Consider the following 283,857-nt stretch of genomic DNA (forward strand, 5'->3'; position numbering starts at 1 on the left):
CGTGTTGCTAATGCTAATGAACAATTTAAGGGAACTTAATAATCTTATTCCTTCTTAAAATTAGCCCACAATCATGTTCCGTGTACTCAGAGGATAAAATTTAGCATAGCCTTGTGACCACATAGCCAGCCTAAACATGATACATGTAATTCACCTTCATTCCCAGGATCCATAGTTGAGGGAAGTGACTTCCAACTATGTAACAGGACCATATATCTGATTGCACATTTTATATATATTACGTGTACAATATACATGATTTCATTTCATTCTTGTAACAACCTTATAAAGGTAGGCAGAGAAATTAACCGATTCACTTTACAAATGAAGCTAAAATTCAGAAAGGTTCAGTGATTTTTCCAGTTATCACATACCTAGTAAGAAGCAGAGACACAGTAAAAACATGAACTTTTAGGTTGAGGGTTCTTCTGTCTAAACCACATAGCCTCTGAAAGTACAATCTGAACTCAAGTATTTTCACTGCTTCACCCTCACTGCCTTACAGTGACCTCAAGTTTTTGTCATAGAATACAATGAAACATCTGATTTGAAACATGTCATGCCAGGTTTCTACCAGTAAAAACTTATGGCTCCAGGTCTCCAGCCTTGGGGGCCTGTCGGAGAGGATCATGACGGACCCTATGATCTGTGCTGGCGGGGGAGTGGTCAGGGCCAGCGGCTCCAGGGGTGCAGCCTTGGGAGCCTATCGGAGGGGGTCCTGGCAGACTCTATGGTCTGTGCTGGTGGGGGGAGGGGTCAGCCCAGCGGCATTCCAGAGCTGCAGCCTTGGGACCTATTGGTGGGTTCCTGGTGGGAACTGTGCTGTTGGGGGAGGTGCCGGACAGCGGCACTCGAGGGGTGCCGCCTTGGGGCCTATCGGAGGGGTCATGGCGTACCCCTATGTGTGCGTGCTGCGTGGGAGGCTCCGGGACTGCAGCACTCCAAGGGTGCAGCCTTGGGGGCCGATGGGAGGGGGCCTGGTGGATCCTATGATCTGTGCTGGCGGGGGAGTGGTCGGGACAGGGCTGCAGCCTTTGGGGCCTCTCCAAGTGGGTCCTGGCAGACCTATGGGTCTGTGCTGGCAGGGGCGGGGTTGGGCCAGCAGCACTCCAGGGCTGCAGCCTTGGGGGCCTAACCGATGGGGGCCTGGCGGACCCTATGGTATGTGCTGGTGGGAGAGGGTTTGGCCCAGCAGCACACCAGGGGTACTGGCAGACCGCTATTGGTCTGTGCTGGCGGCGGAGGGCCCTAGACCGCGGCACTCCAGGGGTGCAGCCTTGTGGGCCTATCGAAGAAGGGGTTCTGGCGAACCCCTACAGGCCTGTGCCCGTGGGGGAGGGGCCGGGACAGCGGTACTCCAGGGGTGCAGTCTTGCGGGCCTGTGGGACTGTGCTGGTGGGGGAGGGGTCGGCCCAGCGGCACTCTAGGACTGCAGCCTTGGGGGGACTGTCGGAGGGGGTCCTGGCAGACCCTATGGTCTGTGCTGGCAGGGGACGGATCAGGCCAGCTGCACTCAAGGGGTACAGCCTTGGGGCCTATCGGAGGGGGTCTTGGCAGTCTCCTATGTGTCTGTGCTGGTGGGGGCCAGGTCGACCCAGCGGCACTCCAGGTGTGCAGCCTTGTGAGCCTATTGGACGGGGTCCTGAAGGACCCTATGGTCTGTGCTGGCGGTGAAGTGGTTGGGGCCAGCGGTTCCAGGGGTGCCGCCTTGGGGGCCTTTCAGGGGGGGTCCTGGTGGACTCTGTGGTCTGTGATGGTGGGGAAGGGGTCGGCCCAGTGGCACTCCAGAGCTGCAGCCTTGGGGCCTATTGGAGGGCTCCTGGAGGGTCATTCTGGGTCTGTGCAGATGTGGGAGAGGCCTCAATAACGGCACTCGAGGGGTGCCGCCTTGGGGCCTATCGGAGGGGTTCTGACATACCCCTATGTGTGTGTGCTGTGGGGGAGGCTCCGGGACAGCAGCACTCCAAAGGTGCAACATTGGGGGCAGATGGGAGGGGGCATGGAGGACCCTATGATGTGAGCTGGTGGTGGAGGGGTCTGGCAAGCTGCACTCCAGGGCTGAAGCCTTGGGGGACTATGGGAGGGGGTCCTGGCGGACCCCTATGGGTCTGTGCTGGTGGGGGAGGGGTCAGCTCGGTGGCACTTCAGGCCTGCAGCCTTGAGAGACTAGCAGAGGGGCTCCTGGTGGACCCCCTATGGGTCTGTTGGTTGGGGTGGGGTTGGGCCAGAGGCACTCCCGGTGTGCAAACTTGCGGCCTATCAGAGGGGTTCTGGCGTACCCCTATGCCTCTGTGCTGGTGGGGGAGGGGTCGCGCCAGCGGCACAACAGAGCTGCAGGCTTGGGGGCCTCTTGGAGGGGGTTCTGGCGGACCCTATGTTCTGTGCTGGTGGGGGAGGAGGAGGGCCAGCGGCTCCAGGGATGCAGCCTTGGGGACTATTCGAGGGGTTCTGGCGGACCCCTATTGGTCTGTGCTGGTGGGGGATGGGTCAGGCCAGCGGCACTCCCAGCGGCACAGGCCAGGGGTGCAGATTTGGGTCCTATTGGAGTGTGTCCTGGGGGACTCTACAGTCTGTGCTGGTGGGGGAGGGCTCGGCCAAACCGCACTTCAGAACTGCAGCCTTGAGGACTATCAGAGGGGTTCTGGCGGACCCTTATTGGTCTGTGCTGGTGGGGGAGGGGCCGGGACAGCGGCACTCAAGGGGTGCGACCTTGGGAGCGGATTCAAATATATAACATGGTGGTGATCAGCATGGTTTATTCAGAAAGCATCTACTGAAGAGTTAGCCTTAGAACCATCCAACAACCAAGTCTGAAACAACTGACTCTAATATGGGGGCTTCCATTTTCCTTCCCTTCATGTTCTTGGCCATATTCTCAGGTAAGAAAAGTCACATTCAATGACTTTCCTTTCAGTTCTCAAAGTAAATAATTAGAAATATTGAGTGATTTAGTAATACTTTGTCAGAAATTTTTTAAATGGGAAACATCTGCCACACAGAAAGATGGAAGAAGTAATTTCAGACAACATAAACATAGACAAGAGGCATAAAACCAGTAACTGGGTGATATAACAATGAATAGTTTGGTGTGGCTTAAGAGAAGCAGGGCAAGGGAAGAGGGAAAGCAAAACATTATAGTGGAAAGAAAACTTGTCTAAAAGGTTATGAAGTCTGTGAATATTCAGGTTCATCTACCTTAAAGGATATGGTTTTGCATAATCATCTAGGACTGTATGGTCATAAAGAAAGGGGTTCAAATCCTGCGTATGCAATTTTCTATTTATGTGCTCTTAGAAAATAAAACTTACTTTAGCCTGAGTTTTCTCATTTTTTAAAATGGAAACAACAGATTGTTATAGGAACCATGCGTACACTAGCACCAGCTACCATTACTTGAATTCTTCAGTGCCTATCACTCAACATACTTTTCTGTATTCCTTACCTTAGTACAGTTAGGTTATCTGTTTTTGATATAGAAATTTTCAGCCTGTGATGCAGATTTCTCAAGATAGTAAATGGCACAAATAGTATGTTTTTCAGTGTAAGATTACAATAAATGAAACAGAATCCAACTTATCTCCAAATTATGACCTCCTACTTGACAATTTTTTTCTTAAATCTAGTGAAAGGAAATAATGAAAGTAAAGTGCCTATTTAGCTCCTTGTAGTTGGAACACAAGAAATAGTGCTTCTCTTTTCATTGAAAACATTGTATTTGTTTCAGATTGCTGAGTGTAGGTGTGATCAGAACCATTCTGCTGGGAAATATCAATCTGTAGTGATGTCAAAAATGGAGTAAGTATGAGAAAAGTTGTACAGAGATGCCATTTAGGGAGCCGTTGAAGTAATAAGAGTTAAGAAATAAGAATATAGAGCTAGGTGATGGGATGGAAAAGGGAGGAGCAAAGAATATATATATATATAACCATACTCTCTCTGGTGGTTATTTATTCCTTTCTTTAATATACATATTATTATATACATAGTATAATATATATATTTAATATATATATTAGAGAAAAAATAGCATACAGAAAATATCCCTTACTAGGACATGTGTGTTCCATGATGGCAGGTATCATATCTCTTATGTACTTCAGTGTCTTGCTAGGTGGCATTTAGTATGTATTCAGCAGGTATTTGTTGCTAGAAGAAAGTATATTAATACCAGATGTAGTGCTTATATTGATCTGCAGGGTGAAGAAGAGAGAATGCCTATTACAATAAAGCAAGGCCCAGCATGTATTTAGAGTTTGTAAAATCAGAAGAGAAAAATACACTACAAAATTGAAGATAATTATTTTATAAAAATTTAACTTTAAAATTGAAGATAATTATTTTATAAAAATTTACCTTAAAAAATAGATGATCAAAACCACATTCTGATATCTTAGTTATCTTTTTTACCTAAAAATTCCACCCATAATTTTTATCTGACAAATATATAAATATGAAAAATGATGTATTATTAGGATTTTCATGAAATCATTGTAATAGTAGAAGAGGAAATAAACTAGCCGCTCATTCCTAGAAGACTGGTTAAGTAAATTATGGTAAACTTAACAACTGAGATAGTAAACAGCCAATTAAGGAAAATAATTAAAGTGTTTTATATGTATTGCCATAGAGATATCCTCTTGCATTGTCAAAGGAGAAAATAAGGAATAAAACAGTGTATACAGTGTGCTACCAATTGTGTGGAAAGACATTCAAATATGTTTAAAAATACATTGTCTATAATATATTTTGTGTGAAAAACCTGGTACATATAATTGGGTTCTAGGTAGGGAAAGAGATGGAGGGAATTGGGAAGAGAAAGCTATTTTAAACTGTTTAACCTTTTCATCTTTAGGATTTGATTCAATTTTCTTGTATAACCTACTAAAAAACTAAACACAATTAACAACTAAAAAGATCACCCATCTGTTTTTTTTTTCCCCATTTCATCTATTTCTCTATTTAAATTGATGTCTACTTGAAGTTAGTGCTTGTTAAGAACAATGTTTGGTTCTTAGAAATCACACCATGTACTCAATTCTCGGCTGAAAATATTTCTTCCCTTACCCATTTTTCTGACTATAGCCTATATTTCTTATGTGTCACCTCCTTCAGAAAGGGGAAATGATACCCACTCTCTGCTATCTTGACTCTGGGTATATTGTCTGATTTACTTCTTACATTGCAGCATTGAGCATACTACTATAAATTACTGTTTGTTTGTTTGCACCCACTGTTAGATTCCCAGTTTCTTGAGGGCAGAACCATAAGAGACTTATAATTGTATCTCTCGATCTTACTATAGTTCTGGCATAGTAATTGACTTTAAATTTGTTGTAATGTTTTTGGTAAATTTGTATGAATACTTGGATTACATCCGCAGACCCTGCTCCATGCTCTATCACAGTTTAGTAAGCCAGGTTACTAATCTAAACTTCTGTGCCTGTGCCTGAGCTAGAACCCTAACCCCAACAAGGTAGGTTTCCGTAGGATGCTGAATGGATGGATTTAACTTTAGTTAAATTTATTTGAAGGCACAAGTGTGTACACTCACTGGAATGTAAATCAACACAATTGCAAATGCAAGTGGAACCCTAGGTATAGATTTGGAACCATTCATATTGAAATAATTTAGGATTGTATAAACTGAAAAAATTACCAAGGAACCTTGTGAAAGTGAGCCTGACTGAAACCCCAACTTAAGAAGTGAGGGAAGAAAGAGGAATTATCAAATGGAAAAGGTAAGGAGGCCAAAAAGAAACATTTGTACCAAACCGAGAACAAGAAGCACAAGACCCAGTGGATACCATTGTATTCAGTGGCCCCAAAGCCACTCCATTTTCTTATTCATTGTTTTCTAGATGCTTCTCATTTTGGAATATTTGAATTGTATATATACATAATATATATATGTATATATGTAGTGATGGATGGACTTCCAAAATAAACTTGAGAAGCAGTAGAAAAGATGAGTTATGAAATGTAGGTTGTAAGAAATAGTCAGATAATATCTATCATCTCCTTGAGGAGTTTGACCACTAAAGAAAGGAACAAATAACCACCAAAGAGAGTATGGTTGATTGATTGATGGACTTTTATGGGACATGGTGGACCTAAAGATGACTGAAAAAGAAAGTATGTTCTGAAGAAGGGAAACCAGTGCCTTTAGGACAGGGGCAAGGTAGAAGAATCTGGCCACAGAAAGCATAGAGATGGAGAAGAGAGTACAGAGGGGAGCTCATGCCTGACAGCTTTTATATCTGGAATGTTTATGATGGCATCTTCTGTAGGGTACGGTTGGGAATACTGGAAAGGGTTCTATGAGGGGGGTAATGTTTTAATAGGCATTAAACAGCACATGCTTGATTCATCAGGGAATCATTAAAAGGAATCTAAAGATATCCTTTAACATAGACTGTGTCATATTGCTCTGTAATTGATTAGTTTATTCTATTGTATCATGAACTCCTTAAAGAAAGTGGCATTTCTTTTCAAATGCTATCCCCATATCTAAGAACAAGGCAGGTATATAATAGATTCTCGTGAGCTAGTTGTCAGGTGAGTGAACAAGTGACATTTGGAAGTCATCATTGCAAACATGTGTACATCCATGGCTCGTCTCTTCCCTTCTCAGCCCTGCTGGGCACTGCCTCCTTAGCCAGTCTTTCTCCCAACCACCAGACTCCTAAATCCATTTAACAATGACCCTAGACACTACACTTAATACATCCAACACAGTTTTCAAGAACACTTTCTGCATCACATTATCTTAACAGAAACTGAGTCTTTAAACTCATAACTTACCATTCCTCAACACCCTTTCAAATGAAATATGCCTGTCCCTCCTGGTTTATGTCTAGGCTGGCATGAAGCAGTAATCTCCCAAGGACATTCATACCATCCACACCTTAATGTCACCACCAGCAGATTTCTGAGTGTTTAGATTGTCACTTAGAATTTCTCAGTTGTATATTCTTTTCTGAAACAGGAATGCTAACGCTGTCCATTTCACAGAGTATGTGTGAGTGAAAGTAATGGATTGGTGTGAAAAGCATGGTTACCTAGAACCAATGGAAAAGACCAAGAGACTTGTTCATTTTCCTCGGTTCTAAGAATGCTGAGCCCTCTCTTGAAGTTCCTCACCCTTCCATGTAGTGTTTCTGTCCTCATCTGCTAGTCAAAGCTTCTTTATGCTCACAGGCTTTTGTCATTCTATAACTTGATTCTGAGAAAATGCTTCAAGTACTACTCAGCTGAACTCTGCAAAATTCTACCTCCTGATTCATTTTCTTTCATGGGATATGAGATAAGAAAGGCTCAAAAAATTATGGTCATTTGTGTTTTGTATTTGTATATGTATGTGACTTTTTCTGAACTATTGCTTCCTCAGGTAGGGAAAGGCTTGTCTACAAAGAATGAAAGTGGAAGCAGTCTGGCATGTAGTAAGAGCAGGGGCTCCAGAGTCAGATAACTCAGGGTTTGGATCCCAGCGTGGGTATTTAATCCTCATATTGTTGTGGGCTTGTCACTTAAATGCCTTGTGTGCCTGAGACTATACAATAGGGCACAATATACTTTCCTTTCAATATTGTTGCATGGATTAAATAAAAATACAAAGGACCAGCAAAATGATTGATTTAGCACAATGCTTAATCAATAATTAATTTTATTACAATATCAGAATTAAATTAAGTTCCCTATACTCACCTAATGGTCTTAAACATTACTGTAGACTGTCAGTACCAGCAACGAGAACCTAACTGGAAATACAAAATGTCAATCTGCCTACCAATCAGTCTGTGGTTCTGATGGGAAGATCTATGGTAACCACTGCCTCTTTAATGAAGCGAAAAGTTAAGAGGATGTTTCATTGTATCAGGAAGTGCTATTCTTATCCAGAGGGAGTAATAGAACATATTTCTCTGTGTCTCTAGTTTTCTCTCAAGTGTGCCTTTGGTGTTTGTCCAAAGGAAACATAACAGGATATTTAAGCACTTGAATAGTAAACTCATTTTCTGAGAAAATAAGATGCATTCAGCTTAAAAGTAGGAATAAATGTATTATTGAGTCTTCATCTGCCAGTATTTATTAGACACCCACTATGTGCCAGGAATTGCTCTAAGCACTAGAGGTAAGGTAGTGAGCAAAACATGGAATCTCCTGCCTCCTGCTTCCATGGAGCTGTCATTTTGCAGAAGACAACAAACAATCAAAATACATCAGAGAATGAAGAGCATTATGAATCCCACGGATTACTTAATGTTGACCACTAAAATATATTTTAAACTTGAACAACAATATTAAAGGTTGGATCTGATGAGCCATTCAAACAACTCTCTATATAAATAATAAGATTAAAAGACTTTTAAAAATTAGATCACATGGCAAAAAAGATATCTCAGCTTTCAAAATTAATAAATGCTTATCTATGAAGGTAGGAATAAAGTGAAAATTTACCTTTCTCGTTTTTAATAGTTCCAAAATTTATTGGGTGCTTGGTGAACTGTTACTGCAGAAATAAATGTTAAGGTAAGTGTCCCCTACAGTCTAAAAGTTAGACTTGGAAGGGACACTGGACACCCATTCTCTCATTTATAGATAAGGTGCAAGGGCAAGAAAGGTCTGTATAAAGTGCACAAATTCTCAGAGTAGTCAGGGTGACCGAGGTGAGCCAGAGCTGAGGCCTGCCTTTTCTCATGCGATTGTTAAATAATCAGATTCTCTCTCTATGGTGGTGATACAATTACTTGACCCTTGACTTTTCTCATTATCTTCTTTTCAGGTTGAGTAATGGAAAACTAAATCTGAACCATAAAGGGAAATGCTAAGTATTTAGAGTAACCAAATTACTTGGAACCTCAAAATCTACTTTCAAGTCTTTTTAACAATGGATTTCCCTGGTAGTTTCACCGAGGTCAGCATGAGTTCTGTAGATATGATGGATCCTGCATTATTTTCAAGTTTGTTCCACTGCTAATAAAGTCAGTTCTAGACTTGCTTCTGATTTCTGGGAGATTTATTTTCTACATTTTTCCAAACCTTGTGTCTATGATCCACCCGTGCCCAACATGCCAAAATGGTTACTACTTCAAGGCCTACAACAGCAATTTGTAAACCCTAATAGATGTAAGAGTGTCAGGATTGCTTGTCAAACATAAAGATTTCCCACTTTAGAAATATTGAAATTGTAGGTCTCTGATAGAATTAAAGAAACTGCAGTTTTAAACCACATTTCAGGTGTTCCTAATGAAGGAGGTCTCTGGACATTTGACATGAAACTGATTTATGATTTTTTAAGGATGTATTAATGGGCTTCAGAGGATCCATGTGTTAGGCAGAAAGACAAGGATGAAAAGGAGAAAGGGCCCTCCAAAGATGACTCAGGGAGTTGATCAACTAGAACCAGATAGCCAGAAATGACTCAGAGTTAATCAGATGAAGCCACAGGGTCCAAGAGTGATTCAGGAAATGTCCAGGGTCCCCCCAGATAAGAAACATGAGAGGCACAGGCACAGCACAGCCCCTGTCCCCATTTCACCAATCAAAACAAACCTAGAGAGCTGACAGCTGTCAACAAGGACCTCTCTGACAAATGCAAGTTCTTTTATATCCACCTCTCTGCCCTGCCAAAACTGCACAAAAGAAGCCTCAGAATGAGCATCCACGCCTGGCTGTCTTCTCTTAGGCAGGCCAGCTCTGCTGCTCTGTGCTGAGGGCATTAAAAGGGACTCTGCTTTCCTGACTTTGGTCTCTCATTTCACTGTATCTGACTTCCCTGCAACACTGAGCCGAGTCCTTTCCTTCCTAACACATGGAACCAAATGCAAAATAAATTCTCCATGTACTTTTTTCTTAAGAGTGTCCAAAATTCTCATTAGATTCTTAAAGGGATACATAACCCTATATGGCACAGTTAGATTTAAAAACAACTGATGTACAAGATACTGAAATGTGGAAATATAATGTATTTATCTGAGTTGCATTTTAAGTCTGTGTGGGTAAAATTGCAATATTTCCAGAATCTCCATGTGCAATATTTCCACATTCTCTCACCTGGCCTTAGTACATCTCCAAAACAATAGGTGTTTCCAAGGCGTGGAGAGAAGTAGTCCATCTCCATATCAATAGTGATTACAAGGGGGAGCAAAGGAAGATCTGGACCAGAGAGGTTTGGTGGGGCCCCTTTTGCAGCCGGGTTACAGGAGACACGGGCAAGCAGAAGTAGATAACTGCTTGTAAGCAATAAATGGGTTTCTCCCACTTTATTTCTCCCTTTGGCTGATTTTGGCTTTAAAGGTTATTTGCCCCAGGCTGGGAACATATTTTCCCATTGTAGTTACAGTCTGGCATAGTGTAAAACCCAGGTGGTTAGAAGGATTTCACCAGGACATTATCATATTGGTTAGCAACATGGGGCTCAGGAAAGGGAACAAGACCCAACATGATGACAGGAGCAGAGTCGGTAAAAAGAATAGTTTAATGAAAATGACTTCAGAGAGGTGGAGCAAGAGGTGGAGGTCAGTGACAAATGCAAGTTCTTTTATATCCAAGGGAGCTCTATCTAGCAGTAAGGAATTCAGACAGCAACTTATATTTGGACTGTATGGATCCGACACAACAAATATAGCAGAAAAGCAGACCATGGAACAGGAGACATGGTCCAGATCAAGTGCAGAGGCTGTAGGATCAGACAGGATAAGTGGTTACAACTAAGGAAAAGGAAACAGAATAGCAGCCCCAAGTGTGATGGAGAGCTATGGTCTAGAAAGGCGAGGAAGAGGCAGAACGTAGGTACTTAAAAATGTGCATTATGAAGGGCATTCAATCCTACATCTCCCTAGCGGTGAATGATAACTCAGAGATCAAACGTGGAGTTCCCTCATACGTTTGGCTCAGAGAAGATGAGGATTCAGCTGGAAACTCAATCCCAAATTCAATCAATAGACTCTACATAAACTTTACTATGTGTTGGTCTAGGCCCAGTACCCCAACATGTTTCCTTATGATATGATTTAATGGAAGATTAAACAATTTAATTAAATGAGCTCTGGGCTAAATGCCTCATATAGTAGGAAGTAAATAAGTATTTTGAAATTAATATATGTTCATAGGAAGAAAAGAATTTAATGCTGCAAAATACCTCAGAACGTAATTAACTAATTTCATTCAAATTATTAGCAAGAATACAATTTAGACTAAACATAGAGCTCAGCCTTTAGATACAGATTCCAACTGCAGAGAGAGAATTTGTAACTTTTCCTTAAATACTTGAGGATAAAAGATGAAGTTCTATACTTAAACCAGAGGGTTTTTTTTCATACACACGACCAAAATAGCTATTTCTGTATGTTTGGGACAGAAGGGCCTGCCGTCCGGGGGCGTGGCCACGCAGCCGCCGTCCGTCCGGCGCGGTACACGTCCGGGCGACGGCGGCGGCCCCTCCTGGACTCGTCGTGGCCCGGCCGGGGACTCCGAGCCTCAGCAGCGAGGTAAGTGCCGCGGTCTGGGGGCCTTCTCGGGCCTCGGAACGGCCCCTCTGCGTCCCTCCGGCGGGCTTGCGGTCTGGCGCGGAGCGAGGGCGGGGAGCGCGGCTGCGGGCGGGTGTCCCGGGGCGCGCAGGGCGGCGGCGGGAACGCCCCCCTCGGTCGGCCGGCGGTGAAGCGAGGGGCGTGTGTCCGGCCCCGAGGCCCCGTGCTTTTCTGTGTGGGGGGCTTGGGAAGGTGATTTGGTGTCTCTGTTCGGTGCCCTTGTCTGTACGCGAAGCTCGTGGTGCTTTCCTCCCACGGCCGTGAGAGCTGTGTTGACTGGAGTCCGTGAGGCGCGCGGTGCCAACAGTTAAACTGCCATTCCGCCTTACCTGCCTTTCCTGGCCGCCGGATGGAGACCCGTGGGGAATTCCTGACACACGGCTGCTCTGGCACGAGACCGTACCGTTCTTAACTGTGTGTGTTCGTTGCCGCATGTCTTCTCTCCATTCACACCGAAATTTTAAGAGAAAGCCATTTCTGCGTGCTGTATCCAGTTCTCTTTCTCTCTAGTAAATCCAGCCCTGAATCAGGCATTTGCTCTCATCACCTCCACCATCACGTGTCCATATCAGTAGGCTCCCCTTTCTGCGCCTGTCGTCTTTCCAGTTTCCGCTTCTCTTCAAGGGAGTCATAAGTCATCTGAAGACCTAAAGTAATCTGGGGAAGCAAGGGTCAAATGAGGATCTCACAGCTACAGCAAAGGAAGTTTTTATCTTTATTCAGTGGATATGAAGGTGTCTGCCCGTGAGTAGGTCACTGTTCATACATTATGTAGTTGTGTATGACACACTTTCAGTAGTCAGGCAAGCCACACTCAGATAGGAAAGGGTAAGAAACACCCACCTATGATACAGAATAATGCCTGGAGCAAAATGAGGTGGGTGATATTTGTTCTTGTTTTTTAAGGATCTTACACGGGAATCGCAGTTGGTGATGAGGGAAGGGGAAGAGGGCATTCCAGGCAGAGGGACTGGAATAAGCTGAGAAGAGGTGGCAGTAGGACGCCTCTTGGAAGGTGTAGGGATAGATAACTCTTTATTGATGGGAACTTGTGGGGTGAAGTAGGAAATAAAACTGAAATATGTTATTGCTTTGCTGCTAGGTTTTAAGCCTAGATTTCATTTTAAATATATTGAAAAGGGAAACTGTGAGGGCATTTAGTATAGTATATATTCATAAGCATACATTAAGCTTGTGCTAGTTCCAGAAAACATTTGGTGGGCTTTTACCATTAGATTACGTCTGAGGTAGTCTGAGACCTTACCTGGAATGACATCCCTGGGAATTCATGGAAAATTCTAGTGAGCTTCCTGTTCAATTCTGAAGTTACTCCGAGAGTAGGAGTGATAGTCATTTACCACTCTTCATTTAAGGCCCTTTCTTCTTGCACTTAGTTTCCAGGCCCCTTCAGAACAGTTAAATTTGACCTTCAGGGAGTCTTGACTAATTCTCCTCAGTCTGGGCGAGGTGTCTGTTCTGTGTGCAGCCAGAGTGCTTTCTACTTTGGAAACACTTGTACCTGTTTCTGTGTTTTGTGTATATGTCTCTCCCCTACAACGTAGGTGCTCTGTAAACGTTGCTGGATGTCTGAATGAATTTTACACATCCTACACTGAAGTAAGTTTGTTATGTTCTAGTATGAAGGTGAGGGGAAAAAGAAAAAGTGGAGAGGAGGGAAGGTGTTGAAATTGAAAATAAATGAAATAAAAACTACGAAGGGAAAAAAATATGGATACATCTACAGAAAACTGAAGAACATGCCAATGGAAAAAAATAGGACAACCAATTAGGAAAAAGACAGCAAATATGACAAACAGCTAATGTCATTACTATAAAATTGCTCATGAAAATTAAAGGGAATGTGTCATAGAAAATTGGCAAAAGAATTAACTTCAAGGGAAAAAAATGTATCTGAAAAAGAGTTCAAATTCACTATTATCTTTCAGACCTCTGCATCACTGTTTACTCAGCACTCTCATCTTGTCTAGGTTGTATCTCCCACCAACTCCCACTATTTTCCTTGACCCTTCACGACCTCTAATCTGATCTCTCTAGTGCAGTTGGCTGGCATGCTGTCTTCAAAACATAAATCTGATCATGTGACCTCCCCACCCCTTTCTTGAAACCTAGGTGGTAGCTCCGTTGGTTTTGGTGAAGAGCATCTAAATAAGGCCAGTCTCTCCCCTTGTGTCAGATATACCACGTCCTCCTCAGTCTCTGTGCTTCAGCTGCGCTGGCCGTGCTCCACTGTCCAGCACAGCACCCTATAGATCCTTTTGCACATGGTGTTCCTTTTACCCGAAGCTCTTTTTCCTCTCGTTATTACATTTCATACTTCTACTTTACTTTTCACTTTTTCAGGGAAACCTTTCTTGACTTTCATTTACCCTCTTTATAAGCTCTTGTTGCACCATTTATTTAGCACTTCTGGTCATTGTTCTGTGTGTGTGCGCGTGAGAGAGATTTCTTATGCCCTCTGCATGTCAATACATTTTTGCTTACTGATCATATCCTCAGTGCTTATCTGTTGAATGAAAACTGGAGGCATTATTTTTATGATCCTTAATAGCTCAATTTTCTTCGTACTGCAAGCTTCCCTAGGAGAGTACTAGCTCTTGGAATCATTTTTTCCTAAGAACCCTGGGGCTTTGTTTCAGCCTAATTAAAATGCAAGGCAGAGTCAGTGCATCACCAGAGGAGGCCGGCTGTTGGTTGGCTGGCAGACAGCCGACTGAGGGTCAGTTCACAGGAGCGTTTACCTTTACATTTGCTCTCAGCTTTGTATATCGGACACATGTTATCAGTGTCACCCCACAAGTATAGGTCATTCTCTCAAAAGCAAATTCACATTGGCCATAAGCTTATAGAAGTCTATGTACATGAGAAAGCTAGTTTATTAAGAACCATATGTAATGTAGATAGGAGTGTTCATATTTTAAAACACATTATTTTCCTTTCCTTTGACTTACATTAGCTGCTTGGCAGGTAGAACCACAGAAAGGGTTTTGTTTTAGTTGCATGATTCAGTGTTTAGTTATGACACATCTGTCCCCATTATTGAGTTATTATGGTACAAATTGGATTTCTTAGGGCTCTGAGCAGGGAATCTCTTCTTGGAATCTCCTTGAGTTGTGTATCTGCCAGCTTTTGCTCTTTGTGGTTCCCTTTTTGTGTCATTGCCTACTGAAGAGGTGATGCAGGTTACATCACCAGGCTAACTGAGGGCATCTGCTCGGCTGGGTTCTCGGTGGCACCTCCCTTCCGGCAGCTGTTGTGTACGCTCCTGTGTGCAAGTCCTCACTCCTCCGCCTGCTCTCATAGATTATATTAAATGCATCCTTTTGCTGTTTGGAGGCGCTCAGCTTGGGCTTGTCAGTCTTAGTGATGACCTACAAATTTGTCTTCAGTTTCGGTCTTCATGTTTTTTCCTGTCGTTTCTCTTTCATTTTATTTCTTCTGTGTCAGCACATAGGATTTCCATTATTATGCCACTGTTTTCTCCCACTCATTTAATTTCTCTTTCCTTCCTGTCCACCCCATCAAAATCATACTTTTTCAGATTTCTAACAGTGATAGTTCTGTGTGCTTTTGGTTGAAGAATAAAAAAAAAAACACTGGTCTTCAAACAGTGCATAGCCTTCTGATGATACTGGGTATTTTAGGCCTGTTTGTTAACTTTTGGGTTTTCTGTCAACCAGCTTCCTAGTAGGTGCAAATTCATTGTCAACCTTTTAAATCCTAACTGAAAGGCTATTGGTAGCTAGCAAGCTGTCAGTGGAACAAAAATGTAAATGCTCCGAAGAAACTAAGTCCTTGAGGTGAGTGGGTGGTAGAAAAATAAAACTAACTCCATTTTTACATAAAGTGAATATACTTAGATTTTTCAATATACTGAGCTTTTCAAAATTTCTTACCGCCTACCCACTGGTACTCTAAAAGTCAGTATACGTACTGGGAAAAAAAGGCTAGGAAAGCATTTTTTGGCAGCATGAAACTAAGTGCATGAAACATTCCCTTTGCTTTTAAGAAATTCCTGATGCAGTAGTAGCAACCGTAGGACTCCTTACATTGGAATTGTAAAGTTGGAGTCTAGTTCTCCCGTGATTGGAATGCAGTGCAGCTGAGGACCAACTCTGCGATTTATTAGTTAAGTTTGTTTTACAGTGGTTAGCAAATGCTGTGTAGTTACCTCATGCAACAGCAGGGTATAGCACTTAGAAACATTTGTTAATATATTTTAATGCATAATTTATCACTTGTTATGAATTATTGTATGAATGATGTAATTTTCAAAAAAATGTCATAAATCCCTAATATGTTGCTTATAAAATGTAGCAATTCTTTTTTAGTTAAACCTAGTCTAAATGACTTTACATTGATACACATGTTTTATTAATTGAGATACGTACAATAAAATGCACAAATCTTAATGTACAGCTTGAGGAATTTTGACGTGTATATATTCATGTCACTGTCAGTGAGATCAAGATATCAGACATTCTAACTAATTTTTCCCCTTTTGTCTATTTCACCCATTCCCCTATCTCCTTCCCCGTGGCAACCATCAGTGTCTTCTGTGTGTTTATGGCTCTGTTTCTGTTTTGTTTGTTTGTTCATTTGTTTTGTTTTTAGGTTCCACATACAGTATTTGTCTTTGTCTTATTTCACTTAGCTTAATATCCTCTAGGTCCATCTATATTGCAAATGGTGAAATTTCATTCATTTTTATGACTGAGTAATACTCCATTATGTACATATGTACCTCATGTTCCTTATCCATTTGTCTGGTGATGGACACTTACATTGCTTTCATATTTTGGCTATTGTAAATGATACTGCAGTGAAACATAGGTGTGCATGTATCTTTTTGAAAGAGTGATTTTGTTTTCTTCAGGTTAAATTCCCAGAAGTGGAATTACTAGATTGTATGGTATTTTTCATTTTTTGAGAAACCTCCATACTGCTTCCCATAGTGGCTGCACTAACTTACATTCTCATCAACAATTTAGGAGAGTTCCCTTTCTCCACATCCTCTCCAATTCTTGTTATTTCTTGTGTTCTTGATATTAGTAGCCAGTCTGACTGGTGTGAAGTATCTCATTGTGATTTTGATATGCATTTCTTGATGATTAGTGATGTTGAGTATCTTTTCATGTCTGTTGGCCATCTACATGCCTTCTTCGGAAAAATGTCTATTTGGGTACGGTGCACACTTTTTAATTGGATTACTTGTTATTCTTCTGGAGTTGAGTTGTACAAGTTTTTTAATGTATTTTATTAGCCCCATATTGGATATATAATTTGCAGATACATTCTCCCATACAGTAGGCTGCCTTTGCATTTTGTTGGTGGTTTCCTTTGCTGTGCAGAAGCTTTTTAGTTTGAAGTAGTCCCACTTGTTTATTTTTGCTTTGGTTCCCTTGCTTGGGGAGACATGTCCCCCCCAAAATTACTAATTTCAAGAGCTTTCTGCCTGTGTTTTCTTCTAGTTCTATTAAAGCTATGTTTTGTAGTTTCAGGTTTTATATTTAGGTGTTTAATCCATTTTGAGTGTGGTGTAAGACAGTGGTCCGGTTTTTGGATGTGGTGTAAGACAGTGGTCCGGTTTCATTCTTTTGCATGTAGCTATCCAATTTTCCCAACATTTACTGAAGAGACTCTTTACAGTGTGATTTTTTTCTAAATGGATCTAACTTTGAAACAAATTCTAAGGAGATTAACATATCTAGTGGGAAAGAAACATGATTACTTTGCATTCTGTTAGTGTATTCTCTGCACTTGAAACAGTGAATGAACAGGTGAGTATTGCAAACTTTCTGGTTATTGATTTAACAAATGTTTATTGAACAGTTACTATTGAATCCACTGTGTTAGGTGGTAAGATTCAGTGTTGAGTAAAACCAGATTCTTGACCTTCATGGAATTTATAACCTGCTGGAAGAAAGACACATTAAACATAATTAGATTAAAAGTAAAATTAAACTAAATTAAACTAAAAGTTTCAGTCATGATAAGTTCTAGTAGCACTCTAAGGGCTCATAAATGAAATGTTTTACCTTCTCCAGGAGGCCAGAAAATATTTCTCTGAGAAATGACAGTTGAGCCAACATCAGAAGGATAAGATGTTTATAAGCTAACTTGGGGAGAAAGAGCATTCATACTGGAGAATATTGCACATGTAAAGACTTGGAGGTTGATGTGATCATGGCTAGTATGAAGGAATAAAAAAGGCCCGTGTGACCATCCTAAGAGCAATTGGAAACCACTGGGGAGAGTTAAGTAAAAGTGTGACATCGGATCTGCATGTTAAATAATGTATTATGACTGAACTGTGGATAAGTGGGAAGGGACAAGTGTGAGTTGGAAATAATTTTCAACACACTCAAGAGGAAATACCAGGTAGGCAGTTGCAGTTGTGTATTTAGATCTGGACTAAAAAAGAGATCTCAGACAAAGGTAGAAACTTTTGAGTCATCTTTGGTTAGGTGACAAATTAAAACAATATATATATGTACATCTTTAGGGTTCAAAAGTATATTTTGAAAAGAAGAGTTAGCCTTGAAATCATGACTGATTAGAGGTCTGTGAGCCTTAGAAAACCGAGATGGAGTGTGTAGAGAGGAGGGAGGAAAACCAGGGGAGTGATCTCTCCTGGAAACCAAGGACCGAGTGTTTCAAGGAGGAGAAGGCAGTCAGCAGTGTCCAATGCTGCTCAGATGTCAAGTAAATGAAGTCTGAAAACTTCCTGTTGAATATTGTGATAGCTTTAAGTGGACCATTGGGAAGGGAAACTGGAATTATGTGGAATGCAGGATATAGGTTGAACTCTTAACAGCTTAGCTCTGAGGCAGTTGAGGAGAGATGGTGCTCCCAGTAAACTTTGTAGTGTGGATGTTTTGTTGTGTCTTTAGTGAAGATGATCCTGGCATGAATAAAAATCACTGGGAGACATCCATTTAAAGAGATGGATAGTACTAGAGGAAAGGAATAGTCTATAGAAAGGGTTCTAGGAAGGCAGAAAGGGATGAGCTCCCAAAACACAATTAGGAGACTAACCTGACATGTGTAGGGGTATTTCTTATAACTTTATTTATTATTACAGGATGAAGATGCAAGTAAATTTGTATTTGTGGTAATAAAAAATGATGGTTCCCACAATGAGATATCACCTCACACCAGTAAGGATCGCCACCATCCAAAAGACAAACAACAACAAATGTTGGCGAGGTTGTGAAGAAAGGCGAACCCGCCTACTCTGCTGCTTGGAATGTAAATTAGTTCAACCATTGTGGAAAGCTGTATGGAGGTTCCTCAAAAAGCTCAAAATACACATACCATTGACCCAGGAATTCCACTTCTAGGAATTTACCCTAAGAATGCAGCGGCCTAGTTTGAAAAAGACAGGTGCACCCCTATGTTTATCGCAGCACTATTTACAATAGCCAAGAAATGGAAGCAACCTAAATGTCCATCAGTAGATGAATGGATAAAGAAGATGTGGTACATATACACAATGGAATATTATTCAGCCATAAGAAGAAAACAAATCCTACCATTTGCAACAACATGGATGGAGCTAGAGGGTATTATGCTCAGTGAAATAAGCCAGGCTGAGAAAGACAAGTACCAAATGATTTCACTTATATGTGGAATATAAGAACAAAGGAAAAACTGAAGGAACAAAACAGCAGCAGAATCGCAGAACCCAAGAAAGGACTAACAGTTACCAAAGGGAAAGGGACTGGTGAGGATGGGTGGGAAGAGCGGGAGATCGGGGGGAATAAAAAGGGGACCTTACAGTTAGCATGATTAGCATGTGTAATGTGGGATGTGCAACAGAGAGAAGACAAGTAGTGATTTTACAGCATCTTACTATGCTGATGGACAGTGACTAATGGGGTATGTGGGGAGGAGTTGGTGAAGAGGGGAGTCTAGTAATCATAATGTTCCTCATGTAATTGTAGATTAATGATACAAAAAAAAATGATGGTTCCCATCTGGTATTTATTTTCTCCATGAAATTGAAAAAAAGAAGAAGGTCAGATGTTTTAGGAAAGCACACAAAGGCTTAACATAGTCATTGTAGAGTGTATTGACCAATAAAGTCCAGTAGAGTCGCTAGGAAGTGTAGAGGCCAGTCAAAGTTAGCCCTGGGGGATTTGTCGTAGAATCTCAAGTATTTCCTGCCTACTGGAGTGCTGTGAAAAAAAAGACTCAGAATGTTACTTTCATCCAGGATTAACCAGACGGAGTTTAAGGTATTGGCAAGTGTTGATCATGTATCCAAACTTGATAAAAGGAAAATTAAAAGGCCTAACCATTTGAGAGAAGGTGAAAGGGGTCAGTGAACTGGTGGTTTCAGTGAAGTCACAGACCGTTGTGGTGGATGAAGTTGAATAAGCAAGCTGATGGAAGTTGTGCTCTCATTGTGGAGTATTTGAATTCATGATTTTAGAAATGGAGTAGTTATTAGTGATGACAAGAGCTACAGTGTGACCATGGAATTGTGGGTGGCTGAAATGGAAAAGATTAGGTCATTAGAAAAGAGGAAGTCAAGAAGTGAGGATGTAATATCAGATGGGTTATTCAAGTGCACATCTACCCAGAATGATGGCAAAACTTAGGATGGAGAGAAATTGTAAATTGGTTGCCAATATGTTCAGTGGATAAGGGATGAATGGTACTAATAGGAGATAAGAGAAGCTGTTAAGCCTAAATCCAAGAGCCTTGAAGAAACAGAATGAGATTGATAATACTATTTGGGTGAGAAGAATTTGAGGGCTTGTGTGTGCCAGGCACTCTTGCAAGGCACAGAAAACACTGTGTAAATACTGCAAGGCCCTGTCCTCTGAGAGGCTCTCAGACTGTAGAAGAAGGCAGCCACATGTACAGTTAGTGACAGTACAGTAAGATCCTACCTTCAAAGTATAGAGGGAACCTCAAGGAAGAACAGGTTATGTGTAGCTGAAGAAATCATTGAAGGTTTCACAGGAGAGATTATATCTGAACTGAAGTTTATGTACTTCCTCAAGTGGAGAAGGAGAAGGACATTTCAGGAAGAATTGTAAGATTTATGGCTCCTAACAATGACAGACGAACATAAACTCAAAGTGATAGCATCCCTTCTCGTAGTAAGCACTGTCGTAATACAGAGTTCTTTATCATTATAATATCTCCATCTCTTTGGCCATAGTTCTGTTTTTTTGTTCTAGAGTTCAACATTGTTCTCTAATGGGATGATTCAAAGCATGTATCTGGTGTGTGTATGTCCTTGTGTCTTTGGTGTTTCTTTTAAAGTTACACTTGAAATACTATATTACCAAAAGTAAATGCGGAGGTGCTCTATAAATAAATACAATACAATTCTTTGACATAATTTGCTAGTGTTGTTACAAACACTCCTTCAGGAAATTAAATGTCCTCATTATGGGTGAAGTTCTGTTTTAAACCACAAGGACACAAAGATGAACATGATGGTCTCTGACCTCAGGGAACTCATCGTTTATTATGATTCAGGAACAGGTACGGGTGATATCAATATACTAACCACAGGGAATGCTATGACCTTTTGAAAAATCACAACTTATTTCTCTTAAATCCTCAGACATGTTTTTAGAATGTTGATTTATTCCTTGGCTGTTTATGGAAGATGTTTGATTTCATCAAGCTGAATATAGATAAACAAAAATTTTGTTCTATTGGTAATCTATAATAAGACTCAAAACAAACTATGTTTCCTCTTGAATTAAGAGCCTTCCTAATTTTGGCTTTATTCCTCACAGGTTGTGAAGATGAGAAAAGAAGTGAAGAGAATCTGGTTTTTTATCTGAAAACTTGTCGGGAGTGTGAGCAGACTGGAGTCAAAAAAGTAAGTCACTTAAACTAATGGTCCCGGGACTAATAAAATGTGAAAAGTTGTTTTTTTTCAGTATTTACAAAAGTGAAGTGTGGGACCTAGAGGAATAATTAAATATCTTACTCATGCAGCACTTTGTTTTATATGTGGAAAGGATGTGAGTGAGACAAAACATGCTGTGTCATTATGTCATTATATGGTTTGGACCTTATTTACTTTAAAATATGTGATGAATTCTTCTGATTTTTTCCAAAACTCTCCTTTCTGCCATTTTGGAATGAAAGCCCTTTGGGGTTGTTTATGTGTTTTATGTTATTGGAAGTTACTTTAAGATGTTGCTATAGTTTAACAAATGTACTAATACTTTGGATCCTTTACAAAGATTTTATATCACTTTAGTCCTTAAATTGGTGATTAATTTGAAATTCTCAGTGTCTTGTGGAAGTGCTTATGAAAACAACGTGTTCCTAATATTTTTGAAAATGTACTTTGTAATTTTAGTTTCAGTAGTATTAGAGGAAAAATATGCTATTTATAGTTTTTATGCTTTAAGATGTGATTTACTCCTGATTAATTTCTTGTTCCTTCTTAATAAATATTTCAGAAGATAGCCTTGCTCTCCAGTATAGTCAGATTTTTAACTTGGATATTCCATTAACTCCAGAGAGCAAGTTTTCATTTAATAAAATTTAATTCAACCTTTAATTATAGCTTATGAAATTTGTTTTATGTTAAAACCAAGTGTTATCAATCTGTTAATTAAAAAATATTATTTGGCCATCCTATTACGGAATAAAAGGCAAACTGTTAATGTTAATAGTCATTAATATAAAGCTGGGACAATGCTTCTTTTTGCCAAAAACTTGAATTTGTTGATGGAATTGAGTTTGTTGAGGACAGTACAGGATGACAGAGTGTTATTTAGAGATTTATTATGCCTTTTAAAAGAAATGAAATTTTTCATTTGATATGATAAGAGAAATGCTTTTCTTGGCTACATATTGTATTATCTGCATGGGCACTGAAGATGCACTGTTAAAAAACCAAAGATGAGCACAACGATTGCTTGAAGAAATCCCTGCCGTGAAGGTAAGGACTTACTACATGGTTGTGTGCATGTGTGTTGGATCCATGTGTCCTGTCAGCCTGCAGTTTGTGGGTATGCATGGGGTAGGGGTAAGTGGTGTTATTTACTTGAGTATTAGTTGGAGTTGACTAAGACTTATTTATAGGGGTCTGTTTATTGCAGAATGTAGGACATTTAGAAAATTGTAATGTTTAAGCTTGCATTCTTTCATGTTTTTTCTAGATTTTGTTAAAGTGCTAGACTAATTTGAGCCAAACAATGCCAAACTAAACTCATCTATGTTTAATGATGCCTCATGCCTAAGGTTTTTGTTTTTACTGTAATGTTAGCCATAAAGTCTAAGAAGTTCAAGCATTGAATGTTCATGCTGTTTGGTAATGTGGATGGTGATATTGGAGGCTGACATCATGCTTTGCTATTGCCAACTCAATAAATTTTTGTGTGGTGGTGTCAGTATTTATTCAGCTCTGTAGGAACTTGAAATAAAATTAGTGTTGGATCAAAATGATCCATGTTTTTGTTCCTTTCAGCCAGACTCTTCACTAGCATAATTTTTAGGTCTTCTCACTGCTGTTACTTTGTGGAAACTTTCATTTACCAAGTGACATACTATTAAATGTCTGGGAGACTGTTTTATTGCAGAACTTAAAAACAGCATTTGGTACCAACAATTATCTTAATTGTAGCGTCATTTTGCATATATATTTGACTTACATTTTGGTATTCAAAGTTTTGAGATAGATAAGAAAGCAAGATAATTCTCCAATAATATTTTAATTGAGTTAGATTTTCAAACTTCTCACCATGTTTTCCTTTTGAAGAGATGATTAAGTGTTTTATAGGACAAAATTACCACAGTGAGTCTGAGTGGAAGGTGTAGGACATGGTTTTTCTTTGGTGTGAGGTACGTTTTTTGTGAGGTGTTTTCATGTGTTTTATTTTCATGATACTGCAGAATTCATAGAATCCATTTGATGCATAATTCTCAAAGCTCCAACCCCCTTCTTATCAAGGCATTCAGTAACAATATCCTATATTTGACTTCTGATTAACATTTGTGTCAATTTGGGTTACACATTATTTAGGCCTTTTCATATACTGTTTTTTCCCCTATAAAATCCCGATAGAAATAAAGTCTCCAGAGACCTTTGTTCTGAGGACAACACTGAGACGGGAATCACGATTCATCCTTTTGCCTCTTACACTTGCTCTTAGCCGAGGCCCTCACTAAATTACATTCCTTTACCTAGATTTTTCCACATAATTTCTTCTTTATAGTTTATAATCATAGTCCTAAATTATCCAGAGGCTTAGAACTACTATACAATTGCTGATTTTATTTTATCATGGAAGGATGCATTATATATAATAAGGCTATGTGCACTGTGTGAAGAGTTTGAGAACAGAAGAATCATTACTCTTTAGAATACTTTCCTTCTGTAACTCTCAGTAGTTGCTTTAATTTAATTAATTAAAAAAGGAAATCCTATTTGATCTTTACGTGGAAGTTTTTTTTTCTTTCTCCACAACCTCGCCAACATTTGGAAGTTTTTTTTTTCTTATCCTTAAATTTCATCCGCAGTAAGGAATCAGGCTCAGTCATAGAGTTCATAGGTCTTTAAGACCTTTTTGGAAAAGTTTTTGTGTTGTAGCCTCATAGAAAGCTAAATTTCATAGCCTGTTTCTTCCTTGAATTCATAAAATTAGTAGTGTATATATTCTTTGAATTCATGGTAGTGGTTAGGGTAGTCTAGATGGGTTGGTGTGACTTCAGCACTTTTTATAATATTATTTGAAAATTGCATTAAGTTTAAATGTAGAAACCAGAATAAAAAGACTACGAGGAAGACTGTGTTTGGTTTCGTTACATGTCAAATTTCATTTCTTATTCATGGTTCTTTTACAAAATTGGTCTTCCTTTCTAAGAGAGGCAAATAGAGCATTTTTAAAAATTGAAAGTTCATTTGTAATTTGTTAAGGAAGCATTTTTCATGTACATGGGAATATCAAAGAAATGGTCACAAGACAGAAAACTCACAGTTTCAATGAAATCTGGAGAAAAACCTCTACTTACTCGTTTTTTCCAGATAGATTTTTTTCCTTGGCTCATATACAACAGTGTTTTTATTATTATTATTAAGGTTTTATTGATATACACTCTTCCAAAGGTTCCACATGAAAAAACAATGTGGTTACTACTTTACCCATATTATCAAGTCCTCAGCCATACCCCAGTGCAGTCACTGTACATCAGTGTAGTAAGGTGCCACAGATTCACTATTTGCCTTCTCCATTGGTCTTTGGGTCTGTTCTTGTGCCAGTACCAAATTGTCTTGATTACTGTGGCTTTGTAGTAGAGCTTGAAGTTGGGGAGCATAATCGCTCCAGCTTTATTCTTCCTTCTCCGGATTGCTTTGGCTATTCTGGGTCTTTTGTGGTTCCATATGAATTTTAGAACAATTTTCTCTAGTTTGTTGAACAATGTTGTTGGTATTTTGATAGGAATTGCATTGAATCTGTAGATTGCTTTAGGCAGGATGGTCATTTTGACAATATTAATTATTCCTATCCATGAGCACGGGATGTGTTTCCATTTATTGGTATCTTCTTTAATTTCCCTTATGAGTGTCTTGTAGTTTTCAGAGTATAGGTCTTTTACTTCCTTGGTTAGGTTTATTCCAAGGTATTTTATTCTTTCTGATGCAACTGTGAGTGGAACTGTTTTCCCGATTTCTCTCTTCTACTAGTTCATTGTTAGTGTATAGGAATTCTGCAGATTTCTGCGTATTCATTTTGTATCTTGCAACTTTGCTGAATTCAGATAGTAGTTTTGGAGTGGATTCATTGGGGTTTTTTTTGTGCACAATATCATGTCATTTGCAAGCAGGGACAATGTAACTTCTTCCTTTCGAATCTGGATGCCTTTTATTTCTTTGTGTTGTCTGATCGTCGTGGCCAAGACCTCCAGTACTATGTTGAACAGAAGTAGGGAGGGTGGGCTTCCTTGTATTGCTCCTGATCTTAAAGGAAAAGCTTTCAGCTTCTCACTGTTAAGTATAATGTTGGCTGTGGGTTTGTCATATATGGCCTTTGTTATGTTGAGGTACTTGCCCTCTTTACCCGTTTTGTTGAGCATGTTTATCATGAATGGGTGTTGAATTGTGTCAAATGCTTTTTCAGCATCTATGGAGATGATCATGTGGTTTTTGTGCTTCTTTTTGTTGATGTGGTGGATGATGATGGTGGATTTTCAAATGTTGTACCAGCCTTGCATCCCTGGAATAAATCCTACTTGATCATGATGGATGATCTTTTTGATGTATTTTTGAATTTGGTTTGCTAATATTTGTTCAGTATTTTTGCATCTATGTTCATCAGGGATAGTGATCTGTAATTTTCTTTTTTTTTGTGGTGTCTTTCCTGGTTTTGGTATTAGAGTGATGCTGGCCTCATAGAATGAGTTGGAAGTATTCTGTTTTCTTCTACTCTTTGGAAAACTTAAGAAGAATGGATATTAGGTCTTCACTAAATGTTTGGTAAAATTCAGCGGTGAAGCCATTTGGTGCAGAGGTTTTGTTCTTAGGTTTTTGATTACCAGTTCAATTTCATTGCTAGTATTTGGTCTGTTCAGATTTTCTGTTTCTTTCTGCGTCAACCTTGGAAGGTTGTATTTTGCTAGAAAGTTGTCCATTTCTTCTAGGTTATGCAGCTTGTTCGCATATTCTCTAATAATTCTTTGTATTTCTGTGGTGTCTGTGGCGATTTTTCATTTCTCATTTCTGATTCTGTTTATGTGAGTAGACTCTCTTTTTCTCTTGAGAAGTCTGGCTAGGGGTTTATCTGTTTGTTTATTTTCTCGAAGAACCAGCTCCTGTTTCCTTGATTCTTTCTATTGTTTTATTCTTCTCAATTTCATTTATTTCTGCTCTATTCTTTATTATGTACCTCCTTCTACTGACTTTGGGCCTCATTTGTTCTTCTTTTTCTAGTTTCATTAATTGTCAGTTTAGACTGCTCATACTGGATTGTTCTTTCCTGAGGTAGGCCTGTATTGCAGTATACTTTCCTCTTAGCAAGGCCTTGGCTGCATCCCACAGATTTTGCAGTGTTGAATTATTGTTGTCATTTGTCTCCATATATTGCTTGATCTCTGTTTTTATTTGGTCATTGATCCATTGGTTTTTTTAGGAGCATGTTGTGAAGCTTCCATGTGTTTGTGGGGGTTTTCCTTTTCTGTGCGTAATTTATTTCTAGTTTCATACCTTTGTGGTCTGAGAAACTGGTTGGTACAATTTCAATCTTTTTGAATTTACTGAGGCTCTGTTAGTGGCCTAGTATATGATCTGTTCTTGAAAATGTTCCATGTGCCCTTGAGAAGAATGTGTATTCTGCTGCTTTTGGGTGTAAAGTTCTGTAGATGTCTGTTAGGTCCGTCTGTTCTAATGTGTTGTTTAGTGCCTGTGTCTCCTTACTTATTTTCTGCCTGGTTGATCTGTCCTTCAGAGTGAGTGGAGTGTTGAAGTCTCCTAGAATGAATGCATTGCCTTCTATTTCCCCTTTTAATTCTGTTAGTATTTGTTTCACATATATAGATGCTCCTGTGTTCAGTGCATAGATACTTATAGTGGTTATTTCTTCTTGTTGGATTGACCCTTTTATCATTATGTAATGTCTTTCTTTGTCTCTTGTGACTTTGTTTTGAAGTCTATTTTGTCTGATAGAAGTACTGCAACTCCTGCTTTTCTCTCTGTATTGGTTGCATGAAATATCTTTTTCCATCCCTTCACTTTTATTCTGTGTACATGTTTGGGTCTAAAGTGAGTCTCTTATATTCAGCATGTAGATTGGTCTTGTTTTTTTATCCATTCAGTGACTATGTCTTTTGATTGGTGCATTCAGTCCATTTACATTGAGGATGACTAGCGATAGGTGTGTACTTATTGCCATTGCAGGCTTTAGATTCATGGTTACCAAAGGTTCAAAGTTCACTTCCATACTCTCTAAGAATCTAAGTTAACTCAGTTAATATACTGTTACAAACACAATCTAAAGGTTCTTTTTTTTCCTCCTCCTTTTTCTCACTCCTCCATTTTTTGTATATTAGGTGTCATATTGTGTACTCTTTATCTATCCTTTGATTGGTTTTGGGGATAGTTAATTCAGTTTTGCATTTGCTTAGTAATTAGCAGTTCTACTTTCTTTACTGTAGTTTCATTACCTCTGGTGACAGGTATTAAATCTTAGAAACACTTCCATCTACAGTAGTCCCTCCAAAATACATTGTAGAGATGGTTTGTGGGAGGTAAATTCTCTCAAATTTTGCTTACCTGGAACTTGTTTAATCCCACCTTTAAATTTAAATGATAATCTTGCCAGATAAAGTAGTCTTGGTTTCAGGCCCTTCTGCTTCATTGCATTAAATAGATCACGCCACTCCCTTCTGGCCTGTAAGGTTTCTGCTGAGAAGTCTGATGACAGCCTTATGGGCTTTCCTTTGTATGTGATCTTGCTTCTCTCTCTGGCTGGTTTTAATTGTCTGTCCTTATCCTGGACCTTTGCCAGTTGAATTACTATATGTCTTGGTGTTGTCTTCCTTGGGTCCCTTGTGTTGGGAAATCTGTGCACCTCCATGGCCTGAGAGACTATTGCCTTCCCCAGATTGGGGAAGTTTTCAGCAATTACCTTCTCAAAACACTTTCCCTTTCTGTCATTCTTCTTCTTCTGGTACCCCTACAATGCAAATACTCTTCCATTTGGATTGGTCACACAGTTCTCTCAATATTCTATCACTTTAGAGATTCTTTTTTCTCTCTGTGCATCAACTTCTTTGTATCCCTGTTCTCTAATTTCTATTACATTTATCATCTCCTCGACCATATCTAATCTGCTTTTAATACCCTCCATTGTGCTCTTCAACGATTGGATCGCTGACCGGAATTGATTCCTGAGTTCCTGAATATCTTTCAGTATGTCCATGAGCATGTTAATGATTTTTATTTTGAACTCCCTTTCTGGAAGATTCATAAGGTCAATGTCCTTTAGTCTTTCTCAGGAGTTGTATTCATAATTTTCCTCAGAAACAGGTTCCTTTGGTGGTTCATATTTGTATATGGTGCCCGCTAGTATCCAGAAGCTCTACTGTCTGGAGATGCTCAGCCCTGAAGGAATGTTCGGGGTCGCAGAGGAGGGATATTGGTGCCTGGGGGGAGGAAAGAGGTGTTTGCTCCTTCTCGGCCAGTATGCCTGTCTCCACAGCCTGAACCAGTGGCGCAAGCACACGTGTATAAGCCTCTATGCTTTGTGTTTGTAGTTGCTGTAGACAGATCTTCCCTCTGGCTGGCCTAACGACAGGGTAGGGTTTGCCGGGTTGTGAGCCAGATGGGTCTGGCCAGGAGAAAGGCGCAGTAGGCTGCGTGTCATGAAGGGGGGGTCCTTGGAGCTGTGTAGGCAGCCAGGGAGCTGGAGCACCTGAAGATCATGGAAGCTCCCAACCTGCTGGGCAGAGTGCACCGGGACAATTTTGTCTACCCATCCTTTCTCCTGAGCAGTAGGCTATGTGCAGTCATTGGCCCTTTAGCAGCCCTCTTGCTAAGGGCTTCCTTGTTAGGACGTCTCTCAGCCTGCCTGCCTTGCTTTTGTTCCAGAGCAGCCGGATATGGATACCTGCTTTCCACAAGTGGCTGGGATCTCAGTCCCTCCAGGAATTCAGCCTGTCTTAGCTTTCCAATCCACTAATCACGAGAGTATCATGAAAGCACCATGCAATGTAGGTTTGTGCTACCAAAGGGAGATAGGTGTTCACCTATCCAAGGCCTCCACTCCCTCCCTGCTCTGTTTCTCTTCCTCCCGCGGGTGAGCTGGGGTTGGGGAAGGGCTCGGGTCCTGCCGGGCCATGGGTCTGGTACGTTACCCTGTTCGGTGACGTCTGCTCTTTTCTCCAGGTGTGTGCAGTCTGACGCTGCCCTCTTTCCTCTTGCTCTCTCAGGATTAGTTGTATGAATGATATTTTCATATTATATGTGGTTTTAGGAGGAAGCCTCTGTCTCACCTCTCATGCTGCCATCTTTAATCTCCTCCACTTCCACTCTTCTAGGGCCTGATAAAGCCTGCGTACTCGCAGGAGGATGTCTTCCTGCCACAGTGTTTTTTGGTCTAGTGTCTAAATAGTCTCTTGATCCACCTCCAGCTCCAGCTCCAGCTCCACCTCGCCGCCTTCTCCTCTTCTTCCTCCTCCTCCACATCTGCCTCCCTCTCCTCCACCACATCTGCCTCCTTTCCCTCTTCCTCCACATCCTGTTGGGCTTTGCTCTCCAGACCAGACAGGCTGTCAGGCAGGTGTTCCTGTGCACATGAGGGGCTGGATGTTTTGGGGGCTCCTTCAGGCAAAGCAAATTCTTCCCCTCTGGTCTTCTTTGAGGCGGGCTCCAAGACTTGAGCCCTGTCCCATGAGACAGCCACACCTCTTTTCACCTGGACACACTGGCTGACGCGTGCCATTCCCAGATGTGGTGGAAAGGAGTCTTGGGCAGTAAGGCAGGAAGCTTCCCATTCCCCCACGACCTGGGGTTGAATCATCTCACGATGCCCAGTACTAGCAGTATCTGGAGGCAACTGAGGGGCTCCTGGGAAAGGAAATTTCAGACATGAGAAAACTAGAATAACTGTGTGAAGTCTGTAGGAGTTGAGACGGTCATGAGAGTGGAAGTATATACATATGTGAAATCACAGAATGCCATGAGACGTACATTTTATCTGGTTGTGATTATGTGGCACTGAGGGTGTGGAGGTCTGTGTATGTTCTGGGACATACCTGGTGAGAGTTTCTGACATTGGTAAGGGGGTGGTGAATGACGGCGTACATGTGTGTGTGGTGCACTAACACACATGAACAGGGATGGTACGTGTTCTTATTGTGAACCAGTTAAAGAAAGAGCAAGTTGGAGGAAGTGTGCTTGAGCTTCCCAGAAGGGCAGCTCCCTGAAGGGCTGAAGGCTTTCAGCTGAAGGTTTTGTGGGTGAAGTGGTAAGTGGAACAGAAAGACTGTATATGAAAGTGCATTCATTTCAGAGCATATGAGTTTTTGAGTGCTTAGGCTGGCTCTAATGAGGGAGGTAAAACAAGTTACCTGTGTGAAAGGGTGTACATTATTTACGGGTTAGCCTGTAGACAGCGGAGTCTGAGAACGATTGCATGAGCAGGGAAGGTGGAAGTGTGTATCTGTCTAACGCTCGTAGAGAATGGGAAGGACGCATCTGGAATGAAGGCGTGTGTATATGAGAGATACAGTGAAAAGAAGGAATAGTGGGGCTGTATCTGGTATGAAGGAATATAGGGTGTGTGTGTGTGTTTGTGTGAGTGAGTGAGTTTGTGCTGATCTGAGGGAAGAGGTTGTAATTGAATTCCCACACTGTTATAAGCACAGCCCACTATCTCACAGCTGTCCCAGTGTTCATATGGGGAACTGTCCTATCCTTGAAAGCACACCCCCAGTTTGTCCCTCTGCAGAGGCTTCAGTCTTAGTTCCTCTGCCCTGAAGCCCTTTCCTGTTTTTGAAGGGAAAGTGAAATGAGTAGGAACTGTGCTGAGCAGCTCCGCTGTTCATCCTTCCCAGCCTCTGTGATCTTCTCCCTTACCATCCTCAGCAGCATGAAGCTCTCCTGGAGAGGACACACAGGAGAAACACTCAGAGGCCGGGGACTCTTCTCCTGGTGTCTCACTGTGGCCTGGGACCAGCACACATGCCTTAGGCTCAGGAGAATCCTCTGGGGTGTTCTCGAATTCTGAGGAATGAATACAAAAAAACAGATGTGGCATTTTCTGGGATCTGCATCCATTCAAAAAAGACATGTTGAGTGGACAATCATGTTAGGCATTGAAACCCCCCCATGAAATTAAGCATTTGAAACTTCACTTGCTCCAAAATATAAGGAAACAACAATTATGAAAATTGTGTGTAGATGTCAGTGATATTGGGTATCTTGTATATGATATTTCTAAAGTTGTATACAGAATATCAAAAACAAGTGATTAAAATTGGGTATTAGCTCGTTTTTCCTCATGAGGAGTTATATAATTAGAGGACATGTGGTACTAGGTTTAAAAGAATTCTGCATGTCTGTCTGCCTGCCTATCTATCTAGATTGGTATCTATATTGATATAGAGAAAGATAGGGATGTCAGCATAAATATAAAGAGGTGTAGAGATACAGCATTTTCACAGGGAATTCCTGGGCAGTAGCCATGGTGCTGGAGGTGTTCAAAGGAAGACTCTACACACTTGCCCCAGACTCCTCTTCTGGGAATGGGTTTCTGTATTTCTCCAAGACTCTTAACCTCCCTATTCAGTTCTTTTAGAAACCTCTTTCAAAGGTTGCAGACACACCCACATGATACATTCCCGCCCATGGATTGGAAACAGACACCCTGGGCGCATGCATGAGCCGCCAGTGACTGTAAGGAAGAAAAGCCTTTCTCCCAACCTGCCCTTTTCCTGGACTTATCTTCATTTCACGGGTTCCAGAGGGGGACTTGGCCCAGGGCCTGGAATGCCCTTCCCCCTAGAGCTACAGTAGTTCTGACCATGTGACTAAGTTTTCTGCAGTGGGAAATGAGTGGTGAGGACACGTGCCCCAACCAGGCGTAGGCATGACGTCCTCCTCTGTGCCCTGCTGTGTTCTTCCCTTTTCTAGCTAACTGGATGTTGATAACTTGGGGTCTATTTGAAAGCTGAGTGTTAATGATACAAAGTTTCTATCAGCAGGGAGACTTGCCCTATTCCTTCACATATACTAATTGTTACTTAAGAAATAAATACATTCCTTCGGGTATTAGTTACTAAGGCCTAATCTATTCCAACTAATGAATCTACTCTGTTAGTGATATAATGAGTTTTGAGAAGCAAATAATTGGACCTGATACCTATTAAGCAAGCCATTATATTAGAAACTACTCTGTGTCTTCCCTTGGCTTATGTTTGCTATATAAGCCAAGGGAAGACACAGAGTCACCTCACACTCAGCACAACTATTTCAGTTTCGCGTTTTCCCAGAAGAGCCAAACTTTCTCAATTCAACTGTCATGGTTAAATGGTATTTGTGTGTGTGTGTGTGTGTCGTGCTGGTTTTTTTCTTAACATTTCATAAAGGAGCCTCACATTTATATCTCTACAGTCTAAGACAGTGAAAGAAAGGTCTCAATGTCTGAGATGATCTAAGAAATCAATTCATTTTCTGTATGACTTTACACTCTCATCCCTGCACCTCCAATTTTAGGTAGTCAGATATTTTTCCTCATTTTTCATTTACCTCTTTGAGGCACACTTTCTTCATTAACTGGAAAAAGTATTAATTGGAAAACTTGTAGCATTGTAAAAAAGAAAATAAAGGGAAATGCATTCTACAGGAAATACTATACCAATCAGTCACTCCATCTGTGGTACAGGAACCCAGAGCGGCACGATGTGGGGAGCACAGGTCCTGAGCCACAGAGACAAGGACCTGGTCTCGGGAACCTTCTCTCGGCCCTCAGATGATCTGGTCCCTGAGAACAAGCGGCGCACCCACACCTTCTCCTCCCTCCCGCCTTCCTGCCCTTTCTTTCCCATAAGTAGGAATCCTCACTCCTTTTTTCTTTAGAAGATGGTTTCTAGCTCCCCAGTGCTCAGAGAATATCACTGACACAAACCTCCTGACATCCTGGCAGCTTTGGGGGCACGTGTGGTTTCAGGGTGTTTCCTTTTTCGTTTGCACTTCATGGCTCAGCACCTCAGAGAGTGACCAAAATCAGGTGCCTTCCTCCCTGGAACTCTGCTGCCAGAGGTTCAAGTGATGACAGCCAAGAATCAAGTCAGTATATCGAAGAACAACAAGTGACTGCAGAGGCTCTCTCCTCACTCACTCACTCACTCACTGGCCTGCCGGTGCGTAAGTACACCAGTAGGGCCATTATGATATAAGTGAGACAGGGTTCTGTAGCATTCTGACACGTGCATCAGAGGAGACCACTGATGCGGGGGGGGGGAGGGGGAGCCTTTTACCCAACACAAACTCTACCATCAATTTGAATTTTTATCTTGCACTTCATATCAAAACTTGAGAACCAATGATATGAATTAAACAAAAGACAATTACTGTATGTATCTAGGGTAACCACATTACTAAATCTCCCCAAGGGTGAGGATAGGGCATTACCTGTGAGAAACAGACCTAGACCCATGCCTGCCCCATAGAACATGGTTAAGTGTCCTATCTTAGCAGTACCATATAACTTATGTACACATGTAAGGCTCCCCAGAGCTTTCAGGGAAAGAGGAAGCCCCTGAAGAATAGAATGTTCAGAATATCACCTTTTAGAGTAGCCCCAGATAAAAAGTAACCCAAATGCTCGTACAGGTATTATCAATAAAGACACTTTATGTGCCAAGAATGAAGGAAGTACAGTCACATACAACACGGCTGATGATTACAAACACAAGTACAGAGAGTGAAAAGAAGTAGGTGCAATGCTTGTATTGTGTACTCGTGTTCACATAGCATTAAAACACAGGGACAACTAATGTAGCACCTTTGTGTTGTCAGGACAAAAACAGAGTAGATAACTTGGATGCATGTGGAAGATGACAAGGAAGTGAATGATGAGGATAGCGGGTGCAGATGGGTCTGTGTAGGGTTGAACTTACACAGCTGAGAACATCGGCTATGAAAAGATAGTGCTGTGCTGGGGTCTCGGTCCAGGTATGTCTGCACTCAGGTCAGGACCTGAGGATCCTACCATGTTGGGCCTGTTTTAGGCTATTGGTGCTGTCATACCTTCCTGGTAATATAACCTGTCCTTGCCCAGCTCATACTGACATGTTCCTCCATGTTTCTCTTCCACCATTTCCTCAAATAACTCACTGCCCTCCACTTGTCTCCTTGGGCTCGCTCCAGTCCTAAGGATTTTCCCTTGGAATTTACTACTTCTGCTGTGGATTGTATTAACGAAGATGGAGAAGCATTTTGAGTTTCTTTCTGTACTGGGCAGCCTTGTGCTGACTGATGAGCAGAATCACTCAGCTCATCTCTGTGCCCTGCCTAGATCCCCACTGTCCTTTGCATCCCCTTCAATAGTCCCTTCTTACGAGTGCCAGCAAGGTTGTCCTCACAAGGGACGCAGCAGAGGCACTCTGAAGCAGCAGCAGCTTCCGTTGTTTTCTGGCCTTGGGTGCAGGCCACTGTCCTGTGTCCATGCTGTAGAGCTGCTTTTGTGGAAAAATTAAATAAAAATGATAGATGTGGTCTGTGCTTGGTGTTTGTGTGTTTATCCATCCATTAAATAAAACAATAAGAGTCTGCTATGTAATGTCTTCAGTGATTCCAGATAGCCTCTTTTTACGTGGGTAACATAATATGGTTTTCCTTTGAAAATTTTAAATGTGTGGTAATATTGGTTGTGCCACTATAGATCATGAGTGACTGGATTTTCACAAAGTGTGTCTTTGTAAATGGAACAGAGATTCCTACCTAGCTCTCATGAGGGAGGTAAAACAAGTTACCTGTGTGAAAGGGTGTACATTATTTACGGGTTAGCCTGTAGACAGCGGAGTCTGAGAATGATTGCGTGAGCAGGGAAGGTGGAAGTGTGTATCTGTGTAACGCTCGTAGAGAATGGGAAGGACGCATCTGAAATGAAGGCATGTGTATATGAGAGAAAAAGTGAAAGGAAGGAATAGTGGGGCTGTATCTGGTATGAAGGAATATAGGGTGTGTGTGTGTGTGTGTGTGTGTGTGTGTGTGAGTGAGTGAGTTTGTGCTGATCTGAGGGAAGAGGTTGAATTGAATTCCCGCACTGTTGTCAGCACAGCCCACTATCTCACAGCTGTCCCAGTGTTCATATGGGGAACTGTCCTATCCTTGAAAGCACACCCCCAGTTTGTCCCCCTGCAGAGGCTTCAGTCTTAGTTCTTCTGCCCTGAAGCCCTTTCCTGTTTTTGAAGGGAAAGTGAAGTGAGTAGGGATTGGGCTGAGCAGCTCCGTTGTTCATCCTGCCCAGCCTCTGTGATCTCCCTTACCATCCTCAGCAGCATGAAGCTCTCCTGGAGAGGACACACAGGAGAAACACTCAGAGGCCGGGGACTCTTCTCCTGGTGTCTCACTGCGGCCTGGGACCAGCACACGTGCCTTAGGCTCAGGAGAATCCTCTGGGGTGTTCTCGAATTCTGAGGAATGAATACAAAAAAACAGATGTGGCATTTTCTGGGATCTGCATCCATTCAAAAAAGACATGTTGAGTGGACAATCATGTTAGGCATTGAAACCCCCCCATGAAATTAAGCATTTGAAACTTCACTTGCTCCAAAATATAAGGAAACAACAATTATGAAAATCGTGTGTAGATGTCAGTGGTATTGGGTATCTTGTATGTGATATTTCTAAAGATGTATGCAAAATATCAAAACTAGTGATTAAAATCGGATATTAGCTCCTTTTTCCTCATGAGAAGTTATATAATTAGAGGACATGGGGATACAAGTTTTAAAAGAATTCTGCATGTCTACCTGCCTGCCTATCTGTCTAGATTAGTATGTATATTGATGTAGATATACAGAAAGATAGAGATATGTATATAAATACAGAGAGGTGTAGAGATACAGCATTTTTGCAGGAAATTCCTGGGCAGTAGCCATCGTGCTGGAGATGTTCAAAGGAAGACTTTACACACTTGCCCCAGACTCCTCTTCTGGGAATGGGTTTCTGTATTTCTCCAAGACTCTTAACCTCCCTATTCAGATCTTTTAAAATCCTCTTTCATAGGAGGCTTACACACCCACATGATACATTTCTGGATTGGAAGTGGACACCCTGGGCCGGTCTTGGACAAGGGGTCACTTATGGCCACTGCTGAGGAAAGGGACTCAGTTCTGAGCCTGAGCCATCGTGTTGCCCCATCTCCCCGCCTGGCTCTTCCTCAGCCCCTTCTCTCTCTCAGCCCACACCATAGTGAGTAAGACTGTCTCCAGAAGAGGTGGGGAAGTAGTGTCTGTGCCAGGCTGGGGAACGTGAGCCGCCAGTGACTGCAAAGAGGAAAAGCCTTTCTCCCAACCTGCCCTTTTCCTGGACTTATCTTCGTCTCACCAGTTTCAGAGGGGGTCTGGGCCCTGGGCCACGAGCACGCTTCCTCCAGAGCTAAGGTAGTTCTGACCGTGTGGTTAAGTTTTCTGCAGTGGGAAATGAGTGGCAACCAGGCATAGGCATGAAGGCCTACTCTGTGCACTGCCGTGTTCTTTCCTTTTCTGGAATATTGATAACCTGGGGTCTACTTGAAAGCTGAGTGTTAATGATAAAAAAGTTTCTATCAGCAGGGAGACTTGCCCTATTCCTTTACATACACTAATTGTTGCATAAGAAATAGATTCCTTCGTGCATTAGCTACTAAGGCCTCTTCTACTCCAACTAATGAATCTACTCCATTAGTGATAGAAAAAGTTTTGAGAAGCAAGTAATTGGACCTGGTAAATATTAAGCAAGCCATTATCTTAGAAACTACCCTGTGTCTTCCCTTGGCTTATGTATGCTGTATATGTATGTAAGGTGTGAATTGGTGTGAATGTGTTTTACGTGCCTTATAGTTTACACTAAAAAATATCTCTGAACATGTACTGTTTGTATTGAAGCTGAGTTGAAGACAGACTCACTTTCCAAGCCTCTCTCCAAGGCCCCACTGGAGTGTGCTGACATCCCAGACATTGTTGGAAATGTCACGTTCTCTTCATGAGCCACCACTGGGACCCTCGGTTTTGGTCCTGACCTGTCCCCTTCCACTACTGAGCACCTGCTCTTCCTCACAGGACTCGTTTACTTTTTAAAACCTCACAGTCACCACAACTATTTCAGTTTCCTGTTTTTCTTGAAAGAGCCACTTTCTCAATTCAACCATTGTGGTTAAATGGTATTGTGTGTACATGTGTGTACATGTGTGTACAAGTGTGTGTGTGTGTGTGTTTGTGTGTGTGTATCCTGCTGGTTTTCTTCTTAACATTTCATAAAGGAGCCTCACATTTATATCTCTACAGTCTAAGACAGTGAAAGAAAGGTCTCAATGTCTGAGATGATCGAAGAAATCAATTCATTTTCTGTATGACTTTACACTCTCATCCCTGCACCTCCAATTTTAGGTAGTCAGATATTTTTCCTCATTTTTCATTTACCTCTTTGAGGCACACTTTCTTCATTAACTGGAAAAAGTATTAATTGGAAAACTTGTAGCATTGTAAAAAAGGAAATAAAGGGAAATGCATTCTACAGGAAATACTGTACCAATCAGTCACTCCATCTGTGGTACAGGAACCCAGAGCGGCACGATGTGGGGAGCACAGGTCCTGAGCCACAGAGACAAGGACCTGGTCTCAGGAACCTTCTCTCGGCCCTCAGATGATCTGGTCCCTGAGAACGAGCGGCACACCCACACCTTCTCCTCCCTCCCGCCTTCCTGCCCTTTCTTTCCCATAAGTAGGAATCCTCACTCCTTTTTTCTTTAGAAGATGGTTTCTAGCTCCCCAGTGCTCAGAGAATATCACTGACACAAACCTCCTGACATCCTGGCAGCTTTGGGGGCACGTGTGGTTTCAGGGTGTTTCCTTTTTCGTTTGCACTTCATGGCTCAGCACCTCAGAGAGTGACCAAAATCAGGTGCCTTCCTCCCTGGAACTCTGCTGCCAGAGGTTCAAGTGATGACAGCCAAGAATCAAGTCAGTATATTGAAGAACAACAAGTGACTGCAGAGGCTCTCTCCTCACTCACTCACTCACTCACTCACTGGCCTGCTGGTGCGTAAGTACACCAGTAGGGCCATTTTGATATAAGTGAGACAGGGTTCTGTAGCATTCTGACACGTGCATCAGAGGAGACCACTGATGCGGGGGGGGTGGGGGGGGAGCCTTTTACCCAACACAAACTCTACCATCAATTTGAATTTTTATCTTGCACTTCATATCAAAACTTGAGAACCAATGATATGAATTAAACACAAGACAAGTACTATATGTATCTAGGGGAACCACATCACTATATCTCCCCAAAGGTGTGGATACGGCATTACGTGAGAGAACCAGGCCTAGACCCATGCCTGCCCCATAGAACATGGTAACTGTCGTATCTTAGCAATACCATATAACTTATATACACATGTAAGTTGTATGGGAGGTGCATGTGTATAGTGGGTTTGCGAACACCCTGTGATTCCATACAGCTCCAGCATTTATTGAATTTTCCCCACTAGAGGAAACAGGCTCATGTGTTTTAACAACCCATTGTCTCTCTTGAAACTCTCTTCCCCGTTGCTTCCCCAAAGCCTTCAGGGAAAGAGGAAGCCCCTGGCTTTACATCCCAGGGCCCTTATCATGAATCCTGTTTTTGTCAAGCATGAAGGCTTCATTCCCCAGCTTCTGTTTTAGGCTCCAGTCTCCTGGAAACCTATGGGCTCTGCACAGGGTTTGAACTCTAGTTAGCTCCATTCTGCTTCTAACTTCCCACTGACTGTCTCCTCCCTGAGGGGCCATATGTATTTCCTTCAAACTTAGCAGTTGCTCTAGAGCCAGGCCATGATCCAGCCAGCTTCAGCCTTCTTTACCTCCAGTAGATCGTCCCTCACGGTGTTGCCCCCACATGGACTTGGCCTTTTGCAACCACTAAACGGTAGGCACGTTTCCCAAGTTATCATGGAAGAATGCATTATATATAATAAGGCTGTGTGCAGTGTGTGAAGAGTTTGAGGACAGAACATTCATTACTCTGTAGAATACGTTCCTTCTGTAACTCTCAGTAGTTGCTTTAATTTAATTATTTAAAAAGGGAAATCCTATTCGATCTATATGTGGAAGTTGTTTTTTCTTATCCTTAAATTTCATCAGCAGTAAGAAATCAGGCTCAGTCATAGAGTTCATAGGTTTATAAGACCTTTATGGAAAGGTTTTTGTTTTGTTGCCTCATAGAAAGCTAAAATTCATAGCCTGTATGTTCCTTGAATTTATAAAATTAGTAGTGTATATATTCTTTGAATTCGTGGTAGTGGTTAGGGTAGTCTAGATGGGTTGCTGTGACTTCAACACTTTTTTTTTTTTTTATTGACCCTGCCCCCCGCCCCCCACCAACTCGACTTCAACACTTTTTGTAATATTATTTGAAAATTGCATCAAGTTTAAATGTAGAAACCAGAATAAAAAGAATACAAGGAAGACCGTTTGCTCTCGTTACATGTCAGATATTATTTCTCATTCATAGTTCTTTTACAGAGTTGGTCTTCTTTTCTAAGAGAGGCAAATAGAGCATTTTTAAAAATTGAAAGTTCATTTGTAACTTCTTAAGGAAGCGTTTATCATGTTCATGGGAATATCAAAGAAATGGTTGCAAGACAGAAAATTCACAGTTTCAATGAAATCTGGAGAAAACCTCTACTTACTCGTTTTTTCCAGATGGATTTTTTTTCCTTTGCTCATATACCTCTACGTTTTTTTTTTATTAAGGTAAAAATAATGTGGTTACTACTTTACGCATATTATCAAGTCCTCACCCATACCCCAATGCAGTCACTGTCCATCAGTGTAGTAAGATGCCACAGATTCACTATTTGTCTTCTCCATTGGTCTATGGGTCTGTTCTTGTGCCAGTACCAAATGGTCTTGATTACTTTGGCTTTGTAGTAGAGCTTGAAGTCGGGGAGCATAAACACTCCAGCTTTATTCTTCCTTCTCAGGATTGCTTTGGCTATTTGGGGTCTCTTCTGGTTCCATATGAATTTTAGAATCATTTTCTCTAGTTTGTTGAAGAATGTTGTTGGTATTTTGATAGGAATTGCACTGAATCTGTAGATGTAGATGGTCATTTTGACAATATTAATTATTCCTATCCATGAGCACGGGATGTGTTTCCATTTATTGGTATCTTCTTTAACTTCCCTTATGAGTGTCTTGTAGTTTTCAGAGTATAGGTCTTTCACTTCCTTGGTTAGGTTTATTCCTAGGTATTTTTTTTTTTTTTTTTTTTTTGAGAGGGCATCTCTCATATTTATTGATCAAATGGTTGTTAACAACAATAAAATTCAGTATAGGGGGGTCAATGCTCAATGTACAATCATTAATCCATCTCAAGCCTAATTCTCGTCAGTCTCCAATCTTCTGAAGCATAACGAACAAGTTCTTACATGGTGAACGAATTCTTACAGAGTGAATAAATTCTTACATGGTGAACAGTACAAGGGCAGTCATCACAGAAACTTTCGGTTTTGATCATCCAATATGACCTATAAACCATCAGGTCAAATATGAATATTCATTTGATTTTTGTACTTGATTTATATGTTGATCCCACATTTCTCCTATTATTATTATTATTTTTATTTTTAATAAAATGCTGAAGTGGTAGGTAGATGCAAGATAAAGGTAGAAAACATAGTTTAGTGCTGTAAGAAGGCAAATATAGATGATCAGATGATCAGGTGTGTGCCTATGGACTAAGTATTAATCCAGGCTAGACAAGGGCAGCAAGACATCCACGGATGCAGAAGATTTCTCTCAAAGCAGGGGGGGTGAGGTTCTGAGCCTCACCTCTGTTGATCCCCAAATTCTCACCTGATGGCCCCCCTGCGACTGTGCCTGTCTTAGGTTGTTCCTCCCTTGAGGAATCTTACCCGTCTCTGGCTAACCAGTCATCTTCCGGGGCCATACAGGGAAATGTAAAGTTGGTAAGTGAGAGAGAAGCCATATTGTTTGCAAAGGTTAGCTTTTTACTTCTTTGCAGATTTATGCCCTGTGGCTTCTATGCCCAGCACTTGTCTCGAGGTATCTTTACCACCTGGAGGAATTATGATACTCGGTAAATTCGATATGAGGCACGAATTCTATTTAAGGTTTGTAATTAGGAAGGAAGAAGAAAAGCTATAGATGTAGCATATGAAGGAAACTTGGGAGGATTGATTATTTCTTTGACATATCTTCTTGTATAGTACCTTAAGTATGTATAGGTTTTAAACTACTAACTAATTTGCACACACATATTAACATAATAGGAATACGGTGACATAAACAAAGCAAATCTATAATTACCAGCCATCTCCAGTGAAGCCAAGAAAACCATTTAGGCACCCTAGGCATTTGTGAAAATTTATCTATGATGTGATGGATATTGTCCAACTGTACTTGAACCATCAGACAAATTAAAGCAGCCCATTTCTGGGATCTGTTCACATCCCATATGTTCTTTTAACCATAGATAGTCTATAGTCATGAGATTTTGGGGTGCTACAACTTGCACCCCTCCCAACTCCTGGTTGAGTTCCAACAGTACAGATCCGGTCAAATTCGTTGTCTCACTGTATGCACATGCCAGCCTAGACATCTCCCTCCTCCTTCTTATGGCAAGTCCAGGATACGGTGGGCTGGATGCAGCCACAACCGCAGCATCGTCCGGATCCCTGTGGAGGCTTTTTGATGATCATCCCCCGGCACGAGTCCTCCAGAGAGTGCTGATGCCGGAAGCTCCTCCTCATATCGTATCTTAGTTCATTTTCTGGGTATCCAAGCTAGGCCTTGATCTTCTGCGTAGAAACAAACAGACCCTTTGCCCACACTTTGACATGCCCTCTATACCACTGTGCAGAACTCATTGGAGGTCAGCACACAGTAACTGCTTTTTTTTTTTTTTTTTAATTAAGAGAAAGGAATATTATCAGAAAAGAGTACCTCCATAGCTGATCATCTGACACCCTTTAAGTGATCAACATTAAGGATATTTAAAGCATGCGTTGATCTTTGATTTACCAATAGTTTTATCCTGTTAAGGAGTAATCCCCCTTTTCTTTCTTTCTTTCTTTTTTTTTTTTTAAATTTTTAATCTACACTTACCTGAAGAATACTATGTTTACTATGCTCTCCCCTATATCAGGTCCCCCCTAACAACCACATTATGGTTACTGTCCATCAGCTTAGCAAAATGTGGTAGAGTCACTACTTGTCCTCTCTGTGTTGTGCAGCCCACCCTCCCCTTTCTCCCTCCCCCCCATGCATGCTAATCTTAATACCCCCCTTCTTCTTCCCCCCCCTTATCCCTCCCTGCCCACCCATCCTCCCCAGTTCCTTTCCCTTTGGTACCTGTTAGTCCATTTTTGGTTTCTGTAATTCTGCTGCTGTTTTGTTCCTTCAGTTTTTCCTTTGTTCCTATACTCCTCAGATGAGTGAAATCATTTGGTATTTCTCTTTCTCCGCTTGGCTTATTTCACTGAGCATAATACTCTCCAGCTCCATCCATGTTGCTGCAAATGGTTGGATTTTTCCACTTCTTATGGCTGAGTAGTATTCCATTGTGTATATGTACCACATCTTCTTTATCCATTCATCTACAGATGGACATTTAGGTTGCTTCCAATTCTTGGCTATTGTAAATAGTGCTGCGATAAACATAGGAGTGCATCTGTCTTTCTCAAACTTGATTGCTGCGTTCTTAGGGTAAATTCCTAGGAGTGGAATTCCTGGGTCAAATGGTAGGTCTGTTTTGAGCATTTTGATGCACCTCCATACTGCTTTCCACAATGATTGAACTAATTTACATTCCCACCAGCAGTGTAGGAGGGTTCCCCTTTCTCCACAGCCTTGCCAACATTTGTTGTTGTTTGTCTTTTGGATGGCAGCTATCCTTACTGGTGTGAGGTGATACCTCATTGTAGTTTTAATTTGCATTTCTCTGATAATTAGCGATGTGGAGCATCTTTTCATGTGTCTCTTGGCCATCTGTATTTCTTTTTTGGAGAACTGTCTGTTCAGTTCCTCTGCCCATTTTTTAATTGGGTTATTTGTTTTTTGTTTGTTGAGGCGTGTGAGCTCTTTATATATTCTGGACGTCAAGCCTTTATCAGATCTGTCATTTTCAAATATATTCTCCCATACTGTAGGGTTCCTTTTTGTTCTATTGATGGTGTCTTTCGCTGTACAGAAGCTTTTCAGCTTAATGTAGTCCCACTTGCTCATTTTTGCTGTTGTTTTCCTTGCCCGGGGAGATATGTTCAAGAAGAGATCACTCATGTTTATATCTAAGAGCTTTTTGCCTATGTTTTTTTCCAAGAGTTTAATGGTTTCGTGACTTACATTCAGGTCTTTATCCATTTTGAGTTTACCTTTGTATATGGGGTTAGACAATGGTCCAGTTTCATTCTCCTACATGTAGCTGTCCAGTTTTGCCAGCACCATCTGTTGAAGAGACTGTCATTTTGCCATTGTATGTCCATGGCTCCTTTATCAAATATTAATTGACCATATATGTTTGGGTTAATTTCTGGGGTCTCTAATCTGTTCCACTGGTCTGTGGCTCTGTTCTTGTGCCAGTACCAAATTGTCTTGATTACTATGGCTTTGTAGTAGAGCTTGAAGTTGGGGAGTGAGATCCTCCCTACTTTATTCTTCTTTTTTAGGATTGCTTTGGCTATTCGGGGTCTTTGGTGTTTCCATATGAATTTTTGAATTATTTGTTCCAATTCATTGAAGAATGTTGCTGGTAATTTGAGAGGGATTGCATCAAATTTGTATATTGCTTTCGGCAGGATGGCCATTTTGACGATATTAATTCTTCCTAGCCATGAGCATGGGATGAGTTTCCATTTATTAGTGTCCCCTTTAATTTCTCTTAAGAGTGACTTGTAGTTTTCAGAGTATAAGTCTTTCACTTCCTTGGTTAGGTTTATTGCTAGGTATTTTATTCTTTTTGATGCAATGGTGAATGGAATTGTTTTCCTGATTTCTCTTTCTATTGATTCGTTGTTAGTGTATAGGAAAGCTACAGATTTCTGTGTGTTGATTTTGTATCCTGCAACTTTGCTGTATTCCGATATCAGTTCTAGTAGTTTTCGAGTGGAGTCTTTAGGGTTTTTTATGTACAGTATCATATCATCTGCAAATAGTGACAGTTTAACTTCTTCTTTACCAATCTGGATTCCTTGTATTTCTTTGTTTTGTCTGATTGCCGTGGCTAGGACCTCCAGTACTATGTTAAATAACAGTGGGGAGAGTGGGCATCCCTGTCTGGTTCCCGATCTCAGTGGAAATGCTTTCAGCTTCTCGCTGTTCAGTATAATGCTGGCTGTGGGTTTATCATATATGGCCTTTATTATGTTGAGGTACTTGCCCTCTATTCCCATTTTGCTGAGAGTTTTTATCATGAATGGATGTTGAATTTTGTCAAATGCTTTTTCAGCATCTATGGAGATGATCATGTGGTTTTTGTCTTTCTTTTTGTTGATGTGGTGGATGATGTTGATGGATTTTCTAATGTTGTACCATCCTTGCATCCCTGGGATGAACCCCACTTGGTCATGGTGTATGATCCTTTTGATATACTGTTGAATTCTGTTTGCTAATATTTTATTGAGTATTTTTGCATCTACATTCATCAGGGATATTGGTCTGTAATTTTCTTTTTTGGTGGGGTCTTTTCCTGGTTTTGGTATTAGGGTGATGTTGGCTTCATAGAATGAGTTTGGGAGTATTCCCTCTTCTTCTATTTTGTGGAACACTTTAAGGAGAATGGGTATTATGTCTTCTCTGTGTGTCTGATAAAATTCCGAGGTAAATCCGTCCGGCCCCGGGGTTTTGTTCTTGGGTAGTTTTTTGATTACTGTTTCAATTTCTTTGCTTGTAATTGGTTTGTTTAACTTTTGTGTTTCTTCCTTGGTCAGTCTTGGGAGGTTGTATTTTTCTAGGAAGTTGTCCATTTCTTCTAGGTTTTCCAGCTTGTTGGCATATAGGTTTTCATAGTAGTCTTTAATAATTCTTTGTATTTCTGTGGAGTCTGTCGTGATTTTTCCATTCTCATTTCTGATTATGTTGATTTGTGTTGACTCTCTTTTTCTCTTAATAAGTTGGGCTAGAGGCTTATCTATTTTGTTTATTTTCTCAAAGAACCAGCTCTTGGTTTCGTTGATTTTTGCTATTGTTTTATTCTTCTCAATTTTGTTTATTTCTTCTCTGATCTTTATTATGTCCCTCCTTCTGCTGACTTTAGGCCTCATTTGTTCTTCTTTTTCCAGTTTTAATAGTTGTGATGTTAGACTATTCATTTGGGATTGTTCTTCCTTCTTCAAGTGTGCCTGGATTGCTATATACTTTCCTCTTAAGACTGCTTTCGCTGCATCCCACAGAAGTTGGGGCTTAGTGTTGTTGTTGTCATTTGTTTCTATATATTCCTTGATCTCTATTTTGATTTGTTCATTGATCCATTGATTATTTAGTAGCATGTTGTTAAGCCTCCATGTGTTTGTGAGCCTTTTTGTTTTCTTTGTAGAATTTATTTCTACTTTCATACCTTTGTGGTCTGAAAAATTGGTTGGTAGAATTTCAATATTGTGGAATTTACTGAGGCTCTTTTTGTGAGCTAGTATGTGGTCTATTCTGGAGAATGTTCCATGTGCACTTGAGAAGAATGTATATCCTGTTGCTTTTGGATGTAAAGTTCTATAGATGTCTATTAGGTCCATCTGTTCTAGTGTGTTGTTCAGTGCCTGTGTGTCTTTACTTATTTTCTGCCCGGTGGATCTATCCTTTGGGGTGAGTGGTGTGTTGAAGTCTCCTACAATGAATGCATTGCAGTCTATTTCCCTCTTTAGTTCTGTTAGTATTTGCTTCACATATGCTGGTGCTCCTGTATTGGGTACATATATATTTAGAATGGTTATATCCTCTTGTTGGACTAAGCCCTTTATCATTATGTAGTGGCCTTCTTTATCTCTTGTTACTTTCTTTGTTTTGAAGTCTATTTTGTCTGATATTAGTACTGCAACCCCTGCTTTCTTCTCACTGTTGTTTGCCTGAAATATGTTTTTCCATCCCTTGACTTTTAGTCTATGCTTATCTTTGGGTTTAAGGTGAGTTTCTTGTAAGCAGCATATAGATGGGTCTTGCTTTTTTATCCATTCTATTACTCTATGTCTTTTGATTGGTGCATTAAGTCCATTTACATTTAGGGTGACTATTGAAAGATATGTACTTATTGCCATTGCAGGCTTTAGATTCGTGGTTACCAAAGGTTCAAGGTTAGCTTCTTTAGTATCTTACTGCCTAACTTAGCTCGCTTATTGAGCTGTTATATACACTGTCTGGAGAGTCTTTTCTTCTCTCCCTTCTTATTCCTCCTCCTCCATTCTTCATATGTTGTGTGTTTTGTTCTGTGCTCTTTTTAGGGGTACTCCCATCTAGAGCAGTCCCTGTAGGATGCCCTGTAGAGGTGGTTTGTGGGAAGCAAATTCCCTCAGCTTTTGCTTGTCTGGGAATTGTTTGATCCCACCATCATATTTAAATGATAGTCGTGCTGGATACAGTATCCTTGGTTCAAGGCCCTTCTGTTTCATTGCATTAAGTATATCATGCCATTCTCTTCTGGCCTGTAGGGTTTCTGTTGAGAAGTCTGATGTTAGCCTGATTGGTTTTCCTTTAAAGGTGACCTTTTTCTCTCTAGCTGCCTTTAAAACTCTTTCCTTGTCCTTGATCCTTGCCATTTTAATTATTATGTGTCTTGGTGTTGTCCTCCTTGGATCCCTTCTGTTGGGGGTTCTGTATAATTCCATGGTCTGTTCGATTATTTCCTCCCCCAGTTTGGGGAAGTTTTCAGCAATTATTTCTTCAAAGACACTTTCTATCCCTTTTCCTCTTTCTTCCTCTTCTGGTATCCCTATAATACGAATGTTTTTCCTTTTGTATTGGTCACATATTTCTCTTAGTGTTGTTTCATTCCTGGAGATCCTTTTATCTCTCTCTATGTCAGCTTCTATACGTTCCTGTTCTCTGGCTTCTATTCCTTCAATGGCCTCTTGCATCTTATCCATTCTGCTTATAAATCCTTCCAGGGATTGTTTCACTTCTGTGATCTCTTTCCTGACATCTGTGATCTCCTTCCGGACTTCATCCCACTGCTCTTGCATTTTTCTCTGCATCTCATCCCATTGCTCTTGCATTTTTTTCTGCATCTCTGTCAGCATGTTCATGATTTTTATTTTGAATTCTTTTTCAGGAAGACTAGTTAGGTCTGTCTCCTTCTCAGGTGTTGTCTCTGTGATCTTTGTCTGCCTGTAGTTTTGCCTTTTCATGGTGATAGAGATAGTTTGCAGAGCTGGTACAAGTGACCGCTGGAAGAGCTTCCCTTCTTGTTGGTTTGTAGCCTTTTCCTGGGAGAATAGCGACCTCTAGTTGCTTGTGCTGGGCAGCTGTGCGCAGACAGGGCTTCTGCTTCCTGCCCAGTTGCTTTTGGGTTTATCTCCGCTGTTGCTGTGGGCTTGGCCTGGCTGGGGCTGTTCCTCCAAAATGGTGGAGCCCCGTTGGAGGGGGAGCAGCCAGGAGACTATTTATCTCCGTAAGGGGCCTCTGTGCTCCCTGCTGCCCAGGGGGTTAGAGTGCCCAGAGATCCCCAGATTCCCTGCTTCTGGTCTAAGTGACCTGTCCTGCCCCTTTAAGATTTCCAAAAAGCACTCTCCAAACCAAAACAACAGCAGCAACAATGAGAGAGGGAACAGAAACAAAGAGAAAAAAAAAAGGAAAAAAAAGGAAAAAACAAGCGATTTTTTTTTTTTTTTTTTGTCCTCAGGTGCCGGTTCCAGGCACCCGCTCACTGGTCCTGCTGCCCTGTCTCCCTAGCACCAGGGTCCCTGTCCTTTCAAGGCTTCCAAAAAGCACCCACCCACCGGTCCCGCAGGGAAGGAACGCTCAATATTCTTTGTCCTCAGGCACTGGTCCCACGCACCCGCTCACCAGTCCCGCCGCCCTGCCTCCCTAGCACCTGGGTCCCTGTCCCTTCAAGGCTTCCAAAAAGCACTCGGCAAAAAGAGAGAAAAAAAAGGGGAAAAACGCGCGATTTCTTCCGTCCTCAGGTGCTGGTCTCAGGCACCCACCCACCGGTCCCACAGGGAAAAATGCGGGATATTCTTTGTCCTCAGGTGCCGGTCCCAGGCACCCGCTCACCAGTCCCGCCGCCCTGCCTCCCTAGCACCGGGGTCCCTGTCCCTTTTAGGCTTCCAAAAAGCACTCGCAGAAAAGAGAAAAAAAAAAGGGGAAAAACGCGCGATTTCCTCTGTCCTCAAGTGCCGGTCTCAGGCACCCGCCCACCGGTCCCGCAGGGAAAAACGGGGGATATTCTTTGTCCTCAGGCGCCGGTCCCAGCCACCCGCTCACCAGTCCCACCACCGTGCCTCCCTAGCACTGGGGTCCCCGTCCCTTCAAGGCTTCCAAAAAGCGCTCGCCAAAAAGAGAAAAAAAAAAAAAAAAGGGGAAAAACGCGCGACCTCCTCCGTCCTCAGGCACCGGTCTCAGGCACCCGCCCCCAGGTCTCGCAGGGAGAAACGCGGGATATTCTTTGTCCTCCGGCGCCGTTCCCAGGCACCTCCTCACCGGTCCCGCCACCCTGCCTCCCCAGCAACGGGGGCCCGTCCCTCTAAGGCTTCCAAAAAGCGCTCGCCAAAAAAAAAAAAAAAAAAAAAACCGCTCCGGTTTCTCTCCACCCGCCGGGAGCCGGGGGGAGGGGCGCTCGGGTCCCGCCTGGCTGGGGCTTGTATCTTACCCCCTTCACAAGGCACTGGGTTCTTGCAGGTGTGGATGTGGTCTGGATGTTGTCCTGTGTCCTGTGGTCTCTATTTTAGGAAGATTTTTCTTTGTTATATTTTCATAGCTCTATGTGTTTTTGGGAGGAGATTTCCACTGCTCTACTCACGCTGCCATCTTGGCTCCGCCTCTATTCCTAGGTATTTTATTCTTTTTGATGCAACTGTGAATGGAACTGTTTTCCCGATTTCTCTCTCTATTAGTTCATTGTTAGTGTATAGGCGTTCCGCACATTTCTGCGTATTCATTTTGTATCCTGCAACTTTGCTGAATTCAGATATTAGATATAGTAGTTTTGGAGTGGATTCATTGGGAGTTTTTTTAATGCACAATATCATGTCATTTGCAAACAGGGACAGTTTAACTTCTTCCTTTCGAATCTGGATGCCTTTTATTTCTTTGTGTTGTCTGATCGCCATGGCCAAGACCTCCAGCACTATGTTGAACAGAAGTAGGGAGGGTGGGCATCCTTGTCTTGCTCCCGATCTTAAAGGAAAAGCTTTCAGCTTCTCGCTGTTAAGTATAATGTTGGCTGTGGGTTTGTCATATATGGCCTTTGTTATGTTGAGGTACTTGCCCTCTTTACCCGTTTTGTTGAGAGTGTTTATCATGAATGGATGTTGAATTGTGTCAAATGCTTTTTCAGCATCTATGGAGATGATCATGTGGTTTTTGTGCTTCTTTTTGTTGATGTGGTGGATGATGATGGTGGATTTTCAAATGTTTTACCAGCCTTGCATCCCTGGAATAAATCCTACTTGATCATGATGGATGACCTTTTTGATGTATTTTTGAATTTGGTTTGCTAATATTTTGTTCAGTATTTTTGCATCTATATTCATCAGGGGTATTGGTCTGTAATTTTCTTTTTTTGTGGTGTCTTTCCTGGTTTTGATATTAGAGTGATGCTGGCCTCATAGAATGAGTTGGAAGTATTCTGTTTTCTTCTACTCTTTGGAAAACTTAAGAAGAATGGATATTAGGTCTTCACTAAATGTTTGGTAAAATTCAGCGGTGAAGCCTTTTGGTGCAGAGGTTTTGTTCTTAGATAGGTTTTTGATTACCAGTTCAATTTCATTGCTAGTATTTGGTCTGTTCAGATTTTCTGTTTCTTTCTGCGTCAACCTTGGAAGGTTGTATTTTGCTAGAAAGTTGTCCATTTCTTCTAGGTTATGCAGCTTGTTCGCATATTCTCTAATAATTCTTTGTATTTCTGTGGTGTCTGTGGCGATTTTTCATTTCTCATTTCTGATTCTGTTTATGTGAGTAGACTCTCTTTTTCTCTTGAGAAGTCTGGCTAGGGGTTTATCTGTTTGTTTATTTTCTCGAAGAACCAGCTCCTGTTTCCTTGATTCTTTCTATTGTTTTATTCTTCTCAATTTCATTTATTTCTGCTCTATTCTTTATTATGTACCTCCTTCTACTGACTTTGGGCCTCATTTGTTCTTCTTTTTCTAGTTTCATTAATTGTCAGTTTAGACTGCTCATACTGGATTGTTCTTTCCTGAGGTAGGCCTGTATTGCAGTATACTTTCCTCTTAGCAAGGCCTTGGCTGCATCCCACAGATTTTGCAGTGTTGAATTATTGTTGTCATTTGTCTCCATATATTGCTTGATCTCTGTTTTTATTTGGTCATTGATCCATTGGTTTTTTTAGGAGCATGTTGTGAAGCTTCCATGTGTTTGTGGGGGTTTTCCTTTTCTGTGCGTAATTTATTTCTAGTTTCATACCTTTGTGGTCTGAGAAACTGGTTGGTACAATTTCAATCTTTTTGAATTTACTGAGGCTCTGTTAGTGGCCTAGTATATGATCTGTTCTTGAAAATGTTCCATGTGCCCTTGAGAAGAATGTGTATTCTGCTGCTTTTGGGTGTAAAGTTCTGTAGATGTCTGTTAGGTCCGTCTGTTCTAATGTGTTGTTTAGTGCCTGTGTCTCCTTACTTATTTTCTGCCTGCCTCACTTCAGAGTGAGGCAGTGTTGAAGTCTCCTAGATTCAATGCATTGTATTCTATTTCCCCTTTTAATTCTGTTAGTATTTGTTTCACATATATAGATGCTCCTGTGTTCAGTGCATAGATACTTATAGTGGTTATTTCTTCTTGTTGGATTGACCCTTTTATCATTATGTAATGTCTTTCTTTGTCTCTTGTGACTTTCTTTGTTATGAAGTCTATTTTGTCTGATGCAAGTACTGCAGCTCCTGCTTTTTTTTCTCTCTATTAGTTACATGAAATATCTTTTTCCATCCCTTCACTTTTATTGTGTGTACATGTTTGGGTCTAAAGTGAGTCTCTTATATTCGGCATATAGATGGGTCTTGTTTTTTTTATCCGTTCAGTGACCCTATGTATTTTGATTGGTGCTTTCAGTCCATTTACATTTTGGGTGATTCGCGATACGTATGTACTTACTGCCATTACAGGGTTTAGATTCATGGTTACCAAAGGTTCAAGGTTAACTTCCATACTCTCTAAGAGTCTTCCTTTACTCACTTAATATGCTATTACAAACAGAATCTAAAGGTTCTTCTTTTTCGTCCTCCTTTTTCTTACTCCTCCATTCTTTGTATATTTGGTATCATATTCTGTACTCTTAATCTATCCCTTGAATGATTTGGGGGATAGTTAATTTAATTTCGCATTTGCATAGTAATTAGCAGTTCTACTTTCATTACTGTGGTTTCATTACCTCTGGTGAAAGTTATTAAACCTTAGGAACACTTCCATCTACAACAGTCCCTCCAAAATACACTATAGGGATGGTTTGTGGGAGGTAAATTCTCTCAGGTTTTGCTTGTCTGAAAATTGTTTAATCCTACCTTCAAATTTAAATGATAATCTTGCCGGATAAAGTAATCTTGGTTCAAGACCCTTCTACTTTATTGCATTAAATAGATCATGCCACTCCCTTCTGGCCTGTAAGGTTTCTGCTGAGAAGTCTGATGACAGCCTGATGGGCTTTCCTTTGTATGTGATCTTATTTCTCTCTCTGGCTGCTTTTAATAGTCTGTCCTTATACTTGATCTTTGCCATTTAATTACTGTATGTCTTGGTGTTGTCTTCCTTGGGTCCCTTGTGTTGGGAAATCTGTGCACCTCCATGGCCTGAGAGACTGTCGCCTTCCCCAGATTGGGGAAGTTTTCAGCAATTGCCTCCTCAAAACACTTTCTCTCCCTTTCTCTCTCTCTTCTTCTTCTGGTACCCCTACAATGCAAAAATTGTTCCATTTGGATTGGTCACATGGTTCTCTCAATATTCTATCATTCTTAGAGATCCTTTTTTCTCTCTGTGCATCAGCTTCTTTGTATCCCTGTTCTCTAATTTCTATTCCATTAATCGTCTCCTCGATTGTATCTAATCTTCTTGTAATACCCTCCATTGTGCTCTTCACCGATTAGATCTCTGACCGTAATTCATTCTTGAGTTACTGAATATCTTTCAGTACCTCCATGAGCATGTTAATGATTTTTATTTTGAACTCCCTTTCTGTAAGATTCTAAGGTCAATGTCCTTTAAGTCTTTCTCAGGAGTTGTATTCATAATTTTCCTCTGAACCAGGTTCCTTTGGCATTTCATATTTGTATATGGTGCCCTCTAGTGTCCAGAAGCTCTACTCTGTGGAGATGCTCGGTCCTGAAGCTATGTTGGGTGTCACAGAGGAGTGGTATTGGTGCCTGGCAGGAGGAGAAAGGGTTTCCTGCTTCCCGGTCACTATGCTTGTCTCCACTACCTGAGCCAGTGGGCCAAGCACAGAGGTATAAGCCTCTATGCTTTGCATTTGTAGCTGCTGTAGACAGATCTTCCCTTTGGCTGGCCTAACACCAGGTTAGGGTTTGCCAGGTTGGTCTTGCTGGGAGAAAGGTGCAGTAGGCTGTGGTATCACAGAGGAGGGTCCTTGGAGCTGTATAGGCAGCCAGGGAGCTGGAGCACCTGTAGACCATGAAAGCTCCCAACCTGCTGGGCAGAGTGCACCTGGACAATTTTGTCTATCCATCCTTTCTCCTCAGCAGTAGGCTCTGTGCAGTCATTGGCCCTTTAGCAGCCCTCTTGCTAAGGGCCTCCTTGTTAGGACGTCTCTCAGCCTGCCTGCCTTGCTTTTGTTCCAGAGCAGCCTGATATTGATCCCTGCTTTCCACATGTGGCTGAAATCTCAGTCCCTCTAGGAATTCTGCCTGTCTTAGCTTCCCAATCCCCTAATCACGAGAGTATCATGAAAGCACCATGCAGTGTAGGTGTGTGCTACCAGAGGGAGCTAGGTGTTCAGCAGTCCCAGGCCTCCACTCCCTCCCTGCTCTGTTTCTCTTCCTCCCGCGGGTGAGCTGCGGTGGGGGAAGGGCTCGGTTCCCGCCGGGCCATGGCTCTAGTACGTTACCCTGTTCCATGAGGGCTGCTCTTTTCTCCAGGTGTGTGCCGTCTGGCACAGTCCTCTTTCCTGTTGCTCTCTCAGGATTAGTTGTATCAATGATATTTTCATATTACATGTGTTTTTAGGAGGAAGCCTCTGTCTCACTTCTCATGCCACCATCTTTTTTTTTTTCAGCCTCTCAACAATATCTATTTTTTATATGGCACGTTCCAGGTCCTGTTAGGTGGTAGGGAAACAGTAATGATACAAAAGAGACCTGTTTCCTATTGTGATGGCATTTATATTCTAGGTAGGGAGGAGAGACATTAATCAAACATTCACACAACTGATGTAAAGTTGCAAGCTCTGAAGGATGAAATCATGTAAAGCGATGGTTTTAATTTAAAAGTTGTCAAAAAAGAGCAAACCTGCCTGTGATGTAATGTGAAGATAAATAATAGGGATTTGTGATTTATGCATAGAAAGATAGTATTAATGTAACAAACTTTTCAAGGAGTAAAGACTGGAAGGAAAGAAACCAAACATTAATATGTCATGCTGCCATCTTTAATCTCCTCCACTACCACTTTTCTAGGGCCTGAAGAAGTCTGCGTTCTCGCAGGAGGATGTCTTCCTGCCACAGTGTTTTTTGGTCTAGCATCTAAATAGTCTCTTGATGCACCTCCAGCTCAAGCTCCAGCTCCACCTCGCCTCCTCCTCCTCCTCCACAGCTGCCACCACCTAGACATCCGCCTCCTCCTCCATCCCCACATCTTCCACCTCATCCTCATCCTCCTCCACATCCACCTCCTTTTCCTCCTTCTCCACATCCTGCAGGGCTTTACTCTACAGGCTGGACTTGCTGTCAGGCAGGCGTTCCAGTGCATACAAGGGGTTGGATGTTTTGAGGGACCCTTCAGGCAAAGCAAATCCTTCTACTCTGGTTTTCTTTGAGGCGGGCTCCAAGGGTTTCGCATTTTCCTCTTCTTCCTCATTCTTCCTCCTCAGACAAGAAAGGACATTACAGAAATCGTGGGAGCTGACACTGCTGTCCAAGCCCACCAGCCCCTCATGCATCTTGGCCCTGGAGCCCTCCTCCCGGGCTGGGGTCTCCCCTACACTGCCAGCCTGACCCTTCCTCTGTGGGTCTTTCCTCTCCAGGCTGGACTCACTGTCAGGCAGGCCTTCCTGTGAACAGAAAGGCTGTATGTTTTAGGAGCACCATGAGGCAAAGCAAATTCTTCTACTCTTGTCTTCTTTGACGTGAGCTCCAGACTTCCGCCTTGTCCTCTTCTTCCTCATTCTAACTCTTCAGACAAGAAAAGATGGGATGGAAATCCTGGTAGCTGAAGCCGCTGTACAGGACCACCAGCCCCTCAGGCGTCTCAGACCTGGAGCCCTCCTCCCAGAGTAGGTGCTCCCCAACACTGCCAGCCTGACTCTTCCCCTGCGATGCTTTTCTCTACAGGCTGGACTCGCTTTCAGGCAGGCCTTCCTATGTGCAAAACAGGCTGCATGTTTTGGGGGCCCCTTTAGGCAAAACAAATTCTTCTACTCTGGTCTTCTTTGAGGTGGGCTCCAAGACTTCCACCTTGTCCTCTTCTTCCTCATTCTCACTCTTTAGACAAGAAAAGATGGGATGGAAAACCTGTGACCAGAAGCCACTTTCCAGGCACAACAGCCCCGCAGGCGTCTCTGCCCTGGAGCCCTCCTCCCGGACTTGGGCCCCCCCCACACTGCCACCCTGACCCTTCCCCTGCGGGGCTTTGCTCTTCAGGCTGGACTTGCTGTCAGGCAGACATTCCTGTGCACAGAGGGGGCTGGAAGTTTTTGGTGGCTCCTCAGCCCAAGCAAATTCTTCTACTCTGGTCTTCTTTGAGGCGGGCTCTAAGACATCCGCCTTGTCCTGTTCTTCCTCATTCTTCCTCTTCATACAAGAAAAGATGGGATGGAAATCCTGGGAGCTGAATCTGCTGTGCAGGCTGAGCAGCCCCTCAGGGGTCTCGGACCTGGCGTCCTCCTCCTGCGCTGTGGGCTCCCCCACACAGCGAGCCTGACCCTTCACCTGTGGGGCTTTGCTTTCCAGGCTGGACTCAGTGTCAGGCAGGCGTTCCTGTTCACACCAGGGTCTGGATGTTTTGGTGGCCCCTTCCGGCAAAGCAAATTCTTCTACTCTAGTCTTCTTTCAGGTGGGCTCCAAGAATTCCAACGTGTCCTATTCTTTCTCATTCTTCCTCTTCAGACAACAAAAGTCAGGGTGGAAAACTGGGAGCTGAAGCCACTGTCCACGCCCACCAGCCCCTCATGTGTCTCGGCTCTGGAGCACTCCTCCCGGGCTGGGTGCTCCCCCACACTGCCAGCCTGACTCTTCCCCTGTGGGTCTTTGCTCTCCATGCTGGACTAGCTGTCAGGCCAGCAGTCCTGTGCACATGAGGCTGGATGTTTTGGGGGCCTCTTCAGCCAGAGCAAAGTCTTCTTCTCTGGTCTTCTTTGAGGTAGGCTCCTAGACTTCTGCCTTGTCCTGTTCTTCCTCATTCTTCCTCTTCAGACAAGAAAAGATGGGATGGAAAACCTGGGAGATGAAGCCGTGGTCCAGGCCCACCAGCCCCTCAGGCATCTTGGCCCTGGAACCCTTCTCCTGTTCTGGGGGCTCCCCACTCTGTGATCCTGACCCTTCCCCTGCGGGGCTTTGCTGTCCAGGCAGGACTCGCTCTCAGGCAGGCGTTCCTGTGCACAGAAGAGGCTGGATCTTTTGGGGGACCCTTCAGGCAAAACAAATTCTTGTACTCTGGTCTTTTTTGAGGCAGGCCTCAAGACTTCCCCCTTGTCCTTTTCTTCCTCAATCCTCCTCTTCAGGCATGAAGAGATGGGATGGAAATCCTGGGAGCTGAAGCCACTGTCCAGGCACAACACCCCCTCAGGCGTCTCGGCTCTGGAGCCCTCCTCCCGGGCTGGGGGCTCCCCCACAAGGAGAGCCTGACCCTACCCCTGCGAGGCATTGCTCTCCAGGCTGGACTCGCTGTCAGGCAGACATTCCTGTGCACACAATGGGCCCTTCATTCAAAGCAATTTCTTCTACTCTGGTTTTGAGGCGTGCTCCAAGACTTCCACTTTGGCCTCTTCTTCCTCATTCTTCCTCTTCAGACAAGAATAGATAGGATGGAAAAGCTGGGAACTGAAACCGGTGTCCAGGCCCAGCATCCCCTCTGGGGTCTCGGCCCTGGAACCCTTCTCCCGGGCTGTGGGCTCCCGCACATGATGATGCTGATGCTTCCCCTTCGGGTCTTTGCTCTCCAAGCTGGACTCGCTGTCAGGCAGGCCTTCCTGTGCACACAAGGGGCTGGATGTTTTGGGGGCTCCTTCAGGCAAAACAAATTCTTCTACTCTGGTTTTCTTTGAGGCGGACTCCAAGACTTCCACCTTGTCCTCTTCTTCCTCATTCTAACTCTTCAGACAAGAGAAGATGAGATGGAAATCCTGGGAGCTGAAGCCGCTGTCCAGGCCCTCCATCCCCTCAGGAGTCTCGGCCCTGGAACCCTCCTTCCTGGCTGGGGGCTCCCCCACACTGCCAGCCTGACCCTTCCCCTGCAGGGCTTTCCTCTCCAGGCAAGACTCGCTGTCAGGGAGGTGTTCTTGTACACACAAGGGGCTGGATGTTTTGGGGGCTCCTTCAGGCAAAGCAAATTCTTCTACTGTGGTCTACTTTGAGGCGGACTCCAACACTGCCAGATTGTCCTCTTTGTCCTCATTCTTCCTCTTCAGACAAGAAAAGGCATTCTAGAAACCCTGGGAGCTGAATCCGCTGTTCAAGACCACCAGACCCTCATGCATCTTGGCCCTGGAGCCCACCTCCCAGGCTGGGGGCTCCCCCACAGTGCAAGCCTGACCCTTCCCCTGCGGGGCTTTCCTCTCCAGGCTGGACTCGCTGTCAGGCAGGTGTTCGTGTGCACATAGGGGCTGGATGTTTTAAGAGCACCTTCAGGCAAAGCAAATTCTTCTACTCTGGTCTTCTTTGAGGGGGGCTCTAAGACTTTCGCATTGTCCTGTTCTTCCTCATTCTTCCTCTTCAGACAAGAAAAGTCAGGATGTAAAACCTGGGAGCTGAAGCCACTGTCCAGGCCCACCAGCCCCTCATGTGTCTTGGCCCTGGAGCCCTCCTCCTGGGCTGGGGTCTCCCCTACACTGCCAGCCTGACCCTTCCCCTGCGGGTCTTTCCTCTCCAGGCTGGACTCGCTGTCAGACAGGCGTTCCTTTGCAAACAAGGGCCTTTATGTCTTTGGTGTGTCTTCAGCAAAAGCAAATTCTTCTACTCTTGTCTTCTTGGAGGCGTGCTCCTAGACTTGCGCCTTGTCCTCCTCTTCTTCATTCTTCCTCTTCAGACAAGAAAAGACAAGATGGAAATCCTGGGAGGTAAAGCTGCTGTCCAGGCCCAGCATCCCCTCAGGGGTCTCGGCCCTGGAACCCTTCTCCCGGTCTGGGGGCACCCCCACACTGCGATGTTAACCCTTACCCTGTGGGCCATTGCTCTCCAGGCTGGACTGGCTGTCTGACAGCCGTTCCTGTGCACACATGGGGCTGGATGTTTTGGAGGCTCCTTCAGGCGAAGCAAATTTTTCTACTTTGGTCTTCTTTGAGGCGGACTCCAAATCTTCCACCTTGTCTTCTTCCTCAGTCTGAATCTTCAGACAAGAAAAGATGGGATGGAATTCCTGGGAGCAGACGCAGCTGTCCAGTTCCCCCAGCCCCTCCGGCATCTTGGCCCTGGAGCCCTCCTCCTGGGCTGGGTGCTCCCCCACACTGCGATCCTGACTCTTCCCCTTCGGGGCTTTGCTCCCCAGGCAGGCCTAGCTCTCAGGCAGGCATTCCTGTGCACAGAAGGGGCTGGATGTTTTGGGGGGCCCTTCAGGCAAAGCAAATTCTTCTACTCTGGTCTTCTTGGAGGCGGGGTCCAAGACTTCCGCCTTGTCCTCTTCTTCCTCATTCTAACTCTTCAGACAAGAAAAGACAGGATGGAAAACCTTGGAGCTAAAGCCCCTGTCAAAGCCCACCAGCCCCTCAGGCGTCTCGGCACTGGAGCACTCCTCCCAGGCTGGAGGCTCCCCCACACTGGGAGCCTGACCCTTCCCCTGCAGGGCTTTGCTCTACAGGCTGGACTCGCTGTCAGGCAGGCGTTCCTATGCACAAAAGGGGCTTGATGTTTTGGGGGCCCCTTCAGGCAAAGCAAATTCTTCTACTGTGGTCTTCTTTGAAGCAGGCTCTAAGACTTCTGCCGTGTCCCCTTCTTTATCATTCTAACTCTTCAGACAAGAAAAGATGGGATAGAAATCCTGGGAGCTGAAGCCGCTGTCCAGACCCAGCAGCCCCTCAGGCGTCTCGGCCCGGGAGCCCTCCTCCCGGGCTGGGGGCTCCCCCGCACTGCGATCCTGACCCTTCCACTGTGGGGCTTTGCTCTCCACACAGGACTCGCTCTCAAGCAGGTGTTCCTGTGCACAGAAGAGGCTGGATCTTTTGGGGGCCCTTCAGGCAAAGCGAATTCTTCTACGCTGGTTTTTTTTTTGAGGCAGGCTCCAAGAATTCCCCCTTGTCCTTTTCTTCCTCAATCTTCCTCTTCAGACATGAAGAGATGGGATGGAAATCCTGGGAGCTGAAGCTGCTGTCCAGGCCCTCCAGCCCCTCAGGCATCTCGGCCCTGGAGCCCTCCTCCCGGGCTGGGGGCTCCCCCACACTGCCAGCCTGACCCTTTTTCCTCTGCGGGGCTTTGCTACCCAGGCTGGACTCACTGTCAGGCAGGCATTCTTGTGCACACAAGGGGCTGGATGTTTTGGGTGCCCCTTCGGGCAAAATCTTCCACTGTGGTCTGCTTTGAGGCAGGCTCCAAGACTTCCACCTTGTCCTCTTCTTCCTCATTTTAACTCTTCAGACAAGAGAAGATGAGATGGAAATCCTGGGAGCTGAAGCCGCTGTCCAGGCCCTCTAGCCCCTCAGGCGTCTCGGCCCTGGAATCCTCCTCCCGGGCTGGGCGTCCCCCACACACACTGCGAACCTGACCCTTCCCATACTGTGCTTTGCTCTCCAGGCCGGGCTCACTCTCAGGCAGGCGTTCCTGTGCCCATAAGGGGCTGGATGCTTTAGGAGCACCTTCAGGCAAAGCAAATTCCTCTACTCTGTTCTTCTTTCAGGCGGCCTCCAAGACCTCTGCCGTATCCCATGAGACAGCCACACCTCTTTTCATCTCTTCACGCTGGTCGATGCGTGCTGTTCCCAAGTGTGGTGGAAAGGAGTCTTTGGTAGAGCGGGAGGAAGCTTCCCGTTTCTCCCAGACCTCGGGTTGAGTCATCTCTTGAGGCCCAATACTAACAGTATCCGGAGGTAACTGAGGGATTCCTGGGAAAGGAAATTTCAGACATGAAAAAACTAGAATAAGTTTGTGAAGTCTGTAGGAGTTGAGATGGTGATGAGACTATTCCTATGTGGGCACATTGCCTGGAAGTATATACATATGTGAAATCACAAAATGCCATGAAATGAACATTTTATCTGAGGTATGTGTGTGGTGTGATTATGTGGGATCGAGGGTGTGGAGGTCTGTGTATGTTCTGGGACACACCTGGTGAGAGTTTCTGACATTGGTACGGGGTTGGTGAATGACGGTGTACATGTGTGTGTGGTGTCACAATACATGTGAACGGGGTGGTACGTGCTCTTATTGTGAAACAGTACATTTCCAAGAATAGAAGCCAAGCCCGTTAAACTGTATGCGTGTAGGGCAGGGCATCAGGAAGGAATTGGAGATCAGAAACCTGGGCTTATGACTGGCATCTGAAGAAGTGTGGGGGGAGGGGCAGCAGTCTTATAGCATTCCCCTAACCTACAGAATCTGATGCCATCTCTGGGTAGCTAGTGTCTGAATTGCTTGTTGGAGGTGTGAGAAATAGCCCCTTCCTACCTGTCCACCACACACAGACACACACACATACACACACATGTTGGAACTGATAGTACAACCAGCCCAGCCTTCCTCTGGCATGCTCGGCACACCCCTCAGGGTGTTTGTGATGGCGCTTCCCTTTCCCTGGCATGCTCTTCTGGGTGTCTGTGCATCTCTCCCCCAGGTCGTTGAATCTTTGTTCAGTTGTTCAGTTGTCACCTCAGTGACCATTCCTCTCTCTTCTTAATAAAAATTTCAGCCCATCTATGCTGGCACTTTACATCTTTTTTTAAAAAATAGTATTTGTCATTTTAAAACTTACTGTATTACTTATTTGTGATTTTCACTGTCTTTATCTTCTCACTAGACTATAAGCTCCCTCGGGCAAGCATTTCACCTGTTTTTTTCATTGACGGATCTCCACTACCTAGAATAATACCTGGCATATGGCAGGTAATAAATCCATGTTTGTTGAATGACTAAATGTTTGAATACATCCTACTTTGTTCTTACCTCTCAATGAATCCCACCATGTTTTCCCTTAAGATATATTACCCACATGCATATCTCATTACTCCAACTAAATTGTGAGATCTCTATTTAAACTGTTTTCTCTTGCAACTTCTCTTCATGTACTTGTCCTATCAATTAGTGTCAATGTCTCCAAATACAATTGTGGACTTTTTTTTTTTTCAGTTACATATGTTTGCTTTTTGTATTCTCAAATTCTATTATTAGGTGCATATATACTTATGACCATATGACTCCTTGAGAAGACTGGAAGGACACTGAGAACACTATCAACCACTTGAGTTAGTCAGCATGTGTAGAACACTTTACTTAACGATACTAAAATGCACATTCTCTTCAACTACACATGAAACATTCACCAAGATAACTCCAAGTTGACTTACATGTATCGAACACTTTCGTTAATAATAGCAAACTAAACATTCTCTTCAGGTATACATGGAGACTTCACCAAAATAATTCATATTCTAGGCCACAAAACTAATCTTCACAAATTTGTAATGGCTGAAATAATACAAAGCATGTTTTCTGAACGTAATAGCGTTGAACTAGAACTTAATAAGAGAAAGACTCTAAATAATTAGAAATATATGCTAAATAATATTAAGACTGTAAATAAATAGAAATAAAAATGTTACACTTGTAAATAACCTATGGATCAAAGAAGGAATCATAAAGGAAGTTCTAAAGTATTCTGACTTAAATGAATAAAAACAACATATAAAAATATGTGTGCTATAGCTAAAAAAATGTGTACATAAGTACATATAAATACCTTTTTACAGAGAATAAATAGAAAGAGGTCTCACAACAACAATGATCTTAATTACCAACTTAAGAAATTATGAAAAGGGAAGCAAGTTAAACACAAAGGAAGCAGAAGGAAAGAAAGAAAGATATGAACAAAAATCAATGAAGTAGAAAACAGAGAAACAATAGAGACAAATCAATTAAAGTGTAATTTACAAAATTTTAGCTAGTCTGATCAAGAAAAATTAAAAAAGAGTGCAGCGATAACAATTGCCAATATCAGAAATGAAATAGAAGACTTTCCTACAGATCCTACAAAAATGAAAAGGTTAACAAGGAAATATTATGAAACCACTTTTTACCATAAAATTGAGAACTTAAATGAAATGGAAAAATTCCTGAGAGATCCAAACTTCCAAAGTGCACTTAAGAAGAAATATAGCCCAAGAATGCTGTAACTATTGAAAAAATTGTTTGTAGCTAAAAACTTCCAACAAAGAAAACACTTAGCCCATATGAGTTTGTTGGTGAATTTTATCAAACACTTAAGGAGGAGTTAATACCAATTTTAGAGGAATTTTTTTCAAAAAATGGAAGGGGGTGGAATATTTTCCAATTCATGTTATGAGGCCCATATTAACCTGATACCAAAACTAGACAAAGACATTACATGAAGAAAAGATCTACAGCCCAAATGTCTCTCATGGACATGGATACAAAAGTCCTCGGCAAAATATTAGCAAACCAAATCCAGTAATATATAAAAAAGATAACACCTAATGAACAAGTGGGGAATGCATTCAGCATCTGAAAATCAATGTAATTTGCCATATCAAGAGAATGGAAAGGAAAAATGATTATCTCAAAAGATGCAGAAAAAGCATTTTAACAAAATTAAATATATATCATAATAAAATCTCTCAAGAAACTAGATACTGAAAAATAGAGAAATCTGCTTACAACATCCTACTGCCTAAAGCCCTATACAATTTCTGTTGTTCATATTCCCTGTATAGTCCACTGGCTTCATACATTGGCATTCATTCATTCAGTGTGCTCAGTACCTACTATGTGGCAGGCACCATTCTAGGCAGTGGGGATACAGTTGTGAGCAAGATAATAGAAATTCTCTGCCCTCGTAGAGTTTACATTTAGCAGATGAGTACAGCTCCTCAGAGCTCCCTGCACCCTCTGCTCACTGGTCTTTCATTTGAAATTCCTGTTCTTTCTGGCACAGGGCCTCTGAGGGACATGCTGGTGCCTCTCTCTGTAATTTTTCCCCTCCTGTCTATGTAACTCTTACTTATCTTTCAGATAGTACCTTAAGAGTCACTTCTGTTAGGAGGTCTTCCTTAATTTCCCCACCTGATGAAACTCCCCTTTTATACGATCTTCTGCTACGTACCTTCCTCCTTGTCATAGCCCTTACTGCACGATCGGTTGTGGGATACTGATTGACTTCTGAGTCCGCAATGGATAATCTGTTCTGTGAGGACAGGGGCTCTGTTTTCACTCAACGGTACCACTAGTGCCCAGGACAGAGTAGATGCTCAATCAATGTTAGTTAAAGGAGTGATTCTGTACCTTCATCCAAGACTTTATTAAATTTTGGCCTGGAACAGAATGAGAACTGTGACTAAGAACCTGCTTGGAAAATAGCATCCAAGGAAACATTGGGTAATTTATTAGATTCCACAGGAGGCTTTGGGAGATCTCAAGTTCAGCTTGTGTTCCCCTGCTCTGCTGACTATTCAAAAGGCAGATGAGGTCTGTTTTCTGCAACTAGATTTTGTGCATACTTGCAACCTTACCATACCTAGTCCCCGTCCTTTCACCTGTGAGATGTGGGGCTCCATCAGGCAATTGCCCAGATTCCTTCCAACCAGGACTTTGGAGCCAGACCTGGGGTTTGCACATCACCAGTGAGGATTCAGCTCAGTGAGGCTTCTGAGGCTGAGGTGTGATGCTGTGCCCACAGCTCCAGCTTCACCCGAATAGCCAAGGGAGGTGTTCACAGAGAGAGGCTGGGCAGAGCACTTTTCCAGGGGCAGGCCAGGGGGTGTGAGCAACAACAGTCAGGGAGCAAGAACAGGGGCCTTGATGCTCCGTGCCCTCCTCCCCCACCCAGGCCGCCCCCACAGGAACCAAACTGTGCATCTCAATCCGGAATTCAAGGAATGTGCCACAGCCTGAGAGGCACGCAGCAATCTTCAGGGAGGCAGGGAGGAGCACTGCTCCCTGTCAGAGGCCTGACAGTGCTAGGACTATGGTCCTGAGGGCCCTGCATCCCCTCCCACCCTCCGTGGGCCTCCTGCTGCAGCCTGATTATCAAAGGCTGCATTGTACACCGAGCAGACTTTGGTCCCTTGTGTGCCAGTGAGGAGGCAGAAGGGAGGACACTTTGGGAGGCTGTCCCCTTCCAGGGTGCCAGGAGCCATGCTACTCAAGCTGTATAGCAAAGCTCAGGCTGGAGGAAGACCCCCACAAAGGAGGGGCGTTTGCAGCGGACTGCCCCTATTACACACCTTGATTTTGTTATTCTCCATTATACTATTGGCTTTGCTTTTGCTTCCATTTTTGCCAAAGACTAAAAAAAACCTTTGATAAGCAGCGCAGAAAGGAGGAGAACATAACACGCAGGGGCCAGATGGCGATCTTGGCATAAAATACCAAAACTTACTGTTAGTCAAACATTGACCGCCCCATCTCCACTAAATAGGAATGCCCCCCCTTTTTTATTACAATGCTAGTGAAACTAGTGATGGGGTGTTTTATAGAAATAGAGTTATGAGAAAATATTGAATAGAATAACCTTGTCTGACACTTAATCCATCTTCTCATGTTTTCTTCTATTTGCTACTTCTACAACTTCTCTTCTTCCTTCCTAATTACAGCCATTTACTAAAATTCGTGCCTTATATGTGAAATTACCAAATACCATAATTTTTCAAGAAGTAAAGATACCTCAAGACAAGTGCTGGGCCTGGAAGCCACAGGGCATAAATCTGCAAAGAAGTGAAAAACTAACCTTTTCAAAGAACATTACTTCTCTCTCACTTACCAGCTTTACATCTCCCTGTATGGCCCCAGAAGACGGCTGGTTAGCCAGAGACGGGTAAGATTCCTCAAGGGAGGAACAACCTAAGACAGGCACAGTCGCAGGGGGGCCGTCAGGTGAGAAAATGGGGGCCAACAGAGGTGAGGCTTAGAACCTCACCCCCCCAGTGTTGAGAGAAATTGTCTGCGCCCGTGGGTGTTTTGTTGCCCTTGTCCAGCTTGGATTAATACCTAGTCTATAGGCACAGACCTGACCATCTATGCTTGCCCTCTTACAGCACTAAATCATGCTTTCTATCTTTATCTTGCATCTACCTCCTACATCAGCATTTTACTAGAAACGTAAAGGAGAAAATGTGAGATTCACATGCAAAGTATAAAAATCAGATGAATAATCATACACATATTTGACTTGATTGTTTATAGTTTAAGGTTTGTAGTTAAAACAGAACCAGTTTCTATGATATGAATGCCCTTGCATTGTTCACCATGTAAGAACTTGTTTAGTCCCTGCAGTAGTGGAGTCATGCAGACCTGTGTATTCTGTGTCAGGGAGATTTTGGTATCCATACAGAAGAAAGAGAAATGTAAATAAGAAGGAGAAATTTAGTTTGCTGCCTACTGTGCCCTATAAAGGGGTGTATGGTGAAGATATGAGTTTATGATTTTAGATTGATTATAAATTTATTAAAGCCTCTAAGAATATTTTTGTGGGAAAGAATCCTAGCTAACTGTGTCAGTAGGTGACCTGTATTTCACCATGAGTTGATAGACTCCATAGTCACTGCTACATACTGCACGCTCCTGTGGTCACATGCACTACTCAGAAACCGCTTTGCATAGAAACAAGAAACACAATAGAGTACATGTTGCTAGGAAAAGTTTTGGTCAAGGAACAGAAAAAGATCACCTGTCTAACACTTGACCAACCATGAATAGATTAGAAAGAAAAAGAGGGAAAAAAGCTTGCCTGTACCTATTAATTAACTGCCTATACCAATTAATCAACAGAACAATAAAAAATAATCATATCCTTGTGCAAAATGGTATAAATCAAGCTGACGTTGGCATTTTGTCGAGAGACCACCTCCATCTGACTCTGTGTCCTGTCTCTCCGTGCACTGACTCTGTCTCATCCTTTTGGGCTTCACACCCCCCAACCCCGCTGGAGCTGGACTCTGGCAATTGGCGCCCAACGTGGGGCTCAAAAGGTAAGATTGTCTGTGGGGACAGATAGGATCTTGCACCAGGGTGCTGCAGACCCCTTTGTCCAACGAGACAAAGTGAGAAAGGGCAAGGAATCCAGAAGCTATGGGCCGTACTGAATCTAAAGAAAGAGGAGTCTTCCATCAGTGTAGTGGGATGCTGTGGAATCATTACTTGTCTTCTCTGTATATACTGCCTTAGGGAATCCCCAATTTTAAGGGCATATATATAATGCTTTTGTATTTGCATTTCATAGCAATAGCAGGGAAGCCATACAAGTTGGTTATTAGCAGGTGAATGAACAAAATCCCATCAGAACTGTAGCTTACACCTAAGTGAACAGTTTTACACACAAACACACAAATCTATTAAAATTGTCTTGAGGTTACAAAAAAAAAAAGCTGAAGAGGTCAGATGAATGAGGCAGAAGGACAAATGAGGCAGAGAGATTCAAAGCATGAGAAGGGTTTGATGTGCATGCATTTTTCCCTTGCTTGTTCCATAAGCAAGGTCTGCCTTTGCTGCCTTTGAAGATGGAGGGGGCCACAAGCCAAGGAATTCTAGTGGTCTCTAGAAGGTAACAACACTTGGCCAGTAGCCAGCAGGAAACAGGGAATTTCATTCAATAACATTAAGGAACTAGAATCTGCCAACCACCTGAATAAGTCTGGAAGTACAATTCTTTCCAGAGTTTACTGATGCGCGCTTCACTGGCTGACAGCTTTATTTCAGCATTGTGAAACCCTGATGGAAGGACCTACCCAAGTTCAGCCTGGACATCTGATCTATAGAACTATGAGACAATAAATATATATTGTTAAAAAAAATAAAAAAGAAAGAAAGAGGACTCTATAGAAGTTTTAATGCATGTGCTTGTAGGTAGAGGAATAAAAGTCACCAATGGACAATTAGCAAAATTCTTACATTTTGTCCAAGAACGTTGTCCTTGGTTTCCTGACCAAGGCACAGTGAGTCTCGCAACCTGGCAGAAGGTTGGAGAAGAAATAAGGGAACATTATACCAGCCACGGATGTGAGAAGGTCCCTACATATGCCTTTGTATTGTGGAATTTAATCAAGGAGGTTTTAGAACTTAAACAGCACAGATTTGATCAAAAGACTCCTACTGGAGTAAGGGCTGCCTTAAAGCAAGCAGAACTAGAAAGAGACACAGAATTTATGTGTTACCCAATTATTTTTGGAGGAGAATTTGATGATGAAAGTGTATCCTGGGAGCCCATCCCATATAAATTATTAAAAGAATTAAAGATTGCCTGCAAAGACTATGGTCCCTTGATATCTTACACTTTGACATTGTTAGAGGCCTTATCTAATAGATGGATGGCACCGCTACTCTCTGTAACAAAACCTCGAGTGATGCTGGCCTCTGCCTCCCCTTATGATGAAAGATTAACTCCAGAAAAAAAAGAGAATTTTGGGGAAACTACAGCCCAATATAATCCTTTTAGAATAGGTGCTGCTCAACTAGTTAAAAAGCCTCCAGATTTTCAGGTATCTGTAATCAAGTAAACTAAAAAGAAAGAAGGCAATTGAATATTAATAACTCAAATCTTTGTGTCAGTTTGTCTATCTGTGTATATGTTCTTTTGTGAAAAGTGTTGCTAACCGTAGTCGTTGCGTCTCAGTCTGTATGTTTGTGTGTCTAAGTGTGTAAATAGAAAACACTTTTTTGACCTCCGGATGGTATTAATAAATATTGATTTAAAGACAAGCGCTTGTAAAAATTGGGCATTCTAAAACTTCCAGAAATATTAATAAAAGATATTAAGCATCAATGCTAATTTAAAATAAACTGAAACGGACATGTCCTTATGGTTATCAGCTGCCTGAGTTTACCTAAAGTCATTGAAGTTGATATTGTCTATTAAATCTTTCAAGAAAAAATGCTTAAAGAGAAGCTTAACTTTGTCTACTGTTTGGTAAAAGTTTTATGAGCATGGTTGTTAGGAATGAGTAAACTAAATAAGTGTAGCAAGTAAACATCTTAACAATGGTGTGTTAATGTATTAGAGTGTGTTACAGTGTATATACCTATAAACAGCTTGAGAATCTTTGTAGTAACCTAAAATCGTACAGTTTTGTGAAATTAAGCAGATAAACTTTATGCTTAGAGATTGTGCTATAAAGCACATAGTTCCAGAAATTATGTGTTCATTAATTTGCCAATCTAAAGAATGCTAGTGTAACAGTTTACAATAGCCCACTTCTCAGTGTTCACTGAAAATTAAAATTCCTACAGGTTTTAAATTCTAACTAAAACTACTTAAAATAATAGTATCTCTGTTTGCTAGAAAAGATGTGTGTTTAATAAGAGAAGGTATAAAGAATAGAAATTCATTTTGTTGAGGGTAAAAGAAGTTAACTTCTAAAGTACAGCTGTTAATTTAAAGAGGGAGAACTCTGAATGTAAAAGAAAGTTGTAGAAAGTTTATGGAAGAATTGATACCATCATGCTATGTGAAATTAAAGTAAATGAGTCTCGATATCAAGTACACAGCAAATTAGAATTTTGTTTTCAGATAAAAGGACAAAGTTTTCTTAAACTGTTAGCCTACTCTTAATGTTGAAAGATTGCAAAGAGCTTTCTAATTGTTTTTATCAATGCAGTTTTTCATGCTTAAAGTCTCAATGAGTTGTCAAAGTATTTAGGAAAAATAAGATCTTAATATTAAAAAGACTTAAAAGCTAAATTTTGCTAACAACTATGAAGCCTTTTGTATTTGCCTTTAAAATCTTTTATTGTCATTTTGGTTAAATAAATAAGTATTGTTTCATAGTGACTTACAATTCTCTTTAGATTATTTAGGCAAGTACCTTAAAAACTTTTTGACAGCTTCCCAAAATCAAATTTTAAAAGTTGCTTTTACCTTTAGTTAACTGACATGTTCCAGAGGGTCCCTGGAACATGTCAGAGGAATTTTTTCTCCTCATTGGAGAAAACATTTGGCTAATTTGGCTTACTTATCTGATATATATTTACCTGGTAAGCACTGTCAAATAGAATGATGCTAAACTTTGTTACCTGATGTTTTGTGTTGCAGAAATATCCAAATTTCCTTGTGTTGGCTGTCTTACCGTAAACTCTCATCAGATCTTTAAACATTGTTATTTATAAGTCTGTTGTCATTTGTAGTCACTGATTACTCCTAAATTAGTAAAGAACTAGACTTCACAGAACAGGTATTGGTTACATAAGATTAAGTAAACTAAAAATGATTTTGTGGCTTTTTGTCTTCAACTAATTCCAAACCTTTAGTAAAATGGAAAGGCCTGTTCACAGGGCAATAGAAAGGGCCTGATGTTTTCATAACCTGGGGGAGAGGATATGCTTGTATTTTTAAACAGGACTCAGATACACCCGTGTGGGTACCAGACAGATTCATCGGATAAGTCTCCACCACCACCTTCTCTCCGACACAACTTCCTGAGACGAAGTGAACGTCCCTGCCCAAGAAAAAACCTTGAAGAACTTCTAGTACAGTGTTTACAGAGCCTCGCTCTGCAAGATTTCTGAAAAGCTCGCCAGTCGTGACCGTCTTCCCCCGAGGCGGCGATTAGCAAGATCAACTCGAGAAAGTGACCCTCGGACCTGAGACCAGAAAGAGAAGCTGACGGAGGAAGCCGAAGCTGTAGATCGCCTTCAGGGTTTGCCTATTACTAGTAAAACTTTGTTTATTGCTATGCTTAAGTCCCACCCATATTAACTACATCTCTAAATGAAAAATCTTTCCTACAGTCTGAATTATGGGAAGTTGTAGCTTCTTTTGGACCAGTAACACTGCATAAACCCACATGAAAAGTTATCAACTTCAAGCCTGTTTGCAAACTTCATATGCCTTTTTGCTATTTCAGAATTATATATCTATGAATATTAGCAAAACTATAGATAAATTCATTATAAATTGTAATAATTGTACTCTTTCTACCTGTATTTCTGTAAGAAATAATGCAAAAGTCATTTCTATTGTGTACCGTCTCCCACATTTGATAATTCCTGTTACTTTAAATTTTACATGATTTAATGATTATGAGCTACAAGCATTTCGTGATACCAGCACTCTCTTATTTCAGAAAAAGTGTTCTGTAGCCCCTAGTACAAGAGACACATACTGCCACTTAGTGATCAGTTGTCTAGGAATGTATCATTAGCTTCAGCCACTTACGAGATTTATGTGAAGAACCAAGTACAAAATTTAAAAACTTGTTTGATCACCAAATGTTATAGTAATTATAAATAGATTTTTGTTACTCCTTATAAATATAATTCCTCAGACACCTCATCAGATAAAATTTAGAACCACTTATTAAGAGTTTGAGAAAATACCAATGTATTACTAAGTATGAGTAATTCACAAAAACCTATTACTGATATTAGTGCAGCTCATACTTCCTCTATCTCCACCTCTGAAGTTGCAGGTTCCCTTTTAGCAACTGTAAAACATTATACCTCTACCTCTGCTTGGTTCTCTTCTTTTATAAATTTAAGAATTTCGGCATTAATTCTTCTTCTTGTGTTCCTCCTTCCAGTCTTGCTATGACTGCTAAGCAAAAGTGTAAGAAAACTCTATTTTAAAACTCAAGACTTTACAACTTGCTTTAAAAAATAAAAAGGGAGATGCCAGGAGCCATGCTACTCAAACTGTGTGGCAAAGCTCAGGCTGGAGGAAGACCCCACAAAGCAGGGGCCTTTGCTGCTGGCTCCCCCTATTACCCACCTTGATTTTGTTATTCTCCATTATAGTATTGGCTTTGCTTTTGCTTCCATTTTTGCCAAAGACTAAAAAAACCTTTGATAAGCAGCACAGAAAGGAGGAGAACTTAAGTTTCCCAGAAGCTTTTCAGGACAGTGCTCCTGAGGAATGGAACACGCAGGGGCCAGATGGCGATCTTGGCATAAAATACCAAAACTTACTGTTAGTCAAACATTGACCGCCCCATCTCCACTAAATAGGAATGCCCCCCCTTTTTTATTACAATGCTAGTGAAACTAGTGATGGGGTGTTTTATAGAAATAGAGTTATGAGAAAATATTGAATAGAATAACCTTGTCTGACACTTAATCCATCTTCTCATGTTTTCTTCTATTTGCTACTTCTACAACTTCTCTTCTTCCTTCCTAATTACAGCCATTTACTAAAATTCGTGCCTTATATGTGAAATTACCAAATACCGTAATTTTTCAAGAAGTAAAGATACCTCAAGACAAGTGCTGGGCCTGGAAGCCACAGGGCATAAATCTGCAAAGAAGTGAAAAACTAACCTTTTCAAAGAACATTACTTCTCTCTCACTTACCAGCTTTACATCTCCCTGTATGGCCCCAGAAGACGGCTGGTTAGCCAGAGACGGGTAAGATTCCTCAAGGGAGGAACAACCTAAGACAGGCACAGTCGCAGGGGGGCCATCAGGTGAGAAAATGGGGGCCAACAGAGGTGAGGCTTAGAACCTCACCCCCCCAGTGTTGAGAGAAATTGTCTGCGCCCGTGGGTGTTTTGTTGCCCTTGTCCAGCTTGGATTAATACCTAGTCTATAGGCACAGACCTGACCATCTATGCTTGCCCTCTTACAGCACTAAATCATGCTTTCTGTCTTTATCTTGCATCTACCTCCTACATCAGCATTTTACTAGAAACGTAAAGGAGAAAATGTGAGATTCACATGCAAAGTATAAAAATCAGATGAATAATCATACACATATTTGACTTGATTGTTTATAGTTTAAGGTTTGTAGTTAAAACAGAACCAGTTTCTATGATATGAATGCCCTTGCATTGTTCACCATGTAAGAACTTGTTTAGTCCCTGCAGTAGTGGAGTCATGCAGACCTGTGTATTCTGTGTCAGGGAGATTTTGGTATCCATACAGAAGAAAGAGAAATGTAGATAAGAAGGAGAAATTTAGTTTGCTGCCTACTGTGCCCTATAAAGGGGTGTATGGTGAAGATATGAGTTTATGATTTTAGATTGATTATAAATTTATTAAAGCCTCTAAGAATATTTTTGTGGGAAAGAATCCTAGCTAACTGTGTCAGTAGGTGACCTGTATTTCACCATGAGTTGATAGACTCCATAGTCACTGCTACATACTGCACGCTCCTGTGGTCACATGCACTACTCAGAAACCGCTTTGCATAGAAACAAGAAACACAATAGAGTACATGTTGCTAGGAGAAGTTTTGGTCAAGGAACAGAAAAAGATCACCTGTCTAACACTTGACCAACCATGAATAGATTAGAAAGAAAAAGAGGGAAAAAAGCTTGCCTGTACCTATTAATTAACTGCCTATACCAATTAATCAACAGAACAATAAAAAATAATCATATCCTTGTGCAAAATGGTATAAATCAAGCTGACGTTGGCATTTTGTCGAGAGACCACCTCCATCTGACTCTGTGTCCTGTCTCTCCGTGCACTGACTCTGTCTCATCCTTTTGGGCTTCACACCCCCCAACCCCGCTGGAGCTGGACTCTGGCAATTGGCGCCCAACGTGGGGCTCAAAAGGTAAGATTGTCTGTGGGGACAGATAGGATCTTGCACCAGGGTGCTGCAGACCCCTTTGTCCAACGAGACAAAGTGAGAAAGGGCAAGGAATCCAGAAGCTATGGGCCGTACTGAATCTAAAGAAAGAGGAGTCTTCCATCAGTGTAGTGGGATGCTGTGGAATCATTACTTGTCTTCTCTGTATATACTGCCTTAGGGAATCCCCAATTTTAAGGGCATATATATAATGCTTTTGTATTTGCATTTCATAGCAATAGCAGGGAAGCCATACAAGTTGGTTATTAGCAGGTGAATGAACAAAATCCCATCAGAACTGTAGCTTACACCTAAGTGAACAGTTTTACACACAAACACACAAATCTATTAAAATTGTCTTGAGGTTACAAAAAAAAAAAGCTGAAGAGGTCAGATGAATGAGGCAGAAGGACAAATGAGGCAGAGAGATTCAAAGCATGAGAAGGGTTTGATGTGCATGCATTTTTCCCTTGCTTGTTCCATAAGCAAGGTCTGCCTTTGCTGCCTTTGAAGATGGAGGGGGCCACAAGCCAAGGAATTCTAGTGGTCTCTAGAAGGTAACAACACTTGGCCAGTAGCCAGCAGGAAACAGGGAATTTCATTCAATAACATTAAGGAACTAGAATCTGCCAACCACCTGAATAAGTCTGGAAGTACAATTCTTTCCAGAGTTTACTGATGCGCGCTTCACTGGCTGACAGCTTTATTTCAGCATTGTGAAACCCTGATGGAAGGACCTACCCAAGTTCAGCCTGGACATCTGATCTATAGAACTATGAGACAATAAATATATATTGTTAAAAAAAATAAAAAAGAAAGAAAGAGGACTCTATAGAAGTTTTAATGCATGTGCTTGTAGGTAGAGGAATAAAAGTCACCAATGGACAATTAGCAAAATTCTTACATTTTGTCCAAGAACGTTGTCCTTGGTTTCCTGACCAAGGCACAGTGAGTCTCGCAACCTGGCAGAAGGTTGGAGAAGAAATAAGGGAACATTATACCAGCCACAGATGTGAGAAGGTCCCTACATATGCCTTTGTATTGTGGAATTTAATCAAGGAGGTTTTAGAACTTAAACAGCACAGATTTGATCAAAAGACTCCTACTGGAGTAAGGGCTGCCTTAAAGCAAGCAGAACTAGAAAGAGACACAGAATTTATGTGTTACCCAATTATTTTTGGAGGAGAATTTGATGATGAAAGTGTATCCTGGGAGCCCATCCCATATAAATTATTAAAAGAATTAAAGATTGCCTGCAAAGACTATGGTCCCTTGATATCTTACACTTTGACATTGTTAGAGGCCTTATCTAATAGATGGATGGCACCGCTACTCTCTGTAACAAAACCTCGAGTGATGCTGGCCTCTGCCTCCCCTTATGATGAAAGATTAACTCCAGAAAAAAAAGAGAATTTTGGGGAAACTACAGCCCAATATAATCCTTTTAGAATAGGTGCTGCTCAACTAGTTAAAAAGCCTCCAGATTTTCAGGTATCTGTAATCAAGTAAACTAAAAAGAAAGAAGGCAATTGAATATTAATAACTCAAATCTTTGTGTCAGTTTGTCTATGTGTGTATATGTTCTTTTGTGAAAAGTGTTGCTAACCGTAGTCGTTGCGTCTCAGTCTGTATGTTTGTGTGTCTAAGTGTGTAAATAGAAAACACTTTTTTGACCTCCGGATGGTATAATAAATATTGATTTAAAGACAAGCGCTTGTAAAAATTGGGCATTCTAAAACTTCCAGAAATATTAATAAAAGATATTAAGCATCAATGCTAATTTAAAATAAACTGAAACGGACATGTCCTTATGGTTATCAGCTGCCTGAGTTTACCTAAAGTCATTGAAGTTGATATTGTCTATTAAATCTTTCAAGAAAAAATGCTTAAAGAGAAGCTTAACTTTGTCTACTGTTTGGTAAAAGTTTTATGAGCATGGTTGTTAGGAATGAGTAAACTAAATAAGTGTAGCAAGTAAACATCTTAACAATGGTGTGTTAATGTATTAGAGTGTGTTACAGTGTATATACCTATAAACAGCTTGAGAATCTTTGTAGTAACCTAAAATCGTACAGTTTTGTGAAATTAAGCAGATAAACTTTATGCTTAGAGATTGTGCTATAAAGCACATAGTTCCAGAAATTATGTGTTCATTAATTTGCCAATCTAAAGAATGCTAGTGTAACAGTTTACAATAGCCCACTTCTCAGTGTTCACTGAAAATTAAAATTCCTACAGGTTTTAAATTCTAACTAAAACTACTTAAAATAATAGTATCTCTGTTTGCTAGAAAAGATGTGTGTTTAATAAGAGAAGGTATAAAGAATAGAAATTCATTTTGTTGAGGGTAAAAGAAGTTAACTTCTAAAGTACAGCTGTTAATTTAAAGAGGGAGAACTCTGAATGTAAAAGAAAGTTGTAGAAAGTTTATGGAAGAATTGATACCATCATGCTATGTGAAATTAAAGTAAATGAGTCTCGATATCAAGTACACAGCAAATTAGAATTTTGTTTTCAGATAAATGGACAAAGTTTTCTTAAACTGTTAGCCTACTCTTAATGTTGAAAGATTGCAAAGAGCTTTCTAATTGTTTTTATCAATGCAGTTTTTCATGCTTAAAGTCTCAATGAGTTGTCAAAGTATTTAGGAAAAATAAGATCTTAATATTAAAAAGACTTAAAAGCTAAATTTTGCTAACAACTATGAAGCCTTTTGTATTTGCCTTTAAAATCTTTTATTGTCATTTTGGTTAAATAAATAAGTATTGTTTCATAGTGACTTACAATTCTCTTTAGATTATTTAGGCAAGTACCTTAAAAACTTTTTGACAGCTTCCCAAAATCAAATTTTAAAAGTTGCTTTTACCTTTAGTTAACTGACATGTTCCAGAGGGTCCCTGGAACATGTCAGAGGAATTTTTTCTCCTCATTGGAGAAAACATTTGGCTAATTTGGCTTACTTATCTGATATATATTTACCTGGTAAGCACTGTCAAATAGAATGATGCTAAACTTTGTTACCTGATGTTTTGTGTTGCAGAAATATCCAAATTTCCTTGTGTTGGCTGTCTTACCGTAAACTCTCATCAGATCTTTAAACATTGTTATTTATAAGTCTGTTGTCATTTGTAGTCACTGATTACTCCTAAATTAGTAAAGAACTAGACTTCACAGAACAGGTATTGGTTACATAAGATTAAGTAAACTAAAAATGATTTTGTGGCTTTTTGTCTTCAACTAATTCCAAACCTTTAGTAAAATGGAAAGGCCTGTTCACAGGGCAATAGAAAGGGCCTGATGTTTTCATAACCTGGGGGAGAGGATATGCTTGTATTTTTAAACAGGACTCAGATACACCCGTGTGGGTACCAGACAGATTCATCGGATAAGTCTCCACCACCACCTTCTCTCCGACACAACTTCCTGAGACGAAGTGAACGTCCCTGCCCAAGAAAAAACCTTGAAGAACTTCTAGTACAGTGTTTACAGAGCCTCGCTCTGCAAGATTTCTGAAAAGCTCGCCAGTCGTGACCGTCTTCCCCCGAGGCGGCGATTAGCAAGATCAACTCGAGAAAGTGACCCTCGGACCTGAGACCAGAAAGAGAAGCTGACGGAGGAAGCCGAAGCTGTAGATCGCCTTCAGGGTTTGCCTATTACTAGTAAAACTTTGTTTATTGCTATGCTTAAGTCCCACCCATATTAACTACATCTCTAAATGAAAAATCTTTCCTACAGTCTGAATTATGGGAAGTTGTAGCTTCTTTTGGACCAGTAACACTGCATAAACCCACATGAAAAGTTATCAACTTCAAGCCTGTTTGCAAACTTCATATGCCTTTTTGCTATTTCAGAATTATATATCTATGAATATTAGCAAAACTATAGATAAATTCATTATAAATTGTAATAATTGTACTCTTTCTACCTGTATTTCTGTAAGAAATAATGCAAAAGTCATTTCTATTGTGTACCGTCTCCCACATTTGATAATTCCTGTTACTTTAAATTTTACATGATTTAATGATTATGAGCTACAAGCATTTCGTGATACCAGCACTCTCTTATTTCAGAAAAAGTGTTCTGTAGCCCCTAGTACAAGAGACACATACTGCCACTTAGTGATCAGTTGTCTAGGAATGTATCATTAGCTTCAGCCACTTACGAGATTTATGTGAAGAACCAAGTACAAAATTTAAAAACTTGTTTGATCACCAAATGTTATAGTAATTATAAATAGATTTTTGTTACTCCTTATAAATATAATTCCTCAGACACCTCATCAGATAAAATTTAGAACCACTTATTAAGAGTTTGAGAAAATACCAATGTATTACTAAGTATGAGTAATTCACAAAAACCTATTACTGATATTAGTGCAGCTCATACTTCCTCTATCTCCACCTCTGAAGTTGCAGGTTCCCTTTTAGCAACTGTAAAACATTATACCTCTACCTCTGCTTGGTTCTCTTCTTTTATAAATTTAAGAATTTCGGCATTAATTCTTCTTCTTGTGTTCCTCCTTCCAGTCTTGCTATGACTGCTAAGCAAAAGTGTAAGAAAACTCTATTTTAAAACTCAAGACTTTACAACTTGCTTTAAAAAATAAAAAGGGAGATGCCAGGAGCCATGCTACTCAAACTGTGTGGCAAAGCTCAGGCTGGAGGAAGACCCCACAAAGCAGGGGCCTTTGCTGCTGGCTCCCCCTATTACCCACCTTGATTTTGTTATTCTCCATTATAGTATTGGCTTTGCTTTTGCTTCCATTTTTGCCAAAGACTAAAAAAACCTTTGATAAGCAGCACAGAAAGGAGGAGAACTTAAGTTTCCCAGAAGCTTTTCAGGACAGTGCTCCTGAGGAATGGAACACGCAGGGGCCAGATGGCGATCTTGGCATAAAATACCAAAACTTACTGTTAGTCAAACATTGACCGCCCCATCTCCACTAAATAGGAATGCCCCCCCTTTTTTATTACAATGCTAGTGAAACTAGTGATGGGGTGTTTTATAGAAATAGAGTTATGAGAAAATATTGAATAGAATAACCTTGTCTGACACTTAATCCATCTTCTCATGTTTTCTTCTATTTGCTACTTCTACAACTTCTCTTCTTCCTTCCTAATTACAGCCATTTACTAAAATTCGTGCCTTATATGTGAAATTACCAAATACCGTAATTTTTCAAGAAGTAAAGATACCTCAAGACAAGTGCTGGGCCTGGAAGCCACAGGGCATAAATCTGCAAAGAAGTGAAAAACTAACCTTTTCAAAGAACATTACTTCTCTCTCACTTACCAGCTTTACATCTCCCTGTATGGCCCCAGAAGACGGCTGGTTAGCCAGAGACGGGTAAGATTCCTCAAGGGAGGAACAACTTAAGACAGGCACAGTCGCAGGGGGGCCGTCAGGTGAGAAAATGGGGGCCAACAGAGGTGAGGCTTAGAACCTCACCCCCCCAGTGTTGAGAGAAATTGTCTGCGCCCGTGGGTGTTTTGTTGCCCTTGTCCAGCTTGGATTAATACCTAGTCTATAGGCACAGACCTGACCATCTATGCTTGCCCTCTTACAGCACTAAATCATGCTTTCTATCTTTATCTTGCATCTACCTCCTACATCAGCATTTTACTAGAAACGTAAAGGAGAAAATGTGAGATTCACATGCAAAGTATAAAAATCAGATGAATAATCATACACATATTTGACTTGATTGTTTATAGTTTAAGGTTTGTAGTTAAAACAGAACCAGTTTCTATGATATGAATGCCCTTGCATTGTTCACCATGTAAGAACTTGTTTAGTCCCTGCAATAGTGGACTCATGCAGACCTGTGTATTCTGTGTCAGGGAGATTTTGGTATCCATACAGAAGAAAGAGAAATGTAGATAAGAAGGAGAAATTTAGTTTGCTGCCTACTGTGCCCTATAAAGGGGTGTATGGTGAAGATATGAGTTTATGATTTTAGATTGATTATGTTTATTAAAGCCTCTAAGAATATTTTTGTGGGAAAGAATCCTAGCTAACTGTGTCAGTAGGTGACCTGTATTTCACCATGAGCTGATAGACTCCATAGTCACTACTACATACTGCACACTCCTGTGGTCACATGCACTACTTAGAAACCGCTTTGCATAGAAACAAGAAACACGATAGAGTACATGTTGCTAGGAGAAGTTTTGGTCAAGGAACAGAAAAAGATCACCTGTCTAACACTTGACCAACCATGAATAGATTAGAAAGAAAAAGAGGGAAAAAAGCTTGCCTGTACCTATTAATCAACTGCCTATACCAATTAATCAACAGAACAATAAAAAATAATCATATTCTTGTGCAAAATGGTATAAATAAAGCTGACGTTGGCATTTTGTCGAGAGACCACCTCCATCTGACTCTGTGTCCTGTCTCTCCGTGCACCGACTCTGTCTCATCCTTTTGGGCTTCACACACACACACACACACACACCCACTGGAGCTGGACTCCGGCAGCAGCGCTCTTCTGACTGGTGTTCCCAGGGGCCTCAGCCTGGGGAGGATGGTGCACACATGGGGGGCTGTTTCTGCATCCCAGGGGAGCTGAGTCTGTCCTGGGGACCAGGTGAGTTTCCTCGAGGGGGCGCCTGGCCTGTGGCTTGATGGACATGATGTGTTCAGTGATGGCTCAAGGGTCTGCTGGGTTGGGGAGGCTGCTTTTCCAAAGGCAGGGAGGTGTGTGTGCCTTCTGGCTCCCTGGCCTCCTCCTGTGCATATGTTATTCTGGCTTGGTAGAAAGGGAGTGAAGCCTGGGAAGCATGGGCTTCTCCTAAAGAGACAAGCTTTGAGCGCCTGTGGAAGGAGTGGTGCTCTTGGCTGCGGCTCCGAGGGTGTGACTATGGACTTCCGCCCTTTCCCCCAAGATCCTCTAGGCCAGGAAGAAGGCTCAGGCTGCGAGTTCCTCTGGGGCCCACGGTGGTCATAACCTTGGCCAGAAACTAGTCACTCCACCCTATTTTCATCAGGGTTGCTGTTACTGGAGGAACACAGGCAGTTTCTTGCCTCCTACCTGTTACAGTGTGATTTTGCAGGGTGGGGTGGTGGTGGGCTGTATATCAAGTTGAGGCCACAGAGAGTTGTTGCTCTAAGAAATTCTTAAGTCAACTGAGACATAACATCAGGTAACCAACCATCCTGATTTGCCTGGAACAGTTTTCTCAGGATGCCGTCAGTGCTGAATCCAGGACAGTCCCAGGCAACCGGAGTGGGTGGTCACCCTACTACAAGCTCCTCACTTCTTTTACAACAGGGCCACAGGAAGGTCCTGTGGTCTTGCTATGTCACTCGTCAGGATGAATGGAGGCTTGTGGGAGGGGTTGGGGTGGTGGAGGACTTTCTTGGGAAATACATGAGCATTACGTCAAGGAATCATTCCTAGCCCTTGTTAGGATCCTGCCTCTTCCAGGACCACCTCCGTGGTTCCTTGGAGGTGGAGACCAGGAGAACCCTTGCCAAGGCTTTCTACTCTTTGATAGGTAACATCCTGCTGTAGTCCTGTGACCTGGGCTGGATAATGTAGAAGGCACCAGAGGTCCTTAAACCAAACCTGAAGCAGCCATGTTCTGCTTCATCTGCTTGAAGCCCCAGTCTAGGCATCTTGCACCTTCACAGGGAGAGGTTCACAGGGGAGAGGTCCCCAGCCTAAGGCCACCCTGAACTTAAAACTATAAGCAAACACCTCCCCGCCCCCAGACACACACACAAATAATGCCCTTGACACAAAAGGCACGACCTTCAGGTTTAAAATTATTTTGCTTCTCTGGATTTCTAAGATTCATAAACTTTCCAGACCTCCCCCTAAACCCCCATGTACCCCATGGGGACAGACATTGCAGGGGAGTGGGGAGAATATGAAAGTCTATAATAAGTCAGGGTCCTGGGCTCTAGATCTGACAGTCTGCCTCTGTGTAGACTAGGCAGACATCATGGGTGATTGCCTTCGATGCCACAGTGTCTGGGTTTAAATTTTGTTCTTTGACTTGCCTGGAGCAATTTATTTAATCTCTATGTGCTTCAATTTCCTCATCTGTAGATTTTTTTTAAATTAAGGTATCATTGATACATAATCTTATGAAGGTTTCACAAGAGCAGCATTGTGGTTACTACATTCACCCATATTATCAAGTCCCCATCCCCACCCCATTACAGTCACTGTCCATCAGCGTAAGATGACACAGAGTCACTGCTTGTCTTCTCTGTGCTGTACTGCCTTCCCTGTGACCTACCTATATTGTGATTGCAAATTATAGTCCCCTTTAATCCCCTTCTCCCTCCCTCCCCACCTACCCTCCTCACTCCTTTCCCTTTGGTAACTGCTTGTCCCTTCTTAGAGTCTGTGAAACTTTTGCCTTTTTGTTCCTTCAGTTTTTCTTTGTTGTTACACTCCACAAATGAGTGAAATCATTTGATACTTGTCTTTCTCCACCTGGCTTATTTCACTGAGTATAATTCCCTCTAGCTCCATCCATGTTGTTGCAAATAGGAGGATTTGTTTTCTTTTTATGGCTGAATAATATTCCACTGTGTATATGTACCACATCTTTATCCATTCATCTACTGATGGGCAGTTAGGTTGCTTCCATAGCTTGGCTATTGTAAATAGTCTCATTGTGGATTTATAATATAATTATGCCTTCCTCACAGGGTTGTGGGGGGGATTAAGTCTACATGTGAAACACTTAAAAAACCACAGCACACAGTTAACCATATTAATTAAGCCCAATAAATGATAACCATATTAATTATATTTCTGTGACCACAGCATATCATGCTTTCTCTCTAGTTCTCTGTTTGCTCATCTGTAAAACGAGGGGGTCATAAACTAGGCCTGCAGGGGTGTCTTAGGGAGCTCTGTTCCTGTTCCCTGACCCCCAGCTTCAGTTGTAGCAGCTCTGTTTCTGTTTGACATCCTGTCCTTCAGCCAAGATACCATGTAAAAGAGTTGTGCAGCTCAAAACACACAAGTGAACCGACATTGCAGAAATGCTCAGTTATGATGACACTGCCATTCAAGAGTTTTATTGTTTCCCCTGATTTTTGCCACTGGTAATTGGTTGGCGTCCTGGATTCACTTTTTCACCAAGAGTCAGCCTGCTGTTTTTTTCTAGTGAGGCTTTTTATGCCATCTCCCCACACTATTGGTCAGAGCATTTCCCAAAGGAGGATGAACGGGTTGTATAGGTCTGAGGCCAGTTGATATAAACATTGAGGTTCTCCTATTTGTCTTAGACAAATGGAGCAAAGTATGAGACACATCCTGGAGTGACTTAATAGTTATGCAAGTTTGGGCAAGTCTCTTAAATTCTTCGAACCTCAGTTTTCCTGCCTGTGAACTGGATATCCCTTTCAGGAAGCTTTTGTGAGGTCAACAGATAATTCGTCTCATGGATTTAGCAGAGGGCCTGGCTGCCGAGGAGTCAGCCTCGGTAGTTGCAGGTTGTTTTGCTGTCAGCTAAAAAGGACTGCTCCCACACACCTTCTCCGGACGCCCCTGGAGCAGGACTCCGGTCTTGTTGCTTTGGCTGCTTCTGCCGTCATGTCTTTTTCAGTGGGAATAAACAGAAAGGACCAACAGCCCTCAGGGGTAAGGGAGGCGGGAAAGGAGAAGGCTCTTGATAGCGCAAGCCCTGCCCAGCTGCCCAGCTCGTTTGCTGCTGTCTGACACAATGAAGCGTGTTACCTTGGACACCGCCAGGCATGCTGCATTCCCACACATGGACCCTGCTGTCACCTCTGTTCTCCCAATGTGTTTCATTTGCTAGCATAAATCTGCTGATTGCACATGGTGAGAAGGTGCTTTCTAGTCAATTGCTGTCATCTCCGACTTCCTGAGCACTTGGAGGTTCTTGCCACTGTTTAATAAACTACAGCTGCTCACTTGGGATTACAGAGCAAGTAATGTCAAAGTGTATTGGTCTAAAAGCTTCCAGCAATGCTCCCTTATCCTCAACGCCTCCCTGAAGAAACTTGGCAGAAGTAACACCGTTAAACAGAGGGTGTGGGTGAGGTACATTTGCTTGTATTGATTGCTGGTATTTTTAACTTCCCTTTCAACCTTTTTGGCAAATATGAACGATTAGTATAATAATAGGAGATCAAGGGTGAATACCAACAATAGTAAATAGTGTTTCACATTTGAACTTTAAAGGTTTGTGAGGCCTAATAACAAAACCAGGCAAAGACCCCACCAAAAAAGAAAATTACAGACCAATATCCCTGATGAACGTAGATGCAAAAATACCCAACAAAATATTAGCAAACCGAATTCAAAAATACATCAAAAGGATCATACACCATAACCAAGTGGGATTCATCCCAGGGATGCAAGGATGGTACAACATTTGAAAATCCATCAACATCATCCACCACATAAACAAAAAGAAAGACAAAAACCACATGATCATCTCCATAGATGCCGAAAAAGCATTTGACACAATTCAACATCCATTCATGATAAACACTCTCAACAAAATGGGTATACAGGGAAAGTACCTCAACATAATAAAGGCCATATATGATAAAGCCACAGCCAACATCATACTGAACAGTGAGAAGCTGAAAGCTTTTCCTCTGAGATCAGGAACAAGACAGGGATGCCCACTCTCCCCACTGTTATTCAGCATAGTACTGGAGATCCTAGCCACGGCAATTAGACAAAACAAAGGAATACAAGGAATCCATACTGGTAAAGAAGTTAAACTGTCCCTATTTGCAGATGACATGATACTATACATAAAAAAACCCTAAAGACTCCACTCCAAAACTACTAGAACTGATACCGGAATACAGCAAAGTTGCAGGATACAAAATTAACACACAGAAATCTGTGGCTTTCCTATACACTAACAATGAACCAATAGAAAAGGAAATCAGGAGAACAATTCCATTCACAATTGCATCAAAAAGAATAAAATACCTAGGAATAGACCTAACCAAAGAATGAAAGACCTATACCCTGAAAACTATAAGACACTCTTAAGAGAAATTAAAGAGGACACTAACAAATGGAAACTCATCCCATGCTCTTGGCTAGGAAGAATTAATATAGTCAAAATGGCCATCCTGCCCAAAGCAATATACAGATTTGATGCAGTCCCTTTCAAATTACCAGCAACATTCTTCAAAGAACTGCAACAAATAGTTCAAAAATTCATGTGGAAACACCAAAGACCCCAAATAGCCAAAGCAATCCTGAGAAGGAAGAATAAAGTGGGAGGGATCTCGCTCCCCAACTTCAAGCTCTACTACAAAGCCACATGGCCATTCTGCCCAAAGCAATTACAGATTTGATTCATTCCCTTTCAAATTAACAACAGCATTCTTCAATGAACTGGAACAAATAGTTCAAAAATTCATATGGAACCACCAAAGACCCCGAATAGCCAAAGCAGTCCTGAGAAGGAAGAATAAAGTAGGAGGGATCTCGCTCCCCAACTTCAAGCTCTACTACAAAGCCACAGTAATCAAGATAATTTGGTACTGGCACAAGAACAGAGCCACAGACCACTGGAACAGAATAGACTCCAAAGATTAACCCAAACATATATGGTCAACTAATATTCGATAAAGAGGCCATGGACATACAATGGGGAAATGACAGTCTCTTCAACAGATGGTGCTGGCAAAACTGGACAGCTACATGTAAGAGAATGAAACTGGATCACTGTCTAACCCCATACACAAAAGTTAATTTGAAATGGATCAAAGACCTGAATGTAAGTCATGAAACCATAAAACTCTTAGAAAAAAACATAGGCAAAAATCTCATGGACATAAAAATGAGTGACTTCTTCATGAACATATCCACCCGGGCAAGGGAAGCAAAAGCAAAAAAGAACAAGTGGGACTATATCAAGCTAAAAAGCTTCTGTACAGCAAAGGACACCATCAATAGAACACAAAGGTATCCTACAGTATGGGAGAATATATTCATAAATGACATATCTGTTAAAGGATTGACATCCAAAATATATAAAGAGCTCAAACATCTCAACAAACAAACAGCAAATAATCCAATTAAAAAATGGGCAGAAGAGCTGAATAGACAGTTCTCCAAAGAAGAAATTCAGATGGCCAACAGACACATGAAAAGATGCTCCACATCGCTTGTCATCAGAGAAATGCAAATTAAAACCACAATGGATATCACCTCACACAGTAAGGATCGCAATCATCAAAAAGACAAACAACAACAAATGTTGGCGACGTTGTGGAGAAAGGGGAACCCTCCTACACTGCTGGTGGGAAAGTAAGTCAGTTCAACCATTGTGGAAAGCAGTATGGAGGTACATCAAAATGCTCAAAATAGAAATTCCATTTGACCCACGAATTCCACTTCTAGGAATTTACCATTAGAATGCAGCACTCCAGTTTGAAAAAGATAGATGCACCCCTATGTTTATCGCTGCACTATTTACAATAGCCAAGATATGGAAGCAACCTAAGTGTCCATCAGTAGATGAATGGATAAAGAAGATGTGGTACATATACACAGTAGAATATTAGTCATCCTTAAGAAAAAAACAGATCCGATCATTTGCGACAACATGGATGAAACTAGAGGGTATTATGCTCAGTGAAATAAGCCAGGCGGAGAAAGACAAGTACCAAATGATTTCGGTCATATGTGGAGTATAAGAACAAAGGAAGACTGAAGGAACAAAACAGCAGCAGAATCACAGAACTCAACAACGGACTAATAGTTACCAAAGGGAAAGGGACTAGGGAGGATGGGAGGGAAGAGAGGGATAAGGGTGGGGAAAAAGAAAGAGGGCATTACGTTTAGCATGTATAGTGCGTGGGGGGTACGGGGAGGGCTGTGCAGCACAGAGAAGACAAGTTGTGATTTAACAGTATCTTAGTACGCTGATTGACTGTGACTGTGTAGGGGTATGTGGGGGGGACTTGGTGAAGGGGGGAGCCTAGTAAACATAATGATCTTCATGTAATTGAAGATTAATGATACCAAAATAAAAAAAAAGAACAAGGGAAAACTGAAGAAGGATCAAAACAGCAGCAGAATCACAGAAACCAAGAATGGACTAACAGTTACCAAAGGGAAAGGGACTGGGGAGGATTGGGGGGGAGAGAGGGATAAGGGCAGGGAAAAAGAAAGGGAGCATTACGATTACCATGTATAGTGTGTGTGGGGGCACGAGGAGGGCTGTGCAACACGGAGAAGACAAGTAGTGATTTTATAGCATCTTACTACGCTAATGGACAGTGACTGTGAAGGGGTGTGTGTGTGGGACTTCGTGAGGGGTGGAGCCTATTGGACGTAGTGTTCTTCATGTAATTGTAGATCAATGATACCAAAAAAAAAAAAAAAACATTCCTGAAGTGACACTCCTGTTTTTAGGGGAGGTTGAGAAGCATTAAAATGAAATAAGAGAGGGTGGAGCCAGGATGGCAGCGTGAGTAGAGCAGTGGAAATCTCCTCCCAAAAACACATAGAGCTATGAAAATATAATAAAGAAAAATCTTCCTAAAATAGAGACCACAGGACACAGGAAAACATCCAGACCACATCCACACCTGCAAGAACTCAGCGCCTTGCGAAGGGGGTAAGATACAAGCCCCGGCCCTGCGGGACCCGAGCGCCCCTCCCCCCGGCTCCCGGCGGGTGGAAAGAAACCGGAGCGGTTTTTTTTTTTTTTTGGCGAGCGCTTTTTGGAAGCCTTAAAGGGACGGGCCCCCGTTGCTAGGGAGGCAGGGTGGCGGGACCGGTGAGCAGGTGCCTGGGACCGGCGCCTGAGGACAAAGAATATCGCACGTTTTTCCCTGCGGGACCGGTGGGCAGGTGCCTGAGACCGGCACTTGAGGACAGAGGAAATCGCGCGTTTTCCCCCTTTTTTTTTTCTCTTTTCTGCGAGTGCTTTTTGGAAGCCTAAAAGGGACAGGGACCCCGGTGCTAGGGAGGCAGGGCGGCGGGACTGGTGAGTGGGTGCCTGGGACCAGTGCCTGAGGACAAAGAATATCGAGCGTTCCTTCCCTGCGGGACCGGTGGGTGGGTGCTTTTTGGAAGCCTTGAAAGGACAGGGACCCTGGTGCTAGGGAGACAGGGCAGCAGGACCAGTGAGCGGGTGCCTGGGACCGGCACCTGAGGACAAAAAAAAGAAAAAAAAATCGCTTCTTTTTTCCTTTTTTTTTTTTTCTTTTTCTTTCTTTCTGTTCCCTCTCTCATTGTTGCTGTTATTGTTTTGGTTTGGAGAGTGCTTTTAGGAAGTCTTAAAGGGGCAGGACAGGTCACTTAGACCAGAGGCAGGGAATCTGGGGATCTCTGGGCACTCTAACCCCCTGGGCAGCAGGGAGCACAGAGACCCCTTACGGAGATAAATAGCCTCCTGGCCGCTCCCCCTCCAATGGGGCTCCACCATTTTGGAGGAACAGCCCCAGCCAGGCCAAGCCCACAGCAACAGCGGAGATAAACCCCAAAGCAACTGGGCAGGAAGCAGAAGCCCTGTCTGCGCACAGCTGCCCAGCACAAGCAACTAGAGGTCGCTATTCTCCCAGGAAAAGGCTACAAACCAACAAGAAGGGAAGCTCTTCCAGCGGTCACTTGTACCAGCTCTGCAAACTATCTCTATCACCATGAAAAGGCAAAACTACAGGCAGACAAAGATCACAGAGACAACACCTGAGAAGGAGACAGACCTAACTAGTCCTCCTGAAAAAGAATTCAAAATAAAAATCATGAACATGCTGACAGAGATGCAGAGAAAAATGCAAGAGCAATGGGATGAGATGCAGAGAAAAATGCAAGAGCAGTGGGATGAGATGCAGAGAAAAATGCAAGAGCAGTGGGATGAAGTCCGGAAGGAGATCACAGATGTCAGGAAAGAGATCACAGAAGTGAAACAATCCCTGGAAGGATTTATAAGCAGAATGGATAAGATGCAAGAGGCCATTGAAGGAATAGAAGCCAGAGAACAGAAACGTATAGAAGCTGACATAGAGAGAGATAAAAGGATCTCCAGGAATGAAACAACACTAAGAGAAATATGTGACCAATACAAAAGGAATAACATTCGTATTATAGGGATACCAGAAGAGGAAGAAAGAGGAAAAGGGATAGAAAGTGTCTTTGAAGAAATAATTGCTGAAAACTTCCCCAAACTGGGGGAGGAAATAATCGAACAGACCATGGAATTACACAGAACCCCCAACAGAAAGGATCCAAGGAGGACAACACCAAGACACATAGTAATTAAAATGGCAAGGATCAAGGACAAGGAAAGAGTTTTAAAGGCAGCTAGAGAGAAAAAGGTCACCTATAAAGGAAAACCAATCAGGCTAACATCAGACTTCTCGACAGAAACCCTACAGGCTAGAAGAGAATGGCATGATATACTTAATGCAATGAAACAGAAGGGCCTTGAACCAAGGATACTGTATCCAGCACGACTATCATTTAAATATGATGGTGGGATTAAACAATTCCCAGACAAGCAAAAGCTGAGGGAATTTGCTTCCCACAAACCACCTCTACAGGGCATCCTACAGGGACTGCTCTAGATGGGAGCACCCCTAAAAACAGCACAGAACAAAACACACAACATATGAAGAATGGAGGAGGAGGAATAAGAAGGGAGAGAAGAAAAGAATCTCCAGACAGTGTATATAACAGCTCAATAAGCGAGCTAAGTTAGGCAGTAAGATACTAAAGAAGCTAACCTTGAACCTTTGGTAACCACGAATCTAAAGCCTGCAATGGCAATAAGTACATATCTCTCAATAGTCACCCTAAATGTAAATGGACTTAATGCACCAATCAAAAGACATAGAGTAATAGAATGGATAAAAAAGCAAGACCCATCTATATGCTGCTTACAAGAAACTCACCTTAAACCCAAAGATAAGCATAGACTAAAAGTCAAGGGATGGAAAAACATATTTCAGGCAAACAACAGTGAGAAGAAAGCAGGGGTTGCAGTACTAATATCAGACAAAATAGACTTCAAAACAAAGAAAGTAACAAGAGATAAAGAAGGCCACTACATAATGATAAAGGGCTCAGTCCAACAAGAGGATATAACCATTCTAAATATATATGCACCCAATACAGGAGCACCAGCATATGTGAAGCAAATACTAACAGAACTAAAGAGGGAAATAGACTGCAATGCATTCATTGTAGGAGACTTCAACACACCACTCACCCCAAAGGATATATCCACCGGGCAGAAAATAAGTAAAGACACACAGGCACTGAACAACACACTAGAGCAGATGGACCTAATAGACATCTATAGAACTCTACATCCAAAAGCAACAGGATATACATTCTTCTCAAGTGCACATGGAACATTCTCCAGAATAGACCACATACTAGCTCACAAAAAGAGCCTCAGTAAATTCCAAAATATTGAAATTCTACCAACCAATTTTTCAGACCACAAAGGTATGAAAGTAGAAATAAATTCTACAAAGAAAACAAAAAGGCTCACAAACACATGGAGGCTTAACAACATGCTACTAAATAATCAATGGATCAATGAACAAATCAAAATAGAGATCAAGGAATATATAGAAACAAATGACAACAACAACACTAAGCCCCAACTTCTGTGGGATGCAGCGAAAGCAGTCTTAAGAGGAAAGTATATAGCAATCCAGGCACACTTGAAGAAGGAAGAACAATCCCAAATGAATAGTCTAACATCACAATTATTAAAACTGGAAAAAGAAGAACAAAGGAGGCCTAAAGTCAGCAGAAGGAGGGACATAATAAAGATCAGAGAAGAAATAAACAAAATTGAGAAGAATAAAACAATAGCAAAAATCAATGAAACCAAGAGCTGGTTCTTTGAGAAAATAAACAAAATAGATAAGCCTCTAGCCCAACTTATTAAGAGAAAAAGAGAGTCAACACAAATCAACATAATCAGAAATGAGAATGGAAAAATCATGACAGACTCCACAGAAATACAAAGAATTATTAAAGACTACTATGAAAACCTATATGCCAACAAGCTGGAAAACCTAGAAGAAATGGACAACTTCCTAGAAAAATACAACCTCCCAAGACTGACCAAGGAAGAAACACAAAAGTTAAACAAACCAATTACAATCAAAGAAATTGAAACAGTAATCAAAAAACTACCCAAGAACAAAACCCCGGGGCCGGACGGATTTACCTCGGAATTTTATCAGACACACAGAGAAGACATAATACCCATTCTCCTTAAAGTGTTCCACAAAATAGAAGAAGAGGGAATACTCCCATACTCATTCTATGAGGCCAACATCACCCAAATACCAAAACCAGGAAAAGACCCCACCAAAAAAGAAAATTACAGACCAATATCCCTGATGAATGTAGATGCAAAAATACTCAATAAAATATTAGCAAACAGAATTCAACAGTATATCAAAAGGATCATACACCATGACCAAGTGGGGTTCATCCCAGGGATGCAAGGATGGTACAACATTAGAAAATCCATCAACATCATCCACCACATCAACAAAAAGAAAGACAAAAACCACATGATCATCTCCATAGATGCTGAAAAAGCATTTGACAAAATTCAACATCCATTCATGATAAAAACTCTCAGCAAAATGGGAATAGAGGGCAAGTACCTCAACATAATAAAGGCCATATATGATAAACCCACAGCCAGCATTATACTGAACAGCGAGAAGCTGAAAGCATTTCCACTGAGATCGGGAACCAGACAGGGATGCCCACTCTCCCCACTGTTATTTAACATAGTACTGGAGGTCCTAGCCACGGCAATCAGACAAAACAAAGAAATACAAGGAATCCAGATTGGTAAAGAAGAAGTTAAACTGTCACTATTTGCAGATGATATGATACTGTACATAAAAAACCCTAAAGACTCCACTCCAAAACTACTAGAACTGATATCGGAATACAGCAAAGTTGCAGGATACAAAATTAACACACAGAAATCTGTAGCTTTCCTATACACTAACAACGAATCAATAGAAAGAGAAATCAGGAAAACAATTCCATTCACCATTGCATCAAAAAGAATAAAATACCTAGGAATAAACCTAACCAAAGAAGTGAAAGACTTATACTCTGAAAACTACAAGTCACTCTTAAGAGAAATTAAAGGGGACACTAACAAATGGAAACTCATCCCCTGCTCATGGCTAGGAAGAATTAATATCGTCAAAATGGCCATCCTGCCCAAAGCAATATACAAATTTGATGCAATCCCTCTCAAATTACCAGCAACATTCTTCAATGAATTGGAACAAATAATTCAAAAATTCATATGGAAACACCAAAGACCCCGAATAGCTAAAGCAATCCTGAAAATGAAGAATAAAGTAGGGGGGATCTCACTCCCCAACTTCAAGCTCTACTACAAAGCCATAGTAATCAAGACAATTTGGTACTGGCACAAGAACAGAGCCACAGACCAGTGGAACAGATTAGAGACCCCAGAAATTAACCCAAACATATATGGTCAATTAATATTTGATAAAGGAGCCATGGACATACAATGGCAAAATGACAGTCTCTTCAACAGATGGTGCTGGCAAAACTGGACAGCTACATGTAGGAGAATGAAACTGGACCATTGTCTAACCCCATATACAAAGGTAAACTCAAAATGGATCAAAGACCCGAATGTAAGTCATGAAACCATTAAACTCTTGGAAAAAAACATAGGCAAAAACCTCTTAGACATAAACATGAGTGATCTCTTCTTGAACATATCTCCCCGGGCAAGGAAAACAACAGCAAAAATGAGCAAGTGGGACTACATTAAGCTGAAAAGCTTCTGTACAGCGAAAGACACCATCAATAGAACAAAAAGGAACCCTACAGTATGGGAGAATATATTTGAAAATGACAGATCCGATAAAGGCTTGACGTCCAGAATATATAAAGAGCTCACACGCCTCAACAAACAAAAAACAAATAACCCAATTAAAAAATGGGCAGAGGAACTGAACAGACAGTTCTCCAAAAAAGAAATACAGATGGCCAAGAGACACATGAAAAGATGCTCCACATCGCTAATTATCAGAGAAATGCAAATTAAAACTACAATGAGGTATCACCTCACACCAGTAAGGATAGCTGCCATCCAAAAGACAAACAACAACAAATGTTGGCGAGGCTGTGGAGAAAGGGGAACCCTCCTACACTGCTGGTGGGAATGTAAATTAGTTCAACCATTGTGGAAAGCAGTATGGAGGTGCATCAAAATGCTCAAAAGAGACCTACCGTTTGACCCAGGAATTCCACTCCTAGAAATTTACCCTAAGAACGCAGCAATCAAGTTTGAGAAAGACAGATGCACTCCTATGTTTATCGCAGCACTATTTACAATAGCCAAGAATTGGAAGCAACCTAAATGTCCATCGGTAGATGAATGGATAAAGAAGATGTGGTACATATACACAATGGAATACTACTCAGCCATAAGAAGTGGAAAAATCCAACCATTTGCAGCAACATGGATGGAGCTGGAGAGTATTATGCTCAGTGAAATAAGCCAAGCGGAGAAAGAGAAATACCAAATGATTTCACTCATCTGAGGAGTATAGGAACAAAGGAAAAACTGAAGGAACAAAACAGCAGCAGAATTACAGAACCCAAAAATGGACTAACAGGTACCAAAGGGAAAGGAACTGGGGAGAATGGGTGGGCAGGGAGGGATAAGGGGGGGGAAGAAGAAGGGGGGTATTAAGATTAGCATGCATGGGGGGAGGGAGAAAGGGGAGGGTGGGCTGCACAACACAGAGAGGACAAGTAGTGACTCTACAACATTTTGCTAAGCTGATGGACAGTAACTGTAATGTGGTTGTTAGGGGGGACCTGATATAGGGGAGAGCATAGTAAACATAGTATTCTTCATGTAAGTGTAGATTAAAAATTAAAAAAAAAAAAAAGAAAGAAAGAAAGAAAAGGGGGATTACTCCTTAACAGGATAAAACTATTGGTAAATCAAAGATCAACGCACGCTTTAAATATCCTTAATGTTGATCACTTAAAGGGTGTCAGATGATCAGCTATGGAGGTACTCTTTTCTGATAATATTCCTTTCTCTTAATTAAAAAAAAAAAAGCAGTTACTGTGTGCTGTCCTCCAATGAGTTCTGCATGATCAAAACCGAAAGTTTCTGTGATGAATGCCCTTGTACTGTTCACCATGTAAGAATTTATTCACTATGTAAGAATTCGTTCACCATGTAAGAACTTGTTCGTTATGCTTCAGAAGATTGGAGACTGACGAGAATTAGGCTTGAGATGGATTAATGATTGTGCATTGAGCATTGACCCCCCTATACTGAATTTTATTGTTGTTAACAACCATTTGATCAATAAATATGAGAGATGCCCTCTCAAAAAAAAAAAAGAAATAAAAGCCTTTATATGATTTAAAGAAAATGCTTACAAGTTAAAGAATTATCAGTGAAACTTTTTTCTGTTTCCAAAATGCTTATTCTTTTGTTATATTCCTTTTTATTTTTTAACTTTTGAACAGTTGTCTACATTATTAAATATTCACTCCAAAAAGTGTACTTAGTATCTGTCAACACGGAAATATATTACATTATTGACTATATTGTCTGTTCTGCACTTTCTCTGTTGTGATTCATTTATAACTGAGGTTTTTGTCTCTTTATCCCCTTCATCTAATTCACCACCCAATCCAACCCCTCCACTTTCAGTCTCTGGAAAAACCTCACCAACACTTGATAAGTTGAAAATATGACAAATTCTAAACTTATTTGCCTCTTGCAAGTCCACACTCTACTACCTACCTACCTGTGTTACTTGGAACAAATCACTTTACCTCCTAATCTTCAGAGAGATTTTTAGTCTAAGGTCAGTTTTTTCTCCACTGCAGCTTATGGAGCCAGACCAGGACCCCCTGGGCAGAAGTGAGAGGTGGGCATCCCAGGACCTAAAGGTGAGTGATAGCACGGAAACAGCCACCAGGACTCTGGGTAACAACCTCGTGCTGAAAACGGCTCTTCTGCAGGTGCTGCACGGTGGTGGGGGGAGGGGTGTGCACTACCCCTTCACTTGCTCCTCCCACCCTGCACACACTTTACTTAGCACCTCCCCATCTGTCCTCCTAGGTGACAGGGGCCCTGCTGGACCATCAGGAGGGCCTGGGCTGCCGGGCGCTGGAGGACACAAGGGAGAAAAAGGAGACAAAGGTAAGCCTTGGCTGCCAGTTTCTGGAGCGCTAGGGGGCCACTGCGCAAAAGATGAGCAACATGAGAGGCACAGGCACAGCACAGCCCCTGTCCCTATTTCACCAATCAGAACAAGCCTAGAGAGCTGACAGCTGTCAATCAAGGAACTGTCTGCCCTGCCAAAACTGCATAAAAAGAAGCCTCAGAATGAGCATCCATGCCTGCCTGTCTTAGGAAGGCCGGCTCTGCTGCTCTGTGCTGAGTGCATTACAACGGACTCTGCTTTCTTGACTTTGGTCTCTCGTCGCACTTTTCCCTTTGGCTGATTTTGGCTTTAAAGCTTATTTACCCCAGGCTGGGGACATATTTTCCCATTGTACTTACAGTCTGGCATAGTGTAAAACCCAGATGGTTAGAAGGATTTCACCAGGATATTCTCATATTGGTTAGCAACATGGGGCTCAAGAAAGCGAACAAGACCCAACATGATGACAGGACCAGAGCCGGTAAAAAGAGTAGTTTAATGAAAATGACTTCAGAGAGGTGGAGCAAGCGCTGGAGGTCAGTGACAAATGCAAGTTCTTTTTTATCCAAGGGAGCTCTATTTAGCAGTAGGGAATTCAGACAGCAACTTATATTTGGACTGTATGGATCCGACACAACGAATGTAGCAGAAAAGAGACCATGGAACAGGACACATGGTCCAGATAAAGTGCAGAGGCTGTAGGATCAGATAGGATAAGTGGTTACATCTAAGGAAAAGGAAACAGAATAGCAGCCCCAAGTGTGATGGAGAGCTATGGTCTAGAAAGGCGAGGAAGAAAAGAGGCAGAACGTTGGTCCTCAAAAAGGTGCATTATGAAGGGCATTCAATCCTACATCTCCCTAGCAATGAATGAAACTCAGTTATCAAATGTGGAATCCCCTCATACGTTTGGCTCAGAGAAGATGAAGGTTCAGCTGGAAACTGAATCCCAAATTCAATCAATAGACTCTACATAAACTTTACTATGTGTTGGTCTAGGCCCAGTACCCCAACATGTTTCCTTATGATATGATTTAATGGAAGATTAAACAATTTAATTAAATGAGCTCTGGGCTAAATGCCTCATATAGTAGGAAGTAAATAAGTATTTTGAAATTAATATATGTTCATAGGAAGAAAAGAATTTAATGCTGCAAAATACCTCAGAACGTAATTAACCAATTTCATTCAAATTATTAGCAAGAATACAATTTAGACTAAACATAGAGCTCAGCCTTTAGATACACAGATTCCAACTGCAGAGAATTTGTAACTTTTCCTTAAATACTTGAGGATAAAAGATGAAGTTCTATACTTAAACCAGAGGTTTTTTTTTCATACACACGACCAAAATAGCTATTTCTGTATGTTTGGGACAGAAGGGCCTGCCGTCCGGGGGCGTGGCCACGCAGCCGCCGTCCGTCCGGCGCGGTTTACGTCCCGGCGACGGCGGCGGCCCCTCCTGGACTCGTCGTCGCCCGGCCGGGGACTCCGAGCCTCAGCAGCGAGGTAAGTGCCGCGGTCTGGGGGCCTTCTCGGGCCTCGGAACGGCCCCTCTGCGTCCCTCCGGCGGGCTTGCGGTCTGGCGCGGAGCGAGGGCGGGGAGCGCGGCTGCGGGCGGGTGTCCCGGGGCGCGCAGGGCGGCGGCGGGAACGCCCCCCTCGGTCGGCCGGCGGTGAAGCGAGGGGCGTGTGTCCGGCCCCGAGGCCCCGTGCTTTTCTGTGTGGGGGGCTTGGGAAGGTGATTTGGTGTCTCTGTTCGGTGCCCTTGTCTGTACGCGAAGCTCGTGGTGCTTTCCTCCCACGGTCGTGAGAGCTGTGTTGACTGGAGTCCGTGAGGCGCGCGGTGCCAACAGTTAAACTGCCATTCCGCCTTACCTGCCTTTCCTGGCCGCCGGATGGAGACCCGTGGGGAATTCCTGACACACGGCTGCTCTGGCACGAGACCGTACCGTTCTTAACTGTGTGTGTTCGTTGCCGCATGTCTTCTCTCCATTCACACCGAAATTTTAAGAGAAAGCCATTTCTGCGTGCTGTATCCAGTTCTCTTTCTCTCTAGTAAATCCAGCCCTGAATCAGGCATTTGCTCTCATCACCTCCACCATCACGTGTCCATATCAGTAGGCTCCCCTTTCTGCGCCTGTCGTCTTTCCAGTTTCCGCTTCTCTTCAAGGGAGTCATTAGTCGTCTGAAGACCTAAAGTAATCTGGGGAAGCAAGGGTCAAATGAGGATCTCACAGCTACAGCAAAGGAAGTTTTTATCTTTATTCAGTGGATATGAAGGTGTCTGCCCGTGAGTAGGTCACTGTTCATACATTATGTAGTTGTGTATGACACACTTTCAGTAGTCAGGCAAGCCACACTCAGATAGGAAAGGGTAAGAAACACCCACCTATGATACAGAATAGTGCCCGCAGCAAAAATGAGGTGGGTGATATTTGTTCTTGTTTTTTAAGGATCTTACACGGGAATCGCAGTTGGTGATGAGGGAAGGGGAAGAGGGCATTCCAGGCAGAGGGACTGGAATAAGCTGAGAAGAGGTGGCAGTAGGACGCCTCTTGGAAGGTGTAGGGATAGATAACTCTTTATTGATGGGAACTTGTGGGGTGAAGTAGGAAATAAAACTGAAATATGTTATTGCTTTGCTGCTAGGTTTTAAGCCTAGATTTCATTTTAAATATATTGAAAAGGGAAACTGTGAGGGCATTTAGTATAGTATATATTCATAAGCGTACATTAAGCTTTTGCTATTTCCAGAAAACATTTGGTGGGCTTTTACCATTAGATTACCTCTGAGGTAGTCTGAGACCTTACTTGGAATGATATCCTTGGGAATTCATGGAAAATACTAGTGAGCTTCCTGTTCAATTCTGAAGTTACTCTGAGAGTAGGAGTGATAGTCATTTACCACTCTTCATTTAAGGCCCTTTCTTCTTGCACTTAGTTTCCAGGCCCCTTCAGAACAGTTAAATTTGACCTTCAGGGAGTCTTGACTAATTCTCCTCAGTCTGGGCGAGGTGTCTGTTCTGTGTGCAGCCAGAGTGCTTTCTACTTTGGAAACACTTGTACCTGTTTCTGTGTTTTGTGTATATGTCTCTCCCCTACAACGTAGGTGCTCTGTAAACGTTGCTGGATGTCTGAATGAATTTTACACATCCTACACTGAAGTAAATTTTTTATGTTCTTGTAAGAAGGTGCGGAAAAAAAGAAAAAGTGGAGAGGAGGGAAGGTGTTGAAATTGAAAATAAATGAAATAAAAACTACAAAGGGAAAAAATATGAATTCATCTACAGAAAAACTGAAGAACATGCCAAAGGAAAAAAATAGGACAACCAATTAGAAAAAAGAAAGACAGCAAATATGACAAACAGCTAATGTCATTACTATAAAATTGCTCATGAAAATTAAAGAGAATGTGTCATAGAAAATTGGCAAAAGAATTAACTTCAAGGGAAAAAAATGTATTTGAAAAAGAGTTCAAATTCACTATTATCTTTCAGACCTCTGCATCACTGTTTACTCAGCACTCTCATCTTGTCTAGGTTGTATCTCCCACCAACTCCCACTATTTTCCTTGACCCTTCACGACCTCTATTCTGATCTCTCTAGTGCAGCTGGCTGGCATGCTGTGTTCAAAACGTAAATCTGATCATGTGACCTCCCCACCCCTTTCTTGAAACCTAGGTGGTAGCTCTGTTGGTTTTGGTAAAGAGCATCTAAATAAGGCCAGTCTCTCCCCTTGTGTCAGATATACCACGTCCTCCTCAGTCTCTGTGCTTCAGCTGCGCTGGCCTTGCTCCACTGTCCAGCACAGCACCCTATGGATCCTTTTGCACATGGTGTTCCTTTTACCCGAAGCTCTTTTTCCTCTCGTTATTACATTTCATACTTCTACTTTACTTTTCACTTTTTCAGGGAAGCCTTTCTTGAGTTTCATTTAGCCCCTTTATAAGCTCTTGTTGCACCATTTATTTAGCACTTCTGGTCATTGCTCTGTGTGTGTGCGCGTGAGAGAGATTTCTTAGGCCCTCCGCCTGTCAGTAAATTTTTGCTTACTGATCATATCCTCAGTGCTTATCTGTTAAATGAAAACTTGAGGCATTATTTTTGTGATCCTTAGTAGCTCAGTTTTCTTCGTACTGCAAGCTTCCCTAGGAGAGTACTAGCTCTTGGAATCATTGTTTCCTAAGAATCCTGGGGCTCTGTTTCAGGCTAATTAAAATGCAAGGCAGAGTCAGTGCATCACTAGAGGAGCCCGGCTAGTTGGTTGGCTGGCAGACAGCCGACTGAGGGTCGGTTCACAGCAGAGTTTACCTTTATGTTTGCTCTCAGCTTTGTATATTGGACACATGTTATCAGTGTCACCCCACAAGTATAGGTCATTCTCTCAAAAGCAAGTTCACATTGACAATAGCTTATAGAACTCTACGTGAATAAACTAGAAAGCTAGTTTATTAAGAACTATATGTAATGTAGAGAGGAGCGTTCATCTTTTAAAACACATTATTTTCCTTTCCTTTGACTTACATTAGCTGCTTGGCAGGTAGAACCACAGAAAGGGTTTTGTTTTAGTTGCTTGATTCAGTGTTTAGTTATGACACATCTGTCCCCATTATTGAGTTATTATGGTACAAATTGGATTTCTTAGGGCTCTGAGCAGGGAATCTCTTCTTGGAATCTCCTTCAGTTGTGTTTCTGCCAGCTTTTGCTCTTTGCGGTTCCCTTTTTGTGTCATTGCCTACCGAAGAGGTGATGCAGGTTACATCACCAGGCTAACTGAGGGCATCTGCTCGGCTGGGTTCTCGGTGGCACCTCCCTTCCGGCAGCTGTGCTGTGCGCTCCTGTGTGCAAGTCCTCACTCCTCCGCCTGCTCTCATAGATTATATTAAATGCATCCTTTTGCTGTTTGGAGGCGCTCAGCTTGGGCTTGTCAGTCTTAGTGATGACCTACAAATTTGTCCTTCAGTTTCGGTCTTCATGTTTTTTCCTGTCGTTTCTCTTTCATTTTATTTCTTCTCTGTCAGCACATAGGATTTCCATTATTATACCACTGTTCTCTCCCACTCAGTTTATTTTAATATACTGAGCTTTTCAAATTTTCTTACTGCTTACACGCTGGTACTGTAAAAGTCAGTATACTGAAGGAAAAGCATTGAAGTCAGTATACATACTGAAAAAAAAAAGGCTAGGAAAGCATTTTTTGGCATCAGCATGAAACTAAGTGCATGAAACATTCCCTTTGCTTTTAAGAATTCCCTGATGCAGTACTGCCAACAATAGAACTTCTTACATTGGAATTTTAAAACTGGAGTCTAGTTCTCCCGTGATTGGAATGCAGTGCGACTGAGAACCAACTCTGTGGTTTATTAGTTAAGTTTGTTTTACAGTGGTTAGCAAATGCTGTACAGTTACCTCATGCACCAGCAGGGTATTGCACTTAGAAACATTTGCTAATTAATATTAATGTATAATTTATCACTTGTTATTAATTATTGTATGAATGATGTAATTTTCAAAAAAAATGTATCATAAATCCCTATTATGTTGCTTTTAAAATGTAGCAATTCTTTTTTAGTTAAACCTAGTCTAAATGACTTTTCATTGATACACATAATTTATTAATTGAAATACCTACAATAAAATGCACAAATCTTAGTGTACAGCTTGAGGAATTTTGACATGTGTATATATTCATGTCACTGTCAGTGAGATCAAGATATCAGACATTCTAACTAATTTTTTCCCCTTTTGTCTATTTCACCCATTCCCCTATCTCCTTCCCCATGGCAACCATCAGTCTCTTCTGTGTGTTTATGGCTCTGTTTCTGTTTTGTTTGTTTGTTCATTTGTTTTATTTTTAGGTTCCACATACAGTATTTGTCTTTGTCTTATTTCACTTAGCTTAATATCCTCTAGGTCCATCTATGTTGCAAATGGTGAGATTTCATTCACTTTTATGACTGAATAATACTCCATTATGTACATATGTACCTCATGTTCCTTATCCATTTGTCTGGTGATAGACACTTACATTGCTTTCATATTTTGGCTATTGTAAATGATACTGCAGTGAAACATAGGTGTGCATATATCTTTTTGAATTAGTGATTTTTGTTTTCTTCAGGTTAAATTCCCAGAAGTGGAATTACTAGATTGTATGGTATTTTTTATTTTTTGAGAAACCTCCATACTGCTTCCCATAGTGGCTGCACTAACTTACATTCTCATCAACAATTTAGAAGAGTTCCGTTTCTCCACATCCTCTCCAATTCTTATTTCTTGTGTTCTTGATATTAGTAGCCAGTCTGACTGATGTGAAGTATCTCATTGTGATTTTGACATACATTTTTTGATGATTAGTGATGTTGAGTATCTTTTCATGTCTGTTGACCATCTACATGCCTTCATCGGAAAAATGTCTATTTGGGTACAGTGCACACTTTTTAATTGAATTACTTGTTATTTTTATGGAGTTGAGTTGTATGAGTTTTTTAAATATATTTTCTTTATTACCCCGTATTGGATATATAATTTGCAGATACATTCTCCCATACAGTTGTCTGCCTTTGCATTTTGTTGGTGGTTTCCTTTGCTGTGCAGAAGCTTTTTAGTTTGAAGTAGTCCCACTTGTTTATTTTTGCTTTTGGTTCCCTTGCCTGGGGAGACACGTTCCCCCCCCAAAATTACTAATGTGAATGTTCAAGAGCTTTCTGCCTATGTTTTCTTCTAGTTCCATAAAAGCTATGTTTTATAGTTTCAGGTTTTATATTTAGGTGTTTAATCCATTTTTTTTTATCATTAATCTATAATTACATGCAGAACATTGTGTTTACTAGACTCTCCCCCTTACCAAGTTACCCCTACAATCCCCATTACAGTCACGGTCCTTTAGCATACTAAGATGTAAAATCACTACTTGTCTTCTGTGTGTGGTACAGCCTCCCCCCACATTATACATGCTAATCATATTGCCCCCTTTCTTTTTCCCTGCCCTTATCCGTCCCTTCCCACCCATCCTCCCAGTCCCTTTCCCTTTGGTAACTGTCCATTCGTGGGTTCTGTGATTCTGCTGTGTTTTGTTCCTTCAGTTTTTCTTTGTTCTTATACTCCACATATGAGTGAAATCATTTGGTGCTTGTCTTTCTCCACCTGGCTTATTTCACTGAGCATAATACCCTCTAGCTCCATCCATGTTGTTGCAAATGGTAGGATTTGTTTTCTTCTTATGGCTGACTAATATTCCTTTGTGTATATGTACCACTTCTTCTTTATCCATTCATCTACTGATGGACACCTAGGTCACTTCCACATCGTGGCTATTGCAAACAGAGCTACGGTAAACATAGGGGTGCACCTGTCTTTTTCAAACTGGGCTGCTGTATTCTTAGGGTAAATTCCTAGAAGTAGAATTCCTGGGTCAAATGGTATTTCTATTTTGAGCTTTTGGAGGAACCTCCATACTGCTTTCCACAATGGTTGAAGTAATTCACATTCCCACCAACAGTGTAGGAGGGTTCCCGTTACTCCACAACCTCGCCAACATTTGTTGTTGTTTGTCTTTTGGATGGTAGCAATCCTTACTGGTGTGAGGCGATATCTCATTGTGGTTTTAATTTGCATTTCTCTGATGACTAGGGATATGGAGCATCTTTTCATGTGTCTGTTGGCCATCTGAATTTCTTCTTTGGAGAACTGTCTGTTCAGTTCCTCTGCCCATTTTTTAATTGGATTATTTGCTTTTTGTTTGTTGACGTGCGTGAGGTCTTTATATATTTTGGATGTCAAACCTTTATCGGATCTGTCATTTATGAATATATTCTCCCATACTGTAGGGTACCTTTGTGTTCTATTGATGGTGTCCTTTGCTGTACAGAAGCTTTTCATCTTGATATAGTCCCACTTGTTCATTTTTGCTTCTGTTTCCCTTGCCTGGGAAGATATGTTCATGTAGAAGTCGCTCATGTTTATGTCCAAGAGATTTTTGCCTATGTTTTTTTCTCAGAGCTTTATGATTTCATGACTTACATTCAGGTCTTTGATCCATTTCAAATTTACATTTGTGTATGGGGTTAGACAGTAATCCAGTTTCATTCTCTTACATGTAGCTGTCCAGTTTTGCCAGCACAATCTGTTGAAGAGACTGTCATTTCCCCATTGTATGTCTATGGCTCCTTTATTGTATATTAATTGACCATATATGTTTGGGTTAATGTCTGGAGTCTCTATTCTGTTCCAGTGGTCTGTGGCTCTGTTCTTGTGCCAGTACCAAATTGTCTTGATTACTGTGGCTTTGTAGTAGAGCTTGAAGTTGGGGAGAGACATCCCCCCCACTTTACTCTTCCTTTTCAGGATTGCTTTGGCTATTCAGGGTCTTTGGTGTTTCTATATGAATTTTTGAACTATTTGTTCCAGTTTGTTGAAGAATGCTGTTGGTACTTTGATAGGGATTGCATCAAATCTGTATATTGCTTTGGGCAGGATGGCCATTTTGATGGTATTAATTCTTCCTAGCCATGTTTAATCCATTTTGAGTTTATTTTTGGATGTGGTGTAAGATAGTGGTCTGGTTTCATTCTTTTGCATGTAGCTGTCCAATTTTCCCAACAACATTTACTGAAGAGACTCTTTACAGTATAATTTTTTTCTTAATGGGTCTAACTTTGAAACAAATTCTAAAGAGGTTAATGTATCTAGTGGAAACAAACCTGATTACTCTGCATTCTGTTAGTATATACTCTGCACCTGAAACGGTGAATGAACACGTGAATATAGCAAACTTTCTGGTTGTTGATTTAACAAATATTTATTGAACAATTGCTATGTCATCCACTGTGTTAGGTGGTTAGATTCAGTGTTGAGTAAAACCAGATACTTGACCTTCATAGAATTTATAACCTTCTGGAAGAAAGACACATTAAACATAATTAGATTAAAAGTAAAATTAAACTAAAATTATCAGTCATGACAAGTTCTAGTAGCACTCTAAGTGCTCATAAATGAAATGTTTTACCTTCTCCAGGAGGCCAGAAAATATTTCCCTGAGAAATGACAGTTGAGCCAACATCAAAGGGATAAGATATTTACAAGTTAACTTGGGGAGAAAGAGCATTCATACTGGAGAATATTATTGCAAGTGTAAAGACTTGGAGGTAGATGTGATCCTGGCGAGTATGAAGGAATAAAAAAGGCCTGTGTGACCATCCTAAGAGCAATTGGAAGCCACTGGGGAGAGTTAAGTAAAAGTGTATGTTAAATAATGTATTATGACTGAATTGTGGATAACTGGGCAGGGACAAGTGTGAGTTGGAAATAATTTTAAACACACCCAAGAGGAAATACCAGGTAGGCAGTTGCAGTTGTATATTTAGATCTGGACTAAAAAAGAGATCTCAGACAAAGGTAGAAATTTTTGAGTCATCTTTGGTTAGGTGACAAATTAAAACAATATATACATGTATATCTTTAGGGTTCAAAAGTATATTGTGAAAAGAAGAGTCAGCCTTGAACTCACGACTGATTAGAGGTCTGTGAGCCTTAGAAAAACAAGATAGAGTGTGTAGAGAGGAGGGAGGAAAACCAGGGGAGAGATCTGCCCTGGAAACCAAGGACCGAGTGTTTTGAGGAGGAGGAAGCAGTCAACAGTGTCCAATGCTGCTCAAATGTCAAGTAAATGAAGTCTGAAAACTTCCTGTTGAATTTTGTGATGGTTTAAAGTGGACCATTTGGAAGGGAAACTGGAATTATGTGGAATGCGTGAAATAGTTTGAACTCTTTAAGCATAGCTCTGAGGCAGTTGAAGAGAGATGGTGCTCCCAGTCATCTTTGTAGTGTGGATGTTTTGTTGTGTCCTTGGTGAAAATGATCCTCGCATGATTAAAAATCACTGGGAGACATCCATTTAAAGAGATGGATAGTACTAGAGGAAAGGAATACTAGAGGAAAGGAATAGTCTATAGAAAGGGTCTTAGGAAGGCAGAAAGGGATGGGCTCCCAAAACACAATTAGGAGACTAACCAGACGTGTAGGGGTATTTCTTATAACTTTATTTATTAATAGAGGGTGAGGATGCCAGTAAATTTGTATTTGTGGTAATAAAAAATGATGCTTCCCATCTGATATTTATTTTCTCCATGAAATTGAAAAACAAGAGGAAGAAGGTCAGATGTTTTAGGAAAGCACGCAAAGGTTTAAAATAGTCGTTCTAGAGTGTATTGACCAAGGAAGTCCAGTAGAGTTGCTAGGAAGTGTAGAGGCCAGTCAACGTTAGCCCTGGGGGATTTGTCGTAGAATCTCAAGTATTTCCTGCCTACTGGAGTGTTGTGAAAAAAGACTCAGAATGTTGCTTTCATCCAGGATTAACCAGAGGGAGTTTAAGGTATTGGCAAGTGTTGATCATGTACCCAGACTTGATAAAAGGAAAATTAAAAGGCCTAACCATTTGAGAGAAGGTGAAAGGGGTCAGTGAACTGGTGGTTTCAGTGAAGTCACAGACCGTTGTGGTGGATGAAGTTGAATAAGCAAGCTGATGGAAGTTGTGCTCTCATTGTGAAGTATTTGAATTTAAGATTTCAGAAATGGAGTGGTTATTAGTGATGACAAGGGCTACAGTGTGACCATGGAGTTGTGGGTGGCTGAGATGGAAAAGATTAGGTCATTAGAAAAGAGGAAGTCAAGAAGTGAGGATGTAATATCAGATGGGTTATTCAAGTGGACATCTACCGCACCCAGAATGATGGCAAAAATTAGGATGGAGAGAAATTGTAAATTGATTGCCAATATGTTCAGTGGATAAGGGATGAATGATACTAATAGGAGATAAGAGAAGCTGTTAAGGCTTAATTCAAGAGCCTTGAAGAAACAGGATGAGGTTGATAATACTATTTTGGTGAGAAGAATTTGAGGGTTTGTGTGTGCCAGGCTCTCTTGCAAGGCACAGAAAACACTGTGTAAATAAATACTGCAAGGCCCTGTCCTCTGAGAGGAGCTCAGACTATAGAAGAAGGCAGCCATATGTACAGTTAGTGACAGTACAGTGAGATCCTACCTTCAAAGTATGGTGGGAACCTCAAGGAAGAACAGGTTATGTGTAGCTGAAGAAATCATTGAAGGTTTCACAGGAGAGATTATATCTGAACTGAAGTTTATGTACTTCCTCAAGTGGAGAAGGAGAAGGACATTTCAGGAAGAATTGTAAGATGTATGGCTCCTAACAATGACAGACGAACATAAACTCAAAGTGATAGCATCCCTTCTCGTAGTAAGCACTGTCGTAATACAGCGTTCTTTATCATTATAATATCTCCATCTCTTTGGCCATAGTTCTGTTTTTTTGTTCTAGAGTTCAACATTGTTCTCTAATGGTATGATTGAAAGCATGTATCTGGTGTGTGTATGTCCTTGTGTCTTTGGTGTTTCTTTTAAAGTTACGCTTGAAATACTATATTACCAAAAGTAAATGCGGAGGTGCTCTATAAATAAATACAATACAATTCTTTGACATAATTTGCTAGTGTTGTTACAAACACTCCTTCAGGAAATTAAATGTCCTCATTATGGGTGAAGTTCTGTTTTAAACCACAAGGACACAAAGATGAACATGATGGTCTCTGACCTCAGGGAACTCATCGTTTATTATGATTCAGGAACAGGTATGGGTGATATCAATATACTAACCACAGGGAATGCTATCACCTTTTTAAAAATCACAACTTATTTCTCTTAAATCCTCAGACGTGTTCTTAGAATGTTGATTTATTCCTTGGCTGTTTATGGAAGAGGTTTGATTTCATCAAGCTGAATATAGATAAACAAAAATTTGGTTCTATTGGTAATCTATAATAAGACTCAAAACAAAGTATGTTTCCTCTTGAATTAAGAGCCTTCCTAATTTTGGCTTTATTCCTCACAGGTTGTGAAGATGAGAAAAGAAGTGAAGAGAATCCGGTTTTTTATCTGAAAACTTGTCGGGAGTGTGAGCAGACTGGAGTCAAAAAAGTAAGTCACTTAAACTAATGGTCCCGGGACTAATAAAATGTGAAAGTTGTTTTTATTCAGTATTTACAAAAGTGAAGTGTGGGACCTAGAGGAATAATTAAATATCTTACTCATGCAGCACTTTGTTTTATATGTGGAAAGGATGTGAGTGAGACAAAACATGCTGTGTCATTATGTCATTATATGGTTTGGACCTTATTTACTTTAAAACATGTGATGAATTCTTCTGATTTTTTTCCTAAACTCTCCTTTCTGCCATTTTGGAATGAAAGCCCTTTGGGGTTGTTTATGTGTTTTATGTTATTGGAAGTTACTTTAAGATGTTGCTATAGTTTAACAAATGTACTAATACTAGATCGGTTACAAAGATTTTATATCACTTTATTCCTTGAATTGGTGATTAGTTTGAAATTCTCAGTGTCTTGTGGAAGTACTTATGAAAACAACATGTTCAACCTAATTTTTTTTGAAAATGTACTTCGTAATTTTAGTTTCAGTAGTATTAGAGGAAAAATATGCTATTTATAGGTTTTATGCTTTAAGATGTGTTTTAATCCTGATTAATTTCTTGTTCCTTCTTAATAAATATTTCAGAAGCTGCCTCGGGGCCATACGTTGTGGATGCTTCCTTCAGACTTTTAATGACCTTGAAATCTAGTGCTTGATGATACCTCTGTTGTGTATTAGGGTCTTCAAATACAGGGAAAATGGCACTTCCTTGTTCTCTCAGCCACTCCCTCCACCCCCCTGTTTCTAGTCCTTGATTGCAATCACACGTACGATGACAGGGCTCTATGTGATATGGGGACGGTTCTGCAAATGAAGCCGGAGGAAGAGGGTGTGCTGACAGCACCATTTTCAAGGACGGTTCAGGGTTGTTGAGAGGGGGGTGTCCTCCGACTCCTCTTCCTCTTTCTGTTGCCTTAGCTGCGTTAGGGAGGGATAACTGCAGGGGATAGGGCGTTCCTTCCTCTGGGCTATTCTGAGTCTCCTTATATGCTTTTCTAATTCCTCCCCCGATAGCTCCCCTTCCTCATCTGTAGATCCTCCTCGCTCGGACCCCCTCTCTGAGGTCCTAGCGGAGGATCTTTCCTCCCGGACATCTTCCAGGACTTCCTCCCCCTCTCCATTAGCCCTTAGGAGTGCCCGGAGTGGTTCCTCCGCCCGCATAACCCATAGTGCGGAGGAAAGGAGATTGACTCTATTCTAAGTTGAGGTTACGTGCGCCCGCGCTTGTACCCCTGAATTGAATCTCCTTACAGCCTGAGAGTCCTCCCTAACTGGTTTTCGTCGCTTCCCGCGAACTTTAGTCTACGTCGCTTTACCTGCGAACTTTCCACAGCGCTCTTATTCTTTCGTGAGGAAACGCAGAAACATATACAGACTAAGACAGAACAAGACAAGGAACACAAAGGCTAAACACACACACCACAATTGCTTGCATTCGCACGACCTGATGTTGCTTTCACTTTGTCCCTGACCATACTCACCACTCTCCAAAATGTCAGTCACTCGTGTAACTCTTCCAAAGGGTGCCCACTTGGATCACCGCAGGGTGAGAAGTTCCACTCCATCTTCGGATGCCAGGTTTTCGTCCTGAGTTTCGGCACCAGCTATCGCGTCCCGCCATCTAGGGCAACGGCAGGAGAACGATCACCGAAGGCCTGGTTCGTTAGGAATCTTTATTATGGGCGTCCGAGCATCCATCTAGAAAGGCAAAAGCAAAAAACAACCACCACAACCACACCCACTTCCTCCAGGGCAGCAGCTTATATAGCACATCCCAACCAATCAGCTGACTGATCACGCGCCAGGTTCAGTCTTATTGGAAGCATGTGAAAAGCATGCTATGAGCACGAGCACGGAAATGGGGACAAGCCAATCATGGAGACTTCCTTATGCGCTGAGCTGTAGGGCCAGGAAGGGTGGTGTCTAGGAAGCAGGCGCCATCTTTAGGGCGTTGTCCAGCTAAAGTGGGACTCAGCCTCGGCCGTAGGCCGGGCCCCCACAGTGTTGGATCAAAATGATCCATGTTTTTGTTCCTTTCAGCCAGACTCTTCACTAGCATAATTTTTAGTCTTCTCACTGCTGTTACTTTCTGGAAACTTTCATTTACCAAGTGACATACCATTAAATGTCTGGGAGACTCTTTTATTGCAGAACTTAAAAACAGCATTTGGTACCAACAATTATCTTAATTGTAGGGTCATTTTGCATATATATTTGACTTACATTTTGGTATTCAAAGTTTTGAGATAGATAAGAAAGCAAGATAATTCTCCAATAATATTTTAATTGAGTTAGATTTTCAAACTTCTCACCATGTTTTCCTTTTGAAGAGATGATTAAGTGTTTTATAGGACAAAATTACCACAGTGAGTCTGAGTGGAAGGTGTAGGACATGGTTTTTCTTTGGTGTGAGGTACGTTTTTTGTGAGGTGTTTTCATGTGTTTTATTTTCATGATACTGCAGAATTCATAGAATCCATTTGATGCATAATTCTCAAAGCTCCAACCCCCTTCTTATCAAGGCATTCAGTAACAATATCCTATATTTGACTTCTGATTAACATTTGTGTCAATTTGGGTTACACATTATTTAGGCCTTTTCGTATACTGTTTTTTTCCCTATAAAATCCCGATAGAAATAAAGTCTCCAGAGACCTTTGTTCTGAGGACAACACTGAGACGGGAATCACGATTCATCCTTTTGCCTCTTACACTTGCTCTTAGCCGAGGCCCTCACTAAATTACATTCCTTTACCTAGATTTTTCCACATAATTTCTTCTTTATAGTTTATAATCATAGTCCTAAATTATCCAGAGGCTTAGAACTACTATACAATTGCTGATTTTATTTTATCATGGAAGGATGCATTATATATAATAAGGCTATGTGCACTGTGTGAAGAGTTTGAGAACAGAAGAATCATTACTCTTTAGAATACTTTCCTTCTGTAACTCTCAGTAGTTGCTTTAATTTAATTAATTAAAAAAGGAAATCCTATTTGATCTTTACGTGGAAGTTTTTTTTTCTTTCTCCACAACCTCGCCAACATTTGGAAGTTTTTTTTTTCTTATCCTTAAATTTCATCCGCAGTAAGGAATCAGGCTCAGTCATAGAGTTCATAGGTCTTTAAGACCTTTTTGGAAAAGTTTTTGTGTTGTAGCCTCATAGAAAGCTAAATTTCATAGCCTGTTTCTTCCTTGAATTCATAAAATTAGTAGTGTATATATTCTTTGAATTCATGGTAGTGGTTAGGGTAGTCTAGATGGGTTGCTGTGACTTCAGCACTTTTTGTAATATTATTTGAAAATTGCATTAAGTTTAAATGTAGAAACCAGAATAAAAAGAATATGAGGAAGACTGTGTTTGGTTTTGTTACATGTCAAATTTCATTTCTTATTCATGGTTCTTTTACAAAATTGGTCTTCCTTTCTAAGAGAAGCAAATAGAGCATTTTTAAAAATTGAAAGTTCATTTGTAATTTGTTAAGGAAGCATTTTTCATGTACATGGGAATATCAAAGAAATGGTCACAAGACAGAAAACTCACAGTTTCAATGAAATCTGGAGAAAAACCTCTACTTACTCGTTTTTTCCAGATGGATTTTTTTCCTTGGCTCATATACAACAGTGTTTTTTTTATTATTATTAAGGTTTTATTGATATACACTCTTCCGAAGGATCCACATGAAAAAACAATGTGGTTACTACTTTACCCATATTATCGAGTCCCCACCCATACCCCAATGCGGTCACTGTCTATCAGTGTAGTAAGATGCCATAGATTCACTATTTGCCTTCTCCATTGGTCTTTGAGTCTGTTCTTATGCCAGTACCAAATTGTCTTGATTACTTTGGCTTTGTAGTAGAGCTTGAAGTTGGGGAGCATAATCCCTCCAGCTTTATTCTTCCTTCTCTGGATTGCTTTGGCTATTCTGGGTCTTTTGTGGTTCCATATGAATTTTAGAACGATTTTCTCTAGTTTGTTGAAGAATGCTGTTGGTATTTTGTTAGGAATTGCATTGAATCTGTAGATTGCTTTAGGCAGGATGGTCATTTTGACAATATTAATTCTTCCTATCCATGACCACAGGATGTGTTTCCATTTATTGGTATCTTCTTTAATTTCTCTTACGAGTGTCTTGTAGTTTTCAGAGTATAGGTCTTTCACTTCCTTGGTTAGGTTTATTCCAAGGTATTTTATTCTTTCTGATGCAACTGTGAATAGAACTGTTTTCCCGATTTCTCTCTCTACTAGTTCATTGTTAGTGTATAGGAGTTCCACAGATTTCTGTGTATTCATTTTGTATCCTGCAACTTTGCTGAATTCAGATAGTAGTTTTGGAGTGGATTCGTTGGGGGTTTTTTTTATGTACAATATCATGTCATTTGCAAACAGGGACAATTTAACTTCTTCCTTTTGAATCTGGATGCCTTTTATTTCTTTGTGTTGTCTGATCGCCGTGGCCAAGACCACCAGTACTATGTTGAACAGAAGTAGGGAAGGTGGGCTTCCTTGTCTTGCTCCTGATCTTAAAGGAAAAGCTTTCAGCTTCTCACTGTTAAGTATAATGTTGGCTGTGGGTTTGTCATATATGGCCTTTGTTATGTTGAGGTACTTGCCCTCTTTACCTGTTTTGTTGAGAGTGTTTATCAGGAATGGATGTTGAATTGTGTCAAATGCTTTTTCAACATCTATGGAGATGATCATGTGGTTTTTGTGCTTCTTTTTGTTGATGTGGTGGATGATGATGGTGGATTTTCAAATGTTGTACCATCCTTGTATCCCTGGAATAAATCCTACTTGATCATGATGGATGATCTTTTTGATGTATTTTTGAATTTGGTTTGCTAATATTTGTTCAGTATTTTTGCATATATGTTCATCAGGGATATTGATCTGTAATTTTCTTTTTTTTTTGTAGTGTCTTTCCTGGTTTTGATATTAGAGTGATGCTGGCCTCATAGAATGAGTTGGAAGTATTCTGTTTTCTTCTACTCTTTGGAAAACTTTAAGGAGGATGAGTATTAGGTCTTCACTGAATGTGTGATAAAATTCAGCAGTGAAGCCTTTTGGTGCAGAGGTTTTTTTCTTAGATAGGTTTTTGATTACCAGTTCAATTTTGTTGCTGGTATTTGGTCTGTTCAGATTTTCTGTTTCTTTCTGCGTCAGCCTTGGAAGATTGTATTTTGCTAGAAAGTTGTCCATTTCTTCTAGGTTATGCAGCTTTTTAGCATATTCTCTAATAATTCTTTGTATTTCTGTGGTGTCCCTAGTAATTTTTCCTTTCTCATTTCTGATTCTGTTTATGTGAGTAGACTCTCTTTTTTTCTTGATAAGTCTGGGTAGGGGTTTATCTATTTTGTTTATTTTCTCGAAGAACCAGCACCTGCTTTCATTGGTTCTTTTTATTGTTTTACTCTTCTCAATTTCATTTACTTCTGGTGTAATCTTTATTATGTCCTTCCTTCTACTGACTTTGGGCCTTATTTGTTCTTCTTTTTCTAGTTTCATTAATTGTGAGTTTAGACTGCTCATATGGGATTGTTGTTCTTTCCTGAGGTAGGCCTGTATTGCAGTATACTTTCCTCTTAGCAAGGCCATGGCTGTGTTCCACAGATTTTTGCAGTGTTGAATTATTGTTGTCATTTGTCTCCATATATTGTTTGATCTCTGTTTTTATTTGGTCATTGATCCATTGGTTTTTTTAGGAGCATGTTGTGAAGCATCCATGTGTTTGTGGGGATTTTCCTTTTCTGTGCGTAATTTATTTCTAGTTTCATACCTTTGTGGTCTGAGAAACTGGTTGGTACAATTTCAATCTTTTTGAATTTACTGAGGCTCTGTTAGTGGCCTAGTATATGATCTGTTCTTGAAAATGTTCCATGTGCCCTTGAGAAGAATGTGTATTCTGCTGCTTTTGGGTGTAAAGTTCTGTAGATGTCTGTTAGGTCCGTCTGTTCTAATGTGTTGTTTAGTGCCTCTGTCTCCTTACTTATTTTCTGCCTGGTTGATCTGTCCTTCAGAGTGAGTGGAGTGTTGAAGTCTCCTAGATTGAATGCATTGTATTCTATTTCCCCTTTTAATTCTGTTAGTATTTGTTTCACATATATAGATGCTCCTGTGTTCAGTGCATAGATACTTATAGTGGTTATTTCTTCTTGTTGGATTGACCCTTTTATCATTATGTAATGTCTTTCTTTGTCTCTTGTAACTTTCTTTGTTATGAAGTCTATTTTCTCTGATACAAGTACTGCAGCTCCTGCTTTTTTTTCTCTCTATTAGTTGCATGAAATATCTTTTTCCATCCCTTCACTTTTATTGTGTGTACATGTTTGGGTCTAAAGTGAGTCTCTTATATTCGGCATATAGATGGGTCTTGTTTTTTTTATCCGTTCAGTGACTCTATGTCTTTTGATTGGTGCATTCAGTCCATTTACATTTTGGGTGATTCGCGATGTGTATGTACTTAATGCCATTACAGGGTTTAGATTCATGGTTACCAAAGGTTCAAGGTTAACTTCCATACTCTCTAAGAGTCTTCCTTTACTCACTTAATATGCTATTGCAAACACAATCTAAAGGTTCTTCTTTTTCATCCTCCTTTTTCTTACTCCTCCATTCTTTGTAAATTTGGTATCATATTCTGTACTCTTAATCTATCCCTTGATTGATTTGGGGGATAGTTAATTTAATTTTGCATTTGCATAGGTATTAGCAGTTCTACCTTCATTACTGTGGTTTTATTACCTCTGGTGAAAGTTATTAAACCTTAGGAACACTTCCATCTACAACAGTCCCTCCAAAATACACTATAGGGATGGTTTGTGGGAGGTAAATTCTCTCAGGGTTTGCTTATCTGAAAATTGTTTAATCCCACCTTCAAATTTAAATGATAATCTTGCCGGATAAAGTAATCTTGGTTCAAGACCCTTCTACTTCATTGCATTAAATAGATCATGCCACTCCCTTCTGGCCTGTAAGGTTTCTGCTGAGAAGTCTGATGACAGCCTGATGGGCTTTCCTTTGTATGTGATCTTATTTCTCTCTCTGGCTGCTTTTAATAGTCTGTCCTTATACTTGATCTTTGCCATTTAATTACTATATGTCTTGGTGTTGTCTTCCTTGGGTCCCTTGTGTTGGGAAATCTGTGCACCTCCATGGCCTGAGAGACTGTCGCCTTCCCCAGATTGGGGAAGTTTTCAGCAATTACCTCCTCAAAACACTTTCTCTCCCTTTCTCTCTCTCTTCTTCTTCTGGTACCCCTACAATGCAAAAATTGTTCCATTTGGATTGGTCACATGGTTCTCTCAATATTCTATCATTCTTAGAGATCCTTTTTTCTCTCTGTGCATCAGCTTCTTTGTATCCCTGTTCTCTAATTTCTATTCCATTAATCGTCTCCTCAATCGTATCTAATCTGCTTGTAATACCCTCCATTGTGCTCTTCGACGATTGGATCTCTGACTGTAATTCATTCCTGAGTTACTGAATATCTTTCAGTACCTCCATGAGCATGTTAATGATTTTTATTTTGAACTCCCTTTCTGTAAGATTCTAAGGTCAATGTCCTTTAAGTCTTTCTCAGGAGTTGTATTCATAATTTTCCTCTGAACCAGGTTCCTTTGGCATTTCATATTTGTATATGGTGCCCTCTAGTGTCCAGAAGCTCTACTCTGTGGAGATGCTCGGTCCTGAAGCAATGTTGGGTGTCACAGAGGAGTGGTATTGGTGCCTGGCAGGAGGAGAGAGGTGTTTCCTGCTTCCCAGTCACTATGCTTGTCTCCACTACCTGAGCCAGTGGGCCAAGCACACAGGTATAAGCCTCTATGCTTTGCATTTGTAGTTGCTGTAGACAGATCTTCCCTTTGGCTGGCCTAACACCAGGTTAGGGTTTGCCAGGTTGGTCTTGCTGGGAGAAAGGCGCAGTAGGCTGCGGTATCACGGAGGAGTGTCCTTGGAGCTGTGTAGGCAGCCAGGGAGCTGGAGCACCTGAAGATCATGAAAGCTCCCAACCTGCTGGGCAGAGTGCACCTGGGCAATTTTGTCTATCCATCCTTTCTCCTCAGCAGTAGGCTCTGTGCAGTCATTGGCCCTTTAGCAGCCCTCTTGCTAAGGGCTTCCTTGTTAGGATGTCTCTCACCCTGCCTGCCTTGCTTTTGTTCCAGAGCAGCCTGATATTGATCCCTGCTTTCCACAAGTGGCTGAAATCTCAGTCCCTCTAGGAATTCTGCCTGTCTTAGCTTCCCAATCCCCTAATCACGAGAGTATCATGAAAGCACCATGCAGTGTAGGTTTGTGCTACCAGAGGGAGCTAGGTGTTCAGCAGTCCCAGGCCTCCACTCCCTCCCTGCTCTGTTTCTCTTCCTCCCGCTGGTGAGCTGGGATGGGGGAAGGGCTCAGTTCCCGCCAGGCCACGGCTCTAGTACGTTACCCTGTTCCATGAGGGCTGCTCTTTTCTCCAAGTGTGTGCCGTCTGGTGCAGTCTCTTTCCTGTTGCTCTTTCAGGATTAGTTGTATCAAGTATATTTTCATATTATATGCGGTTTTAGGAGGAAGCCTCTGTCTCACCTCTCATGCTGCCATCTTTAATCTCCTCCACTTCCACTCTTCTAGGGCCTGATAAAGCCTGCGTACTCGCAGGAGGATATCTTCCTGCCACAGTGTTTTTTGGTCTAGCATCTAAATAGTCTCTTGATCCACCTCCAGCTCCAGTTCCAGCTCCACCTCGCCTCCTCCTCCTCTTGCTTCTCCTCCTCCACATCTGCCTCTTTCTCCTCCTCCACATCTGCCTCCTTTCCCTCTTCCTCCACATCCTGCAGGGCTTTGCTCTCTAGACCAGACAGGCTGTCAGGCAGGTGTTCCTGTGCACATGAGGGGCTGGATGTTTTGGGGGCTCCTTCAGGCAAAGCAAATTCTTCCCCTCTGGTCTTCTTTGAGGCGGGCTCCAAAACTTGAGCCCTGTCCCATGAGACAGCCACACCTCTTTTCACCTGGACACACTGGCCGATGTGTGCCATTCCAAGGTGTGGTAGAAAGGAGTCTTGGGTGGCGAGGGAGGAAGCTTCCCATTCCCCCACGATCTGGGGTTGAGTCATCTCACGATGCCCAGTACTAGGAGTATCTGGAGGCAACTGAGGGGCTCCTGGGAAAGGAAATTTCAGACATGAGATAACTAGAATAACTGTGTGAAGTCTGTAGGAGTTGAGATGGTCATCAGAGTGGTAGTATATACATATGTGAAATCACAGAATGCCATGAGACGTACATTTTATCTGATTGTGATTATGTGGCACTGAGGGTGTGGAGGTCTGTGTATGTTCTGGGACATACCTGGTGAGAGTTTCTGACATTGGTAAGGGGGTGGTGAATGACGGCATACATGTGTGTGTGGTGCAATAACACACATGAACAGGGATGGTACGTGTTCTTATTGTGAACCAGTTAAAGAAAGAGCATGTTGGAAGAAGTGTGCTTGAGCTTCCCAGAAGCGCAGCTCCCTGAAGGGCTGAAGGCTTTCAGCTGAAGGTTTTGTGGGTGAAGTGGTAAGTGGAACAGAAAGACTGTATATGAAAGTGCATCCATTTCAGAGCATATGAGTTTTTGAGTGCTTAGGCTGGCTCTAATGAGGGAGGTAAAACAAGTTACCTGTGTGAAAGGGTGTACATTATTTACAGGTTAGCCTGTAGACAGCGGAGTCTGAGAATGATTGCATGAGCAGGGAAGGTGGAAGTGTGTATCTGTGTAATGCTCGTAGAGAATGGGAAGGACGCATCTGGAATGAAGGCGTGTGTATATGAGAGATACAGTGAAAAGAAGGAATAGTGGGGCTGTATCTAGTATGAAGGAATATAGGGTGTGTGTGTGTGTGTGTGTGAGTGAGTGAGTTTGTGCTGATCTGAGGGAAGAGGTTGTAATTGAATTCCCACACTGTTGTCAGCACAGCCCACTATCTCACAGCTGTCCCAGTGTTCATATGGGGAACTGTCCTATCCTTGAAAGCACACCCCCAGTTTGTCCCTCTGCAGAGGCTTCAGTCTTAGTTCCTCTGCCCTGAAGCCCTTTCCTGTTTTTGAAGGGAAAGTGAAATGAGTAGGAACTGTGCTGAGCAGCTCCGCTGTTCATCCTGCCCAGCCTCTGTGATCTTCTCCCTTACCATCCTCAGCAGCATGAAGCTCTCCTGGAGAGGACACACAAGAGAAACACTCAGAGGCCGGGGACTCTTCTCCTGGTGTCTCACTGCGGCCTGGGACCAGCACACGTGCCTTAGGCTCAGGAGAATCCTCTGGGGTGTTCTCGAATTCTGAGGAATGAATACAAAAAAACAGATGTGGCATTTTCTGGGATCTGTATCCATTCAAAAAGACATGTTGAGTGGACAATCATGTTAGGCATTGAAACCTCCCCATGAAATTAAGCATTTGAAACTTCACTTGCTCCAAAATATAAGGAAACAACAATTATGAAAATCGTGTGTAGATGTCAGTGGTATTGGGTATCTTGTATGTGATATTTCTAAAGATGTATGCAAAATATCAAAACTAGTGATTAAAATTGGATATTAGCTCCTTTTTCCTCAAGAAGTTATATAATTAGAGGACATGGGGATACAAGTTTTAAAAGAATTCTGCATGTCTACCTGCCTGCCTATCTGTCTAGATCAGTATCTATATTGATGTAGATATACAGAAAGATAGAGATATGTATATAAATACAGAGAGGTGTAGAGATACAGCATTTTTGCAGGGAATTCCTGGGCAGTAGCCATCGTGCTGGAGATGTTCAAAGGAAGACTTTACACACTTGCCCCAGACTCCTCTTCTGGGAATGGGTTTCTGTATTTCTCCAAGACTCTTAACCTCCCTATTCAGATCTTTTAAAATCCTCTTTCATAGGAGGCTTACACACCCACATGATACATTTCTGGATTGGAAGTGGACACCCTGGGCCGGTCTTGGACAAGGGGTCACTTATGGCCACTGCTGAGGAAAGGGACTCAGTTCTGAGCCAGAGCCATCGTGTTGCCCCATCTCCCCGCCTGGCTCTTCCTCAGTCCCTTCTCTTTCTCAGCCCACACCATAGTGAGTAAGACTGTCTCCAGTAGAGGTGGGGAAGTAGTGTCTGTGCCAGGCTGGGGAGCGTGAGCCGCCAGTGACTGCAAAGAGGAAAAGCCTTTCTCCCAACCTGCTCTTTTCCTGGACTTATCTTCGTCTCACCAGTTTCAGAGAGGGTCTGGGCCCTGGGCCGCGAGCACGCTTCCTCCAGAGCTAAGGTAGTTCTGACCGTGTGGTTAAGTTTTCTGCAGTGGGAAATGAGTGGCAACCAGGCATAGGCATAAAGGCCTACTCTGTGCACTGCCGTGTTCTTTCCTTTTCTGGAATATTGATAACCTGGGGTCTACTTGAAAGCTGAGTGTTAATGATAAAAAAGTTTCTATCAGCAGGGAGACTTGCCCTATTCCTTTACATACACTAATTATTGCATTAGAAATAGATTCCTTCGTGTATTAGCTACTAAGGCCTCTTCTACTCCAACTAATGAATCTACTCCATTAGTGATAAAAAAGTTTTGAGAAGCAAGTAATTGGACCTGGTAAATATTAAGCAAGCCATTATCTTAGAAACTACCCTGTGTCTTCCCTTGGCTTATGTATGCTGTATATGTATGTAAGGTGTGAATTGGTGTGAATGTGTTTTACGTGCCTTATAGTTTACACTAAAAAATATCTCTTAACATGTACTGTTTGTATTGAAGCTGAGTTGAAGACAGACTCACTTTCCAAGCCTCTCTCCAAGGCCCCACTGGAGTGTGCTGACATCCCAGACATTGTTGGAAATGTCACGTTCTCTTCATGAGCCACCACTGGGACCCTCGGTTTTGGTCCTGACCTGTCCCCTTCCACTACTGAGCACCTGCTCTTCCTCACAGGACTCGTTTACTTTTTAAAACCTCACAGTCAGCACAACTATTTCAGTTTCCTGTTTTTCTTGAAAGAGCCACTTTCTCAATTCAACCATTGTGGTTAAATGGTATTGTGTGTACATGTGTGTACATGTGTGTACAAGTGTGTGTGTGTGTGTTTGTGTGTGTGTATCCTGCTGGCTTTTACTTAAATTTCATAAAGGAGCCTGGAGCATGACATTTACATTGCTATAGTCTGAGACAGTGAAAGAAAGTTCTCAGTGTCTGAAACGATCTCAGAAATAAATTCATTTTCTGTATGACTGCACTCTGCTCTGATTCCTGCACCTCCAATTTTAGGTAGTCAAACTTCTTCCTAATTTTTCATTTACCTCTTTGAGGCACACTTTCTTCATTAACTGGAAAAAGTATTATTCGAAAAATTTGGAACATTGTGAAAAAGGAAATGAAGGGAAATACATTCTACAGGAAATACTCTACCAATCAATCACTCTATTTCTGGTACAGGAACCCAGAGCGGCACGATGTGGGGAGCACAGGTCCTGAGCCACAGAGACAAGGACCTGGTCACGGGAACCTTCTCTCGGCCCTCAGATGATCTGGTCTCTGAGAACGAGCGGCGCACCCACACCTTCTCCTCCCTCCCGCCTTCCTGCCCTTTCTCTCCCGTAAGTGGGAATCCTCACTCCTTTTTTCTTTAGAAGACGGTTTCTAGCTCCCCAGTGCTCAGAGAATATCACTGACACAAACCTCCTGACATCCTGGCAGCTTTGGGGGCATGTCTGGTTTCAAGGTGTTTCCTTTTTCGTTTGCACTTCATGGCTGAGCACCTCAGAGAGTGACCAAAATCAGGTGCCTTCCTCCCTGGAACTCTGCTGCCAGAGGTTCAAGTGATGACAGCCAAGAATCAAGTCAGTATATCGAAGAACAACAAGCGACTGTAGAGGCTCTCTCCTCACTCACTCACTCACTCACTGGCCTGGCCGGTGCGTAAGTACACCAGTAGGGCCATTATGATATAAGTGAGACAGGGTTCTGTAGCATTCTGATATGTGCATCAGAGGAGACCACTGATGCGGGGGGGAAGGGGAGCCTTTTACCCAACACAAACTCTACCATCAATTTGAATTTTTATCTTGCACTTCATATCAAAACTTGAGAACTAATGATATGAATTAAACAGAAGACAAGTACTGTATGTATCTAGGGGAACCACATCACTATATCTCCCCAAAGGTGTGGATAAGGCATTACCTGAGAGAACCAGGCCTTAGACCCATGCCTGCCCCATGGAACATGGTAACTGTCGTATCTTAGGAATACCATATAACTTATATGCATATGTAAGTTGTATGGGAGGTGCATGTGTATAGTGGGTTTGCGAACACCCTGTGATTCCATACAGCTCCAACATTTATTGAGTTTTCCCCACTAGAGGAAACAGGCTCATGTGTTTTAACAACCCATTGTCTCTTTTGAAACTCTCTTCCCCATCGCTTCCCCAAAGCCTTCAGGGAAAGAGGAAGCCCCTGGCTTTACATCCCAGGGCCCTTATCATGAATCCTGTTTTTGTCAAGCATGAAGGCTTCATTCCCCAGCTTCTGTTTTAGGCCCCAGTCTCCTGGAAACCTATGGGCTCTGCACTGGGTTTGAACTCTAGTTATCTCCATTCTGCTTCCAACTTCCCACTGACCGTCTCCTCCCTGAGGGGCCATATGTATTTCCTTCAAACTTAGCAGTTGCTCTAGAGCCAGGCCATGATCCAGCCAGCTTCAGCCTTCTTTACCTCCAGTAGGTCCCCCCTGATGGTGTTCCCCCCACATGAACTCGGCCTTTTGCAACCACTAAACGGTAGGCACATTTCCCAAGATATTTTCAGCCTTGTCAGCTATTGGAAAAACCCAAACCAAAAATTAGATACTATATTACATATACCAAGTTGGTCAAAATTAGAGCAACTTATATAAATGATTGTAAGGATATGGGTAAAAAAAAGAACCTTCATGATATAAATGAAGTATTGACCTATGTGGCTGTGTTGGGGAACAATTAGGCACCATTCTATGAAATTAAATAAGGATATAACCTATGAGCCTATAATCTCATTCTCTAATGGGATATTTACATGGGTGATATTCGTAGCATTATTTATACTAGCATGGAAGGTGGCATTTTAGTTTCTAACTCAAGAAGAGTGGATAAGCAACATATGGTTGGTATATACAACAGAATACATTTGCAAGAATAGAAGCCAAGCCCATTAAACTGTATGCCTACAGAGCAGGGCATCAGGAAGGAATTGGAGATCAGAAACAAAAAGAAAATATAAGTCAATGAAATAGCCATAAGCTACCAACTAAGGAGAATTATTAAGTTACTAGTCAATAAACATTAAAGAGGCAAAAGGAAAAATCTTTCCCAAAAGTAAAAGGGTTCAGATCAGGTCTAGAACTAAGAGAAAGGATTATTCTAAAGCTACCCTATAGTATTAGCTTCCTAGGGTAAGTTACTTTACCTCCTAAAGTCTTACTTCGGTCATCTGTAATCCAGGAAAAATAGTTCTTCTCTCATACCCTAGTGGGGTCCTGCATGGATGCCAGTAGAAAGACACCAAAGCATGAATTTCCTTTTAAATTCCTAAAATAGTCACTTAACTCTGCCATAGAACCAGCTCAAAAAATGAATAAAAATGTCATGGAAAAGAAACATAAACAAAACACAAATGCAATGCTTCATGCCACAAGACAGTGAAATACTGGCAATAAACATCTGAGGGTGGAGATGGGAATGGGAATTTTTACTACCTTTTCTTCCCATTCCTGTGCAAGGCCACCATTGCCCCTCTAGCATTTTTGGTCATCCAAAGACCTTATCCTGTATAAAATTTGGTGATGTCCCTTTCTCCAAGTAGATGCAGCCCCTCCAGGACACATCCTTTGGTACAGGAGCCCAGGCCATGTTTCAGAGCTTACAACTTTCTTCTTGCATCCTTGTTCTTAGTTTCACAGGATCCCCTCAAAATAATGTTTTTCAAAGTAAATAAGGTTAAATCCTTTTCTTCCCTGCCTCTTTCAATGTGTTTTTGTTACTTATTTGTAATACAGTAAGTCTGGTTTTTTTTATGCCTAGTATTCCATTTTGGGTTCTCCTCACGCTTAGTTGAGGTTTTTTGTAACTTTATGTTCACTAAAATCCACCGTGCTTTTAGAGTTCTGTGAGTTCTGACAAATGCATGTTTGTGTAACCATCACCAGCTATGACACAGCCAATTATCTCACCCCACAAATTCCCTTACAATGGCTTTTTTGTAGTCAAGCCATCCCTGCTTCCTAGAATTTGTCACTTTTGAAAAATGTTTAAGTAATACTTGAATACTTTTCTTATTAATAGTTTTTAATCTTTTAATTTTTTGAAACCTGGTTATGTTTTTACTTGTCATTCTGAATTTTAAACATAGCCACTAATGCTTTCCAAAGGCTATCCAGTATGTCATCTGTGTTATTGGTTTCCAATTCTAGGATAAATTTTTAAATTGTCCTGATATTTTGGTTCATTAACTCTATATTTGTTCATTCATTTGTATTTTATGTGGTTTCAAGTACCATTATTTTTTTCATCATCTTACATTGAATTTCTAAGATATTTACTTCTATCCCTATGTCATCACTGGAAAAATTAGGGGTATGAATTTTTTAAAAATGTGATTTGTCTGGATTGCATATTTTTTTATGTGTGTTTTAGTTCTAAGTATGCCCTAATTATTCCTTATGTATAGATGGTCTATGATTGTTGTTTTCGTTTTACCTAGACATTATTTCAGAGAGATGTTTGTTTTTAATATAGATTTCCTTATCATTTTATTTTATTTCATTATCTTATGCTTAGTGATATTAACATTATATGTTTTTGCATGTCTGTGTGTGTGACATAATGTATGGACAAATGCTATAAACAGTTCTTTTGTACTTGAAAGTAAAATATATTTTCTGTCCCTAAACTATTGGAATATATATTCTATTCTCAAGATACAGTCTATCTAACTACCTAAAATCCCCACAAAATATTGACATTACTATTCAATTTTAATTTTTGGAATTGTTTTACCATACCTCATTGCCATGTGGTTTCTGTTTCTCTTGTATTTTCATTAATTTCTCCTACATTAAACAGTTGATTGTTGTGATTTATTGTGCAGATGTTCATTAAGTCCATATTTAACTACATTCATCAGTATGGAGTCATTTAACAGTCTTATTTAAATTCCAAAAAACAAAATATTTTATTAACATAAAATAGTTCCTGTAGAATAGAAAATTGGAATGTGGCTACGAACATAGCTAAGGAAATTGGATTTTAAGCAAGACATTTCTGGCAAAAATAAAAGACAGTATTGATAAAAAAAAACAGTGCTAAGAATATGTAAACAGGGAGCCACAGACTCTGCTTTTTAACTAGTAGAAGCAGGAAATACAGGTAATTATCCCATGGTATTTACAAAAGCATTTTGCAGTATTATTGTCTAACTGAAAAGGGAAAATTGAGGCAATTACTATTCTGATTGTTATTGGATATTCCAATGGGCATATTCCACATAGAGAGAACATAGGCCTAAAGAGAGAGTAATAACAAAATAAATATATAGGGATTTGTACACCATTTCGAAATAAGTACTCTCTTAGTAATATATGTCCATATAGCTATTATTTTCAACTCAGAAATTCCAGCAGAACCACTGTCCAATGGAGCCATGGTGGGAATTTTCACTGAAGTATTTGGAATTTGTTTCTGTTGGACCTGGGTATTCAGGCCCGTCAACTATGTGGCTGTCTGATGTATCAGGTTTCTCCACATTGTGATTCAGTAAACTTCCCTCTTCAGAATACTTTGATGTGTATTGTGTTTTCAAGTCCTCTGAAATTTTTATATATTGACAAATGGCAGTTTTTAGGATTATTTTTTAACATTAATCTGAACTAAGGCATTTAGGAGCTGTACCATATGTTAGAATGTTCACATTACAATGAATGTGGTATTGGAAGCATATCTAACTTTTTAAAACCGGAGTTTCCATGTTTACCAATAGTTGTTCCTGATTATGACAAGCTGAACCAGTTATAAAAAATGCAAACTTGCACACAGTCTCAATTATGGCTCCTCAAACACCAGAGTACAAAGCATTAACTCTTTGTTCTTATTTCTGCTGTCAGACACAGTAGTGTTTTTTGACCACTAACTGAAAACTGAATTGGTCGAGAATTACCAAACTATTTGTATTGTGTTAAAATGATTTTACTTTGTCATTAGGATAGATTTGTCACTGATTTTAAATGACAATATTTTTTATATTTCATCAGCATATACTCAACTCTAAATATAACTGCCATGTACTAAAAAAGAAGTAAATATTTATTGAGTAAATGATAAATGATTTTAAAAAATTGAATGATTTTGGTTATATTCTTCATACTTGTTTTCTCCAAACATCAAAACACTGAATGATAATGGAAGATATTATACAAAATTAAGATGATATTAATAAGTGTTCAAATTAAGCAACCTAGTAAAATTTATAAAATGCTGTAAAAATTTAGATGTATTTTTATAAAAATTATGCCTTTAAATTTAAGTTAAAAATCAGATTTGGTGTTCTTCTGTACTGTGCTAAAAACAATGTGATGGATGTAATTAGAGTATAACTGTGTTGACACACTTGGTCATTTTATTGTTGAGAATTTAAATGATTAACCCATAAGAAATGACTAAATATGCTCCTGTTTTACCATTTATTTTTCCCAGGACAAATGCATTAGTGTAACATTTAGTATGAAGTCTTAGGTTGTCTTGCCAATGGGTTTCAGCCCCGAACAAGTTCACTATAGATTCAGTGAGACCGAAGAATGACAGTGGAACATTCTTGGGCTAAAGGGGTCTATTACCCAACTTTGTTCTCCCCGCGATAGGTCAAGCACTAGGATCATGTCTGCATCCAGCAGTCTGCAGATCTGTAATCCTCCTTGTCGCCACCTCCATCCAGAGCACTGGGCAGGGCAGAGCTCCTTACACAGTGACTCAGTCAGTAATCTAGGAGTGTGGGAGCATTAGTCTAGTAGCAGGCCAGTTACACCACCAAGTAGTTTAGGTTCGGGTGAGGGTCCTGGCCATAGGATACATTTTCCCCACCTATGTTTTTCTCCTTTGTCATATTTACTACTTTGGTTAATAATAGGTTGATTTTACTTGCATTTCTCCAGTGTTATTTCCTTTTTAGTTATTTGAACTGATGGTACATGAGAAGTTAAAATGTAATTATAATTATCAAAATTACATGTTTCCCATTTATTCAATATTCTGTAATATTACTTTTTGCAAATTTTGATTGGTTAAATAGCATGTGTGATAATTTTTCATCCTGTGAAAAGGCAGTAAGTGTTCCAAGAGGGGGAAAACTGCAAATAAAGTCTGTGCCATATTTGCACTCATAAGAGAGATAATTAGCTGAAAATCATAAGAGGGTATTCAGTGAATACCACTTTTTCATGCTTGTGACAAATCGTTTTACCAGGTCAAGGCCAGAAAATGGGTAAAGTACAAATTGAAATGTTAGTAGTAAAAGAAGATCCACAAAAATATCTTGCCAATGGGTTTCAGCCTCAGACAAGTTCACTATGGATTCAATGTGACAAAAGAAATGACTGTAAAACATTCTTGGGGTGAAAGGGTTTATTCCCACAGTGGCAGGTCAGTCACTAAAATCCCGTTCACTCAGAGCGAATCTGCATGCAGCAAGTCTGTCTCTGTCTCGAGGCCCTGCTACCCGCACAGCCGTCCTCTGGGCTTCTGTCCTCGGCGCTGCTACCACTGAGGCTCGCTCTCCTACAGCCTTGCAGTCATGCCACTGTGTCGCCCAGAGCACTGGGCAGAGCTCTTTATAGAGTCAACAGCAATGTATTGGCCACATGTGTGTAGTGAGCTCGCCAGCCAGGGCCAGGTGAGAATCCTGACCATAGGAACATTCATTTTATCCACATAAAGAAAAACTACAGCATCAAAAAAAGTTCCACCTTTAAAGGAGAAACAAGACTTGGGTCATTAGACTTTGATAGCTTTTAATGTCTTGGGACATTGAAACAATTACCACTTGGAGAAAATGATTTAGCTAGCTGTGAAAACTATTTAGGAGTGGCTAAATAGTTACGTGTGTGTGAGAGAGAGAGAGAGAGAGAGGGAGAGAGAATCCTCAGGAGGCATTTTATTTGTGGTGATGTAACAGTTACATATTCTTATAGTGGTTGTGGTTACATGAATCTGGGTGTATGACAAAATTTCAGAAAATAATACTCCAAAGGTTGAGGTTATTTTTTAAATGGTGAGATCTGAGTAATGTTTTCAGCTTGATTAATAGTATAACAGGTCAATTTCTTTATTTTGGTACTGTACTATGCTTATGCAAGTTTTTATCATTGAGGAAGGAAGATAAGGCCTACACAGGTACGGACTGTGTTATTTCTGCAACTTCTTATAAATCTAAATTTGTTTTAACAAAGAATTTTTAAATTTACTAAAACTGACGGAAATCAGATGAGTGGTGCCAGGTGTTTTGGGCAGGGAAAGGTTGACTACAAAGCACCAAAGGGAACTTTGGGGAAGGAAATAGTCAGTCTGTTGATATGCAGTTATATATGTGTGTTCAAACTTATAGAACTGTAAACCTATAAAAGTTGAATTTTATTGTGTGCAAATTGTTATTGAATAAACCTGAAAGTTAATTTTTAAAAGTCATAATGTTCAAATAGTTGCATCTCCTATTGCTCAGTTTTGGTAATATATTTTTTATATCTGCTATTTTTATTTATCTTCGAACAGTAAGATCAATAAGCTTTTGGCCTCCCTGGATTTATTGAAAAACTTTTTGGGGGTATAATAATCTAGAGTTGTGTTTTTTCACAATTTAAAAATGTTTGAAGGCATTTCTAAATTCTCAAGTAAAGATTATATCTCAAAAGTTTTTAAAGTAAATTGTTCAGTAGTATCTTTCTTTTTACTTTTGGACTTCTGATAACAATTCCCTCTTAGTAGATTGGAAAATCTTATAATTGAGTGTAAATTGTTCATCAGCCCAAATAACACTGACATGTTTATTTGAATGTTTGCTTTCACTCTTGTTATGAAGTAATTTCTGAAATAATTTAACCAAGTGTAAGCTCTAGTATAAATTGTGGCATAGTATGTACAGTCAAATGATTCTTTTACAGTGTAATGTTATGGTGTTATCCCAACCAAAAAAAAAATTCTGATAGGGATATGTAGGATTATTTTTATCTTGGACAAGTTGAATTAGAGAGTCTTCTTAGATACAACTGAATTAATGATTGACTGAAGCATCTTTTAAAGTAAACGGTGTTTATATTCGTGTCTTAAAAATGACTGAAGGTAAAATGAAGTTGGGTGGTGGCCAAGAGAAAATGACGAAAGAGAAGCAAGGTCCAGAGAAGGTGGGAAGGCTCCTTCCTTGGCCTTGAACACTACGTACTTGTCTTAAGCCTATCTTCAACCTTTTTCCTCCTTAATTATGACCACAGGGTATATACACAAATTTTATATACTTACTAAAGTACATTTTGGTGATTGTAGTAACTGTTAAAAAGGTATATAATAACAATTGTTGGTGAGGATGTGGAAGAAATAGAATCACCACACGTCACTGGTGGGAATGTAAGAAGGTACAGCCAATTTGGAAAATATATTGATAGGTTCTTAAATCAACATAAATCTACCATATGGACCATCCATTCTACTTCGGCATATTCACCCAAGAAAAATGAAGACATAGGTCCATAAAAAAACTTGTACAATAGTGATCATAACATTTGGTCCTTAATAACCAAAATGGTAATAATCCCAGCATCCATGAACTAGTGAACAAATAGTCAAAATGTGGTCTATCAATACAAAATAAAATAATATTGAAGATTTAAAAGTAATGATATATACTACAGTGTGAATGAACCACAAAAATGTGAAGTGAAAGAAGTACATACAAAAAAAAACAGTTTCATTCTCTTTTTATATAATGTCCAGAAAAGGCAAAATAAGGAATAGAATGTAGATGAGTGGTTACCTAGAGTTTGGGGTGGGCAGAGGGTGTGACACCTCCAAAGGGCAAGAGGGATATATACAGTTTAAATTTGAATTGTGCTGATGGTTGCTTCTCTCTATATGTATACATATATATTTATATATATTATATATATATATAAATACATCTTAGTATATATAATATGTATTTTTAAAAATGTTTTACCTAAAACTGATTAATTTTTCATGTATAAATACCCAAATAAACTGATTTTTAGAAAGAATAAAATGTCAAGTTTTCTATTCAAACTCCCTTCCAAAATGTCAGCTTAAAATTTTGTTAAATATCCTGTATCTCATTTTCATTATGTCTAAAATATAAAGCTGATGCCTACCTAACAAGATTCTTAGAACTAAAGTGGATATATGGGAAGCTGTTTCCTATAGCTTTTCTGGAGAATGCAGACATGCAATGTGGAACATTTCTATTCAATAGTGAATAATAACTTTGGTCAGTACATTTAAATTCCTAGAAAACAGTAATTATCTTTGTTTATGCTTGCTATATCTTATTTCTAGCATCTGGCATAGGGTGTGACACATAGTTGGCTTTTATTTATGTGGAATTTACGGAAAAAGAGTACATAAATGAATATACGAGTGTTCACCCAAGAATTTTTTCACAAAAATCATCTACAAAAAGAAACATGATGTAATTAGCTGAAAGCATTTTTATAATGTTGCTCTACAAATTAATGATCTAATGGATTCTTTCCTTCAGAGGAATATTAGAGATGCAGTGATTTAATAGCGTGTACATTGATTATCCTTTCAATATGTAAGTATTTGTTGAAAAGAACATGCCTGAAATAGTATATATCACTGATTTCTAGTTGTCACCCAACAGCCAATCTACATTTCTGCCATTACACTCAAGGCTTGAATGAGCCTTTGGACACACAGGTAAAGCCTGTTTCTTGTGATTAGATGGAATCTAATGGAGGATCATCTAACTTAGACCTACTGAGGAAGTCTTAAGTCAACAAGGCATTGTTGCTTTCTATCCCAGGACCACCTACGTACCTCTCAATGTGATTTAAGACCAAGGATGAAAAGCATATAATAATTTTTTCATAAATCTTACATTATCTTTCTATAGGCTATACGGTTCTTTCAATCACAGACATGTCCTTGGTCTTTTAGTCTAAGTCACTATTACTTAAGATCCATGATCATGATATTAATCTGAAGTGCTTGTTAGATTCTCAATTTCCCAGAAACTTCTCCTGTAGATTCTAAACCTTTAGAGCAGAGAGAATCCAAGTTATCTGTACTTTTATGCGTACCCAAGTAATGTAATATTTGGTCACCTTTGGAAAACTAGATTAGAGGTATCAAAAATATGCATGTGTCTTAACCCATTACCCAACCAAAATAACAAGAGGTATTTTAATAAATATAGCACCATTTAACATTTTTTTAAGCAAAATATGTAGGATTTTTAAATCGCGTTAGGTTTTACATTATCCTATAATTAAGATACTAGTTTTTCAAACTGTCATTGAAAAATTGAACATAGAGAATAAAAATACTGAAATGAAATGATTTTAAAGCTGGAAAGAAGTTTAGGACAGTGTTTATTTCATCTTGTATTCTAAAGGATTAACTTGGTGTAAGAATGGAATACCCTGATTGTGAAACTCTAGTGTCCTTATAGAAAAGGGGAATCACAATAAAAGCCATAGGAATGTGTAGCTCCAGCAAAAGGTCAGCACTTACCACAATGAGCAAAAGTAAATTTTCTACTACTTTCACTGTAGAAAAGAGTCAGAGAAAAAGAAATTATTAGAAGAATACATTAAACTCTCTGGGCAGTGCACAAAATGCTTCTAAATCAGGAGGATTCGAACTTGAGACATGATAGAGAGGCTGTGCTCCAGTTCCACAAACAGCTGTATCCTGCCTGCTCCCTAGTCCTTCACATGTCCTTTCCCTACCATGCAGCTACTTGATCCTTTCTACTTGCTCTGTCTTGACTCAGTCTTCAGAGTAGACCTAAAAAAGGAGGGCATGACGGGCTGTGTTATTCCAGATCTTCCAAGAGACAGATACAATTCTGGGAGTAAATGTGCAAAGATTTTATGAGAGGAAATACATGTGAAAGAAAATGGGGAATGATGCAGAAAAGGCTGGCAAAGCCCTAGATCACAGCTCTTTCCAAGTGAAGGAGAAAGGGGAGAGAACTTGGGTGGAGGAGTCCTTGGCTGCTCTGCACTCCAAAGAAGGTCTGGAAAGCCATCATGGTTTTAGGAGACAAAGCTGAAAGTCATATGGGGCCTTTTCTAGCATTAGCGGTCCCACACAGTGGATTTCAGAGTGTGGTAGTCTGGTCCTTGCTCTCTTATGCCCTCTGTGACTGAAGGTCTGCAAGCATTATTCTACTGAGCACCAGAGCTTCAGAATAACATCACCTTGGCTACTAGTCTGTCTTTGGTAATTCATAATCAATTAAATTATGTAATTGGTTTGTACCTTTGCAGAACACTTGGTTATGTTGATAGTTTAAATACTACTTTCAGAAATAAGAATTTTAAGGAATGGAAGAAGTGTGTTTCCTTGGCTTCTAGAGAAATGTTACAGCTGTTTTCTCTATATGCTGTGCCTACATTATCAGCAAATGAATTTTCTTATAATTTTGTGATGATTTCTTTGTTAATTTGGAAGAGTAAATATTTACTATTGTATTCTTGCTTGGATTCCATGCAAAAAATACATTTATTGCAATGTGTGGCAACTAGTTGCACAAATTAGAAAATATTCTTTTGTGCAAATTTTTAGATGACTATGCACCATACTCTTACTGTAAAACATAGATAATGCGCATTTATTAGACAATGAAAACTTTAATATAGTTTTCTTAAATTATTAATATGAGTGTCTACATCTAAAATAAAAGATACATGTAATCTACACTTAGGTCTAAAGACAGATAGTGACATCCCAGTAAATAATAAAGCATTATCAATATTTTTATAAAAATCTGAAAAAGGCCATGCAGCTTGTTGAATGCATTTTCATAATGTAACCAACTCCTCATCCCTACCCGTGATCTTTTCCTCTTAGGTCACATCTTTCTCCTTCCTCCTATACACTCATCCCAGAAATCGTCACCTAACTGAATTTTCTGTTTATCGTTCCCTGTCTTCCTCTAGAATTTCACTACATAGCAATACATACATTCACTATATTCACATATTTTGTATGATTTGAGTATCTTGGTAATTTACACAAGGAAAACAATATTACATTTATCACTATATGCCTTTCATTTTGCATTCTCTCATAACCTTTGCGTATACTGATTCTTAGAGCTTTAGTTCATTGATTTTCACCCCTATGTAATATTCCACTGCATGGACATACAGAAATCGTTACGGTGTATCTTGCTAACAGACGGCTGCTAGAGATGGTAAGTCCAGGAAAAGTGCTCTGAACACATGAGAAGGAGTTGATTAATTTCCCAAATCTTTGAGGAAACTTCAAGGAGACTGGCTAACTTCAGAGTAAACATGCACATTTAAATTTCAGTATCTTCAGAAAATAGGGGTAGTCACTTCTGGAAGGATCAATCTAAAGCAATACTCAGCAAAGCTATACACCAGGGTCACTTCTTTAGATTCCCCACTTGATCTGCCTCACACAAAGAGGTAATAGGGAATAAAGCAACAGTAGCTGTCTTTTTCACCTTCACTTCTCTACTTTTATTGATAAATGAGTGAAGACCTTGGTAGTGTCACACAGCTCAAGGCAGGTAAGAGACGGAAGTGTGCTGTGTCCTCCTGGGGGCTGTGAAGTAGGTCATGAGAGATGCTTCACAGGTACTTCTCCCTCTAGCAGGAGGCTTGGAACAATCTGATCTGATGAACCCAGAGTATGAGGAAGAGAAAAAGGAAAATATGTGCAGTTACAGATTTTATGGTAGAGAAGATATGTGAAAAGTTTCCAAGCAAGTGTGTTGTAAAGAGACAAGAGATGAAGCAGGAAAAAGAAGAAAGAGTTCATTGAACAAGGGTCTAAATCCTTAGAAGTTAAAAAAAAAAACTAGATGAATATTAGAATCACCTGGAGAAGTTTTAAAGCCTGACTGAGACAGGGACCATGGGCTTAGACAGAGGAGGTTGAGGGCCTCTGGAAAAAACAAAGTGGAATTTGCTTGGGCCTGCTGGGGGGCTCCCCTCCCCCGCTTGTTTTTCTGACTTCACCCAGGTGCTGCTTTTCTTCCTTCAGCCCTAAACAAATGATGTGCAACCTGGACTATGTAGCAAGCAAGGCCAAAACAATGTAGTAAAAAGGAAAGATTCCATCTTTGAAAATAAGATTGCATTTTAAAACCCAATTAGTTAAAAAGTTAAGTTTCTTAACATACTCCTTAACAAACAGGCCAATAACTCAGCCCACCTTGGGAGCAAAGCAGGCAGTCTTAAGTGCTATGCTCCCAGACTAGGAAGCTGCTACCCTGGGAGGAAATCAGAGCAGTACATTTCTCATAAATAACCAGGAAAACTAATAAGAAACTTAATGTCTCTGCAAAGAAAACATTTTGGGACCACTTAGCAGGTGTACATCCCTAGCCCTCTGTCTCTCAACCGCCTAGACAACGCAGCACCCCGGGGCTCTCTTGTCCCCTCCTGGCCTGAGCCAGGAGCTCTGTCCTCACTTTTTCTCTCAATAAACATCTCTGCCTTGTTTCCTACCCTTGAGTGTTTGCAAAGTTCATTCTTCGACTTCGCGAACAAGATCCCCGGCACCATGACCACGGCGCCATTGCGCTGTCAAGATGGTGACTTGATTGTGAATAGATGAGCCCTGTGCAGCCGTTTATCCCAAAAGCTCCTAGGTGTGACAGGGGCTAGAGCATTGGATTGCATTTCTGTTATGAGAAAGAAAGAAATTTGGAGATGGAAATTGAGTCCAAATGGGGCATTGCCCTAAATTATGTTAAATAATCTAATCTTTACCTCAGGGGTAATTGGGAGACACTGAAGGCTGTGAACTAAGGGAGACATTTGTTCAGTTATTTTCTTCCTAACTAACCAATCAGCCAGCTACATAGTTTGATTCAGTGGAAAAAGCTTTGGGAGTTCAGCTCAAATCCCATCTACCAGCGAATAACCAGGACTCTATGTCTAGACTTTCTAGTTCACATTTTTCTTTTTTCAAATATGAGAAGAATAATTCCTGCCTCATGGGTTTGTCATAAATATTTGAGATAAGATTTTAGAACTGTCTGTACTTAAGCTGTGTGTGAGGACCACATTTGTTATTCTAAACCTATCAGTGATTTTTAGTACTGAAGAAGCCAAGAATTTAGAAACATCAGCGACTCCATAGTTCAGGGGAAATAAACTTGATTAACACATAAACAGCACAAAGTGCAGGAGTTCAGGTGGATGGGATCAGTATGTAGAGTTGCTATCAAATATTATTAAAATACCCATTTGTAAATAAAAAATATGAAAAATTAAAACACAGGAAGTGTGTGCCATACACATGGAATGAAAAAAAAATGCAAGCAATAGAAATATCCTTTAAGGAGCTGGGATGCTGGGCTGACAAAGAACTCAAAGGAATTTTAGAATATAGTTAAGGATCTGAAGAAAATCATGTTTGTAGAATTAAAGGATGGTATAAAGACAGTGTTTCATCAAATAGAATATGTCATTAAAGATACAAACTTATTTTACATGGTATTTCTATAATTGAAAAGTACAGTGACCAAAATTTAAGAATTCACTATGGGGACTCAACAGTAGACTTGAGCAGGCAGAAGAAAGTATCAATGAACTGAGAGCAAATCAAAAGACAGTAAGAAATCTGAACAGAAAATAAAATTATGAGATAAATTGAACACAGTCTCAAAGAAATATTGAACATTTAAATGCACATAGCATATGCATAATAGTAGCAGAATAATGGAGAAAGAAAAAAGCACAAAAGTATTATCAAAGGAATAAGGGCTGAAAAAGTCTAAGATTTGAATAAAAAGCACTATTGTACACAGCTCAGAAGAACTACAGTTAGGTTAAAAGCAAAGAAAAAACTCCAAGTCCAGGCACATTGTAATCAAAATATTGAAAGTCAAAGACAAAGAGAACCAACATACTGAAAGCAGCAGAAGAAAAATGACCCATCATATACAAGGGAACAAATATTCTTAACAGCTAACCTCTTCAGGAAATACGGAGCCTAAAGACAGTACCATAACTGTGGGTAAAATTGCAATATTTCCAGAATCTCTCACCTGGCCTCAGTGCATCTGCATATCAATAGGTGATTACATGGGGGAGTGAGGGCATATCTGGACCAGAGAGGCTGGGTGGGGTCCCTTTTTGCGGCCGTGTCATGAGAGACATGGGTGAGCAGAAGGGGATATAAAATGAAGGCAATGGTTCCAAACTCAGAGAGGCAAGCTGCCAAGTGAACCTGTGGTTACTGGTGCATCTATCTGCCCTGAGTGCTCAGATCCCCCAGGGAGGCTGTCAATCAAGGAGAAGCTTGCTATGCTTGCCTCGTCCCCACACTCAGCTCCAGAGCCCTGGATCAGATATTTTGCCTTGGGTGGAAGAGAAGCAGGCCATAAAACAAATAGCCCTTGATCTCTTCCCCAAGGTACTGACTTCATTTACAACATAGTGTGAAGAAGTTTAAACCTAAAAGCCTTTTCAAAAATAGTGGAGGTTTTATGGTGAAGGGAATTAGGAGTAGATTTATGGGTCTAATAAAAATACAGCCTAGACTGTATGTAGATCAGCCAGTTTGCAAGAGACAAATCAGGAATAAGACAGCTAAGAGGAGCTCTTTTAGGGTATGAAAAAACTATTCCACTCCATTAGACACAATTCAGAAACTATTCCATCCAACTAGACACAATTTGATTAGCTTAGTTCGTAGAGGTATTTATGTCCCAAGACATTGTTGTAAACAACAGAGTGATCCGCTGGCAATTAGTGGAACTTAACAGATGGCTCTCATCAGCAAGAGAGTAGAAGAGAGCCCCATCTACCGCTATCATTCAAGGTGACTGCAGGCATACCCAAAGCCATGCATCCTTAAAAAGAAGCATCAGGGGCTTTTACTGGGAACAGACAAGAGTAAATGGTACTAGTAAAAGAGTAAATTGTTTGTTTACAGTCAATCACTAAACAAGCAAATAACAGTAACAAACTCCCTGGGGGTGGGGCAGTACCCAGAGGGGCTACACAGTCGTTCAAATATATTATCTAAAATGCCCCGTTTCTAATAAATGATTAGGAGGCGTACAAAGAAATAGGAAAGTATGACCCATACACCAGGGACAAAGACTAAGGGAATTTGTGGCTAGCAGATCCACATTACAAGAAATACTAATGTATGCTGTTTAGCCTAAAAGCAAATTACCCCCAGATGGTAATTTGAATCCACATGAACAAAAGTTGTATATCAGTAAAGGTAATTATTATAATATACACTATTAATGTATATTTCATTCTCTTATGTAATAAGTAATTATTCAAAATAATATGTAAATACATGTATATAAGCTGTTTGAGGGCTTATAACATCTAGAAATATTTGTGTAATATATTTGTCAATGACAGTATAATGGAGGTGGGAGGGAGCAAAGCTATAATGGGTTAAATAAATGATGACAGTTAAGTACTAATTATAACAGTATTGTTGGGTTTGTAACAATAATAGGTATAATATGCATAACACTAATACCGCAAAAAGAAGGAAAAGGGAAGAGAAGTATATAAGAATAATAGTTCTATATATTACTGGAATTAAGCTAATATAAATCTGAAGCTGACTCTAATAAATTAAGATGTATATAGTAAAGCCTAGAGCAACCACTTAAAATGCAAAAATAGTATTTGATAACTAAAAATAGAAGTCAGTTTACTCAGTTTGATAAAGGACATCATGATAAACTTGCAGCTAACATAACTGAAATGTAATTTTTATTGCTTTCCACATAAGATGAGGAGATATTAGAAAGTACAATAGGGAAGAAAATAAGAGCAGAAGGGCAGGGGGGGTTCAAGTTTGGAAAAGAAAAATAAAATCATCCCTATTAGCAAATGGCTAGATGGTCTATGTAGAATATCCTAAGATGTGTATACTTAAAAAGGCAGTTGCAAGAATTAAAAAGGAAATGCATTATAACCACAGGATATAAGGTCAGTATATACTAGCAACAAAAATTGGAGAACAAGTTTTTATATTTTTTCACTAACAGCTGAGCTAGGTATAATTGGCGTACATTAAACTTCATGTACTTAAATTGTATAGTCTGAGAGATTTGACACTCATGAGACTATCATCACAAGTAGTGAACATATCCATCACCCCCCAAAGTTTTTATGTCCTTCCCTTCCTTTTTCCCCAAGCTCCCCAATGATCTGCTGTCACTCTAAATCAGTTTGCATTTTCTAGAGTTTTATATAGATGGAATATATCATATGCATCCTAGTTTGTCTTTCATTCAGTATGATTAATTATTTTGAGAATCATCTATGTTGTTGCATGTATCAGTACTTCCTTGCTTTTTTATTGCTGAATAATATCCATCATAAAGATAAGCCATAATTTGTTTACCCATTTGTATGTGAATATTTGGATTGTTTCCAGTTTCTGGATACTACAAATAAAGCTGCTATGAATATTCGTATACATATCTTCTTGAGCATATGCTTACATTTCTCTTGGGTAAATGCCTACTAGTGGAATGGCTGGAACACAGGGTCGATCATAAGGTTAGCAGTTTCTTAACATTTTAAGACACTGCCAAACTCTTTTCCAAAGTGGATATACTACTTTACATTCCCACAAGCAGTGTCTGAAAGTTCCAGTTGCTTCACAATCTAACCAACACTTAGTATGATCAATCCTTATAATTTTAGCCACTCTAACAAGTATAGAGTAGTATCTCATTGTGGTTTTAATTTACATTTCCCAAATTACTATTTTTGGTTTCTTTCTATTGAGGTATAATTGATATACAGTAGTGCCCTCTTATGCATGGGGGTTACATTCCAAGACCCCTGGTGGATGCCTGAAACTGTGGAGACTACCAGACCCTATATATACTATGTGTTTCCTACACATACATATATAGGATACAGTTTAATTTTAAACTAGGCACAGTAAGAGATTAACAATAATAACTAATAATAACAGAACAAGTATAATAATATAATGCAATAAAAGTTATGTGATCTCTCTTTCAAAATATTGTGCTCACCCTTTTTGTGATGATGTGAGATAATAAAATGTGTACATGATGAGACTAAGTGAAGTGTATGATGTAGGCAGTGTATGTAGCATTAGGCTACTATTGACTTTCTGAAGATGCAACAAAAGGAGGTTCGTCTGCTTGTGGACCTTGATTGACCATGGATGACTGAAATCATGGGAAGGGAAATCATGGATAAGTAGGATACTGCTGTATCACATTGTGTAATTTTAAGGTGTACGATTTGGTACATTTATATACTGAAATTACATTAACATTGTAACATAGCTGACACCTCTGTCATATCACATAATTATCATTTCTTTTTTGTGGTGGGAACATTTAAAATGTACTCTCTTAGCAACACTGAAATATATAATAATAAATAATATTATTAATGATAATTATAATACTGTGCAGTAGATTTCTGAGCTTATTCATCTTCTACCTGCAACATATCCCAAACTTCTCTAACACCCAGCCTCTGACAACCATCATTCTATGCTGTTTCTACAGTTTTTAAGATTCCACATATAAATCAGATACAAATACTATTGTAATATTTGTCTTTCTCTGTCTGATACATCTCAGTTGCCCTCAAGGAACATCCATGTCACAAAAGGAAGGCTTTGTTTCCTTTTCAGGGCTAAATAATATTCCTATATATACATACACATACACATACATACATATACATACACATTATATGTACCTACATATTACATCTTCTTTATCTATTCATCTGTTGAAGGACATTTAAGTTGTTTCATGCTCAGCTATTGTAAATAATGCTGCAATGACCATGGCAGTGTAGATTGTCTTTTTAGTATCCTGTTTTCATTTCCTTCAAATATACCCAGAAGTGGGTTTGCTGGATCATACGGTAGGTCTATTTTTAATTTTTTAAGGAACCTCCATACACTTTTCCATAGTGACTATATCAGTTTACATTCCCACTAACAATGTACAAGGATTCCCTCTTCTCTACATCTTCACCAACATTTGCTCTCTTTTGTCGTCTTGATGATGGCTGTTCTAACACACGTGGAGATACCTCACACTATGGTTTTGATTTTCATTTCCCACGTGACTGGTGATGTCCAGCACCTTTTCATGTACCTGTTGGCTATTTATTTCTTATTTGGAAAAGTGTTTGTACAGGCTCCCTGCCCACTTTTAAATAAGATTGTTTATTTGTTATTATTGAATTGTATGAGTATTTTATATATCTTAGAGAAAGGTTTTCAAACTGTTGAACGTGATGTTAGCAGTGGGTTTCTCTTAAATGGCCTTTATTGTTCTGAGGTATATTCCTTATATACACAATTTGTCAAGGAGTTCTATCATGAAGGGATGTATTTTGTCAAATGTTTTTATTGTATCTGTTGAGATGATTATATGGATTTTACCTTTCTTTCCATTAATGTGGTAAATCAATGTATTGATTTTCATATCAATAAATTGCATGTGAAATGTATGGATTTGCACCCCAGTGATAAATCCCACTTGATCATAATGTGTGGTCTTTCTAATATGTTGCTGATTTCAGTTTGCTAATATTTTCTTGAGGTCTTATCCCTCAGGGATACTGGTCTATAGTTTTCTTTTCTTATTTTGACCTTCTCTGACTTTGGTGTCAGGGTAATGCTGCCTCATACAGTGAGTTTGGGAGTGTTCTCTCCTCCTCAACATTTTGGAGACTTTGAGAGGATTGGCTTTAATTCTTCTTGTTCAATAGAATTCACCAGAGGAACCATCTGGCTTTGAGCTTGTGTTGGGATGTATCTGATTACTGATTCAATCCCTTTACTCAAGTTGATCCATTCATATTTTCTATTTGTATATGATTCAGTCTTGATAGGTTGCATATTTCTAGGAATTTATCCATTTCACATAGGTTATCCAATTTGTTGCATTTATGTAATTATATGTAAATATATATATATATAAGTAAAAATATAACTATATCATTTTTGGCAATTATATAATTCGCCATAGTACTCTGTTATGACCTGTGTATTTCTGTGGTCTCTTATAATGTCCCCTTTTCATTTCTGAAGTTACTTATTTGAGTTTTCTCTCTTCTTTCCTTATTTAAGGTAGCTAAAGAATTGTCAGTTTCATCTTTTCAAAAACAACAGCTCTCATTTTCATTGATTTTTTTTCTGTTGTGTATCTGGTCTCCATTTCTTTTATTTCCACTCAGATTTTTATTATTTCCTTCTTCCTCCTAACTTTGGGCTTCATTTATTCTTCTTTTTCTAGTTCCTTGATGTGTAAAATTAAGTTGTTAATTTGAGATCTTTCTTTTTTCTTATAGCTTGAATTTATCACTATAACCTATCCTCTCAGAACTGCTTTTGAAGCATTCCATAGGTTTTGGTGTGTTGCAGTTTTGTTTTGTTTTGAGATTTTTAAATTTCTCTTGTGAGTTCTTCTTTATCCCATTGGTTGTTCAGATGGAGTTGTTTTGTTCCCACGTTTTAAAAATTTCCAGCTTTCCTCTTGCTGATTTTTAGTTTCATACCATTGTGGTTGGAAAAGATATTAGGTAAGACTTCAAACATCTTAAATTTGCTAAGACTTTTTTGTGACCTATTAGATCTGTTCTGGAGAATGGCACATGTGCACTTGAGAGGTATATATATTCTGTCACTGTTGGATCAAATCCTCATTCCACCACTTACTGAGAATTTTGTTGTTGTTTGAGTGTGTGTGTGTGTTTTGTCAACTTTCTGTACTTGTTTCTCATTTTTAAAATAAAATTTGTAATACTTGTTGAAAGATCAGTTATATATTTTAAATTTCCTATAGTATGATTATGTGAGAGTACAATACACTAATGCACACCGAAACACACAGACATACACACATGCACACTTACATGTCCCAATATATAGGAGAAAGTATGATGCTTCATTTTAAAATTAATAGCTAAAAATATAAGCATATTCCATTTTGTGGGGCATAATATCTACATCTCTTGGACAGGCAACCTAGTAAATAGGTACCTGAAGTAATGAGTAGAGGTGTAGCTATGGCATTTGTGACTTCATGTCTCAGGAACATGGTAACTAATGATAATAGTAAGTGCTTTCCAATTAATATGGGACAGGCACAATTTTAAGAATTTCACATATTTTAATTATATTAGTTTTTCCAATTACTCCATGAAGTAAAGTGTGTTATCTCCAATTTACAGATAAGAAAATTGAGACAGAGAGGTCAGGTAATGTTGGGTAAATATAATTAAATGAAAAGTATCCCAGCAACCTAGAAAACCTCTTCACAAAGGTGAAAGTGAAAGAATAGCTTTATGATTGAATAAGCATTAATCTAGAATGTTGCATGCCTCACAGGCAATCTGCTATGAGATTACAAAGACAGAAAGAAATCCCACCCTCTTATGTAGTCAAGCAGATAAAACCCATCACATACAATAATTAGTCTTCAAACAAGAGGGCTGCCCCCCGTACATTTGTCCCATATATTTCTTCCTAACTTTACCTGGTAGTTGGAATAATCATTTGTGTTAACTAATTAGTTTATCCAACATAAACATACACTACTCATAATTTTATGACAGGAGATGGTTTTTTTTGGGAGCCAGACACCAGTCAATGTTAGACTTCTGTTCTTCCATAACATCCTTTGGTTTTATCAGTTTTTGATTCTAACCACTCTAGTGAGGCTTACTGATATATCACTGTGGCTTAACTTTTATTTCTCTGATGACTAATAATGTTGGTTCTCATGATACAGTACCATGAAAGCCACCAGTTGAAGACTGAAGGGCCTCCATATCATCTTTCTGAATAATTGTGTAGATGCGAACATTATTTCCCAAAAATATGAAACCACTTTTGATTGTTTGTATGAGCAAGAGCATATGTCTTCTGCATATGTTAAGCCATTATACATTTGAGGATTATTTATTACTGCAGCTTGCTCATACAAATACAAATAGTATCACAGTCACAAGTATTAAATATTGTGCAATTTCCATCATGATTCCTTTTATAATTCAGAGTATTAATTAGTTAACTTGCAAGCATACAGATAATACACTAGTCTGTGATGCCTTAGGATTTATTTGTTTCCTTTATGCCTAAAACATAGTGTATTTTTAGAAATATTCCCTCTCTGCTTAAAAAGAAAGTTTATTATGATTATTTGATCTAAGTTCTACATACATCTAAAAAGCCAAGTAAGTTATACCTAAAGTTCATGACTATTTTTGAAGTAATTATTTTTCATTGGTTTATAGTGTTCTGATTTTTGTCTTTTTTTACTAGCGATTATGCTTCTTAGGAGTCTAAATGATTTGGCGTGGGAGCCTGTGTCCCCAGAAACTCTGTGGTGTAGGAGGGAAGAGCTGAGGCCCATCCCTAGTCTGAGTTCTTGGTGACTATGAAAAGAGAGGTGGAGGTAAGCCTAAAGGCAGACAGGTCTAGACAGAACCTCTGGTATCCACTTTTTTTTGCTACTGTTAAATCTGGACTCCCCCTACTCAAAAAGTCACCTTGAACATTTAGATGTTTATAACACTGGGAGGAAGAAGCTGTGAGAGTTTGGAGGGAGGGAGTTAAAGGAGGGAACTTGCAAATGAAGACCTGTTTACACAAAGTCCCAGCCAAAGCAGGGCTTCTGCGCGCCAACCGAAGATGGTCAGGCGCTGGCGGCCTCGGCCGTGGCTGCCAACCGATCTCTGTGACTTAGAGGCAGAACATGACTCTTTATCATCAAATAAACTATTATGGAATACTGATGAAATATTGGTTCGCCCAGTCTTTTGGATGGCATCCTGGGACACCTGGGCTCTACGGCTGATTACTGCTGATGGAGGGAAACCTTGTGTCTTCACGTCAGTGTGACTTATAAATATCACTATTTTCTATGTGGGCCACGATATGAAAAACTGAGTTGGTGAGAATAAGAATTTGTTCGGGTTGTACTTGTTTAATAAATACGGTGACATGATGGTAGTGTCGGCTGGCTCTCTCTCTCTTGTCCACCATCACCGCGCTGTGTCTTCATCCTTCACCGACGCTGGCTGGCTGCAGTCTGCCTCCCGAGCACTCTGAGGAGGGAGGCAGCAGTCAGAAGGTGACTCCTGCCCGACTTCCTCCATGAGATGCCACGGAGCGGGGGCCTGGTGTGCGTCACGCCGAGCAGCCGCCAGGGCTCCCACTGAAGTGCATCTCCTGACTGCTGTCCTTATTTGCGCTGCCGTTTAGAGAAATGTCTTTTTAACTCTCCTCTGTTCAAGCCTCCTAGTGGCGTCCCAGCTCTGCCAACACAGAAGCTGGAGTTCTTGCTGCACCTGTGAGGGTCTGTGGTCGGCCATGCCCCCTCTGCCACTTTTGCACCCAGTGTTGCTGCAGAATCATCTGATGCCAGATGATTTTTGCTCCTTGAATGTGATCTGAACTCATGTGCCACCGCTCTTTCCCTTCTGCTCCCCAGCCACGCTGGCCTCCTTTCTGTCCCTGGCATGTCACTCACACATAGCTCCAGGGTGTCACCTGGCTTTTTAGTCAGCCCAGAGACCATTTTCTAATGGATGGCTACCTTGACCTCCCATTTAAAATTGTGCCTTCCCTACAATTGTTTCCCTTCCTGATGGAAAAGTCTAAGTGCCCACGAAGGCTCCCAGGGAGATAACAAAGGGGACGTGTGCAGTGTTTTTTGGAGCAGTCTCAGCAAGACTGGAGCCAAGTGGTCTCACTTTACTAACGTCCATCCACCAGGGGGCAGCATCACTTCCTTTTCACTGCAGTCAGAGTTTAAGCAGCTCATTGGTTAAAATGAAGTCCTGGCCTTTGCTTCTGTTCATCAGAGCTTGCTCTGTATCCAACTCCTTCCCTACCTTCCTAATAGTATAGAACAGGGTAGCAATCATTGTACTTTTGATATTATATAATAATACCTTGTGGAATGCAAAAACAAATAAAACACAAATTCAAAATACATACAAAATTGTACATAATCTCAAGAACTAGGAGTAATCATTGTTAATAACTTAGAATTTGTCATTGTTTTTTACATACAGTTCTATTCAAAATTATTCTTATACACATTCTATATTATTTCTATAATATGTTATTAAAATTTGCATTATTGTGCAGTGTATAAACTTATTTGTCACATAGTGTAATGGTGAAATAGTACAATGTCAATAAATATCCTTTTACAATATTACTTGTAATAGCTACTTATTTTTTCATTCATAGATAAGCCAAAACACAACCAATCTATGGAATGATTTCCACTTTGCACTACCACAAAAAGTTCTGCTATGATTACTTATGGAAACAACTTTATGATGAATTCTCTTCTGAGACAGTTTACAAGTTCTTCAAATTTATGCACCTACCAGCAGTTTCACCAACTCCAAAATTTTACAGTTTTTAAAAATCTTTGACAGTTTTCCTATTGAAAGGAGTATTCCAGTATGGATAGAGATTTATTAAATTCATTTTCAATATAAATCAATTATTTATATAGTACCTCTCCTTTCACCAACTTATATAATAAATTTTAGTCATGTCCTTTCTAATATGTAATCATCCTTCATTCTTGCAATAAGTCTTTATTCATTGTATATTATTCTTCAGCATACTGTTAAACTTATTGGCTAGTCTTTATTGTTTTGGTATATTTTTAATATAAAATATCATTAATTTTTTTGCATATGTAGCAAATTGCACAAATCAGAAGTTAATAGATTGGAAAATTTTACAAAATCAACACACCCATTTAAACATCACCCACATCAAGTAATCAAATATTATCAGAAACCCAGGAACCTCTTGAGTCTTATTAGCTATTAATCCAATCTACTCAGATGTCCCACTGACACTTCAAATCAGTTATAAAACTCCTCATCCATATGTCCAGAACATTCCTCATCATCTGTCTTCAGGCTTGCCAATAACTTCTAGTATCTTGAGACAGTCTGTGGTTCTTTTGAGCACTAGCTTAAAGCCTAGGCTTTTCATAGTCTGAACCTGTTCTCTGGTCTGGCCCGCACAGTACCGACTGTACTGTTCTCCTTCAAATAATGCATCTGCCCACAGCTAAGACATAGGACCCCTTAATTAGGGTTAGCTCCATTGTAGACTCTGAGACCCAGACTGATCTAGTTATGGATTTTGAAAAAGCCCTAGGTACACATTTGCAACAACAAGGATGGAGCTAGAGGGTATTATGCTCAGTGAAATAAGCCAGGCAGAGAAACACAAATATCAAATGATTTCACTCATCTGTGGAGTATACGAACAAAAAAAACTGAAGGAGCAGAACAGCAGCAGACTCACAGAACCCAAGAAAGGACTAATAGTTACCAAAGGGAAAGGGACAGGGGAAGGAGGATGGGTGGGAAGGGAGGGATAAGAGGTGGGGGGGAAAGGGGGGCACTATGATGAGCATGTATGAGGTGGGCGGGGACACAGGGAGGGCTGTACAACCCAGAGAAGACAAGTAGTGATTCTATAGCATCTTACTACACTGATGGACAGTGACTGTGATGGGCTGGGGCTGGGGGGACTTGGTGATGCGGGGAGTCTAGTAAACATAATGTTCCTCATGTAATTGTAGATTGATACGAAAGAAAAAAAAAGCCTTAGGTATAGTTTAGAATGTTCCAAACTGGACAGATTTGTAGATTCTCTTCCTCTAGGTATGGATCCTGATTTGATAGCCAAGCTTCTGATTTCCTTTAGGGTTCACCTTTTAGCTAATTTCTTATAAGGCTTCCTTGGGACAGAGTCCATGCTTTGTTGGCATTTCCAGCAGCCCCTCTTCTGTAAGACTGAAGATCAGTCTTGTGTAACCCAAATGTTTGCTGCTTTAACTCAACATGAAATAGGAAGGAAAATGTATTTTTGCTTCAGCTCCTCCCTAAATTATCATTGTCCTTTCCTGTCATTTCCATACTGCCATAGCCACCGACTTCCCCAATGACCTCTGCCCAGAAATTCTAGCAGAGGACCCCTTCCTATTCCACTGGCCTCCCTGCCATCTGCACAAGTTGAATCAGCTGAGGCCATCCTTCTACTTCATTGCATAGTTCTTTAATCTCCAGACCATCCATCACATTTGGTGGCACATGGATAAATGTCTTTATGATTAAAGAATGCTTTACTATTCAAAAGGAAATACAGCACAGGTGGTAGATTAAAACTGAAGTGTACGTATGAGTTTCCTCAGAGAGAAAACCATAAGACCCTACACAAGGGGATGACTTTGAGTGAATTCATTGTCGCTGTTTAGTATGGCTCCTCTTCCCTCCCATTTATGCTTTATCTTTCCAAGTGTCGATACTTTCTCCCCTTGGAATCTCCACCCACCACTGACATCCCACAGATTGGAGGAGGCCCAGAGCTGATGAGGTCTCCCCTGGGGAATCTCCTTTGCGATATTCTAATCAGTGTGAGTTGTTCATTGTACTAACAGGGCCAGGAATGAGCACACACATACTTATGTAGGTACACGCCTACCAAAATCAAATAGTGATTATCAAAAACAGTATAGTTTAAACCAGTATGTCATATGCTAAAGGATATGATTCATATGTGGATTATGAAATCGAGGTGAATTACAGCCTGCATTTTAATGGAATAAAGTGGAAGAAAGCAGAATAAGATAGAAAAATATCACAGTGTTGCTATGATTACATAGGGAGAGAAGGGATAAATTTCCCTGCAAATCAAAAGGAAGGCATATCACATTCACATATGAAAAGACTATATTGTAAAGATGTTACTTTTATCAAATTTATGTGATTTCAATTAAATTCCAGTAGAGGTCTTTCTTGGTGGACTAGACACAATGTCTCTAAAATATGTTTGGAAAAACACATCCTCAAAAATATCCAAGAACATAGTAAAAATAAATGACAAAGGGATTCCTTCCTTTCTTCCTTCCTCTTATACATATTACTGAATACCTATCAAGTGGTTGAAAAAACCTTGCAATAAACTGCTGTTACAAGGTCAAAATTGGGCACAGATAGGGTCTTTTCCTCATAGAGCATATAATCTAATTTCTTAGGAGACAGTGTTGAGGAGAGATTAAGAGTACTGGCTTTCAAAAGGGGGAGAAGAGGGGGAATATAAAAAACGCCTCCAAGAAAGACAGGGCATCTCACAAGACATCTTGGTCTAAAAAGATTGATGGATATTTCATTCCCCAAGATGAGAGGAAATGTAGAGATAGTGAGTAAACATGGGCTTTGGAGTTAAACTTACCTGTGTTTGAATCCCATCTCTGCCATTAGTGTCTTTCTTACTAGCTAGTTAGCTTCAGCAAATGAATATGCTCCTCTGAGCCTGTTTCTTTTTCTCCAATGTAAATTTCAGAGTGGTATGAGCCTCACGGGATTAGGAATAAGTGTGATGAGGAACGTAAACTGTATGGCCAGGTACTGGCTGAAAGAAAAGGATGGAGGAGTGTGTAGATCCCTAGGTAAGTGGATGTGGAGAGAAAGATAAAAAAAAACAGAGAGGTAGGTGATCTTCCAGAATTATAAGACAAAGGGAAGAAAGTGGAGCTAGTTCATCCCGAAGCTTCCCTACTCAGTAAAGAAGAGGTGAAGGTTTCCACTCCAAGGAATGTAGAAGAGGTGTGGTCAGATAGTTGAAAACTGGGTTTAAAAAAGATGATATACAGGGATGAGCGGCCAGGGCAGAAACATGACATGAAATGAGAGCCTCTCTCTGGAGTCCAGGTGGCTTGGGTGAGTCGTGACAAAGCAGGATTACAGAGTCCACTGTGTGGAATTTGTCCCTTTTTTTGCTCCACAACCAAGGTCTGGAACAGGAAAACAGGAAGTGAGTTTGTCCCAGCTTGAAAGAAAGCGGGAAGAATACAGGGTAGGGTGTCAAGAGAGTAGGGTCATGTCAAGGGGCTAAATATAAATGTCTGACTACAGGACCTAGGCTGGGAATGCATGACAAGGCAGTGCAATTAGTAACTACTCCAGGAGGGCTGAACATCTGTGAGAGAAACTTTCAGATAACAGCACACTTTCAGGGTTGCCTACATTAAGGTGTCGTAGAAGGAAACAAGAGAGAGTGGGAGGCTTAAGTATGCAGAGACCATTGGCTGCAGTGGTGGAGGTTCCCAGGCTCATGTCAAAGACAGAAGAGGTAAGTCCTCTGAGGAGCTTCAGGCCCAGAGGAGACCTGGAAGATTATCAGCCCTCAATTAAGCAAGCAAGTTCATTAGGTCATCTGGAATATGGTTGGTAATTAGTCTGTTTGGCAAATGTTATTAGATATTGAAGATGCCAGTCCTCATTCTCCTGATCTACAATCAGAAACCACAAGTACAGAACCTCCAGGTCTGTCCCTGCCCGCTGGAACATAAAACATCAGAGGGGGTGGTTTGAGAGAGATCAAACTAGGGAACACACATGGGAGCAAGTTAATGCCAAGCAAACAGTCACTCAGCCGAGCAAGGAGCCTGCTCCCCTTCTCAAAGTGGCCCTGGCACAGAAGTCAGAGAAGAGCAATTTAGCTCAAGGCTCGGTGCGACCTCAGGGTGCAGCCGACGCAGGTTTCACAGCAACTTTATCCAGGTGACCTCTCCTCAGCTCTGTCCTTAGCCCAAGCCAGTGACAGGGTCCCTCTGGCCTTCTCCTCTACCAGCAGGTGTCCCCAGAGGCTCTTTTTCTACCAACACCTTCATTTCCTCTGCACATGAAAGTAGAGAAAACGTCACTGCCAATACAGTTCTCCCTTTCTCCGCATGCCCACCAGCTGCGATTTGGAGAAGAAACAGAATATGTAAAGTAAGGTGTGAGGAAGTTGAGGAAATGACTTAGAAAATATCTTCTCTCTGGGCCTAAATATTTCCATCCCTGCGAAAGAGAGTTTGGCTAAAGAAATCAGCAATTTAATATAAATTCTTTACTTATATTAATATCTATTGATTCTTGCAATATCTTATGAAGTTCATGCTTTTTCTGAGGCTTACAATTCTAAGAGATGTTGAACCTAGAATTTGAACTCAGATCTCTCTGACTCATAAAAATTATAGAAATCATAAAAATTAGATCTAAATCTAAAACTATTGTAAATTATGAACATCATAAAAATTAAAACTATGTCTAAATCTAGGTCTAGGTCCTGATTCTTACATCAGGGTGATGCCGGGGTTCTTGTTCACGAAGCCGAAGAATGAGCTTCACAAACACCCAAGGTAGGAGAGCAAAGTACGGGCTTTTATTTAGAAATAAAGTGAGTGACTAGAGCTCCTGGCTCACGCCAGGAGGGGCCAGGAGAGCCCGTAGTGGTGCGTTGTCTAGGGGTTTTATAGCCAATTGAGGATTTTTCGAGAACATAAAAAAAAAGACTTAGGGGTGTGGACTTGCATCACCTGCCCTGTCCTCAAGGTGGGCTAGGTCATAGTCTGATTGCTAGGGCTAACAGCAGAGTCCCTGGTTATGCTGATACTCTTGCAGAACACTCAAACATTCCAGGCGAAGTTGCCCCCGGCCTTTTGACCTTTAACTGATCTCACTGAAGATGTCTATATTCTTAGGTATCTTCCCCTAGAGAATTAGTGTGACCTTGACTTTGCATAATGCTTAACAGAGTTTCAATTGGGACTTCTTTGCCCATTGTTACGTTGCTCTGACAGTGAATATTCCACCCTGCTTTTCCCAGAGGCCCTCACCCTACTCTGACTACACCCACCGTCCGTCTCAAGGGGAGGTATACATACTTGTTATGACGCAAAACCAACAATTCCAATTTCAACCCACTCCTTGTTCTTGAGCACATGTAACTGGGCCTGGAAGAAGAAACTAGTGAGGAAATGAAGGACTTCAGTGTGGGAGAAACTGGTCCATTCCAGGGCATCAGACAACTTGCATTATAGGGTTGTTTACATGACATATCCTGATTGTGCAGGACAGTCCTGAGTTCATACCTGTTTTCTCAGAATTCTTACAAATTCTTAGTGTCCATATTCACTAATATGAATATCCCAGTTTAGATGATACATTGAAGGGAGAAGAGATCTGTTAGGTAGAATGCCTGGGGTCAGCCCTGCGGAGAGACCTGAACCTAACTCCCTCTCCAAGGCAGCACTGGGGCTGTGGAATGGCTGCTGCCAGGGAAGAAAGGCTCCCGTCCCTGGTTTACTCTCCCTCTTCAGAGCAGAAGGGCCACTCAGGTCTGAAGCCGTGGAGACCAGGCCAAGTTCATGGGAATGGCACCACATGACTGCGGTGGGCTTGCTCCTGTTTGGAAAGCCAGCTGTGAAATATTTTAGGAATAAACTCTCTAGAGCATTTCCACAGGCCTCACCAAAGCAGGACGTCAGATGAGATCCAATGGCTGCCGTCCCGGGGTCGGGTGGTGGGGTGGGAGGGGGTGATCCTCCTTTTCCCGGTATCCTCCACTTTGGCACATACTGTTTTGTCAGGTAAGCAAACTTAACACATCTTGGGAGAGAAGCATCTGGTTTTCTTTTACTTGTAGGAAAAAAAGAGGGTCTGGGTGTGTGACTGGGTGGGAAATGTTTTGCTGAAACATAGGCCTTTGGGCTCAGTATGCTCAGTGGGTATCAATTGGGTATCACTCTCGGAAAAAGGAGTTACTCTGGAAAACCCTCCAACATTTGAAACTAAATGCCATGCTTTACATATGCATTGTCAAGAAAAAGCAAAAGGGCAATTCAAAATTATTTTGAGCATAAAGAAAATCAAACAAAATGAGCAAAAGTTTATGTTTGAAGAAGTATTGTTACCCCTTTGCCTTTCCTTCAGATCCCACATCATCTTGTATGTGACCAGTCTCCCTGGTTTCTACCCTTCAGTGTTTCTTTTCCCTCAAATACATGCACATTTTGTTAGTCCTCCTATTTTCTAGCATCAAAGATAGAATGCTATAGGTACCTGGTTGCATTTTGCTTTTCCCAGTTTATAAATATCCTGAAAATCAGCACATATCAGTTCACAGAGACCTTCCTCATTCCTTTAATACAACTACATAAATTTCATTGGGTGGTGTTCATTTAAACAGTCTTCTATGTAGGGGCATTTAGTTTGTTTCCAATATTTTACGATTACAGTGAGGCAATAAAAAAGTTCAGGCATATGCATTTTTAGATTGTTGGAGGTGTATTTTCAGAACACATTCCTTGAATTGTGATTGATAAGTCAAATGTAAATGCAAATGTAGTTTTGTTCAGTATTGCCAAATTTCACTCCATGAAGTTTGTTCCAATTTAAGTGTCTCTTTCTTGATAGTTAATCTGATAGGTGGAAAATGGTACTTCAGTATAGTTTTGATTAACATTTTTCTTATAATGAGGTTGAATATCTTTTACAGATTTAAGGGCCATTTCTTTAACTTTGGAGTGTGCGTGAATGTGTGTATGTGTGTGTGTGTGTGTGTGTGTGTGTGTGAATTGTATATGCATGTATATTGCCCATTCAGCAACTGGGCTTTATATTTTTCCCTCAGTTTTAAGTATTCTTTATGTATTAGGCATATTAGTCCTTTAACTGTGACATGGGCTGCAAATATTTTCTTCTAGTTTATCAGATACCTTTTTAGTGTACATTTACATTTTGCCATGAAGAAGTTACTTTTATTCTTATGCAATAAAATGTACCAGTCCTTCCTGTAATTGTACTGAAATTAATGAGTCATTGTCAGAAAGTCTTTCTTACATTAAGATTAAAAATGAATTCAGTTGTGTTATATTTTAATCTTTGTATGGTTTTATTTTTATGTTCATATTCAGATCCATTTAATATTTATTCTTATGTGTAGTATATGGTATATATGTGTGAGTTTTTTACTAAATGAAGACCTTTATTTTTCTTTTCTCATAATTATATCCAGCTGCTTTTGTCATTAAAATAGTCTGGCTTTTTAGAATTAGATTGGAACATTCCATCTTTTTTAGTCTCTAAAATAGAGTGTGTATATAACAGATACAGTCTATTCCTGGAATGGTTGATAGGTTTGTTGCTTCCTTGTGGGAAGGTTTTTAAAATATCCTGCAAGCTTTCTCTTCTGACTTTGCAAATTCTAACTTTTGGAAAGCTAGAATTCTCTAGGAGACTTTAAATATCATTGAGCAGTGAGAGCTCAGGGAGAGTAGAGTATGATGGGTCTTTCCTTCTTTCATTCTCCCAGACAGCTAGTCCCCATCTTCCCCCCTGCAGTGCCAGCACCCCTCACATAGACCGGCTCGCTACATCTCTCAGCCTCCCCAGAGCCAACGATCTCCTAACTTTTCTCATCATCACTCCTGCTGTCCTCTTTGCTTCAGCTTCCAGGAAGGAACTAGCCTAATACTTTGTTTTTGATATCATATTTGATTTTTTAAAAATCTTTACAATGCATATACTTATCCCACTTAAAGTAAAGAAAAAACTAAAGCCAATGAAAGCCAAGTAACTTAAAGAAAATAACACAATTTGCAAGTTATATGTACAACTGCAAATGGTTTTTACTCTTTCCTTGGAGGCACAGAAAATTTATGGGTCAAGCCAGAACAGAGAAAATGAAGGAAAGAATAAATAAATGGATAAAGTAGTTAACACAGGAATGCTACCCATAAATTCTGTCACTACAAATCATTTCATATACTGTTGTATGCCTGAGTGATTGAATTACGTTTCTCTATTCACTCAGTAACTTCAGTGGGTAAAAGTCATAGTCCTTGAAATATTTCTTTTAATCTGTTGTGTCTGTACTTTATTTGCAGGAATGGTCAAACCACCAGACGTCTCTAAATGGCGTAAGGTACATTTAAAGTTCTCAGACCTGACTTCAGATTCTAATCTGATCGCTGTATTGACACGAGAGACCTGTAACTTCACAGTGGTAGACTAGAATGAAGTTTTCTATGTGACCCTGGGCAGGTATCTAAACCTCTCCAGGTTTAGATTTACTCCCATGTAGCACAAGCATTATAATAGGAAAATACATCTCTGAGCATAAATAACACCTGTCACTTGCTCAAGGTCACAAAAAGTTAAGCATTAAAATAAATACAGGATTTATTCCCTGTCTCACTACAGACCCATGCTCCTAACAACTACATTTCAGCATCCAAGTTTAAATGAAAATCTTGCAATGGGGTTCAAGCCGGGATGTTACAATGCCATGACTGTAAGATAGGAGGGGTAGCTGAGGACACAGCAGTCAGAAGAAAGCTTGCCCGACCCAAGCCCAGAGCAGAGGAAATCCTTGAAAAGAAGTCTGTTGATCATTTGAAGTTATTCCTATGTACTGCATAAATGATAGGCCGGGCACAGATGAGGGAAAATCTATCAATTGGTATTCAAATTACATTTTATGATATTTGCAGCCCCCGTGTAAAATGTATTACCCAGTGGTCCTTTGGGCCTCTCGCAGGTGTACTGGCATACCCCTATGGGTCTGTGCTGCGGGGTATTCTCAGGGACAGTGGCACTCCAGGGGTGCCACCTTGGGGCCTATCGGAGGGGTCATGGCGTACCCCTATGTATGTGTGCTGCAGGGGACGTTCCAGGACCTCAGCACTCCAAGGGTGCAGCCTTGGGGGCTGATGGGAGGGGCCCTGGTGGACCCTATGATCTGTGCTGGCGGGGGAGGGGTCTGGCCAGCGGCACTCCAGGGGTGCAGCCTTGCAGTCCCTTATGAGACTATCAGAGGGGGTCTTGATACACCCTAAGGTCTGTGCTGAAAGGGGAGGGGTTGGCCAACAGCACTCCAGGTGTGCAAACTTAGGGTCTATTGGAGGGGTTCCTGGCAGACCCCTATGGATCTTCTCTGGTGGGCAGGGGTAGGGCCAGCGGCACTCCAGGGCTTTAGCCTTGCGGGCCAATCAGTGGGAGTCCTGGCGAACCCTATGGTCTGTGCTGGTGGGGGAGGGGTCGGCCCAGCATCACTCCAGGGCTGAAGCCTTGTTTGACGACCAGAGCGGGTCCTGGCAGACCTCTATGGGACTGTGCTGGTGGGGGAGGGGTTGGCCCTGCGGCACTCCAGGTCTGCAGCCTTGTGGACCTATCGGAGGGGGTCCTGGCAGAACCTATGGTCTGTGCTGGCAGGGGAGGTGTCGGGCCAGCGGCACTCCACGAGTACAGCCTTGGGGCCTATCGGAGGGGATCCTGGCGGTCCCCTATATGCTCATGATGGTGGGGGAGGGGTCTGGCCAGCGGCCCTCCAGGGGTGCAGCCTTGCAGTCCCTTGTGGGACTGTCGGAGGGGTCCTGGCACTCCCTAGGGTCAGTGCTGGCAGGGGAGGGGTCAGCAGCAGCACTCCAGGTGTGCAAACTTGGGGCCTATTGGAGGGGTTCCTGGCAGATCCCTATGGGTCCTTGCTGGTTGGGGTGAGGTCAGCCCAGGGGCACTCCAGGGCTGCAGCTTTAGGGGACTATCGACAGGGATCCTGGCGGACGCCTATGAGTCTGTGCTGATTGGGGTGGGGCCCGCCCGGTGGGGCCCACCCAGCGGAACTCCAGGGGTGCAGCTTTGGGGTCCTGGGGCACTCTACGGTCTGTGCTGGTGGTGGAGGAGTCAGGCAAGCGGCACTCTAGGGGTTCTACCTTGGGGCCTATCGCAGGGTTCCTGGCGGACCCGATGTTCTGTGCTGGTGGGGGAGGGTTGTGCCAGTGGCACTACAGGGCTGCAGCCTTGTGAGCCTATCGCAGGGGGTCCAGGCGGACCCCTGTGGGTCTTTGATGGTGGCGGAGGGGTCGGGCCAGCGGTACTCCATGGGTGCCGCCTTAGGGCTTATTGGAGGGGGTCCTGGTGGACCCCAAAGGTCTGTCCTGGTGGGGGAGGTGTCAGCCCAGCTGCCCTCCAGGGCTGCATCCAGGAGGGACTGTCCGAGTGGGTCCTTGCGAACCCCTGTAGGTCTGTGCTGTTGGGGGAGCGGTCGGGCCAGAGGCACTCCAGGGCTGCAGCCTTGGGGGCCTCTTGGAGGGGGTCCTGACGGACCCTACGGGTCTGTTGCAGGCGGGGGAAGGGTCGGGCTGGTGCTACCCAGAACATGTGTTTTTTGGAAAGCACTGTCTGTCCTTAGTCAAAGGGAACACAAGAAATATGAAAGATCCTAAAGCCAAGGAAATTGAATGGAAGTGATATAAGTTGGAATGTACTGATGGATTTTAGCGCTTTCAAGCTTGTAGTTTTGGGAAAAGTTTAAATGGATAGTTTACTGCAAATGAGACATGAAGCTTTTGAAGAGGATCTTAAGTCTTGATGAAGTTACTCAAAATCAAATCTTGAAAGTGCAGTGATGTGTGAACCATGATTTTCAAAACCTTGGTAATTAAAGCTTTTCTTCCTAAAGCGCTATTGTAAGTGATATTTATGGCACAGTGCAAACTGATTACGTGTTTTTGTCCATTACATTAAATGAAGTCCTTGCAGAGTCTATAGAAATCTGTGTTCTGCAAAACTGTCCAGGATCCAAGGCCCCAAGGGACCTCAAAGCCCCATCGCAACACCCTCCCCAACCAGGTACCTTTTGCAGGTACCTGGCTTTCTGTTACACTGAAATGCATTTTATCATACTTTTTATGCATTCCTCTCTTTTCCCCTTTCATCATCTCCTACAGTGTTTTCCTCCTACATTATCTTTGACTAAGTACATAGTCGTGTAAAATATCTGTGACATAGTACCACCCACAGACACCGCAAAAGGTGCTCCTGTGGGTCCCAGGCTTTGAAGGGCCCATGCCTTTGTGTCATTGAGGTACATCCCTCAACATCCCCCCAACGTGACTGCAATCCTAAAGATCCACCTTGTGACTAACCCCTTTCACGCCCGCGAGTTCTCCACTTCTGCCCCAGGTCCTTGAAACAAGACTGCTTACTCTGTTTGAACTCTTTCAGGTTCCTGCAGTATACCCCTACTAAGATCAGAGGCGGAAACTATTTAGGGGACATGGGGAAGATCTGAGCAGCAGAAGTGTGTGGACAAGAGAAAATACAGATGAATGAATTTGTCTAGGCCTTCCTTTCACAGAGTGTGAATATATTTCTTCTCTCATAACTAAGTAACCTTTCCCAGTAAAATCAAGTGCCTATTTTCTTCTCTTTGAGTTCTGATTTGGGACCAGGGATTCTCATGAATACCACCGGTGTGATTTTGGCAATAGTAAAACATGAGGCTGAGAAGTGTTTTTCAATATGAAACAGATCTTATTATACCTACATTTATTTAAGACATAGGTCTAGATAAAACATATTGAAGCCTCATACCAATTCTTCACTTTGACAACTAGGATATCAAACATTGGAATTACAATTTCTTTTTTGGCTCATTTGAAATTTTATTTTTACAATGTCTCACAGATAAACTCCTTGGGTTAAATTTTTTTTTTTGGTATCATTAATCTACAAGTACATGAAGAACATTATGTTTAGTAGGCTTCCCCCTTCACCAAGTACCCTCACAAACACCATTACAGGCACTGTCCATCAGCATAGTAAGATGCTGTAAAATCACTACTTGTCTTCTCTGTTGCACAGCCCTCCCCATGCCCCCCCCCACATTATATATGGTAATCATGATGCCCCCTTTCTTATTCCCCGTCCTTATCCCTCCCTTCCCACCCATCCTCCCCAGTCCCTTTCCCTTTGGTAACTGTTAGTCCATTCTTGGGTTCGGTGATTCTGCTGCTGTTTTGTTCCTTCAGTTTTTCTTTGTTCTTATACTCCACATATGAGTGAAATCATTTGGTACTTGTCTTTCTCTGCCTGGTTTATTTCACTGAGCATAATACCCTCTAGCTCCATCCATGTTGTTGCAAATAGTAGGATTTGTTTTCTTCTTATGGCTGAATAATATTCCATTGTGTATATGTACCACATCTTCTTTATCCATTCATCTACTGATGGACACTTGGATTGCTTCCATTTCTTGGCTATTGTAAATAGTGCTGTGATAAACATAGGGGTGCATATGTCTTTTTCAAACTGGGCTGCTGTATTCTTAGGGTAAATTCCTAGAAGTGGAATTCCTGGGTCAAATGGTATTTCTATTTTGAGCTTTTTGAGGAACCTCCATACTGCTTTCCACAATGGTTGAAGTAATTCACATTCCCACCAAGAGTGTAGGAGGGTTCCCCTTTCTCCACAACCTTGCCAACATTTGTTGTTTGTCTTTTGGATGGCAGCCATCCTTACTGGTGTGAGGTGATATCTCATTGTGGTTTTAATTTGCATTTCTCTGATGACTAATGGTGTGGAGTATCTTTTATTGTGTCTGTTGGCTATCTGAATTTCTTCTTTGGAGAACTGTCTGTTCAGCTCCTCTGCCTATTTTTTAATTGGATTGTTCACTTTTTGTTTGTTGAGGTGTGTGAGCTCTTTATATATTTTGGATGTCAACCCTTTATCAGATCTGTCATTTATGAATATATTCTCCCATAATGTAGGATGCCTTTTTGTTCTATTGATGGTGTCATTTGCTGTACAGAAGCTTTTCAGCTTGATATCGTCCCACTTGCCCATTTTTGCTTTTGTTTCCCTTGCATGGGAAGATATGTTCATGAAGAAGTCGCTCATGTTTATGTCCAGGAGATTTTTGCCTATGTTTTTTTCTAAGAGTTTTATGGTTTCATGACTTACATTCAGGTCTTTGATCCATTTCAAATTTACTTTTGTGTATGGGGTTAGAGAGTGATCCAGTTTCATTCTCTAACATGTAGCTGCCCAGTTTTGCCAGCACCATCTGTTGAAGAGACTGTCATTTCCCCATTGTATGTCCATGGCTCCTTTATTGTATATTAATTGACCATATATGTTTGGGTTAATATCTGGAGTCTCTTGTTCTGTTCCACTGGTCTGTGACTCTGTTCTTGTGCCAGTACCAAATTGTCTTGATTACTGTGGCTTTGTAGTAGACCTTGAAGTTGGGGAGCGAGATCCCCCCAACTTTATTCTTCTTTATCAGGGTTGCTTTGGGTATTTGGGGTCTTTGGTGTTTCCATATGAATTTTTGAACTATTTCTTCCAATTCATTGAAGAAAGTCTTGGTAATTTGATCGGGATTCCATCGAGTCTGTATATTGCTTTGAGCAGGATGGCCATTTTGATGATATTAATTCTTCCTAACCAAGCATGGGAAGAGTTTCCATTTGTTAGTGTCCTCTTTAATTTCTCTTAAGAGTGTCTTACAGTTTTCAGGGTACAGGTCTTTCACTTTCTTGGTTAGGTTTATTCCTAGGTATTTTATTCTTTTTGATGCAATTGTGAATGGAATTGTTTTCCTGATTTCTCTTTCTATTGGTTCATTGTTAGTATATAGGAAAGCCACAGATTTCTGTGTATTAATTTTATATCCTGTAACGTTGCTGAATTCCGATATTAGTTCTAGTAGTTTTGGAGTGGAGTCATCATGGTTTTTTTTGTAGAATATCATGTCATCTGCAAATAGTGACAGTTTGACTTCTTCCTTACCAATCTGGATTCCTTGCATTTCTTTGTTTTGTCTAATTGCCGAGGCTAGGAACTCCAGTACTATGCTGAATAACAGTGGGGAGAGTGGGCATCACTGTCTTGTTCCCAATCTCAGAGGAAAAGCTCTCAGCCTCTCGCTGTACAGTATGATGTTAGCTGTGCGTTTATCATGTATGGCATTTATTATATTGAGGTACTTGCCCATCTATACCCATTTTGTTGAGAGTTTTTATCATGAGTGGATGTTGAATTTTGTCAAATACTTTTTCAGCAGCATCTATGGAAATGATCGTGTGGTTTTTGTCCTTCTTTTTGTTTTTGTGGTGGGTGATGTTTATGGATTTTTGAATGTTGTACCATCCTTGCGTCCCTGGGATGAATCCCACTTGGTCATGGTGTATGATCCTTTTGATGTATTTTTGAATTCGGTTTGCTAATATTTTGTTGAGTATTTTTGCATCTGCATTCATCAGGGATATTGGTCTGTAGTTTTCTTTTTTTGGTGGGGTCTGTGCCTGGTTTTGGTATTAGGGTGATGTTGGCTTCATAGAATGAGTTTGGGAGTATTCCCTCCTCTTCTATTTTTTGGAACACTTTAAGGAGAATGCTTATTATGTCTTGTCTGTATGTCTGATAAAATTCCGAGGTAATTCCCTCTGACACAGGGGTTTTGTTCTTGGGTACTTTTTTGATTACTGCTTCAATTTTATTGCTGATAATTGTTTAGATTTTCTGTTTCTTCCTTGGTCAGTCTTGGGAGGTTATATTTTTCTAGGAAGTTGTCCATTTCTTCTAGGTTTTCCAGCTTCTTAGCATAAAGGTTTTCATAGTATTCTCTAATAATTCTTTGTATTTCTGTGGGGTGCATCGTGATTTTTCCTTTCTGATTTCTGATTCTATTGATGTGTGTTGACTCTCCTTTTCTCTTAATAAGTCTGGCTAGAGGCTTATCTATTTTGTTTATTTTCTCAATGAACCAGCTCTTGGTTTCATTGATTTTTTTCTATTGTTTTATTCTTCTCAATTTTATTTATTTCATCTCTGACCTTTATTATGTCCCTTATTCTGCTTATTTTAGGCCTCATTTGTTCTTCTTTTTCCAATTTTGAGAACTGTGCCTTTTGACTATTCATTTGGGATTGTTCCTCCTTCTTTAAATATGCCTGGATTGCTATATACTTTCCTCTAAAGACTGCTTTCACTGCGTCCCACAGAAGTTGGGCCTTTGTATTGTTGTTGTCATTTGTTTCCATATATTGCTGGATCTCCATTTTAATTTGGTCATTTATCCACTAGTTATTTAGGAGCATGTTGTTAAGCCTCCATGTGTTTGTCAGCCTTTTTGCTTTCTTTGTACAATTTATTTCTAGTTTTATACCTTTGTGGTCTCAAAAGTTGGTTGGTAGAATTCCAATCTTTTTGACTTTACTGAGGCTCTTTTTGTGGCCTAGTATTCTGGAGAATGTTCCATGTGCACTGGAGAAGAATGTGTATCCTGTTGCTTTTGGATGTAGAGTTCTGTAGATGTCTGTTAGGGCCATCTGTTGTAGTGTGTTGTTCAGTGCCTCTGTGTCCTTACTTATTTTCTGTCTGGTGGATCTATCGTTTCGAGTGAGTGGTGCATTGAAGTCTCCTAAAATGAATGCATTGCATTCTATTTCCTCTTTTAATTCTGTTAGTAATTCTTTCACATATATTGGTGCTCCTTTATTGGGTGCATATATGTTTATAATGGTTACATCCTCTTGTTGGACTGACCCCTTCCTTTATCATTATGTAATGTCCTTCTTTATCTCTTGTTACTTTTTTTGTTTTGAACTCTATTTTGTCTGATATTGGTACTGCAACACCTGCTTTTTTCTCCCTGTTGTTGGCATGAAATATCTTTTTCCATCCCTTGACTTATAGTCTGTGCATGTCTTTGGGTTTGAGGTGAGTCTTTTGTAAGCAGAATATAGATGGGTCTTGCTTTTTTATCCATTATATTACTCTGTGTCTTTTCAGTCCATTTACATTTAGGGTGTTTATTGAAAGATATGTACTCATTGTCATTGCAGGCTTTAAGTTTGTGGTTACCAAAGGTTCAAGGTTAGCTTCTTTACTCCTTACTGTCTAACTTAACTTGCTTATTGAGCTACTATAAACACAGTCTGATGATTCTTTATGTCTCTCCCTTCTTACTCCTCCTCCTCCATTCTTCATATGTTGGGTTTTTTGTTCTGTGCTCTTTTTATGAGTGCTCCCATCTAGAGCAGTCCCTCTAAAATACCCTGTAGAGGTGGTTTGTGGGAGGCAAATTCCCTCACCTTTTGCTTGTCTGGGAATTGTTTAATCCTTCCATCATATTTAAATGAGAATCGTGCTGGATACAGTATCCTTGGTTCAAGGCCCTTTGGTTTCATTGCATTAAATATATCATGCCATTCTCTTCTGGCCTGTAAGGTTTCTGTTGAGAAGTCTGATGATAGCCTGATAGGTTTTCCTTTGTAGGTGACCTTTTTTCTCTCTCTGGCTGCCTTTAATACTCTGTCCTTGTCCTTGATCTTTGCCATTTTAATTACTATGTGTCTTGGTGTTGTACTCTTTGGGTCCCTTCTGGTGGGAGTTCTGTGTGCTTCCATAGTCTGAGCAACTATTTCCTCCCCCAGTTTGGGGAAGTTCTCAGCAATTATTTCTTTAAAGACACTTTCTATCACTTTTTCTCTCTCTTCTTCTTCTGGTAACCTTATAATGCGGATATTCTTCCTTTTGGATTGGTCACACAGTTCTGTTAGTATTGTTTCATTTCTGGAGATCCTTTTATCTCTCTCTGCCTCAGCTTCTATGCGTTCCTGTTCTCTGGTGTCTAGTCCATTAATGGCCTCTTGCATCCCATCAATTCTGCTTTTAAGTCCTTCCAGAGATTGTTTTATTTCTGTAATCTTACCCTGCACTTGCTCCTTTAGCTCTTGCATATTTCTCTGCAGATCCATCAGCATGTTTATGATTTTTATTTTGAATTCTTTTTCAGGGAGGCTGTCAACCTGGGATTTTATCAGAACATCCCCATTTGGGTATGGGGAAAGGACATCTCTTTAAAAGGAGCACTTGTTCTAGTCACACGAGGATTTCCTGTTCCCAGCACACAGAGATTTCAGAGCAGCCTAAAGATGCATCCACTGCTCAGAACTCTAATCAGATACTATGATCAACACTCTTTCATTCACAGCCTTCTTCATCCCTTCCCTTATACAGAAAGTGAAATCTGAGTCCGACTGCAGAGTGGGTCCCCGTCTACACGATGTAAGTGGTCAATGTCTTGCTGAAAAGAAAGGATCCAGGAATCCAGGACTACTTCTCTGTGTATGTGTGGGTGTCTGTGTGCATGTGCGTGTGTGTATGTGTAGTCAATCATCAAATGTCCCTTAGGGCCTTCTGTGAGAGGTAGCCTGGGCTAGGTGCTGGGGGCAAGGGACTGAGGAAGTCATGGTCCCTGCTGCTCAGTAGTTCACTACTCCTGGGGGACAGTAAACCAACCAAGCATGACCGTGCAGATGCCGAGGGAGCAGGGGTCCAGAGAGGCCTTCCTGCGTTAGTGTCACCTGAAGGGTGGGTCACTCAGGCTCAGAGGGGAGAGCTGGTGGGAGACACTGGAGGAACATGTGATGAGACAGTGGAGGAATGTTCAGTGTGGCTAAAGGAAAAGGGGCAAGAGGGGACCTGATGGGATAGTTCAGATTAGCGAGGGGTCAGAAGTAGACTGTGAGAGTTTGAACTTTATCTCAAATGCCAGGGACTCCCCAGTCTCTGTCCATTGACTATATTAGGTTCATTTATTTGACAATTTGAAATGAGTCCTACGGTTAAGGCAAGTGCCAGGTACAAAGGGTAGGAGGAGAAAGAGTTGGGCCTGCAGCTCAGAAATCAGACCGGCGCTCACCCGAAGAGCTCAGGGCCTGGGGCTGCGGGCCTGACTGGAGGCCTGACACCACCTCACCTGAGGCCTTCCAGGTGTAGCAGGCGTGAACCCAAGGGAGGGAGCTTTCAGGGGCAGGAGGGACCTGGGCAGTCCTCTGGCATGGGTTGCCTGCCAATCTGTTGGTGTCCTCCTGTGCACCGCCCTTGCTCCCTGCCTCCCTCCTCTCCTATTTGCCACGTTGGGAGGCACAGGCAGCTTGCTCCACTAGGTCACCTCGCTGCAAATAACAGCAGCCAGATGGACTGGAAATTAACTCACAAGAAAGTATCACAATGTTCCTTTTGACACTCCAGAGCATACCACCTGAGGTGGCACGTGCAGAGGATGAGACCACAGTTGAACCATTTGTCTTAAGGGGCTGTTGTGCCCAAAGTTGCGAATCCCAAGGAGACCACCAAGGAGCCAACATGGATGCAAAAGCAAAAGAGCCTTTGTTCGAGCAAGCCCGAGCTCAATCTCACACCTGTGCCAACATAGTGGCCAGGTGCCAGAGAAAGAGAGCGCATTTTCCCCAGAACAAAGGTTTTATGGGTTTCCAGGGCAGTTTGGGGGGGTGATGGCCATGGCTCTCGCTGATTGGCTGGGCCTGGGGGTAGTTTGGGGGGGTGATGAGTTGTGGCTTTGGTCAGTTTGCAGGGTCTAGGGGTGGTGGGTGTACTTCTTGCTGACTGAAGAGAGACTAAACTCCGATTGGCTGAAATAGGATCTGGGAGCTTGCCCTTTCATTCCCCCCTTTCTCTGGATCCTAAGGGACCCAATCATGGGTCTAATAAGATTTTGCTGTTGTAAGGAGATAAAGGCTGATACTGTTGTCTTAGCACTATTAGCTTGACTGTATTAATTGTATCTTTAATAAGTTATCGGGTAAGCAGGAGTAACAAGATTACTAGGGGCTTGTATTGAGCACGGAGGACTATCAGTTGGATGGCCCCCACGTGGTCTCTGACAATCTGGACCAGCCTGTTGATGATACAGGGCCTAAGGGTTAGTAAAAGGAGTAGGATGGCAAGGGGTCCTTGATTAAAGGTAATCTCCTGCCTTGATTTCTCTCTGGGACACTGGCGCCTTGGTCCGGGCGCACATTAAAAGACTGCATGCCCAGCCTCTAAGGCGGGCAGAGATATTGTATATTTGCTAAAGAATCCTGCCTTTTACTATGCCATCTACAGCTGGGTCTGCATGCTAAGTCAGTTGCTCAGCTTGCAAAATTACTTAGATCAGGAGGAAAGACAGCACATAGGCCTGGGGTTTTTAGTATGCTAAAGTGAATCTTATACACGATTACAAATGATTAGCATAATAAACCATGTGCTACTCTTCTTTATCTGGGGAACATTAACTGATCTCACTGAAGAATGATTCTAGAGCTTAATGTTCAACATAGTTTTAGTAGGAGGGGGGTTTCCAGCATGTAGTTACATTGCTCTGATTGCAAATATCCTGCCTTGCTTTCTTCAGAGGCTCTCACTTTATTCTGTCTAAGCCTATGGTCCCTGTCTCATTCCCCCCTCTACAGATAGAGACTCTAGCTGCTGCTAGGGAAAAGGGGCGATGACCGCTCTGGCTGCTTCGTGCTGAGAAGGGGGCGCAGTAAAGGGTGCAGCTAGGTCTCCATCACTGGTGAGTTGAGAGGGCCTCAGAAGGTTGGCGCTTCTATTCTGGGTTTCATTTCTATTACTATTTGCAGTTTTGTGGCTTCTAGGCAAGATAAAACAAATTGGGTTATGTAGCAGCATCTGAAGTTGGATTTTCCATTCTGGAAGGACAAACTTGATGAGATTAAGAATGCATGGCTGAATATGAGAACTAGAAATAGTAAAATTTTAATTGCAATGACAGGAGAAAACTAAAACATAGCTAGATATTTTGAAGAAGATGGAATTCTGGATCTAGTTTATGTCCCAATGACTAGTATTAGGATTTAGTATGGATAATAAGGCTGCGTTATTGAAACAATACTTTTCTCTAAAATCACCCTCATTTTTATTAGAAGTAACCAGGTTAAGAAAATAATTAACAGCTGGCATGATTATTTGCATAAGTGCAGCAAGAAGAGCAATTGATTACACAGGCTCTTTTAAATATGCTTTGCTGGAACTTTTTGTAAGGAATTTCGGATTGAATTTTTAAGGGCTTCTTGAGGCCAGAAAGCCAAGCCAAACTTGCCATGAGCTTGTGCCTTCAGTACCTGTAGATTTGGGTGAATTCTTCTCTTCTCGAGGTTCCTGTACCTGCCAGGAAGTGACCTTCCTTACTCACCTGGTAAGGCTGCTGGGAACTCTGTAAGCAAGGTACCAGGCCAGTTCTTCTAAGGGGCTTTGTTGGCTTTATAAAGTCAATCTTAGTTCCTTAAAGTTGTTCATATCTGAGTTTATGCACATGTCTCTCAGGTATGACATTCCAGTCAAAGCCTTGGTAGTATAACCAGTGTTTTTAATTAGTCTTCTTACAAGGAAAGCAGATTCTTATTGAACTTGTGCAAATGAACATACTGCCATTGAATATAAAAATAGTCACTGAAAGTTTTTAAATTCTGGAGGGATCAGGTAGAGAGAAAGATAAATGTTTCAATTGTGCTTATAAAGATAGTCATTTACTAAACTGTTGTCAGTTTAAGAGAACAAGCTTAAAACACTTTATCAGCAACATTTGAAACAAAAAGACACAAAATCATTTTCTTTAGTTTATGTAATCTTATGTAACTAATACCTGTTCTGCTAAAATCTAGTTCTTTACTAGTTTAGGAATAATAAAACAGTGACTATAAATGACAAAAGACTTACAAATGACAATGGTTAAAGACTTGACGAGAACTTACTGTAAGAGTTGATATAAGAAAATTTGGATATTTCTGTAACACAAAACATTTAGTAACAAAGTTTAGCATCATTCTCTTTGACAGTGCTTTCCTGGTCCTTTATATATATCAGATAAATAAGCCAAATTAGTCAAATACTTTCTCCAATGAGAAAAAATTCCTCTGACATGTTCCAGGGGCCTTCTGGAACATATCAGAGTTAACTAGAGGCAAAAGCACCTTTTTGCATTTAATTTTTTTTTTTTTTTGGCACTTGCTTAAATAGGATTATAGGTTGCTATGAAGCAATACTTATCTATTTAACCAGAATGATAACAAAATATTTCAAAGGTAAATAAAGGTTACACAGTCGTTAACAAACTTTAGCTTTTAGTCTTTTTAATATTAAGATTTCATTTTTTAAAAATATTCTGGCAACTCACTGAGACTTTAAGCATGAGAAACTGCTTTGATAAAACAATTAGAGAACCTTTTGCAATCTTTCAACATTAAGAGCAGACTGACAGTTAAAGAAAACTTTGCTGTTTTTTTTTTAACTGGAAACAAAATTCTAATTTTGCTGTGCACTTGATATCAAGACTCACTTGCTTTAATTTCACATAGCACGACTATATCTGTAAGAATATAGTAATTTATTCTTCATTTGCCCCATGGTCCCAAGCACAAAAGCCGGTGAGAATTATGCCTGGGCTTGCCTGGGGTTTGACTGGGTTTACCCCGCCTTATCTCTAAACATCCTGACCCTCCCCCAAAGCAACAGGCCAAGCGGACCTGCCACAATAAAAGGCACCACGCTGCTGCACCACACTGCTCTCTTTCTCTTTGTCTCCGTGTCTCTGTCCCCCTTTAAATAAATAGCTGTACTTTAGAACAAAGTTACTTTCTTTTCTCAAAAAACACATTCTTTAGCATGCAGACGAGTTTTCATTCTTTATACCTTCTCTTATTAAAACATACATCTTTTAGCATAGAGAAATGTTTTCTTTAAGTAGTGTTCATTAGAACTTAAAATCATTTGATACTTTAACTTTCAGTGAACACTGAAAAATAGGCCACTGTAAACTGTTACACTAGCATTCTTCAGATTGATACATCTATGAACATATATTATCATTTTTGGAAATGTGCTTTACAACACAATTTCTCATTAGGCACAAAATATGTCTATATAACTTAGCAAACTTTAAAAATTTTGGTTACCACAAAAATTCTCAGGCTGTTTGCATATATACACACTGTTATACATTAATACAGTATTATTATTAAGATGCTTATTTGCTATACTTGTTTACTTATTTTTAGCAACCATGCTAGATTACTTAGAAAACTTTTACTAAACATTAGACAAAGTCAAGCTTTTCTTTAAGCATCTTCTTGAAATGTTTAACAGGTAACATCAACTTAAATGACTTTAAGTAAACTTTGGCAGCTGATAACTATAAGGATATGCATGCCTCAGCCAAACCCAAATTAGCATTAATGCTTAACATTTTTTATCAGATTTTCTGGAAGTTTCAGAATGCCTAATTTTCACAAGCGCTTGTCTTTAAATCAATTTCATTAATACCATCTGGAGGTAGAAAGATATTTTCATTTACACACTTAGACACACAAACATACAGACTGAGACATAATGATAAGGTTTCCTCTGGCAGCCAGCCGACATTGAAAACTGGCTACTCACTAGAACAAAAAGTCTGCCACCGACCCTTCTGGACTTCCACACTGAGGTTGTTAGCTCTTCTTCTGATATCTTTAACCTGTAAAAGAGTGGTTGGATTAAATGTTCCCTCCGGCAGCCAGCCAAAGTTAAAGGACGGCCACTTGGAGGTGCAGAAAACATGAAATTTTCCCCTCCTGATGTCCGTGCTCCAATTGTGAGCTCTCTTCCTAATGTCTGAGAAAAATGGTCTGTCATGAGAGAGAAGGGGGTCGTCTGAGTCAGTCCCATTTCTTCTGTCAACAAGACTTAAGACAAACACGACAAACAACAAACAGGCGCCTACAGAGAAGAATCTGCCGCCGCCACAGAGGCAAAACTGAAAGTAAGTTGAGGGCCTGTCAGACTGCAGCGGCAGCCGACTTTCCTCACAGATGAGGACTTCATCCTCCAGATAGGGGCAAGGGATGTCTCCCAAGACCCCCGGTCAACGACCTGCCAGTGCGTCCACCTAAGTCAATGCTGACCCTGATACAGATTGGAGCTCCTACAGGCTTATACAGGCTTGTTCACGAACAAAAACAGTGAGACACAGACAGACAAAGACAGACAGATAACTGAGAGCACTCACCAGCTGGCACAGGGCCCTCCAGGTCGGGAGTCCTGGGGGTCTCTGGGATCCTGGACGAGCCCCCAAATGTGGTGCCCAAAGTCGTGAATCCCAAGGAGACCACCAGGGAGCCAACACGGATGCAAAAGCAAAAGAGCCTTTGTTCGAGCGAGCCCGAGCTCAGCCTCACACCCTTGCCAACACAGTGGCCAGGTGCCAGAGAAAGAGAGTGCGTTTTCCTCAGAACAAAGGTTTTCTGGGTTTCCAGGGCAGTTTGGGGGGGTGATGGCCGTGGCTCTGGCTGATTGGCGGGGCCTGGGGGTAGTTGGGGGGGTGATGAGTTGTGGCTTTGGTCAGTTTGCAGGGTCTAGGGGTGGTGGGTGTACTTCTTGCTGACTGGAGAGAGACTAAACTCCGATTGGCTGAAATAGGATCTGGGAGCTTGCCCTTTCAGGGTCTGGTTCTGTATATGTCCCAGGTATAAATGATCCCCTCACCCCCCCAATCCAGGATGACAAGGTCTTCTAGCCACAAAGATTGATCTCTGTGGTGTCTGATGAGGCATAATTAGAAAATATCTACCAAGGACTCTGACCTCCTTGCAGAGGCATTGTATTTATGAGGTCATTAATATTACAAAGTACCAGGTTGATAAGTGCTATAAATTGAAAAAATGCAAAAATTACAAGGCTAACCCAAAATGTCCCAGCATGTGAAGCAGATGCCATCCTCCCCAGCGTTCAGAGGCCATAAATATCCCTCTCACTGCAGTTTGATTCAGGGTAGAAACGTCCTAATTGACGATCTGGGGGTTCTTCCACAGGAACAGAATTGGGTGATGTTACGCATTTGCTCAGGGGGAGCCAATCAGCAAGTGTGAGCCCCACCCCATATTGCTCCTACACACTCCCCATCCCCAAGAAAGGCACCATGGAGACCAAAATGGTGACAGCAAGCTCCCAGTCAGGTAAGCCGCTGGGCCCCAGGGTGCCATAGCGGGAAGGGAAGCCAGTGACAGATTTGCCCAGGAATTCAACTGCACCCTGGAGGCCTTCAGGCTCTGGCAGCGACTTGGCACGGGCACTGTGCACTTGCTCTTCATGCAGCGTGAGAATGTGGGCCTGCCCTTCCTCGTTCTCTCTGGCCATCAGTCCCGTGTGCACGTTGTAGTCAGGCTCTGGATCCTGCTGACATCTGCGTTGGCCAGGTTTTTAAATATAAAACCAAAACCTCAGGGTACTTGACGACCTGTGTGGGATCCCTCTCATACAGTGAATAGGAGAACTGGCTTCAGATCTGAAGAAGCCCCAAAACCCCCTCTTGGGGGCAGAGCGCCCCTTGGGTCTGGTTCACACATAGGAATGTTTAAGGAGGGTATCGCCGGAGAAGGCTGTCGCCTGCGCAGTGTGGCCTGGAACCAGGGGCTTCCCTACCTGCTCTGGCAGTAAGCCTGGGATTCTTCTGTGAGGGACTCACTACAGGGGCCTCTTTCACGACTTCCTAGCATCTCTGAAAGTGGAGTGAGTAACAGATAAGAGAGTGAGGCCACTGGTAGTAACAGCAGACCAGGACATGGGGAGGGGGCTTAGAAGGAGGAATGGGTACACCCAGAGCAAAATTTACTACCTTAAATTTTGTAAGAGCCAACAAGAGTGTGTGATCTCAGAGATCACGTTTTCCCAGCCCCAAGATTTCAGACAGCGGTGAGATGACCGACTGTGCGGTTTGCCCTGGACTGCAGGGAGTTTCTCCAAGGCTAAAATCCAAGGAAGTCCCAGCAAACCAGGCCAGCTGGGCTCCCACAGCACAGAGTGCTGATCTGTCCCTCGCTGGGTGTGGGTGCGCATGTCTATTCCCAGTGTCTGGCATCTATGACGCCACCATCCTGGATGCCAACCTTCCCTCCCATGTGTGGTCCTCCACCTTGCCAGCGGGGTCCTCCATGGGTGCCTATCACAACAACGTGACGACCCAGAGCTTGGCCCCCCTCAACACCAATGCCTATTCTGCAGGATCAGGTATGTGGCTTGGGGCACATCCCCTCACACCCCTGAACCCTCCACACCTTTGCCTGGAGCAGAATGACCCTTCTGGTGTTTGCCATCCCCAAGGCTTCCTAGAGGGACTTTCTGTGTCCAAACATCCCAAGACTTCTCACTGGAACTTCAGTTCAATTCTCTAATGTGTTTATTTTAGTAGGTCCCCTACAGAAAGGACTATCTAATACAGTGTATCAAAAAAAATGTAATGGGAAAGAACATGAAAATGGATGCAAGGAACCTAGTTTGACTCCCTGTGAACAAACTGTGTGACCTTGAGCAAGTCAGTTATCCTCCAGGCTTTAAGTGCCTTCTTTGTAAAATGGTCTCCAGCAGGAGGGACTTTGGCTAGACCCTGTGTCCACTCCAGGCCTCACCAACCTACGACCTATGTCCACCCTTTGGTCATGACCCAAGGCACAGCACAGACTAATATTTGTTTCTCTGCCACTAGGCAAGAGCCTAAGATTTTCCTAAAAACAGAAATTTAACTAAAAAAAAAAAAAGCAACCTTGGCGTTTCGTCTGGGGCTTCTCTGGTGCCCCCTGTTCTGGGCTAGACGGCCCTCCACCACCCTTCCTTCCCCTCTGCAGTCTTAGGGGTTCCAAATGTCATGGCATTCTGCTCCTCTACTCTGCAACCCGGACTCAGCACCTGCTCCTCAGGTCAGTGCTCACCAGCTTGAATCACTTTTCCAGGCGGCTTGCTTACAAATATAGTTATGCTCCCTTCTGGGGAGGAAAACAGAATGGATTCTACAGCAGATGCCCTTTCTGCCCAAGAGCATAAGGGCTTTCCTCCATGCACATGGTAACACAGAAGCCAAATTGACGTAAGGCACAGGGCCTGCCCTCAGTACAGACAGAGCTCAGGCCCCAGGGAAAGGTCTACGGGGGAGGGGGCCAGAGATCGCACTTAAGCGCTTATTCTGTTCTGGTCCCTTCATTTTCTGTGTGAGGTGGAGAAATGAAAGCAAAGGGCTCAGAACATTTTCAGGTGAAAAGCATCTTTAAATTAGAAGGATCTTATTTCAGATCTCATTGTAAGTAGTGGGACTCAAATAATGCTACTACTTAGCTTCCGATGCAAACGTATGACCATTTGAAAGAAACATTTAGTCACTCAACTTCCACATACATCAAATTAGCCTCTCTGTAAATAAATTACCAGCTCACACCTTCTTTTAAAGGAACATGACTTGTCCCTGATAGTGTGACTAATAAATATAAGGACATGGGCCATCTTTATGTACTTCGCTGGCCTGCAAATGCAAATGAGCACCCTAATTTTTCACACCTGCAGTTGACTAGAGTCCCACCAAACCCCAGAGAAACTCGGTTTATGCTTTGCTTCTTCTGCCCTTGCTACTTCCTGTTCTCTGCAAATTCCTGAATGAGGAAGATGGGCTGATATTGGATCCACGATCTTGAAGGGATGGAATAAGAGGAGCTGGTAACTAGACAAGACTGAACATTGTACAAAACAAACCAATAACCAGCCTTTGAAATAATAATGGTGGTGAGGGGAGTTTTATGTGTTTGAGTCAAAAGAAGGAAGAATTCAAGAGAAAACTAACAATTCTGTGCCTCTCATCCCTATCCCTGTTGTGTCTGTATCCTATGTCTACAGTTCCCACATTGTGCACCAAGGCACCCCAGGGGTCCTCCGGGAACCCCTGGCATATTTTTCAATTTCAAGGGATACAGAGACATCTGTAATCCACATGTGTAAACTACTGCTATTAAAGTTGTGTAGACCTAAGTATACACTCAATAAATGGAACTCTTAGTAACTTTTAGCTTGGGGAGGGTAGATGGAGTATAAAAAATTACTGTGTCAGAATTAATGAAGACTGACAAAGTTTCTCTGTCAGTCCAAAGGCATTTATCATGAAAGTAGCTTTGGTGGCTCCTGGGGGGCTGCCTGAAGGTGAGGGACCCCCTCTCTGCACCTGTACTCACCTGTCCTCAATGTCTTTCACAGTGTTTGGCATGCAGAACAATCTCGCCCCCAGCTCATCTGCTCTATCCCACGGTACTGCCACTGCCTCTACAGGTCTGTAGCCGAGGTTTAGGGCATCAGAGCCGGGAAATAATGCCTCTTTGCAGCTATAACTCACAGTACCCCTTTTCAGCACCTACATTAGAGAGATGAAAATGTCCCTCAAAATTAGTCGACCCTTCCCACCACAGAACTAGCTCCCCACCCTGCAACCTGGAGATGCCAATCTTGAGCATTTGCTGGCTCAGACATGAGGGAAACTCACAGGGGAGCCTGTGCTGTCTGTGTGTGTCGGGGTGTGACCTGTGTATCCCATGTCTCATTGCTATCCCTGACAGCCCACTGTCACTGCAAACCAAATCTGGCTGATTTCATGGTGCACCCCCACTGCAAACCTACCTGGGGGGCTGGTGGGGTGTGAGCAGAAGGGGCCGTAGCCTCAGCCTTTACCCTCACATTTTGCCATTGGAGCAGAAAATCTAATACCCATGAAACAAGAGGGGGCCCTGTAAGACAACATGAATCAAATTTTACAGAGTAGGTGTTAGGGCTGTACGACCTCAGAAGGGAAGGAGATGTGGGAAGGCCTAGGAGGACTTCATGGCGGAGGTGGAATTTAGCAAGAATTCTAGAATGATGAATATACCAAAGAAATTTCTATCTAAGCTCATTGCTACACACATGACTGGAGCTGATTTTATTATTCATTATTATGATGATTCATTATTATCAATTTCCTCTTGCTGGAGGAGGCTGCCTGTCTACCAGGGCTGATCAGGCTCCTGCTAAGCTTCGTGGAGCCACCCTCCCATGCTAGCCCTGCTCACTTAGTGGTTCCTTTCTTGCAGCATATGGTGTGAAAAAAAACATGCCTCAGAGCCCTACCTTTGTGAGCAGTGGCGTGTCCACCTTTCAGCGTGAATGCTGTCCCCAGCTGCAGTAGTCAGGGGGGTGCAGAGGGAGAATTGCTCCTGGGTGACCCATAGCATGTGGGAGGGGGAGATATAACCCCCTGGTGGTCTAAGGTTGCAAATGCAACTCACCCCAATGACCTCATGATTGTCTCCATGACTGAGCAGAGGGAGCGTGTCCCTGCCCTTACCTTCGCCTTCCAGTCCAAGGGAAGCAGGAAGCTCGACCGTGCACACTACATAGGGCCAGGCACATACACCCAGCCCCCACCTTCCTGTGGAAGCCCCTGACCTGCTCCCGTTACGTTACCCATCACAGCAGCCAGGGAGCCCCTCAGAAGCTGCATCACCTCCCTACTTTCTGTAAGATCTTTATCAACTTGGGCTCATGGCACACGGAGGGCTTTTTCCTTTGCTCTGATCCTGCTGCGTTTCTTTCCATTTAACAATTCATTCATTCAAAAAGTATTTACTGAGCACCTGCTTTGGGTACACACACTGTTCTAAGTGCCCCAAGTACAGACATGATCAAAGCATGCTAGAGTCCTGTTCTCACCAGGCTGACAATTCCAGTGCAGACAGGTAAACAAGTAGACAAAGTACGAGATAATAACAGAAAATGACACATATTTGAAGAAAAGAAATAGGTGAGGTAGTAGAGAAGGGAGTGTGTGTATGGTAGATGGGGTGGTAAGGAAAAGTACCGCCCAAACTAGTAATAATTGAGACCTGAGGATAGAAATGAACCCACAAAGTTAATTAAAGAAAGGCCTGCCCAAAAAGGGACTTTTGCCCGTTTACTAAAGATCCTGTAATGTCCAGGTGGAGAGACAGCCCCATAGGCCACCTGCCCAGCACTTTGACATTGACCCAACCTCCTGATGGCCAGGCCCCACCAGCAGGGGATGCTGTCTTTGGTCCCCAGTTACCACTGTCAGCAAGAGCAGGAGACATGCCAGCTCATCTCCCTCCTTTTCTCCCCTCTTCCTTCTTCCCTCTCCCTTTGCCTGGCACCTTTTTCTTCCTTCTCGCCCACCTCTCTCGTCTCTAGCCTGTCCAGAATGATGACCTCTTGCACAAGGACTGTAAATTCCTGATCCTGGAGAAAGACAGTGCACCTGCCAAGAAGGAGATGGAGCTGCTGATCATGACCAAGGACAGTGGGAAGGTCTTTACTGCCTCCCCCGCCAGCATCGCTGCAAGTATGTGGGAGCCCACGTGACTGGGGTTCAGCAGAAAGGCAGACAGTATAAGAGACTGAATGTCCTAGCATAGGGATTTTGAGGTGTTCTAAAAATGAAACCCGAGCCATCCCATTCAAGTGAAAAGTGCCTGCCTGAACAGGGTGTCCCAGGGTGTTCCTTGAATGTAGACAAGCCAGGAAAACTCCAGTAAAGAGCTCCCAGAGAGGTCTTTGGAAAACAGTAAACCTTCTAACCAAAAGCACAGATGTGGGAGATTCAGCCCAGGGAAGCTGGGGCCTCTTCCTACCAGGGCATACCAGCAGGACAGAATATGGGGCAGCTTTGGGGGAGTGAGGAGAGAATATCCTGGGTTATCATGGCTTGGGTGCACGGCTTCTTTTTCAGAGGACGCTCTAAAGAAAGAAAAGCAAGCTGCCTCCACTGCTGACACCTGCCTAGTATCAGAAGCTAATGGTAAGAGCAAATCTGGTAGCTGTCACCTTGGTTTCAGCCAATCCATGTTTCATTTATTTGTCTTCTGAGACCTCGCTACTCAAAGCATGGTCCCTGGTCTAGCAGCGTTGGTAACACCCAGGAACATGTTAGAAATGCAGGCTCCCAGGCCCTAGAGCACACCTGCCGAGTCAGAGGCTGCATTTTAACAAGGTCTGCAGGTGATTCGTGTGTGCACATCATCAGCGCACAGCTTTTCCCACAGCCATTCTGGTTCTACAGTGGTAGTTTTCTTCTCACCTTACACTGCCATAATTTTCAGAACTATTAGAAAAAAATGCTTTGCAAAGCACTTGCTAGCTTTATTTTTTTCTCCCCAAATATCTGCATTCTTTCCTGGGTAACTGAATTTCTTCTTGTGCTCTGGGTCCTATAGAATCTCTCCAAATCACTGATTTTACGGAGTTTAGGAAAGGAAGAAAAAAATTAAGTCATAGATCATATTTTTTAAGATGCAAATGAAATCGGTTACCATCCTCATCTGCCTCTAAATTTTCTTCATTAGCAGTTCTTTACATTTTAGGGGTGGAAGTAGGGCTGTGGAGCCAAAAAACCCTTTTCAAAATCTGATGGAAGTTGTAAACAATGTCCCCAGAAAATCCCACACTCGGTGATCACAGAGCATCACGGGCTCCTGAACAGCTGTCCTCCATGCCTGGCCTTGCTGCTCAGTTCCTTCCACCCCACATTAGGACCCTGTGTTCAAAGCCCCATAACCAGGAAATTATTTCTCATAAGCACATTAATTGTTTGAATGCAAACGTCACCCTAACATAGAGCTCCCAAAGTACCTTGGACTTTACAGGTTTAAACTCACAGAGGGTTAAGACACTGTTTTTTCCCACCATTAATTGCTGGCCAGGCCATGCCTTCATCAATGCAGTCACTGCAAATACCAGATCAGTGAGGACTCAGTTAACGGGCCTGACCCACCTCAACGCACAGACTGTCTTGTGGGCTCCTCCAGTTTGAAAGCGCAGTTCAAAAAGTGTGTTCTCGGTGTTTGTCTCTCACGAGACGTGAAGACTGTGCTCAAGGGCAATGCTGCCTCCGCAGTGGGTGAGAGCAATGGTCCCGGGACAACGGGCTGCTTCTGCTGAATGGAACACACCTGGACCTGTCGCCGGGCGCTAGTGCACACACGAGCCACCCAACTCTATACAGTTTCCCAGAAGGCTCCAGGGGAGCCTGCTGGGGTCAGGCTGGGGGCTGGAGCTCACGGGCCATGCCACTCCTGCTGGACACCCACTGCCCACCCTCAGGTCCAGGGTCTCCCAAACATGACCGGGGCGACGCACCGGGGCTGCTGCGGTGTCTTGCAGCAGGCTCTGCGGGCCTTTGCTGTAATATATCCCCAGTCCTTTACGCTTTCCCACTTGCTCCCAGGCATATGAGAGAAGCGCGTCAAGGGTTATCAGTCTATTTCATACTAATATAGAGCAAATACTCTTTTCACTAAAAAACTTAAAATCTTTTTGGCCACTCCTTAAGTACTGACTGTAATTCTGGGCACTGCAGGGATTCCAAGGAAGGAGCCATGTGAACTGAGACGTGGAGAAGGGAACGCTTTAGGTTTGGGTGAAGGAAGGGCAGGAGGAGGTGGCACATCAGTGCTCATAATGAAGTTTTTAAACCTCGTGTCATGTGCTATATCCTCTGCTAATTACTTCACATGGTTATCTAGTTTATTCAGTCATCCAAGGTAACCTTTTAACTCCATTTTATACAAAAGGAAACAGGTCATGTGACTTTCTCAGGGTCACAGTTCAGGCCCATGAAGTGACCTGCTCTTCACCAGCCAGGGCCCTGTGTTCCCTGCAGGATCCAGCTTCATGTTCCACAGAGCTGCCAACCCCGCTCACACTCACTTGGGCTGCTGGGAAGTCACCAAAAGCCAGAGAATTTTGAGGGAAGAGGGCAAGACCCTCCTGCATTCACCTTACCCTTCCCTTGTCTTACACAGATGTCCACGGCTACTACTGGCACGGAGGTGAGGTGGTGGTGGTGATGGCGGGGCACGTGGGGGGTGTTGCCAGCCTGCTGCCCCTGCGGCTCCTGCTGCAGCTGGTGGAAAAGGATGCTAGGCCTGCTGCTCACCTGGCTGCTGCTCTTGGGGCTGCTCTTCGGCCTCATTGCTCTGGGTATGTGGCAATCATGGCAGGGTAGCAGGCCTCATTGCCTGCTCAGAGGGCAAGAACTGGAGAGTGTCCCAAGTGTCAGGGGCATATGGGGCCCAAGATTACTGCAGACCCATTGTTACTGCAGGTGAGGAAACTGAGGCTCTGAGAGACACCTGGCCTCGTGTCCATGGCTGCTTAGCGGCAGATCTGGGAGTCCAGTTAGCGGAAGCTTAGTGGCAGCTCCTGTTTGCGGGCCAGGGCCCTCCATCCCTGTATCAGTCAGCTCTCAGCATTTGGCTGCCCTTAAGAATTAGGTCAGGCCTTCTCCTAGCCTTTTTCTTTTCACCTTTTCCATGCACCGTATCAATTGCTCTATTGACTCACACCAGCTCCCAGGGAGAGTGAGGCCAGCTCTGCCACCACCTCAGATGAGAAGACTGACTCCCAGGCCAGGTTTCTGTAGGGCTCAGCTATGATTTCGAGTAGCTAATCCCTCTGGTGGCCTCAACAGATTGCCTCTGCATAAGCATTCCAGCAAAATATCCCCAGCCTCATGGAGAAGTCCCCACAGATCCCAGGGCCTCTGTTTCAGGCTCCCTTTGAGGACTGAGCGTGTGCTGGGGACGCACCGGCCCTGGGCCCACCGGCTGAGCCGCCTTTGTCTGTCTGTCTATCTGTCTGTCTCAGCGGAGGAGGTGAGGAAGCTGAAAGCACGTGTGGACGAGCTGGAGAGACTCAGGAGTGGTGCAGGATTCCACAAGGAGGCCATGGAGAGGAGCAGCAAGGACCAGCTGCTGTATATAGACAGATCCGGTCTCGACAGCAGCAGTCAGGAGGCAATCTGGCATTTTGTGAGAAACAAGCTGATGACAGAACAAGAAAACGGTGAGCGTGTAGCAGGGCAGAGACCAGCTGGCTTCCAGTCAGCAGCTCCTTGGACTCTGTGTACAGGGGTACATTGTTCGTGGTAATCTCAAACCCTCCTCATTCCAGGCTCTAGATAGTCCTGGGAGGGAGGGAGGACCATTACTGTGATCCCATTTTTCTACTGGGACCACTGAGACCTGGAGAGAATTACCCAAAAGCACAGAACTAACACATGTTAGAATCTGATTGCTGGTCCTATCCTTGGTTTCTTCCTGCTCTACCATGGTGATGCATCTTTGTGTGTGTGCATGTGTGACACACCCAAGATGTGCAGCTAAGCCAGGGATTACCTTCTCTTGTAGGGAATCTCCGAGGAAGCCCTGGCCCTAAAGGTACTGCGCAGGACTGAGCCCTTTCCCTGCTCCCGTTGCCTGCATTTGGAGCCAGGTTTATGGCTGGAAATTTTCCAGAGTAAAGGATGAGCGGTGGGAAGATCTTATGGTTTCTATTGGAGGGTTGAGAATTGACTTTACAGTGAAAATATCTTAGAGAGGGAAGGGACCAGAGGCATCGTGTACGAGCCTGAGAGGAACGAACACCATGCAACGTGCTCCTTGTAATGAGTCTTATGTGCTGCCAGCAGGCCTTAAAACGCTAGGATGTGATGGCCCTTGGCGCCTCCCCCATCACACAGTTTTCATCTCTTTCTGATTTTAGGTGACATGGGAAGTCAAGGCCCTAAAGGTAAATAGAATGTGGAAATTTTTACCTTAAATATCAGTGACGGTTGACCGTGTAAAGCAATCAGTAAGTGTCAGAAACCCACCTCACGCTCCCTGGCCAGCTCCCCTCTGAGGTAGGACCCATGGACTGCAAAGCAGCCTGCAAGACCCCTTGTGCTTTTGGGGAGCAAGGAGTTTCATGGCAGAGCAGGGCTTTGGGGTAGCACTGCCCCTGGCCCCTCCTCAGGGCTCCAGGGACTCTCAGAACCAGGGCCTGTGTCTCCCCAAGCTCCTAAGGGCAGTGTGAGGGCCTGCTACAACACAACCTCTAGGTGAATTTCTAGGAATACAGATGCCTAGGTCCTGCCAGGAATCAAGACATTCCTGAATCAGATGCTCTGAGGCTGGGCCCTGGAACCACCAGGTTAATTCTGATGAGTCAGTCAGGTACCACCATTATAAGTAAGCAGCCTGCTCTCAGAGGGCTTGGGTGAGGGAGGCTGGGGTAAAACCCAGCAGTCAGGAATGGAGCTCCTGTGGGGAAATCCAGTAAAAGGCCCCACCTACCATCAAGGGGCAGGTAGTTTAGGAGGCATGACATATTCACAGGAAACGGTATCCACAGTGTTAGTTGGGGATCAAGCACATGCTAACTTGTGTGACGCATACTTACGTGCTACAGCATATTGATATATTTCGTTGGTTTGAAAATCAATGGGACAGGACTGTGGGTGGGATGAAGAGGTTTCTAATCACACTGACCACAGCCATGCTCCTTAAATTAGCTGAATAGGGTTCCCAGACTTCATTGTAAATACAAATTACTCAAAGAGTCTGAGCCCCACTCTCAGAGCCTCCGACTCAGCAGGTATGAGTGGAGCCAGGAGTCTGCATTCTCGGTCACCCCAGGTAGTTCTGAGGCCAGAGTGCCTGGGCTGTTTTGAGAATCACTCACTGTTCAGGATGGTAGGTGGCCCCTCCCCCCAGATCCACCTCCCTGCCTAAGAGATGCCAGTGCAGGAATTGAGGTGCCTCCACTTGGTGGCCCTCCACTTCTCTTCCAGATTCCCTACCCCACATACACAGCCTGAGTCACCACCCAAGCACCCTCTTCCAGCTTGCAGGCCATGTACCCCCTCCTGGCACGTGGGAACAGGGACTAATGGTCCCAGAGCCGCTGAGCCATAAAATACAGGATGCCCAGTTAAATTTGAATTGTAGATAAATGACAAGCAATTTGTCACTATATGTATGTCCTACGTATTGCACAGAACATACTTAGAGTAAAAATTTATTCAATGTTTATCTGCAATTCAGACTTAACTGAGCATCTGTATTTTTATTTGCAAAATGTGACAGTCCTACCTGAATTTCACCAATGGCTCCTTTATGTAATTGGCCTTAGTCCTCTGGCTGACTTCTTTCTTGTATCTCTTCCTGCAGGAGATCGAGGGTTCCCTGGGACTCAAGGTGTGTGACCGCTGGTGGCACGGCTGGTATTCTGGGCTGCTCATTCCGGATCCTGGGTCCCAGGAGGACAATAGGGCTGAGATATTTTTGTGAATCTGCAGGTATTCCTGGGCCCTTGTGCCACCCAGGTCAGGAAGGACCAAAGGGACAAAAAGGCAGTGTGGCTAAGAACTGCTTTTCCCATTCCTTAATTCATTCATTCAACAAGTGTTTGCTAAGTGCCTGCTGTGGATCTAGGCCCCATTTTAGGTGCTGGGGAGACACTGGTGAACGAACAGAGAAATCCCTGTTTACATTTGGGTGGGGGAGCAGACAGTAGACGTGATAGATAAGCAAAGTACACAGCAGGGTGTTTTGTGCATCATCAAAGACAAACCTGGCAGGGCACTGGGAGTGCCAAGGGGGTGATTCTAAATAGGGACATCGGGGAAGGCCTCACGGAGAAGGCGCTGCTTGGGCACAGGCTCGAGGGGGTGAGGGCACAGGCATGTGGAGATCTGGGGGAAATCACTCCAGGCACAGGGAGCAGCCCAGGCCCTGGGCAAGGGTGTGCCTGGCAAAGAGCAGCCAAGAGGAGGAGGTACAGGCGCTGACTGGAGACCACGAGGGAGGGAGAAAGTCCAGAGTGGGACCTGGTGGGTGAGGCCGACCATGTGGGGCCTTAAAGGCCATCGTAAGGACTTTGGCTTTTACCCCGTGTGAGTTGAGAAGCCATTTGCAGGTTTGGGGCAGAAGTGGGACGTGATCCACCTGCAGTTTGAAAGGGTCACTCTGGCTTCCTGGTTGAATGTGGGATACAGGGATGGAGGGAGAAGCAGGGAGACCAGACAAGAGGCTCCACACAGGCATCCCACCAAAAAGATGCTGCCTATAGAGCCCTTAGCTGCAGCACAGGGTCCTAACTCCGAGGTGGCCATCCATGTCTTTAGGAGAGCCCGGCATGGAGGGACCCATGGGCCAGAGAGGGCAGGAAGCCCCCATGGGACCTTGCGGTGAACCAGGGCCCCCTGGGTTTGGAGAGAAAGTAGACAGAAGTAAGAGGCGGTTCCTTCGTCAGAAGGTTTAGCTACATCCATGCTTCTGTCTTATATCTTTTGCCCTCATCCTTCTTTCAGTGACATTTGCTGAGCCAGGCTCTGTGCCAGGCCCTGTGGAGACAGTGGTCTAACAAGTGGTTGTGGGCTGGGCAGTGGGTTCAAACTGAGGGCTACGAACCCTGCAGCACTCAGCATCCACAGAGAACATGGTCACAGGGAATCTCCCCGAGGGGGTTGTTGAGGAGTCAGGGTTGAGGTGAAGAGCTCAGGGCGGAGCAGGGCATGAGCAGCGTCGGGTGCAGGCCCTCCAGCCTCACATGGCTGGAACTAGGCAGCAAAAGAGACAAAAAAAAACCCCAGACAGAGACCCAGCCCTGGAGGAGACTGGGAAAGTTTTTGCAATTAGATCATTTATCATGAGTCTGCTTTTATCCGGGGAAACCAAGCACAGACACCAGAAATCCTCAGCGCCAAAAGGTCATGAGCAAGAAGCTTTACTTTGAGCTTCACTTTGTCTTAAAAATATTGCTCAACCAGGCAACAAATATTTATTGAGTACCTACTAGGTGTCAGACTTCATGGAATGTGAAAGCTGTGGGGGTAGAAACTGAAGTGACTCGAGGCCTCACCTGATGTAGCAGAGACCCCCAGCAGGGTGGGAAGTTCCTCCCTTCCCCTGAAATGACCCCACCTGGCTGGGTGGGCATCCACACAGGGGACTCTCTCAGAGTGCTTATTTCTCCCCAGGGGCTGCTGGTGAACCAGGTACTCAGGGTCCACCTGGTGTCCCAGGTTCTGTGGGTGCCAAAGGTAAGTCAAGCGTCCATGATACCCACAGCCATGTCCAGGATGGATCACAGAGGTCCAGGTGCTGGCATTCCAGAGAGCCCTAAGCCACCACAGGGGAATGGGCCCAGAGCATGTACCCCCTCAAAGGAGTCCCAGAGAGTCAGAATTTGCACTTTTTTTGGCTCCACAATGGATTTGGGGCCACATTTACATGTCTTTCATGGCCTTATTATTTGGCCCCTAAGTGGGTGGATGGATCAGGAAATCAGAAGTTGGACAACTTGCTCACCTGTCTGGGGCCCAGATGCATGTGTTCAAAGAGCATGTCTGTACTCAGCGGGATGGGCCCCTCTCAGTTTGATGCCCATCTGGTCACCACCCTCCCTAATTCTGCCCCAGCCCGAATATTTCACTCTGGGAAGGAGGAATGGGTTTCCTGATCCCACCAGCTACAGCTTCCTCCCTAAGGAGGATTTTGTACCGGCGTCACCTAGGGACCCTCCGACTCTGAGGCCCTGGCAAGAACCTGAGCTGTGTGGGCAGTGCTCACACACGCAGCCCTCACCTGGAAGGGAGCCCCGCCCCCTCCACCTGCCCTTCGTCACGGCCTGTGCTGACCCTTCTGATCATCGTCTTGTCATCCTTCTCAGGTTCCAGCGGCTCTCCTGGCCCACAGGGTCCCCCAGGTCAGTATGCTTCCTCCTATAAACAGATGCTGTATCTGGGGCAGAGAAGGGATGCTAGAAGGAAATAGGTTTTTAAAACAAAAGAAGCAATTATAAAGAGAGCCTCCCGGAGACACAGACTCATGTCCACCTGTGTGTCCCCTGTGGCTGCGGTGGGTGCCCAAAGGTCTTGTGAGATCTGCTCTGACCTGGCTTGGGGTACTCAGCCCTCCAGCAGCTTTGGAAGCAGGCAGTTCCCATCCTGCATCATCCCTACGGGCCATAGCGCCTCCTGCCATCTCAGGAGTCTCAGGCTATCGCCCCTGCTGTCCCACCGTAATGCAGGCCAGTGTCTCTGCCAGGGTCCCATGAGGCATCCTCAAGCCCAGAGCTTGGTAATCGCAGGGCAAGTAACCTCGACCAGGATACGTAGCGGAGACATGGGGAAGAGTCTGCAGAAAGCAGCCCTTGACTTTTACTCCAGAGTGTGTGTCTGTATACCTGTGTGTCTCTGTGTGCATGTGCCCATGTGCGTATCCATCTCTCCCTAAACTGGGGACATTTGTCCACCTGCATGGTTTTCTCTGCTTGCAGGTGCCATTGGTCTCCAAAGACTCCAAGGGGAAGTAGGACTCCCTGGTGTCAAAGGTAAGCTGGGAGAGGGGCCAGAGGGAAGGGGAATTCAGCTATAGATGCCGCTCACTCAAGAAGGTCTGGGGAGCAGGGAGGGTCCGCTGGCCGTGACCGACAGCCCGTGAGGGTGGCAGGCGCATGAGGAGAAGAGGAGGTCAGGATGGCAGGGGAGCCTGTCTTCAGACACAGACACTGCCCCTTCTCGGTCGTCTCCTCTCAGGCTTCTTACATGAAGTTGACCATTACCTTTTCAGGTGACAAAGGACCTGTGGGGCCATCAGGGCCCAAAGGTATGTTGCTCCTGCTCTTACTCAGGTATCATGTAGTCGGCCTGACTCCTGGGGACCCAGATGTGTCCCCTGCGCCAGAGTCTGAGGATACAGACGACTCCAGCTCCTGGACCCTGGGCTAGCAGGGATCTCAGAGCTCATTCTAATTCAACTTATCAGATAGGGAAACTGAGCACAAGGAGGCGAAACAAAGCCCCAAACAAAGCTGTGGTTGGGTGGTCCTCAGGGTGGCGAGTGTGCAGCATTAAGGCCCCCCACCCCTACCAAGTCTGGTCCTCCTTGTGCCCACAGCAGGCACTGGGGTCTGTCTGTGGGTGGGCCCTGACCCTGGGGGAGATCAAACGCGCTCCTTGGCTTAATTAACACCCACTTCCCACCGACCTTCTGCTGACAGTAGCTTACAGGTACAGTGAGAACTGTTCTGCAGCCAGGGGGCCCTCCTGGCAGGTGAGATGGTTCTCCTTACTCCTCACTGATGCTTCCTGCCTCCCCCACCCGCCATGTGTGTTTTAGGTGACCTGGGCGAGAAAGGATCCCTAGGCCTCATAGGTCAGTCCTGCCCAGCAATGTACTTCAATCCATTAGGGAGTTTTTGTAAATCCATCGGGCACAGAGGTAGAAAACAATACAGAAATGTGAGACAGAATCTCTGCCTAAAAACCCTTGGGAATTTATAATCTAGAAAAAGGAAAAGAGGAGATAAAGGAGTGAATGGAGTATAAGCCAACTTCAAAATGCACATTCCAGATGGTAAATGTTTGGGGCAGAAAAGAGAGTTTACGATTGTCTCTGATTCTTTTGGAGAATGTCATTGGGAAAATTGAGCTCATCCCAAAGTAGCAGAAAGGTTGCACTACTTAAAACTGTCTCAGCTGCTTACTGCCTGCCAACTTGAATCATTAAAAAGGACACTTACCGTTATAGTAGTTTGGCGAGCTCCCTGTTGCCAGGGAAGTAAGGTTCATACACATGCCCCTGCAGACCAGGCTTGGCTCTGTGCCTGCTGCTCAGGGCATCCTGACTGTAGAAGTGACTGTGTCTCCAGCCTGTGGCTGGCACCCTACGCGCCTCTGGTGGAGGAGAGGCAGTGTTGGGGTGGGTAAGGACGGCGGAGCCCTCTGTCGGTGTCAGGCACGTGGAGCCTGAAAGCCTCCAGTCAGCTAACCCATTTCCTTTGCAGGCCAGTCTGGTGCTAGAGGTTTGCCCGGTACTGTGGGCAAGCCTGGAGCTAAAGGAGCCACGGGTAAGTGTCCCAGAGGGACAGATGCAGCGGGTCTGCTGCTTCTAGGTGTCGTCATGGCCTGAGACCCTTCTTTAGAGCTTCCCACCCTGCTCACTAGTCCGCCCACGCCCCAGCAGAGGCTCCATTTACAGGCTGTTTCTGGGGCTGGGCATCCCTCTGGGGGTTGAGAGAAGAGCAGCTGTCTCTGGGTTTCTCACTCTTCTGGGGCGGGGGTTGGAAGGGTATGGCCAATTCAGCCTGGTTCCTTCCTCTAAGGCCCCTGGGTCCCTGGGGAGGAGGGACAAGCATTGAGGTGCTTCAGAACCCCGTGTTCCAGGCACAGCCTGGATACCCCAGAGCTGGTCTCAAGACTCGCCTTTACTGAGATGCCTGTCAGCCAGGACACGGGAGTTGGCTAAGGATGTTCAGAGGGCCAGCTGTTTAAGCCCCACCAATGGGGATGGGGTATATTCAGTTTCTCATGCATTCAACAAGCTGTTAGGAACGCCGACTACATGCAGGACACTGTGCTGGGAGAGTAAGATGCTTTACCTCCCCCAAGGGGGGAGAGAGCTCATCTGAGGTGATGAGTGCCATGGAAGGTACAGAGTGCTATGAGGACATGGTAGGGAGAGGGATTTCCTCCAGCTGGAAAGATGAAGGAGGCAGTGTCCTAAGGAGCAAGAAAGACTTTAACCACAGCCAGTTTGGAAAATTCCCTGCAGAGGCAACAACATGAGTGAGGAAAGACAAAGAAGCAGGAAAAAGCAAGACATGGTCTAGAAGGTCACCGTTTGGACAGAGGTTCAGATAATGCCTAGAGCAGAGGAGGCAAGAACCTGGAGGACCTGGACCTCAGGACCTTGAGGAAATGAGGCATTCCTTTAGTGAGCATCTGGTGGGTGCCAAGTCCTTCAATAGGCACTGAGATGCAGGGGGAGTTGAACTATTCTCTGCAGGAAAATAGACAATTACTGATTTAGAGAAGAGGGCAGGGGGAATGCTGCATCCAAAGATGGGCTGCTTGTGTGGCTGATGCTATGGGAAGTGCTTCATAGGCTCCCCACCAGGGAGGCACTGGCTACAGGGCTGTTGGGCAGTGGAGGCAGGGAGTCCCAGAAGTAGCTCCCAGTGTAACTGATGAACCACGGTTCTGCTTTCCCAGGACCCGTGGGCCCCGACGGATGCCAAGGCCCAAGAGGTTGGGCACTGATCTGTTCTCCTCACCCTCACTGCTCCCCCTGCCAATCACTCCCTGCCCTGCCCGCAGCACTTAATCCTAGTGCCAGAGAGGCATGTTTCAGGTGGAAACCTGCAAGGCCAGGTCTTGTTCTCCTCCTTACACCTACTGACCAAGTTAGTCACTGAAACACTAAGAAACCCCCTGCTTAAGTGTGCTGGCTGGTTCAGCTTTCCTTAAAGGGAACCATTTCCATGTCGGCCATGCTCTCCCCAGGTGAACAAGGTCCTCCAGGAATGCCTGGAACCCGGGGCCCACAAGAACCTTCTGGAGATCCCGGGAAGGCAGGTAACAGAGCAGGAGGAGGATGCCGATGCCCTGCTGCAAATGAGGGCGTGTGTGTGTGTGTGTGTGTGTGTGTGTGTGTGTGTGTGTGTGTGTGACTGTGTGCGCGTGCACACACTTCTGCTGAGTGCAGTGGCTATGGGTCCTGACACCTCTGACAGCTTGGAAGAGAGAAATTAATAGTGCATTAATAGTTCTAGAAAGGGGCAAGGAGTCTCTTAAAAACCACAGACTCTAACCCCACCTCGGTACCTTGCTCCTCTGTGCCTTTCCCCTCAGACCATCCCTGGACCCTCTCTACTACCCACCAGTCTGAGGAGAGAAGCCTGTGTTAGGTCTCTAGCAAAGGCCTCAGAGGAGCAAGATCCTCAGGGCTGCAGGAGGAACAAACAGAAACAAGGGGAGCCAGGAGAGGGAGGGGCATTCATAGCGGGGAGGCTCCTGAACAGCCGGGGCCTCCTGGCTCCTCTGGCCTGTGCACAGACCCAGAGAGCCACGCGGGGGCGCCTGGGGCAGCATTAGGGGTCCGTGAGTGTATGAGCTTTCTGGGTACGCGGCTCTCAGTGCCAATGGGCCTGTGACCTCAAGCAGGCCAAGCACCGTTGCCTACTGAAGCAATGTGTCAGTCACTGCACTGCAAAGTCCAAAATGCTGAGGGGACCTCGAGTCTAGCTGCCTCAGACATGGGGTTTGTCCTGCTGCAGCCCCCAAACCTTCCTGCTGCTCCTGCAGCTGAGCGTGTGCTTCCTCGACCCTTCCTTCCCCTCATGGGTTCTCTTTTCCATAGGTCTCACCGGACTCCAAGGCCCACCAGGTGAGTCATAGAGCCACTCTCACCTCCCAGCACCACCCACTGCTCCAGGCCTCTTAGAGCTTCCTCTCCTTTCCTCCTCCCCCTGCAAAAAAATAAAGTTCAGGTTCTTTTACTGTGAGTCTTGAGAAGCACCTTAGGAAGGAAAAATAGGCACAGAAGAGTCTAGAAAGCCATTCTGGGAGAAGTGAGGTTAGGTCATATGCCAACCCCCTTTGGTGCAGGAACCCTATGGGAGGCTCTGGGCACAAGAGTTCCATTGCCTCCACAGGGGCACAGGGGCCCCTGACAGGGAGGGGATTGGGAGCTCACCTCATGCAGAAGGGTCCAGTGTCCCTGGGACAGCTTCAGTGTCAAAGTCCGTCCTCTAATTGGACCAGTGTGCACCCATTTGGATTTAAGAAATTGTCAGCACACCCAGCCCCAATTCCTAAAAGAAATCAGGCAAAGACATAAAATGAGATCATGTGAAGGTGAGTACACAGGGACACCCTTCCAGGGCTCCCTGGCGATCAGACCAGAGCAAGGTGAGGGTTCCACCAGATGTAGGAAGTCCAGCCCCTACTGCCCTACACCACATGAGAGGGAGGGGACAGTGGCTGCCGCAGGGGACTCACAGCCCAGAGTGACTGGGATCCCCCAGAGCTGAACCATTTGCTGTGCCTCCCTCCAGCTCTGCTGTTGCTCCATTTCCCAGAGCAGGAGAAGGGCTCAGAGAAGTGGCTCCCCAAGAGCCCTTTAGGAGAAAGCAGAAGGCAAAGCCAGGTTGGTCTCCAGCTTTGCAATCAGCAACTGTGGTCGTGCTGAGTGACAGAGCACTAGTTACTCCCAGAGATGACTGGGATTTCAGGGCCTTAATCATCCTCACTTGGTTGTTTTTAATCACATTAGGACTTCCTGGTACACCTGGACGACCAGGAACTAAAGGTAAGTGATTTTCCAAATTAGATAGTTTTTCTTTTCATGAGCCATTTTTGCTGGAGGGGTGGGATTGGCAGGAGAGAGGGCTCTTTCTGGCCAGAACCTGGACCAACAGTGGCATCTACTGGCTTCAGCGGAAGGCTTTGAAGCTGAGGGGCCCGGAGTTTGTCCTGATCCTCAAGCCCCACGCTGCCCCCATGTCTCCCGACCCACAGTCCTGAGCCTCACTTTGGTACCTGGAAGTCTCCTGGCTGCGTGTAGAGGAGGATCCATAAAGATGCTGCCCCCAGAGCCTTTCTGCCCACTGACTCAACTCTAAAATGGCCCTGTTTGTGCGCTATCTTCCTCTTGAGGCTTGGTCCCCACGTAACGTGACTTCCCTGGGACAGGAAGGTTTGGGGATTCCTGAGGATGTCAGACACACTGCCCTTCTTGAGAGCCCATGACTTTCTGTCCAGGAAGGACCTCAGACCCTCCCTAGACAATGTCACGAGAGGTGGATATTTTATCTTGTACTGGATTATGTTCCAACAAAACAAACACAAGTGCCTTCTCCTCTTGGCTTGGCCCCCAGGGGCTGGCAGGTAGCAAGCAGAGATCATCCCTCTACTTCCCCTAAGGCAGAAATTAACAGGGTCCCTTGGTGTGCAGGGGACTGAATGCCCAGTGGCCCCTGAAGAATACCAAGTAGAAGGCTTACCATCCTTTACTTCACTTTCTTGGTTCCCCAGAGTCTGTGGATTTCCAATCCCAAAAGATGCTTCAAGACAGCATCATGGGGCCAAAAGTTTGGGAAGAGCCTCCAACATCCCCTTCTTGGAAGTACTCCATGAATATTTGCATTTTTCCTCCTCTAAAGCACATGGCAGAAAAGAGATCTGTGAGCCTTTGTGTAACTTTGTTCCCAGACTTACCAACCACAGAGCCCCCTCCTACCTCTGCAGAGCCCCTACTACTGTCTCAGAGAACTGGGGTCCTGAGGGACACTGTGAACTAGGCTCTACCTCAAAAGCTCACTCTCTGTCCTTTGTCCTCTTGGTAATTTTCCCACCTGAAGCTACTCCCAGTTGAGAAAGCTGCGGTGGGAGAGGATAGAGTGTGGGCTGTGGAGGACCTCAGTCAGCCTTATTCCAGCCCCAGGGAAAGGCAGTCTCCAATACCCTTAACTGAAGCCCCTATCAGGAGCTTCTTCCAAAAGCTGATGTGGGCCCAGGAGACTGTTGCTCTGGCCTCTGGGACCTCAGGCAGAGAGGTTGGTGCTTAATGCACCCTGCACACTCTCCTTCAGTTCATTAAAAAGCCTTTAGCCTGAGGGTTAGAGGCCTAGGAATGGTCTCCAGTGTAATCAAAAGCCCTGGAAATGACTTATTGAGCTACTAATTGATCCTGGGAACCACCCCCTCCTTTTTCTCCCCTCCCAGGTGAACCAGGAACTCCAGGCAGCATCGTGACTTCAGGTAGGCAGGCCCGGGAGGGGCCTTCTTGAGTCTTTCTTCTTCCCTGGGCATCTGCCCTGGCTCTGCCTTAATGCCCTCCAGCCAGTGCCAGTGTGAGGGCCAAGTGCTTTGGCAGCATGTGGTGGTGAGCTCCTCGGGTCAGAAGAGAAGGGGCGGGGGCAGTTCAGAGGTAATGAGAGCAAGGGGCACTGGCCCAACCTGGCCCACAGCCTGGCCTGGGTCCCAGCACCTCTCAGGAAAAATGGGGTGAGTTCCCTGTGCCTTTTGTTTTCAGAGGGATCATCAGCTATCACTGCCCTAGGACCCCCAGAACCTCCTGGAGCCATGGGACCCCCAGACCCCCCAGGTGCCCCAGGTTAGTCTGTTTCTTGCTTGGCCTCAAATCTGCAGCACCATGGTTTCATTTGACTAGAGCAGTGTTTGCTCAAATCCTGGAACACAGGGAGGAACCAGGGAAGCGTCAGGAGCCCCTCCCACAGAGCCTAGCAAGCCTTCATCACACACCAGCAAGCGTCCCCAGCACCGCAGAGGCCCTGCTCACTAGGCCCCCCAAACACTGCAGGCATTGCTCACTAGGCCCCAGCACTGCTGGAGGCTCCAGGAGGTAAACTGTTTGCCCAAGGTCATAGGGCTCAGAAGTAGCCAAGTCCGGATGTGACCCAGGCCATTCTGCCTTCTGAGCCTGTGTTTGCCCAGTCAGGGCGCTCCGCCCTCTGATATACATCAGGGGCAACAAAAACGCTGGGAATCTATTTGAAAAAAAATCCCCAAACAGTGAGATTGATACAAAAATACGAAGACTTAAAGTTGTTAGGAGATAATAGTGTAGTTTTAAAAAGCAGAATACTTGATAAAGTGTGCTCTGTGTTTGCACTTGTATGTTTACAAGATGAAAAAAAAAAAAAAAGAAGAAACACTGGAGGGAAATAAAATGCTTACAAGTCATCACAGGAAGTTGGCGGCATGAGTGGTTCAGTGGAAATCTCCTCCCAAAAACATATATATTTATGAAAATACAATAAATACAACTATTCCTAAAAGACAGCAGTGGATGCAGTACAACAGCCAGGATACATCTACATCTGCAAGAACTCAGCATCACACGAAGGGGGTAAGATAGAAGCCGCGGCCAGGCTGGACCCAAACGCTCCCCAACCCCAGAACCCAGTGGGAAGAAAGGAGTCGGAACGGGGAGGGAGTGAAAGCCCAGGACTGCTAAACAACCAGCTCTAGAAATCCACACCTGGAGCGCAGACACAAGGTGCACAGGGTGCTGGATATTAGAGAAACAGAAAAGCAAACCTGTGGGCAGGTCCCCACAACCAGTGCCCCTGAGACAAAAGAAAAGCAATTACTTTTTGCAAGTCTTAAAGAGACAGGGACCTCACAGCTGGATGAAGTTGTCCTGGCACACTCAGCCAGCAGCTGGGAATCCTGGGGAACTTTAGGCACCCTAAACCCCTGGGCGGTGGTGCAGCTCTGAAGCCCCTCAGGGCACTAAGCAGCCTGCCAGTCGTTCCCCCAACTGCTGCAGACCCCGACACACCAGCCCAGTAGTGGGAGAGTGGCAGCGCGTGCTGGGGGTGGTGCTGCCGGAGGGGACCGGAAGCGGCCTGCGTGCACCGGTGGCTCCAGAGGGGACCGGGAGCGACTTGTGCAAGCATGCTGCTGCGGCAACCGAAAAGCCCGGGAGTGGCACGCGCGCTCCAACAGCAGTGGCGCCAGAGGCTCCCAGGACAGGTCCATGCGGGAGAGGCCGACGCGCACCAGCAGTGGTGCCAAAGGGAGAAGCTGGGCCCCCTGCAGCCAACCGGAAAACAAGCCCAACGCACAGCCGCTCCGGCTAGACCCAAAGGCTGCTGCTGGTACAAAGCTGCCCAGCAGTGGCGCCGCTATGGTGGAGGAGCGCACCCAGTGTGCCTGCCAGTCCCCTCAGGTTTCTGCGCTGCTCTGACGGAGACCCTGCCCACAGCAGCTTAGGGGACTAACCGGGTGGCTGCTCCAGGAATGTGGGAAACCGACACAGGCAGTGGAGAAGGGCAAGGCATCCAGTAAGCAGGAAAGGACTTTCTTCTCCCCGCTGACACACCTGTAACTTGCCTACAGCCACCGCTATCACCATAAAAAGGCAAAAAAATTTAGTCCAGTCCAAAATAGTTCAGACTATCCCTGAGAGAGGATCTGCAGAGACAGGCCTAACCATTCTCCCTGAAAAAGAATTCAAAATAAAAATCATAAACATGATGACAGAGCTGCAGAGAAATATACAAGAGCTAAGGGATGACATCGGGAGGGACATTACAGAAATGAAACAATCTCTGGAAGGATTTATAAGCAGAATGGATTAGATGCAAGAGGCCATTGATGGAATACAAACCAGAGAACAGGAACATATAGAAGGTGACATAAAGAGAGATAAAAGGATCTCCAGATCCAAAAGGAACAATATCTGCATTATAGGGGTACCAGAAGAAGAACAGAGAGAAAACGGGATAGAAAGTGTCTTTGAAGAAATAATTGCTTAGAACTTCCCAAAACTGGGGGAGGAAATAGTTGCTCAGACTATGGAAGCACACAGAACTCCCAACACAAGGGACCCAAAGAGGACAATACCAAGACACATAATAATTAAAATGGCAAAGATCAAGGACAAGAACAGAGTATTAAAGGCAGCCAGAGAGAGAAAAAAGGTCACCTACAAAGGAAAACCCATCAGGCTATCATCAGACTTCTCAACAGAAACCTACAGGCCAGAAGAGAATGGCATGATATATTTAATGCAATGAAACAAAAGGGCCTTACACCAAGGATACTGTATTCAGCACAATTCTCATTTAAGTATGATGGAGGGATTAAACAATTCCCAGACAAGCAGAAGGTGAGGGAATTTGCCTCCCACAAACCACCTCTACAGGGTATTTTAGAGGGACTGCTCTAGATGGGAGCACTCATAAAAAGAGCACAGAACAAAACACACAACATATGAAGAATGGAGGAGGAGGAGTAAGAAGGGAGAGAAATAAAGAATCATCAGACTGTGTTTATAGTAGCTCAATAAGCAAGTTAAGGTAGACAGTAAGGAGTAAAGAAGCTAACCTTGAACCTTTGGTAACCACAAACTTAAAGCCTGCAATGACAATGAGTACATATCTTTCAATAAACACCCTAAATGTAAATGGACTGAAAAGACACAGAGTAATAGAATGGATAAAAAAGCAAGAACCATCTATATGCTGCTTACAAGAGACTCACCTCAAACGCAAAGACATGCACAGATTAAAAGTCAAGGGATGGAAAAAGATATTTCATGCAAACAGCAGAGAGAAAAAAGCAGGTGTTGCAATACCAGTATCAGACAAAATAGACTTCAAAACAAAGAAAGTGACAAGAGATAAAGAAGGACACTACATAATGATAAAGGGGTCAGTCCAACAAGAGGATATAACCATTATAAACATATATGTACCCAATAGAGGAGAAACAACATATGTGAAACAAATGCTAACAGAATTAAAGGAGGAAATAGAATGCAGTGCATTCATTTTGGGAGACTTTAACACACCACTCTCTCCAAAGGACAGATCCACCAGACAGAAAATAAGTAAGGACACAGAGGCACTGAACAACACACTAGAACAGATGGACCTAATAGACATCTATAGAACTCTACATCCAAAAGCAACAGGATACACATTCTTCTCAAGTGCACATGGAACATTCTCCAGAATACTAGGCCATAAAAAGAGCCTCAGTAAATTCAAAAAGATTGGAATTCTACCAACCAACTTTTCAGACCACAAAGGTATAAAACTAGAAATAAATTCTACAAAGAAAGCAAAAAGGCCAACAAACACATGGATGCTTAACAACATGCTCCTAAATAACTAGTGGATCAATGACCAAATTAAAATGGAGATCCAGCAATATATGGAAACAAATGACAACAACAACACAAAGGCCCAACTTCTGTGGGACGCAGCAAAAGCAGTCTTAAGAGGAAAGTATTTAGCAATCCAGGCATATTTGAAGAAGGAAGAACAATCCCAAATGAATAGTCTAATGTCACAATTATGGGAATTGGATAAAGAAGAACAAATGAGGCCTACGGTCAGCAGACAGAGGGACATAATAAAGATCAGAGAAGAAATAAATAAAATTGAGAAGAATAAAAAAATAGAAAACATCAATGAAACCAAGAGCTGGTTCTTGGAGAATATAAACAAAGTAGATAAGCCTCTAGCCAGACTTATTAAGAGGAAAAGAGAGTCAACACACATCAACAGAATCAGAAACGAGAAAGAAAAAATCACAACAGACCCCACAGAAATACAAAGAATTATTAGAGAATACTATGAAAACCTATATGCTAACAAGCTGGAAAACCTAGGAGAAATGGACAACTTCCTAGAAAAATACAACCTTCCAAGACTGACCCAGAAAGAAACAGAAAACCTAAGCAGACCAATTACCAGCAACGAAATTGAATCAGTAATCAAAAAACTACCCAAGAACAAAACCCTCAGGCCAGATGGATTTACCTCAGAATTTTATCAGACATACAGACAAGACATAATAAGCATTCTCCTTAAAGTGTTCCAAAAATTAGAAGAGGTGGGAATACTCCCAAACTCATTCTATGAAGCCAACATCACCCTAATACCAAAACCAGGCACAGACCCCACCAAAAAAAGAAAACTACAGACCAATATCCCTGATGAACATAGATGCAAACATACTCAACAAAATATTAGCAAACCGAATTCATAAATACATCAAAAGGATCATATACCATGAACAAGTGGGATTCATCCCAGGGATGCAAGGATGGTACAACATTCGAAAATCCATCAACATCATCCACCACAAAAACAAAAACGACAAAAACCACACGATCATCTCCATAGATGCTGCTGAAAAAGCATTCAACAAAATTAAACATCCATTCATGATAAAAACTCTCAGCAAAATGGGTATAGAGGGCAAGTACCTCAACATAATAAAGGCCATATATGATAAACCCACAGCTACCGTCACACTGAAGAACAAGAGGCTGAAAGCTTTTCCTCTGAGATCGGGAACAAGACAGGGATGCCCACTCTCCCTACTGTCACGCAACATAGTACTGGAGGTCCTAGCCATGGCAATTAGACAAAACAAAGAAATACAAGGAATCCAGTTTGGCAAAGAAGAAGTCAAACTGTCTCTATTTGCAGATGACATGATATTGTACATAAAAAACCCTAAAACTACTAGAACTCCAAAACTACTAGAACTAATATTGGAATTCAGCAAAGTTGCAGGATACAAAATTAACACAGAAATCTGTGGCTTTCCAAACACTAACAATGAACTAATAGAAAGAGAAATCAGGAAAACAGTTCCATTCACAATAGCATCAAAAAGAATAAAATACCTACGAATAAACCTAACCAAGGACGTGAAAGACCTATACAGTGAAAACTACAAGACACTCTTAAAAAAAATTAAAGAGGACACTAACAAATGGAAACTCATCCTATGCTCCTGGCTAGGAAGAATTAATATCGTCAAAATGGCCATCCTGCCCAAAGCAATATGCAGATTCGATGCAATCCCTATCAAATTACCAACAGCATTCTTCAAGGAACTGGAACAAATAGTTCAAAAGTTCATACGGAACCACCAAAGACCCTGAATAGCCAAAGCAATCCTGAGAAGGAAGAATAAAGTTAGGGGATCTTGCTCCCCAACTTTAAGCTTTACTACAAAGCCACAGTAATCAAGATAATTTGGTACTGGCACAAGAACAGAGCCACAGACCAGTGGAACAGAATAGAGACTCCAAACATTAACCCAAACATATATGGCCAATTAATATACAATAAAGGAGCCATGGACATACAATGGGGAAATGACAGTCTCTTCAACAGATGGTGCTGGCAAAACTGGACAGCTACATGTAAGAGAATGAAACTGGATCACTGTCTAACCCCATACACAAAAGTTAATTCGAAATGGATCAAAGACCTGAATGTAAGTCATGAAACCATAAAACTCTTAGAAAAAAACATAGGCAAAAATCTCATGGACATAAAAATGAGTGACTTCTTCATGAACATATCCACCTGGGCAAGGGAAACAAAAGCAAAAATGAACAAGTGGGACTGTATCAAGCTAAAAAGCTTCTGTACAGCAAAGGACACCATCAATAGAACACAAAGGTATCCTACAGCATGGGAGAATATATTCATAAATGACATATCCGATAAAGGGTTGACATCCAAAATATATAAAGAGCTCACACACCTCTACAAACAAAAAGCAAATAATCCAATTAAAAAATGGGCAGAGGAGCTGAATAGATAGTTCTCTAAAGAAGAAATGCAGAACGCCAGCAGACACATGAAAAGATGCTGCACATTGCTAGTCATCAGAGAAATGCAAATGAAAACCACAATGAGTTATCGCCTCACACAGTAAGGATCACCATCATCGAAAAAACAAACAACATATGTTGGTGAAGTTGTAGAGAAAGGGGAACCCTCCTACACTGCTGGTGGGAATGTAAATTAGTTCAACCATTGTGGAAAGCAGTATGGATGTTCCTCAAAATGCTCAATATAGAAATTCCATTTGACCCAGGAATTCCACTTCTAGGAATTTACCGTTAGAATGCAGCACTCCAGTTTGAAAAAGACAGATGCACCCCTATGCTTATCGCTGCACTATTTACAATAGCCAAGATATGGAAGCAACCTAAGTGTCCATCAGTAGATGAATGGATAAAGAAGATGTGGTACATATACATGGTGGAATATTACTCATCCATAAGAAAAAAAACAGATCCTATCATTTGCGACAACATGAAAGGAGCTAGAGAGTATTATGCTCAGTGAAATAAGCCAGGCAGAGAAAGACAAGTACCAAATGATTTCAGTCATATGTGGAGTATAAGAACAAAGGAGAACTGAAGGAACAAACAGCAGCAGAATCACAGAACTGAAGAATGGACTAATAGTTACCAAAGGGAAAGGGACTAGGGAGGATGGGAGGGAAGAGAGGGATAAGGGTGGAGAAAAAGAAAGAGGGCATTACGATTAGCATGTATAGTGCGTGGGGGGTACGGGGAGGGCTGTGCAACACAGAGAAGACAAGTAGTGATTTTACAGAATCTTACTACGCTGATGGACAGTGACTGTGAAGGGGTATGTGGGGGGCACTTGGTGAAGGGGGGAGCCAAGTGAACATAATGTTCTTCATGTAATTGTAGATTAATGATACCAAAATAAAAAAAAGAACAAGGGAAAACTGAAGGATCAAAACAGCAGCAGAATCACAGAAACCAAGAATGGACTAACAGTTACCAAAGGGAAAGGGACTGGGGAGGATTGGGGGGGAGGGAGGGATAAGGGCAGGGAAAAAGAAAGGGGGCATTATGATTAGCATGTATAGTGTGGGGGGGTATGAGGAGGGCTGTGCAACACAGAGAAGACAAGTAGTGATTTTATAGCATCTTACTACGCTAATGGACAGTGACTGTGAAGGGGTGTGTGTGTGGGACTTCGTGAGGGGTGGAGCCTATTGGACGTAGTGTTCTTCATGTAATTGTAGATCAATGATACCAAAAAAAAAAAAAAAAAAGAAAAAACAATCGTGAAGTGACACTCCTGTTTTTAGGGGAGGTTGAGAAGCATTAAAATGAAATAAAAACCTTTATATGATTTAAAGAAAATGCTTACAAGTTAAAGAATTATCAGTGAAACTTTTTTCTATGTTTCCAAAATGCTTATTATTTTGTTATATTCCTTTTTATTTTTTAACTTTTGAACAGTTGTCTACATTATTAAATGTTCACTCCAAAAAGTGTAGTTAGTATCTGTCAACACGGAAATATATTACATTATTGACTATATTGTCTATTCTGCACTTTCTCTGTTGTGATTCATTTATAACTGAGGTTTTTGTCTCTTTATCCCCTTCATCTAATTCACCACCCAATCCAACCCCTCCACTTTCAATCTCTGGAAAAACCTCACCGACACTTAATAAGCTGAAAATCTGACAAATTCTAAACTTATTTGCCTCTTGCAAGTCCACACTCTACTACCTACCTACCTGTGTTACTTGGAACAAATCACTTTACCTCCTAATCTTCAGAGAGATTTTTAGTCTAAGGTCAGTTTTTTCCCCACTGCAGCTTATGGAGCCAGACCAGGACCCCCTGGGCAGAAGGGAGAGTTGGGGATCCCAACACCCAAAGGTGAGTGATAGAACGGAAACAGCCACCAGGACTCTGGGTAACAACCTCGTGCTGAAAACGGCTCTTCTGCAGGTGCTGCACGGGGTGGGGGATCTGCACTACCCCTTCACTTGCTCCTCCCACCCTGCACACACTTTACTTAGCACTTCCCCATCTGTCCTCCTAGGAGACAGGGGCCCTGCTGGACCACCAGGAGGGCCTGGGCCGCCGGGCGCTGGAGGACACAAGGGAGAAAAAGGAGACAAAGGTAAGCCTTGGCTGCCAGTTTCTGGAGCGCTAGGGGGCCACTGCGCAATAGATGAGCAACATGAGAGGCACAGGCACAGCACAGCCCCTGTCCCTATTTCACCAATCAGAACAAGCCTAGAGAGCTGACAGCTGTCAATCAAGGAACTGTCTGCCCTGCCAAAACTGCATAAAAGAAGCCTCAGAATGAGCATCCACGCCTGCCTGTCTTATCTTAGGCAGGCCAGGTCTGCTGCTCTGTGCTGAGTACATTACAACGGACTCTGCTTTCTTGACTTTGGTCTCTCGTCGCACTTCTCCCTTTGGCTGATTTTGGCTTTAAAGGTTATTTACCCCAGGCTGGGGACATATTTTCCCATTGTACTTACAGTCTGGCATAGTGTAAAACCCAGATGGTTAGCAGGATTTCACCAGGATATTCTCATATTGGTTAGCAACATGGGGCTCAAGAAAGCGAACAAGACCCAACATGATGACAGGACCAGAGCCGGTAAAAAGAGTAGTTTAATGAAAATGACTTCAGAGAGGTGGAGCAAGCGCTGGAGGTCAGTGACAAATGCAAGTTCTTTTATATCCAAGGGAGTTCTTTTTAGCAGTAGGGAATTCAGACAGCAACTTATATTTGGACTGTATGGATCCGACACAACGAATGTAGCAGAAAAGCAGACCATGGAGCAGGACACATGGTCCAGATAAAGTGCAGAGACTGTAGGATCAGATAGGATAAGTGGTTACATCTAAGGAAAAGGAAACAGAATAGCAGCCCCAAGTGTGATGGAGAGCTATGGTCTAGAAAGGCGAGGAAGAGGCAGAACGTTGGTCCTCAAAAAGGTGCATTATGAAGGGCCTTCAATCCTACATCTCCCTAGCAATGAATGAAACTCAGATATCAAATGTGGAGTCCCCTCATACGTTTGGCTCAGAGAAGATGAAGGTTCAGCTGGAAACTCAATCCCAAATTCAATCAATAGACTCTACATAAACTTTACTCTGTGTTGGTCTAGGCCCAGTACCCCAACATGTTTCCTTATGATATGATTTAATGGAAGATTAAACAATTTAATTAAATGAGCTCTGAGCAAAACGCCTCATATAGTAGCAAGTAAATAAGTATTTTGAAATTAATATATGTTCATAGGAAGAAAAGAATTTAATGCTGCAAAATACTCAGAACTTAATTATTAACTAATTTCATTCAAATTATTAGCAAGAATACAGTTTAGACTAAACATAGACCTCAGCCTTTAGATACACAGATTCCAACTGCAGAGAGAGAATTTGTACATTTGTACATTGTATTTTCTTAAATACTTGAGGATTAAAGATGAAGTTCTATACTTAAACCAGAGGGTATTTTTTCATACACACGACCAAAATAGCTATTTCTGTATATTTGGGACAGAAGGGCCTGCCGTCCGGGGGCGTGGCCACGCAGCCGCCGTCCGTCCGGCGCGGTTCACGTCCAGGCGACGGCGGCGGCCCCTCCTGGACTCGTCGTGGCCCGGCCGGGGACTCCGAGCCCCCAGACCGCGGCAGCGAGGTAAGTGCCGCGGTCTGGGGGCCTTCTCGGGCCTCGGAACGGCCCCTCTGCGTCCCTCCGGCGGGCTTGCGGTCTGGCGCGGAGCGAGGGCGGGGAGCGCGGCTGCGGGCGGGTGTCCCGGGGCGCGCAGGGCGGCGGCGGGAACGCCCCCCTCGGTCGGCCGGCGGTGAAGCGAGGGGCGTGTGTCCGGCCCCGAGGCCCCGTGCTTTTCTGTGTGGGGGGCTTGGGAAGGTGATTTGGTGTCTCTGTTCGGTGCCCTTGTCTGTACGCGAAGCTCGTGGTGCTTTCCTCCCACGGTCGTGAGAGCTGTGTTGACTGGAGTCCGTGAGGCGCGCGGTGCCAACAGTTAAACTGCCATTCCGCCTTACCTGCCTTTCCTGGCCGCCGGATGGAGACCCGTGGGGAATTCCTGACACACGGCTGCTCTGGCACGAGACCGTACCGTTCTTAACTGTGTGTGTTCGTTGCCGCATGTCTTCTCTCCATTCACACCGAAATTTTAAGAGAAAGCCATTTCTGCGTGCTGTATCCAGTTCTCTTTCTCTCTAGTAAATCCAGCCCTGAATCAGGCATTTGCTCTCATCACCTCCACCATCACGTGTCCATATCAGTAGGCTCCCCTTTCTGCGCCTGTCGTCTTTCCAGTTTCCGCTTCTCTTCAAGGGAGTCATTAGTCGTCTGAAGACCTAAAGTAATCTGGGGAAGCAAGGCTCAAATGAGGATCTCACAGCTACAGCAAAGAAAGTTTTTTGTTATCTATTCAGTGGATATGAAGGTGTCTGCCCGTGAGTAAGTCACTGTCCATACATTATGTAGTTGTGTAAGCCACACTCAGATAGGAAAGGGTAAGAAACACCCACCTATGATACAGAATAATGCCCACAGCAAAATGAGGTGGGTGATATTTGTTCTTGTTTTTTTAAGGATCTTACACGGGAATCGCAGTTGGTGATGAGGGAAGGGGAAGAGGGCATTCCAGGCAGAGGGACTGGAATAAGCAAAGAGGTGGCAGTAGGAAGCCTCCTGGAAGGTATAGGGATAGGTAACTCTTCATTGATGGGAACTTGCGGGGTGTAGTAGGAAATAAAACTGAAATATGTTATTGCTTTGCTGCTAGGTTTTAAGCCTAAATTTCGTTTTAAATATATTGAAAAGGGAAACTGTGAGGGCATTTAGTATATATTCATAAGCATACATTAAGCTTGTGCTAGTTCCAGAAAACATTTGGTGGGCTTTTACCATTAGATTACCTCTGAGGTAGTCTGAGACCTTACCTGGAATGACATCCCTGGGAATTCATGGAAAATTCTAGTGAGCTTCCTGTTCAATTCTGAAGTTACTCCGAGAGTAGGAGTGATAGTCATTTACCACTCTTCATTTAAGGCCCTTTCTTCTTGCACTTAGTTTCCAGGCCCCTTCAGAACAGTTAAATTTGACCTTCAGGGAGTCTTGACTAATTCTCCTCAGTCTGGGCGAGGTGTCTGTTCTGTGTGCAGCCAGAGTGCTTTCTACTTTGGAAACACTTGTACCTGTTTCTGTGTTTTGTGTATATGTCTCTCCCCTACAACGTAGGTGCTCTGTAAACGTTGCTGGATGTCTGAATGAATTATACACATCCTACACTGAAGTAAGTTTGTTATGTTCTAGTATGAAGGTGAGGGGAAAAAGAAAAAGTGAAGAGGAGGGAAGGTGTTGAAATTGAAAATAAATGAAATAAAAACTACAAAGGGAAAAAATATGGATTCATCTACAGAAAAACTGAAGAACATGCCAATGGAAAAAAATAGGACAACCAATTAGGAAAAAGAAAGACAGCAAATATGACAAACAGCTAATGTCATTACTATAAAATTGCTCATGAAAATTAAAGAGAATGTGTCAGAAAATTGGCAAAAGAATTAACTTCAAGGGAAAAAAATGTATCTGAAAAAGAGTTCAAATTCACTGTTATCTTTCAGACCTCTGCATCACTGTTTACTCAGCACTCTCATCTTGTCTAGGTTGTATCTCCCACCAACTCCCACTATTTTCCTTGACCCTTCACGACCTCTAATCTGATCTCTCTAGTGCAGGTGGCTGGCATGCTGTCTTCAAAACATAAATCTGATCATGTGACCTCCCCACCCCTTTCTTGAAACCTAGGTGGTAGCTCCGTTGGTTTTGGTGAAGAGCATCTAAATAAGGCCAGTCTCTCCCCTTGTGTCAGATATACCACGTCCTCCTCAGTCTCTGTGCTTCAGCTGTGCTGGCCTTGCTCCACTGTCCAGCACAGCACCCTATGGATCCTTTTGCACATGGTGTTCCTTTTACCCGAAGCTCTTTTTCCTCTCGTTATTACATTTCATACTTCTACTTTACTTTTCACTTTTTCAGGGAAACCTTTCTTGACTTTCATTTACCCTCTTTATAAGCTCTTGTTGCACCATTTATTTAGCACTTCTGATCATTGTTCTGTGTGTGTGCGCGTGAGAGAGATTTCTTACGCCCTCTGCGTGTCAATACATTTTTGCTTACTGATCATATCCTCAGTGCTTATCTGTTGAATGAAAACTGGAGGCATTATTTTTATGATCCTTAATACCTCAATTTTCTTCATACTGCAAGCTTCCCTAGGAGAGTACTAGCTCTTGGAATCATTTTTTCCTAAGAACCCTGGGGGTTTGTTTCAGCCTAAGTAAAATGCAAGGCAGAGTCAGTGCATCACCAGAGGAGGCCGGCTGTTGGTTGGCTGGCAGACAGCCGACTGAGGGTCAGTTCACAGGAGCGTTTACCTTTACATTTGCTCTCAGCTTTGTATATCGGACACATGTTATCATTGTCACCCCACAAGTATAGGTCATTCTCTCAAAAGCAAATTCACATTGGCCATAAGCTTATAGAAGTCTACATACATGAGAAAGCTAGTTTATTAAGAACCATATGTAATGTAGATAGGAGTGTTCATATTTTAAAACATTATTTTCCTTTCCTTTGACTTACATTAGCTGTTTGGCAGGTAGAACCACAGAAAGGGTTTTGTTTTAGTTGCATGATTCAGTGTTTAGTTATGACACATCTGTCCCCATTACTGAGTTATTATGGTACAAATTGGATTTCTTAGGGCTCTGAGCAGGGAATCTCTTCTTGGAATCTCCTTGAGTTGTGTATCTGCCAGCTTTTGCTCTTTGTGGTTCCCTTTTTGTGTCATTGCCTACCGAAGAGGTGATGCAGGTTACATCACCAGGCTAACTGAGGGCATCTGCTCAGCTGGGTTCTCGGTGGCACCTCCCTTCCGGCAGCTGTGCTGTGCGCTCCTGTGTGCAAGTCCTCACTCCTCCGCCTGCTCTCATAGATTACATTAAATGCATCCTTTTGCTGTTTGGAGGCGCTCAGCTTGGGCTTGTCAGTCTTAGTGATGACCTACAAATTTGTCCTTCAGTTTCGGTCTTCATGTTTTTTCCTGTCGTTTCTCTTTCATTTTATTTCTTCTATGTCAGCACATAGGATTTCCATTATTATGCCACTGTTTTCTCCCGCTCACTTAATTTCTCTTTCCTTCCTGTCCCCCCCATCAAAATCATACTTTTTCAGATTTCTAACAGTGATAGTTCTGTGTGCTTTTGGTTGAAGAATAAAAAAAAAACATTGGTCTTCAAACACTGCATAGCCTTCTGATGATACTGGGTATTTTAGGCCTGTTTGTTAACTTTTGGGTTTTCTGTCAACCAGCTTCCTAGTAGGTGCAAATTCATTGTCAACCTTTTAAATCCTAACTGAAAGGCTATTGGTAGCTAGCAAGCTGTCAGTGAAACAAAAATGTAAATGCTCGGAAGAAACTAAGTCCTTGAGGTGAGTGGGTGATAGAAAAATAAAACTAACTCCATTTTTACATAAAGTGAATATACTTAATTTTTCAATATACTGAGCTTTTCAAATTTTCTTACCGCCTACCCACTGGTACTCGAAAAGTCAGTATACTGAAGGAAAAGCACTGAAGTCAGTATACGTACTGGGAAAAAAAGGCTAGGAAAGCATTTTTTGGCATCAGCATGAAACTAAGTGCATGAAACATTCCCTTTGCTTTTAAGAAATTCCTGATGCAGTAGTAGCAACCGTAGGACTCCTTACATTGGAATTTTAAAGTTGGAGTCTAGTTCTCCCGTGATTGGAATGCAGTGCAGCTGAGGACCAACTCTGCGATTTATTAGTTAAGTTTGTCTTACAGTGGTTAGCAAATGCTGTGTAGTTACCTCATGCAACAGCAGGGTATAGCACTTAGAAACATTTGTTAATATATTTTAATGCATAATTTATCACTTGTTATCAATTATTGTATGAATGATGTAATTTTCAAAAAAATGTCATAAATCCCTAATATGTTGCTTATAAAATGTAGCAATTCTTTTTTAGTTAAACCTAGTCTAAATAACTTTACATTGATACACGTGTTTTATTAATTGAGATACGTACAATAAAATGCACAAATCTTAATGTACAGCTTGAGGAATTTTGACATGTGTATATATTCATGTCACTGTCAGTGAGATCAAGATATCAGACATTCTAACTAATTTTTCCCCTTTTGTCTATTTCACCCATTCCCCTATCTCCTTCCCCATGGCAACCATCAGTGTCTTCTGTGTGTTTATGGCTCTGTTTCTGTTTTTTTTGTTTGTTCATTTGTTTTGTTTTTAGGTTCCACATACAGTATTTGTCTTTGTCTTATTTCACTTAGCTTAATATCCTCTAGGTCCATCTATGTTGCAAATGGTGAAATTTCATTCATTTTTATGACTGAGTAATACTCCATTATGTACATATGTACCTCATGTTCCTTATCCATTTGTCTGGTGATGGACACTTACATTGCTTTCATATTTTGTCTATTGTAAATGATACTGCAGTGAAACATAGGTGTGCATGTATCTTTTTGAAAGAGTGATTTTGTTTTCTTCAGGTTAAATTCCCAGAAGTGGAATTACTAGATTGTATGGTATTTTTCATTTTTTGAGAAACCTCCATACTGCTTCCCATAGTGGCTGCACTAACTTACATTCTCATCAACAATTTAGGAGAGTTCCCTTTCTCCACATCCTCTGCAATTCTTGTTATTTCTTGTGTTCTTGATATTAGTAGCCAGTCTGACTGGTGTGAAGTATCTCATTGTGATTTTGATATGCATTTCTTGATGATTAGTGATGTTGAGTATCTTTTCCTGTCTGTTGGCCATCTACATGCCTTCTTCGGAAAAATGTCTATTTGGGTACGGTGCACACTTTTTAATTGGATTACTTGTTATTCTTCTGGAGTTGAGTTGTACAAGTTTTTTTATGTATTTTATTAGCCCCATATTGGATATATAATTTGCAGATACATTCTCCCATACAGTAGGCTGCCTTTGCATTTTGTTGGTGGTTTTCTTTGCTGTGCAGAAGCTTTTTAGTTTGAAGTAGTCCCACTTATTTTTGCTTTGGTTCCCTTGCTTGGGGAGACATGTCCCCCCCCAAAATTACTAATTTCAAGAGCTTTCTGCCTGTGTTTTCTTCTAGTTCTATTAAAGCTATGTTTTGTAGTTTCAGGTTTTATATTTAGGTGTTTAATCCATTTTGAGTTTATTTTTGAATGTGGTGTAAGACAGTGGTCCGGTTTCATTCTTTTTCATGTAGCTATCCAATTTTCCCAACATTTACTGAAGAGACTCTTTACAGTGTGATTTTTTTCTAAATGGATCTAACTTTGAAACAAATTCTAAAGAGATTAACATATCTAGTGGGAAAGAAACATGATTACTTTGCATTCTGTTAGTGTATACTCTGCACTTGAAACAGTGAATGAACAAGTGAGTATTGCAAACTTTCTGGTTGTTGATTTAACAAATATTTATTGAACAATTGCTATGTCATCCACTGTGTTAGGTGGTAAGATTCAGTGTTGAGTAAAACCAGATTCTTGACCTTCATGGAATTTATAACCTACTGGAAGAAAGACACATTAAACATAATTAGATTAAAAGTAAAATTAAACTAAATTAAACTAAAAGTTTCAGTCATGATAAGTTCTAGTAGCACTCTAAGTGCTCATAAATGAAATGTTTTACCTTCTCCAGGAGGCCAGAAAATATTTCTCTGAGAAATGACAGTTGAGCCAACATCAGAGGGATAAGATGTTTATAAGCTAACTTGGGGAGAAAGAGCATTCATACTGGAGAATATTGCACATGTAAAGACTTGGAGGTTGATGTGATCATGGCTAGTATGAAGGAATAAAAAAGGCCCGTGTGACCATCCTAAGAGCAATTGGAAACCACTGGGGAGAGTTAAGTAAAAGTGTGACATCGGATCTGCATGTTAAATAATGTATTATGACTGAATTGTGGATAAGTGGGAAGGGACAAGTGTGAGTTGGAAATAATTTTCAACACACTCAAGAGGAAATACCAGGTAGGCAGTTGCAGTTGTGTATTTAGATCTGGACTAAAAAAGAGATCTCAGACAAAGGTAGAAACTTTTGAGTCATCTTTGGTTAGGTGACAAATTAAAACAATATATATATGTACATCTTTAGGGTTCAAAAGTATATTTTGAAAAGAAGAGTTAGCCTTGAAATCATGACTGATTAGAGGTCTGTGAGCCTTAGAAAACCGAGATAGAGTGTGTAGAGAGGAGGGAGGAAAACCAGGGGAGTGATCTCTCCTGGAAACCAAGGACCGAGTGTTTCAAGGAGGAGAAGGCAGTCAGCAGTGTCCAATGCTGCTCAGATGTCAAGTAAATGAAGTCTGAAAACTTCCTGTTGAATATTGTGATAGCTTTAAGTGGACCATTGGGAAGGGAAACTGGAATTATGTGGAATGCAGGGAATAGTTTGAACTCTTAACAGCTTAGCTCTGAGGCAGTTGAGGAGAGATGGTGCTCCCAGTAAACTTTGTAGTGTGGATGTTTTGTTGTGTCTTTAGTGAAGATGATCCTGGCATGAATAAAAATCACTGGGAGACATCCATTTAAAGAGATGGATAGTACTAGAGGAAAGGAATAGTCTATAGAAAGGGTTCTAGGAAGGCAGAAAGGGATGAGCTCCCAAAACACAATTAGGAGACTAACCTGACATGTGTAGGGGTATTTCTTATAACTTTATTTATTATTACAGGATGAAGATGCAAGTAAATTTGTATTTGTGGTAATAAAAAATGATGGTTCCCACAATGAGATATCACCTCACACCAGTAAGGATCGCCACCATCCAAAAGACAAACAACAACAAATGTTGGCGAGGTTGTGAAGAAAGGCGAACCCGCCTACTCTGCCGCTTGGAATGTAAATTAGTTCAACCATTGTGGAAAGCTGTATGGAGGTTCCTCAAAAAGCTCAAAATACACATACCATTGACCCAGGAATTCCACTTCTAGGAATTTACCCTAAGAATGCAGCAGCCTAGTTTGAAAAAGACAGGTGCACCCCCATGTTTATCGCAGCACTATTTACAATAGCCAAGAAATGGAAGCAACCTAAATGTCCATCAGTAGATGAATGGATAAAGAAGATGTGGTACATACACACAATGGAATATTATTCAGCCATAAGAAGAAAACAAATCCTACCATTTGCAATAACATGGATGGAGCTAGAGGGTATTATGCTCAGTGAAATAAGCCAGGCTGAGAAAGACAAGTACCAAATGATTTCACTCATATGTGGAATATAAGAACAGAGGAAAAACTGAAGGAACAAAACAGCAGCAGAATCGCAGAACCCAAGAAAGGACTAACAGTTACCAAAGGGAAAGGGACTGGTGAGGATGGGTGGGAAGAGCGGGAGATGGGGGGGAAAAGAAAGGGGACCTTACAGTTAGCATGATTAGCATGTATAATGTGGGATGTGCAACACAGAGAAGGCAAGTAGTGATTTTACAGCATCTTACTATGCTGATGGACAGTGACTAATGGGGTATGTGGGGAGGAGTTGGTGAAGAGGGGAGTCTAGTAATCATAATGTTCCTCATGTAATTGTAGATTAATGATACAAAAAAAATGATGGTTCCCATCTGATATTTATTTTCTCCGTGAAATTGAAAAAAAGAAGAAGGTCAGATGTTTTAGGAAAGCACACAAAGGCTTAAAATAGTCATTGTAGAGTGTATTGACCAATAAAGTCCAGTAGAGTCGCTAGGAAGTGTAGAGGCCAGTCAAAGTTAGCCCTGGGGGATTTGTCGTAGAATCTCAAGTATTTCCTGCCTACTGGAGTGCTGTGAAAAAAGACTCAGAATGTTACTTTCATCCAGGATTAACCAGACGGCGTTTAAGGTATTGGCAAGTGTTGATCATGTATCCAAACTTGATAAAAGGAAAATTAAAAGGCCTAACCATTTGAGAGAAGGTGAAAGGGGTCAGTGAACTGGTGGTTTCAGTGAAGTCACAGACCGTTGTGGTGGATGAAGTTGAATAAGCAAGCTGATGGAAGTTGTGCTCTCATTGTGGAGTATTTGAATTCATGATTTTAGGAGTGGAGTAGTTATTAGTGATGACAAGAGCTACAGTGTGACCATGGAATTGTGGGTGGCTGAGATGGAAAAGATTATTTCATTAGAAAAGAGGAAGTCAAGAAGTGAGGATGTAATATCAGATGGGTTATTCAAGTGCACGTCTACCCAGAATGATGGCAAAACTTAGGATGGAGAGAAATTGTAAATTGGTTTCCAATATGTTCAGTGGATAAGGGATGAATGGTACTAATAGGAGATAAGAGAAGCTGTTAAGCCTAAATCCAAGAGCCTTGAAGAAACAGAATAAGATTGATAATACTATTTTGTTGAGAAGAATTTGAGAGCTTGTGTGTGCCAGGCACTCTTGCAAGGCACAGAAAACACTGTGTAAATACTGGAAGGCCCTGTCCTCTGAGAGGATCTCAGACTATAGAAGAAGGCAGCCACATGTGCAGTTAGTGACAGTACAGTAAGATCTTACCTTCAAAGTATAGAGGGAACCTCAAGGAAGAACAGGTTATGTGTAGCTGAAGAAATCATTGAAGGTTTCACAGGAGAGATTATATCTGAACTGAAGTTTATGTACTTCCTCAAGTGGAGAAGGAGAAGGACATTTCAGGAAGAATTGTAAGATGTATGGCTCCTAACAATGACAGACGAACATAAACTCAAAGTGATAGCATCCCTTCTCGTAGTAAGCACTGTCATAATACAGAGTTCTTTATCATTATAATATCTCCATCTCTTTGGCCATAGTTCTGTTTTTTTGTTCTAGAGTTCAATATTTTTCTCTAATGGGATGATTGAAAGCATGTATCTGGTATGTGTATGTCCTTGTGTCTTTGGTGTTTCTTTTAAAGTTATGCTTGAAATACTATATTACCAAAAGTAAATGCGGAGGTGCTCTATAAATAAATACAATACAATTCTTTGACATAATTTGCTAGTGTTGTTACAAACACTCCTTCAGGAAATTAAATGTCCTCATTATGGGTGAAGTTCTGTTTTAAACCACAAGGACACAAAGATGAACATGATGGTCTCTGACCTCAGGGAACTCATCGTTTATTATGATTCAGGAACAGGTACGGGTGATATCAATATACTAACCACAGGGAATGCTATCACCTTTTTAAAAATCACAACTTATTTCTCTTAAATCCTCAGACATGTTTTTGCATGTTGATTTATTCCTTGGCTATTTATGGAAGAGGATTGATTTCATCAAGCTGAATATAGATAAACAAAAATTTGGTTCTGTTGGTAATCTATAATAAGACTCAAAACAAAGTATGTTTCCTCTTGAATTAAGAGCCTTCCTAATTTTGGCTTTATTCCTCACAGGTTGTGAAGATGAGAAAAGAAGTGAAGAGAATCCGGTTTTTTATCTGAAAACTTGTCGGGAGTGTGAGCAGACTGGAGTCAAAAAAGTAAGTCACTTAAACTAATGGTCCCGGGACTAATAAAATGTGAAAGTTGTTTTTATTCAGTATTTACAAAAGTGAAGTGTGGGACCTAGAGGAATAATTAAATATCTTACTCATGCAGCACTTTGTTTTATATGTGGAAAGGATGTGAGTGAGACAAAACATGCTGTGTCATTATGTCATTATATGGTTTGGACCTTATTTACTTTAAAATATGTGATGAATTCTTCTGATTTTTTCCAAAACTCTCCTTTCTGCCATTTTGGAATGAAAGCCCTTTGGGGTTGTTTATGTGTTTTATGTTATTGGAAGTTACTTTAAGATGTTGCTATAGTTTAACAAATGTACTAATGCTTTGGATCCTTTACAAAGATTTTATATCACTTTAGTCCTTGAATTGGTGATTAATTTGAAATTCTCAGTGTCTTGTGGAAGTGCTTATGAAAACAACGTGTTCCTAATATTTTTGAAAATGTACTTTGTAATTTTAGTTTCAGTAGTATTAGAGGAAAAATATGCTATTTATAGTTTTTATGCTTAAAGATGTGATTTACTCCTGATTAATTTCTTATTCCTTCTTAATAAATATTTCAGAAGATAGCCTTGCTCTCCGGGATAGTCAGATTTTTAACTTGGATATTCCATTAACTCCAGAGAGCAAGTTTTCATTTAATAAAATTTAATTCAACCTTTAATTATAGCTTATGAAATTTGCTTTATGTTAAAACCAAGTGTTATCAATCTGTTAATTAAAAAATATTATTTGGCCATCCTATTACGGAATAAAAGGCAAACTGTTAATGTTAATAGTCATTAATATAAAGCTGGGACAATGCTTCTTTTTGCCAAAAACTTGAATTTGTTGATGGAATTGAGTTTGTTGAGGACAGTACAGGATGACAGAGTGTTATTTAGAGATTTATTATGCCTTTTAAAAGAAATGAAATTTTTCATTTGATATGATAAGAGAAATGCTTTTCTTGGCTACATATTGTATTATCTGCATGGGCACTGAAGATGCACTGTTAAAAAACCAAAGATGAGCACAACGATTGCTTGAAGAAATCCCTGCCGTGAAGGTAAGGACTTACTATATGGTTGTGTGCATATGTGTGTTGGATCCATGTGTCCTGTCAGCCTGCACTTTGTGGGTATGCATGGGGTAGGGGTAAGTGGTGTTATTTACTTGAGTATTAGTTGGAGTTGACTAAGACTTATTTATATGGGCCTGTTTATTGCAGAATGTAGCACATTTTGAAAATTGTAATGTTTAAGCTTGCATTCTTTCATGTTTTTTTCTAGAATTTGTTAAAGTGCTAGACTAATTTGAGCCAAACCATGCCAAACTAAACTCATATATGTTTAATGATGCCTCATGCCTAAGGTTTTTGTTTTTACTGTAATGTTAGCCATAAAGTCTAAGAAGTTCAAGCATTGAATGTTCATGCTGTTTGGTAATGTGGATGGTGATATTGGAGGCTGACATCATGCTTTGCCTATTGCCAAGTCAATAAATTTTTCTGTGGTGGTGTCAGTTTTTTATTCAGCTCTGTAGGAACTTGAAATAAAATTAGTGTTGGATCAAAATGATCCATGTTTTTGTTCCTTTCAGCCAGACTCTTCACTAGCATAATTTTTAGGTCTTCTCACTGCTGTTACGTTGTGGAAACTTTCATTTACCAAGTGACATACTATTAAATGTCTGGGAGACTGTTTTATTGCAGAACTTAAAAACAGCATTTGGTACCAACAATTATCTTAATTGTAGGGTCATTTTGCATATATATTTGACTTACATTTTGGTATTCAAAGTTTTGAGATAGATAAGAAAGCAAGATAATTCTCCAATAATATTTTAATTGAGTTAGATTTTCAAACTTCTCACCATGTTTTCCTTTTGAAGAGATGATTAAGTGTTTATAGGACAAAATTACCACAGTCAATCTGAGTGGAATGTGTAGGACATGGTTTTTCTTTGGTGTGAGGTACGTTTTTTGTGAGGTGTTTTCATTTGTTTTATTTCCATGATACTGCAGAATTCATAGAATCCATTTGATGCATAATTCTTAAAGCTCCAACCCCCTTCTTATCAAGGCATTCAGTAACAATATCCTATATTTGACTTCTGATTATCATTTGTGTCAATTTGGGTTACACATTATTTAGGCCTTTTTGTATACTCTTTTTTTCCCTATAAAATCCCGATAGAAATAAAGTCTCCAGAGACCTTTGTTCTGAGGACAACACTGAGACAGGAATCACGATTCATCCTTTTGCCTCTTACACTTGCTCTTAGCCGAGGCCCTCACTAAATTACATTCCTTTACCTAAATTTTTCCACATAATTTCTTCTTTATAGTTTATAATCATAGTCCTAAATTATCCAGAGGCTTAGAACTACTATACAATTGCTGATTTTATTTTATCATGGAAGGATGCATTATATATAATAAGGCTATGTGCACTGTGTGAAGAGTTTGAGAACAGAAGAATCATTACTCTTTAGAATACTTTCCTTCTGTAACTCTCAGTAGTTGCTTTAATTTAATTAATTAAAAAAGGAAATCCTATTTGATCTTTACGTGGAAGTTTTTTTTTCTTTCTCCACAACCTCGCCAACATTTGAAAGTTGTTTTCTTCTTATCCTTAAATTTCATCCGCAGTAAGGAATCAGGCTCAGTCATAGAGTTCATAGGTCTTTAAGACCTTTTTGGAAAAGTTTTTGTGTTGTAGCCTCATAGAAAGCTAAATTTCATAGCCTGTTTGTTCCTTGAATTCATAAAATTAGTAGTGTATATATTCTTTGAATTCATGGTAGTGGTTAGGGTAGTCTAGATGGGTTGCTGTGACTTCAGCACTTTTTGTAATATTATTTGAAAATTGCATTAAGTTTAAATGTAGAAACCAGAATAAAAAGAATACGAGGAAGACTGTGTTTGGTTTCGTTACATGTCAAATTTCATTTCTTATTTATGGTTCTTTTACAAATTGGTCTTCCTTTCTAAGAGAGGCAAATAGAGCATTTTTAAAAGTTGAAAGTTCATTTGTAACTTCTTAAGGAAGCATTTTTCATGTACATGAGAATATCAAAGAAATGGTCACAAGACAGAAAACTCAGTTTCAATGAAATCTGGAGAAAAACCTCTACTTACTCGTTTTTTCCAGATAGATTTTTTTCCTTGGCTCATATACAACAGTGTTTTTTTTATTATTATTAAGGTTTTATTGATATACACTCTTCCGAAGGTTCCACATGAAAAAACAATGTGGTTACTACTTTACCCATATTATCAAGTCCCCACCCATACCCCAATGCGGTCACTGTCCATCAGTGTAGTAAGATGCCACAGATTCACTATTTGCCTTCTCCATTGGTCTTTGGGTCTGTTCTTGTGCCAGTACCAAATTGTCTTGATTACTGTGGCTTTGTAGTAGAGCTTGAAGTTGGGGAGCATAATCCCTCCAGCTTTATTCTTCCTTCTCCAGATTGCTTTGGCTATTTGGGGTCTCTTCTGGGTTCCATATGAATTTTAGAATCATTTTCTCTAGTTTGTTGAAGAATGCTGTTGGTATTTTGATAGGAATTGCATTGAATCTGTAGATTGCTTTAGGCAGGATGGTCATTTTGACAATATTAATTCTTCCTATCCATGAGCATGGGATGTGTTTCCATTTATTGGTATCTTGCTTAATTTCCCTTATGAGTGTCTTTTAGTTTTCAGAGTATAGTTCTTTTACTTCCTTGGTTAGGTTTATTCCAAGGTATTTTATTCTTTCTGATGCAACTGTGAATGGAACTGTTTTCCCGATTTCTCTCTCTACTAGTTCATTGTTAGTGTATAGGCGTTCCGCACATTTCTGCGTATTCATTTTGTATCCTGCAACTTTGCTGAATTCAGATAGTAGTTTTGGAGTGGATTCTTTGGGGGTTTTTTTGTGCACAATATTATGTCATTTGCAAACAGGGACAATTTAACTTCTTCCTTTCGAATCTGGATGCCTTTTATTTCTTTGTGTTGTCTGATCGTCGTGGCCAAGACCTCCAGCACTATGTTGAACAGAAGTAGGGAGGGTGGGCATCCTTGTCTTGCTCCTGATCTTAAAGGAAAAGCTTTCAGCTTCTCACTGTTAAGTATAATGTTGGCTATGGGTTTGTCATATATGGCCTTTGTTATGTTGAGGTACTTGCCCTCTTTACCCGTTTTGTTGAGCGTGTTTATCATGAATGGATGTTGAATTGTGTCAAATGCTTTTTCAGCATCTATGGAGATGATCATGTGGTTTTTGTGCTTCTTTTTGTTGATGTGGTGGATGATGATGGTGGATTCTCAAATGTTGTACCAGCCTTGCATCCCTGGAATAAATCCTACTTGATCATGATGGATGATCTTTTTGATGTATTTTTGAATTTGGTTTGCTAATATTTTGTTCAGTATTTTTGCATCTATGTTCATCAGGGATATTGATCTGTAATTTTCTTTTTTTTTTGTGGTGTCTTTCCTGGTTTTGGTATTAGAGTGATGCTGGCCTCATAGAATGAGTTGGAAGTATTCTGCTTTCTTCTACTCTTTGGAAAACTTTAAGGAGGATGGGTATTAGGTCTTCACTGAATGTGTGATAAAATTCAGCAGTGAAGCCTTTTGGTGTAGAGGTTTTGTTCTTAGATAGGTTTTTGATTACCAGTTCAATTTTGTTGCTGGTATTTGGTCTGTTCAGATTTTCTGTTTCTTTCTGTGTCAGCCTTGGAAGATTGTATTTTGCTAGAAAGTTGTCCATTTCTTCTAGGTTATGCAGCTTGCTCCCATATTCTCTAATAATTCTTTCTTTTTCTGTGGTGTCCCTAGTGATTGTTCCTTTCTCATTTCTGATTCTGTTTATGTGAGTAGACTCTCTTTTTTTCTTGATAAGTCTGGCTAGGGGTTTATCTATTTGTTTATTTTCTCGAAGAACCAGCACCTGCTTTCATTGGTTCTTTTTATTGTTTTACTCTTCTCAATTTCATTTATTTCTGGTGTAATCTTTATTATGTCCTTCCTTCTACTGACTTTGGGCCTTATTTGTTCTTCTTTTTCTAGTTTCATTAATTGTGAGTTTAGACTGCTCATACTGGATTGTTCTTTCCTGAGGTAGGCCTGTATTGCAGTATACTTTCCTCTTAGCAAGGCCTTGGCTACATCCCACAGATTTTGCAGTGTTGAATTATTGTTGTCATTTGTCTCCATATATTGCTTGATCTCTGTTTTTATTTGGTCATTGATCCATTGGTTTTTTTAGGAGCATGTTGTGAAGCTCCCATGTGTTTGTGGGGGTTTTCCTTTTCTGTGCGTAATTTATTTCTAGTTTCATACCTTTGTGGTCTGAGAAACTGGTTGGCACAATTTCAATCTTTTTGAATTTACCGAGGCTCTGTTAGTGGCCTAGTATATGATCTGTTCTTGAAAATGTTCCATGTGCCCTTGAGAAGAATGTGTATTCTGCTGCTTTTGGGTGTAAAGTTCTGTAGATGTCTGTTAGGTCCGTCTGTTCTAATGTGTTGTTTAGTGCCTGTGTCTCCTTACTTATTTTCTGCCTGGTTGATCTGTCCTTCAGAGTGAGTGGAGTGTTGAAGTCTCCTAGAATGAATGCATTGCCTTCTATTTCCCCTTTTAATTCTGTTAGTATTTGTTTCACATATATAGATGCTCCTGTGTTCAGTGCATAGATACTTATAGTGGTTATTTCTTCTTGTTGGATTGACCCTTTTATCATTATGTAATGTCTTTCTTTGTCTCTTGTGACTTTGTTTTGAAGTCTATTTTGTCTGATAGAAGTACTGCAACTCCTGCTTTTCTCTCTGTATTGGTTGCATGAAATATCTTTTTCCATCCCTTCACTTTTATTCTGTGTACATGTTTGGGTCTAAAGTGAGTCTCTTATATTCAGCATGTAGATTGGTCTTGTTTTTTTATCCATTCAGTGACTATGTCTTTTGATTGGTGCATTCAGTCCATTTACATTGAGGGTGACTAGCGATAGGTGTGTACTTATTGCCATTGCAGGCTTTAGATTCATGGTTACCAAAGGTTCAAAGTTCACTTCCGTACTCTCTAAGAATCTAAGTTAACTCAGTTAATATACTGTTACAAACACAATCTAAAGGTTCTTTTTTTTCCTCCTCCTTTTTCTCACTCCTCCATTTTTTGTATAGTAGGTGTCATATTGTGTACTCTTTATCTATCCTTTGATTGGTTTTGGGGATAGTTAATTCAGTTTTGCATTTGCTTAGTAATTAGCAGTTCTACTTTCTTTACTGTAGTTTCATTACCTCTGGTGACAGGTATTAAATCTTAGAAACACTTCCATCTACAGTAGTCCCTCCAAAATACATTGTAGAGATGGTTTGTGGGAGGTAAATTCTCTCAAATTTTGCTTACCTGGAACTTGTTTAATCCCACCTTTAAATTTAAATGATAATCTTGCCAGATAAAGTAGTCTTGGTTCCAGGCCCTTCTGCTTCATTGCATTAAATAGATCACGCCACTCCCTTCTGGCCTGTAAGGTTTCTGCTGAGAAGTCTGATGACAGCCTTATGGGCTTTCCTTTGTATGTGATCTTGCTTCTCTCTCTGGCTGGTTTTAATTGTCTGTCCTTATCCTGGACCTTTGCCAGTTGAATTACTATATGTCTTGGTGTTGTCTTCCTTGGGTCCCTTGTGTTGGGAGATCTGTGCACCTCCATGGCCTGAGAGACTATTGCCTTCCCCAGATTGGGGAAGTTTTCAGCAATTACCTTCTCAAAACACTTTCCCTTTCTGTCATTCTTCTTCTTCTGGTACCCCTACAATGCAAATACTCTTCCATTTGGATTGGTCACACAGTTCTCTCAATATTCTATCACTTTAGAGATTCTTTTTTCTCTCTGTGCATCAGCTTCTTTGTATCCCTGTTCTCTAATTTCTATTACATTTATCATCTCCTCGACCATATCTAATCTGCTTTTAATACCCTCCATTGTGCTCTTCAACGATTGGATCGCTGACCGGAATTGATTCCTGAGTTCCTGAATATCTTTCAGTATGTCCATGAGCATGTTAATGATTTTTATTTTGAACTCCCTTTCTGGAAGATTCATAAGGTCAATGTCCTTTAGTCTTTCTCAGGAGTTGTATTCATAATTTTCCTCAGAAACAGGTTCCTTTGGTGGTTCATATTTGTATATGGTGCCCGCTAGTATCCAGAAGCTCTACTGTCTGGAGATGCTCAGCCCTGAAGGAATGTTCGGGGTCGCAGAGGAGGGATATTGGTGCCTGGGGGGAGGAAAGAGGTGTTTGCTCCTTCTCGGCCAGTATGCCTGTCTCCACAGCCTGAACCAGTGGCGCAAGCACACGTGTATAAGCCTCTATGCTTTGTGTTTGTAGTTGCTGTAGACAGATCTTCCCTCTGGCTGGCCTAACGACAGGGTAGGGTTTGCCGGGTTGTGAGCCAGATGGGTCTGGCCAGGAGAAAGGCGCAGTAGGCTGCGTGTCATGAAGGGGGGGTCCTTGGAGCTGTGTAGGCAGCCAGGGAGCTGGAGCACCTGAAGATCATGGAAGCTCCCAACCTGCTGGGCAGAGTGCACCGGGACAATTTTGTCTACCCATCCTTTCTCCTGAGCAGTAGGCTATGTGCAGTCATTGGCCCTTTAGCAGCCCTCTTGCTAAGGGCTTCCTTGTTAGGACGTCTCTCAGCCTGCCTGCCTTGCTTTTGTTCCAGAGCAGCCGGATATGGATACCTGCTTTCCACAAGTGGCTGGGATCTCAGTCCCTCCAGGAATTCAGCCTGTCTTAGCTTTCCAATCCACTAATCACGAGAGTATCATGAAAGCACCATGCAATGTAGGTTTGTGCTACCAAAGGGAGATAGGTGTTCACCTATCCAAGGCCTCCACTCCCTCCCTGCTCTGTTTCTCTTCCTCCCGCGGGTGAGCTGGGGTTGGGGAAGGGCTCGGGTCCTGCCGGGCCATGGGTCTGGTACGTTACCCTGTTCGGTGACGTCTGCTCTTTTCTCCAGGTGTGTGCAGTCTGACGCTGCCCTCTTTCCTCTTGCTCTCTCAGGATTAGTTGTATGAATGATATTTTCATATTATATGTGGTTTTAGGAGGAAGCCTCTGTCTCACCTCTCATGCTGCCATCTTTAATCTCCTCCACTTCCACTCTTCTAGGGCCTGATAAAGCCTGCGTACTCGCAGGAGGATGTCTTCCTGCCACAGTGTTTTTTGGTCTAGTGTCTAAATAGTCTCTTGATCCACCTCCAGCTCCAGCTCCAGCTCCACCTCGCCGCCTTCTCCTCTTCTTCCTCCTCCACATCTGCCTCCCTCTCCTCCACCACATCTGCCTCCTTTCCCTCTTCCTCCACATCCTGTTGGGCTTTGCTCTCCAGACCAGACAGGCTGTCAGGCAGGTGTTCCTGTGCACATGAGGGGCTGGATGTTTTGGGGGCTCCTTCAGGCAAAGCAAATTCTTCCCCTCTGGTCTTCTTTGAGGCGGGCTCCAAGACTTGAGCCCTGTCCCATGAGACAGCCACACCTCTTTTCACCTGGACACACTGGCTGACGCGTGCCATTCCCAGATGTGGTGGAAAGGAGTCTTGGGCAGTAAGGCAGGAAGCTTCCCATTCCCCCACGACCTGGGGTTGAATCATCTCACGATGCCCAGTACTAGCAGTATCTGGAGGCAACTGAGGGGCTCCTGGGAAAGGAAATTTCAGACATGAGAAAACTAGAATAACTGTGTGAAGTCTGTAGGAGTTGAGACGGTCATGAGAGTGGAAGTATATACATATGTGAAATCACAGAATGCCATGAGACGTACATTTTATCTGGTTGTGATTATGTGGCACTGAGGGTGTGGAGGTCTGTGTATGTTCTGGGACATACCTGGTGAGAGTTTCTGACATTGGTAAGGGGGTGGTGAATGACGGCGTACATGTGTGTGTGGTGCACTAACACACATGAACAGGGATGGTACGTGTTCTTATTGTGAACCAGTTAAAGAAAGAGCATGTTGGAGGAAGTGTGCTTGAGCTGCCCAGAAGGGCAGCTCCCTGAAGGGCTGAAGGCTTTCAGCTGAAGGTTTTGTGGGTGAAGTGGTAAGTGGAACAGAAAGACTGTATATGAAAGTGCATCCATTTCAGAGCATATGAGTTTTTGAGTGCTTAGGCTGGCTCTAATGAGGGAGGTAAAACAAGTTACCTGTGTGAAAGGGTGTACATTATTTACGGGTTAGCCTGTAGACAGCGGAGTCTGAGAACGATTTCATGAGCAGGGAAGGTGGAAGTGTGTATCTGTCTAACGCTCGTAGAGAATGGGAAGGACGCATCTGGAATGAAGGCGTGTGTATATGAGAGATACAGTGAAAAGAAGGAATAGTGGGGCTGTATCTGGTATGAAGGAATATAGGGTGTGTGTGTGTGTTTGTGTGAGTGAGTGAGTTTGTGCTGATCTGAGGGAAGAGGTTGTAATTGAATTCCCACACTGTTATAAGCACAGCCCACTATCTCACAGCTGTCCCAGTGTTCATATGGGGAACTGTCCTATCCTTGAAAGCACACCCCCAGTTTGTCCCTCTGCAGAGGCTTCAGTCTTAGTTCCTCTGCCCTGAAGCCCTTTCCTGTTTTTGAAGGGAAAGTGAAATGAGTAGGAACTGTGCTGAGCAGCTCCGCTGTTCATCCTTCCCAGCCTCTGTGATCTTCTCCCTTACCATCCTCAGCAGCATGAAGCTCTCCTGGAGAGGACACACAGGAGAAACACTCAGAGGCCGGGGACTCTTCTCCTGGTGTCTCACTGTGGCCTGGGACCAGCACACATGCCTTAGGCTCAGGAGAATCCTCTGGGGTGTTCTCGAATTCTGAGGAATGAATACAAAAAAACAGATGTGGCATTTTCTGGGATCTGCATCCATTCAAAAAAGACATGTTGAGTGGACAATCATGTTAGGCATTGAAACCCCCCCATGAAATTAAGCATTTGAAACTTCACTTGCTCCAAAATATAAGGAAACAACAATTATGAAAATTGTGTGTAGATGTCAGTGATATTGGGTATCTTGTATATGATATTTCTAAAGTTGTATACAGAATATCAAAAACAAGTGATTAAAATTGGGTATTAGCTCGTTTTTCCTCATGAGGAGTTATATAATTAGAGGACATGTGGTACTAGGTTTAAAAGAATTCTGCATGTCTGTCTGCCTGCCTATCTATCTAGATTGGTATCTATATTGATATAGAGAAAGATAGGGATGTCAGCATAAATATAAAGAGGTGTAGAGATACAGCATTTTCACAGGGAATTCCTGGGCAGTAGCCATGGTGCTGGAGATGTTCAAAGGAAGACTCTACACACTTGCCCCAGACTCCTCTTCTGGGAATGGGTTTCTGTATTTCTCCAAGACTCTTAACCTCCCTATTCAGTTCTTTTAGAAACCTCTTTCAAAGGTTGCAGACACACCCACATGATACATTCCCGCCCATGGATTGGAAACAGACACCCTGGGCGCATGCATGAGCCGCCAGTGACTGTAAGGAAGATAAGCCTTTCTCCCAACCTGCCCTTTTCCTGGACTTATCTTCATTTCACGGGTTCCAGAGGGGGACTTGGCCCAGGGCCTGGAATGCCCTTCCCCCTAGAGCTACAGTAGTTCTGACCATGTGACTAAGTTTTCTGCAGTGGGAAATGAGTGGTGAGGACACGTGCCCCAACCAGGCGTAGGCATGAGGTCCTCCTCTGTGCCCTGCTGTGTTCTTCCCTTTTCTAGCTAACTGGATGTTGATAACTTGGGGTCTATTTGAAAGCTGAGTGTTAATGATACAAAGTTTCTATCAGCAGGGAGACTTGCCCTATTCCTTCACATATACTAATTGTTACTTAAGAAATAAATACATTCCTTCGGGTATTAGTTACTAAGGCCTAATCTACTCCAACTAATGAATCTACTCTGTTAGTGATATAATGAGTTTTGAGAAGCAAATAATTGGACCTGATACCTATTAAGCAAGCCATTATATTAGAAACTACTCTGTGTCTTCCCTTGGCTTATGTTTGCTATATAAGCCAAGGGAAGACACAGAGTCACCTCACACTCAGCACAACTATTTCAGTTTCGCGTTTTCCCAGAAGAGCCAAACTTTCTCAATTCAACTGTCATGGTTAAATGGTATTTGTGTGTGTGTGTGTGTGTCGTGCTGGTTTTTTTCTTAACATTTCATAAAGGAGCCTCACATTTATATCTCTACAGTCTAAGACAGTGAAAGAAAGGTCTCAATGTCTGAGATGATCTAAGAAATCAATTCATTTTCTGTATGACTTTACACTCTCATCCCTGCACCTCCAATTTTAGGTAGTCAGATATTTTTCCTCATTTTTCATTTACCTCTTTGAGGCACACTTTCTTCATTAACTGGAAAAAGTATTAATTGGAAAACTTGTAGCATTGTAAAAAAGAAAATAAAGGGAAATGCATTCTACAGGAAATACTATACCAATCAGTCACTCCATCTGTGGTACAGGAACCCAGAGCGGCACGATGTGGGGAGCACAGGTCCTGAGCCACAGAGACAAGGACCTGGTCTCGGGAACCTTCTCTCGGCCCTCAGATGATCTGGTCCCTGAGAACAAGCGGCGCACCCACACCTTCTCCTCCCTCCCGCCTTCCTGCCCTTTCTTTTCCATAAGTAGGAATCCTCACTCCTTTTTTCTTTAGAAGATGGTTTCTAGCTCCCCAGTGCTCAGAGAATATCACTGACACAAACCTCCTGACATCCTGGCAGCTTTGGGGGCACGTGTGGTTTCAGGGTGTTTCCTTTTTCGTTTGCACTTCATGGCTCAGCACCTCAGAGAGTGACCAAAATCAGGTGCCTTCCTCCCTGGAACTCTGCTGCCAGAGGTTCAAGTGATGACAGCCAAGAATCAAGTCAGTATATCGAAGAACAACAAGTGACTGGAGAGGCTCTCTCCTCACTCACTCACTCACTCACTGGCCTGCCGGTGCGTAAGTACACCAGTAGGGCCATTATGATATAAGTGAGACAGGGTTCTGTAGCATTCTGACACGTGCATCAGAGGAGACCACTGATGCGGGGGGGGGGGGGAGCCCTTTTACCCAACACAAACTCTACCATCAATTTGAATTTTTATCTTGCACTTCATATCAAAACTTGAGAACCAATGATATGAATTAAACAAAAGACAATTACTGTATGTATCTAGGGTAACCGCATTACTAAATCTCCCCAAGGGTGAGGATAAGGCATTACCTGTGAGAAACAGACCTAGACCCATGCCTGCCCCATAGAACATGGTTAAGTGTCCTATCTTAGCAGTACCATATAACTTATGTACACATGTAAGGCTCCCCAGAGCTTTCAGGGAAAGAGGAAGCCCCTGAAGAATAGAATGTTCAGAATATCACCTTTTAGAGTAGCCCCAGATAAAAAGTAACCCAAATGCTCGTACAGGTATTATCAATAAAGACACTTTATGTGCCAAGAATGAAGGAAGTACAGTCACATACAACACGGCTGATGATTACAAACACAAGTACAGAGAGTGAAAAGAAGTAGGTGCAATGCTTGTATTGTGTACTCGTGTTCACATAGCATTAAAACACAGGGACAACTAATGTAGCACTTTTGTGTTGTCAGGACAAAAACAGAGTAGATAACTTGGATGCATGTGGAAGATGACAAGGAAGTGAATGATGAGGATAGCGGGTGCAGATGGGTCTGTGTAGGGTTGAACTTACACAGCTGAGAACATCGGCTATGAAAAGATAGTGCTGTGCTGGGGTCTCGGTCCAGGTATGTCTGCACTCAGGTCAGGACCTGAGGATCCTACCATGTTGGGCCTGTTTTAGGCTATTGGTGCTGTCACACCTTCCTGGTAATATAACCTGTCCTTGCCCAGCTCATACTGACATGTTCCTCCATGTTTCTCTTCCACCATTTCCTCAAATAACTCACTGCCCTCCACTTGTCTCCTTGGGCTCGCTCCAGTCCTAAGGATTTTCCCTTGGAATTTACTACTTCTGCTGTGGATTGTATTAACGAAGATGGAGAAGCATTTTGAGTTTCTTTCTGTACTGGGCAGCCTTGTGCTGACTGATGAGCAGAATCACTCAGCTCATCTCTGTGCCCTGCCTAGATCCCCACTGTCCTTTGCATCCCCTTCAATAGTCCCTTCTTACGAGTGCCAGCAAGGTTGTCCTCACAAGGGACGCAGCAGAGGCACTCTGAAGCAGCAGCAGCTTCCGTTGTTTTCTGGCCTTGGGTGCAGGCCACTGTCCTGTGTCCATGCTGTAGAGCTGCTTTTGTGGAAAAATTAAATAAAAATGATAGATGTGGTCTGTGCTTGGTGTTTGTGTGTTTATCCATCCATTAAATAAAACAATAAGAGTCTGCTATGTAATGTCTTCAGTGATTCCAGATAGCCTCTTTTTACGTGGGTAACATAATATGGTTTTCCTTTGAAAATTTTAAATGTGTGGTAATATTGGTTGTGCCACTATAGATCATGAGTGACTGGATTTTCACAAAGTGTGTCTTTGTAAATGGAACAGAGATTCCTACCTAGCTCTCATGAGGGAGGTAAAACAAGTTACCTGTGTGAAAGGGTGTACATTATTTACGGGTTAGCCTGTAGACAGCGGAGTCTGAGAATGATTGCGTGAGCAGGGAAGGTGGAAGTGTGTATCTGTGTAACGCTCGTAGAGAATGGGAAGGACGCATCTGAAATGAAGGCATGTGTATATGAGAGAAAAAGTGAAAGGAAGGAATAGTGGGGCTGTATCTGGTATGAGGGAATATAGGGTGTGTGTGTGTGTGTGTGTGTGTGTGTGTGAGTGAGTGAGTGAGTTTGTGCTGATCTGAGGGAAGAGGTTGAATTGAATTCCCACACTGTTGTCAGCACAGCCCACTATCTCACAGCTGTCCCAGTGTTCATATGGGGAACTGTCCTATCCTTGAAAGCACACCCCCAGTTTGTCCCTCTGCAGAGGCTTCAGTCTTAGTTCTTCTGCCCTGAAGCCCTTTCCTGTTTTTGAAGGGAAAGTGAAGTGAGTAGGGATTGGGCTGAGCAGCTCCGTTGTTCATCCTGCCCAGCCTCTGTGATCTCCCTTACCATCCTCAGCAGCATGAAGCTCTCCTGGAGAGGACACACAGGAGAAACACTCAGAGGCCGGGGACTCTTCTCCTGGTGTCTCACTGCGGCCTGGGACCAGCACACGTGCCTTAGGCTCAGGAGAATCCTCTGGGGTGTTCTCGAATTCTGAGGAATGAATACAAAAAAACAGGTGTGGCATTTTCTGGGATCTGCATCCATTCAAAAAAGACATGTTGAGTGGACAATCATGTTAGGCATTGAAACCCCCCCATGAAATTAAGCATTTGAAACTTCACTTGCTCCAAAATATAAGGAAACAACAATTATGAAAATCGTGTGTAGATGTCAGTGGTATTGGGTATCTTGTATGTGGTATTTCTAAAGATGTATGCAAAATATCAAAACTAGTGATTAAAATCGGATATTAGCTCCTTTTTCCTCATGAGAAGTTATATAATTAGAGGACATGGGGATACAAGTTTTAAAAGAATTCTGCATGTCTACCTGCCTGCCTATCTGTCTAGATTAGTATGTATATTGATGTAGATATACAGAAAGATAGAGATATGTATATAAATACAGAGAGGTGTAGAGATACAGCATTTTTGCAGGAAATTCCTGGGCAGTAGCCATCGTGCTGGAGATGTTCAAAGGAAGACTTTACACACTTGCCCCAGACTCCTCTTCTGGGAATGGGTTTCTGTATTTCTCCAAGACTCTTAACCTCCCTATTCAGATCTTTTAAAATCCTCTTTCATAGGAGGCTTACACACCCACATGATACATTTCTGGATTGGAAGTGGACACCCTGGGCCGGTCTTGGACAAGGGGTCACTTATGGCCACTGCTGAGGAAAGGGACTCAGTTCTGAGCCTGAGCCATCGTGTTGCCCCATCTCCCCGCCTGGCTCTTCCTCAGCCCCTTCTCTCTCTCAGCCCACACCATAGTGAGTAAGACTGTCTCCAGAAGAGGTGGGGAAGTAGTGTCTGTGCCAGGCTGGGGAACGTGAGCCGCCAGTGACTGCAAAGAGGAAAAGCCTTTCTCCCAACCTGCCCTTTTCCTGGACTTATCTTCGTCTCACCAGTTTCAGAGGGGGTCTGGGCCCTGGGCCGCGAGCACGCTTCCTCCAGAGCTAAGGTAGTTCTGACCGTGTGGTTAAGTTTTCTGCAGTGGGAAATGAGTGGCAACCAGGCATAGGCATGAAGGCCTACTCTGTGCACTGCCGTGTTCTTTCCTTTTCTGGAATATTGATAACCTGGGGTCTACTTGAAAGCTGAGTGTTAATGATAAAAAAGTTTCTATCAGCAGGGAGACTTGCCCTATTCCTTTACATACACTAATTGTTGCATAAGAAATAGATTCCTTCGTGCATTAGCTACTAAGGCCTCTTCTACTCCAACTAATGAATCTACTCCATTAGTGATAGAAAAAGTTTTGAGAAGCAAGTAATTGGACCTGGTAAATATTAAGCAAGCCATTATCTTAGAAACTACCCTGTGTCTTCCCTTGGCTTATGTATGCTGTATATGTATGTAAGGTGTGAATTGGTGTGAATGTGTTTTACGTGCCTTATAGTTTACACTAAAAAATATCTCTGAACATGTACTGTTTGTATTGAAGCTGAGTTGAAGACAGACTCACTTTCCAAGCCTCTCTCCAAGGCCCCACTGGAGTGTGCTGACATCCCAGACATTGTTGGCAATGTCACGTTCTCTTCATGAGCCACCACTGGGACCCTCGGTTTTGGTCCTGACCTGTCCCCTTCCACTACTGAGCACCTGCTCTTCCTCACAGGACTCGTTTACTTTTTAAAACCTCACAGTCACCACAACTATTTCAGTTTCCTGTTTTTCTTGAAAGAGCCACTTTCTCAATTCAACCATTGTGGTTAAATGGTATTGTGTGTACATGTGTGTACATGTGTGTACAAGTGTGTGTGTGTGTGTGTGTGTATCCTGCTGGTTTTCTTCTTAACATTTCATAAAGGAGCCTCACATTTATATCTCTACAGTCTAAGACAGTGAAAGAAAGGTCTCAATGTCTGAGATGATCTAAGAAATCAATTCATTTTCTGTATGACTTTACACTCTCATCCCTGCACCTCCAATTTTAGGTAGTCAGATATTTTTCCTCATTTTTCATTTACCTCTTTGAGGCACACTTTCTTCATTAACTGGAAAAAGTATTAATTGGAAAACTTGTAGCATTGTAAAAAAAGGAAATAAAGGGAAATGCATTCTACAGGAAATACTATACCAATCAGTCACTCCATCTGTGGTACAGGAACCCAGAGCGGCACGATGTGGGGAGCACAGGTCCTGAGCCACAGAGACAAGGACCTGGTCTCGGGAACCTTCTCTCGGCCCTCAGATGATCTGGTCCCTGAGAACAAGCGGCGCACCCACACCTTCTCCTCCCTCCCGCCTTCCTGCCCTTTCTTTCCCATAAGTAGGAATCCTCACTCCTTTTTTCTTTAGAAGATGGTTTCTAGCTCCCCAGTGCTCAGAGAATATCACTGACACAAACCTCCTGACATCCTGGCAGCTTTGGGGGCACGTGTGGTTTCAGGGTGTTTCCTTTTTCGTTTGCACTTCATGGCTCAGCACCTCAGAGAGTGACCAAAATCAGGTGCCTTCCTCCCTGGAACTCTGCTGCCAGAGGTTCAAGTGATGACAGCCAAGAATCAAGTCAGTATATCGAAGAACAACAAGTGACTGGAGAGGCTCTCTCCTCACTCACTCACTCACTCACTCACTGGCCTGCCAGTGCGTAAGTACACCAGTAGGGCCATTATGATATAAGTGAGACAGGGTTCTGTAGCATTCTGACACGTGCATCAGAGGAGACCACTGATGCGGGGGGGGGAGGGGGAGCCTTTTACCCAACACAAACTCTACCATCAATTTGAATTTTTATCTTGCACTTCATATCAAAACTTGAGAACCAATGATATGAATTAAACAAAAGACAATTACTGTATGTATCTAGGGTAACCACATTACTAAATCTCCCCAAGGGTGAGGATAAGGCATTACCTGTGAGAAACAGACCTAGACCCATGCCTGCCCCATAGAACATGGTTAAGTGTCCTATCTTAGCAGTACCATATAACTTATGTACACATGTAAGGCTCCCCAGAACTTTCAGGGAAAGAGGAAGCCCCTGAAGAATAGAATGTTCAGAATATCACCTTTTAGAGTAGCCCCAGATAAAAAGTAACCCAAATGCTCATACAGGTATTATCAATAAAGACACTTTATGTGCCAAGAATGAAGGAAGTACAGTCACATACAACACGGCTGATGATTACAAACACAAGTACAGAGAGTGAAAAGAAGTAGGTGCAATGCTTGTATTGTGTACTCGTGTTCACATAGCATTAAAACACAGGGACAACTAATGTAGCACCTTTGTGTTGTCAGGACAAAAACAGAGTAGATAACTTGGATGCATGTGGAAGATGACAAGGAAGTGAATGATGAGGATAGCGGGTGCAGATGGGTCTGTGTAGGGTTGAACTTACACAGCTGAGAACATCGGCTATGAAAAGATAGTGCTGTGCTGGGGTCTCGGTCCAGGTATGTCTGCACTCAGGTCAGGACCTGAGGATCCTACCATGTTGGGCCTGTTTTAGGCTATTGGTGCTGTCACACCTTCCTGGTAATATAACCTGTCCTTGCCCAGCTCATACTGACATGTTCCTCCATGTTTCTCTTCCACCATTTCCTCAAATAACTCACTGCCCTCCACTTGTCTCCTTGGGCTCGCTCCAGTCCTAAGGATTTTCCCTTGGAATTTACTACTTCTGCTGTGGATTGTATTAACGAAGATGGAGAAGCATTTTGAGTTTCTTTCTGTACTGGGCAGCCTTGTGCTGACTGATGAGCAGAATCACTCAGCTCATCTCTGTGCCCTGCCTAGATCCCCACTGTCCTTTGCATCCCCTTCAATAGTCCCTTCTTACGAGTGCCAGCAAGGTTGTCCTCACAAGGGACGCAGCAGAGGCACTCTGAAGCAGCAGCAGCTTCCGTTGTTTTCTGGCCTTGGGTGCAGGCCACTGTCCTGTGTCCATGCTGTAGAGCTGCTTTTGTGGAAAAATTAAATAAAAATGATAGATGTGGTCTGTGCTTGGTGTTTGTGTGTTTATCCATCCATTAAATAAAACAATAAGAGTCTGCTATGTAATGTCTTCAGTGATTCCAGATAGCCTCTTTTTACGTGGGTAACATAATATGGTTTTCCTTTGAAAATTTTAAATGTGTGGTAATATTGGTTGTGCCACTATAGATCATGAGTGACTGGATTTTCACAAAGTGTGTCTTTGTAAATGGAACAGAGATTCCTACCTAGCTCTCATGAGGGAGGTAAAACAAGTTACCTGTGTGAAAGGGTGTACATTATTTACGGGTTAGCCTGTAGACAGCGGAGTCTGAGAATGATTGCGTGAGCAGGGAAGGTGGAAGTGTGTATCTGTGTAACGCTCGTAGAGAATGGGAAGGACGCATCTGAAATGAAGGCATGTGTATATGAGAGAAAAAGTGAAAGGAAGGAATAGTGGGGCTGTATCTGGTATGAGGGAATATAGGGTGTGTGTGTGTGTGTGTGTGTGTGTGTGTGTGTGTGTGTGAGTGAGTGAGTTTGTGCTGATCTGAGGGAAGAGGTTGAATTGAATTCCCACACTGTTGTCAGCACAGCCCACTATCTCACAGCTGTCCCAGTGTTCATATGGGGAACTGTCCTATCCTTGAAAGCACACCCCCAGTTTGTCCCTCTGCAGAGGCTTCAGTCTTAGTTCTTCTGCCCTGAAGCCCTTTCCTGTTTTTGAAGGGAAAGTGAAGTGAGTAGGGATTGGGCTGAGCAGCTCCGTTGTTCATCCTGCCCAGCCTCTGTGATCTCCCTTACCATCCTCAGCAGCATGAAGCTCTCCTGGAGAGGACACACAGGAGAAACACTCAGAGGCCGGGGACTCTTCTCCTGGTGTCTCACTGCGGCCTGGGACCAGCACACGTGCCTTAGGCTCAGGAGAATCCTCTGGGGTGTTCTCGAATTCTGAGGAATGAATACAAAAAAACAGATGTGGCATTTTCTGGGATCTGCATCCATTCAAAAAAGACATGTTGAGTGGACAATCATGTTAGGCATTGAAACCCCCCCATGAAATTAAGCATTTGAAACTTCACTTGCTCCAAAATATAAGGAAACAACAATTATGAAAATCGTGTGTAGATGTCAGTGGTATTGGGTATCTTGTATGTGATATTTCTAAAGATGTATGCAAAATATCAAAACTAGTGATTAAAATCGGATATTAGCTCCTTTTTCCTCATGAGAAGTTATATAATTAGAGGACATGGGGATACAAGTTTTAAAAGAATTCTGCATGTCTACCTGCCTGCCTATCTGTCTAGATTAGTATGTATATTGATGTAGATATACAGAAAGATAGAGATATGTATATAAATACAGAGAGGTGTAGAGATACAGCATTTTTGCAGGAAATTCCTGGGCAGTAGCCATCGTGCTGGAGATGTTCAAAGGAAGACTTTACACACTTGCCCCAGACTCCTCTTCTGGGAATGGGTTTCTGTATTTCTCCAAGACTCTTAACCTCCCTATTCAGATCTTTTAAAATCCTCTTTCATAGGAGGCTTACACACCCACATGATACATTTCTGGATTGGAAGTGGACACCCTGGGCCGGTCTTGGACAAGGGGTCACTTATGGCCACTGCTGAGGAAAGGGACTCAGTTCTGAGCCTGAGCCATCGTGTTGCCCCATCTCCCCGCCTGGCTCTTCCTCAGCCCCTTCTCTCTCTCAGCCCACACCATAGTGAGTAAGACTGTCTCCAGAAGAGGTGGGGAAGTAGTGTCTGTGCCAGGCTGGGGAACGTGAGCCGCCAGTGACTGCAAAGAGGAAAAGCCTTTCTCCCAACCTGCCCTTTTCCTGGACTTATCTTCGTCTCACCAGTTTCAGAGGGGGTCTGGGCCCTGGGCCGCGAGCACGCTTCCTCCAGAGCTAAGGTAGTTCTGACCGTGTGGTTAAGTTTTCTGCAGTGGGAAATGAGTGGCAACCAGGCATAGGCATGAAGGCCTACTCTGTGCACTGCCGTGTTCTTTCCTTTTCTGGAATATTGATAACCTGGGGTCTACTTGAAAGCTGAGTGTTAATGATAAAAAAGTTTCTATCAGCAGGGAGACTTGCCCTATTCCTTTACATACACTAATTGTTGCATAAGAAATAGATTCCTTCGTGCATTAGCTACTAAGGCCTCTTCTACTCCAACTAATGAATCTACTCCATTAGTGATAGAAAAAGTTTTGAGAAGCAAGTAATTGGACCTGGTAAATATTAAGCAAGCCATTATCTTAGAAACTACCCTGTGTCTTCCCTTGGCTTATGTATGCTGTATATGTATGTAAGGTGTGAATTGGTGTGAATGTGTTTTACGTGCCTTATAGTTTACACTAAAAAATATCTCTGAACATGTACTGTTTGTATTGAAGCTGAGTTGAAGACAGACTCACTTTCCAAGCCTCTCTCCAAGGCCCCACTGGAGTGTGCTGACATCCCAGACATTGTTGGCAATGTCACGTTCTCTTCATGAGCCACCACTGGGACCCTCGGTTTTGGTCCTGACCTGTCCCCTTCCACTACTGAGCACCTGCTCTTCCTCACAGGACTCGTTTACTTTTTAAAACCTCACAGTCACCACAACTATTTCAGTTTCCTGTTTTTCTTGAAAGAGCCACTTTCTCAATTCAACCATTGTGGTTAAATGGTATTGTGTGTACATGTGTGTACATGTGTGTACAAGTGTGTGTGTGTGTGTGTGTGTGTGTGTGTATCCTGCTGGTTTTCTTCTTAACATTTCATAAAGGAGCCTCACATTTATATCTCTACAGTCTAAGACAGTGAAAGAAAGGTCTCAATGTCTGAGATGATCTAAGAAATCAATTCATTTTCTGTATGACTTTACACTCTCATCCCTGCACCTCCAATTTTAGGTAGTCAGATATTTTTCCTCATTTTTCATTTACCTCTTTGAGGCACACTTTCTTCATTAACTGGAAAAAGTATTAATTGGAAAACTTGTAGCATTGTAAAAAAAGGAAATAAAGGGAAATGCATTCTACAGGAAATACTATACCAATCAGTCACTCCATCTGTGGTACAGGAACCCAGAGCGGCACGATGTGGGGAGCACAGGTCCTGAGCCACAGAGACAAGGACCTGGTCTCGGGAACCTTCTCTCGGCCCTCAGATGATCTGGTCCCTGAGAACAAGCGGCGCACCCACACCTTCTCCTCCCTCCCGCCTTCCTGCCCTTTCTTTCCCATAAGTAGGAATCCTCACTCCTTTTTTCTTTAGAAGATGGTTTCTAGCTCCCCAGTGCTCAGAGAATATCACTGACACAAACCTCCTGACATCCTGGCAGCTTTGGGGGCACGTGTGGTTTCAGGGTGTTTCCTTTTTCGTTTGCACTTCATGGCTCAGCACCTCAGAGAGTGACCAAAATCAGGTGCCTTCCTCCCTGGAACTCTGCTGCCAGAGGTTCAAGTGATGACAGCCAAGAATCAAGTCAGTATATCGAAGAACAACAAGTGACTGGAGAGGCTCTCTCCTCACTCACTCACTCACTCACTCACTGGCCTGCCGGTGCGTAAGTACACCAGTAGGGCCATTATGATATAAGTGAGACAGGGTTCTGTAGCATTCTGACACGTGCATCAGAGGAGACCACTGATGCGGGGGGGGGGAGGGGGAGCCTTTTACCCAACACAAACTCTACCATCAATTTGAATTTTTATCTTGCACTTCATATCAAAACTTGAGAACCAATGATATGAATTAAACAAAAGACAATTACTGTATGTATCTAGGGTAACCACATTACTAAATCTCCCCAAGGGTGAGGATAAGGCATTACCTGTGAGAAACAGACCTAGACCCATGCCTGCCCCATAGAACATGGTTAAGTGTCCTATCTTAGCAGTACCATATAACTTATGTACACATGTAAGGCTCCCCAGAGCTTTCAGGGAAAGAGGAAGCCCCTGAAGAATAGAATGTTCAGAATATCACCTTTTAGAGTAGCCCCAGATAAAAAGTAACCCAAATGCTCGTACAGGTATTATCAATAAAGACACTTTATGTGCCAAGAATGAAGGAAGTACAGTCACATACAACACGGCTGATGATTACAAACACAAGTACAGAGAGTGAAAAGAAGTAGGTGCAATGCTTGTATTGTGTACTCGTGTTCACATAGCATTAAAACACAGGGACAACTAATGTAGCACTTTTGTGTTGTCAGGACAAAAACAGAGTAGATAACTTGGATGCATGTGGAAGATGACAAGGAAGTGAATGATGAGGATAGCGGGTGCAGATGGGTCTGTGTAGGGTTGAACTTACACAGCTGAGAACATCGGCTATGAAAAGATAGTGCTGTGCTGGGGTCTCGGTCCAGGTATGTCTGCACTCAGGTCAGGACCTGAGGATCCTACCATGTTGGGCCTGTTTTAGGCTATTGGTGCTGTCACACCTTCCTGGTAATATAACCTGTCCTTGCCCAGCTCATACTGACATGTTCCTCCATGTTTCTCTTCCACCATTTCCTCAAATAACTCACTGCCCTCCACTTGTCTCCTTGGGCTCGCTCCAGTCCTAAGGATTTTCCCTTGGAATTTACTACTTCTGCTGTGGATTGTATTAACGAAGATGGAGAAGCATTTTGAGTTTCTTTCTGTACTGGGCAGCCTTGTGCTGACTGATGAGCAGAATCACTCAGCTCATCTCTGTGCCCTGCCTAGATCCCCACTGTCCTTTGCATCCCCTTCAATAGTCCCTTCTTACGAGTGCCAGCAAGGTTGTCCTCACAAGGGACGCAGCAGAGGCACTCTGAAGCAGCAGCAGCTTCCGTTGTTTTCTGGCCTTGGGTGCAGGCCACTGTCCTGTGTCCATGCTGTAGAGCTGCTTTTGTGGAAAAATTAAATAAAAATGATAGATGTGGTCTGTGCTTGGTGTTTGTGTGTTTATCCATCCATTAAATAAAACAATAAGAGTCTGCTATGTAATGTCTTCAGTGATTCCAGATAGCCTCTTTTTACGTGGGTAACATAATATGGTTTTCCTTTGAAAATTTTAAATGTGTGGTAATATTGGTTGTGCCACTATAGATCATGAGTGACTGGATTTTCACAAAGTGTGTCTTTGTAAATGGAACAGAGATTCCTACCTAGCTCTCATGAGGGAGGTAAAACAAGTTACCTGTGTGAAAGGGTGTACATTATTTACGGGTTAGCCTGTAGACAGCGGAGTCTGAGAATGATTGCGTGAGCAGGGAAGGTGGAAGTGTGTATCTGTGTAACGCTCGTAGAGAATGGGAAGGACGCATCTGAAATGAAGGCATGTGTATATGAGAGAAAAAGTGAAAGGAAGGAATAGTGGGGCTGTATCTGGTATGAAGGAATATAGGGTGTGTGTGTGTGTGTGTGTGTGTGAGTGAGTGAGTGAGTTTGTGCTGATCTGAGGGAAGAGGTTGAATTGAATTCCCACACTGTTGTCAGCACAGCCCACTATCTCACAGCTGTCCCAGTGTTCATATGGGGAACTGTCCTATCCTTGAAAGCACACCCCCAGTTTGTCCCTCTGCAGAGGCTTCAGTCTTAGTTCTTCTGCCCTGAAGCCCTTTCCTGTTTTTGAAGGGAAAGTGAAGTGAGTAGGGATTGGGCTGAGCAGCTCCGTTGTTCATCCTGCCCAGCCTCTGTGATCTCCCTTACCATCCTCAGCAGCATGAAGCTCTCCTGGAGAGGACACACAGGAGAAACACTCAGAGGCCGGGGACTCTTCTCCTGGTGTCTCACTGCGGCCTGGGACCAGCACACGTGCCTTAGGCTCAGGAGAATCCTCTGGGGTGTTCTCGAATTCTGAGGAATGAATACAAAAAAACAGATGTGGCATTTTCTGGGATCTGCATCCATTCAAAAAAGACATGTTGAGTGGACAATCATGTTAGGCATTGAAACCCCCCCATGAAATTAAGCATTTGAAACTTCACTTGCTCCAAAATATAAGGAAACAACAATTATGAAAATCGTGTGTAGATGTCAGTGGTATTGGGTATCTTGTATGTGATATTTCTAAAGATGTATGCAAAATATCAAAACTAGTGATTAAAATCGGATATTAGCTCCTTTTTCCTCATGAGAAGTTATATAATTAGAGGACATGGGGATACAAGTTTTAAAAGAATTCTGCATGTCTACCTGCCTGCCTATCTGTCTAGATTAGTATGTATATTGATGTAGATATACAGAAAGATAGAGATATGTATATAAATACAGAGAGGTGTAGAGATACAGCATTTTTGCAGGAAATTCCTGGGCAGTAGCCATCGTGCTGGAGATGTTCAAAGGAAGACTTTACACACTTGCCCCAGACTCCTCTTCTGGGAATGGGTTTCTGTATTTCTCCAAGACTCTTAACCTCCCTATTCAGATCTTTTAAAATCCTCTTTCATAGGAGGCTTACACACCCACATGATACATTTCTGGATTGGAAGTGGACACCCTGGGCCGGTCTTGGACAAGGGGTCACTTATGGCCACTGCTGAGGAAAGGGACTCAGTTCTGAGCCTGAGCCATCGTGTTGCCCCATCTCCCCGCCTGGCTCTTCCTCAGCCCCTTCTCTCTCTCAGCCCACACCATAGTGAGTAAGACTGTCTCCAGAAGAGGTGGGGAAGTAGTGTCTGTGCCAGGCTGGGGAACGTGAGCCGCCAGTGACTGCAAAGAGGAAAAGCCTTTCTCCCAACCTGCCCTTTTCCTGGACTTATCTTCGTCTCACCAGTTTCAGAGGGGGTCTGGGCCCTGGGCCGCGAGCACGCTTCCTCCAGAGCTAAGGTAGTTCTGACCGTGTGGTTAAGTTTTCTGCAGTGGGAAATGAGTGGCAACCAGGCATAGGCATGAAGGCCTACTCTGTGCACTGCCGTGTTCTTTCCTTTTCTGGAATATTGATAACCTGGGGTCTACTTGAAAGCTGAGTGTTAATGATAAAAAAGTTTCTATCAGCAGGGAGACTTGCCCTATTCCTTTACATACACTAATTGTTGCATAAGAAATAGATTCCTTCGTGCATTAGCTACTAAGGCCTCTTCTACTCCAACTAATGAATCTACTCCATTAGTGATAGAAAAAGTTTTGAGAAGCAAGTAATTGGACCTGGTAAATATTAAGCAAGCCATTATCTTAGAAACTACCCTGTGTCTTCCCTTGGCTTATGTATGCTGTATATGTATGTAAGGTGTGAATTGGTGTGAATGTGTTTTACGTGCCTTATAGTTTACACTAAAAAATATCTCTGAACATGTACTGTTTGTATTGAAGCTGAGTTGAAGACAGACTCACTTTCCAAGCCTCTCTCCAAGGCCCCACTGGAGTGTGCTGACATCCCAGACATTGTTGGCAATGTCACGTTCTCTTCATGAGCCACCACTGGGACCCTCGGTTTTGGTCCTGACCTGTCCCCTTCCACTACTGAGCACCTGCTCTTCCTCACAGGACTCGTTTACTTTTTAAAACCTCACAGTCACCACAACTATTTCAGTTTCCTGTTTTTCTTGAAAGAGCCACTTTCTCAATTCAACCATTGTGGTTAAATGGTATTGTGTGTACATGTGTGTACATGTGTGTACAAGTGTGTGTGTGTGTGTGTGTGTGTGTGTGTATCCTGCTGGTTTTCTTCTTAACATTTCATAAAGGAGCCTCACATTTATATCTCTACAGTCTAAGACAGTGAAAGAAAGGTCTCAATGTCTGAGATGATCTAAGAAATCAATTCATTTTCTGTATGACTTTACACTCTCATCCCTGCACCTCCAATTTTAGGTAGTCAGATATTTTTCCTCATTTTTCATTTACCTCTTTGAGGCACACTTTCTTCATTAACTGGAAAAAGTATTAATTGGAAAACTTGTAGCATTGTAAAAAAAGGAAATAAAGGGAAATGCATTCTACAGGAAATACTATACCAATCAGTCACTCCATCTGTGGTACAGGAACCCAGAGCGGCACGATGTGGGGAGCACAGGTCCTGAGCCACAGAGACAAGGACCTGGTCTCGGGAACCTTCTCTCGGCCCTCAGATGATCTGGTCCCTGAGAACAAGCGGCGCACCCACACCTTCTCCTCCCTCCCGCCTTCCTGCCCTTTCTTTCCCATAAGTAGGAATCCTCACTCCTTTTTTCTTTAGAAGATGGTTTCTAGCTCCCCAGTGCTCAGAGAATATCACTGACACAAACCTCCTGACATCCTGGCAGCTTTGGGGGCACGTGTGGTTTCAGGGTGTTTCCTTTTTCGTTTGCACTTCATGGCTCAGCACCTCAGAGAGTGACCAAAATCAGGTGCCTTCCTCCCTGGAACTCTGCTGCCAGAGGTTCAAGTGATGACAGCCAAGAATCAAGTCAGTATATCGAAGAACAACAAGTGACTGGAGAGGCTCTCTCCTCACTCACTCACTCACTCACTCACTGGCCTGCCGGTGCGTAAGTACACCAGTAGGGCCATTATGATATAAGTGAGACAGGGTTCTGTAGCATTCTGACACGTGCATCAGAGGAGACCACTGATGCGGGGGGGGGGGAGGGGGAGCCTTTTACCCAACACAAACTCTACCATCAATTTGAATTTTTATCTTGCACTTCATATCAAAACTTGAGAACCAATGATATGAATTAAACAAAAGACAATTACTGTATGTATCTAGGGTAACCACATTACTAAATCTCCCCAAGGGTGAGGATAAGGCATTACCTGTGAGAAACAGACCTAGACCCATGCCTGCCCCATAGAACATGGTTAAGTGTCCTATCTTAGCAGTACCATATAACTTATGTACACATGTAAGGCTCCCCAGAGCTTTCAGGGAAAGAGGAAGCCCCTGAAGAATAGAATGTTCAGAATATCACCTTTTAGAGTAGCCCCAGATAAAAAGTAACCCAAATGCTCGTACAGGTATTATCAATAAAGACACTTTATGTGCCAAGAATGAAGGAAGTACAGTCACATACAACACGGCTGATGATTACAAACACAAGTACAGAGAGTGAAAAGAAGTAGGTGCAATGCTTGTATTGTGTACTCGTGTTCACATAGCATTAAAACACAGGGACAACTAATGTAGCACTTTTGTGTTGTCAGGACAAAAACAGAGTAGATAACTTGGATGCATGTGGAAGATGACAAGGAAGTGAATGATGAGGATAGCGGGTGCAGATGGGTCTGTGTAGGGTTGAACTTACACAGCTGAGAACATCGGCTATGAAAAGATAGTGCTGTGCTGGGGTCTCGGTCCAGGTATGTCTGCACTCAGGTCAGGACCTGAGGATCCTACCATGTTGGGCCTGTTTTAGGCTATTGGTGCTGTCACACCTTCCTGGTAATATAACCTGTCCTTGCCCAGCTCATACTGACATGTTCCTCCATGTTTCTCTTCCACCATTTCCTCAAATAACTCACTGCCCTCCACTTGTCTCCTTGGGCTCGCTCCAGTCCTAAGGATTTTCCCTTGGAATTTACTACTTCTGCTGTGGATTGTATTAACGAAGATGGAGAAGCATTTTGAGTTTCTTTCTGTACTGGGCAGCCTTGTGCTGACTGATGAGCAGAATCACTCAGCTCATCTCTGTGCCCTGCCTAGATCCCCACTGTCCTTTGCATCCCCTTCAATAGTCCCTTCTTACGAGTGCCAGCAAGGTTGTCCTCACAAGGGACGCAGCAGAGGCACTCTGAAGCAGCAGCAGCTTCCGTTGTTTTCTGGCCTTGGGTGCAGGCCACTGTCCTGTGTCCATGCTGTAGAGCTGCTTTTGTGGAAAAATTAAATAAAAATGATAGATGTGGTCTGTGCTTGGTGTTTGTGTGTTTATCCATCCATTAAATAAAACAATAAGAGTCTGCTATGTAATGTCTTCAGTGATTCCAGATAGCCTCTTTTTACGTGGGTAACATAATATGGTTTTCCTTTGAAAATTTTAAATGTGTGGTAATATTGGTTGTGCCACTATAGATCATGAGTGACTGGATTTTCACAAAGTGTGTCTTTGTAAATGGAACAGAGATTCCTACCTAGCTCTCATGAGGGAGGTAAAACAAGTTACCTGTGTGAAAGGGTGTACATTATTTACGGGTTAGCCTGTAGACAGCGGAGTCTGAGAATGATTGCGTGAGCAGGGAAGGTGGAAGTGTGTATCTGTGTAACGCTCGTAGAGAATGGGAAGGACGCATCTGAAATGAAGGCATGTGTATATGAGAGAAAAAGTGAAAGGAAGGAATAGTGGGGCTGTATCTGGTATGAAGGAATATAGGGTGTGTGTGTGTGTGTGTGTGTGTGTGTGAGTGTGTGAGTTTGTGCTGATCTGAGGGAAGAGGTTGAATTGAATTCCCACACTGTTGTCAGCACAGCCCACTATCTCACAGCTGTCCCAGTGTTCATATGGGGAACTGTCCTATCCTTGAAAGCACACCCCCAGTTTGTCCCTCTGCAGAGGCTTCAGTCTTAGTTCTTCTGCCCTGAAGCCCTTTCCTGTTTTTGAAGGGAAAGTGAAGTGAGTAGGGATTGGGCTGAGCAGCTCCGTTGTTCATCCTGCCCAGCCTCTGTGATCTCCCTTACCATCCTCAGCAGCATGAAGCTCTCCTGGAGAGGACACACAGGAGAAACACTCAGAGGCCGGGGACTCTTCTCCTGGTGTCTCACTGCGGCCTGGGACCAGCACACGTGCCTTAGGCTCAGGAGAATCCTCTGGGGTGTTCTCGAATTCTGAGGAATGAATACAAAAAAACAGATGTGGCATTTTCTGGGATCTGCATCCATTCAAAAAAGACATGTTGAGTGGACAATCATGTTAGGCATTGAAACCCCCCCATGAAATTAAGCATTTGAAACTTCACTTGCTCCAAAATATAAGGAAACAACAATTATGAAAATCGTGTGTAGATGTCAGTGGTATTGGGTATCTTGTATGTGGTATTTCTAAAGATGTATGCAAAATATCAAAACTAGTGATTAAAATCGGATATTAGCTCCTTTTTCCTCATGAGAAGTTATATAATTAGAGGACATGGGGATACAAGTTTTAAAAGAATTCTGCATGTCTACCTGCCTGCCTATCTGTCTAGATTAGTATGTATATTGATGTAGATATACAGAAAGATAGAGATATGTATATAAATACAGAGAGGTGTAGAGATACAGCATTTTTGCAGGAAATTCCTGGGCAGTAGCCATCGTGCTGGAGATGTTCAAAGGAAGACTTTACACACTTGCCCCAGACTCCTCTTCTGGGAATGGGTTTCTGTATTTCTCCAAGACTCTTAACCTCCCTATTCAGATCTTTTAAAATCCTCTTTCATAGGAGGCTTACACACCCACATGATACATTTCTGGATTGGACGTGGACACCCTGGGCCGGTCTTGGACAAGGGGTCACTTATGGCCACTGCTGAGGAAAGGGACTCAGTTCTGAGCCTGAGCCATCGTGTTGCCCCATCTCCCCGCCTGGCTCTTCCTCAGCCCCTTCTCTCTCTCAGCCCACACCATAGTGAGTAAGACTGTCTCCAGAAGAGGTGGGGAAGTAGTGTCTGTGCCAGGCTGGGGAACGTGAGCCGCCAGTGACTGCAAAGAGGAAAAGCCTTTCTCCCAACCTGCCCTTTTCCTGGACTTATCTTCGTCTCACCAGTTTCAGAGGGGGTCTGGGCCCTGGGCCGCGAGCACGCTTCCTCCAGAGCTAAGGTAGTTCTGACCGTGTGGTTAAGTTTTCTGCAGTGGGAAATGAGTGGCAACCAGGCATAGGCATGAAGGCCTACTCTGTGCACTGCCGTGTTCTTTCCTTTTCTGGAATATTGATAACCTGGGGTCTACTTGAAAGCTGAGTGTTAATGATAAAAAAGTTTCTATCAGCAGGGAGACTTGCCCTATTCCTTTACATACACTAATTGTTCCATAAGAAATAGATTCCTTCGTGCATTAGCTACTAAGGCCTCTTCTACTCCAACTAATGAATCTACTCCATTAGTGATAGAAAAAGTTTTGAGAAGCAAGTAATTGGACCTGGTAAATATTAAGCAAGCCATTATCTTAGAAACTACCCTGTGTCTTCCCTTGGCTTATGTATGCTGTATATGTATGTAAGGTGTGAATTGGTGTGAATGTGTTTTACGTGCCTTATAGTTTACACTAAAAAATATCTCTGAACATGTACTGTTTGTATTGAAGCTGAGTTGAAGACAGACTCACTTTCCAAGCCTCTCTCCAAGGCCCCACTGGAGTGTGCTGACATCCCAGACATTGTTGGCAATGTCACGTTCTCTTCATGAGCCACCACTGGGACCCTCGGTTTTGGTCCTGACCTGTCCCCTTCCACTACTGAGCACCTGCTCTTCCTCACAGGACTCGTTTACTTTTTAAAACCTCACAGTCACCACAACTATTTCAGTTTCCTGTTTTTCTTGAAAGAGCCACTTTCTCAATTCAACCATTGTGGTTAAATGGTATTGTGTGTACATGTGTGTACATGTGTGTACAAGTGTGTGTGTGTGTGTGTGTGTATCCTGCTGGTTTTCTTCTTAACATTTCATAAAGGAGCCTCACATTTATATCTCTACAGTCTAAGACAGTGAAAGAACGGTCTCAATGTCTGAGATGATCTAAGAAATCAATTCATTTTCTGTATGACTTTACACTCTCATCCCTGCACCTCCAATTTTAGGTAGTCAGATATTTTTCCTCATTTTTCATTTACCTCTTTGAGGCACACTTTCTTCATTAACTGGAAAAAGTATTAATTGGAAAACTTGTAGCATTGTAAAAAAAGGAAATAAAGGGAAATGCATTCTACAGGAAATACTATACCAATCAGTCACTCCATCTGTGGTACAGGAACCCAGAGCGGCACGATGTGGGGAGCACAGGTCCTGAGCCACAGAGACAAGGACCTGGTCTCGGGAACCTTCTCTCGGCCCTCAGATGATCTGGTCCCTGAGAACAAGCGGCGCACCCACACCTTCTCCTCCCTCCCGCCTTCCTGCCCTTTCTTTCCCATAAGTAGGAATCCTCACTCCTTTTCTCTTTAGAAGATGGTTTCTAGCTCCCCAGTGCTCAGAGAATATCACTGACACAAACCTCCTGACATCCTGGCAGCTTTGGGGGCACGTGTGGTTTCAGGGTGTTTCCTTTTTCGTTTGCACTTCATGGCTCAGCACCTCAGAGAGTGACCAAAATCAGGTGCCTTCCTCCCTGGAACTCTGCTGCCAGAGGTTCAAGTGATGACAGCCAAGAATCAAGTCAGTATATCGAAGAACAACAAGTGACTGGAGAGGCTCTCTCCTCACTCACTCACTCACTCACTCACTGGCCTGCCGGTGCGTAAGTACACCAGTAGGGCCATTATGATATAAGTGAGACAGGGTTCTGTAGCATTCTGACACGTGCATCAGAGGAGACCACTGATGCGGGGGGGGGGGGGGAGGGGGAGCCTTTTACCCAACACAAACTCTACCATCAATTTGAATTTTTATCTTGCACTTCATATCAAAACTTGAGAACCAATGATATGAATTAAACAAAAGACAAGTACTATATGTATCTAGGGGAACCACATCACTATATCTCCCCAAAGGTGTGGATACGGCATTACGTGAGAGAACCAGGCCTAGACCCATGCCTGCCCCATAGAACATGGTAACTGTCGTATCTTAGCAATACCATATAACTTATATACACATGTAAGTTGTATGGGAGGTGCATGTGTATAGTGGGTTTGTGAACAACCTGTGATTCCATACAGCACCAACATTTATTGAATTTTCCCCACTAGAGGAAACAGGCTCATGTGTTTTAACAACCCATTGTCTCTCTTGAAACTCTCTTCCCCGTTGCTTCCCCAAAGCCTTCAGGGAAAGAGGAAGCCCCTGGCTTTACATCCCAGGGCCCTTATCATGAATCCTGTTTTTGTCAAGCATGAAGGCTTCATTCCCCAGCTTCTGTTTTAGGCTCCAGTCTCCTGGAAACCTATGGGCTCTGCACAGGGTTTGAACTCTAGTTAGCTCCATTCTGCTTCTAACTTCCCACTGACTGTCTCCTCCCTGAGGGGCCATATGTATTTCCTTCAAACTTAGCAGTTGCTCTAGAGCCAGGCCATGATCCAGCCAGCTTCAGCCTTCTTTACCTCCAGTAGGTCGTCCCTCACGGTGTTGCCCCCACATGGACTTGGCCTTTTGCAACCACTAAACGGTAGGCACGTTTCCCAAGTTATCATGGAAGGATGCATTATATATAATAAGGCTGTGTGCAGGGTGTGAAGAGTTTGAGGACAGAACATTCATTACTCTGTAGAATACGTTCCTTCTGTAACTCTCAGTAGTTGCTTTAATTTAATTATTTAAAAAGGGAAATCCTATTCGATCTATATGTGGAAGTTGTTTTTTCTTATCCTTAAATTTCATCAGCAGTAAGAAATCAGGCTCAGTCATAGAGTTCATAGGTTTATAAGACCTTTATGGAAAGGTTTTTGTTTTGTTGCCTCATATAAAGCTAAAATTCATAGCCTGTATGTTCCTTGAATTTATAAAATTAGTAGTGTATATATTCTTTGAATTCGTGGTAGTGGTTAGGGTAGTCTAGATGGGTTGCTGTGACTTCAACACTTTTTTTTTTTTTTTTATTGACCCTGCCCCCGCCCCCCACCAACTCGACTTCAACACTTTTTGTAATATTATTTGAAAATTGCATCAAGTTTAAATGTAGAAACCAGAATAAAAAGAATACAAGGAAGACCGTTTGCTCTCGTTACATGTCAGATATTATTTCTCATTCATAGTTCTTTTACAGAGTTGGTCTTCCTTTCTAAGAGAGGCAAATAGAGCATTTTTAAAAATTGAAAGTTCATTTGTAACTTCTTAAGGAAGCGTTTATCATGTACATGGGAATATCAAAGAAATGGTTGCAAGACAGAAAATTCACAGTTTCAATGAAATCTGGAGAAAACCTCTACTTACTCGTTTTTTCCAGATGGATTTTTTTTCCTTTGCTCATATACCTCTACGTTTTTTTTTTATTAAGGTAAAAATAATGTGGTTACTACTTTACGCATATTATCAAGTCCTCACCCATACCCCAATGCAGTCACTGTCCATCAGTGTAGTAAGATGCCACAGATTCACTATTTGTCTTCTCCATTGGTCTATGGGTCTGTTCTTGTGCCAGTACCAAATGGTCTTGATTACTTTGGCTTTGTAGTAGAGCTTGAAGTCGGGGAGCATAAACACTCCAGCTTTATTCTTCCTTCTCAGGATTGCTTTGGCTATTTGGGGTCTCTTCTGGTTCCATATGAATTTTAGAATCATTTTCTCTAGTTTGTTGAAGAATGTTGTTGGTATTTTGATAGGAATTGCACTGAATCTGTAGATGTAGATGGTCATTTTGACAATATTAATTATTCCTATCCATGAGCACGGGATGTGTTTCCATTTATTGGTATCTTCTTTAATTTCCCTTATGAGTGTCTTGTAGTTTTCAGAGTATAGGTCTTTCACTTCCTTGGTTAGGTTTATTCCTAGGTATTTTATTCTTTTTGATGCAACTGTGAATGGAACTGTTTTCCCGATTTCTCTCTCTACTAGTTCATTGTTAGTGTATAGGCGTTCCGCACATTTCTGCGTATTCATTTTGTATCCTGCAACTTTGCTGAATTCAGATATTAGATATAGTAGTTTTGGAGTGAATTCATTGGGAGTTTTTTTAATGCACAATATCATGTCATTTGCAAACAGGGACAGTTTAACTTCTTCCTTTCGAATCTGGATGCCTTTTATTTCTTTGTGTTGTCTGATCGCCATGGCCAAGACCTCCAGCACTATGTTGAACAGAAGTAGGGAGGGTGGGCATCCTTGTCTTGCTCCCGATCTTAAAGGAAAAGCTTTCAGCTTCTCGCTGTTAAGTATAATGTTGGCTGTGGGTTTGTCATATATGGCCTTTGTTATGTTGAGGTACTTGCCCTCTTTACCCGTTTTGTTGAGAGTGTTTATCATGAATGGATGTTGAATTGTGTCAAATGCTTTTTCAGCATCTATGGAGATGATCATGTGGTTTTTGTGCTTCTTTTTGTTGATGTGGTGGATGATGATGGTGGATTTTCAAATGTTGTACCAGCGTTGCATCCCTGGAATAAATCCTACTTGATCATGATGGATGACCTTTTTGATGTATTTTTGAATTTGGTTTGCTAATATTTTGTTCAGTATTTTTGCATCTATGTTCATCAGGGGTATTGGTCTGTAATTTTCTTTTTTTGTGGTGTCTTTCCTGGTTTTGATATTAGAGTGATGCTGGCCTCATAGAATGAGTTGGAAGTATTCTGTTTTCTTCTACTCTTTGGAAAACTTAAGAAGAATGGATATTAGGTCTTCACTAAATGTTTGGTAAAATTCAGCGGTGAAGCCATTTGGTGCAGAGGTTTTGTTCTTAGATAGGTTTTTGATTACCAGTTCAATTTCATTGCTAGTATTTGGTCTGTTCAGATTTTCTGTTTCTTTCTGCGTCAACCTTGGAAGGTTGTATTTTGCTAGAAAGTTGTCCATTTCTTCTAGGTTATGTAGCTTGTTCGCATATTCTCTAATAATTCTTTGTATTTCTGTGGTGTCTGTGGCGATTTTTCATTTCTCATTTCTGATTCTGTTTATGTGAGTAGACTCTCTTTTTCTCTTGAGAAGTCTGGCTAGGGGTTTATCTGTTTGTTTATTTTCTCGAAGAACCAGCTCCTGTTTCCTTGATTCTTTCTATTGTTTTATTCTTCTCAATTTCATTTATTTCTGCTCTATTCTTTATTATGTACCTCCTTCTACTGACTTTGGGCCTCATTTGTTCTTCTTTTTCTAGTTTCATTAATTGTGAGTTTAGACTGCTCATACTGGATTGTTCTTTCCTGAGGTAGGCCTGTATTGCAGTATACTTTCCTCTTAGCAAGGCCTTGGCTGCATCCCACAGATTTTGCAGTGTTGAATTATTGTTGTCATTTGTCTCCATATATTGCTTGATCTCTGTTTTTATTTGGTCATTGATCCATTGGTTTTTTTAGGAGCATGTTGTGAAGCTTCCATGTGTTTGTGGGGGTTTTCCTTTTCTGTGCGTAATTTATTTCTAGTTTCATACCTTTGTGGTCTGAGAAACTGGTTGGTACAATTTCAATCTTTTTGAATTTACTGAGGCTCTGTTAGTGGCCTAGTATATGATCTGTTCTTGAAAATGTTCCATGTGCCCTTGAGAAGAATGTGTATTCTGCTGCTTTTGGGTGTAAAGTTCTGTAGATGTCTGTTAGGTCCGTCTGTTCTAATGTGTTGTTTAGTGCCTGTGTCTCCTTACTTATTTTCTGCCTGCCTCACTTCAGAGTGAGGGAGTGTTGAAGTCTCCTAGATTCAATGCATTGTATTCTATTTCCCCTTTTAATTCTGTTAGTATTTGTTTCACATATATAGATGCTCCTGTGTTCAGTGCATAGATACTTATAGTGGTTATTTCTTCTTGTTGGATTGACCCTTTTATCATTATGTAATGTCTTTCTTTGTCTCTTGTGACTTTCTTTGTTATGAAGTCTATTTTGTCTGATGCAAGTACTGCAGCTCCTGCTTTTTTTTCTCTCTATTAGTTACATGAAATATCTTTTTCCATCCCTTCACTTTTATTGTGTGTACATGTTTGGGTCTAAAGTGAGTCTCTTATATTCGGCATATAGATGGGTCTTGTTTTTTTTATCCGTTCAGTGACCCTATGTATTTTGATTGGTGCTTTCAGTCCATTTACATTTTGGGTGATTCGCGATACGTATGTACTTACTGCCATTACAGGGTTTAGATTCATGGTTACCAAAGGTTCAAGGTTAACTTCCATACTCTCTAAGAGTCTTCCTTTACTCACTTAATATGCTATTACAAACAGAATCTAAAGGTTCTTCTTTTTCGTCCTCCTTTTTCTTACTCCTCCATTCTTTGTATATTTGGTATCATATTCTGTACTCTTAATCTATCCCTTGAATGATTTGGGGGATAGTTAATTTAATTTCGCATTTGCATAGTAATTAGCAGTTCTACTTTCATTACTGTGGTTTCATTACCTCTGGTGAAAGTTATTAAACCTTAGGAACACTTCCATCTACAACAGTCCCTCCAAAATACACTATAGGGATGGTTTGTGGGAGGTAAATTCTCTCAGGTTTTGCTTGTCTGAAAATTGTTTAATCCCACCTTCAAATTTAAATGATAATCTTGCCGGATAAAGTAATCTTGGTTCAAGACCCTTCTACTTTATTGCATTAAATAGATCATGCCACTCCCTTCTGGCCTGTAAGGTTTCTGCTGAGAAGTCTGATGACAGCCTGATGGGCTTTCCTTTGTATGTGATCTTATTTCTCTCTCTGGCTGCTTTTAATAGTCTGTCCTTATACTTGATCTTTGCCATTTAATTACTATATGTCTTGGTGTTGTCTTCCTTGGGTTCCTTGTGTTGGGAAATCTGTGCACCTCCATGGCCTGAGAGACTGTCGCCTTCCCCAGATTGGGGAAGTTTTCAGCAATTACCTCCTCAAAACACTTTCTCTCCCTTTCTCTCTCTCTTCTTCTTCTGGTACCCCTACAATGCAAAAATTGTTCCATTTGGATTGGTCACATGGTTCTCTCAATATTCTATCATTCTTAGAGATCCTTTTTTCTCTCTGTGCATCAGCTTCTTTGTATCCCTGTTCTCTAATTTCTATTCCATTAATCGTCTCCTCGATTGTATCTAATCTTCTTGTAATACCCTCCATTGTGCTCTTCACCGATTAGATCTCTGACCGTAATTCATTCCTGAGTTACTGAATATCTTTCAGTACCTCCATGAGCATGTTAATGATTTTTATTTTGAACTCCCTTTCTGTAAGATTCTAAGGTCAATGTCCTTTAAGTCTTTCTCAGGAGTTGTATTCATAATTTTCCTCTGAACCAGGTTCCTTTGGCATTTCATATTTGTATATGGTGCCCTCTAGTGTCCAGAAGCTCTACTCTGTGGAGATGCTCGGTCCTAAAGCAATGTTGGGTGTCACAGAGGAGTGGTATTGGTGCCTGGCAGGAGGAGAGAGGTGTTTCCTGCTTCCCGGTCACTATGCTTGTCTCCACTACCTGAGCCAGTGGGCCAAGCACAGAGGTATAAGCCTCTATGCTTTGCATTTGTAGCTGCTGTAGACAGATCTTCCCTTTGGCTGGCCTAACACCAGGTTAGGGTTTGCCAGGTTGGTCTTGCTGGGAGAAAGGTGCAGTACGCTGTGGTATCACAGAGGAGGGTCCTTGGAGCTGTATAGGCAGCCAGGGAGCTGGAGCACCTGAAGACCGTGAAAGCTCCCAACCTGCTGGGCAGAGTGCACCTGGACAATTTTGTCTATCCATCCTTTCTCCTCAGCAGTAGGCTCTGTGCAGTCATTGGCCCTTTAGCAGCCCTCTTGCTAAGGGCTTCCTTGTTAGGACGTCTCTCACCCTGCCTGCCTTGCTTTTGTTCCAGAGCAGCCTGATATTGATCCCTGCTTTCCACAAGTGGCTGAAATCTCAGTCCCTCTAGGAATTCTGCCTGTCTTAGCTTCCCAATCCCCTAATCACGAGAGTATCATGAAAGCACCATGCAGTGTAGGTGTGTGCTACCAGAGGGAGCTAGGTGTTCAGCAGTCCCAGGCCTCCACTCCCTCCCTGCTCTGTTTCTCTTCCTCCCGCGGGTGAGCTGGGGTGGGGGATGGGCTCGGTTCCCGCCGGGCCATGGCTCTAGTACGTTACCCTGTTCCATGAGGGCTGCTCTTTTCTCCAGGTGTGTGCCGTCTGGCACAGTCCTCTTTCCTGTTGCTCTCTCAGGATTAGTTGTATCAATGATATTTTCATATTACATGTGTTTTTAGGAGGAAGCCTCTGTCTCACTTCTCATGCCACCATCTTTTTTTTTTTCAGCCTCTCAACAATATCTATTTTTTATATGGCATGTTCCAGGTCCTGTTAGGTGGTAGGGAAACAGTAATGATACAAAAGAGACCTGTTTCCTATTCTGATGGCATTTATATTCTAGGTAGGAAGGAGAGACATTAATCAAACATTCACACAACTGATGTAAAGTTGCAAGCTCTGAAGGATGAAATCATGTAAAGCGATGGTTTTAATTTAAAAGTTGTCAAAAAAGAGCAAACCTGCCTGTGATGTAATGTGAAGATAAATAATAGGGATTTGTGATTTATGCATAGAAAGATAGTATTAATGTAACAAACTTTTCAAGGAGTAAAGACTGGAAGGAAAGAAACCAAACATTAATATGTCATGCTGCCATCTTTAATCTCCTCCACTACCACTTTTCTAGGGCCTGAAGAAGTCTGCGTTCTCGCAGGAGGATGTCTTCCTGCCACAGTGTTTTTTGGTCTAGCATCTAAATAGTCTCTTGATGCACCTCCAGCTCAAGCTCCAGCTCCACCTCGCCTCCTCCTCCTCCTCCACAGCTGCCACCACCTAGACATCCGCCTCCTCCTCCATCCCCACATCTTCCACCTCATCCTCATCCTCCTCCACATCCACCTCCTTTTCCTCCTCCTCCACATCCTGCAGGGCTTTACTCTACAGGCTGGACTTGCTGTCAGGCAGGCGTTCCAGTGCATACAAGGGGTTGGATGTTTTGAGGGACCCTTCAGGCAAAGCAAATCCTCTACTCTGGTTTTCTTTGAGGCGGGCTCCAAGGGTTTCGCATTTTCCTCTTCTTCCTCATTCTTCCTCCTCAGACAAGAAAGGACATTACAGAAATCGTGGGAGCTGACACTGCTGTCCAGGCCCACCAGCCCCTCATGCATCTCGGCCCTGGAGCCCTCCTCCCGGGCTGGGGTCTCCCCTACACTGCCAGCCTGACCCTTCCTCTGTGGGTCTTTCCTCTCCAGGCTGGACTCACTGTCAGGCAGGCCTTCCTGTGAACAGAAAGGCTGTATGTTTTAGGAGCACCATGAGGCAAAGCAAATTCTTCTACTCTTGTCTTCTTTGACGTGAGCTCCAGACTTCCGCCTTGTCCTCTTCTTCCTCATTCTAACTCTTCAGACAAGAAAAGATGGGATGGAAATCCTGGTAGCTGAAGCCGCTGTACAGGACCACCAGCCCCTCAGGCGTCTCAGACCTGGAGCCCTCCTCCCAGAGTAGGTGCTCCCCAACACTGCCAGCCTGACTCTTCCCCTGCGATGCTTTTCTCTACAGGCTGGACTCGCTTTCAGGCAGGCCTTCCTATGTGCAAAACAGGCTGCATGTTTTGGGGGCCCCTTTAGGCAAAACAAATTCTTCTACTCTGGTCTTCTTTGAGGTGGGCTCCAAGACTTCCACCTTGTCCTCTTCTTCCTCATTCTCACTCTTTAGACAAGAAAAGATGGGATGGAAAACCTGTGACCAGAAGCCACTTTCCAGGCACAACAGCCCCGCAGGCGTCTCTGCCCTGGAGCCCTCCTCCCGGACTTGGGCCCCCCCCACACTGCCACCCTGACCCTTCCCCTGCGGGGCTTTGCTCTTCAGGCTGGACTTGCTGTCAGGCAGACATTCCTGTGCACAGAGGGGGCTGGAAGTTTTTGGTGGCTCCTCAGCCCAAGCAAATTCTTCTACTCTGGTCTTCTTTGAGGCGGGCTCTAAGACATCCGCCTTGTCCTGTTCTTCCTCATTCTTCCTCTTCATACAAGAAAAGATGGGATGGAAATCCTGGGAGCTGAATCTGCTGTGCAGGCTGAGCAGCCCCTCAGGGGTCTCGGACCTGGCGTCCTCCTCCTGCGCTGTGGGCTCCCCCACACAGCGAGCCTGACCCTTCACCTGTGGGGCTTTGCTTTCCAGGCTGGACTCAGTGTCAGGCAGGCGTTCCTGTTCACACCAGGGTCTGGATGTTTTGGTGGCCCCTTCCGGCAAAGCAAATTCTTCTACTCTAGTCTTCTTTCAGGTGGGCTCCAAGAATTCCAACGTGTCCTATTCTTTCTCATTCTTCCTCTTCAGACAACAAAAGTCAGGGTGGAAAACTGGGAGCTGAAGCCACTGTCCACGCCCACCAGCCCCTCATGTGTCTCGGCTCTGGAGCACTCCTCCCGGGCTGGGTGCTCCCCCACACTGCCAGCCTGACTCTTCCCCTGTGGGTCTTTGCTCTCCATGCTGGACTAGCTGTCAGGCCAGCAGTCCTGTGCACATGAGGCTGGATGTTTTGGGGGCCTCTTCAGCCAGAGCAAAGTCTTCTTCTCTGGTCTTCTTTGAGGTAGGCTCCTAGACTTCTGCCTTGTCCTGTTCTTCCTCATTCTTCCTCTTCAGACAAGAAAAGATGGGATGGAAAACCTGGGAGATGAAGCCGTGGTCCAGGCCCACCAGCCCCTCAGGCATCTTGGCCCTGGAACCCTTCTCCTGTTCTGGGGGCTCCCCACTCTGTGATCCTGACCCTTCCCCTGCGGGGCTTTGCTGTCCAGGCAGGACTCGCTCTCAGGCAGGCGTTCCTGTGCACAGAAGAGGCTGGATCTTTTGGGGGACCCTTCAGGCAAAACAAATTCTTGTACTCTGGTCTTTTTTGAGGCAGGCCTCAAGACTTCCCCCTTGTCCTTTTCTTCCTCAATCCTCCTCTTCAGGCATGAAGAGATGGGATGGAAATCCTGGGAGCTGAAGCCACTGTCCAGGCACAACACCCCCTCAGGCGTCTCGGCTCTGGAGCCCTCCTCCCGGGCTGGGGGCTCCCCCACAAGGAGAGCCTGACCCTACCCCTGCGAGGCATTGCTCTCCAGGCTGGACTCGCTGTCAGGCAGACATTCCTGTGCACACAATGGGCCCTTCATTCAAAGCAATTTCTTCTACTCTGGTTTTGAGGCGTGCTCCAAGACTTCCACTTTGGCCTCTTCTTCCTCATTCTTCCTCTTCAGACAAGAATAGATAGGATGGAAAAGCTGGGAACTGAAACCGGTGTCCAGGCCCAGCATCCCCTCTGGGGTCTCGGCCCTGGAACCCTTCTCCCGGGCTGTGGGCTCCCGCACATGATGATGCTGATGCTTCCCCTTCGGGTCTTTGCTCTCCAAGCTGGACTCGCTGTCAGGCAGGCCTTCCTGTGCACACAAGGGGCTGGATGTTTTGGGGGCTCCTTCAGGCAAAACAAATTCTTCTACTCTGGTTTTCTTTGAGGCGGACTCCAAGACTTCCACCTTGTCCTCTTCTTCCTCATTCTAACTCTTCAGACAAGAGAAGATGAGATGGAAATCCTGGGAGCTGAAGCCGCTGTCCAGGCCCTCCATCCCCTCAGGAGTCTCGGCCCTGGAACCCTCCTTCCTGGCTGGGGGCTCCCCCACACTGCCAGCCTGACCCTTCCCCTGCAGGGCTTTCCTCTCCAGGCAAGACTCGCTGTCAGGGAGGTGTTCTTGTACACACAAGGGGCTGGATGTTTTGGGGGCTCCTTCAGGCAAAGCAAATTCTTCTACTGTGGTCTACTTTGAGGCGGACTCCAACACTGCCAGATTGTCCTCTTTGTCCTCATTCTTCCTCTTCAGACAAGAAAAGGCATTCTAGAAACCCTGGGAGCTGAATCCGCTGTTCAAGACCACCAGACCCTCATGCATCTTGGCCCTGGAGCCCACCTCCCAGGCTGGGGGCTCCCCCACAGTGCAAGCCTGACCCTTCCCCTGCGGGGCTTTCCTCTCCAGGCTGGACTCGCTGTCAGGCAGGTGTTCGTGTGCACATAGGGGCTGGATGTTTTAAGAGCACCTTCAGGCAAAGCAAATTCTTCTACTCTGGTCTTCTTTGAGGGGGGCTCTAAGACTTTCGCATTGTCCTGTTCTTCCTCATTCTTCCTCTTCAGACAAGAAAAGTCAGGATGTAAAACCTGGGAGCTGAAGCCACTGTCCAGGCCCACCAGCCCCTCATGTGTCTTGGCCCTGGAGCCCTCCTCCTGGGCTGGGGTCTCCCCTACACTGCCAGCCTGACCCTTCCCCTGCGGGTCTTTCCTCTCCAGGCTGGACTCGCTGTCAGACAGGCGTTCCTTTGCAAACAAGGGCCTTTATGTCTTTGGTGTGTCTTCAGCAAAAGCAAATTCTTCTACTCTTGTCTTCTTGGAGGCGTGCTCCTAGACTTGCGCCTTGTCCTCCTCTTCTTCATTCTTCCTCTTCAGACAAGAAAAGACAAGATGGAAATCCTGGGAGGTAAAGCTGCTGTCCAGGCCCAGCATCCCCTCAGGGGTCTCGGCCCTGGAACCCTTCTCCCGGTCTGGGGGCACCCCCACACTGCGATGTTAACCCTTACCCTGTGGGCCATTGCTCTCCAGGCTGGACTGGCTGTCTGACAGCCGTTCCTGTGCACACATGGGGCTGGATGTTTTGGAGGCTCCTTCAGGCGAAGCAAATTTTTCTACTTTGGTCTTCTTTGAGGCGGACTCCAAATCTTCCACCTTGTCTTCTTCCTCAGTCTGAATCTTCAGACAAGAAAAGATGGGATGGAATTCCTGGGAGCAGACGCAGCTGTCCAGTTCCCCCAGCCCCTCCGGCATCTTGGCCCTGGAGCCCTCCTCCTGGGCTGGGTGCTCCCCCACACTGCGATCCTGACTCTTCCCCTTCGGGGCTTTGCTCCCCAGGCAGGCCTAGCTCTCAGGCAGGCATTCCTGTGCACAGAAGGGGCTGGATGTTTTGGGGGGCCCTTCAGGCAAAGCAAATTCTTCTACTCTGGTCTTCTTGGAGGCGGGGTCCAAGACTTCCGCCTTGTCCTCTTCTTCCTCATTCTAACTCTTCAGACAAGAAAAGACAGGATGGAAAACCTTGGAGCTAAAGCCCCTGTCAAAGCCCACCAGCCCCTCAGGCGTCTCGGCACTGGAGCACTCCTCCCAGGCTGGAGGCTCCCCCACACTGGGAGCCTGACCCTTCCCCTGCAGGGCTTTGCTCTACAGGCTGGACTCGCTGTCAGGCAGGCGTTCCTATGCACAAAAGGGGCTTGATGTTTTGGGGGCCCCTTCAGGCAAAGCAAATTCTTCTACTGTGGTCTTCTTTGAAGCAGGCTCTAAGACTTCTGCCGTGTCCCCTTCTTTATCATTCTAACTCTTCAGACAAGAAAAGATGGGATAGAAATCCTGGGAGCTGAAGCCGCTGTCCAGACCCAGCAGCCCCTCAGGCGTCTCGGCCCGGGAGCCCTCCTCCCGGGCTGGGGGCTCCCCCGCACTGCGATCCTGACCCTTCCACTGTGGGGCTTTGCTCTCCACACAGGACTCGCTCTCAAGCAGGTGTTCCTGTGCACAGAAGAGGCTGGATCTTTTGGGGGCCCTTCAGGCAAAGCGAATTCTTCTACGCTGGTGTTTTTTTTGAGGCAGGCTCCAAGAATTCCCCCTTGTCCTTTTCTTCCTCAATCTTCCTCTTCAGACATGAAGAGATGGGATGGAAATCCTGGGAGCTGAAGCTGCTGTCCAGGCCCTCCAGCCCCTCAGGCGTCTCGGCCCTGGAGCCCTCCTCCCGGGCTGGGGGCTCCCCCACACTGCCAGCCTGACCCTTTTTCCTCTGCGGGGCTTTGCTACCCAGGCTGGACTCACTGTCAGGCAGGCATTCTTGTGCACACAAGGGGCTGGATGTTTTGGGTGCCCCTTCGGGCAAAATCTTCCACTGTGGTCTGCTTTGAGGCAGGCTCCAAGACTTCCACCTTGTCCTCTTCTTCCTCATTTTAACTCTTCAGACAAGAGAAGATGAGATGGAAATCCTGGGAGCTGAAGCCGCTGTCCAGGCCCTCTAGCCCCTCAGGCGTCTCGGCCCTGGAATCCTCCTCCCGGGCTGGGCGTCCCCCACACACACTGCGAACCTGACCCTTCCCATACTGTGCTTTGCTCTCCAGGCCGGGCTCACTCTCAGGCAGGCGTTCCTGTGCCCATAAGGGGCTGGATGCTTTAGGAGCACCTTCAGGCAAAGCAAATTCCTCTACTCTGTTCTTCTTTCAGGCGGCCTCCAAGACTTCTGCCGTATCCCATGAGACAGCCACACCTCTTTTCATCTCTTCACGCTGGTCGATGCGTGCTGTTCCCAAGTGTGGTGGAAAGGAGTCTTTGGTAGAGCGGGAGGAAGCTTCCCGTTTCTCCCAGACCTCGGGTTGAGTCATCTCTTGAGGCCCAATACTAACAGTATCCGGAGGTAACTGAGGGATTCCTGGGAAAGGAAATTTCAGACATGAAAAAACTAGAATAAGTTTGTGAAGTCTGTAGGAGTTGAGATGGTGATGAGACTATTCCTATGTGGGCACATTGCCTGGAAGTATATACATATGTGAAATCACAAAATGCCATGAAATGAACATTTTATCTGAGGTATGTGTGTGGTGTGATTATGTGGGATCGAGGGTGTGGAGGTCTGTGTATGTTCTGGGACACACCTGGTGAGAGTTTCTGACATTGGTACGGGGTTGGTGAATGACGGTGTACATGTGTGTGTGGTGTCACAATACATGTGAACGGGGTGGTACGTGCTCTTATTGTGAAACAGTACATTTCCAAGAATAGAAGCCAAGCCCGTTAAACTGTATGCGTGTAGGGCAGGGCATCAGGAAGGAATTGGAGATCAGAAACCTGGGCTTATGACTGGCATCTGAAGAAGTGTGGGGGGAGGGGCAGCAGTCTTATAGCATTCCCCTAACCTACAGAATCTGATGCCATCTCTGGGTAGCTAGTGTCTGAATTGCTTGTTGGAGGTGTGAGAAATAGCCCCTTCCTACCTGTCCACCACACACAGACACACACACATACACACACATGTTGGAACTGATAGTACAACCAATCTGGTGTTCCAGCCCAGCCTTCCTCTGGCATGCTCGGCACACCCCTCAGGGTGTTTGTGATGGCGCTTCCCTTTCCCTGGCATGCTCTTCTGGGTGTCTGTGCATCTCTCCCCCAGGTCCTTGAATCTTTGTTCAGTTGTCACCTTCTCAGTGACCATTCCTCTCTCTTCTTAATAAAAATTTCAGCCCATCTATGCTGGCACTTTACATCTTTTTTTAAAAAATAGTATTTGTCATTTTAAAACTTACTGTATTACTTATTTGTGATTTTCACTGTCTTTATCTTCTCACTAGACTATAAGCTCCCTCGGGCAAGCATTTCACCTGTTTTTTTCATTGACGGATCTCCACTACCTAGAATAATACCTGGCATATGGCAGGTAATAAATCCATGTTTGTTGAATGACTAAATGTTTGAATACATCCTACTTTGTTCTTACCTCTCAATGAATCCCACCATGTTTTCCCTTAAGATATATTACCCACATGCATATCTCATTACTCCAACTAAATTGTGAGATCTCTATTTAAACTGTTTTCTCTTGCAACTTCTCTTCATGTACTTGTCCTATCAATTAGTGTCAATGTCTCCAAATACAATTGTGGACTTTTTTTTTTTTCAGTTACATATGTTTGCTTTTTGTATTCTCAAATTCTATTATTAGGTGCATATATACTTATGACCATATGACTCCTTGAGAAGACTGGAAGGACACTGAGAACACTATCAACCACTTGAGTTAGTCAGCATGTGTAGAACACTTTACTTAACGATACTAAAATGCACATTCTCTTCAACTACACATGAAACATTCACCAAGATAACTCCAAGTTGACTTACATGTATCGAACACTTTCGTTAATAATAGCAAACTAAACATTCTCTTCAGGTATACATGGAGACTTCACCAAAATAATTCATATTCTAGGCCACAAAACTAATCTTCACAAATTTGTAATGGCTGAAATAATACAAAGCATGTTTTCTGAACGTAATAGCGTTGAACTAGAACTTAATAAGAGAAAGACTCTAAATAATTAGAAATATATGCTAAATAATATTAAGACTGTAAATAAATAGAAATAAAAATGTTACACTTGTAAATAACCTATGGATCAAAGAAGGAATCATAAAGGAAGTTCTAAAGTATTCTGACTTAAATGAATAAAAACAACATATAAAAATATGTGTGCTATAGCTAAAAAAATGTGTACATAAGTACATATAAATACCTTTTTACAGAGAATAAATAGAAAGAAGTCTCACAACAATGATCTTAATTACCAACTTAAGAAATTATGAAAAGGGAAGCAAGTTAAACACAAAGGAAGCAGAAGGAAAGAAAGAAAGATATGAACAAAAATCAATGAAGTAGAAAACAGAGAAACAATAGAGACAAATCAATTAAAGTGTAATTTACAAAATTTTAGCTAGTCTGACCAAGAAAAATTAAAAAAGAGTGCAGCGATAACAATTGCCAATATCAGAAATGAAATAGAAGACTTTCCTACAGATCCTACAAAAATGAAAAGGTTAACAAGGAAATATTATGAAACCACTTTTTACCATAAAATTGAGAACTTAAATGAAATGGAAAAATTCCTGAGAGATCCAAACTTCCAAAGTGCACTTAAGAAGAAATATAGCCCAAGAATGCTGTAACTATTGAAAAAATTGTTTGTAGCTAAAAACTTCCAACAAAGAAAACACTTAGCCCATATGAGTTTGTTGGTGAATTTTATCAAACACTTAAGGAGGAGTTAATACCAATTTTAGAGGAATTTTTTTCAAAAAATGGAAGGGGGTGGAATATTTTCCAATTCATGTTATGAGGCCCATATTAACCTGATACCAAAACTAGACAAAGACATTACATGAAGAAAAGATCTACAGCCCAAATGTCTCTCATGGACATGGATACAAAAGTCCTCGGCAAAATATTAGCAAACCAAATCCAGTAATATATAAAAAAGATAACACCTAATGAACAAGTGGGGAATGCATTCAGCATCTGAAAATCAATGTAATTTGCCATATCAAGAGAATTGAAAGGAAGAATGATTATCTCAAAAGATGCAGAAAAAGCATTTTAACAAAATTAAATATATATCATAATAAAATCTTTCAGGAAACTAGATACTGAAAAATAGAGAAATCTGCTTACAACATCCTACTGCCTAAAGCCCTATACAATTTCTGTTGTTCATATGCCCTGTATAGTCCACTGGCTTCATACATTGGCATTCATTCATTCAGTGTGCTCAGTACCTACTATGTGGCAGGCACCATTCTAGGCAGTGGGGATACAGTTGTGAGCAAGATAATAGAAATTCTCTGCCCTCGTGGAGTTTACATTTTAGCAGATGAGTACAGCTCCTCAGAGCTCCCTGCACCCTCTGCTCACTGGTCTTTCATTTGAAATTCCTGTTCTTTCTGGCACAGGGCCTCTGAGGGACATGCTGGTGCCTCTCTCTGTAATTTTTCCCCTCCTGTCTATGTAACTCTTACTTATCTTTCAGATAGTACCTTAAGAGTCACTTCTGTTAGGAGGTCTTCCTTAATTTCCCCACCTGATGAAACTCCCCTTTTATACGATCTTCTGCTACGTACCTTCCTCCTTGTCATAGCCCTTACTGCACGATCGGTTGTGGGATACTGATTGACTTCTGAGTCCGCAATGGATAATCTGTTCTGTGAGGACAGGGGCTCTGTTTTCACTCAACGGTACCACTAGTGCCCAGGACAGAGTAGATGCTCAATCAATGTTAGTTAAAGGAGTGATTCTGTACCTTCATCCAAGACTTTATTAAATTTTGGCCTGGAACAGAATGAGAACTGTGACTAAGAACCTGCTTGGAAAATAGCATCCAAGGAAACATTGGGTAATTTATTAGATTCCACAGGAGGCTTTGGGAGATCTCAAGTTCAGCTTGTGTTCCCCTGCTCTGCTGACTATTCAAAAGGCAGATGAGGTCTGTTTTCTGCAACTAGATTTTGTGCATACTTGCAACCTTACCATACCTAGTCCCCGTCCTTTCACCTGTGAGATGTGGGGCTCCATCAGGCAATTGCCCAGATTCCTTCCAACCAGGACTTTGGAGCCAGACCTGGGGTTTGCACATCACCAGTGAGGATTCAGCTCAGTGAGGCTTCTGAGGCTGAGGTGTGATGCTGTGCCCACAGCTCCAGCTTCACCCGAATAGCCAAGGGAGGTGTTCACAGAGAGAGGCTGGGCAGAGCACTTTTCCAGGGGCAGGCCAGGGGGTGTGAGCAACAACAGTCAGGGAGCAAGAACAGGGGCCTTGATGCTCCGTGCCCTCCTCCCCCACCCAGGCCGCCCCCACAGGAACCAAACTGTGCATCTCAATCCGGAATTCAAGGAATGTGCCACAGCCTGAGAGGCACGCAGCAATCTTCAGGGAGGCAGGGAGGAGCACTGCTCCCTGTCAGAGGCCTGACAGTGCTAGGACTATGGTCCTGAGGGCCCTGCATCCCCTCCCACCCTCCGTGGGCCTCCTGCTGCAGCCTGATTATCAAAGGCTGCATTGTACACCGAGCAGACTTTGGTCCCTTGTGTGCCAGTGAGGAGGCAGAAGGGAGGACACTTTGGGAGGCTGTCCCCTTCCAGGGTGCCAGGAGCCATGCTACTCAAGCTGTATAGCAAAGCTCAGGCTGGAGGAAGACCCCCACAAAGGAGGGGCGTTTGCAGCGGACTGCCCCTATTACACACCTTGATTTTGTTATTCTCCATTATACTATTGGCTTTGCTTTTGCTTCCATTTTTGCCAAATACTAAAAAAAACCTTTGATAAGCAGCACAGAAAGGAGGAGAACATAACACGCAGGGGCCAGATGGCGATCTTGCCATAAAATACCAAAACTTACTGTTAGTCAAACATTGACCGCCCCATCTCCACTAAATAGGAATGCCCCCCCTTTTTTATTACAATGCTAATGAAACTAGTGATGGGGTGTTTTATAGAAATAGAGTTATGAGAAAATATTGAATAGAATAACCTTGTCTGACACTTAATCCATCTTCTCATGTTTTCTTCTATTTGCTACTTCTACAACTTCTCTTCTTCCTTCCTAATTACAGCCATTTACTAAAATTCGTGCCTTATATGTGAAATTACCAAATACCATAATTTTTCAAGAAGTAAAGATACCTCAAGACAAGTGCTGGGCCTGGAAGCCACAGGGCATAAATCTGCAAAGAAGTGAAAAACTAACCTTTTCAAAGAACATTACTTCTCTCTCACTTACCAGCTTTACATCTCCCTGTATGGCCCCAGAAGACGGCTGGTTAGCCAGAGACGGGTAAGATTCCTCAAGGGAGGAACAACCTAAGACAGGCACAGTCGCAGGGGGGCCGTCAGGTGAGAAAATGGGGGCCAACAGAGGTGAGGCTTAGAACCTCACCCCCCCAGTGTTGAGAGAAATTGTCTGCGCCCGTGGGTGTTTTGTTGCCCTTGTCCAGCTTGGATTAATACCTAGTCTATAGGCACAGACCTGACCATCTATGCTTGCCCTCTTACAGCACTAAATCATGCTTTCTATCTTTATCTTGCATCTACCTCCTACATCAGCATTTTACTAGAAACGTAAAGGAGAAAATGTGAGATTCACATGCAAAGTATAAAAATCAGATGAATAATCATACACATATTTGACTTGATTGTTTATAGTTTAAGGTTTGTAGTTAAAACAGAACCAGTTTCTATGATATGAATGCCCTTGCATTGTTCACCATGTAAGAACTTGTTTAGTCCCTGCAGTAGTGGAGTCATGCAGACCTGTGTATTCTGTGTCAGGGAGATTTTGGTATCCATACAGAAGAAAGAGAAATGTAAATAAGAAGGAGAAATTTAGTTTGCTGCCTACTGTGCCCTATAAAGGGGTGTATGGTGAAGATATGAGTTTATGATTTTAGATTGATTATAAATTTATTAAAGCCTCTAAGAATATTTTTGTGGGAAAGAATCCTAGCTAACTGTGTCAGTAGGTGACCTGTATTTCACCATGAGTTGATAGACTCCATAGTCACTGCTACATACTGCACGCTCCTGTGGTCACATGCACTACTCAGAAACCGCTTTGCATAGAAACAAGAAACACAATAGAGTACATGTTGCTAGGAAAAGTTTTGGTCAAGGAACAGAAAAAGATCACCTGTCTAACACTTGACCAACCATGAATAGATTAGAAAGAAAAAGAGGGAAAAAAGCTTGCCTGTACCTATTAATTAACTGCCTATACCAATTAATCAACAGAACAATAAAAAATAATCATATCCTTGTGCAAAATGGTATAAATAAAGCTGACGTTGGCATTTTGTCGAGAGACCACCTCCATCTGACTCTGTGTCCTGTCTCTCCGTGCACTGACTCTGTCTCATCCTTTTGGGCTTCACACCCCCCAACCCCGCTGGAGCTGGACTCTGGCAATTGGCGCCCAACGTGGGGCTCAAAAGGTAAGATTGTCTGTGGGGACAGATAGGATCTTGCACCAGGGTGCTGCAGACCCCTTTGTCCAACGAGACAAAGTGAGAAAGGGCAAGGAATCCAGAAGCTATGGGCCGTACTGAATCTAAAGAAAGAGGAGTCTTCCATCAGTGTAGTGGGATGCTGTGGAATCATTACTTGTCTTCTCTGTATATACTGCCTTAGGGAATCCCCAATTTTAAGGGCATATATATAATGCTTTTGTATTTGCATTTCATAGCAATAGCAGGGAAGCCATACAAGTTGGTTATTAGCAGGTGAATGAACAAAATCCCATCAGAACTGTAGCTTACACCTAAGTGAACAGTTTTACACACAAACACACAAATCTATTAAAATTGTCTTGAGGTTACAAAAAAAAAAAGCTGAAGAGGTCAGATGAATGAGGCAGAAGGACAAATGAGGCAGAGAGATTCAAAGCATGAGAAGGGTTTGATGTGCATGCATTTTTCCCTTGCTTGTTCCATAAGCAAGGTCTGCCTTTGCTGCCTTTGAAGATGGAGGGGGCCACAAGCCAAGGAATTCTAGTGGTCTCTAGAAGGTAACAACACTTGGCCAGTAGCCAGCAGGAAACAGGGAATTTCATTCAATAACATTAAGGAACTAGAATCTGCCAACCACCTGAATAAGTCTGGAAGTACAATTCTTTCCAGAGTTTACTGATGCGCGCTTCACTGGCTGACAGCTTTATTTCAGCATTGTGAAACCCTGATGGAAGGACCTACCCAAGTTCAGCCTGGACATCTGATCTATAGAACTATGAGACAATAAATATATATTGTTAAAAAAAATAAAAAAGAAAGAAAGAGGACTCTATAGAAGTTTTAATGCATGTGCTTGTAGGTAGAGGAATAAAAGTCACCAATGGACAATTAGCAAAATTCTTACATTTTGTCCAAGAATGTTGTCCTTGGTTTCCTGACCAAGGCACAGTGAGTCTCGCAACCTGGCAGAAGGTTGGAGAAGAAATAAGGGAACATTATACCAGCCACAGATGTGAGAAGGTCCCTACATATGCCTTTGTATTGTGGAATTTAATCAAGGAGGTTTTAGAACTTAAACAGCACAGATTTGATCAAAAGACTCCTACTGGAGTAAGGGCTGCCTTAAAGCAAGCAGAACTAGAAAGAGACACAGAATTTATGTGTTACCCAATTATTTTTGGAGGAGAATTTGATGATGAAAGTGTATCCTGGGAGCCCATCCCATATAAATTATTAAAAGAATTAAAGATTGCCTGCAAAGACTATGGTCCCTTGATATCTTACACTTTGACATTGTTAGAGGCCTTATCTAATAGATGGATGGCACCGCTACTCTCTGTAACAAAACCTCGAGTGATGCTGGCCTCTGCCTCCCCTTATGATGAAAGATTAACTCCAGAAAAAAAAGAGAATTTGGGGGAAACTACAGCCCAATATAATCCTTTTAGAATAGGTGCTGCTCAACTAGTTAAAAAGCCTCCAGATTTTCAGGTATCTGTAATCAAGTAAACTAAAAAGAAAGAAGGCAATTGAATATTAATAACTCAAATCTTTGTGTCAGTTTGTCTATGTGTGTATATGTTCTTTTGTGAAAAGTGTTGCTAACCGTAGTCGTTGCGTCTCAGTCTGTATGTTTGTGTGTCTAAGTGTGTAAATAGAAAACACTTTTTTGACCTCCGGATGGTATAATAAATATTGATTTAAAGACAAGCGCTTGTAAAAATTGGGCATTCTAAAACTTCCAGAAATATTAATAAAAGATATTAAGCATCAATGCTAATTTAAAATAAACTGAAACGGACATGTCCTTATGGTTATCAGCTGCCTGAGTTTACCTAAAGTCATTGAAGTTGATATTGTCTATTAAATCTTTCAAGAAAAAATGCTTAAAGAGAAGCTTAACTTTGTCTACTGTTTGGTAAAAGTTTTGTGAGCATGGTTGTTAGGAATGAGTAAACTAAATAAGTGTAGCAAGTAAACATCTTAACAATGGTGTGTTAATGTATTAGAGTGTGTTACAGTGTATATACCTATAAACAGCTTGAGAATCTTTGTAGTAACCTAAAATCGTACAGTTTTGTGAAATTAAGCAGATAAACTTTATGCTTAGAGATTGTGCTATAAAGCACATAGTTCCAGAAATTATGTGTTCATTAATTTGCCAATCTAAAGAATGCTAGTGTAACAGTTTACAATAGCCCACTTCTCAGTGTTCACTGAAAATTAAAATTCCTACAGGTTTTAAATTCTAACTAAAACTACTTAAAATAATAGTATCTCTGTTTGCTAGAAAAGATGTGTGTTTAATAAGAGAAGGTATAAAGAATAGAAATTCATTTTGTTGAGGGTAAAAGAAGTTAACTTCTAAAGTACAGCTGTTAATTTAAAGAGGGAGAACTCTGAATGTAAAAGAAAGTTGTAGAAAGTTTATGGAAGAATTGATACCATCATGCTATGTGAAATTAAAGTAAATGAGTCTCGATATCAAGTACACAGCAAATTAGAATTTTGTTTTCAGATAAAAGGACAAAGTTTTCTTAAACTGTTAGCCTACTCTTAATGTTGAAAGATTGCAAAGAGCTTTCTAATTGTTTTTATCAATGCAGTTTTTCATGCTTAAAGTCTCAATGAGTTGTCAAAGTATTTAGGAAAAATAAGATCTTAATATTAAAAAGACTTAAAAGCTAAATTTTGCTAACAACTATGAAGCCTTTTGTATTTGCCTTTAAAATCTTTTATTGTCATTTTGGTTAAATAAATAAGTATTGTTTCATAGTGACTTACAATTCTCTTTAGATTATTTAGGCAAGTACCTTAAAAACTTTTTGACAGCTTCCCAAAATCAAATTTTAAAAGTTGCTTTTACCTTTAGTTAACTGACATGTTCCAGAGGGTCCCTGGAACATGTCAGAGGAATTTTTTCTCCTCATTGGAGAAAACATTTGGCTAATTTGGCTTACTTATCTGATATATATTTACCTGGTAAGCACTGTCAAATAGAATGATGCTAAACTTTGTTACCTGATGTTTTGTGTTGCAGAAATATCCAAATTTCCTTGTGTTGGCTGTCTTACCGTAAACTCTCATCAGATCTTTAAACATTGTTATTTATAAGTCTGTTGTCATTTGTAGTCACTGATTACTCCTAAATTAGTAAAGAACTAGACTTCACAGAACAGGTATTGGTTACATAAGATTAAGTAAACTAAAAATGATTTTGTGGCTTTTTGTCTTCAACTAATTCCAAACCTTTAGTAAAATGGAAAGGCCTGTTCACAGGGCAATAGAAAGGGCCTGATGTTTTCATAACCTGGGGGAGAGGATATGCTTGTATTTTTAAACAGGACTCAGATACACCCGTGTGGGTACCAGACAGATTCATCGGATAAGTCTCCACCACCACCTTCTCTCCGACACAACTTCCTGAGACGAAGTGAACGTCCCTGCCCAAGAAAAAACCTTGAAGAACTTCTAGTACAGTGTTTACAGAGCCTCGCTCTGCAAGATTTCTGAAAAGCTCGCCAGTCGTGACCGTCTTCCCCCGAGGCGGCGATTAGCAAGATCAACTCGAGAAAGTGACCCTCGGACCTGAGACCAGAAAGAGAAGCTGACGGAGGAAGCCGAAGCTGTAGATCGCCTTCAGGGTTTGCCTATTACTAGTAAAACTTTGTTTATTGCTATGCTTAAGTCCCACCCATATTAACTACATCTCTAAATGAAAAATCTTTCCTACAGTCTGAATTATGGCAAGTTGTAGCTTCTTTTGGACCAGTAACACTGCATAAACCCACATGAAAAGTTATCAACTTCAAGCCTGTTTGCAAACTTCATATGCCTTTTTGCTATTTCAGAATTATATATCTATGAATATTAGCAAAACTATAGATAAATTCATTATAAATTGTAATAATTGTACTCTTTCTACCTGTATTTCTGTAAGAAATAATGCAAAAGTCATTTCTATTGTGTACCGTCTCCCACATTTGATAATTCCTGTTACTTTAAATTTTACATGATTTAATGATTATGAGCTACAAGCATTTCGTGATACCAGCACTCTCTTATTTCAGAAAAAGTGTTCTGTAGCCCCTAGTACAAGAGACACATACTGCCACTTAGTGATCAGTTGTCTAGGAATGTATCATTAGCTTCAGCCACTTACGAGATTTATGTGAAGAACCAAGTACAAAATTTAAAAACTTGTTTGATCACCAAATGTTATAGTAATTATAAATAGATTTTTGTTACTCCTTATAAATATAATTCCTCAGACACCTCATCAGATAAAATTTAGAACCACTTATTAAGAGTTTGAGAAAATACCAATGTATTACTAAGTATGAGTAATTCACAAAAACCTATTACTGATATTAGTGCAGCTCATACTTCCTCTATCTCCACCTCTGAAGTTGCAGGTTCCCTTTTAGCAACTGTAAAACATTATACCTCTACCTCTGCTTGGTTCTCTTCTTTTATAAATTTAAGAATTTCGGCATTAATTCTTCTTCTTGTGTTCCTCCTTCCAGTCTTGCTATGACTGCTAAGCAAAAGTGTAAGAAAACTCTATTTTAAAACTCAAGACTTTACAACTTGCTTTAAAAAATAAAAAGGGAGATGCCAGGAGCCATGCTACTCAAACTGTGTGGCAAAGCTCAGGCTGGAGGAAGACCCCACAAAGCAGGGGCCTTTGCTGCTGGCTCCCCCTATTACCCACCTTGATTTTGTTATTCTCCATTATAGTATTGGCTTTGCTTTTGCTTCCATTTTTGCCAAAGACTAAAAAAACCTTTGATAAGCAGCACAGAAAGGAGGAGAACTTAAGTTTCCCAGAAGCTTTTCAGGACAGTGCTCCTGAGGAATGGAACACGCAGGGGCCAGATGGCGATCTTGGCATAAAATACCAAAACTTACTGTTAGTCAAACATTGACCGCCCCATCTCCACTAAATAGGAATGCCCCCCCTTTTTTATTACAATGCTAGTGAAACTAGTGATGGGGTGTTTTATAGAAATAGAGTTATGAGAAAATATTGAATAGAATAACCTTGTCTGACACTTAATCCATCTTCTCATGTTTTCTTCTATTTGCTACTTCTACAACTTCTCTTCTTCCTTCCTAATTACAGCCATTTACTAAAATTCGTGCCTTATATGTGAAATTACCAAATACCGTAATTTTTCAAGAAGTAAAGATACCTCAAGACAAGTGCTGGGCCTGGAAGCCACAGGGCATAAATCTGCAAAGAAGTGAAAAACTAACCTTTTCAAAGAACATTACTTCTCTCTCACTTACCAGCTTTACATCTCCCTGTATGGCCCCAGAAGACGGCTGGTTAGCCAGAGACGGGTAAGATTCCTCAAGGGAGGAACAACCTAAGACAGGCACAGTCGCAGGGGGGCCATCAGGTGAGAAAATGGGGGCCAACAGAGGTGAGGCTTAGAACCTCACCCCCCCAGTGTTGAGAGAAATTGTCTGCGCCCGTGGGTGTTTTGTTGCCCTTGTCCAGCTTGGATTAATACCTAGTCTATAGGCACAGACCTGACCATCTATGCTTGCCCTCTTACAGCACTAAATCATGCTTTCTGTCTTTATCTTGCATCTACCTCCTACATCAGCATTTTACTAGAAACGTAAAGGAGAAAATGTGAGATTCACATGCAAAGTATAAAAATCAGATGAATAATCATACACATATTTGACTTGATTGTTTATAGTTTAAGGTTTGTAGTTAAAACAGAACCAGTTTCTATGATATGAATGCCCTTGCATTGTTCACCATGTAAGAACTTGTTTAGTCCCTGCAGTAGTGGAGTCATGCAGACCTGTGTATTCTGTGTCAGGGAGATTTTGGTATCCATACAGAAGAAAGAGAAATGTAGATAAGAAGGAGAAATTTAGTTTGCTGCCTACTGTGCCCTATAAAGGGGTGTATGGTGAAGATATGAGTTTATGATTTTAGATTGATTATAAATTTATTAAAGCCTCTAAGAATATTTTTGTGGGAAAGAATCCTAGCTAACTGTGTCAGTAGGTGACCTGTATTTCACCATGAGTTGATAGACTCCATAGTCACTGCTACATACTGCACGCTCCTGTGGTCACATGCACTACTCAGAAACCGCTTTGCATAGAAACAAGAAACACAATAGAGTACATGTTGCTAGGAGAAGTTTTGGTCAAGGAACAGAAAAAGATCACCTGTCTAACACTTGACCAACCATGAATAGATTAGAAAGAAAAAGAGGGAAAAAAGCTTGCCTGTACCTATTAATTAACTGCCTATACCAATTAATCAACAGAACAATAAAAAATAATCATATCCTTGTGCAAAATGGTATAAATAAAGCTGACGTTGGCATTTTGTCGAGAGACCACCTCCATCTGACTCTGTGTCCTGTCTCTCCGTGCACTGACTCTGTCTCATCCTTTTGGGCTTCACACCCCCCAACCCCGCTGGAGCTGGACTCTGGCAATTGGCGCCCAACGTGGGGCTCAAAAGGTAAGATTGTCTGTGGGGACAGATAGGATCTTGCACCAGGGTGCTGCAGACCCCTTTGTCCAACGAGACAAAGTGAGAAAGGGCAAGGAATCCAGAAGCTATGGGCCGTACTGAATCTAAAGAAAGAGGAGTCTTCCATCAGTGTAGTGGGATGCTGTGGAATCATTACTTGTCTTCTCTGTATATACTGCCTTAGGGAATCCCCAATTTTAAGGGCATATATATAATGCTTTTGTATTTGCATTTCATAGCAATAGCAGGGAAGCCATACAAGTTGGTTATTAGCAGGTGAATGAACAAAATCCCATCAGAACTGTAGCTTACACCTAAGTGAACAGTTTTACACACAAACACACAAATCTATTAAAATTGTCTTGAGGTTACAAAAAAAAAAAGCTGAAGAGGTCAGATGAATGAGGCAGAAGGACAAATGAGGCAGAGAGATTCAAAGCATGAGAAGGGTTTGATGTGCATGCATTTTTCCCTTGCTTGTTCCATAAGCAAGGTCTGCCTTTGCTGCCTTTGAAGATGGAGGGGGCCACAAGCCAAGGAATTCTAGTGGTCTCTAGAAGGTAACAACACTTGGCCAGTAGCCAGCAGGAAACAGGGAATTTCATTCAATAACATTAAGGAACTAGAATCTGCCAACCACCTGAATAAGTCTGGAAGTACAATTCTTTCCAGAGTTTACTGATGCGCGCTTCACTGGCTGACAGCTTTATTTCAGCATTGTGAAACCCTGATGGAAGGACCTACCCAAGTTCAGCCTGGACATCTGATCTATAGAACTATGAGACAATAAATATATATTGTTAAAAAAAATAAAAAAGAAAGAAAGAGGACTCTATAGAAGTTTTAATGCATGTGCTTGTAGGTAGAGGAATAAAAGTCACCAATGGACAATTAGCAAAATTCTTACATTTTGTCCAAGAACGTTGTCCTTGGTTTCCTGACCAAGGCACAGTGAGTCTCGCAACCTGGCAGAAGGTTGGAGAAGAAATAAGGGAACATTATACCAGCCACAGATGTGAGAAGGTCCCTACATATGCCTTTGTATTGTGGAATTTAATCAAGGAGGTTTTAGAACTTAAACAGCACAGATTTGATCAAAAGACTCCTACTGGAGTAAGGGCTGCCTTAAAGCAAGCAGAACTAGAAAGAGACACAGAATTTATGTGTTACCCAATTATTTTTGGAGGAGAATTTGATGATGAAAGTGTATCCTGGGAGCCCATCCCATATAAATTATTAAAAGAATTAAAGATTGCCTGCAAAGACTATGGTCCCTTGATATCTTACACTTTGACATTGTTAGAGGCCTTATCTAATAGATGGATGGCACCGCTACTCTCTGTAACAAAACCTCGAGTGATGCTGGCCTCTGCCTCCCCTTATGATGAAAGATTAACTCCAGAAAAAAAAGAGAATTTGGGGGAAACTACAGCCCAATATAATCCTTTTAGAATAGGTGCTGCTCAACTAGTTAAAAAGCCTCCAGATTTTCAGGTATCTGTAATCAAGTAAACTAAAAAGAAAGAAGGCAATTGAATATTAATAACTCAAATCTTTGTGTCAGTTTGTCTATGTGTGTATATGTTCTTTTGTGAAAAGTGTTGCTAACCGTAGTCGTTGCGTCTCAGTCTGTATGTTTGTGTGTCTAAGTGTGTAAATAGAAAACACTTTTTTGACCTCCGGATGGTATAATAAATATTGATTTAAAGACAAGCGCTTGTAAAAATTGGGCATTCTAAAACTTCCAGAAATATTAATAAAAGATATTAAGCATCAATGCTAATTTAAAATAAACTGAAACGGACATGTCCTTATGGTTATCAGCTGCCTGAGTTTACCTAAAGTCATTGAAGTTGATATTGTCTATTAAATCTTTCAAGAAAAAATGCTTAAAGAGAAGCTTAACTTTGTCTACTGTTTGGTAAAAGTTTTGTGAGCATGGTTGTTAGGAATGAGTAAACTAAATAAGTGTAGCAAGTAAACATCTTAACAATGGTGTGTTAATGTATTAGAGTGTGTTACAGTGTATATACCTATAAACAGCTTGAGAATCTTTGTAGTAACCTAAAATCGTACAGTTTTGTGAAATTAAGCAGATAAACTTTATGCTTAGAGATTGTGCTATAAAGCACATAGTTCCAGAAATTATGTGTTCATTAATTTGCCAATCTAAAGAATGCTAGTGTAACAGTTTACAATAGCCCACTTCTCAGTGTTCACTGAAAATTAAAATTCCTACAGGTTTTAAATTCTAACTAAAACTACTTAAAATAATAGTATCTCTGTTTGCTAGAAAAGATGTGTGTTTAATAAGAGAAGGTATAAAGAATAGAAATTCATTTTGTTGAGGGTAAAAGAAGTTAACTTCTAAAGTACAGCTGTTAATTTAAAGAGGGAGAACTCTGAATGTAAAAGAAAGTTGTAGAAAGTTTATGGAAGAATTGATACCATCATGCTATGTGAAATTAAAGTAAATGAGTCTCGATATCAAGTACACAGCAAATTAGAATTTTGTTTTCAGATAAAAGGACAAAGTTTTCTTAAACTGTTAGCCTACTCTTAATGTTGAAAGATTGCAAAGAGCTTTCTAATTGTTTTTATCAATGCAGTTTTTCATGCTTAAAGTCTCAATGAGTTGTCAAAGTATTTAGGAAAAATAAGATCTTAATATTAAAAAGACTTAAAAGCTAAATTTTGCTAACAACTATGAAGCCTTTTGTATTTGCCTTTAAAATCTTTTATTGTCATTTTGGTTAAATAAATAAGTATTGTTTCATAGTGACTTACAATTCTCTTTAGATTATTTAGGCAAGTACCTTAAAAACTTTTTGACAGCTTCCCAAAATCAAATTTTAAAAGTTGCTTTTACCTTTAGTTAACTGACATGTTCCAGAGGGTCCCTGGAACATGTCAGAGGAATTTTTTCTCCTCATTGGAGAAAACATTTGGCTAATTTGGCTTACTTATCTGATATATATTTACCTGGTAAGCACTGTCAAATAGAATGATGCTAAACTTTGTTACCTGATGTTTTGTGTTGCAGAAATATCCAAATTTCCTTGTGTTGGCTGTCTTACCGTAAACTCTCATCAGATCTTTAAACATTGTTATTTATAAGTCTGTTGTCATTTGTAGTCACTGATTACTCCTAAATTAGTAAAGAACTAGACTTCACAGAACAGGTATTGGTTACATAAGATTAAGTAAACTAAAAATGATTTTGTGGCTTTTTGTCTTCAACTAATTCCAAACCTTTAGTAAAATGGAAAGGCCTGTTCACAGGGCAATAGAAAGGGCCTGATGTTTTCATAACCTGGGGGAGAGGATATGCTTGTATTTTTAAACAGGACTCAGATACACCCGTGTGGGTACCAGACAGATTCATCGGATAAGTCTCCACCACCACCTTCTCTCCGACACAACTTCCTGAGACGAAGTGAACGTCCCTGCCCAAGAAAAAACCTTGAAGAACTTCTAGTACAGTGTTTACAGAGCCTCGCTCTGCAAGATTTCTGAAAAGCTCGCCAGTCGTGACCGTCTTCCCCCGAGGCGGCGATTAGCAAGATCAACTCGAGAAAGTGACCCTCGGACCTGAGACCAGAAAGAGAAGCTGACGGAGGAAGCCGAAGCTGTAGATCGCCTTCAGGGTTTGCCTATTACTAGTAAAACTTTGTTTATTGCTATGCTTAAGTCCCACCCATATTAACTACATCTCTAAATGAAAAATCTTTCCTACAGTCTGAATTATGGCAAGTTGTAGCTTCTTTTGGACCAGTAACACTGCATAAACCCACATGAAAAGTTATCAACTTCAAGCCTGTTTGCAAACTTCATATGCCTTTTTGCTATTTCAGAATTATATATCTATGAATATTAGCAAAACTATAGATAAATTCATTATAAATTGTAATAATTGTACTCTTTCTACCTGTATTTCTGTAAGAAATAATGCAAAAGTCATTTCTATTGTGTACCGTCTCCCACATTTGATAATTCCTGTTACTTTAAATTTTACATGATTTAATGATTATGAGCTACAAGCATTTCGTGATACCAGCACTCTCTTATTTCAGAAAAAGTGTTCTGTAGCCCCTAGTACAAGAGACACATACTGCCACTTAGTGATCAGTTGTCTAGGAATGTATCATTAGCTTCAGCCACTTACGAGATTTATGTGAAGAACCAAGTACAAAATTTAAAAACTTGTTTGATCACCAAATGTTATAGTAATTATAAATAGATTTTTGTTACTCCTTATAAATATAATTCCTCAGACACCTCATCAGATAAAATTTAGAACCACTTATTAAGAGTTTGAGAAAATACCAATGTATTACTAAGTATGAGTAATTCACAAAAACCTATTACTGATATTAGTGCAGCTCATACTTCCTCTATCTCCACCTCTGAAGTTGCAGGTTCCCTTTTAGCAACTGTAAAACATTATACCTCTACCTCTGCTTGGTTCTCTTCTTTTATAAATTTAAGAATTTCGGCATTAATTCTTCTTCTTGTGTTCCTCCTTCCAGTCTTGCTATGACTGCTAAGCAAAAGTGTAAGAAAACTCTATTTTAAAACTCAAGACTTTACAACTTGCTTTAAAAAATAAAAAGGGAGATGCCAGGAGCCATGCTACTCAAACTGTGTGGCAAAGCTCAGGCTGGAGGAAGACCCCACAAAGCAGGGGCCTTTGCTGCTGGCTCCCCCTATTACCCACCTTGATTTTGTTATTCTCCATTATAGTATTGGCTTTGCTTTTGCTTCCATTTTTGCCAAAGACTAAAAAAAACCTTTGATAAGCAGCACAGAAAGGAGGAGAACATAAGTTTCCCAGAAGCTTTTCAGGACAGTGCTCCTGAGGAATGGAACACACAGGGGCCAGATGGCAATCTTGGCATAAAATACCAAAACTTACTGTTAGTCAAACATTGACCGCCCCATCTCCACTAAATAGGAATGCCCCCCCTTTTTTTATTACAATGCTAGTGAAACTAGTGATGGGGTGTTTTATAGAAATAGAGGTATGAGAAAATATTGAATAGAATAACCTTGTCTGACACTTAATCCATCTTCTCATGTTTTCTTCTATTTGCTACTTCTACAACTTCTCTTCTTCCTTCCTAATTACAGCCATTTACTAAAATTCGTGCCTTATATGTGAAATTACCAAATACCATAATTTTTCAAGAAGTAAAGATACCTCAAGACAAGTGCTGGGCCTGGAAGCCACAGGGCATAAATCTGCAAAGAAGTGAAAAACTAACCTTTTCAAAGAACATTACTTCTCTCTCACTTACCAGCTTTACATCTCCCTGTATGGCCCCAGAAGACGGCTGGTTAGCCAGAGACGGGTAAGATTCCTCAAGGGAGGAACAACCTAAGACAGGCACAGTCGCAGGGGGGCCATCAGGTGAGAAAATGGGGGCCAACAGAGGTGAGGCTTAGAACCTCACCCCCCCAGTGTTGAGAGAAATTGTCTGCGCCCGTGGGTGTTTTGTTGCCCTTGTCCAGCTTGGATTAATACCTAGTCTATAGGCACAGACCTGACCATCTATGCTTGCCCTCTTACAGCACTAAATCATGCTTTCTGTCTTTATCTTGCATCTACCTCCTACATCAGCATTTTACTAGAAACGTAAAGGAGAAAATGTGAGATTCACATGCAAAGTATAAAAATCAAATGAATAATCATACACATATTTGACTTGATTGTTTATAGTTTAAGGTTTGTAGTTAAAACAGAACCAGTTTCTATGATATGAATGCCCTTGCATTGTTCACCATGTAAGAACTTGTTTAGTCCCTGCAGTAGTGGAGTCATGCAGACCTGTGTATTCTGTGTCAGGGAGATTTTGGTATCCATACAGAAGAAAGAGAAATGTAGATAAGAAGGAGAAATTTAGTTTGCTGCCTACTGTGCCCTATAAAGGGGTGTATGGTGAAGATATGAGTTTATGATTTTAGATTGATTATAAATTTATTAAAGCCTCTAAGAATATTTTTGTGGGAAAGAATCCTAGCTAACTGTGTCAGTAGGTGACCTGTATTTCACCATGAGTTGATAGACTCCATAGTCACTGCTACATACTGCACGCTCCTGTGGTCACATGCACTACTCAGAAACCGCTTTGCATAGAAACAAGAAACACAATAGAGTACATGTTGCTAGGAGAAGTTTTGGTCGGGGAACAGAAAAAGATCACCTGTCTAACACTTGACCAACCATGAATAGATTAGAAAGAAAAAGAGGGAAAAAAGCTTGCCTGTACCTATTAATTAACTGCCTATACCAATTAATCAACAGAACAATAAAAAATAATCATATCCTTGTGCAAAATGGTATAAATCAAGCTGACGTTGGCATTTTGTCGAGAGACCACCTCCATCTGACTCTGTGTCCTGTCTCTCCGTGCACCGACTCTGTCTCATCCTTTTGGGCTTCACACCCCCCAACCCCGCTGGAGCTGGACTCCGGCAATTGGCGCCCAACGTGGGGCTCAAAAGGTAAGATTGTCTGTGGGGACAGATAGGATCTTGCACCAGGGTGCTGCAGACCCCTTTGTCCAACGAGACAAAGTGAGAAAGGGCAAGGAATCCAGAAGCTATGGGCCGTACTGAGGAGTCTTCCATCAGTGTAGTGGGATGCTGTGGAATCATTACTTGTCTTCTCTGTATATACTGCCTTAGGGAATCCCCAATTTTAAGGGCATATATATAATGCTTTTGTATTTGCATTTCATAGCAATAGCAGGGAAACCATACAAGTTGATTATTAGCAGGTGAATGAACAAAATCCCATCAGAACTGTAGCTTACACCTAAGTGAACAGTTTTACACACAAACCAGAAATCTATTAAAATTGTCTTGAGGTTACAAAAAAAAAAAAGCTGAAGAGGTCAGATGAATGAGGCAGAAGGACAAATGAGGCAGAGAGATTCAAAGCATGAGAAGGGTTTGATGTGCATGCATTTTTCCCTTGCTTGTTCCATAAGCAAGGTCTGCCTTTGCTGCCTTTGAAGATGGAGGGGGCCACAAGCCAAGGAATTCTAGTGGTCTCTAGAAGGTAACAACACTTGGCCAGTAGCCAGGAGGAAACAGGGAATTTCATTCAATAACATTAAGGAACTAGAATCTGCCAACCACCTGAATAAGTCTGGAAGTACAATTCTTTCCAGAGTTTACTGATGCGCGCTTCACTGGCTGACAGCTTTATTTCAGCATTGTGAAACCCTGATGGAAGGACCTACCCAAGTTCAGCCTGGACATCTGATCTATAGAACTATGAGACAATAAATATATATTGTTAAAAAAAATAAAAAAGAAAGAAAGAGGACTCTATAGAAGTTTTAATGCATGTGCTTGTAGGTGGAGGAATAAAAGTCACCAATGGACAATTAGCAAAATTCTTACATTTTGTCCAAGAACGTTGTCCTTGGTTTCCTGACCAAGGCACAGTGAGTCTCGCAACCTGGCAGAAGGTTGGAGAAGAAATAAGGGAACATTATACCAGCCACGGATGTGAGAAGGTCCCTACATATGCCTTTGTATTGTGGAATTTAATCAAGGAGGTTTTAGAACTTAAACAGCACAGATTTGATCAAAAGACTCCTACTGGAGTAAGGGCTGCCTTAAAGCAAGCAGAACTAGAAAGAGACACAGAATTTATGTGTTACCCAATTATTTTTGGAGGAGAATTTGATGATGAAAGTGTATCCTGGGAGCCCATCCCATATAAATTATTAAAAGAATTAAAGATTGCCTGCAAAGACTATGGTCCCTTGATATCTTACACTTTGACATTGTTAGAGGCCTTATCTAATAGATGGATGGCACCGCTACTCTCTGTAACAAAACCTCGAGTGATGCTGGCCTCTGCCTCCCCTTATGATGAAAGATTAACTCCAGAAAAAAAAGAGAACTTTGGGGAAACTACAGCCCAATATAATCCTTTTAGAATAGGTGCTGCTCAACTAGTTAAAAAGCCTCCAGATTTTCAGGTATCTCTAATCAAGTAAACTAAAAAGAAAGAAGGCAATTGAATATTAATAACTCAAATCTTTGTGTCAGTTTGTCTATCTGTGTATATGTTCTTTTGTGAAAAGTGTTGCTAACCGTAGTCGTTGCGTCTCAGTCTGTATGTTTGTGTGTCTAAGTGTGTAAATAGAAAACACTTTTTTGACCTCCGGATGGTATTAATAAATATTGATTTAAAGACAAGCGCTTGTAAAAATTGGGCATTCTAAAACTTCCAGAAATATTAATAAAAGATATTAAGCATCAATGCTAATTTAAAATAAACTGAAACGGACATGTCCTTATGGTTATCAGCTGCCTGAGTTTACCTAAAGTCATTGAAGTTGATATTGTCTATTAAATCTTTCAAGAAAAAATGCTTAAAGAGAAGCTTAACTTTGTCTACTGTTTGGTAGAAGTTTTGTGAGCATGGTTGTTAGGAATGAGTAAACTAAATAAGTGTAGCAAGTAAACATCTTAACAATGGTGTGTTAATGTATTAGAGTGTGTTACAGTGTATATACCTATAAACAGCTTGAGAATCTTTGTAGTAACCTAAAATCGTACAGTTTTGTGTAATTAAGCAGATAAACTTTATGCTTAGAGATTGTGCTATAAAGCACATAGTTCCAGAAATTCTGTGTTCATTAATTTGCCAATCTAAAGAATGCTAGTGTAACAGTTTACAATAGCCCACTTCTCAGTGTTCACTGAAAATTAAAATTCCTAAAGGTTTTAAATTCTAACTAAAACTACTTAAAATAATAGTATCTCTGTTTGCTAGAAAAGATGTGTGTTTAATAAGAGAAGGTATAAAGAATAGAAATTCATTTTGTTGAGGGTAAAAGAAGTTAACTTCTAAAGTACAGCTGTTAATTTAAAGAGGGAGAACTCTGAATGTAAAAGAAAGTTGTAGAAAGTTTATGGAAGAATTGATACCATCATGCTATGTGAAATTAAAGTAAATGAGTCTCGATATCAAGTACACAGCAAATTAGAATTTTGTTTTCAGATAAATGGACAAAGTTTTCTTAAACTGTTAGCCTACTCTTAATGTTGAAAGATTGCAAAGAGCTTTCTAATTGTTTTTATCAATGCAGTTTTTCATGCTTAAAGTCTCAATGAGTTGTCAAAGTATTTAGGAAAAATAAGATCTTAATATTAAAAAGACTAAAAGCTAAATTTTGCTAACAACTATGAAGCTTTTTGTATTTGCCTTTAAAATCTTTTATTGTCATTTTGGTTAAATAAATAAGTATTGTTTCATAGTGACTTACAATTCTCTTTAGATTATTTAGGCAAGTACCTTAAAAACTTTTTGACAGCTTCCCAAAATCAAATTTTAAAAGTTGCTTTTACCTTTAGTTAACTGACATGTTCCAGAGGGTCCCTGGAACATGTCAGAGGAATTTTTTCTCCTCATTGGAGAAAACATTTGGCTAATTTGGCTTACTTATCTGATATATATTTACCTGGTAAGCACTGTCAAATAGAATGATGCTAAACTTTGTTACCTGATGTTTTGTGTTGCAGAAATATCCAAATTTCCTTGTGTTGGCTGTCTTACCATAAACTCTCATCAGATCTTTAAACATTGTTATTTATAAGTCTGTTGTCATTTGTAGTCACTGATTACTCCTAAATTAGTAAAGAACTAGACTTCACAGAACAGGTATTGGTTACATAAGATTAAGTAAACTAAAAATGATTTTGTGGCTTTTTGTCTTCAACTAATTCCAAACCTTTAGTAAAATGGAAAGGTCTGTTCACAGGGCAATAGAAAGGGCCTGATGTTTTAATAACCTGGGGGAGAGGATATGCTTGTATTTTTAAACAGGACTCAGATACACCCGTGTGGGTACCAGACAGATTCATCAGATAAGTCACCACCACCTTCTCCCTGACACAACTTCCTGAGACGAAGTGAACGTCCCTGCCCAAGAAAAAAGCTTGAAGAACTTCTAGTACAGTGTTTACAGAGCCTCGCTCTGCAAGATTTCTGAAAAGCTCGCCAGTCGTGACCGTCTTCCCCCGAGGCGGCGATTAGCAAGATCAACTCGAGAAAGTGACCCTCGGACCTGAGACCAGAAAGAGAAGCTGACGGAGGAAGCCGAAGCTGTAGATCGCCTTCAGGGTTTGCCTATTACTAGTAAAACTTTGTTTATTGCTATGCTTAAGTCCCACCCATATTAACTACATCTCTAAATGAAAAATCTTTCCTACAGTCTGAATTATGGCAAGTTGTAGCTTCTTTTGGACCAGTAACACTGCATAAACCCACATGAAAAGTTATCAACTTCAAGCCTGTTTGCAAACTTCATATGCCTTTTTGCTATTTCAGAATTATATATCTATGAATATTAGCAAAACTATAGATAAATTCATTATAAATTGTAATAATTGTACTCTTTCTACCTGTATTTCTGTAAGAAATAATGCAAAAGTCATTTCTATTGTGTACCGTCTCCCACATTTGATAATTCCTGTTACTTTAAATTTTACATGATTTAATGATTATGAGCTACAAGCATTTCGTGATACCAGCACTCTCTTATTTCAGAAAAAGTGTTCTGTAGCCCCTAGTACAAGAGACACATACTGCCACTTAGTGATCAGTTGTCTAGGAATGTATCATTAGCTTCAGCCACTTACGAGATTTATGTGAAGAACCAAGTACAAAATTTAAAAACTTGTTTGATCACCAAATGTTATAGTAATTATAAATAGATTTTTGTTACTCCTTATAAATATAATTCCTCAGACACCTCATCAGATAAAATTTAGAACCACTTATTAAGAGTTTGAGAAAATACCAATGTATCATTAAGTATGAGTAATTCACAAAAACCTATTACTGATATTAGTGCAGCTCATACTTCCTCTATCTCCACCTCTGAAGTTGCAGGTTCCCTTTTAGCAACTGTAAAACATTATACCTCTACCTCTGCTTGGTTCTCTTCTTTATAAATTTAAGAATTTCGGCATTAATTATTCTTCTTCTTGTGTTCCTCCTTCCAGTCTTGCTATGACTGCTAAGCAAAAGTGTAAGAAAACTCTATTTTAAAACTCAAGACTTTACAACTTGCTTTAAAAAATAAAAAGGGAGATGCCAGGAGCCATGCTACTCAAACTGTGTGGCAAAGCTCAGGCTGGAGGAAGACCCCACAAAGCAGGGGCCTTTGCTGCTGGCTCCCCCTATTACCCACCTTGATTTTGTTATTCTCCATTATAGTATTGGCTTTGCTTTTGCTTCCATTTTTGCCAAAGACTAAAAAAAACCTTTGATAAGCAGCACAGAAAGGAGGAGAACATAAGTTTCCCAGAAGCTTTTCAGGACAGTGCTCCTGAGGAATGGAACACACAGGGGCCAGATGGCAATCTTGGCATAAAATACCAAAACTTACTGTTAGTCAAACATTGACCGCCCCATCTCCACTAAATAGGAATGCCCCCCCTTTTTTTATTACAATGCTAGTGAAACTAGTGATGGGGTGTTTTATAGAAATAGAGGTATGAGAAAATATTGAATAGAATAACCTTGTCTGACACTTAATCCATCTTCTCATGTTTTCTTCTATTTGCTACTTCTACAACTTCTCTTCTTCCTTCCTAATTACAGCCATTTACTAAAATTCGTGCCTTATATGTGAAATTACCAAATACCATAATTTTTCAAGAAGTAAAGATACCTCAAGACAAGTGCTGGGCCTGGAAGCCACAGGGCATAAATCTGCAAAGAAGTGAAAAACTAACCTTTTCAAAGAACATTACTTCTCTCTCACTTACCAGCTTTACATCTCCCTGTATGGCCCCAGAAGACGGCTGGTTAGCCAGAGACGGGTAAGATTCCTCAAGGGAGGAACAACCTAAGACAGGCACAGTCGCAGGGGGGCCATCAGGTGAGAAAATGGGGGCCAACAGAGGTGAGGCTTAGAACCTCACCCCCCCAGTGTTGAGAGAAATTGTCTGCGCCCGTGGGTGTTTTGTTGCCCTTGTCCAGCTTGGATTAATACCTAGTCTATAGGCACAGACCTGACCATCTATGCTTGCCCTCTTACAGCACTAAATCATGCTTTCTGTCTTTATCTTGCATCTACCTCCTACATCAGCATTTTACTAGAAACGTAAAGGAGAAAATGTGAGATTCACATGCAAAGTATAAAAATCAAATGAATAATCATACACATATTTGACTTGATTGTTTATAGTTTAAGGTTTGTAGTTAAAACAGAACCAGTTTCTATGATATGAATGCCCTTGCATTGTTCACCATGTAAGAACTTGTTTAGTCCCTGCAGTAGTGGAGTCATGCAGACCTGTGTATTCTGTGTCAGGGAGATTTTGGTATCCATACAGAAGAAAGAGAAATGTAGATAAGAAGGAGAAATTTAGTTTGCTGCCTACTGTGCCCTATAAAGGGGTGTATGGTGAAGATATGAGTTTATGATTTTAGATTGATTATGTTTATTAAAGCCTCTAAGAATATTTTTGTGGGAAAGAATCCCAGCTAACTGTGTCAGTAGGTGACCTGTATTTCACCGTGATCTGATAGACTCCATAGTCACTACTACATACTGCACACTCCTGTGGTCACATGCACTACTTAGAAACTGCTTTGCATAGAAACAAGAAACACGATAGAGTACATGTTGCTAGGAGAAGTTTTGGTCAAGGAACAGAAAAAGATCACCTGTCTAACACTTGACCAACCATGAATAGATTAGAAAGAAAAAGACGGAAAAAAGCTTGCCTATACCTATTAATCAACTGCCTTTACCAATTAATCAACAGAACAATAAAAAATAATCATATCCTTGTGCAAAATGGTATAAATAAAGCTGACGGCATTTTGTCGAGAGACCACCTCCATCTGACTCTGTGTCCTGTCTCTCCGTGCACCGACTCTGTCTCATCCTTTTGGGCTTCACACACACACACACACACACCCACTGGAGCTGGACTCTGGCAGCAGTGCTCTTCTGACTGGTGTTCCCAGGGGCCTCAGCCTGGGGAAGGATGGTGCACACATGGGGGGCTGTTTCTGCATCCCAGGGGAGCTGAGTCTGTCCTGGGGACCAGGTGAGTTTCCTCGAGGGGGCGCCTGGCCTGTGGCTTGATGGACATGATGTGTTCAGTGATGGCTCAGGGGTCTGCTGGGTTGGGGAGGCTGCTTTTCCAAAGGCAGGGAGGTGTGTGTGCCTTCTGGCTCCCTGGCCTCCTCCTGTGCATATGTTATTCTGGCTTGGTAGAAAGGGAGTGAAGCCTGGGAAGCATGGGCTTCTCCTAAAGAGACAAGCTTTGAGCGCCTGTGGAAGGAGTGGTGCTCTTGGCTGCGGCTCCGAGGGTGTGACTATGGCCCTCCGCCCTTTCCCCCAAGATCCTCTAGGCCAGGAAGAAGGCTCAGGCTGCGAGTTCCTCTGGGGCCCACGGTGGTCATAACCTTGGCCATAAACTAGTCACTCCACCCTATTTTCATCAGGGTTGCTGTTACTGGAGGAACACAGGCAGTTTCTTGCCTCCTACCTGTTACAGTGTGATTTTGCAGGGTGGGGTGGTGGTGGGCTGTATATCAAGTTGAGGCCACAGAGAGTTGTTGCTCTAAGAAATTCTTAAGTCAACTGAGACATAACATCGGGTAACCAACCATCCTGATTTGCCTGGAACAGTTTTCTCAGGATGCCGTCAGTGCTGAATCCAGGACAGTCCCAGGCAACCGGAGTGGGTGGTCACCCTACTACAAGCTCCTCACTTCTTTTACAACAGGGCCACAGGAAGGTCCTGTGGTCTTGCTATGTCACTCGTCAGGATGAATGGAGGCTTGTGGGAGGGGTTGGGGTGGTGGAGGACTTTCTTGGGAAATACATGAGCATTACGTCAAGGAATCATTCCTAGCCCTTGTTAGGATCCTGCCTCTTCCAGGACCACCTCCGTGGTTCCTTGGAGGTGGAGACCAGGAGAACCCTTGCCAAGGCTTTCTACTCTTTGATAGGTAACATCCTGCTGTAGTCCTGTGACCTGGGCTGGATAATGTAGAAGGCACCAGAGGTCCTTAAACCAAACCTGAAGCAGCCATGTTCTGCTTCATCTGCTTGAAGCCCCAGTCTAGGCATCTTGCACCTTCACAGGGAGAGGTTCACAGGGGAGAGGTCCCCAGACTAAGGCCACCCTGAACTTAAAACTATAAGCAAACACCTCCCCGCCCCCAGACACACACACAAATAATGCCCTTGACACAAAAGGCACGACCTTCAGGTTTAAAATTATTTTGCTTCTCTGGATTTCTAAGATTCATAAACTTTCCAGACCTCCCCCTAAACCCCCATGTACCCCATGGGGACAGACATTGCATGGGAGTGGGGAGAATATGAAAGTCTATAAGTCAGGGTCCTGGGCTCTAGATCTGACAGTCTGCCTCTGTGTAGACTAGGCAGACATCATGGGTGATTGCCTTCGATGCCACAGTGTCTGGGTTTAAATTTTGTTCTTTGACTTGCCTGGAGCAATTTATTTAATCTCTGTGTGCTTCAGTTTCCTCATCTGTAGATTTTTTTTAAATTAAGGTATCATTGATACATAATCTTATGAAGGTTTCACAAGAGCAGCATTGTGGTTACTACATTCACCCATATTATCAAGTCCCCATCCCCACCCCATTACAGTCACTGTCCATCAGCGTAAGATGCCACAGAGTCACTGCTTGTCTTCTCTGTGCTGTACTGCCTTCCCTGTGACCTACCTATATTGTGATTGCAAATTATAGTCCCCTTTAATCCCCTTCTCCCTCCCTCCCCACCTACCCTCCTCCTCACTCCTTTCCCTTTGGTAACTGCTTGTCCCTTCTTAGAGTCTGTGAAACTTTTGCCTTTTTGTTCCTTCAGTTTTTCTTTGTTGTTACACTCCACAAATGAGTGAAATCATTTGATACTTGTCTTTCTCCACCTGGCTTATTTCACTGAGTATAATTCCCTCTAGCTCCATCCATGTTGTTGCAAATAGGAGGATTTGTTTTCTTTTTATGGCTGAATAATATTCCACTGTGTATATGTACCACATCTTTATCCATTCATCTACTGATGGGCAGTTAGGTTGCTTCCATAGCTTGGCTATTGTAAATAGTCTCATTGTGGATTTATAATATAATTATGCCTTCCTCACAGGGTTGTGGGGGGGATTAAGTCTACATGTGAAACACTTAAAAAACCACAGCACACAGTTAACCATATTAATTAAGCCCAATAAATGATAACCATATTAATTATATTTCTATGACCACAGCATATCATGCTTTCTCTCTAGGTCTCTGTTTGCTCATCTGTAAAACGAGGGGGTCGTAAACTAGGCCTGCAGGGGTGTCTTAGGGAGCTCTGTTCCTGTTCCCTGACCCCCAGCTTCAGTTGTAGCAGCTCTGTTTCTGTTTGACATCCTGTCCTTCAGCCAAGATACCATGTTAAAGAGTTGTGCAGCTCAAAACACACAAGTGAACCGACATTGCAGAAATGCTCAGTTATGATGACACTGCCATTCAAGAGTTTTATTGTTTCCCCTGATTTTTGCCACTGGTAATTGGTTGGCGTCCTGGATTCACTTTTTCACCAAGAGTCAGCCTGCTGTTTTTTTCTAGTGAGGCTTTTTATGCCATCTCCCCACACTATTGGTCAGAGCATTTCCCAAAGGAGGATGAACGGGTTGTATAGGTCTGAGGCCAGTTGATATAAACATTGAGGTTCTCCTATTTGTCTTAGACAAATGGAGCAAAGTATGAGACACATCCTGGAGTGACTTAATAGTTATGCAAGTTTGGGCAAGTCTCTTAAATTCTTCGAACCTCAGTTTTCCTGCCTGTGAACTGGATATCCCTTTCAGGAAGCTTTTGTGAGGTCAACAGATAATTCGTCTCATGGATTTAGCAGAGGGCCTGGCTGCCGAGGAGTCAGCCTCGGTAGTTGCAGGTTGTTTTGCTGTCAGCTAAAAAGGACTGCTCCCACACACCTTCTCCGGACGCCCCTGGAGCAGGACTCTGGTCTTGTTGCTTTGGCTGCTTCTGCCGTCATGTCTTTTTCAGTGGGAATAAACAGAGAGGACCAACAGCCCTCAGGGGTAAGGGAGGCGGGAAAGGAGAAGGCTCTTGATAGCGCAAGCCCTGCCCAGCTGCCCAGCTGGTTTGCTGCTGTCTGACACAATGAAGCGTGTTACCTTGGACACCACCAGGCATGCTGCATTCCCACACATGGACCCTGCTGTCACCTCTGTTCTCCCAATGTGTTTCATTTGCTAGCATAAATCTGCTGATTGCACATGGTGAGAAGGTGCTTTCTAGTCAATTGCTGTCATCTCCGACTTCCTGAGCACTTGGAGGTTCTTGCCACTGTTTAATAAACTACAGCTGCTCACTTGGGATTACAGAGCAAGTAATGTCAAAGTGTATTGGTCTAAAAGCTTCCAGCAATGCTCCCTTATCCTCAATGCCTCCCTGAAGAAACTTGGCAGGATTAACACCGTTAAACAGAGGGTGTGGGTGAGGTACATTTGCTTGTATTGATTGCTGGTATTTTTAACTTCCCTTTCAACCTTTTTGGCAAATATGAACGATCAGTATAATAATAGGAGATCAAGGGTGAATACCAACAATAGTAAATAGTGTTTCACATTTGAACTTTAAAAGTTTGTGAGGCCTAATACCAAAACCAGGCAAAGACCCCACCAAAAAAAAAATTACAGACCAATATCCCTGATGAACATAGATGCAAAAATACCCAACAAAATATTAGCAAACCGAATTCAAAAATACATCAAAAGGATCATACACCATGACCAAGTGGGATTCACCCCAGGGATGCAAGGATGGTACAACATTTGAAAATCCATCAACATCATCCACCACATAAACAAAAAGAAAGACAAAAACCACATGATCGTCTCCATAGATGCCGAAAAAGCATTTGACAAAATTCAACATCCATTCATGATAAACACTCTCAACAAAATGGGTATACAGGGAAAGTACCTCAACATAATAAAGGCCATATATGATAAACCCACAGCCAACATCATACTGAACAGTGAGAAGCTGAAAGCTTTTCCTCTGAGATCAGGAACAAGACAGGGATGCCTACTCTCCCCACTGTTATTCAACATAGTACTGGAAGTCCTAGCCACGGCAATTAGACAAAACAAAGGAATACATGGAATCCAAATTGGTAAAGAAGTTAAACTGTCACTATTTGCAGATGGCATGATACTATACATAAAAACCCTAAAGACTCCACTCCAAAACTACTAGAACTGATACCAGAATACAGCAAAGTTGCAGGATACAAAATTAACACACAGAAATCTGTGGCTTTCCTATACACTAACAATAAACCAATAGAAAGGGAAATCAGGAGAACAATTCCATTCATAATTGCATCCAAAAGAATAAAATACCTAGGAATAAACCTAACCAAAGAAGTGAAAGACCTATACCCTGAAAACTATAAGACACTCTTAAGAGAAATTAAAGAGGACACTAACAAATGGAAACTCATCCCATGCTCTTGGCTAGGAAGAATTAATATAGTCAAAATGGCCATCCTGCCCAAAGCAATATACAGATTTGATGCAGTCCCTTTCAAATTACCAGCAACATTCTTCAATGAACTGGAACAAATAGTTCAAAAATTCATATGGAAACACCAAAGACCCTGAATAGCCAAAGCAATCCTGAGAAGGAAGAATAAAGTGGGAGGGATCTCACTCCCCAACTTCAAGCTCTACTACAAAGCTACAGTAATCAAGACAATTAGGTACTGGCACAAGAACAGAGCCACAGACCAGTGGAACAGAATAGAGACTCCAGACATTAACCCAAACATATATGGTCAATTAATATACCATAAAGGAGCCATAGACATACAATGGGGAAAGAACAGTCTCTTCAACAGATGATGTTGGTAAAACTGGACAGCTACATGTAAGGGAATGAAACTGGATCACTGTCTAACCCCATACACAAAAGTAAATTCAAAATGGATCAAATACCTGAGTGTAAGTCATGAAACCATAAAACTCTTCGAAGAAAACATAGGCAAAAATCTCTTAGACATAAACATGAGTGACTTCTTCATGAACATATCTCCCCGGGCAAGGGAAACAAAAGCAAAAATGAACAAGTGGGACTGTATCAAGCTGAAAAGCTTCTGTACAGCAAAGAACACCACCAATAGAACAAAAAGGTATACTACAGTATGGGAGAATATATTCATAAATGACAGATCCAATAAAGGGTTGACATCCAAAATATATAAAGAGCTCACGCACCTCAACAAATAAAAAGCAAGTAATCCAATTAAAAAGTGGGCAGAGGAGCTAAATAGACAGTTCTCCAAAGAAGAAATGCAGATGGCAAACAGACACATGAAAAGGTGCTCCACATCCCTAGTCATCAGAGAAATGCAAATTAAAACCACAATGAGATAGCACCTCACACCAGTAAGGATCGCCACCATCCAAAAGACAAACAACAAATGTTGGCGAGGTTGCGGAGAAAGGGGAACCCTCCTACACTGCTGGTAGGAATGTAAATTAGTTCAACCATTGTGGAAAGCAGTATGGAGGTTCCTCAAAAAGCTGAAAATACACATACCATTTGACCCAGGAATTCCACTTCTAGGAATTTACCCTAAGAATGCAGCAGGCCAGTTTGAAAAAGACAGATGCACCCCTATGTTTATCGCAGCACTATTTACAATAGCTAAGAAATGGAAGCAATCTAAGTGTCCATCAGTAGATGAATGGATAAAGAAGATGTGGTAGATATACACAATGGAATATTATTCAGCCATAAGAAGAAAACAAATCCTACCATTTGCAACAACATGGATGGAACTAGAGGGTATTATGCTCAGTGAAATAAGCCAGGTGGAGAAAGACAAGTACCAAATGATTTCACTCATCTGTGGAGCATAAGAACAAAGCAAAAATGGAAGGAACAAAACAGCAGCAGAATCACAGAACCCAAGGAAGGACTAACAGTTACCGAAGGGAAAGGGACTGGGGAGGACAGGTGGGAAGGGAGGGAGATGGGGGGAAGAAGAAAGGGGACCTTACGATTAGCATGTATAATGGGGAGGTGGCACGGGGAGGGCTGTGCAACACAGAGAAGACAAGTAGTGATTTTACAGCATCTTACTTCACTGTTGGACAGTGACTAATGGGGTAGGTGGGGGGGAATTGCTGAAGAGGGGAGTCTAGTAATCATAATGCTCCTCATATAATTGTATATCAATGATACAAAAAAAAATGATGGTTCCCATCTGGTATTTATTTTCTCCATGAAATTGAAAAAAAGAAGAAGGTCAGATGTTTTAGGAAAGCACACAAAGGCTTAAAATAGTCATTGTAGAGTGTATTGACCAAGAAAGTCCAGTAGAATCGCTAGGAAGTGTAGAGACCAGTCAAGGTTAGCCCTGGGGGATTTGTCTTAGAATCTCAAGTATTTCCTGCCTACTGGAGTGCTGTGAAAAAAGACTCAGAATGTTGCTTTCATCCAGAATTAACCAGAGGGAGTTTAAGGCATTGACAAGTGTTGATCATGTACCCACACTGGATAAAAGGAAAATTAAAAGGCCTAACCATTTGAGAGAAGGTGAAAGGGGTCAGTGAACTGGTGGTTTCAGTGAAGTCACAGACCGTTGTGGTGGATGAAGTTGAATAAGCAAGCTGATGGAAGTTGTGCTCTCACTGTGGAGTATTTGAATTCATGATTTTGGAAATGGAGTAGTTATTAGTGATGACAAGGGCTACATATGAAGGTATCAGCCCCACATATTCTCTTTCAGAAGAGAACTACTCTGGTTCCCAAGAAACTTACCTCATCCTTCACAGACTGAAGTATTGGCCATCGGCATTAACCTGTCCCTGCCCTGCACCTTTCTCTCCACTCTACCTTCATTTCTCTTATGGATTCATGTTCCTTGGAGATTTCACTGATTTTTCCCACTCCCTCATTCATTCATTCACCCATTTGGCCACTTCCCAACTGATATTTTATCAAATATCTACCACGTGTTTAACACCGTGGGGTGTGCCCTGATGGAAACTTAAATGAATCAGACATGGATCTTGTCTTCCAGGAGTGTATAGTGCCATAGAAAGTTGAGATGACAGATAAAAAGCTGTAATGCACAGTACAAGGGGATTCTTGTTTCCAGTTGAGCCTTCAGGGGACACTAAGGGAGAGGTGGTGTAGGATCTGCAGGGGCAGCAGCCCCACAAAGACAGGCAGGAGTCGGGCTTGGGCAGCAAGCAGCGGTGGTGCTCACGTGGGGAGGGCTTCAGGAACTCACATTCAGTGCTGGGCCATGACATTTGGACTTCATTCTGCAATCAAGTGAGAAGCCACAGGGATTTATAAGTAAAAGAGTTGATCATCCTTGAAGTTCAGGACTAGAACTCAGGCATCCATGTGCGGGAAGAATAGGGGGGACAGAGGCTGACCGTGGTAA

General features: G+C 42.1%; 3 protein-coding genes and 1 long non-coding RNA gene across 4 annotated transcripts; 3 read left to right on the top strand and 1 right to left on the bottom strand.

Annotated features, from left to right (window-relative positions):
* Positions 1 to 11,070: 11,070 nt before the first annotated feature.
* Positions 11,071 to 130,990, top strand: LOC140850368 (uncharacterized). The gene is made up of 8 exons (XM_073240562.1): positions 11,071 to 11,486; positions 18,628 to 18,794; positions 21,308 to 21,393; positions 93,283 to 93,345; positions 93,518 to 93,598; positions 94,982 to 95,111; positions 105,510 to 105,595; positions 118,032 to 130,990. Exons 2-8 carry the CDS (start codon positions 18,668 to 18,670, stop codon positions 118,068 to 118,070), a joined length of 612 nt encoding a protein of 203 aa, XP_073096663.1. The 5' UTR covers positions 11,071 to 11,486; positions 18,628 to 18,667; the 3' UTR covers positions 118,071 to 130,990.
* Positions 130,991 to 156,509: 25,519 nt separating this feature from the next.
* Positions 156,510 to 165,774, bottom strand: LOC140850369 (uncharacterized). The gene is made up of 2 exons (XR_012133080.1): positions 165,363 to 165,774; positions 156,510 to 164,831 (listed from the first exon to the last, which is right to left on the bottom strand). It is a non-coding gene; the product is annotated as an uncharacterized lncRNA (long non-coding RNA).
* Positions 165,775 to 169,981: 4,207 nt separating this feature from the next.
* On the top strand, positions 169,982 to 181,089 carry LOC118970011 (collagen alpha-1(XVII) chain-like). The gene is made up of 14 exons (XM_073240032.1): positions 169,982 to 169,990; positions 171,344 to 171,494; positions 172,935 to 173,048; positions 173,999 to 174,130; positions 174,797 to 174,994; positions 175,339 to 175,368; positions 175,694 to 175,720; positions 177,142 to 177,168; positions 177,270 to 177,329; positions 178,095 to 178,202; positions 178,953 to 179,015; positions 179,645 to 179,680; positions 180,254 to 180,307; positions 180,547 to 181,089. Exons 1-14 carry the CDS (start codon positions 169,982 to 169,984, stop codon positions 180,702 to 180,704), a joined length of 1,167 nt encoding a protein of 388 aa, XP_073096133.1. The 3' UTR covers positions 180,705 to 181,089.
* Positions 181,090 to 188,180: 7,091 nt separating this feature from the next.
* LOC140850296 (uncharacterized) lies at positions 188,181 to 257,228 on the top strand. Its single transcript, XM_073240033.1, has 6 exons — positions 188,181 to 188,432; positions 194,695 to 194,757; positions 194,924 to 195,004; positions 196,351 to 196,543; positions 206,342 to 206,427; positions 250,530 to 257,228. The coding sequence occupies exons 1-6, from the start codon at positions 188,181 to 188,183 to the stop codon at positions 250,680 to 250,682; spliced, it is 828 nt and encodes a 275-aa protein (XP_073096134.1). The 3' UTR covers positions 250,683 to 257,228.
* Positions 257,229 to 283,857: the final 26,629 nt, after the last annotated feature.

This window comes from Manis javanica, chromosome 7 (assembly GCF_040802235.1).
Source record: "Manis javanica isolate MJ-LG chromosome 7, MJ_LKY, whole genome shotgun sequence".
Lineage (NCBI taxonomy): Eukaryota > Metazoa > Chordata > Mammalia > Pholidota > Manidae > Manis > Manis javanica.

Bases quoted from the DNA above. Each gene is read 5' to 3' on its own strand.
- LOC118970011 (XM_073240032.1), top strand. The intron at 171,495-172,934 runs GTATGTGGGAGC...CTCAACGCACAG, and splicing joins CCCCGCCAGCATCGCTGCAA to ACTGTCTTGTGGGCTCCTCC. The intron at 180,308-180,546 runs GTAAGCTGGGAG...TTACCTTTTCAG, and splicing joins AGGACTCCCTGGTGTCAAAG to GTGACAAAGGACCTGTGGGG.
- LOC140850296 (XM_073240033.1), top strand. From the start codon at position 188,181: ATGCTGCTGCGGCAACCGAAAAGCCCGGGAGTGGCACGCGCGCTCCAA. The intron at 188,433-194,694 runs GTGTGCCTGCCA...TCCCCACTGCAG, and splicing joins ATGGTGGAGGAGCGCACCCA to CTTATGGAGCCAGACCAGGA. The intron at 195,005-196,350 runs GTAAGCCTTGGC...TACTTAAACCAG, and splicing joins GGGAGAAAAAGGAGACAAAG to AGGGTATTTTTTCATACACA.
- LOC140850368 (XM_073240562.1), top strand. From the start codon at position 18,668: ATGATGGTTCCCACAATGAGATATCACCTCACACCAGTAAGGATCGCC. The intron at 21,394-93,282 runs GTAAGTCACTTA...TCTCCACTGCAG, and splicing joins AGCAGACTGGAGTCAAAAAA to CTTATGGAGCCAGACCAGGA. The intron at 95,112-105,509 runs GTAAGTGCCGCG...TATTCCTCACAG, and splicing joins CTCCGAGCCTCAGCAGCGAG to GTTGTGAAGATGAGAAAAGA.